The sequence below is a fragment of the Rutilus rutilus genome, assembly GCF_951802725.1.
Source record: "Rutilus rutilus genome assembly, chromosome: 25".
In the NCBI taxonomy this organism is placed as follows: Eukaryota; Metazoa; Chordata; class Actinopteri; order Cypriniformes; family Leuciscidae; genus Rutilus; species Rutilus rutilus.
This window is the reverse complement of record NC_140229.1, coordinates 20,811,533-21,099,890: the sequence shown is the minus strand read 5'-3', so window position 1 is coordinate 21,099,890 and position 288,358 is coordinate 20,811,533. Positions and strand designations below refer to the sequence as shown.

At 39.4% G+C, this 288,358-nt stretch overlaps 16 protein-coding genes and 1 long non-coding RNA gene across 26 annotated transcripts in view; 7 read left to right on the top strand and 10 right to left on the bottom strand.

Annotated features, from left to right (window-relative positions):
- Window positions 1-3,416, bottom strand: part of tbc1d10ab (TBC1 domain family, member 10Ab) — a 19,620-nt gene extending 16,204 nt beyond the window's left edge. The window contains exon 1 of the mRNA XM_084400695.1: window positions 2,520-3,416. Within this exon, the coding sequence (XP_084256821.1) occupies window positions 2,520-2,713 (194 nt within the window). The 5' untranslated portion in view covers window positions 2,714-3,416. The remainder of the gene's footprint in view (window positions 1-2,519) is intronic.
- Window positions 3,417-6,775: 3,359 nt separating this feature from the next.
- pptc7b (protein phosphatase targeting COQ7 b) lies at window positions 6,776-22,956 on the bottom strand. Its single transcript, XM_084400395.1, has 6 exons — window positions 22,317-22,956; window positions 17,813-17,992; window positions 14,256-14,454; window positions 11,539-11,662; window positions 9,972-10,101; window positions 6,776-9,859 (listed from the first exon to the last, which is right to left on the bottom strand). The coding sequence occupies exons 1-6, from the start codon at window positions 22,516-22,518 to the stop codon at window positions 9,801-9,803; spliced, it is 894 nt and encodes a 297-aa protein (XP_084256521.1). The 5' UTR covers window positions 22,519-22,956; the 3' UTR covers window positions 6,776-9,800.
- Window positions 22,957-23,451: 495 nt separating this feature from the next.
- On the top strand, window positions 23,452-29,802 carry tctn1 (tectonic family member 1). Its single transcript, XM_084400391.1, has 14 exons — window positions 23,452-23,926; window positions 24,011-24,128; window positions 25,134-25,267; window positions 25,445-25,596; window positions 26,017-26,119; window positions 27,033-27,145; window positions 27,230-27,250; window positions 27,328-27,465; window positions 27,560-27,685; window positions 27,780-27,868; window positions 28,432-28,569; window positions 28,717-28,870; window positions 29,076-29,207; window positions 29,573-29,802. The coding sequence occupies exons 1-14, from the start codon at window positions 23,584-23,586 to the stop codon at window positions 29,717-29,719; spliced, it is 1,908 nt and encodes a 635-aa protein (XP_084256517.1). The 5' UTR covers window positions 23,452-23,583; the 3' UTR covers window positions 29,720-29,802.
- Window positions 29,803-30,088: 286 nt separating this feature from the next.
- hvcn1 (hydrogen voltage-gated channel 1) lies at window positions 30,089-36,058 on the bottom strand. 3 transcript variants are annotated; one of them, XM_084400396.1, is made up of 7 exons: window positions 35,381-36,058; window positions 33,494-33,631; window positions 32,000-32,207; window positions 31,793-31,897; window positions 31,428-31,659; window positions 30,772-30,884; window positions 30,089-30,695 (listed from the first exon to the last, which is right to left on the bottom strand). In XM_084400396.1, the coding sequence occupies exons 3-7, from the start codon at window positions 32,177-32,179 to the stop codon at window positions 30,639-30,641; spliced, it is 687 nt and encodes a 228-aa protein (XP_084256522.1). In that variant the 5' UTR covers window positions 32,180-32,207; window positions 33,494-33,631; window positions 35,381-36,058; the 3' UTR covers window positions 30,089-30,638. The 3 variants fall into 3 exon arrangements, with proteins under 3 accessions (XP_084256522.1, XP_084256523.1, XP_084256524.1); XM_084400397.1 differs by having other exon boundaries at window positions 35,601-35,787; XM_084400398.1 differs by lacking the exon at window positions 35,381-36,058 and adding an exon at window positions 33,218-33,252 and having other exon boundaries at window positions 33,494-33,596.
- A 626-nt stretch (window positions 36,059-36,684) lies between these two features.
- csgalnact1a (chondroitin sulfate N-acetylgalactosaminyltransferase 1a) lies at window positions 36,685-73,190 on the top strand. 3 transcript variants are annotated; one of them, XM_084400393.1, is made up of 8 exons: window positions 36,685-37,156; window positions 48,308-49,769; window positions 53,526-53,742; window positions 57,164-57,265; window positions 65,819-65,997; window positions 66,302-66,396; window positions 70,860-70,941; window positions 72,719-73,190. In XM_084400393.1, exons 2-8 carry the CDS (start codon window positions 48,992-48,994, stop codon window positions 73,006-73,008), a joined length of 1,743 nt encoding a protein of 580 aa, XP_084256519.1. In that variant the 5' UTR covers window positions 36,685-37,156; window positions 48,308-48,991; the 3' UTR covers window positions 73,009-73,190. The 3 variants fall into 3 exon arrangements, 2 of the variants coding, with proteins under 2 accessions (XP_084256519.1, XP_084256520.1); XM_084400394.1 differs by having other exon boundaries at window positions 37,010-37,148; XR_014626287.1 differs by lacking the exon at window positions 36,685-37,156 and adding an exon at window positions 71,043-71,417 and having other exon boundaries at window positions 48,846-49,769; window positions 72,719-73,188.
- A 4,290-nt stretch (window positions 73,191-77,480) lies between these two features.
- On the top strand, window positions 77,481-93,750 carry plpp1a (phospholipid phosphatase 1a). 2 transcript variants are annotated; one of them, XM_084400390.1, is made up of 6 exons: window positions 77,481-77,917; window positions 83,447-83,598; window positions 87,449-87,729; window positions 90,124-90,181; window positions 91,747-91,923; window positions 93,238-93,750. In XM_084400390.1, exons 1-6 carry the CDS (start codon window positions 77,860-77,862, stop codon window positions 93,355-93,357), a joined length of 846 nt encoding a protein of 281 aa, XP_084256516.1. In that variant the 5' UTR covers window positions 77,481-77,859; the 3' UTR covers window positions 93,358-93,750. The 2 variants fall into 2 exon arrangements, with proteins under 2 accessions (XP_084256516.1, XP_084256515.1); XM_084400389.1 differs by lacking the exon at window positions 83,447-83,598 and adding an exon at window positions 80,305-80,459 and having other exon boundaries at window positions 77,503-77,917.
- Window positions 93,626-130,575, bottom strand: mtrex (Mtr4 exosome RNA helicase). Of its 2 annotated transcripts, none has more exons than XM_084400388.1 (27): window positions 130,420-130,575; window positions 129,943-130,077; window positions 127,404-127,470; window positions 127,263-127,325; window positions 127,068-127,180; window positions 124,014-124,188; window positions 123,842-123,932; window positions 123,593-123,717; window positions 122,650-122,748; window positions 122,186-122,303; window positions 121,184-121,315; window positions 118,947-119,026; window positions 111,801-111,911; window positions 110,764-110,865; window positions 109,485-109,610; window positions 107,810-107,960; window positions 107,370-107,542; window positions 107,142-107,210; window positions 103,781-103,909; window positions 103,090-103,200; window positions 102,205-102,393; window positions 99,389-99,552; window positions 99,103-99,208; window positions 97,598-97,654; window positions 97,155-97,317; window positions 95,861-95,965; window positions 93,626-93,902 (listed from the first exon to the last, which is right to left on the bottom strand). In XM_084400388.1, the coding sequence occupies exons 1-27, from the start codon at window positions 130,515-130,517 to the stop codon at window positions 93,850-93,852; spliced, it is 3,105 nt and encodes a 1,034-aa protein (XP_084256514.1). In that variant the 5' UTR covers window positions 130,518-130,575; the 3' UTR covers window positions 93,626-93,849. The 2 variants fall into 2 exon arrangements, with proteins under 2 accessions (XP_084256514.1, XP_084256513.1); XM_084400387.1 differs by having other exon boundaries at window positions 129,943-130,080; window positions 130,420-130,574.
- Window positions 130,576-130,914: 339 nt separating this feature from the next.
- dhx29 (DEAH (Asp-Glu-Ala-His) box polypeptide 29) lies at window positions 130,915-148,336 on the top strand. Its single transcript, XM_084401065.1, has 27 exons — window positions 130,915-131,238; window positions 131,514-131,587; window positions 132,107-132,220; window positions 132,327-132,456; window positions 132,547-132,686; window positions 135,040-135,180; window positions 135,267-135,393; window positions 135,503-135,658; window positions 136,452-136,623; window positions 136,708-136,828; window positions 136,912-137,514; window positions 138,722-138,865; window positions 138,947-139,123; window positions 139,245-139,385; window positions 140,333-140,477; window positions 140,673-140,793; window positions 141,416-141,500; window positions 141,949-142,037; window positions 142,126-142,254; window positions 142,982-143,057; window positions 143,800-144,024; window positions 144,218-144,354; window positions 144,439-144,529; window positions 146,710-147,027; window positions 147,674-147,805; window positions 147,936-148,032; window positions 148,170-148,336. Exons 1-27 carry the CDS (start codon window positions 131,079-131,081, stop codon window positions 148,223-148,225), a joined length of 4,101 nt encoding a protein of 1,366 aa, XP_084257191.1. The 5' UTR covers window positions 130,915-131,078; the 3' UTR covers window positions 148,226-148,336.
- A 3,494-nt stretch (window positions 148,337-151,830) lies between these two features.
- Window positions 151,831-162,893, top strand: mcidas (multiciliate differentiation and DNA synthesis associated cell cycle protein). The gene is made up of 4 exons (XM_084399898.1): window positions 151,831-153,219; window positions 153,452-153,522; window positions 155,326-155,436; window positions 155,986-162,893. Exons 1-4 carry the CDS (start codon window positions 153,138-153,140, stop codon window positions 156,640-156,642), a joined length of 921 nt encoding a protein of 306 aa, XP_084256024.1. The 5' UTR covers window positions 151,831-153,137; the 3' UTR covers window positions 156,643-162,893.
- Window positions 162,894-163,921: 1,028 nt separating this feature from the next.
- On the bottom strand, window positions 163,922-187,162 carry pstpip2 (proline-serine-threonine phosphatase interacting protein 2). Its single transcript, XM_084401020.1, has 15 exons — window positions 187,020-187,162; window positions 186,255-186,355; window positions 185,189-185,263; window positions 184,474-184,508; window positions 184,291-184,397; window positions 181,934-181,996; window positions 180,796-180,894; window positions 175,637-175,682; window positions 174,074-174,153; window positions 173,638-173,736; window positions 167,223-167,319; window positions 165,015-165,087; window positions 164,857-164,891; window positions 164,692-164,762; window positions 163,922-164,534 (listed from the first exon to the last, which is right to left on the bottom strand). Exons 1-14 carry the CDS (start codon window positions 187,050-187,052, stop codon window positions 164,707-164,709), a joined length of 999 nt encoding a protein of 332 aa, XP_084257146.1. The 5' UTR covers window positions 187,053-187,162; the 3' UTR covers window positions 163,922-164,534; window positions 164,692-164,706.
- Window positions 187,163-191,258: 4,096 nt separating this feature from the next.
- sub1a (SUB1 regulator of transcription a) lies at window positions 191,259-193,878 on the bottom strand. Its single transcript, XM_084401021.1, has 5 exons — window positions 193,734-193,878; window positions 193,199-193,265; window positions 192,294-192,413; window positions 192,069-192,177; window positions 191,259-191,763 (listed from the first exon to the last, which is right to left on the bottom strand). Exons 2-5 carry the CDS (start codon window positions 193,262-193,264, stop codon window positions 191,684-191,686), a joined length of 375 nt encoding a protein of 124 aa, XP_084257147.1. The 5' UTR covers window position 193,265; window positions 193,734-193,878; the 3' UTR covers window positions 191,259-191,683.
- A 7,771-nt stretch (window positions 193,879-201,649) lies between these two features.
- LOC311285389 lies at window positions 201,650-202,744 on the top strand. Its single transcript, XR_014626350.1, has 2 exons — window positions 201,650-201,765; window positions 202,547-202,744. It is a non-coding gene; the product is annotated as an uncharacterized lncRNA (long non-coding RNA).
- Window positions 202,745-205,032: 2,288 nt separating this feature from the next.
- On the bottom strand, window positions 205,033-206,669 carry LOC311285334 (fish-egg lectin-like). 2 transcript variants are annotated; one of them, XM_084400937.1, is made up of 6 exons: window positions 206,577-206,669; window positions 206,417-206,478; window positions 206,060-206,287; window positions 205,729-205,940; window positions 205,421-205,545; window positions 205,033-205,327 (listed from the first exon to the last, which is right to left on the bottom strand). In XM_084400937.1, the coding sequence occupies exons 2-6, from the start codon at window positions 206,472-206,474 to the stop codon at window positions 205,183-205,185; spliced, it is 768 nt and encodes a 255-aa protein (XP_084257063.1). In that variant the 5' UTR covers window positions 206,475-206,478; window positions 206,577-206,669; the 3' UTR covers window positions 205,033-205,182. The 2 variants fall into 2 exon arrangements, with proteins under 2 accessions (XP_084257063.1, XP_084257064.1); XM_084400938.1 differs by having other exon boundaries at window positions 205,050-205,327; window positions 206,417-206,468; window positions 206,577-206,646.
- A 7,360-nt stretch (window positions 206,670-214,029) lies between these two features.
- On the top strand, window positions 214,030-220,460 carry LOC311285437 (uncharacterized protein; the record flags this gene model as incomplete). The annotated part of the gene is made up of 3 exons (XM_084401094.1): window positions 214,030-214,599; window positions 218,720-219,263; window positions 219,462-220,460. 3 exons carry the CDS (start codon window positions 214,030-214,032, stop codon window positions 220,259-220,261), a joined length of 1,914 nt encoding a protein of 637 aa, XP_084257220.1. The 3' UTR covers window positions 220,262-220,460.
- A 17,285-nt stretch (window positions 220,461-237,745) lies between these two features.
- On the bottom strand, window positions 237,746-239,560 carry LOC311285333 (fish-egg lectin-like). 2 transcript variants are annotated; one of them, XM_084400935.1, is made up of 6 exons: window positions 239,472-239,560; window positions 239,315-239,376; window positions 238,959-239,186; window positions 238,416-238,627; window positions 238,108-238,235; window positions 237,746-238,014 (listed from the first exon to the last, which is right to left on the bottom strand). In XM_084400935.1, exons 2-6 carry the CDS (start codon window positions 239,370-239,372, stop codon window positions 237,870-237,872), a joined length of 771 nt encoding a protein of 256 aa, XP_084257061.1. In that variant the 5' UTR covers window positions 239,373-239,376; window positions 239,472-239,560; the 3' UTR covers window positions 237,746-237,869. The 2 variants fall into 2 exon arrangements, with proteins under 2 accessions (XP_084257061.1, XP_084257062.1); XM_084400936.1 differs by having other exon boundaries at window positions 239,315-239,555.
- A 6,601-nt stretch (window positions 239,561-246,161) lies between these two features.
- Window positions 246,162-252,722, bottom strand: LOC311285331 (fish-egg lectin-like). 2 transcript variants are annotated; one of them, XM_084400931.1, is made up of 7 exons: window positions 252,545-252,669; window positions 247,697-247,766; window positions 247,538-247,599; window positions 247,180-247,407; window positions 246,848-247,059; window positions 246,547-246,671; window positions 246,162-246,447 (listed from the first exon to the last, which is right to left on the bottom strand). In XM_084400931.1, the coding sequence occupies exons 3-7, from the start codon at window positions 247,593-247,595 to the stop codon at window positions 246,303-246,305; spliced, it is 768 nt and encodes a 255-aa protein (XP_084257057.1). In that variant the 5' UTR covers window positions 247,596-247,599; window positions 247,697-247,766; window positions 252,545-252,669; the 3' UTR covers window positions 246,162-246,302. The 2 variants fall into 2 exon arrangements, with proteins under 2 accessions (XP_084257057.1, XP_084257056.1); XM_084400930.1 differs by having other exon boundaries at window positions 246,168-246,447; window positions 247,697-247,788; window positions 252,545-252,722.
- A 5,810-nt stretch (window positions 252,723-258,532) lies between these two features.
- On the bottom strand, window positions 258,533-269,939 carry LOC311285436 (fish-egg lectin-like; the record flags this gene model as incomplete). Its single annotated transcript, XM_084401093.1, has 7 exons — window positions 258,533-258,793; window positions 258,894-259,021; window positions 259,215-259,352; window positions 260,189-260,262; window positions 268,127-268,312; window positions 269,614-269,745; window positions 269,882-269,939. The coding sequence occupies 7 exons, from the start codon at window positions 269,937-269,939 to the stop codon at window positions 258,649-258,651; spliced, it is 861 nt and encodes a 286-aa protein (XP_084257219.1). The 3' UTR covers window positions 258,533-258,648.
- Window positions 269,940-288,358: the final 18,419 nt, after the last annotated feature.

Here is a 288,358-nt window from a genome sequence, read left to right as displayed (position 1 = left end):
TAAGATAGAGAATCAGCATATTTCTGAGGAATGGATTTTGATATGGTAAAAAAAAAAATCTCATTTTTAAAAATTGTATTTACACAAATGAAAAAATCTTTACTATCTTTCAAAAGTTTGGGTCGTGACGTGATTTTAAAGATGTCTCTTTTTCTCACCAAGGCTGCATTTATTTGATCAAAAACAGTAAAAACAGCAATATTGTGAAATATTATTACAATTTAAAAGAGCTGTTTCCTATTTGAATATATTTTTTAAACTGTAATTTATTCCTGTGCTCAAATCTGACACATGATCCTCCAGAAATCATTCTAATATGATGATTTGATGCTCAAGAAACATTTCTGACTATTATCAATGTTGAAAACAGTTGTGCTGTTCATATTGAGTGTGTGTGTGTATATATATATATATATATATACACAAACTGCAAAAAAAAAGAGAGAAAAAAAGAAACATCCCTTTTTCAGGATACTGTATTTTAAAGATAATTTTGTAAAATACAAATAAGCTTTACACAGTTTTATTGGAAAGTGCTAAACAATTTTTGCACATGCAGAACAGTCCTTAAAGGGTTAGTTCAACCAAAACTGAAAATTATCCCATGACTCACTCAAGCCATCCTAGGTGTATATGGCCTTTCAGATTAAATACATTTTCTGCCAAGCAAAATGTAAATCAAGCATTTCATTATGTTACACAAGATGTGTTATCTGCCAAAGTGTTACATAAGTGAACATGCGGGGATCAGTGAATGTACAGAATTTACAGAGCTGTTGTGTGGATCTGCTAGCACTCATCAGAGTTTAAAGCAGACCCAATGTCTTGAGCTATTTTATCAGCGAGTAAAACTATTTAGACGCCTGACCGCCACACTATTGCCTGCAGAATGAACTGAATGAGTCACTGAGTTTTATTTCACAACTGAAAACACTTGCAGGGAGGTTCTGCCAAAACAAATCAATGAGCCATTCTGAGTGAGTGCTAAAGGGAGTTCACAGCAAGAAGGGAGACGTCCTGCATGAGAGCCTAAATGAGAGACTGGAAAGAAACATTCTGTTACAAAGGGAATAAGGGAGATTCTTCATGTGAACTGTAGAGGACTGATGCGCCTTTCTGTGATTAATTCAACAGCAGATTCATTTAATCAGTGCATGTTTCCTTGGCCAAACAGAATTGCATTGTCCCGAGCCATTAGAGACACTCATAAGTCAATGCAAAACAGACAAGTGTTTGTAATAGATGCATAGGAAGAGAATGCAGGCAATTTACTTGATCATCTAAAGAAAAAATGAATTTGGCGTGAACATTAGTTTGTACAATATATCCAGTCTTGAGACTAATAATACACTATAGTTGTATGGGGTGAGTAAGGCTTTTTATTTTGAAAGATATTAATAGTTTTATTGCACAACTGGATGCATTCATTTGTCAGACATTAATGATGTTACAAAAAATCATATTTCAAATAAATGCTGTTCTTGAACTTTCTATTTTTCAAAGAATCCAGAAAAAAATCGTATCACATTTTCCACAAATATATTAACCTAGACAAATGTTTTTAACATGGTTAATAACAAATGTTTCTTGAGCATCAAATCATATTATAATGATTTCTGAAGGATCATGTGACACTGAAGACTGGAGGAATGATGCTGGAAATACAGCTTTGATCACAGGAATAAATTACATTTTAAAATATATTGCAATAGAAAACGGTTATTTTAAAATGTAATAATATTTCAAAATATTGCTGGTTTTACTGTGTTTTTGATATTTAATTATTATTATTTTTTTTTATGTTTTTTATAAATGCAGTCTTGGTGAAAATAAGAAACTCCTTTCAAAAACATTTAATCTTACCAACCTCAAAACTTTTGAATGGTAATGTGTAAATTATACCAATATTTACACTTTTCTGCTTCTTTGGGCCTCCAAATAAATAGTAAATTCACAAACAAATTAAGAATATGGAAAGCAAATGATATCACACAGACACAGCTTATGATATTACATAAGAATATCCGTCCGGTATTACATGGCTGGAGGAACGTGAGCTGACCAAGCACTTCTCAAAGCTAGTCGGCTTAGAAGAACTCAGCAAGAACGACCACTGTGGTGTTAAAGACCTGTCAACTTATCTGCGCTCACATGGACGAGGACTTTCAGCAAAGACTGTCCTCAGAGTCCACTTAATGCAGGTGTGAAAATGTGGCACAAACCAAACCAAAAAAAAACATCAGTATGCTTCACAGTAACTTTCATGAGGAGATCATTAACAAACATTAGTAAGGACATACATATATATATATATATATATATGCAAATATGTGAAAGTTTCAAAATCACATGATAGTTATAAGTATTGTGCCTGTTAGGTATTATGACTCTGAATAATATTTGTTAATGTTATCAATGAAAGGTAGTATAATATAGTGTTACTGATTATCTGGCATAAACTGACAGGTATTTATGGTTAATGTCTCTCTTTTACCTCCATAAATGTGACTGCCACTTACTTTTCTCCTGCGCTCTGTTGAGCTCCTCCTATGAACCCATATCTGTCGGTCTGGGTCTCCGTGTTGGCGAACCCGTTGAGCTCGGAGTCTGAGCCCAGAGAAGAGCTCTCGTGCTCGGCCAGATTAACCGGCGTGGCCCGCGGACTCCTGCTGTCCCTCCACTGCACTCCGTTCCCCGACTGAAGCTTAGCCATGGTGAATATGCGCTCCAAACGCGACAAATGAACTTGCTTTTGGTCCAAGCAAGTATAAAATGTCTTTTGACACACAGATAGTGGATTTCCTCCTGACAACCGCCTCAAACTATCAACACACTGAGATTTGAGCCTCCAGTGACACTAACGATAACTTTACGCCATATCTGATGGTGAAGACATTAAAGTGAAGTAAAACTGAGGTTTATCTGACCCTGACAGGCCATTGTGGATATTTACCACCAGCTATATCTATAAACGACAGTTTCACAGAAGACACGTACATAAATACATATTATTAATGAATGTATTAAATTAGCTTAGCAAAGTAATAATATCTCTCCATCTGAGGAAATCTCTAGCGCTAGTTTAGTATGGCTGCAACCAACTGGAACTCGACTGAATGTAAGTTAATGTTTGTCTTCTGTCAGATTCTGCCAAACAAACCACAATTGTAAGTTATAAGCTAACAAGCTAACCTGACACAAAAAACACAGCATGACAACTCTCCGTATAAACGAATGAAACTCAGACTCACTGTGTTGTAAAGTCAGCGTTTGTATTATGTTTCTGACGCGATGGTTTTAATCTTATTTCATATAATCTGTGTTTATGAGCGTTTGTATGTGACTAACTGAGTGGCTTGAGCTAAAGTCGCAGTCGCGAGCTTTAAGGAGGCGTGGCTGATTATGCGCAGTACAGCGCGCGCGTGCACAATGCAGTATTATTTACATCACCTTACAATTGCAAGTGTAGGCTAAACATTAACATAATAGACATAATAATTAACTCTATTGATTGATAATATACACGGATTTTGACATATAGATATTTTTACATCGTTTTTGGTACATAATAAACAGCAATTTATTGTCATTTATGTTTATTTATATATTTGTATGGTGTATCACATAAAATAATTCGATTATTAAATAATAGTAATAATATTTGGCGAATTAAAATAATGTAATAATGTTTATTTATTATTTATTTAACTGCTTATTGTACATCCTAAAAGGCTTTCCAGTTACTTCGAGCTCAATGGTTAACCATGTCATCTGCACTGATTATTGCCTCTGATTATGGCAAAGCAATTATACGTGTATCCTTCACATGCTGCTCTCATGATTGTCATAAAAGTGCCCTAATAAGGGAGGTCGACTCGTGATGAACGTTCTTACACATTCAGTTCACATGAGCACGAACACACACACACACACACACACACACACACACACACACACACATTCGGATGTAGGCCTACTTTGTGTTTCAAAAAAAAAAAAAATTGAATGTATCTTCTATATATAAACAGATATATTTTCAGATTTCAGTGCTGGTAGGTCATTTTTCATTCCAAATGAAGCTAATGGCTGCCCTCCTGTGGGTGACTCAAATATCACCATGTGCCAGAGGCACGTGAAGCTTGATTCACGTGCAGGACGAATGCAAATGATGGGATAGCACAATCAAAATCTATAGTAAAATCTGAATCATAATCAAGCCGAGTGCAAACAAAATTCAATTCTGCTGTAAAGAAGCTCTAAAAAAGACAATAGTGTCATTATTCAGTTCAGTGTTGATTCGGTTGAGTTCAGTTAAGTTCGTCAATTATGGAATGAGTTCAATTCAGCTTTTAAGCAGCTCTGGAGAAAACAATGATCTCATCATCCATCTCAGTTCAGTTCTCATCAGATAGTGTCAGTGCAGTCTATAATATTGCAGAATATTTAAGGGATAGTTCACCCAAAAATTAAAATTCTGACATAATTTACTCTCCCTCATGTTGTTCCAAACCTGAATGAGTTTCTTTCTTCTGCTGAACACAAAAGAAGATATTGCTGATAATGCTGGTTACCTAACATTCTTCAAAATATCTTCCTTTGTGTTCAACAGAAGAAAGAAACGCTACAGGTTCGAAACAAGTTGAGGGTGAGTAAATGGTGTCAGAATTTTCATTTAGTATTTATGTAGTATTTTTGCTATTTACAAACACATATTGCGTTCTTGCAAGCTCTGTTTAAACCACACGACACCTCATCATCTGTCATTTTTCTGCATCTTTTGAGTTTTGTTCACAGATTAAGTTAACATTTCCATAACAACTCTGTACCACAGTGAATTACACACTGTAAACCAAAAGTTGCTGCCTTAAATGTTTTAAAGACAATCAGCTTGGATGTTTAAGTCATTTCAACTTAAATTACATTAAACTGACTTTTAAAAAAATGAGTCAATGAGTCAGTAGATTTGTAAAACTGTTAAAAAAAGTTAAAATTGCTTAACTTATTTTAATAAGTTAAAGCAATGTATTGATAAGTATTGGTTCGGTAAGTAAGATATATATATATAAGCCACAGGCTTGAGCATCACATCTGGGTCATCTGTCCACATGTGGGCCCTGCAGATCAACCCTTACACCCCAGGTCTCGTCCTGCAACACTTCCCTCACGTGTGTAAGTGTGTAACTGGCAGGAAGTGTTTCATCTAAGCAAATGAATGCAGCTTTGCAGTTTGTGCCCCAAATGTAAGAGTTAGCAGGCTCTGTCCACTCTTCTCTCTGTCTTACACGTGTACGTGAGTGTGACAGGAGAGAGAGATTTCCAGCGGGCTGAGATGAGATGATCAGTGTTCACTCTCTCTCTCTCTCCTCTCACAGGCACGTGCCTCAGCTCTCCGACTGAGAATAAAGGACTGGAGACAATGTGCTGTCAGCAAGCAAAGCAGACAACTGAAGGTTTCCTCACAGATACTTCTACATACAGGGCATCCAGTGTTGTTACCGTTAACTAAAACTAAAGGTAATAAAAATCATTTTCGGTAATTGAAATAAAGCTAAGGTAAAATAAAATATATTAGATGAAAATATTCAATGTAAAATTAGAAATGTTGCTTTGGCAACTAAATGAAGTTTAATTTGAAAGCTTTATTGAAAAAAGCACACAGCAAAATTAATAATAAAAATAAAAGCTCATTTAAAATATTAATAAATACTATAGTTGTAGGCTATATATATTTCTAAAATAACAGTAAAATAGTAATAAATAAACAGTAATAAAACATAAATTAACAGTCTTGGTAGTAGACTAGTCACTGTAAAAAAAAGTTATTAATAAGTTAAGCAATTTTCAACATTTTTTAAGTTATACAAGATTAATCTAATTTTTTAAGTTAGTTTAATGCAATTTAAGTTGAAATGACTCTACATCCAAGTTGATTGTACTTAAAAAATTAGGGCAGCAACTTTTTTTACAGTGACTGTTACTTACAGTCAGTAGAAAGTCTGGGGAGCTTCAAAATAAAGTGGAAGTAGATATTAAGCAGACAGTTTACCAATACTCTTGACATGCAGTTGCAAAGTTACTTATAGTCAATATAATATCTAGTGGACTATTGAAACAAAGTGTTGCCGAATCTTTTAATACAGAATCACTGTTGACATAAAAAAAAAAATACTTAAAATAAATGTAGAGACAGAAAAGCAGTGGTATTTTACTATTTTTTATACTATTAAAACTTTGAATTAGCTTTTATTTTTATACGCTTATGTATTTTTATTTAAGTTTCAGTTTTATCCATTTTGTTTGTGCATTTGTCTTTTTTTATTTCAGTTCTAGCTTGTTTTTAGTTTTGTTTTTTTTGTGTGTACACCAAGTTAAACTAAACGAAATGGCCAAGATTGTTTTTATGGTTTTAGTTTTCGTTTCAGTTATAATAATATCCCTTCAGGACAGTTGAGGAATCACCCTCAGCCTTTAAGCAGTGACGGGCTTTCCCCAATAACTCTTAGGCAAGCTGAGCCACATTATCATGAATCACTTTGCTGCTCTGCCGTTATTACGTTTCCTTTGGCTGACACTTTCTAACCACAAACCAAATGCGAAGACAGTATCACCTCATATGTGCGATTCATGCATTTTAATGATTCATAAAGACGCAAGGGTGAGTTTCAGTTTTTATGTCAACTGTCCCTTTAAATGCAAAATATCTAGAAGCAAAAAATCATTCATATTAATGTGAAACAAATATGTTGAGTTCAAAGAAAACAGTGACACTATAATAACTCTCATATTTTAGTATAAACACTATATTTTTATTTAAATATTTTACAACTTGGAAAACATATTTACAGGAACTTATCTTGCATTGTTACACTGTACACACAGAAAGTGTAGTTCTCATTTTGCACATTGTCTGCTTCAGAGACTGAGAGACTCATCTTGACTGCAGAAGCACCATAGAAACGATAAAATAAGAGAAGGACAGATGATACAACCGAAAGTGACGACGCTGCTGAAAGCGACACCCAGACGAGACACGCAAGCTTTGCCACACAAAGGCCTCTGGATGGGGACAGTATGAGATTTTAAGGCGTCTATGGTATGTTGATTTGTATAATGATTTGCCATCCGGGTTGACTCATAGTGAAACACAGACACAGATGTGATTAGCATTCAGCCCAAAGTCAGGGAGGCAAGTTTCTTTAAATTAGGATGTAAGAACATTGCTCTATATTATTTGATTGGGATGGGCCATAACAAAAGCCTTTGGAAAAAAAAATGTGTGTGTGTGTGTGTGTGTGTGACAGACAAAGTGGCAAAACCCCAGACACTAAAATGTTTCAGTCACGACATCATCTCATGCAATGACACTAACTAAAGGAAAAGTGTGTACTTAATGCACCACCAGAACTGCATGTCTTCAAACCAGTTTAATTGGCTTTGTTCACACTGCACATAAGTCCGATTTATTTTTCATATTCTATGCCTAGGACTGATTTTTGCATCGTCGTTTTGCAGAAAATGAAGTGAAGAAATCAAATCAGATTGTTCAAACGGTCAATAAATCGGTTGCATTTTGTCATTTGTATGATGATATATGTGGTGCGTTCATAATGACTGTAATCGGATTTCAAACCACCGTGGATGTTTAGACTAGATTCATTTATTTGTATTGTTTTATTTATAATTTAATTAAAATGATTTTTTTTTCCTCGTTCCTGACACAAACTAAAGTAATTCTTATTGCCTGTCTGAACAAAGCCAAACACTGGCATCACAGTTAGCCAACGCTTTAGACTCGCGTCATTGGTAGAGCTGGTCAAACAGACTGCACTTCTGTCCGCCGCCTCTAGGGGCGCTGCAATTACACACATCACCTTTGGCTAAAACAAAATGACTCATTTTGTAATTGTCAAGTACACAACTGATCTTAATCATTGCACATTACTGGCTGTTCAGTTGATTTCCGTTTAATTTATCTAGAAAGAAAAGCAGACATGGGACACAATGGTGATTCCGGCAGATACTCTCAACATTTAACGATTAGTTTGCAGTCTTCAAAGGTGGCAATGATAGGACGAGACGTTGGGTGAGACCTTGGCCATGCTGGTCTTATGGCTTTCCTGCTTTGGTTTTCTTTACAGATTAACACAATGTGGATTTGAGACATCGACTTCAACATGACCACGACCCACAGTTCTTGGAGGCACAACTGAGGACTTGATTATAGTCCTCCTCTCTATCTGTAGGTGAAGAACTAGAGCCATGCCTCTGTGGAACAAAGGCTACACATGCATCAATCAGTTTTACCAATCGAATGCATACTTGACTGACGTTTGCCATCCTGGGGCATGCATGCATGGGCAACTGGAAAAACTCGATGCATTTTTCAATAACTATTGCTTGATGGTTTCCCAAAACAAACTGGACAAAGATATAACCATTGTGTGCAGTTTTTGCTTTTCATACAGCAGAATCTGTGTTCCACTTTATTGAAAGACTGCAACTCTCAACACTCAATCAGCTTGAATTGTCGCTTTTTTGTGAAATGAAATCGTCATCAGCTCAACCATTTTATATTTTACAGGTAAAAACATTCATATAAATAAATGTAGTCACTCACACATTTATAATTTACAAAAAATTAAAGCAGCACATGAATGTGAAAATGGTCTCTAGAACCAATCTAGAGCGACAAATAAACGTGTTAGATACCCTTCAATCAGTTAAAAAAATAACCCAAGCCTCATTAGGGAGCACAGAAAACACCAACAGGCCTTACAGTCGATCCAAAGTTCCCTAGCTTATGCATTCTGTTGAATCTTGTCCACTAAAAGCTAAATATTTATAAAAATAAACATTTATTTATATACCTGACCTTTCGATTCATGAAAAGCATTGCCAGATGCTAGCCATTTGTGCATGTAGACTTTCAAACTCAAGAGGTGAAGTCATGTAAATATACATCCAACAAGGAATCAGAGTCAACGTCAACATCCACCGTCCCCGTGAGCGAGTGGATCCGTGTATTTGCGGACTGTGACATTCTCTGGTGTGACGTCTGTGCAGTTTAGTTTCTACTTCTTATAAATCAAACGCGATGTCATTTATAACCCAACTCCTTCCCGCCTTTGAACTTGCCATCCATTATCTGAGACCTCACGAAGTGACAGTGAAGGCTGTATAACTCTAGAGGCAGACATGCTGGCTGAACAGAACTAGTCAGCACATACTAAAGCACTTGCATTTCCCAACATGTTTAAATCTAGCCAGGCCTCCTGAAGAACATTAACCGACCTTTCGTTTACAGCTTAACCAAAGCCGACCAACAACCAAACGGGACACTTATACACGTACACGCACGTAGAAGCACTTCAGCTCATAGAAACTTCAGAGATGTTCACATTTTTCTCTCAAGGTATAGACAATCAACAATTTAACAACAAAAACTACTTTTCATTTGAAGTATGACTCCTTCCATTAGAAACCCTTTTTTGTAGCAATGCATGGCCCGCCTTGCCCCTTGAGAAACTAGAAATGACACAGATTAACAACACAGGTGAAAGATTCTCAAAATCATTTTGGGAGTGAGGTCATCAATTTTGGACTGTTTGTTGGCTATGTAGTACCACTTGCATCACACCACCCGACCACAGGTTCGTGCTCTCCTCTCTGCGTTGACTGGAGATCTACTCGAGAAATGGAAGAATGGAAAGGGGTGCTTGGAGATGTGAGATGGGGAGCAGTGCAATAGGACGGGGTGGAAGACACAGGTGTACGAGAGGAGCAAGCTCCACTGAGCGCGCTCAGTCTGTGTATTCTGCCACAATGGACAGCAGCACTGTGATGTCATCAGGCTTCCCCCCTGAAATGACAACAAAACAATGACAAGGTCATTCTCTCCGATTACAGACATTCAAAGAAGCTTTGGGATCACAACGGTAATGGAAATCAAGGACCTCTTTTTGTAGACTCACCTCTTACATTCAGCCCGTTGTCACAGGCAAACTGGGCGAAAGGGGACATGTAGTTGGGGTCGTAGGCCAACTGATGAGCCTGTTCGGCGATGCTGCGGGCAGTCTGCTGGATACTATCATAGTTGGTGTTCTGAGGCAAAATAAATATAAAAAATTATTGGAAAACGTAAGAATACAGTCTTAAGGCCCTTTCACACCGGATGCGAAACGAAAAAGTGAAACGAAAAAGCGAATAGTTCGTGTGCGAACAGTTCGCGTCAAAACCATTCACATCAGCCGCGACGCAAATTTGCGACGTCTGTGACATTCAGAGAGCTTCAACATTCCAAAACTTTCGCGCGAATCGCGCCGACAGTTGAGAAAACATGGACACTTCATCATCATCATCCAGTGAAGACGAGCTTTTCATTTTCTTTAAAAGACAGAAAAGAAGGTTTTGGGTGCACCCAATCTTAAAGAACAGAAAGTCTGAAGGGGAGTATGCTAATTTTTTGCGTCTTCAACTAAACACAGTGGGTTTTGTAATGTCACTACACATTACATGTAACACACGAAGTAAGTAAGTTAAAATCATTCAACTAGAAACTGTAGATATCACACAAAGAATGTATAGTAGCCTATACTAAAAGCAGCCCTAAATAGTCTCACTACATTTTGTTACATGTTCAAAGTAAACACGGTCTCTGTCTCTATCTTTGACGATAATAGTGATAGCTTTCTATCCCAAATGTAGTTTAGCCTGCTAGCCTACACAGCACAGGACTATACAACGACTAAAACTATCACACAACATACTCACAGTCGTGATAACCGAGTTGGTTGCCAATGCTACGCCACACATTGTCTTTCAAATCGTTGTCCTTGTATATGATTGGCTGATGCCGTTTCTGTCGCCGCAAAAGTAAAAAAAAAAAAAAAAAAAAAAAAAATCGACATCGAAGCGAAATAAATAAAAGTCGTTTTTTTCGCCGCAGCACATTCGCGTTCGGTGTGGAAGCACTCATTACACAAACAGCTGATCAAAAAATAAAACCATCGCGCGAATTATTCGTGCGTCAAAATCGCGTCCAGTGTGAAAGGGCCTTTAGACCAGGGGATTTTTTGCCAGTTATACAGCCATTTTGAGATTATCGGAACGGGCCGATAACCTAAATCAAATGAAAAAGGTGGAATGTGTACAATTAACCAAGTATATTGTTAGAGCGACATATCGACCAGGGGGATTAATTGGCGGTTATCCGCCTATATTGAGATTATTGGAAAAGGCCAATAACCTGAAGAAAAATGAAAAAGGTGGAAAGTTTACATATAACCAAGTATGGTGTTCGACCAATATAATTCGGCCAGACAGTTTTATTTTGAGATTACTGGTATCGCCCGATAATCGTGGACACTGGTCTGCTTGGGTCCAGTTTTGTCTTATTTGCCATCATAACATTGTGTTATATACATATATAAATGCAATATATTGGCCACTCCATTCTCTATAATATTGGTATGGGCCAAAATACAAATCAGTTGACTGTCACCCCAGTAGTTTCACATTTAGTGCAACTATTTTCTGTACCTTCAGCTTCTTGAGTTCTTGCAGGATCATGTAATCTGGCATGTTGTCAAAGAGGCCATCGGAAGCGGTCAAAATAATGTCCCCTAACTGGACATCAAAGGAGGAGCTATCTGCCGCCTCAGGACTGAAAGAGAGAGACAGAAAGACATGCAGTTAGACTTCTGCACAGTTAAACCCAATATAAGATGTACATGGCACAAGCCAACCATTCTGCAAATACCAGTGTATTTTAATGACTATGCCGCCAACATACGAACAATTGAATGTAACCTTCTGAATTGCACTGAAAAACAAACAATCTAATATGTCAAGTGTAAAGGATCTACAGTTCTAATTTGTATGGGCAATGGTCCAGTCATTTTGCAGAAAAGTTAATGGGGAAACAATGATCTAATCCACCAAATTAGAATGAGACACTTGATGAGGGCTGAAACTCAAGTAGTGGGGCAAGAGGGTAACAGGGCACAGATCAGTCTGACCTAAACGGCGGGTAATGGACACTTGGGTTTAAGAGAACTCGTTCAGACCCAACATGTCCTCTGGAACAAATTCAAGCAGTCAGGTTGTTTTCTTGGAAACTAGACTGGCCTCTTCTAGCTCCAAATCCCTTGAGACAGAATTTTAGTTTAATCCATCTTAGTGCATTGGAGCTCTGATTATAGGTCACATATAAGGTAAAATGAGGACACAAAATATCAAGACTTTAGAAAAAGATATTTTACTAAAATCTTTGGTCACATTTACCTTTGTATGACAAAATTCTACATACAAAATGCAGTCATCTCAATAGGAACTGATTGGGAATTTTGGGTGAGGGAAGAAAGTACACTTTTGACATTGGGTAATGTTTGTGTGTGACTGCTCTTTAAGCAGTGCATGGAAATTGATTTGATGTAAATACTTGCTCTGATAACTGCCACAATGTTGGCCACATTGGTGAGAAAAAAAGCATTTGTAAATGTACAATCTGTTTAAAACTTGCTGCTACTGTGCTAGACAGCTGTGGTTGTTTTCCAGAGCTCTGTGTCAATCTATCGCATTTGTTTGCCCAAAAAATGTAAATCTGAATGCAAATAAAACACAGCTCTCCCAAACAAGTTGCACAATTTGAAGTTTTATTCATGTCTTTAGCCCAAACAGCACTGGATAAGTTATGTACTTCAGGATAGGAGATTGTATGAATCCTTAATCTGATTTTCAATCAACCGACAAAGTACAAAGTCGCTTTCCAGAACCTTTACTATCTCTGATTCTCTGTGGTAGAACGAGCTTCCAACCTGATCTGCTGAGAATATTGCAACCTTCAAGAAGAAACCTCTTCTATTAACTGAAACCTCAACCACAAAGGCACTCTGATAACTTTGTGGTACTGAGACTATTGCTGACTCTTGATATGATAAATTGCTTGTGGTGCTCCTTATACTGTATGTAAATTGCTTTGGATAAATACGTCTTTTATCTTACAATATATGCAGCGCATAAACTGTTAATGGCAAAACATCTTTTGCAAAAGATTAGAACATTGATTGGCCATTTCGCAATGAAAATAATGTTAACATGGAACTCAAATAGGCTGCAAAGTAAATGCATGTAAATGCACTCGGGTGACACTCAGGTCGAGCTCAGGTCAGATTCCCTGCAGCACATCCGCACATGAAAAGGTTAGATGAGTGTTTTCTGTGGAGGTCTGCCATAACGACCTCCGGACGACACACAAATCTTAAGGTCCCACGTAAATTTAGCAGGACACAAGGAGCTTAAAATAATCACATCCTCTACTGGGACTTGGGGAAAAAAAAAATTTACACAAGTTTTCAGCACATCCCTGATTGGCTGATTTGCTTCACCACCCTCTCTCTTTGATTGGAGGTTTTGGGTGTTTGCGTGTGTTTGCTTGGATGTGTGCCCTGGCAAGACTGCAGCAGTGAGGAACTAGAATCACATGGCCTTGACATTGGGGATTTGGGCAAACACACACACACACACACAGTGCTCTTGGCGGAATGATTGGTCTGTTCTCACTACTACAGGGTTCAGGAGAATCCCAGCTAAAATCTGCTAACACTGCTCAATCTAATCGAGTGGAGACTCATCTAATAAGCATAACAAAAAATTAATTTTTTAATATCTATTTTTAAATGCATGTTCAAAGTTTTAAGAAATGTATTATGTATATTCATGTTTGATGCAAAGAGTTAAAAAAAAAAACTTTCAGAAAAGTTTACACTTAATGACCATGATCAAGTATTAAGTTAACATTCCTTAGACCTTAAATATTTTACACCTCAATTATTAAAAACTATATATATATATAATTTTTTTTTATTATTATCCTTTTTCTTTATTATAATACCATGATCTCCTCCCCACAAAATATAAAAATCGTACAATTCAGAAATGAAAAACATGCTCGCTATAGGTGTATTCAAGTCATTATATGTATGAATTGCATTTTATAAATGTATTTTTTAATAATAGATCCAGTTGAGAAAGAAAAGACAGGAAATGACAATGGTAAGAGGAGGGAACGTGATGAATCAAACTCAAACTCGCGTGGCCTGCATAAGCACTAGATGAATGTGTTAGCTCCTACACCAGGTGCATTTTACACTATTAATTGAAGTAAAAGCCGCACGGCCCCCACAGACAGACATCTGTGACACTGATCTGTAACAGGCCACCATCTGTGATACTGCAGTGAGTGTATCGGCTATCACCTGTCACTCAACACCACTCCCTCAGCCCCCGGCGGAGCGATGGACAGCTGGAAGGGTGTGTTGAAGTAGTGCTGCTGCTCATCTGACCGATGGACCACCTCTCCACCTCGAACCACCAAGAAGCCCGAGTCTCCCAGGTTACAGGTGTGTATCCTGTGACTCTGACGATCCAGAATGACTATACAAGCTGTGCTACTCCCTAGAGGAGAGACAAAGAGAATGAAATATCAATATCAACTACTAGCATCAGAGCTGAAGTAACGAATAAAAGGAAAACATTATTTTTTTTAATTTACACTATAACATGTGAAATGTTTTGCTTATTGCACATAAAACAAATTAATTTAAATATTTACATACAAAAACAATTGAAAACCTTTGTCCCCATAACAGTCATGTGACCTATGTACTATACTCACTGCAAACGGGTGACATAATGCATTGTGGCTCCTATTATATAAGAAGCTGTGTACACTGCGAGCAGCGTGACGCCTATGCAGGGTCAAATTGTTGCATGTAAAACATGTCCATGGCAAAAAAACATAACATGCTAAACAACAACAAAGAATCATGTCTAAGAACAAAAGTAAGGCCAAAGTAAAAGTTATTTATGTAACGTACTTTTATAAAACACAATCAGTAATGCTTTACAGCAAGGTTCAGTTTGTTAGCATTAAACGCAAACAATTAACACCTTTTTACAGCAATTTTATCTAGGTTAATATTGAAAATATATATACTATTGTTCGTTTTCAATAACGTTTGTTCATTATATTTTAATTAATGAATAACATTTAAAAAATATATTTTTTAATTACCATTCAAAAGGGTCAGTAAGATTTTTTTTTAAAGATATATCTGCATAAATAAATGTATGCATGAACAAAGGTGATGGTAAAGACTAGGGGTGTAACAATATATCGTGTCACAATATATCGCAATACAAAAATGCAACAATATGTATCGTGGATAGTTCACCCAAAATAAAAATTACCCTGTGAGAATTTTTTTTAGTTTTCAGAGTCAGTACTACATTAAATTACAATATATTATGTTGAATATAATGTATAATAATGGGGTAATATTAGTGGGTCCTGATAATGCTTATGTTATAAGTCTTATGTTACCAGTAAGTGGCCTACATTATTTTAAATATATCTAGCCAGTGACAGAGTTCAAGCATATTCGTCTAAAATAATTCTGTATTTTCAGGTTCAGAATCATGAATATATTTATTCTGGTGTCACCATTGTCCAAGCCTGTCATTTACACCCACAATGCTATATCAAATTTAGCATTTAATCAACAGTACATTTTTTTCTTAACCTCTTATTATATGTCTTGGAGTTTCGCAATAATATCGTATCGTGAGTTCAGTATCGTGATATGTATCGAATCGTGAAATTAGGGTATCGTTACACCCCTAGTAAAGACATTTATAATGCTAAAAAAGATTTCTGTTTTCATTTCAAGATTTCATTTCCTTTGAACTTTCTATTCAAAGAATCCTGAAAAAAAATATCAATTTGTTTTCCATCAAAACTATGAAGTGTTCAGCATATAAAAATTATTTCTGAAGAATCATGTGACACTGAAGACTGGAATGATGATGCTGAAAATTCAGCAGGAATCAATTTGAATATTTTAATTATATTTTTGATCAAATAAATGCAGCCTTGGTGAACACCGAACAGAAGAGGCTTTTTAAAAACATGAAAATAATCTAACCGTCCCCAAACCTCTGTACGCTTGTGCATGTAAACATGAATGATTCATAAATGCTGCAAAAGTATTGCTCATCATTGTTAGTTCATGACCCCTAACATGTTAATTGACGTTAACAATTTTTTAACCGGTTTGTAAAGTGTTACCCTATTCTTTTAATATAGCATTGATCAGCTTTTAGGTTTAACACTTAAAATACAGGCGAGGGTCTCTCAGTTTATCACTAAACACAACCTTTCCTTCTCTCGATCCCTGGCCAAAGCCTTGTAGCCCAGCAACCTTGTCCTAGAACGGTCACCTACAGACCTTTATCGCTGCACATGCCTTCCCAAAATAAAAGAGGCAAACAACTCAGCAAGACGAAGAACATAGAGTGACATTTCTGACAGCCCTTGATGTCAGGTTTCAGCAAAAAGACGACCAGTTGCGTGCTTGGTAATCCAGTAAGAATCTAACTTAGGCTTTGCTCTTAGTGTCACATCAGAAACATGCGACGTTAAAACCGCATCCCGAACATTTTTTCTCTTAAACCATTAACATTTCTGCTCCGTGAAAACTGTTCCATGACAACACTAAATAATAAAAAATCATTACAAGAACAAGACAGTTTAGATCAACAATAAACACATTGCAGTATTTTATGATATTTGAAATTGATATGTCAAAAATAATTTTACTTTTAGTAAAGCTACTGAGTTACTTGCTTAACCCACAAAATAGGTGTCGTTTTAAAGCTTAGGAGCCTGGCTTTACAGTGAATATAGGGAATATGACCATCACTTAACAAGTGCTTTAAATTTGCTGACATATTAGACGTGCTCTATTTTCATAGCGTAAAAAATAACTGTAAAATCATTGGACATAACAGATAGACGTGTCATATATCGTTGAAAATGTCTCAACTAGCAGAAAACAACGAGCATATGTGTCTCAGTTAAAGACCAAACTATACCAAGGACTTCCGGGATCTGATCGTGTCGCGATCCTGACGCAGTGTTTGCCAACGTCATTTGAAAGTTCAACCACTGGAAACTGGATCTCAGGTGTGGTGAGTGGGTATAGTGGGGACGATGTGTAGAGGCCAATCGGACACCGTTTTACAGCTGGAGAGCGCTTGGATTGGATCGATCGCTCAGATTGACAGGTCTTGATTTACTGTGCGCCATAGAATAGTATCTAAAGCTGAAACAGCTCTGGAAGATCAGCACTCATCCACCAGGATCTTATTCCTTGTTCTTTATTCTATGTACTTTTATTGTGGCGTTTACACAAGTCAGTAGTTCTTATGTTCCTCGTGTGTCTGTTGCACGTGTTCTGCACATGAGCCGCACGCGCCTCAAAACTACGCACTCTAATGATGACCTTGCTTAATCAACCATCATTAAGCTTTAACGATTCAATTATAATCAATGATTAATCAATCATCGATTAATCGTTAGCGTCTCTGCTAACATTAGCGTCTCTGCTCGGAAACTAACTGAAACAAAATAAGTTGAAGTACTAAAGTACTAAAATGAATAAAAAAGACAGATCAAATTAAAAATTTTTAATTAAAACTCAATGTAAAAAATAAAAGCTTATTTTAAATATTAATAAATTCTATTAAATAAAGCTAAAAAAACATTCTATAAGACACCTGACAGCAAAATCTGCCGGTTTTCAGCTCTACAATTGTCCAAAAAAACTAATCTTGACATTATGGTGGAAAAAAACCTAGACAAGAATCAATCCCCTACATCACGACACAAGGCCAGTGAGTCATCCTGCAATGGTTTAATTCATTTACCCTATCCCAGCAGCAGTGAGCGTACTGTATGTGGATATGATCTTACCCAGCAGTGGTACTTTGTTCTGCAGGAGTTCATAGTAGCCGGAGGTCAGGATGCCCACGGGGCTGCTGGGAGTGAATCGGCCCTCCTTCACGAGCCGTTCGCACGTCCTCATCAGTGTGGCGGAGAACTGAGATGGGTCAACGCCGTAATCCCTCCAGCCCCCGACGCCATCCGCAACACCTGAGACGGAAAGAGTGGGGAAAGATATTGTTTTATTGTATTGTTAATGCTAACCTGAAGGCTTCAACACCTAAAGATGAGAAGAAAGGAAGAGATGGCAGTTTGTGATGCCGCAGAGACAGATGGCAGCTATAACAAACTTCCCTCCTGACTGACTGCGCATTGTGATGGTAATGCAGAACGGCTGTCTGTGTCTGCTACAGCGTGACTGATGCCTTCATTCAACTAAGAGGTCGTTAGACGCTAGGGGTGTGACAATATATGATGTCACAATATATTGCAATACAAAAATGCAACAATAAGTATTGTGGATAGTGACAATCTGTATTGTGTATAGTGTGTCATTACTACATTAAACTACTATATATAATGTTGAATATAGTGTAAAATAATGCAATGGGGGAATATTTGTGGGTCCTGATAATGGCAAATGTTAACAGTAAAAAGTGGCCTACACTATTTTAAATATGTCTAGTCAATGACATAGAGCAGCCATATTAGTCTAAAATAAATCTGTATATAATAATATACAGTTATATAATAGTATAGTTATATAAATATATAGTTATACAATATAATAGTTCAGCTTCAGAATCATGAATATTTTTATTCTGGTGTCACCATTGTCCCGTGCATTGGGATACCACCAGCACCAAGTCCAAGCCTATTCATTTACATCCACAATGTAACGGCAAATGATGCATTTTAATCAACAGTAAAAAAAAAAAAAAAAAAAAACTTTTAGCATGTCTTGGAGTATCACAATAATATCGTATCATGAGTTCAGCATCGAGATAAGTATCGAATCGTGACATGAGGGTATCGTTACACTCCTATTAGACGAATATCTTGTGAAGCTTTTGAACTTTCGTGTAGGATTTACTTTGAAAAAATTCTCATTTAGATTCTACGAATAATGACAAAGAAACGGCAAGCAAACCGTTGAATTAAATGTGAAATTGAGTAGAAAAATTGAATATTTTCTTGTAAAATGTACTCCAGTAATCTTAGTTTTATTTACGACTTCGAAAACTTCTAGTAATTGCTGGTTATTCTTTACAAAATCTAAACTCAAGCACTGCCAGTTTCTCATTTCAAAAAAATAAGAAAGAAGCTATTAACGAAATTCAACCATTTAGGATAATTATAAATGTATAATTAAAAATCACCACCATTTGTTTTAAAAAGTAGTTAGCTACACAACAGACAAACTAACAGCTATTTACGTCGAAGATATTTAAGGAGACATTTTTAAATAACTATCTGATGAAATATTATACTTAAGGCTGTGTGTGTCCAATAAAGCATAGCATAAAACCCTGTGTTGCTGTGTTATGATGCGCTACACTGCTACTTTCCTTGTTACTGGAAGGTTCCACTGTTTTGAAAACAGCTGTCACACTGCTGGAAGATGTTGTCTACCCAACTCTGATACTGCGACATCGTACTCTCACTTCATATTGTAACCACACACACGGAGAATTGAGAGACTGCATAGGCACAAAAGGAGATCCAGGCTCAAAAGGAATGAAGGGCGACTTATCAGAGTTAAACATGATTTAGAGCAGCACAAGTCAAGTCAAGCCACCATTAACATCTCAATGGAGCTTTGCAAACAAGACCAACTGTTCATCACAAGGATGCAAACATACTGAAGTTAGAGTAGGAAAAAAATCTTCAAAGCGCAGAAAGAATGTGACATTATAACTCGCCGTATACTGTATCGTAAGACTTTGCAGGAAGAAATGTTTATTATTACTGTCATATGATGTAACATTAAATGTCTAACAGCCAAGTCAAATAGCGCAGTCAGATGAGTGATTCAATGACTCAAATCTTTATTCAACAAACGTTCGTATTTAGTTTCAGAAACATTAACCTGAGACGGCCATATTTACTATGGCAAATGGCTAAAGGGAACGGCTCTCTGAGGAAACGTCCATCTGTTTACACCAGCGAACACTTGAACGTATTGAAAAACACGTTATGTTATACTTCGTTGCACAACATTACATTTTTAGAGTCATTAATCAAAGTTCAAAAGTTCTTGAAAATAACATATAAATCCTATGAAATGAAAATTTAATTATATTGTTTTAATTAATCCCAACACAACACTGAAAAGTGTTTCATCCAACTGCTAATGTGATTTCAAAGGTTCACACCCCCCTGAAACTTCCACATGAACCGCTGAGATAACAGATCACTGCAACAATAAGGGCTCCAAATAAACCCTCTGTTTCTCAAGGGCAGCTCATTAAGCTGACTGGAAAGTGGAGATCACCTACTACTGACCTTTAAAGACTTGTGATAGGAAATGTAGGAGTTAACCAGACTAAGTGGGCAGAGACACATTTAAATTTAATTAAGTATATATATAAAAGCCGGGCAGATGATATTGCAAAATCATCTCTGGCTAGGGTGGTCAGGAATATTATATACATGATTGGACCAAGAAACCGTGTGCAACAGTGGTCATCCGCTCTTTCAGTTCAAAAATAAGTGTGCTGATGGCTTCTGCAAAAGCATATAGGCTACTATTAATTAACAACCTGGTAGCTCTGCCTGTTAACGTTTTATAAGTTATCGTTAAAATCAATTCCCCCATGGAAAAACCGTATGTGATTTTTACTTCCGAACGTTGCGCTCTAAAGCCGCGGTGACACTAGACTTTGAGCACACGAATGCCGCGTCCCGATTCAGAGGCTGCATCCTTCAAAGGCCGCATTCGAAGGCCGACTGAGTCACAGCGGTGCGACGAAGGCTATCCCAATTCAAAGGCTTCTTCAAATGCAGCCTCAAAATGCAGCCTTCGTTTCCCGTGAAATGAAGGATTCAACAGATGGATCCCTCATGGCATTTCCTACCCCAGAATTCATTGCGCACCAGTGAAGACAGGACTTTTTTGAGAGAATTTGCCAAAATACACTTTTAAATTTAAGTATTGGGTTTCAACTTACTCAAATATTTAATGACACGGCGTCTTTCTTTTTTTTTTACAAACATTAATTCAACATATAACAAAACATACAATCTGCAAAAACATGCATTCTTTAAATTCAGTCAAGCGGTCACGCAGTGAGGTATCGATCTTCTATTGGTCACACGTCTTCACATGATGCGAATTAGCAGGTCATAGTTCACCAATCTTAAATTTAGGAAAAACTTATTTGAAAGAGCTTGCGTTTCCAGTCTGATACATTTGCGTATGAATGGAATGAAAAGTGTAGTGTGTGACAGTCCTTTAACAACAACGACCTGGAATGGTGACAGTTTGTACCAGCACGTTTTTGCACTTATATTTAGAAGTCAATAAATGCAGTAACTTGTATTTTGACCTAAGTTATGTGCAACCACAGTAATTTTAGGGCTGAACAGCTGGTCTGCTGCTCACGTGCTTATTAGTCTGTAACAAAAGCTGGAGAACCTTCCTTGTAGCACATGGATGCATTAGGGAAATCATTGTTTTCTTGTATTTTGAATCACTGCACATTTTCCCCCATGAAACCCGTCCGGTATTATTATTTTATAAGATTACTATATTATGTTGCAGAAACATAAAGAGGATAGTCTTTGGGTCAAAGTAAGGACAATGAAGCCGCCTGTGTGTGTCGCTGTCACGTGGAAGCGAATAAACAACATGGCGGCCTCCATGCTCAACCATTCTGACCTTTACAAAGAGCTCCTGCACAATGTACAAGTGAACCCTCGAGCCTCCTACATATTATAATAGAGTGAAATTATAGCTCACATCGTTCTTTCAAGTGATCAAACTACTTAAAACATTAATATTCATAGTGTACAGTCCTCAAACCAATAGAGGCAAATAAAGTACACTCGATCGGAGAAATCTATTCATGTTCAGCACACCTGACCTCACAACATGTCATCAATATCCATGTTTCCGTGATGGAAAGGTTTTACATGGAAATGATTCTAGTTTCTGCCGCTAGTCGCGCTTAAGGGTTTCAGCAGCCTTTCTGGGTGAAAGGTCAACCCGGATTACCCAAGCTAATTTTGCATTAAATTTAGATTTTATATGATATATAATATGTATAATCGGTTGCCCGGCTGCTCCTTATTTAAAGAAAGTATGTTAAATCTACCAACGCGATCAGGAAAATCGCAAAGATTGAAAAAGAGGGAGGTTATTTAAGGTGAGGGCTGGACTGATCGTCCCTCACACCCTCTCCCATCATGAAATGAGTGCTGACATTAACCCGTGAAGGTCATGTTCGTAGTTAAAAGCCCCTAACAAGTGCATATGTATGTTATCACATACATTATCATACACATACATGTTATCAGGTTCATGATCACTCACCTAAGACGTCCGCGGACTTGTGCCGGGCAATGAAGCAGGCATCATCGCCGTAGCACATGCCTTTCTTCAGGATCCCCTTCCGAAAGTCCTTCCCGAAGCCGCAGCTGGCCGTGATCAGGCTGTAGTCTCTGCCGTCCGTTTGCGAGAGTCCGCCCAGGACAGCCCTGGCAACGATCCTGCCATAGGAAAGTACCGATAACATTCCCCTCCTCCGGTAAACGGTAAGCGTTTAGATGCCGATCCCGTGTCCCGTGTGTCTAGTATCCGCGCGCGCGTGCACTACCTGCGCCTCTGTGCTCCAGCATCCGCAGATCAACCACACAAGTCAAACCGAGCCCGTTTAAAAGTGATACAGGGTCTTCTTTACTGAAAGCCGGACACGTTAAATATATGGCTGTTTTATGTCTTCGCGGATTTAACAGACAAAGTTCCTCCAGCACACTCCATCCTATCGCACATCCTCCCGTGTACTCGCTCGCATTCTCGGTCACCACAGTTGCAGCGCTCGTGTTCCGGAGACCAGCACATACGGGACCCGGGAGGCGTCACGTGACCCGCTGCAATGACGTCAGAGCGTAGTGGAAACCCAAGGACGTAGTGGAAGAACACGTGCTGCGGTCTGCTGAGTATTGATTACTCCTGAGACTTCTGTGAAGGTTTATTTTTCCAGTGCATATATAGAGAGACAGACAGTTTGTGTGTGATAAAAAAATAAATAAAAAAATGTATATCAGTAAACCATATTAGAAAATGTAATAAAAAAAGAAAAGAAAAAAAGAAAAAAAAGAATATATATATATATATATATATATGTGTGTGTGTGTACTAAAACAAATAAAAAACTTTATTATATCAATAAACCAATATATATAATATAATAATACAAATTTATAAGTATATGGCATTAATAATAATAAAAAAAAGTTCAATCTGTAGTGGTTGCGAAAACAAAAATAAATCACTAGAGATAGAAACTGGTTTATTTTTCTTGTAGCCAAAAATTACATCCCTATAAACAAAACTATTCATATTGACAATATCTTGGATCACGCTTTGCATAATTAATAATCAAAAGAGTATGGCATTTCTGAATTGTTATAACCAGGTAGACAGTTTGACCTATTCATTTATTAAATTATATTTTACTGTTATATATAGATGAGCCACGGAAATTGCTTTGTTTGGATTTAATGGGATCTGCAGTTTTGCAATCCCACAATGCATTTCACTTCCTAGATACCAGTGACACAACGCGCTGTAACCAAGCATGGCGGCGTTGTGCTGTCTTATTATTTTGACATATTTAGAAACCGCGTTCTGTATTGAAGACACGAACACTACAGGAAACATTAATGTTGCACTCAGAGACACAAACGACACGTCTTCCGATCAAGATGAATCGCTTAATTTCACGGAGCTGGGAGTCACTTCTGCTCCGTCTGATGTCCCTCCTTCAACAGCCCGGACGCCAGAATCCGTGACCGCATTACCGGAGCAGACCGAGAGCCCGGAGAGCGTCAACCCCGAAGCGACGCCCGAGTCCCCGCGAGCCGCCGCGTCAGCACCGCCTCTGCTCCTGTCCGGTGTCCTCCCTGTCCCGCTCACCGACGGTAGGGGTGTGAAGCCTGAGTAATCTGACCGAAACAGTGTGCTTGTTTCCTAGTTTCAGCCTAACTCAGTGTGTGTTCCCGCAGTCTTGCAGCTGTGCCCGTGTAACGTGCGGCGCGAGCAGTGCGACATCAACTGCTGCTGTGACCCGGACTGCGCGGAGGAGCTGTCTCTCTTCACTCGCTGCTCACCGCACACTATCAGGTCAACACACCGGAACAGTAGATGACATTATCCCTTTTCATATACATATCGGCTCACTATTTAGATGAGGGTCCACTTCTCACTAACTATTAACTACGACTTTTGCCTCAATAAACCCCTAATTAATGCTTATTAATAGTTAGTAAGGTAGTTGTTAAAGGGATAGTTCACTTTGAAATTAATTTTTGATATGTTTTAGCTTACCTCAAGGGCATCCAAGATGTAGGTGTCTTTGTTTCCGCAGTAGTTTCAATTTTGATATTTTTAGGTCAAACCGTTCTTGTCTGTCAGTCATATAATGCAGGTCTATGGTCACTGTCTCAAAACACAAGCACAGAGTCCAAATTAAAACAATTCCCCATCGTCCAAATGAAACAATTCCCCATCATAAGTACACATTGATGGCCTAAGACACGAAACGAGCGGTTTGTGTGAGAAAACGAACAGTATTTATATCGTTGTTATCTCTTGAAAACAGCACACGTCCAAATGATCTGACGGCGCGGGCGGGTATAGATATATACATAGATGTCGCTTGGCTACGGTATCGTTCCAATGAACTGCAGTAGCCAAGGCGACATCTATGTTTATATCTATACCCGCCCACGCCGTCAGATCATTTGGACGTGTGCTGTTTTCAAGAGATAACAACGATATAAATACTGTTCGTTTTCTCACACAAACCGCTCATTTCGTGTCTTAGGCCATCAATGTGTACTTATGATGGGGAATTGTTTCATTTGGACGATGGGGAATTGTTTTAATTTGGACTCTGTGCTTGTGTTTTGAGCCAGTGACCATCGACATGCATTATATGACTGTCTGTCTTCAACTTTTTATGTAAACATATTCTGAGTAGTAATTTATAATCTAACTCGTCATTTAAATTGAATGTTCATTGCATTATATGACGGTTTCTGACTTGATTTTGTGTTTGTTTTTTGTTCTTAACAGTAATTAAATAATTATTCTATGAAAAAATAAATCCTTCTATGGTCCTTACAGTAATGATCCCAGACTGTGCAACCGGGAGTCCGTGGTCTATTCCCTGAGCTCTACACCAGAGGGTTTATCTCGAGTTCAGTCCACTGTCCAGCGACAGCTCAACCCTGATGTCTTCTGCATTCAGACTGCTAACTGTACGGCAATCTGGGAAATCTTTACAATTCATTCTTCATTCCTAAGCCCTAATACACCTATAGTCTATTAAGCAATAATGGATTTAAAACATTTTAAAGTGGACTTGTAAGCTGTGAATGGTTTTAACAAGCAAATGTTTTCAATCAGTTTACATTTCTCCCTCTGTTCCTTCTAAGATGAAGAAGGCTTGATGTTTGCGACACCAGAAGTTCCCACCGAGGAGAATTTTGACTCCCTTTTTGGCCGATTTTTGGGCTTCTTCTTTGGCCGTCAGAGCTTGACCAGTGCACTTCAAAATCCTGATGTGGGAAATTCATCAGGATACCAGGTAAACTTTTTGAATATTTGTAAATGGGATATTTGTCGTTAGTCCTGTATGGCTTTCTTTCTTCTGTGAGTGTGTCTAGTCCAGTTGTAATCTGGATGACACTTACATTAGCATCAGGTTACATGTAGGAAACAGCGCTGGAATAGATTTAATGTGATTATAACCGATCAGTGTCTGCACTGATATACAGTTTCACCCTCTCTGCCAATGTTTTCACTTTTGTTAAAAAACATATTGATTTTTAAAATGTCAGACTCAGGATGGTTGTTTTTCTGCAGAAGTGGAATGCGTAACTTTAAAAGAATCGGATTACTGTGTCCGTTCCCCATTTAACATGACAGCTTGTATTAATGTTCTCTTGAATTGATCACTCTTGTTACCAGTGTTTAAGCAGTCCTCGTGTCTCTGTTCTGCCCTCAGTATGGTGATGTCATTCGCACAGTGAATGCGGAGGGGGAGCAGACGTTTTTCACCTTTCCTGCCGCCGCGGGCACAGCTCACTGCTCAGACGCAAACCCTGCAGGTAGACAGAACAAATATTTTAGAAAATGTTAGTGCTGCATGTCCATAAAGTTAAGCTAAGGGATTTTTTCATCCATTTTAATAGCAACAACAGCAAGCTGCATGGTTACAGGTAATATTAGCAATGTTTCCATCCAAAGTTGCGAATTTAACTTATGCATGAAATTGGAATATTGCATAAAACATATGCGAATAAAGCAGCATTTCCATCCCAAGTGTTCAAGAGGATGAAATCGTCACTTCTTGGGAAACTGGTGCAAAATATCTGTAATAAAAATGGAAGTTGCTGCAATCGGGGAAAGCCACTGTGGCTCTTTTATCCTGCATCATAAATGACTTGCGTCTCAGAGACGAAACGCAATAAACACTCGTGTTCGGCTGCCTGGTGTTTGGGAACGCAATCGTGCGAGACTCTTCTGTGATTTTAATGATAGACTTTGGCTCAGGAATTTCACAACGATCAAACCAACATTTGAGATGCTGTCTAGTCCTGTTATTCTATCTCACATGATCTCTTATGGCAAAGCCACATTACTTTTTTTGTGTGTGTGCATCGATGGATTTATTTGGTAAATGTGTTTCCATTGTGGTTTATGCGTATGTATTCTTATTGGATAAAAAAAATTATGTGCCTCAATTGAGTGCGTACGTTTTTTAATGCACATTTTCTGAATTTATGCACATCTTGGCGTTTCCATCCAATGTTTTTATGCAATATCCCAAAATGTGCATAAAACAGGTGGATGGAAACATAGCTATTCATATCTTTAGCAGCAACAGTGTGGGACAATTCACATGTCAAAGTGTAATATATAGGTTTATTGGTTTGTAGATATATTTGTTCATATGTTGAACCCCTTGCACCAGACTATCTTCTTATCTTTTGCTGAAAAGATTTCCCTGTTATTTTACAGGTTTTCTGAAGGATCAGACAAGCAGATGTATGAGGAGCTTTGATTTGGCGCGTGACTGTGCAACACTTGAAGCTCTGGCCTTGAGGACTTATATTAATTTCAACATCCGTTCTGTGAGTCCCTTGGTCTTTAAGGGGGCTTTATTGACCATTTTGATGTTACTATGTCATATAACAACCTCTGTTTGTTTTCTCTAGGGGAAAAAACAGGAATCTGAAGTAAGTGTTTGGAATTTCACATGATGAATTATTCGCATCTTCATGTATCTTTACATACATTTTGTTTGTTACCTGAGGTCATCGGTGTGGAAGTGGCAGCCATTACCCTGCAGTCTTTGGAGGGCACACGGACGCCAGTGGACCCAGCTGACAGTGGCGTCTATTTTCCTTTGCTCCTGGAGTCTGGTGACATCTGCAACAACGTTGTTCAGGAGGTGTGCACATAATGCACCTATTACTAATATATCAGAAATCTGAAATGTGTCAGGATTCGTAAACTGTTTAATAAGGTCATGACTATTCTGTCAGGTCAAATACACTTTCAGGTACAGTGAAGCTGGGGAAATCCTGAATGTGTTGGCATCGTTTTTGCTGGGAGCCATTAAAAGCGTCACGGTGCCCATTCAACAAGAGTTTCATATTACATTCATGCAGGTACTTAATTCTACCCTTTCAATATTTTCTTGAAACTTCTTGGATCTTATTTTATCAAGAAGGAAGTCATGGTTTTGTGTACATTCTTTGATAGGAGATCTCCAGCAGAGCGGGGTTACGTTTCAGTGGCAATCCTGGCTATGTGGTGGGACGGCCCCTTGTGGCCGGAACAAGAACAGCCGAATATCCTTTATTAGAACCTGTTTGGGCAGATGTCTTGCATCATTTTTTAAACACCACTAATTTAATCCCTATAATTAAAAAAATAAAAATAAAATAAATTCAACTCTTTAAACATATTTCTCAAAACTAAGTTTTTAGACTACTAAAACAATTAACACAAACATCATAGCAAATTTAAATTGTGCGATACAGCACCACAAAATGTCCACCACAATGTTTTGGATATTTAAAAAAACTAAACACTGACATCACATTTGAATATTAATTTTAATATATTCAGTAAATTGAATGTGTAAAGTGTTCTTTCATTAATAATTTGTATATTGGTGGAATTTCAAACAATCATTATTAATATTGTGTATTAATATTTCTGAAAATATGTTGTGTCTATGACATCATCTAAATTCAGTGAAATGAAATTTCAAATTATTATAATTTATTTAGAATTATTTCAAAAGTGTGCTAGTGTTTATTTTCCATAATAGAGTTTAATAAATAAATGCAAAGCCTGTCATGTATCCAAACATCCACCGTTGTGGCACAGTCCTTGACCCCTGTTTTACTGGGATAGTTCAGTCCTCTGACCCAAAAGGATCACTCACTATCCTCCAAAACTCTGGAAATCAGGATTGCTTGCTTGGCTCGTCTCAGCGCTCCCCTGTCAGGTTTGGGATTGACGTGGTATCAGGCTGCACTCTGAAGTAAGAGGCTATTGTAATAATAATAATGATTATTGAATAATGATTTGTGTTTTGATGAATTAGACAAGCATTGTCCAACAAGCAAGCAATTATGTAATATTAATCACCATTACTATTAAATGTGCATTCATGTCCTCCCTTCCTTAGGCTGTCTGATGGAGTTAATTGTTCTCTGGTATCTGAAGTCATTTTATGGACGCTAAAAGGACAGAGCTTCCCCGATCATGTGGCCTCGTTTGGGAATTCCTTGCCTCAGAACCCCTTGGACTGGGTGCCAATACAAAACCAAACGATAACATCGGTAAACAGCATACTTGTCATTTTCTCTGTGTGTGGAGTGGAGAACTCATGCTGAAGTTTGGAATTTCTTTAAAGAGAAGTGTCTAAGTTAGGGGAAATGTTGACATGTAAACATGGCTGGCAGTGACCATGATGATGCAAAGCTGATTTGTAAGCACTGTTTATTCTTTTAACGAATGTCTTGCGTCACTTTATGGTTTACTAAGGGCACACAAGCTTGCAGCATACCACTGTCTTATCATCTTGAAGTAAAATGGACCAAGTACGGAACCTTGGTGAACCCCCAGGCTCAGATTGTGAGCGTCATGGAAACAATCATTACTAACACCAGCAGTTTGGTAAGTTAACATCCCAGAACATTTTTCATGACTTTTAGCCATTATGTAAAACTTTTATTTATTAAAACACAAGCTCATTTTTTAGGTCTTTATTAAAACCATTAGAGATTATATGTGATTATAGAGATTATATGTGAAATCAGGGGCCAGTTGCACAAACATAGCCATTATGTTAGGAATGTGTCTTAAGAAGACACTGACCTACTGCTGACCAACTAGCAGTTAACCAAGGGGTAATCAGTCATATCTTTTGGATTCAAATTACCTACCTTTTTATGTTGGGGGACTAAATTGTAAGACTAGTCTAAGCAGTTTATGCAACTGGCCACAGATATAAAGTTAACATTGTAACCTTTTTTGTTTAGGCCCTCCTTACCAGTGCCAGTGGTCTTCTGTCTGTCACAAGCTCAGTGCGTTTTATTGATGTGTCTGCATCTGCCAGTCCAGGATTCAAAGTTCCTCCTACAATTGACGCTAAACTGCCCTTTGACTTTTTCTTTCCATTTGTATAATGGAATATTTCTGAATCTCTTTTGGCAACAGCAAGAAAGACCACTTATTTCTCTGTCCATTCTCAGGTCTTTTTTTTTTTTAATTATTTTTTTTTAAAGGTTGTATATGGTGTATATTGTCAAGTCATGTTGTATATACTGTGCTGATTCATATTTAAAAACAAATAAAGAATTCTTTCATACCAGTGTACTGATCTGAGACTATATATAATACATAGGTATCAGTACACAAACACACACACACACACACATATATATATATATAAAATGTGTCTAAACAATTCAATTCAAAGATATGCGCGCACAGTAAATTGAACATTCATTTTTACAATATTTACTCAAAATTCACTAGAAAATGTGCACTATTCATTGTAAAATCTGTTGTTTAATGTTTGAACTGTTGCAATAGTGAAATACCACTACTGTTAATAAGCCATTTCATCAACCAGGTAGATATGTTGGTCAATCAATATTTCATTATTATAATTTTTTTTTACAAAACAGTATTTATTGCATAGTTTTCAGTTGCTCAAACACATTGACAATTAGAATGAGAAAAACATTAAGAGAAAGTGCAGTTCATAGATAAAACAGCAATATTGGTTATGATATTTTGGAAAATGAGAAAAAAAAAAAATCAATCTATTGAGTTTAAATTTCCAGTATATACCTTGTGCAGTTTATATATTTCCTTTGTTTGTTTGTTTTTTATTTTTTTATTTGACCTACATGGGTCACTGGCTTTATTAACCATCTACCCTTATTTGTGCCACTAAAGATCTGCCAGGGGACGGAGATCGAATGACAATAAACATCACTGTAACATGACCTTCTTCACATTTCATGTGGAATGAATAGACATGATTAGTCTTAAGCTCATTCTCATGTTGTGGTGCGTTTAATGAATAACCCTGGTGCTTCAAAACTCAATGTTGTGCTGTTTTAAGAGCACACGAAGCCTGGCATTTTCTTCGTCCTGTTGAAAGATTAAATTAATTAATTTAATAATTAATATAATTAATCATTACTAATGTTAAAGAAGAGCTACTCACCATTTTTGTGTTCCGCTCTTGAAGTTCATTGACTTGATGAACAAGGTTTCCATTGATCTCCTTTAGTTTCTGAACTCTGTGATGGGCACGATTTTTCACCGACAGCAAGATACCTATAAGAGAGCAAACAAGTAAGAAAAGACACAAAAAATGTAAGATACTAGAGTGCAACAGTGGGTTCCAGAAGTATAACAACCTATACATTTTGTCTGTAGAGATTTTTTTTAGTGAAAATGTACATAAACATATAATCAAGTACTTAAGTAAAATGGCCCAAGTACAGAACCTTGGTGAACCCCAAGGCTCATAATGTGAGCATCATGGAAACAATAATCACTGATACCAGCAGTTTGGTAAGTTAATCATACCGAAACATTTATGACTTTCAAATGTTTTCAAAAGTGTTATATATTTATTTTATTAATTAATTAATTAATTAATTAAATGCCAATCATTTTATATTTTACTGATGTTTTTGACTCGATTACACATTTGCAACAATTATTAGGATGAAAATTTAATTTCCTTATTAAAGAATTTAAGTACTTTAAATACCCTGAAAAGAAAATGAATGGGAAAAACATCCAGATCCAGGGTACCTGAAAAGTGAGTGATTATTGTTGCACTCTATTGCTGGGTAAAAATCATTCCCGTACCATTAATGATCCTGGCCACTCTCCACAGCCTGAGCAAGATCAGAAGCCCCATGGCATCAAATGCATCTTCCTTCGTGATATATACAATATCTAGGATAAAGGATACCACCACCACAATCCCATCAAACACCTCAAACTTATGGTGGAGGAATTCTAGGCGATAGGCAAAGATTTTTCCGCACAGCTCCACCATGAAGAACGTGAGAAGGGCGAGGCTGAGATAGTGGAATACCTGGAATGATGAAAGCAATAAATTGGATAGTGGATAATTACAGAATAATTGCTGACTTCTCATATTTCTGTTGACACACATGACACATTATCATCCATATTTAGTGCTGACTGGGCTTCTGAAGTGCACTCACCTGCGGGGCGATTCTGTGATGATCTGCTTGAATGATAGACAAGTCAATAAGCAGCTCGCATAGAACGAAAATGGCATCCAAGACGACCAAGCACACAACAACGATCTAATCAACAAAATAACAGTCCAAAGTTACGTTCATTGATGTAAAAAATATATATTTATGTATATAAATATTCATATACATATCAAGAGTTTGATCATTTACCTGAAACCTCTCTGTTCTGTAGAGGCGGCGTAGGGAGTCCCTGAAGCTGAGCTGGTCCAAGTGCTGCCCTGTGGCGAGCTCAATGTCTTCACTGGCATCATGTGGTTCCTCTTCATGCCACTGTCCGGCGGTGCTTTGCCCATCGCCCACCGCTGTGAAATGTTTCAAATAACGGGACATTTTCCTCAGGGGTCACATGAGTTGAATGCTAAACAAACAGAACAGCACCTTGAGCATCAGAATGAATGAATCGGATTTATGTATTCAGTATTCAGATTTGTGATTGTTTTAAATTGTAAAGAAATTTCATCATGAAGAAGGCTTGAACCAAATGTAGGTGAGACCAAGGCTAGTTGTCTCACTTTTACTCAAGTAATTATTTTAAAGTCAGTTTATGTGGGCACAATCTTGTTCAAATGTTTTTTTAAAATAAATAAATAAATACACTGTAAACAGTGATCGACTTACCTTTAGAAAGTGAGGAAACGTTGCCTTAAAACTATAAAGTAAATACACTTCATATGTAATTGAAAAAAAATAGGTTTTGTCAATTCACATAACTTATTTTTTTCAATTACGCATACTTAATCATTTTAAAGCAACTGGTTTCCTCGCTTTTTATAAGTTAAGTCAACTGCATAAAGTGTTTCTAATAACATAACTCTAACACTATACAAAAAAACAACAACAAAAATCACTATACTAGCAGGGCTAATTGTGGTCATATCCATTCAAGGCGCAATTTTAAGCAACGTTAAAACAGTATTAAATATAAAGCAATGAATGAAATAGCAAATTGTGAACGGTAACATGCAGAAAAAGCTAATATAATCAATCATACATTTTAGATAGTGGTTTCATTGTTGCCCACTAGCAATTACATACAATTTTGATGATTCTGAAATTAGTTTGGATGACTGAATTAAAAAAAAAAAAATTAAGAGGCAAGCACACGTAGGTAATCACATCTAAAAGAGCCTATCTATGCATAAATAACAGTAGTTCAATAGCCTACATGTTATCGCCACTTAAATGGCGTTTCAGTATTCAAATCTTAAGTTTGAAGAAAGGTTTTGCATGCCACATCTACAGAAATCTTCAACAGATGTCTTATTTTAAGAGACATTTCAAAACAAAAGTGCAGTATTGCTGACTAAATAAAATGACAGTATTTTTCTGTCTACGCGGTAGAGCCGACATGCATCATAAAACACTCACTTTTCATCCGTGACTTGAGCCTAACTCGTGATTTCCTGTGACATTTGAACATTTAAAGTCAACAAATTTTACAGGTGCACTGTTTACGAGTGACAACAATTAAATGTAAGACATTGGACTTATCTGGTCATTTTAATTTTGGATTTCAGCTGAAGGTGACAGTGTCATTTAAATTTTTCACATAATTATTTAGACAGTCAGACTTTTTAATTCGGGCACAGTTCAAAAAGAAAGAAAAGTTACAGTGCAAATAATAATAATGATAATAATAATTACCTGTTTTTGTTGCTGGAACGATGTTGCTAACGGCTAACGCAGCATTTTTTCAGGAGCAACAATCTGAATTCTGTCAAAAACTTTGACCCTAAACTCCGCCTCTGCAACATGAACGTGATCCTCTGCACAGGATGCAGTCTGAAGGAAATGACATTTCCCAAATCCTTGAACACATTATGCACGGGACCCAAGAACTGTGGCACTGGCTTTATGAAGTACTGAAACGTTGACATTTATAATTTAACACGAATTTGTATGTTTTTAAAGGTTAAAAAGTTGAACAGTTAGATAGCCAAGATAGATAGATAGATAGATAGATAGATAGATAGATAGATAGATAGATAGATAGATAGATAGATAGATAGATAGATAGATAGATAGATAGATAAAAAAAGACAGATAAGTTTGTCTATCTGTCTGACTTTTCAACTTTTTAACCTTTAAAACATTGACAAAAAAATTTGAATGACAGATTGAACGACAGACAAATAGACAGATAGATAGACAGACAGTCAGACAGACAGACAAATAGACAGATAGATAGACAGACAGTCAGACAGACAGACAAATAGACAGATAGATAGACAGACAGTCAGACAGACAGACAAATAGACAGATAGATTGAACAACAGATAGACAGACAGACAAGATGATAGATTGAGATAGATGGCTATATAGATAGATAGATGATCGATAGATAGGCCTAGATAGTTTGTCTATCTATCTATCTATCTATCTATCTATCTATCTATCTATCTATCTATCTATCTATCTATCTATCTATCCAACTTTTTAACCTTTAAAACATCCAAATTCGTGTTAAATAATTTTTTCGCCATTGAAAACAAAGAAAATGTTTTTAAGAAGGCTCAGTGATTTTTACCCCTTAAAATAAAAGTCAGTGGGGTCCAAAACTGTAAGTTTCATTCAGGCTAAACTGCGCTGTGCTTCTCTGTGTGTAAGCATGCTTGTTACCAAGTTACTAACTGAATGAATGAAGTAACCAGTGTCCCCCTCTGAAAATGCCACAGCTCCCATATCTCACATTTTGTAGCAAACACACTGGCTGGAGATCAGACACACATTAGCCAATTCTGTGGTCGACCTTTGAAATCCTTTACAGCCTGTCAACATTTTATTCAGCTTCAGTTGGAGTTCCCTTTCTCAAGAATGTGAAATGCTTTGTGCCGTTGATTTGTACACCCTATTGAACATTTAAACAATATATAGGCCTATGTTGTTTGTTGGTGGTATATTACATGGTGTGTGTGACAAAAATGTCTATCAAGTAATGCTCAAACTGAAAGGGCAGAAGCTCCCATCTGTATATCTCAGTACATCTATCTTAAAAGTTAATGGATGGCATGTAGAAGTTTAAGGATGAAAGTGTTTAAATACTTTTAAGATAAATTTGGTTTATCTTTTGTTTAGTTTATCACTAAACGGGGGACTTTTGCCTCACACTGAGCAACATGTAAATGATTTTTAATCATGGTTGCGTTGTGTTGTTCCATCAATATTGAATATAAAAATATTTTTTGATCGTCAAGCACTTTGTGGACATAAAAAGTTAGCATTTTGCTCTAAAGTGTCCTGCTGTGTCACTTTTGTTGGCCAGTAGGAGGCGCTGTTTAGCTAGAGAAAAAGCGAATGAACAAACTTTTCTTTGCTGTTCTACCATAGACTGTAAAAAAATTCTACTCATTGTTTCCAGTTTAATCAGTGTAGCATTTATAAAGGTCATACAAATTTTACTGCAAACTATTTGCTTTAGAAAATATAGACTACAGTTTAGTCCAAGAAAGCACTACCATCGAACTTGATCCAAACAGGGTAAAGCCCTAAAATAGACCTCAACAGTATGGGATGAATAGCTTCAACTGTTACCCAGTATGAATGGGGTGCATACAGACCAGTCCAGAGACCCGAACTCAGTGAATCTGTAACTGTGTAGAACTCTCTCTTTTTTTTTTTTAGTAAGTTATAAAACAAGGACGCTTGAAAAATTTAATAAATAATAACGGAATCATTTTGGGGGCATCCTATTCATTATTGCTGAACTCTCTTAAAGGGATATACTCCACCCAAAAATGGAAAATTATCTCACATTTACTCAGCCTCATGCCGTCCAAGATGTAGCCTATGACTTTCTTTCTCCTGTGAAACACAAATGGAAACTTTTAGAAAAACAGGCCTATTCAATCTCTGCGAGTTCATATGATGCAAGTGGATGGGTCCCTCAAAGTTGACTCTTCAAAAACCACAGTGAACATAAGGGTAACCCATTCGACTACAGTAGATGAATCAATAGTGTCTTCTAAATAAAAGGTCTGTGTGAGAAAAATGCTAATGTTTTAAACGTCACTTCCGGTTAACTGTCAGTACTGTGAAGCTGATGTTGTCTGGGTGAGTAAATGATGAGAGAATTTTCCATTATTTGGTGAAGTAGGCCTATCCCTTTAAGGTATGGTCAGATTTGCGAAATGTCAGTAAAATTTGCAGGCAAAAAAAAGAAAAAAAAAAAGAAGAAGCTGCATTGTAATTGTGCTTTTCAATCCTGGTCCTGGGGACCCACAGCTCTGCACATTTTAATATGTCTCCCTTATCTGACACACCCAGTTCATAGAGCTCTTTCTTAACGAGCTGATGATGAATCAGGTGTGTTAAATGAGGGAGACATACAAACTGTGCAGAGCTGTGGGTCCCCAGGACCTGCATGTGTTCGGGAATCTTTCACTCTCACGCAAAATTCCCAATCGGATGGATTTCTATAGAAATGATTGGATTTCCACCATGTAAATTCGGCACCTTTAGCAAAGTGCGTAAATCCGCTCCACATTTACGCTGCTCCAGTTCGGTTGTTTTTCCTTTTTTCTTGCAGAACATGTTGACGTGTTTATGACATTAACAATATGTTCAATGTCATCAGAATACAAACGAGAAGAGTTTACAAAGAGCTAAAAAAAAAAAAAAAAAAAGAACATGAGGGAAAGATATTAATCTCTATAAATCTGGCTTTCTTGCTTGGAGACATGCAAAGATTGACGCTTTTGAGCTTTTCGATTATGTAGAAGAGAAATACCAACTAATTAGTCCATTTTATAATTTAATCAGACTATAGTAGGTTAATTATTTTTTATAGAAATGTTCTATAAAAACATCAAATATAGTTAATCTGCAAGGTTGTGATTACGTCTGATATTCAGTACAGCAACGCTCTCGCGCGTGTGACTTGGCTTAAATTGCGCGTGGACTATTTGCTTTTACCAAACAGGGACATTAAAAGAGTGCAGGGCAGAAATGAATACTGATGGAGCTTAACAGCAGAAACTGTCGTTCGACGTAATAAATGCTGCAGATAAATAAGTTTCTCCTCCCAAAGACTGAGAGAAGCGTGCGGGGCGTCAGGAGTGTGCTGCAGGTAACACAACGCACCCTTTATGCGCGCGCTGGAGGCGGGAGCAGCTCTGGGCTGCTGGGGTGGGGTGTGACTGGACCGGAGGATCCGGTTTCGCCGGCAGAGAGAGAAACACACACACACTGGTTCGCCGTTTCTCCTCTCACTCTCCACCGCACGCTGTTCCAGCACACAGCGCGCTGTTCTGGAGGACTCTGGTCAATGAGACACGCTGTGAGTGACTGCTCATCTTCTCTGGTGTGTTGGTAAGCCATATTCATCACACTCAGCAACAGATGCAGACTAGAAGCATTGCTGGTGGTCCTTTATAATAACAATTTCTGTCATTCTTAACTACTGTTTGGAACAGTTATTGAACGGTTTATGAAAACGCTAGGGCTATAGTTATCACATGAGGAAGTTGTCTCAAGATCTGTATAGGAGAGTCGAGTCTATAAAGTCCAATTAAACAAATGATTAGTTTTCTAACAGTGGTTTTGTATGTTGGTTTCAAACACCTTTGGTTTATTAAAGCATCCTAAATTAGGGATTTAATTCTATTCCCCAAAGCTAAAATTACAGTAGGCTATCTTCCTTTTTTTGTAATAGCTTTTTTTTTTTACTTTGTTCAGTTTATTAATTACAGTATATTTTTAGTCATTTAATATTTTTTTATGTTATATTTTACTTGTTAGCTGTTTTATAAATGTCTTAGCTTACTGTTTTGCAGTAAATCCTTTTTGTAGGCTGTTTAATGGCAGGCTCCAGTGAGATGTCTTACCCTATATAGTGCGTCAACACGTTCCACTATAGGATCAATAGTGTGTTAAATGAACTGTATCTTTCTTGTGGGGCAATACTAGTGGAAATGTTCAAAAGTGTATAACCAAGTCATTGTGTGTACAGAATCTGACTTCCAAATATGTGCACTTGTAGAGGAGTCAGTTTGTTCAGGGGAGTTATCTGAGTCCTGTAAGAGGGAAGATTTGAACGGTCACTTCAGAAACTTACTTAAGTGAAAAAATGTGAATTTCTGTAATATTGTGAAATATTATTACAATTTAAAATAACTGTTTTCTGTTTTAAAACATAATTTATTCCGGTGATCAAAGCTGAATTTCAGCATCATTACTCCAGTCTTCAGTGTCACATGATCCTTCAGAAATCCTTCTAATATTTGATTTGATGCTCAAGAAGACACATTTCTTATTCTCATCAATGTTGAAAACAGTTGTGCTGCACGCTTAATATTTCCGTGGAAACATTTTTTTTCTAGGGTCTTTGGTGAAAAAGTTCAAGAACAGCATTTGTTTGATAAATTATGTCTTTACTGTCACTTTTGATCAATTTAATGCATTCTTGCTGAATAAAATTATTAATTTCATTAAAAAAAAAAAAAACTCACTGACCTCAAACTTTCGAACTGTAGTGTATGTACAAGGAAAGTGATGTTACTAAGTGCCTTTTATGCCACACATATTGATAAAATAATGATTTTTTAACACACTAATAAGTAATACACAGGCGTTCCCCATTCCAGTTGCAGGTTAAATCAGGATCAAACAATCATTTGATCTGAAAAAGGAAATGCAACCTAAAACATCTACAAAACTTACAATGAATTCCTTCAGATAAACACCGTTTTACTTTTTAACTGTTGGGCCGTCTGCCAAACTGAATCTACTTCCTCTGCACTAACAGAATGATGGGTATTGCTCAAAGCATAGGATGTAACATTAGTTAAATAGTCATTTCATTCTTAATAGAGAGCTGTTGCACGTCTAGACATCAAACTCATTTGAACATTCAATGGCAGCTTTAAATCAAAACTCCATTTTAATTTCAGTCCCCACTTAGTTTCCCATACCGGTGAGTTTTTTTAAAAGTAATGTCTTATTAAACTTTGGCTCTCTGATTATTATTATAAAAAAAAAAAAAAATCCTCACACTAATGCCCGCTTTCTTTTTCTCTCTCTCACACACACAAACACGCACACATTCAAGCTTATTAATATTAATTTCCTGTGCTATCCTGGGTTTGGAATATGTGTTTGCAGCAGTCTGTAGGTGTTTATTATACATTATGCGGCACTGAAACAAATCACTGCTAATTCCCTGACAATACTGGCATGCAAATTCAAAGGCTTATCTAAATCTTCTAATCTAAATGGAGACTGAAGGTGAAAGTGTGTGATTTCTGCACCGCTGGCACCACCAAAACAAGACCGAGTCCAGTAGCGTGAGTTTGAAGCAGAACTGCCTGTTTATCATAAACAGTGGAGAACAGGTAGAGTTTTGCGGCCCTATTTGATGTTGCAGCAATTGCACACTTTTTAAGGGACAGTTCACCCAACTTTTTGTTCATACAATAGCTATGGGATCCATTCAATGATGTTTTGGACCTCAATCATTTATTGGACAAAAACATTCTTCAGCATATGTTCTTTGTTGTTCCTCAGGAAAAAAAGTCCAGGTTTGGAATGACATGAGGTGAGCGAATGATGACAGAATAAAATTTTTTGGGTGAACTGTCCCTTTAAAGGTGCTCTAAGCAATGTTGGTTGATGTCACATCTTGTTGACGTTCGAAGTATTGTCAAACAAAACGGAGGCTAGCTCGACCCTCCCTCCTCCTCATCCCCCCTCCCCCCTCCCTTCCGTGCTTCCTGAAACAGGCTTTTCCAATGTGAATTTGGGATTTTGCGCGTTCCTTCTCCCTTTTCCCTCTTCTTTGCTATTTGTTCATCGGAACGTCGTCTCTTTGGTCGTGTGTCGGCCATATCAAAATTCAAGAGAATATAACTCTTAACGTTAGTCGTTGTCTAGGACATCTCTCCTCTAGCTAACTTCCCTCTTCATGCTTCTCTCTCCTCCACTCCCCACACCCCCCTTCATGTGCACGTGCACTAACCCCCACCCCCAAATCATTCTGGTCGGTTATTGGCTGGAACACTGTTTGTTATGTTTCGTGGTCCAGGCTGGGCCAGTTTGTTTTTGTTGCTGTTTGTGGAGCCTGGGCTGTCTACAGAGACCGCATGTTTTTTTACAGTGTGTTCAGGGGACAGGCAGCTAGCGGATCGTGAGGAGATGTTTGCTGTATGTGACAAAAAATGTTTCAGCCTAAAAAACACGTGACATCGCTTAGAGCACCTTTAAGTTAAATTATTTCATGGAATGCTCCATCATATTTATCTGCAATTACTGGGAATCTTTTTGCTCTTCATGGTAAATTCTTTGAGCCCCAAAGTCAGTATGTTGTAGGTTTCTCTCTTGCTTCCAGAAGATGAATCTGGTGTCCGTCTCATGCTTAAAAAGCTGTCACTATAGCCCTGCCAACCTGTTGAGGAGATTGCTATGGTGACTAGGTGTCCTCAATTATGTGATCTCTATAGCAATGAGCGGTCCTGCTGTTTTGGGCTGAAAGAAGCATTTGACCAATTGAGGCATGCCACAAAGCTTTATTAAAGAGAAGGAAAATTAAAAATCAAGCTAAAGCGTTGCACTACATTGCGACTAAATATTATTTTTAGCTTGCATTCATAGTCTATTAATGTGAAAGCCTTTGTGCAATATCATGTGATTAATTAGGATGTTTGAAATTGCACAGTGCATTAACTATTTTCAACAATATGCAATAGTTCAGATGGTAGTTTGCAACATTTAAAGTGATAGTTCTCCCAAAAATGTAAATTATGCCATCATGTACTGACCTTCATGTTGTTTTGAAACTGTATGACTTTCTTTCTTTTGTGGAACATAAAGATATTTTGAAGAATGTTTGGAACCATACAGCATTGGACCCCATTTACCATTGTATCAACAAAAAATGCAGAGAATTTTCATTTTTGAGTGAACTATCCCTTTAATTCTGCAAGTGTAGATCAAGTTAGTGTAGAAATGTCTTTGCGTACTGAAAGGTTAATTTGCATATTAATCCAAGTTGGTCTTAACCTTTTGCAATCCTATCAAATAGTGACTCATGAAATGATTTTAGTTGCATTCATTCACCATGCTGGCAATGGAAGATCAAGTCAAGAGCAGTGCATTATGGGATACAGTATTTTTCACAGTGATCTCATATACATTTTGGCCATACGAGTATTCAATACATTGAACATTTGCATAAGGTGCACAGTATACATACAAGATGGTATGTATCTGTGAGCACAGCTAGTGTTTGTATTGTAAATTCCAGATCAGATTCTTATAGTGCTTGGCTAGATTGATGCATTGCTGGATCTCTCTTCTGGCTGAATTAAGAGCCACTTGTTGGACAAATAGGCAGGATTTTCTGTTCTCGCTGCTCTGTTCAAGAGCATATTTGTGTGTTATAAAGATTTCAGGGTTGAGAACATTTTTATGAACAAGTGTCCTTCAATTGTGGATGAAATGTGGGAAACATGTGGCTAGTGGCTTCATGGTAAACCATGATCTGTCAGTACTCATTCTAGACATTAAAATATGTTTTTTTCTTTTTTAGGATTCATTCTTCCATACACCCAATCAAATCTGCTGTTCAAACAAATTGGTTATGTATATCACAATTAATTATATACTGTATAAAAATGCTTGTGGCTTGTTTGGAAGGGAGGTCTGAATGACAGAGACATAAATGTTGTCCTTCTAAGACTGCATGGAATGAAGACAAGTGTCCTCTAATTTTCCTTTTCTGTGAGTTCTGAAGGCGTATTGTTCTCTTTTTTTTTTTTTTTTTTTTTTTTTTTTTTTTTGGCTGAGGTTGACCGTAAATATGAAATGGCTTTGAATTAAGAGGCTGCTGGATGTCGGAAACCTCAAGTTGAAGGAGGTGCAGATATTTTGTCGTAATGAGAGACTGGTGTGTTTTTAAAGTGCTGACATAATTTGAGATGTGTTTTGTTGTATGTTGGTTTCAGAAGGAGTATGAATGGTGGTTGTGTATGAAGGGGCGTATTTGTGTTTAAGCTAACATTAAATAAAAATTCAGTCTATTTGCATTTCTAATTGATGCCCAAGTGTTATTGTGAATGATTAAATAGTGCATGTTTTTCCAAAGAACATTTTTTTTGTCTTCATAATCTTAAAATATAACTTGCTTCTCCTTTAAAATGACTTTTCTGTTGACTTCAATCGCTTTCCTCCAACTAATTGTGCGATCATGTCTGAAAGATCGTATTTTTGAGCTAAATGAACATGAACGCCACCATAAAGTGGTAATTATGAGTGGGAAACTCTGGATTTTCTTTGAACCTCGAGTTGGGACTTGGGAGCATGTAAGAGAAAAAAATATGAATGGATTTAGTGTCTGTAAATTACATTTTAAGTTGCATAAACAAAATCTGACAGTATTGTACAATTACAGTAGTATTTTAAATTACATAAAGCAAAAACTCACGCCTGGTGCGCATTTAAAAACATTTTTTTTAACCATTTTGTAGAAGTAGAACCAAAAAATATCACTGTATTTTTTTGTAGAAAAGGTACATTGCCATCTTGCTCCGACAAAAGTGATTTGAACACATGTGCCATCATATTTACAAATTCCCAACTCATAAACTTCCTTGTATCACACAGGACAGACTTGACTCTCAGTTAATTTCAATAGAGTTTGGCATTAGCATGTTGCTAAGCTAGCAATACTCGAAGTATACAAATACATAATGCACATATATTAGATAAAACAGTATAAATTAGATCCTTGATTAAAACTATTTTAATCTTTTAACTTGTGACTAATAAGTGTGGCACTGGAATTTTGGCAGGCTTGAATATTTGGCTGAAACAGCAAAAAAAATTCAGTTTTAGCTGACAGTGACATTTATTTAGCAGCTGACAGTGACATTTAAACAGTGACATTTATTTAGCACTTTTCTGATGACACGTTTTGATTGTTTTGGCGTCTATTTCATGCAGACAAATGTGGAAAAGCTACAACAGGTAAACTTGTCATCAATGTGGACACATTCTAATAACTATAAAAATCATAACACAAAATTACTGGGTAAAAGTCTAAGTTAATTAGATCTATTTTTAATTATAAGAATTCTAAGTGAAAATGTGGTCTCGTAGGAGGAAATATAAATATGCTGAGACTCGACTGAAATTGATTTCAGTAGTTTGGAATAAGCATGTTGCCAAGCTAATATATCACTTTAAATACTACATGAAGTGTTAGCTATTTCACTGTTTAAATATTGGCACAAGCCAATCTAAATGCTATTCCTGATAAAAACAAGTCTCACCCTACCTTTGTTACTCAGCGAACATCCTGTTTCACTGAGAATTGTGTCACAAACAGACATAAAATGGCTTGTGAACACTGTTTTAAAAGCAGGCCATGTGATAGGTATGATCTGGGTCGCACACGAAGAGATCCAACTTAATTAAGGGGAATGAGAATCACCTGAGGCCCAGAAGGACATCAAAGAGGCCTTTCTCTCTCTCTCTTCTGCTCTGTTTCTCTAAAGCTCACACATTCCCTGGTTTTCCGCGATTAACTTTTTTCCGTCACCCCTTTAAATCCGGTACAAACCATCACACATTCATGTTGGTCCACGCTGTTTAAATCTGGTCCACCAGCAACCAGCATCCCATGCTGGTCCCAGCATGCAAAACATACCTTGCGCTGGTGACCTTGTGTGTTTTTCAGCAGGGGCCTCTCTTCCCCCTTGTTTTCCATGAAAGGAACATGAGCAACACCTGGAATTGCTTTCTCTGGTGTCCTCCCTCTAATGCAGCAGTGAAACACCAGGACTTGACTTGGCTTGTGCGTCAGTGACAGTGTGGACTCTCTTTTTCTCAATCTGGATACCCCACCTTGGTAAATTAGCCGGTTCAGACAGTTCCTCTTCAAAGACATCTCTGCAACCCTCAAGGGAATGCTGATGTCTTCTTTCAGTGGTGCTGATGTGCTTCTTTCAAAAACAACAGGCGCTGGGTGTAGAAAAGAAAATATTTTATACCAGTCGTTGTAATTCCGCAGCATTGCTTGGTTACACAACCCGAAGCATCTATTATTTATATAAGCATTGACAGTTTAAAGGAAAGTCGTGGATCAGGATTTTAGATCATTCATTTATGAAGAAAAATACGAAGCTCTTTTATGTTCTTTCTTGCCTTTTTTGTGTGTGCGTCGGGCTTGTCTTTGATGATGGGAGCTGTACCTACACTGGGAAATGGACATGCAGCTGGTGCTGTCTAATTTAATGAGGGACCAACAGGAAGCCCATGTCGGGCACCCGTGCCCTGTGGACACAGGAAGTAGTTTAATTAAGAGCAAAGTCGCTGCATACAGAGTGATGTTGAGGGGTTCTCTTTATTTCCTTCTCTGTCTATCTCTCTACATCCCCTGTCTGGCAGTAAAATCCATTTTTAGGCTGTCATGCCAGAAATGTAGTGCAGATGGTGTAGATGATGCTCAGAAAAAAGGACGTCAAACCTGTCAAGTTCTTTAGAAATGTACTATTTCTATTTATGTTGGATTCATATGGTATTGGGAAACTGTTTTTATACCATAGTCACTCATAAAAATGTCATCTGGCACAACCATCAATTAAAAAAAAGAATGCATTTGTCTTAACACCTTTTCCTTACACAGCCTGTGAGTCATTAAAAAGAGTCAAAAGAGCTTTTAAATATATTTTTCAAGGTAAAAAGTATGTTTTCAGATATTGTGAATTATTAATTAATATACAATTCCTTTTTGGTCAAACCACATGACACGTCCACCTTTTGAACTAACCTTTCCTTGTCATAAAAAGGACAAATCTGATATTTTAAAAGACTTTGATCCTGAGACAGTCCGAAATCGCTTACTCGCTTGAGTAGGTACTTATTTTGAATAAGTGCGTACTTCGCGACCGCTTAAAAAGTATGTTCTATATAGTTTGAATGTGTGTAGTATGAATGTAATACATTCGCCATGTTATCATCATCATGTGACCTACCAGCGTCAGCTGTGTCGCTTCACTGCCATTCATAAAATCCTCTCCCGTGGCCTCATGGGATAGTAAAGTGTCCATCTTATGCACACTTCAGAATCTCGCTGGAAGAAGTAGTTCATCCGAGAACTTTTTGCCTACTTTTTGCCTACTTTTTTTAAATTTATTTTTATGAGTAGGCTACTGTGAATTTGGACATAACACTTTTCTCACATACAGTTTAGTTGCTTACTATATAGGGAAGTTTGCGATTTCGGATGCACCCACAATCAAGAGGTTCTGTCTCTATGACGTAATTTCCTGCATGTTTTCACATATTGGTTGCACCACATGACTTTGCTCAGTGGTTTGTTAAAATATCAAGAATTTAACGAGGCTTTTATTTATTTATTTTTTTTTTTTATTGTGATATTTGCACAGTTTAGGTATCCCAAAAATATTAAAATGAATTATAATTCAGGAACATATAAGTGGTGTATTCAAATAATTGTACGCTTTAGGCATGCAAAATGTCTCTTTGTTTAAGTCCTCTCTGTGTAAGGCTCTTACTGCAGTCAGGCGCAAGGGTCAGCAGAAGCCTGTGAAAATGAAAATTGCAAAATGAGGAAAAAAACACACCATTTCCTGACTGCACACCACAGCCAGATAGTATAACTGCAGCTGACTCTGCAGTTGAAGGCTTGTGAAAGTAATTGAACTAATGTAAATGCGCTTGGTTCTCAAACCAGACGATACTCGTAGACACGCTAGAGCTTTTACATTGATTAAGATCTTTGAGGAAGTTGTAAGAAAATAGTGGCCTGATACGGAATGCATTAACAGCATTGTCGCAAAATGTTGTGCATGTAGTGGTGTTTGTAAAACTTAAAGTGCCACCTCAGTCATTTTATGCTTTAAAACTAATCTTTAATCACTGAAATTACATACTTAAACATTTCCGTGAATTTTTTTTTCATGCCTTAAAATAGCTTGAATGTAACTCTACACCCTTGCCTCATTTGTTCTGTGAATATGCAAATGAGCCCCGCCTCCACTCACTCCCACCAGCTCAGAGATCCACTCGTTGACGATCACACATGATTGGTTACAAGGTAGAAACACCAACGATTTCAAACCGTGTTTTTGACACTGTCTTTTGTTCACTGCAATTTTAAGGAGAAAATACTCCGCAATGCTGTTGGCTTATGAATTTGCACATGGTTTGTCTTAAAGCATATTAAAAACACCACATAGACATATAAAGTTGGTCTAAGAGCTGGTAGATCATCTTAGACCAGCAACCAAACAAACAACATTTGGTCATACTAGCTCAAGGAGTTCAGGCTGGTTTATTAGAACATGTTGGCTGGGCAACCAGTGAATGACCAGCTTATACCAGTTAGCATGTTCCAAAACACAGCTGGATTTTCCAACAGGGATGATCAAGTTTGACCACAGAGTAGGCCAACATTTAAAGAACAAGCTGTTGTTAGCAAGATGGCAAATCACATCTATTAAAACAACAACACTCTTTTTCAGAAGGGAATATTGAAGTGTCCCTTTCTCATTTGTTTGAGGTTGTCAAGCCCCTCCTAACTTTCCTCAGAGCTGTTCAGCCGTGTGTTTGGTCCGTGGTCTTGGCTCTGGTGATGTGTGGCATTGACACAGCGGGGAGAATGAATTGCTGGCAGACTCGTGCTGTGCTCGTCCTGGCCGCCGTACGAGTGAGCTGGAACAGCACAACGTGGTGTGAGGCGTCTTTTGCACCACTCACGTGTGAGCTCCTAAATGAGACGAAGAGAAAGAAAAGATTTGTCATCTTATGTCACCACCGTGAGAGAGATTCAGTTGCTGAATTATACAGCAGCTGACTTCTCTTTGCTGTTGTATATAATACTGAATAGGTTCAATATCAAAAACGGAAATCCTGATGTAAGAGTGATGATGAGTGAATAATTAAATTAGTAATTGAGAGTGAATAATTAAGTTTGTAATTAAGTGTGTAAATTAGTAAAGAATTTAAAGAGAGAGTGGGTGGGTGAATGAGTAAATAAGTCTGTCAATTATACGAGTGAGTGTGAGTGAATAAATGAAAAGGTTTATGAATGGCACCCTACACCAGATAAGAGTGGCTGGACGTTTCAAAGGCCAATACAACCCATTATAATCATATATAATACTGACAGCGGTTGTGCACAGGTTAAACATTGTTAGTGTGAACCAATAAGTGATTGAATGAATCAGTCAGTTAGTGTAAGAATGAAGGAATAAGCAATTGAATGAATCAGTCAGTTAGTGTAAGAATGAATGAGCACTTCATTAAATGAATCAGTCAGTAAGTGAAAGAATGAACGAATAATTGATTGAATGAATCAGTCAGCCTTGTAACTGTTGCATCTTGTGCACTCAATAGCCGTGTACAAATACAACACCTGGGACTAATTAAACTCAATAAAAATGTCTCAACTCCTTTTCACTGCACTTATTTGAGTGAGTGTGTGAGTGTGTGACTAAGAGAGTGAGTGAGTTAGTTTGTGTGTGTGTGTGTGTGTGTGTGAGTGAGTGAGTAAAATAAAGAAAAGAGATTACATTACTAGACCATGAGTGAATCAGTAAGTGAATGAGTGTATGGAGTGAATGAAGGTGTAAGTGAATGAATGCATGACTTATTGTATAAATAGGTGAGTGAGTGAATTGATGGGTGGATGGAGTGTTTTAATAATTGAGTGGGTTCATATTTGAGTGCCAGTCTCAGATAAATAGACCTCCCCCTCCTCAGTCCTGGTCTGTGTCCAACTCCCCTTGATACAGTCCAGTATTCACCACTAACATAACTAATCCTTTCATTAAATCAAGCCTCCCACTAACCTATAAAGAGCTAATTGTGTGGTGAGTCAGCACACACAAACACACAAGCACTCACACATATTCAGAGATTCCTACATCTCTTTACGCTCTTTTTTTTCCCCCTTTTTTTCACGTTGTATCTTGTACCACCACAGCTTTCCAACTCGCTAACACTGTTCCTGTGTGTTCCCGTGATCACAGATACACATGTGTTTGTGACTGTGTGCATATGCACGTGTGTATGTCTATGAATGCTCTGCCTTTCGTGTATGTTTACTCAACTTACAGTGCGGCTGTTCTTCCCCCGTGTGAGTTGTCAGGTGTGTTCCCATAAGACTGCTTTTAACACACATCTCTTATTTTCACACATCAGTGACAGCACTGTTCTCCAGAACTGGAGCCGTCCCAGAATGCTTTGTTGTCTGCCTAGGTCCCGAATTTAGACCTTTAGGTCACTTTAAAATAAACACGGCGTGTTTGCAAATAAGAGACTAACTTGAACCCTGTCTCCCTCATCTCTATTTTGTCTGTTTAATGGTATGATAATGCCAAGCTATCAGTATTGATGTACTTTGAAGCCTGACTAATTAACATACAGGAGACCTTCATCCACCTACGGATCTGTTTCTACAGAACATAATGAATTTAATCTTCCTTTCTCTACCTTTTGTAGATAAATCTGTGAAGATCAGAAGCTACACATGATGAGACATGCAGAAGACTCTGAAGAGATTAAGGAAGGCATGGAGACTGACTGAAAACTCTTTGGGAAACAACATTTTTGTCTTTTCAACAACATTGGACTGTTATATGGAGTTTAAAGAAACGGATGGCATATGAGCAGCCAACTAATTTTTAATGGACCAAAGCCATTGACGTTTAATGGCTAAACCTGCAATGAATGGTTTTCTCTTTTGGGTCATTGTGAGTGCTGTAGAATGGAGGATCCATTCCAGACATTCTCTCGAGGGTCTGTCACGCTACCTCCAAGAAGAATGAGCAATTTTCACCAGATGGAGATATGCGCATGTCGCTACTGAACTGGTCAAATGGTTTATTTGTCTGGACCGAGAACTAAGAGTACCCTGAAGAGGAGGAAGTGGCCTTAACTTGACCCATGACAAAGTATGTGGCTGAAGAGCCAGGCTGAAGTTTAAAGAGCGGGTGAAATGGTAATCGACAGTAAAAATTTGAACAAAACTTGCTTTGTTGTCTGCACCTGGGAAATATGAGACTTTAGTCAACAGACAAAACACAAACAGTTCTTCTTCTTTTTAATCAAAGACGTATACGCTGGTGACTTAGCAAGCAGTTCTGGCGCGAGCAGCCTTTGGCTGATCTTTACGTCTTGTTTTTGATGGTACACACAGATGCCCCAACTTTATTGAACTACATCTTCTTGCCCACCTTGTTGTTGAGGTTGTCAGTTGTGATGCTGCGCAGGGGTCTGCTGTTCTGGCTCTCACGTGTGGGTGTTCTGTTAGTGGTGGTGTGCTGTTGCCTTTCCCTCCTTTATGTCATCTCTTGCAGCCCCCACGCCGATGAGCCCATGGCTGGGCAACCCCTTCCCAGGCCTGGAGGGATGGCTATTGCTGGGGGTCCAAGCAGGCCAGGTGGTGTTGGAGGTGCCCCTATTGGCCCTGTTGGCCGGGAAGGGTTTCAGGCCCTGCTTCAAGAGCGGGAAGAGCAGCACCGGCAGCATATTGCCAGCTTGAAAAAACAAATTGCTCAACTTAAAGAGGCTCTCCAGGAACGGAGCGAGCAACTTAAGGGCATGCAGAACTCTTTGGAGAAGACAGCCGGGAGGGGCACGGGGGGTGACGTGGCTGACGAGCGCAGTCACAGCGACCTGCAGGAGTTCCTACGCAGCCAGCTGAGCCGGGCTGAGGTACACAGTGGCGTGCGACTGCCAAGCGAGTACGCTGTGGTGCCCTTTGAGAGCTTCACCTTACAACGCGTCTACCAGCTGGAAATGGGGTTGACCCGTCACCCCGAGGAGAAGCCGGTGAGGAAGGACCGCAGGGACGAGCTGGGGGAGGTGGTGGAGAGTGCGCTGCAGTCCCTCAATGCCCCGCATCAAGGTGGAGACAGAATGAAAGCCAGTAAAGTCTACACACCATCAGACTTTATAGAAGGTAAGAAGCTAATATTCCAGGCTCAGTTCAAGTTAAGCTCAATCGACAGCCAATCTGTAAATGTTAAAATACTGACTGTTTCAATAGTATAGCCACAAGATTTTAGTGTTACATGGTGTAAGTTAAAAGTGGTTTGGAAAGGATGGTAGGAGTTTTTTGGAAGCCTGTTTGGAAACATTATTTATGCTCTTCCATTTAGTGCTGCTGGTGCAGAGATGGTAAACTTTACCTTAAATAATGTACCATAGGACATATCTGCATGTCTCTGGGCCATTGAGCTTGTTGGACACATTTGGACAAAAATCTCTCAAAATGATATCTGAAGCATGTTGCAGAAGTTGTATGCTGTGTTTCTTGCATCCTTAGAACTAAATCAGTAAAACAATAATGCATCCCGTAAACCATGGTAACATGCTAGTCAGGATATCCTGTGATGACTCTAGGAAGTGAACACAGATGTTTTATATTCAGAGATGTGTCATCTCTGCCATTTCCTCTAGAGAGAAAGTGGCGCATCTCAGTGGTTATAGACTTTACAGGAAATACAATATTCATGTTGCTATGCACCTTGTTTAGTCACAAATAACAGTTCCCAGCACTTGAAACTGCAGTGCTAGAATTGAGCTATGGTTACATTTGCACACTTTCAATATCAGTTAGCTAAGCTGAAAGCAGAAGTGAGATTTACCAAACATTCCTGTTAAGGTAAATCAAGCATAGAATTTTCATGCTAGTTTATGCTGGTTTGTTGCTGGTCTAGCTGGTGTTATTAAATAAAAAAATAAATGTGTGCATCTTTATAAAGAAGACTAGGCTATTTATTGTCAATTTGAGCCTCTTCTGAGTTCTTTTGACTGTATAATTGAATAGACCTCTACTTCACATCAACAATGGAGAGCTTGTGAAGAATTCAAAGAGAGCCAAGGCCAAAGTCTTAGCCAGAGGCCCTGTCTGTTAAAACTTACAACGCAGTGTCCAGATACAATGTCAGTTTACCCAGACGTCTTGCTAACACTTAACGAGACTGAATAATATTGTTGGACATTCTAAAAATATTTGGCCCTGAAAAAACACAGGAAGCTTGACCATTACCCCTGAAACGGTGCATCAGCAAACTGGAATGTTTACAGAAAACGTGTCTTTTCTACCCACAAAATAACTCTCCCACCCCGTCCCTCAAGGGATACATGTTTCTCTCTCATTATCCTGTGTCCGTTATCTCTGTTGGCTAACTGTATATAGTGCTCCTTTACCCAGACCCTTTTTGTGGTGACAAGATCCAATTTAGAGAGGGAAAGAAATCCCAGGTTAATGCTAAAAGTGCAATTTTTCCCTGAGATAATGTTACCAATGTTCGGTAACTCACGTGATTATGTTGAGTTGTCTTATTTACTGTAGCTAGTTTTTCAGTGAGGTGGAATTCAGCCTGCGGGTTATGCTTTGATGTTTTTGCTGTTAGTAGCTTGTATTGATTCAGATGGCTTCCCTAATGGCCCTGCTTTTCCCATAAAAGCATTGTGTGGAATGGAAAGGGGCTGGACATGATCATTATTCCAGTTTGCTAGTTTGCTAAGGCGGACAACATCACTGTTGCTGCTTTGGGTTCGGGATTTGGACAAACTTGTGTGGCTTGTTGAATTGTGCTTTAATTTATCTCAATGATCAAACTTGCACATCTCACCAGGCAGGCAATAAAACAGGTGAAAAAATCCCACAGACTTCTATTGATAGAAGATCTCGAGACATATCAATGGACCAGAATATTATAAAAGTGGAGTCTGTTGACTTCGTCCAGTAGGCAAACGCATACTGTAGAAACCATCCAGAACACTCAAGCAATTGCATAGAAATGACCTAAACACTGCACAGAACACCATAGCAACTTTCATGCAAATTTATCACAAAATTAGATACACATACTTCCCAGTTTAGATCATAATACCATTATCACACTGTGCTACCAAAGCTAATGAAGTATGAAGCTGTGAAGTGTACATACTTCATTCAACTCTTAACCAAATGGGACTGTTGTGTGCAAACCTTGAATGAGCATGATATTCTATTTCTCTAGAATAAGAGTCATTATGCCTTTTATAGCACTATCAGCACCACTGATATGGAACCTGAACAATAGGCCTACACATTTGATGCTGTACAGTGCAGATCTCTCTAAAGAGTTTATTTGGATCATTTCAGAAGCGTGAAAGTATGTTACCCAAGCCTCAGATGACCTGGTACTCTCTCAACATCTGCCCAGATGTTTCTTCTGAAAGTCCTTAGCATAGCTCAGATAATTTGATCTTTAAAGAATTTGACGAGAAATGTTAGAGTTCAAATTGCAGTGTGTGACTTTTCATTGCAGACTTTTGAGAGCCATTCAGCCTCATTGCTGTCTAATTTTTATCCTATAAGACTAGTTAGTTCTTTGTCGCACTTAATGTCAATATTTGATTTTGTATGTTGTTTATCAATTATGAATTTTCATATATTCTGATAGGAAATAAAAAACAACAAATGAGATATTTATTATCTCAATTTCTCATTCACTAAGCATTTGTAAGCTAAAATATGTTTGAGAAATCTGCGAAAGCTTGTCATTTTTACAAACAAATCATGATTCACAAATACCTTTCATACTAAAATATAATATAAATTCACAAAAAACACATAAATGTTGGAACAACTTAAAATACACATACTCAAAAATCACATGCTCTTTGTCTGCGTCTGAAAGCTTAAAAATGCTGCCTTCCGAGAAAGCATTTCAAGGCACGTCTAAATCCAATGTCTCCTGAGATGCCTTCATCTGATCAATTTTTTTTTTTTAATGGCAGCATAGATGGTTCCTTCGCTGGCTTTGATATCCCACAATCCTGTGCTTTCCATTCTGTGCCAGTTAAATATAATAAAAATAAAGATGGTATCTGAAAGTTGTGGTTGCTGGTCAGTTTGTGTGTTAATGTAAGTTTTTGACCAATGTTTTCCACTTTTGATGTCATTTCTAGTGAGAAATTATTATTGTAGTTATTAAATATTCACTTAGTCATCACCAAATCTCTCTCTATTTTGCTGTAAATCATTAAAACGTTATGGTGCTTTAGCAGTCTGTCCTAAATCAGCACAAGCGCTGCCTATAAAGGCAACAAATCAGCTTCCTAAGTTTTCTAACGCAGTCTGAATGTCCTTATAATCATGTTAAGATAAAATGTTATATATTTCATCTTAATTATATTTCATCACATACAATGAAACAGAAAAAAAAAAAAAAGCTGCATTATAGTTTGAGCTCCTCTACATAAAAAGCTACATTAGCTCAGAATATTCCAAATTCATTAACATTAGAACATGGTTAACAAATTCATGCATGTACACACACAATTAGGCAAAAATACTTTTCGTGAGAATTTCTCCTTTGCATATGAATATGAAATAATCCATGCAAATGTTAGTGAATGAGACCCACTGTCTCCTTTTTAGAGTTTTAGAAGAGAATCCAAAAATGTCTCACTCTGTCCTCGAATTTGCCAAGACAAAAACATCTAGAGACAAAGTTGCAAATACAATGTTACTTTCCTCTGGGTTTTTCAGGCAAGAGATTTGTGACAATCTTTTCAATGTCTGCGTTTTTATCTTTGTAGTATTTGTCCTTGAGCTTTAGTTTTCTTTGAATTTTGCTTTGCTTGTGCGTGTCCGTGTGGGTGTTTGGGAAAATCGCTCCTTTTCTTCGCTGTTTTCAATGTCTTCTCATCTCTGCAGGCATAGCGCGCACTGAAAAGGACAAGGGCACGCTGTACGAGCTGACCTTCCGCGGCGAGCAGAAGCTGGAGTTCCGCAGGCTGGTTCTCTTCCGCCCCTTCGGCCCCCTCGTGAAAGTGAAAAGTGAGCTTGTGGAGACCGCCAACATGCCCATTAACATTGTGCTGCCTCTGTCCCAGAGAGCCGACAAATTCAAACAGTTTATGCACAACTTCAGGTGACCCCTCTCATTCTTTTCGTTCTCCGTTATTATCTGTTATTTATCATCCTCTGCCCCCTTCTTTCTTTCTTTCTTTCTTTCTCACATTCATACATATCTTCCTGGCACTTTCCATGAATAAGGTATGCTTTGGTGTCCAGTATTTTTAAAGCAGTATTTGTTGCAGAATTTATATTCAGTTCATTTTAGCATGCAAACCTAATTTCACACGATTTACTCAATCACACAAAACATAAAACACCTTAAATAACCTTTAATACTTAAAGACTAATATATATAGTAGTATATACAGTATTTTGTCTATTTAATTTTGATGTGTATTTAATGTTTTTTAAACTCTTAGAAGAACAGGTTCTATATAGAACTTGAAAGGGTTCTATCAGGTTCCCATCATGGGATCATGTTATGGATTTAGTTTTAATTAATTAATTTAGTTTTAGTTAATTTAGTTGATTAAATTGTATGAGTTAAGCCGCTTTATCTCTAGAAAAAAATCGAAATAACCGTTAAACATGAAAGTATTAACATATTTCTCCTTATATAGAATCTTTTTGGCATAAAGTGTTCTTTAAGGAGGTCATGAACTGCATTTTTTGTTTTTAATTTATAATGTTCTCTCAGGTCCACTTAAAATGTTACCAAGATTTTGAATTTGAGCAAGACAGTTTGAAAACTTCCGATGTTTTAAAAATATCTCGTTGCGTAGTTACAAACACTTGCCAACAATGTGAAACATTTATGCGTATTAAATATGCTCTTTAAGTCTCGGTTGTGTCAAATAAAGTTTAAGTACTTGGAGTTACTACAGTTATAATTGACAAATGATAACTTATGGTGTTTCATGTAAACAAATTATGAATGAATGTACCATTGTCGTTCTTATAGGCTATTCATAGTTCATTATTTTCAATAAAGTGAAAAACGTATACATTGTCGTTTGCAGTGTTGTGTTTTAAATAAAACTGCGGTAGTTGGCACTGCATGCATCATCTTTTATTTTTAGTCTCTGAAAAGCCTGCATCGAACTGTTTGCAGTAAAATGAAGCGATCAAATGAACAGTGTCTTACTGACATGATCTGACTGGAACTTCGTTAAAAATAACGTTTATCCACGCTTTCTTAGGATGATTTTTCCAGAAATTGGCACTTCAAAACATCTTGTAATCCTCAGATGCATCTTTATCATTTTGTTGCTGGATTATTCCTGTGTTTTGGACATGACATGACATACGCTAAATGGTGGGCGGGGCTAAAGAGGCAATGATGTAGAAGTAGGCGTTGACCTTCTTCTGCAGAGGCGGTCTTTCATCGCACTATGACGTAATAACGTCTGGTTCAGTGTTTGCAGTAGTCTAGTCCTGCAGTTCCTCTGAAACCCTCCACCTCCCCAGCTCCACCTGCCTAAATCTAAATCTGCTAAGTGGTTTATGCATGTCTATTAATGCAGCAGCAGCATATCTTACATGCTCACAGCAGCGTGTCTGTGTATCTAATGGCAGTGGCAAGTTCATACAGTCGCAGAAGCAGCGTAGCAGATCTAGTCTGCCAAATCTAAATATATTAACATTACCATATTCATTAACATGCCAAAACTACTTTGATAGTTGTCATGCTTGAAATGGTTTTGGGTCCTATTTTTTACCCTATTTGTGAAAAGTTTCTTCAGTCCTTTTTTTCCCTCTACATCTGTTAGACTCTCTTAATCATTTTTCTCCAACGTCGACAGCCTGTTTTACATCTAATTTCAGTTTTTTTTAATTAGTGCCTCTGAGCAATGTTTTAAGAGTCTTATATTAGGCGTTGAGCAAACACTTTGACCTCATTCTCGTTTCAGAGGCAAGAGAGGACAAACAAGGGGATTGTGGGTTACGATCAGAATGAGCTCAATGCCAGCAGACCATCACAGTAATTTGTTGTGGCATGTACATGGCATATAGTACAGCTGCATATAGATAGTGTTTGTATACTCAACAAGTTTATATTGTTTCGTGTTCATGTGCCAAGTTGTGGAATATGATATGAATATATGAATACTGGATGTGCCATTTCAAAAAGGCATTAACAAAACCCCATAACTACTGTTCAGAAGTTCCTAATGCTCAATACGGCTGTATTTATTGGATCAAAAATACAATAAAATCAGGAGTGAAATGTTATTACAATTTAATGTAACTGTTTTTGGTTTCAATATATTTGACAGTGTTTTCAAAGCTGAATTTTCAGCATCATTACTCCAGTGTTCAGAGTCACATGATCCTTCAGAGATCAGTCTAATATGATGATTTGATGTTCAAGAAACATTTATTATTATGGTCAATGTTGAAAAAAGTTGTGCTGCTCAATATTTTTGTGGAAACCGTAATACATATTTTTTAGGATTCTTTGATTAATACAAAGTTAAAATTAACAAAATTTATTTAAAATAGAAATTTTTTGTAACATTATGAATGCTTTTACTGTCATATTTAATGCACCCTTGCAATAAATCTTACTGACCCCAAACTTTTGAATGGTAGTGTATTTATATGCTAATTTATGTATTTTACTTCTCAGAATTATACAGAGGTACAGTATGGCACATTATATCGGAGAACTAGGAGCTCCAGAGACAGAAAATTAGGTTTGAATGTGGCACGAGAAATATGCCCGTTCCAGTTTCCATGCTTCTCTCCATACTTTTGTTCAATAAAATGGTAAGAAGACCTAAAAATGGTCAAAACAAAAAAAGATGTCTCTTTCCCATTCAAGTTTTTCCCCCCTCAGGGATTAAACCAAATCTGAACCGCTAAACTACCACTAACCATCAAAAATCATCATGCCACGCTTTAGAGCTGAAGCATCTCTGAAGTCTAACCATGCCTTTATTGTGCGTTGGACATAAAAAGATCATGTTCAGGATCTTCTCAAAACACTCGCCACACTTCTGTCAGAATGTGGCTGCTTCAGATCAGGAATCTCCCGCTAGCACTGCAGTCCTTGTGTGTTGCGATTGCAGTGGCCCTGTAGGGTGAGCTTGTCTTGTCAAAATCTGCAACAGTATCTTCATGCATGCTTCTCTCAAGGCCGACTCAATAGCTCTTTCATCTTGCATAATTTCTTCCCACTGAGCTCACTGCAGTGCATTCTGGGATTTATAATGTGTATATAATTATGCTACCTATTTTTATGATGCCTACTCTACCCACAATGCTTTGTATAGTTTTTGTTGTAGTAATGCAAAAATATTTTGATTTGGCATCACAGTATATCAATTATAAATAATGATTTGGTTTTAAAGTGTTTTGCACTTATTATATTTGTCCTCCTCTGTTTTCACTTTCTCAGTTTTCAGTCAATGTTCCTTTCGAGCTGGTGCAGCTGTAGATTGTCCCACTGAGTGCTAACCTCAGTGTGTGTTTGTTTCTGTGCATGTCTACAGAGAGGTGTGTGTGAAGCAGGACGGGCGGGTGCACCTCACCGTGGTTTACTTTGGAAGGGACCAGATGAACGAGGTCAAAGGAACCTTGGAGAACACATCGAGGTATGGCATGTTAATATATGTGTGTGTATCCACACAGTGGAGCAGATAAGGCTGAGGTTAAGGCTGAGAAATACAGTTATTCAAAAAGGAACCAGAGGGGTTTCATAAGTTCCTTCTAGTAATCCCGAATGCATTATGGGTATCGACCGAACTGTAAACTGATCAAATGAACACACTCAGCTTCTGCTATCAGTAAGTCTACATAGTGCTGATCAACATAAATAATTCCTTTAAATTTATAGACCAAGCAAGACTTAAAATACCCATCTTCATGAATATATTAAATGCTGAACGAGTTGTATTAATAAAAGATGATGATGATATACTGAGTAATAATCAAATGCACAGTCAGCTTAAATTTTTAACAAGATATATGCATAACATTTTGGGTGGTGTTAAATATATGTAATTTTTACAATAGATATTAATAAATATCAGATTATAATATATCTTGTAATAAATATATAAATAAAGATGTAGAATACATGACATTAATATGTAATTAATATATCTTTAACAGTACAAAAACAAGTATAATATAGCTTTTATACAGTATTTTCATAATTTCATAAACAAGCAATTCATAACTTTCTTGGTCAAACAAAATATATTGGATTATTTCTATTTTTCTATTATTATTATATTATATTATACTGATGACATGTATAACAGGCCCTCTTAGGCCTGTTTCAGACTGGACGTATTTTTCCGGTGCCCATGTTAACAGTTTGGAGCATTCACACTGTACACTGAGGCGGCGCAGTGCCGTGATCGTTTTGACGCCGAGTCTATTTTTGCTGCGCCACTGAATTAAATCTTCAGTGCATTGTTCTTGTTAACACGAAACATAACAAATGAGATGTTCCATGTTTCACAATCACCATATGACATTCAGCGCTGTGGGTTTTTTAAAAAAAAAATTTTTTTTTATAAAATACACGGAAACATAATTGTCAGGACTTTTCACCAGACCTTAAATTCATTGAAAGTCTTTGGGATGTGCTGGAGTAGACTTTATTATCAATACAAGATCTTGATAAAAAATGTATATACCTCTTAATAGAAATATCATCACAACAATTATATCCATCAAGAGGTGCATACATTTTTGGTCAAGATCTTGTATTGACAATAAAGTCTACTCCAGCACATCCCAAAGACTTTCAATGAAGTTAACGTCTGGACTCTGAGGAGCCAATTCATGTGTGAAAAGGATTCTTCTTTCTCCTCACAACCATTCTTTCACAATCTGATCCTGATGAATCTTGACATTTTGTCATCCTGGAATATGGCCATGATGCGTCTTCCTAAGAAATGAAAATCTACACACTCCATCAGTTAGGGTTTGAATAACTGTTACCAAGTAAGAAACATTGCAATAATGATCCAGTCATAAACTCTTAAGCATAAATTTAAATCCAAACAGCGACCTTTTTTTTTTTTTTTTTGCCGGGCAGTGTATATACTGTATATACCGCATGTTATATGCATATAGAGATATATATGTGTGGGACAGTAGGAGAGGGACACGGTCGCATCGCAGCAGAGTATGCTGCCCATCATAAATCAAAGCATGTGACGTCGTCGGCCAATGAAATTGGCGTGTTTATCACATGTGCTTCGGATGGCGTACCCCTATAGCGTCAATCCAAGAGCAGTGTTGAAGTTCCCTGTCTCAGGGAGCCATCGGTTAACGTCATAACCCGAAATGCTTTCTAATATTCTTTGACTATTTGTTATCATCAATCGCACTGGCACACACACCACAAATCTGTAATCATGAGAGCACAGCTGGGGTTAGCGGCACTGTCGTGATTACAGATTGGAGGTCAGTGAATCTGCTCTGTTAGACTGCAGTGACTCTGACCTCCATCCAGTGTGAAAATAACAGGTCACCTCAGATGCTGCTCGGAGGCAGATGAAATCAACAGAGCAGTTGATTGCCTGGAATCCAGCCAGGGTCATGCTGGAAACCTCCCTGCATTGCAGCGGATAAGATATCTCTCAATTCACAGGAAGAAAATGGCTTTTCTCTTTATGGAGAAGCATTGAAATGCAACTGGACTCATTGGTTTTCAGATCTATCTTCTTTGACCATACAGGGACACTTTTTGGAGTGGATTTGTTAGAGAAATGGGAAGGCAATCATGGCCTTGTACCTTTCAAGATAGGGAAGGGCCAATAATCAGCACAGCTCTTGTTCCTTCTGTGGGAATTCATTGGCTTCTCTCTGATCCAGAAATCAAGGGATCTTAATTCTTTCTGTACTTTAGACTAACTGGATTCTCCACAATTTCCTTATTGTTCATTCCAGCTCTCTTCCAGACATCTAGAGCTAATTGGTTGTAACTTCCCAGCAGACCTGAATGCTTATACCTTCATTTCCTAAAGTCATTTTCCTTAAATACAAGTTAGAGGATCGACCCAAAAATGACATTTCTGTCATCATTTACTCACCGTCATGTCGGTCCAAACCCCGTTCGTCTTCGAAACACAAAGGAAGATCTTTTAGATGAATCTGAGAGATTTCTGTCCCTCCATTGACGGTCTACACAACTACCTCTTTCAAGCCCCAGAAAGGTAGTAAAGACGTCATTAAAGTACACAAAGCACTTGCGTAGCTTAATAAAATTGAGGTTAAATCACTGGATTACATGGATTACTTTAATGACGTCTTTTTACTACCTTTCTGAGGCTTGAAAGTGGTAGTTGTGTAGACTGTCGATGGAGGGACAGAAAGCTCTCAGATTTCATTAATCAGATTTCATTTTAATCAATCATTATATCATATTTACAAAAATGTTTTACAGTGTAGCCCTCCATTTGTAAGTACAGTATTGAAACCAAAATGATTGCCTTTCTGTGGTAGTGAACATTATTCCACAAATTGTGTCTCCTGGGTCACCTTGTGTGTCCTAAATTTGCCCATACTGAGTATTTCTACTGATACTTGCCATAAGGATTTTGGTGAGCTGCAGAACTAGCCATCGCCCTTGAACATCTGACCACAACTACAATGTGCCATTTAAAAAATGAAATGTTTTTATTTTATTTTGCCTAATACTCAGTTTCTAGCTCAGTTTCTAAGGGAGAAAGCATTTGTAAATGTATTGTTGCAGTAGATAATGCATCATATCATATAAACAAGATGAATGACTATAAATGCATGAATCAAACCCACTTGGAATCGCCACAGGTTTTGACACTATTTTCCACACATCATTTTTGTGATTTATGTCCCTGTATGTGGGTAGAGAAAAATAATTTGAGAAGAGGAAAATTGCTCACAGTTGCTATTACCTTCATTTTGCACACACTTCATACAGTATCTGACAGTTGCTGCATTGGCTGACTGATCATTTGCATAAATGCTTGAATCCCACATCACCAAGAGTCACTTTCACTTTTGTCGCCTTGAATGACCAACAACTTCTTACTTTAATAAATGCCTGCTATTAGCCAGAGTGGTTGACTGAAAGAGCCTCGAAGTAGCAGAAAGCAGGAGACGAAATGATGATGATGATGATGATGATATAAAATTAGCAGGGTCATTTTTTTTTTATCATCTTAATATAATTTTTCAATGCTCAGACTTCATCCTGTACTTTGTCTGCCAGTCTGAAAAACATATTTCATTAACTGAAATAATGTTAATATACCAACCTATACTAATATCTGTTTTGTACCTTTGTAATACAATGACAACCACCAAAAATGAGAAAGTCACATGATGAATCAAAGCTCATCACAAGAAGCTTTTCCTCAAGCTGAGAAGGTCAATACTAATATATAGAAGGTGCCTAGTGTCATTTCACACAAACACTGAACACCATCATGGGAACACGCATGACATGAAAAAATGCAATAAACATTCATTTAACAACATTAGATGTAACATAAAACCCTAATGTACATAAATGATTAGATTTTTTTTTTTTTTTTGAAAAATGGTTATTTCAATTGAAATACATCACGTGAAGTGTCACATAGGGAATTCTGGGAATGTCAATTTATGTTTTTTATACTGTAAATACAATGACTTGTTCTTTTTCATTTCCAAAAACTGTAAATTTAACAGTATTTTAACAGGTTAAGGTTAGATAACAGTTATTCACCATAGTTATGAAACTTACTGTTAAATGGTTAACAGGTTTTTACTGTCACATTTTTACCGTTAAAATCACGATAATTTTTTTACAGTGCACAAAAAGAAATGGAAAATTACAATGGAAGCTTGTTTCCTCCACGGAATAAAAAATCAAAAAGGTAATTGTGACTTTTGACAATTGTGACAATTGGTAATTGTGTCGCAATTACATTTTTTAATTATTATTCTGTGGCGGAAACAAGCTTCCATAAACTGCAGCTTTACAACATCGTCCGTTGACGTGAAAACCCTTGAGATGGAGACATTCTTTTATATCTAGACCCTTTGAAGATAAAGATCTCTTGAAACCACACAATCTTAAGATTAAACGACAATAGCAAGCATTGAAAGAGCAAGAAAATAAGTCGAATTATAAAAAATATAATGAATGTATATATGTATATGTATATGTATATGTATATATATATATATATATATATATATATATATATATATATATATATATATATATATATACATTCATTATATTTTTTATAATTCGACTTATTTTCTTGCTCTTTCAATGCTTTCAATATACATATATATATACACATATATATATATATATAAATGAATAAAAACAGAAAAAAAATAAACAACAGAAATGTTCGCTCTTTTGGAGCCACACACACACACACATTGCTGTTAAGAATCTGTAGACGCTTCACTGCTATAAGACCATCAGTGTCAGTCCTCACAGAAGTAGGTAGATGTGATATCCGGATCTGCCGGGCAAAGTCAATCCATACACATGAATAATTTGTGTTCATTTGAGAAAGGGAAGAGAGGAGAGTGTAAGTAACACTGCATTATACAAACCAGGTTCATGTTCATTATTGATGATGACATTTATAACCCTGAAGTGATCAGACATGCTAGTAACTGTGTGTGGATTCATTTAGATATAGTTTGGGGACAAATTTGTCTCCAGAATTGAGCTAAATCTAATAAAAACCATGCAGGCTATACTGTTTATACACAGTGTACTTAGACCTATCTATCTTATCTTATCTTATCTTATCTTATCTATCTGTTTATCTGTCTGCCTGTCCCAAAGCTGAAGTGAAATGGAAAAAATGCAATGAATGACGGAATGAAAAATATCTTAGACAGCCTTTGAAAACAAGTCAGTATCATAGAAAGAAATATTTGGAGTGTTTTTTGTTTTGCTTTTTTGTGGCTGATGGTGAACTGAATATCACATGCATGCTGAAACGCCCCGGGCTCTTGTCCAAATCTGTTCCGCTAATGTGACTTAAATCAAATCTTGTTTGTTACAAACGGCTATTTGTAACTGCTCTAAATCTTCACGACTAGTGGCTCTTGAACACTTTTTTTTGCCGGCTATAATGTATGTTAACAATGACTGGTTTTTATTCAGTGCAACTCCCATGGGTTGCAGCAATATTTTCGTGGGTTATGAATCTCGGTCAGGGAAAGTAGGTGCTTTTTTATTTTTTTTTATTTCAGGCAGACATTCTGGCCTATTTTTTGCATTGGGCCAATGAGAGCAGCGGGCAGCCACATGTGACAGGTGCTTTACAAGCATTTTTCTAGTGTCTGAATGCTTGTGGCTCCAGGGTTTTATTGCTTTTTTATGAATACCATCTTTTCTGTCTTTTTGTGTCCTGTTCATGTTTGCATGCCACCAAACCAAAGTTTAGAGTTGGTAAGATTTTTTTGTTTTTGAAAGAAAAAAAATACAGTAAGACAATAATATTATGAAATGTCATAAATATATAATATTTTATAATAATTATATATTAGTATTGATATATTTAAAACTGTAATTTATTCCAGTGACGGTAAAGCTGAATTTTCAGCATCATTACTCCAGTCTTCAGTGTCACATGATCCTTCAGAAATCATTGGTAACACTTTACTTAAGGCCTTTATGTATAATGCATTATAAACGTATTCATAATGTAGGCTACATTATAATGCATCAAATCTTTTCATAGATAATTGTAATCAAAGTTAAAATGCAATATAATGTTTGCAGATTACTTGTTACTTCTGAAATTGGTTGTCATGTGTTTTAATGCATTATACTTTCTAAAGGTGTAACAATTAATAGATATTATATCTAGTATTAAAATGCATTATAACTGTGGTTACATTTAGTCATGAGACCAAGCAATGCATAATTCATGTATTAAAATACTTTTATAAAGCATTATGTATGAAGGCTTTGAGTAAAGTGTTACCAAATCATCCTAATATGCTGATTTGACGCTCAAGAAACATTATTATTATTATTATTATTATTATTATTATTATTATTATTATTATTATCAATGTTGAAAACAGTTGTGCTGCTTAATATTTTTGTGGACACCATGATACATTTTTTCAGGATTCTTTGATGTAAAAGTTCAAAAGAACAGCATTTATTTGAAAAATAAATATTTTGTAAGATTATAAATGTCTTTAATCTTGAGTAATTTAATGAGTACTTCCTGATTAAAATTATTAATTAAAGCAAAATCAAAACCGTTGTAAAAAAACAAAATGTATGTTTATATAAAAAAAAGAGTCTTTCTCAGGCCAAAGACTGATCCTCTCTCCATTAGAGTGGAGTGTTTGATAACGTGGTGATTCACTGTTAGTGATTCAGTAATATAAAGGAAGTGTCTCTTCCTGTTCCTGCTAAAACAGCTGTATGGCTTTAATAGCAGGTATTATCTCTGCACTCTGTGTGTGGTGGCATTGAGCTTTTATACAGCTTGGCTCAAGCCCAGCGCATTACACTTTAATCATCTAGTGTGTCTCTGTGTCTATGCGGTTGATTGTATTCATAGTCACACAGACTGGCTGAGGATGCCTGTTATTCCCTCTATATGAGAAGTGATGCAGGTCACGCTGTAAAATCTGCACCCGCCATCAATCACAGCACCGTCACAATCGACTTAATTTCCCCCCCAACAGACAGTGAAACGTATATTTAGTGCGCTTAGTTTTAGTGGAAATGTACTCTTTGTATTCATGTTGGATTCACATGGTTTTGAAAAACTTTGGTACCATTTTCATTAAAATTATTTTCAATCTTTTGACAGTCTTTAAATTCTTTAAGAGAAAAAGTTTTAGAGAGGCCATATCGTGCCCTTTTTCAAAGTCTTGATTTAGTTTTTGGGCTCCACTAGAACAGGTTTTCATGCTTGAATGTTCAGAAAACACATCATTTTCCTATATTTGACATTGTTGCTGCACCTCTCTTCTCAGTCTGTCAGAAATGCTCCGTTTGTTCCTGTGTCTACGAAGCCCCTCCTTCTGAATAGTACAATGTGCTCTGATTGGTCGGCTGGATCAGTGTGTTGTGATTTGGTCAACTACTTCCAGTGTGTTTGGGAAATGTCCCCTTACCATAACCACAAGTTTCAACACAGTATTAACCCTTTATTTTGCCTATGCCTCGGGTGGGAATTATTCAAATGAGGGATGTTCAGTTTGGGGGTGGGACTTGGGTGCTGAACATGCTGATTGGTTGAGTTCATGCAGCATTTTGATTGGTTGACTCCACGCAGCATTTTAATTCAACCACCATTGTTAAAAGTCTGTCGCGGTGCGTGCAGTAAGGGTTGTTTGCTATTCGAATCAACTATGGAGTTTAAAAAATACGACAGATAGACCGGCGACGAGGTTCAGGCTTTATTAAGCTGAGTCGCGGAGGACGAAATCCAGTGGGAACTGGTCACGCGCAGTCCTACGTCACTGGACTATTTGCCTAATCTTCACGGTACTTTAGACCACAATGGAAACGCAAACAGCAATTGATCTGGGGGGGGAAAAAGTTCCTGGGACAAATTGTTCCAGGTAATTTCAGTGGAAACGCGGCTATACACACGAAAATGATGTCAAAATACCCGTCTCGGCAAGTATTCTCTCGGTTATGTCATAAGTGAACAGTTGAGAAAGAAACCGGATGTGTGTCAGTATATGCGGTCCGTGCATTCTGTCTTAAAGTGACAGCAGCCTAATATTCCTGCTGTCATTCATGTTAATAAAATAAAATAAAAATACAGCTTTAACAAAGATGAACATGCGTTTACGTTTTACATTTTACATGTTAGCAGCTTGTATGATAAGTGTGCTGCATAAAGTGTGAGTACCAAGCATCATCTCCAGGTGCTCCCTTGAGAACCAGACCAAAAAAATCATGTGCCCCCTCATAATAGGTCCTCTTTAAAGTAAAAACAAAACAAAAAAGGTCTAATGATCTGATATTTTAATTGATCTTGACACTTAGTCATGAAGCTCTGCTTATGATTTGTTTCCTGATTTGTCTCCTGTTGATATGGCGTTGTTTCCAGAAAAACAGATGTTGTTAAAGAACAACATAAGATAATGCTTATCACTGAGAGAACGTTCCAGTGACCGTTATGAGACAGTCTGTGATTTTCTTGCAGGGAGCTGAACTTCCGTAACTTCACTCTGATCCAGCTGAACGAGGAGTTTTCTCGGGGTCGAGGGCTGGATGTGGGCGCTCGTGCCTGGAAGGGGGGCAATGTCCTGCTCTTCTTCTGTGACGTGGACATCTTCTTCACAGCCGACTTCCTGAACACATGTCGTCTTAATGCCCAGCCTGGTGAGAGAAAAGAGGAAACACTATATAGACCCAAAAAGTATTTGGATACTTAAAAATGGCCAACATTGATAATAATCAGAGATGTTTCCTGAGCAAGCAAATCATCATATTAGAATGATTTCTGAAGGATCATGTGATAATTCAGGAATAAATTATTTACCCCAAACTTTTGACCGGTAGTGTAAATACATTTATATTGTTTCTGAGACTATATTAGAGAGAGGATGGCCATCTAATTAAGTGCTTTATTGTTGTGTTGGTATCATAGCCAGCTGTGTGATGGCATTGTCTTACTCTGTCTTAGGAAAGAAAGTGTTTTACCCAGTTCTCTTCAGCCAGTACAATCCAGCTGTAATCTACGGCAGCCACGATCACACCCCCCCTGTGGAACAGCAGCTGGTAATGCAACTCATTTCATCAGGAGATTAAAATGCTTCATCAAGTTTGATGTGATTAATTGCCGCATTGTGATGGAACACACAATCATCACGGTCGCGTGGCATTGATATTCTGGACGTGTAGATAATAAAGAGCTTGATTAAATGTGCTGATAATGCGCAAATGCTGATTGAATTGAGAAAATCTATTGGCCTATATATTGGACTATAATAATAATGGACTATATATTTAGCAATATTTATATTAAAAAAAATAAGTTTTTGCTATTATTAGAGTGATGTAATTTAGCTATTACCATGCATATTAGGGACAAATGGGAGGAAAAGCATATACAAGTTAGTCTCTCTCTCTCTTAACTGCATTTTGCAAAAAAGACCCTTCATGATTTTGTTCCATATATATCCGTTTTGATAGGTTAATGCAAGATAGGTTAATGCAATGTTATCTAGTGGCTATTAATGTATTTTAGTTTCAGTTTTCTAGTTACGGTTTTATTTATATTTATGTGAAAATACTTAAATCATTTTGTGTTTTATTTTTCGTTAAAAGTTTCGTTTTTTATTTTTTTGACTGTACTAAAGCATAAAAGTACCATATGTTTGTAGAGCTTTAGAAACATGCAAAATTCGGTAACACTTTATTTTACAGTGTCCTTGTTACATATGTTACATGTACTTACTATATTAATAACAGTAAATTATGCATAATTACAATCAACTAACTCTCAACCAAATCCTTATCCTACCCTAACATTATAGTAAGTACATGTTGTTAATTACTATTACTCAGTACTTAAATATATAATTACACTGTAACAAAGAGACCTTAAAATAAAGTGCAACCCAAATACTTGTTTCTTTGAAAAACAATGCAAGAGCCAGTTATTCTACTTTGAATGTGCGTTCCAGGTCGAAATGTGTTTTGTTTTGGTTTGTGTAATCTTGGCCACTGACAGTTTACCCAGTAGTATTTCCACACCCGGGTTGCCAGTTGGTGGAAAGCACAGTGTATTGCAGCCATGGAAGCCAGAAAACAAACTGACAGAAAACTTAAAGGCACACTATGCAGTTTCCGTTTTTCTCAAACAGTGACCCCTAGAGTCGCTGTGGAGTACTTGTATTTAACCTTACTGTCGTAAAACCACTCACGCAGAGCCGTCTCTGCACTTGTCCGACCGCGCTTTCTTCATTTTCTTCGTCGACTTTGCCATGATTCACGTCTGAAATGCGGGCTAGTGTCTTCCATAGAGGCTGCTTCATACGTTGTGCCTAGGGATGTCCCGATCCGATCCACGTCATCGGTATCGTGCCGATACTGGCCCAGAACGCTAGATCGGATATCGAAGGGGAGGAAAAAAAAATCCGATACCTATTAAAGGTAGGGTAGGTAATCCTGTTCAGAAACACTTTTTTTTATACTGGGTGAAATGGTCCTTCCATCCTGATAGTAGTCAATACATTATGTGTTTAGAAAAAGGAATGAAAAAAATCAGACCTCTGTAGCAGCTGCAGGACAGTAAAAACTCTGACCAATCACTGCCATTCGGTGCGAATGTAAAGAACCAATCAGATGCCTTCATGTCTCGTGCCCGAGCCCCACTGCGTGCGCTGCCCTGCGTGCACTCATCACATGTCACCATTCCCGGAAATATTCAGCTCAAAGCACCTGCATATGCAGTCAGCGAAGGCAAACAAGGCAAAAACTACTTCCTCGGACCCTGCCCGCACTCTTGAACGACCTCCTCTGCTTCGCCCTCAACCCCGGACCTGTCCTCGAACCGACGATGCGGTACTTGTCTCCGGACTCGGAGTTTACGTTAGTCTTCATTAGAGTCAACAATGTTTTCATCATGGAAACTCTTACATGCAAAACACCGTATATGTTATGAATCTTACACGAAATTCACCTTCATCACAGTGTAACTGATGGTAATGGAAAAACGTGTATCAATGCAACCTGTTTTTAGTTTTGCCTTATAATTATAGCTCGTTACCGAATGAAACTTTACCATTATCGATATGCTAGCTTGATAGTGAGTACTAAAAGAAATCTTATTTGTTTATATTCATAGTGATAAAGTTAGGTATTTTATTACATGTGATTCTGACATGATGTCACTGTATGTACTGTGCTCCTTCCTCTCCACTCGTCTCAGGTAATAAATGCGTCTTCCAGCTGAGCCTGAGCGTTTGGCGTCGCGCGTTCATGTGTTTTGGGGGCGTGGCTTTGGAAGGAGCTCAGAAGGGAGGGGGTGGGAGTGAATGGAAATAATGAGCTGTGTTTATTGCAGATTAAAAGGTCTACAGTCACTCGAGTTTTATATTTTCTTTTTCAGAGTACTTACATTTTAATTATGTATTGCTATATAAAGACAGTTTAAACAAATTTGGAATGTTTTTTTTTTAGAAAAAGGATTACCTACCCTACCTTTAAGGGTGGAACGGTACATGTATTCGTATTGAACGTACGTGCGTCACGGTTCGGTCGGTGCATGGATTTACACGGAGAATACACGGTATAAAAATAAATAAAACTTGCGTGCACATTAATTAATGTAATGCGGAACTACTGTTAGATACGCGCATAGACATATGCGGGTTCTTTAGGGACACCTAATCTGTAGCCCCGCCTTAGCTCTGAATGAGCGTCTATTTCGCTTCAAACGCTTGCTTTATATCATTATACGCGCGCGTCCAAAACGAATAGGACGCGCGAATGGATTCAAACTGTTCAAGCATCGAACTAGACGCGATAGACGTGAATTTGACGCTCTATTCGCGTTTGGTGTGAACGCAGCAAAATGAACAGGCTGCGCTGTCAAGATTGCAATGCTGGAATGTGTGTGTCAGAGAGAGAGAGAGGCACGGGCGCGATCGAACAGTGGAAACATAAAAACATACTCCGTAATTTTGTTCATACAGGATATCATTAAAACTGCAAAAAGTGTTTAGCCTACTTATATTTGTGTAAAACACAACATTGTGCTTTTGTCAAACTGTAAACTCTTGTCAAACTGTAACCTACAACTGTCACCCAACCAAAATCACACACAAACACACACACACACACACGCTGTTTAAAAGCAAAAATTATTATAAAGTTTTCATTTCTTGTCCTAAAACAGAGCACTAATCTGTTTATTTTGAAGTTACACATTCTACATTGATTAAAAAAGAAAATCAAATGTGTTTTTAATGGTAGTATTATTTTATACAGAAATAAATTATTTATAATTCAGATGAGAATAACGTTAAAGTTAATTAAAATTTTAAGGAAACAAATATATTGATCTGAAATATAGCAAATTAATTTTAAATTCATTCAGGTACAATTACCAAACATATCTCAAGGTCTTTTGAATAAAGAGTGGCAGTATTTCATTATCAACTGTTGTTGTCGACTATATACTGGAGAAGTATTTGTTCTCCATTTGAGTGAAATGTTTTTATGTGGCTAATTGAGCAAAGTGCTTCCATATATTTTATTAGTAGTAGTATTAGTTCAAGAATAAAATAAAAATATCGGATTGATATCGGTATCGGCAAATAGCCAAAGCTGCGGCATCGGTATCGTATCGGAAGTGAAAAAGTGGTATCGGGACATCCCTAGTTGTGCCGTAAAGCAAGTCGTGATTCTTTCAAGATTTGTCGGGGCGCCACCTCTCAAACTTGCATTGCTGGTTTTGCCCCACCCCCACCCGCTTTGTTATCGGGATGATTCACCCTACTACGAGTTTGTTTACCATCAAAATTATTTCGAAGCTGTTATATTAAGGTACAAATCTTGCATAGTGTGCCTTTAAGACTACAATGGAGGCGTTTCAGGGAGTTCAGAAACCATGCTTACTGAAATAGAGAATAACTCCCTTTGGAGTGACATTGTGCTTTGTAACTTTGCAAACCTTTTCCATGGTCAAACAGCAACTTCCCGCCCACTTTCAGTTTACTCAGAAGTATTTCAATACCCTGGGTTGTCATTTGGTGGAAAACATAGTGTAACTGCAGCCGTGAAAGCCAGCAAACTGGGTCAGAGATCGCAGATTCTACCCAACCTAAAAAGCCTCGGCATTCATCTAAAAAGTTCCATGACCAGAGGCATAAATATTGGAGATGCGTTTGAGAGATGGCTCTCTGGCAACTCACGCGAGCATCCAGTCTGAGGAGGGCGGGGGAAACAACTCTCTCCAATATTTAGAATTTGGACTGCAGTACCCATTTCAACCACTAGCTGTCAATATTACATATTGCACCTTATAACGATAATAACACTTGTTGAAATTATTTTCAAATCACCATCATTCTTTGAGTTTGTTATATAGTTACTGGCAACTGGCAGTTTTATTTACTCACCAAATCAATTTTTACACACATTTGCGACTTGGCAAGTGATAAAATTGGACCGTGAATGAGACACAAGATACCCATCAGTCATACTCATCCTCATCAGTATTCACTCTTTTACAGATCATTAAAAAGGACACTGGCTTTTGGAGGGACTTTGGGTTTGGAATGACCTGCCAATACAGATCCGACTTCATCAATATAGGTAAATGTCCTTTTTAAGATCATTTTGAATGTAAAAAGCACTTATGCAGAGACAGTATGTAGAAGTAAAATACAAACCATCAAATAATAATGCAATCTCAGTGAACACAACAGGTCCGACCTGTGAGAATCAAGCAGTTCTCATGACTTAACCGATTACCTGTGTGGACATGAGAAACATTACCTGACACAACAAGGGCTGATACTGATGCTTCAGCAGAGTTTAGTAGAGTCACATGACATGGACATCTCAGCAGACAGATGGCAAAAATACTATGCTCCATTAAGGGAAGTCAGTACTTTGTTTCATAAGCACTATTAAGCAAATACATAATCTACATCATATACTGTTCAAATGGAGATTCAGACTGAACAAATACACATTTACACGCTTTCCTACACAATAACACAGGAACAGACAACAGAGCTGTTTGTCCTGAGGGAAGTTCAAACTTCCTTTTAACAACAACAGATGATGTAAGTAAACAACGTGTTCATTCAACATTTTCTTTTTGGCGGATGCATTATTGCAGCTGACCGCATTAACAATACAGGGGTCAGATTTAAATGCGCTGTTGCTGCCTTAAATAGATAGGAATAATAAGCTATTTCTGCCTGATTGACAAAACAATCTTTAGAATAAAATTCTTCTTGACTGCCTTTTTCTTCTCTTAAAGGGATAGTTTACACAAAAGTGACAATTATTTAATCATTTACCTAAATTACATTCTTTCTTCTGTGGAACTCAAAAGGATCTTTGTGGGGGTTTTTTATTTTAAATTTTTTTATGATGTTTGTTGTAAATTGTATCAAAATGGTGATACATTTTTTATATAAGGTAAACTAAATATGTATAAATCAACAAAACTAAAGATCTGTACAGAAAGTAAAAAATGTATCCATGATGTTGATTCACCCATGAATAAACGTTTAAATGTCAGATGGGTATTGACAAAGACAGCTGAAACATTTTTCAGAATATCATCTTTGTGTTACACAGAAGAAAGAAAGTCGTAAAGGTGTGTAAGGACAGGAGGAGAGTGAGTAATTTTTTTGATGAACTGTCCCTTTAAGAAGTCATTGAGATTTTTAGGTTATCTGACAACTGTACATGTTGAGACTATAGCCACTTTCCCACCATTAGGGTGAACCATTCTCTTTGCTTATCTGTTCCATTTCTTGCTGATCCGGCCCAGCCGGTATGGATATGGTTTTATTTTCCACTGTGTAACGCATTATAAGTAACGAGAGTAATCCGATTACTTTCGGGCTGTGAAATGATTAATCGCATCCAAAATAACATTTTTTATGTTTTATGTATATATATACAAAATAATTATACACAGTACACACATATTATGTGTAAACTAACTTTTATTTTGGATGCAATTAATCGCGATTAATCGCTTCACAGCCCTAGATTACTTTTTCAAATAAGTAGTGCAAGTTACTTTGTTTCCCCATGTATTGACTGACAGGTCTCATGTCCACATGTTGAGAGAAATCTGGTGCAGAGGCGTTGTGTGTGCTGTAACGGTTTGTAATCGTGCCGTGCCTAACCAATCTCAAGTGGAAATATAACTGGAACCGTTCCTTACCGTTCTTAGAACCATTTAGCCAGAAGAATTTGCTAGAATTTGGATTTTAGTATCTTCAGAAGACTGGCATTAAATGTTGAGCTCCACATCTCTATTGCTTGAGGGTTCCATCTTTTGCTATTCAAGAAATGTGATTGTGATAATGTTCATGGCCCTATTGACTGTCTCCAACTCTTCCAGGGGGTTTCGATGTGGACATTAAAGGCTGGGGCGGCGAGGACGTGCACCTGTACAGGAAGTACCTCCACAGTAATCTACTAGTAGTGCGCGCCCCGTCCCGTGGCCTCTTCCACCTGTGGCATGAGAAGCGCTGCGCGGACGAGTTACCCCCGGACCAGTACAAGATGTGCATGCAGTCCAAGGCCATGAACGAAGCCTCGCACGGCCAGCTGGGAATGCTGCTCTTCCGACACGAGATCGAGGCTCACCTCCGCAAACAGAAACAGAGGAGTGGAGCCAAAAAAGCTTGATGGATGTTACCTCTTCTTTACATGCATCAAAGGGATAGTTCACATGAGGACATTCTGTCCTCGTTTACTCGCGCTCGTGACGTTCGCCGTTCTTTGTTTTGTGGAAGCAAAATGTTCTGGTTGTTATTTTCACTGCACAATAAAGTCATCATAAAAGGGGTCCACATGAAGCCCAACATTACAAAATCTTGTTCTGTTTCTACCGTCTTGGAAATCTTGGAATATAGCACAAATAGGGCTGAAATTTCATGATTCGATTCCGGTTTGCAGGGATTCAATCCCGATCTCGATTCACAAGCTTTTCATTTAAGTTTGATCACGATTCAATTTGATTCAATGCGTATACAAACATTTTAATTGAACATTAGGCAGTTTTTATATGAATAAAATTATCATAATAACTTTTAATGATATAATTACTGCAGTTCGTTTTTTAAATATAAATATTTAAAGTCCCTGCTGAAAAAATAAACAACAAGAAGAAACCATCAGAGAAGTTCTAATATTTTCCACTACGAATACCATTACAAACATTACAAACCATCAACTGTTAATTATTAAAACCATTACCAAATGGTTTCCAGTAGCATAGTTGGCAAGTTTCCTGGCACAAATGGGTTACTTGAAAACCTGCCGGGGTTTTTTTTTGTTTGTTTTTTCCCTGCGGTTTAAGGGTTTGACATAGCATAAATTGTAATTGAAATTTAATGAGTGTATTAAAATATTTGACATACCAATGCTAAAACTGCTAGATTATGAGGGAGATTTGTGAGGGAGGGGCTTTCAGCTCCTATATGAAAACAGACTTTGTGATTTTTTTAAGTTGAAATTGTGAATAACACATAACAGTGACTGTAAGATATGTATTTTAGGTATGGGTGTGGCATATGTTGAGTTATGATATTTGGATAGGGTCATTTGGACTTGTTTTGGGCTATTTTTGATTGGCCTTTGGGCTGGTTTTGTTACACAGACCTGGCAACTCTGTTTTGAGCCATATTCCATTAGGATTTAGTGATTTTAACATGCCACCAATAGAAGGCAACAAATTACCAGTAGAGACCCACAACGACCATTACAGTTTCCGTCACAACCAATACAATTCCCATTATAGCCATTAAAACCATTACAAATTCAGTGAGGGTTTCCATTAGTTTTTTGTCAGTATAGGACGTGCCTGTCATAAACCCTGTTTTCATGACGGATTTATTCAAACACCGTTGAAACACTGATTGGTCGAGTTAATGACACGTGTTCACGTGCTGCTGCTTTGCTGAAGGCTAGCGATCTGTCACGCCACAGGAAAGAGCGCCAAAACGCCAATTTATTGTTTGAACATTGCAATTGACAGAATTGCGAAGCTGAGACTTTGTTTCATATCAAAAGTAGCAATGCAAAAGCTTATTGAGATTTATTGAATGGGAGGCGCGCTACAAATATTAAAGTTTTGTTCACGCATCAACTTGGGATTTAATACTCATCAAAATGAGAATCCCAGTCCTATTTAAAATAGGTAGCCTACTTTTGCTGCGTTTTGGACGTTTTAAAGCGCATTGTATTAATCACATGGAAAAGAGCAACCTGTACATTCTTCAGAATTTCTCCTTTTGTTCCACAGTGATTCGGTTGGAACGACACGAGCGCGAGTAAATGGCGACAGAATTAATTGATGTTATGCATGAGAGGATAAGTGGAGGGAATTATACAGTACTGCCTTCAGTGAAGAGCCGGTTTTAGTAAGACTGACGCACACACCCAAACAATGAGATAACCGAGAGACGCCACAGGAACAGAGCATTTAGACAGACGTTCCCTAAAGACAAGATAGTGAAGCGTGGGTGTGCAGCAGAGGACCTTCAGTCTCCTTGGATTCCTACAAAATGATCGAGATGCAGCTCATGCTGTGTCTGTGATGCACTTCACGTGCTCAGTGAGTTACGCTGATAAACTGCTGTCTTTTGGAAAGAGTTCTGTACTATACACTAACTAGTACAAATTACATTTACATTTAGATTTTTTTTTTTTTTTTTGGAATGCAATAAAATGCCTTATTGCTGTTAATGTATAATTGTGAATCGTTGTGTAAGACTATTAAGGGTCTTCATGCATGTATCTAGACAACTGTCCTGACAGTTTACATGACGAGCGGTTCAAAGAACTGCAATGTTAGCCTTGATTTATTAATGTTGTGGCGCCGCCTAGTGGTGCCAACTGGTTAAGATCGACAGTGACCTGATGGTTTTGAAGGAGGACTTTATTTTATACTCAAATTATAACGTAACACAAATTTATAATTGTTTTTGAAATTGGAAATCAAATTCTAATATTACATTTTTTAGAGTGACCAAGAATCATACTTGATCATTTGTATTGAAGGATTCGATGAGTATTATGAGTACTGAATATTAACAGTATTGGTTAGAGATTATTTAATGATTCTTCCAAATGCTTGTATTTGTTCACAATTTACAATCTTCAGATTTAGCTGATTTCTTTTTTTTGAAGTTCATGCAGAATACAAGTCTGTCGGGTATAAAAAGACATCAGGGTGCAAAGCACTTCTATAGCGGTGTACAGTGGCTTAAAATAATTATTTATTGGGGGACCTTTTTCACCCCAAAACTCAAAGCTTGTATGTCTATTTGTATTCTTTAAATATGTTGTTTTAGGGACAAACTCGTTCTCATTTGTTGTAAATGAAAAATCATTTAGATTTTGTGAGGACAAAGCAGAAAATAAAGCAAAAGAATGTGACTAATTTTCATACGTCTTCATTTATTTACTAATTTCATCGATTACTGTTGAGAATGCGTTGTGTGGCCTTCACCGCTAGATGGCAGCATTGCATCATTTCAGACGGCATGAACTGTAGGCCTGTTCTGATTATGCATACTATATTATTATTTTTGAAAATGTATAACAATACACTATTTATTTTAAATATTTGAAGGCTATTGACTTAAAGTCACATTTTCTTATTTTTGTTTTATTCAGTCATTACATTATTACTAGCCTACATTATTTCTTTTTACATAGGCCTACTTTAAACATTGTAAATTTTACTGCTCACTATGTTTCTCAGAACCTTATTAAAAAAAAAAAAAAAATTATAGACATTTCCTACGATAAACATGATTATTAACGATATCATTATTATCCAATATTTCAAAATTAGGCTTTTCACACAATATTTATTTATAAATTCCATTTAGCCTAATTAAATTTGCCTATGTCTCACAGAACATTTTAAAATGACTGATTTGCTCTGATAATCTGTTTGGGTTCAACCTACATCATGCTATAGTGGATATTCGTGCCATCGGTAGTCTACTTCTCTGCAAGCGTTCTGCGCGGTGCAATAGGCTACAAGACTTTAGCGCACATCGTTTTATATCATGCCAATTTATAAATTCAAGCGATTTTAAACTATAAAGTAGCTAGCCTACTCTTCACCATGTCAGTAGGACATAGCCGGCTCTCGAGAGTGTCAGACAGAATTAAAACCTGCTACTGTCTACTATTGGCTGTCTGTAGGCTACGCCTATTATTAATGAGAATCAAACAACAAAAGAAAAGCTTTAATAAGGATTCATCTATATTTAATTATGACTATGCGATTTATTTTATATTTGATTATTCAATTTTCTGAGGTATTTTTACTTGAATAGGCCTACTACTGTTGCATGTAGCCTATACCTGAAAAAATATACATCAGTTTAATTAGTATCTTTATTCTATTGTAGAATAATTATATTCTATTGCCTATTTATTTATGCTACTGCTTCTAATGTTCTAATTCATTCTTGTTTTATTTCTGACTATTGCAACAAATTAAGCTACCTCATAAAAGCATACATTGTGTTTTTAAAGTAAATGTTGAAGTAGGCTATTTTTTTTTTTTTTTTTTTTTTTACCATGGTGGGCTATCTACTTTGGTATCGAGTATCGTGTAGGCTACTTTTGGTGGTATCGGTATCGACTCTACTCGATTTTTGGTATCGTGGCATCACAGCTACTAATTACTGTACATATTCAACAGTGTAATTAGATTACTGTTGTAATTCTCTCTAAAAAGTAAACTTATTACTTATTACTTTCTAAATCCTATATTGACCTCGACCAGTTGAACAATACAAGGATAGACATGAAACGGCACTTTTAATTCTTTAAAATAAATAAAATAAAATTGCTTAAATTATTCTTGAACCGACCAAAGTATTTAAATGAAGGTTACATTAAAAACATACATTTGATCATTAGACGTTACATTTTGATGTTAAAAGGGAAAAGTAATTAAATGACAGTAATTCATTACTTTAGTAATTCTTTACAACCAAAACTGCTAAGTAGGTTTATGTATATTTTTTCTTAGATCGACTCTACGGTCGTTTCTGACTACTCAAGATATAGCATAGATTAAATTAAATGCGCGGATGGGCGTGGTCAGAGGGGCGTGGCTAATGCTGAGAGACGCGATTGGCTGTACTAATCCTCAGCTGTTGTCCGTCATGACAGCTAGCTGAAGCTGTCTGCACTGGCAGAAGACACCCGAGAGCCGAGACATCAATATACCGGCTCGCCATCGCTTATTCTTACCCTCATGCGGTGAAATGGTCATCTTATCTAAGGAACTACACCCAAGTAGCTCGCTCTACCTCCTCTCCGGCTGATTACTTGTCGTCATTACGCAGTCAATGTTAAGAGTGTGTGAGCTCGCGTTAGTGCGCGTCTCTTTCAGTAGAGCTCTAGAGGTGGACTCTCCGTTAGTCTGTTTACTGTGGGAACACTGAGGAGGACGCCTTTAATAAACCCTTTATCTTCATAACTGACACACAGAAGGACACTGACACGATGTTCGAAACCAGAGGAATCCCCTTTATGTTGCTTGACATCGCGTGCCTAATACTCGGTAAGCATCATTTTGTTAAGTACGTTACCCTACTTTTTATTTAATTAATTTGAATCGATATTGTTTTGACTGCAGTAAGTCTTATAGCGGAGTGACAAATATAACCTGTTTATGCGTTCAGAAGTGCTGTACAGAAAGATTTGAAAGGCATAAATATACTAAAGGCGTATCTGGACGTGTCAGTTGTTTTAGATATTGACATGCACGTTTTTTAATTGCATGAGATTCAACATTGCAACAGTAGTAAACCTACTCACTTACACAATAACCTCGTAAGACACCCATAATGTGCGTCATAATGCACACGGGAGACCTCGTCATACACTCATCTTGCGTTATCAACTTTTCCCTAATAACAGGGCGTTACCTTCATGCAGAGATTCTCTTTTGCACAACAATGGCACGTGAAACTCAACTGAAAATCCTTTCAAATCCATCGAGAAACCCTACAGCTTTTTTAAACAGCAACCCATATAGGCCTACTCTACTGTAATAATGTATCGGCTATTATTGCATAGTAGTGTAATATATACTACCCCGCATTCTCTCCGAGACTTTTCCTGAGAATTTGGCAACTAGCCCCGGTCTCCCTTATATCACATAATAATGTGATTTATTACTATAAAATTATTTTTAAATCCTTATTCAAATAATAACAACTGACTGAACACTTCATGGAAATTCATTGGTCAAAATATGTGGGAACTGTGTAATATAATTCTGAATTATTATATGCTTAATCGAGTCTTACAGAATTTATGATGGAAGTTTTGATCTGTATTTTTCCCCCATGCACTTGGAGATAAAAAAAACAAAAATGTTTTTACACAAAGAACAAACAGATTGGACTTTCCACAAAGTAGCCATCTGAGTCATATGAGGGATGTTCGTTCTTGTCCTTTGCTAGATGTACCAAGATGGAGGAATGATTATAGTCAGCATTTTATCAGCATTATTATTAAGGATGATAAAGTATAATATCCCAACACTGGTTATTGTTATCATTTAAAAGTAGCTTTTATGGCTGTCATAAAAGCTGACTCGTGTGTCACGTGTCTTTCTTCTTTACAGGGGAGCCTTATTGGTTTTTGCATTCGCAAATGTATATTTACATATACCACTGGTATCACCTAAACTCAAACTATGAGACTACACACAGAAGAGCAGATCAGAACTGATGAGTTTAAACACAGAAGACCGTCCCACTAGTGTTGGTTTCGCCCTATTGGCATTTACAATGGGGCTTCAGTGGATCTCAGAACAATTAAGTTTTACCTCAGTTCAGCTCTTCCTTCTTTCAGGCTTGAGCAGCCAGCTTTATCTATACGTGTGCGTATGTCACATGCGCTCAGCGTCAGTAACAGACCCATAGTCTTTTACTGGGAGAGGAGCCTCAGGTTCTATGAATGAGGGTTTGTGTTGTTTTCCCATGATGGTTTGCAACAATAGGCCGAGGCTATAGAGGACTCAAAGTTTACATATGAGCTCTCATGTTAGACTTTAAACCGTCAGGTCGCATTAGTGCAATACGGGATAGATAAAGACATTAGCGTCAGCTAAAATTTAAGAGGCTGTGAGTGACAATAGCAATGTTTCTGATACGAGCACTAAGAAAGGATGACAGAAAGCATTTACATTGGAAAATAAGTGTTTGAAGTGTGGTAGTGATCAATAATTTAGCCCTTGGATTCGGAAGATGGATTATGAAATTAGCACCATTCAAAAATATATTTCAAATATAATACATAAATGCATGTCATTGACCCCTTGTAAAACTGTCATCACTGTTGGCTTTACATATTTCACTTCAAAATAACAGATATTCAAGTGTAGGTTTACACGACAATGATGTACTAAAAACGGAAAAGTTTTTCCTTTGCATTGTCGAAATGATCCCGTTCACACGACTAAAAACGCTGTATTATTCATGCCAGGCCAGTAGATGGCGATGTCACTTTGTAAAGAAACACTACACACCTATAGACAAAACACGTAAACGCATGATGTCCCGTTTTCACAAATTCATGTTTACACGGAGATAATAACGGTATCGTTTTCAATAACTTGAATTTTGAGACACGTTATCAAAAGTTAGCATTTTCAGGCCACCAAAACGCTGTTGTCGTGTAAATGAACGGCCAAAACGCTTAAAAAGTTTTCCGTTTCAGTTGAAAACGGTGTCGTGTAAACAACAGCCCCTAAGTCTAGTACACCACCTGTCTTTTCTGAACAAGCTTTCTTATTATGATCCCATATCCGTTATGTAATTCTTATCTCGTAGGTGGCAACACCCAATCATCAACACTGGAAATCAGCCCTTGCGTTTGATTGGTTGGTAGACACTTTATGGAGTTGTTAACCCATTGTTAACCCTTCTTTACCTACAGCCGGCCTCCCGCTTGCAGCGTTTAACCTGGGTAAAATCAAACCGTATCAGCGGGGCTTTTTCTGTAATGACGAGAGCATCAGCTATCCCTTCCACTCCAGCACCGTCACCTCCACTGTGCTCTACACAGTGGGCTTCACACTTCCCATATGTAGTGTAAGTAATCCCAGAGACAGTAGCATATACACACTACATGCCCAGCGTCCTCCCTCAAAAGTCTGTAGTGCACTCGAGCTTGTTTCAAGGGATTCATCTCGAGAGTTTAATTGACTATTGCAGTCACAGGAAGTGGCCCTTCATATTGTAAATGAACAAACAGTCAAATAGACACCGAAGAGCAGCTGTTTCAACATGACTCCTGACCACTGAACAGGTGCAAACTGCAATTTCAGTAGAGCTTTGTTTGGTGGATTGAAAGCAGCTGTTCAAGTCACTTTATCTGTGATCGCATTAGGCCGTCTAACATTGTGTCTACACTGGAAGAGAGAGACCACTGTCCACTGAGGTTGTCTACACTGGAAGTATCAATGGAGGAGCCAGCTGTGGGCTCAAGCCTACACTGAACATTCTAATTCCTTAACTTTGCATGGGTTATTTTATAATAGCAATATAATGTTACACTTGATGATACATGTGGAGAACAAATTTCTGTGTGAACTCTTTAGGGACGCACAGTATATCAGTGTAGTATGCGTTATTGGGCAATTTTAGATTTATTTTTAAATTATACACATTGTTTGATATTGGACATTTATTAGTGCATGCATATTTCCACTATATTTTATTTACAAAGGTAATAGGTCATCTTTTTTTTTTTTTTTCACTAATTTCACTGTACTGTAGCATTTACGACAATTGTTTTTAGTATTTATTTTATTTTATTTAGAAAAAATATTTTTAAATTTGAATATCAGGCCATTTATTAATAATCGCCCATAATATAAAAATAATTATCAGCCCTAATTTACATCGAAAGCTACAATTAATTTAAGAATGATTTTTATGTATTTACAAAGAAACACTTTCTACTTAAAAATGAGGACCAATGTTACTTACCAATCTTAACACTAGGCCTTATATATTAAACATGAGCAAAACTAATTTCTTTTTTCTTTAATATTCATCTTTTGTAAATAAAATTATTCCATTTCAGACAACTGGGGAAAATAAAATACTGGTGTACGTCAAAGATAGAAACCATAAACTAAAGGTGTGACATAAAAGACTCTTCCAATGTGGACTGTGTATTGTGATGGACTACTTGTGTCCGGTGTAGACATCGTGTTGGGATTGAAGAAATTTCGGCAGCTCTGCTAGGGATACTCTGGGCATGTTGCTTGTCATCAACTTCTTAGCCAAGGATGTCCACCAAGTACAAGAAATTGCCTTTAGCTGTTTCAGATTAGCTCAGGTTTGAGGTATTTGGGGGTTTGAGTTTAAACGCACCCTCCTTCAATCCACTGCTGGTTTTGTTTTTTTGTTTTTTCAAATTAGGCAGAGGTTTCTTTGGTTTACCCACCAAACCACAGAAACATGAAGGGTCACCGTTTAGTCACAAGTCAAGTACTCATGTTCATGCTTTTATGTCAAGTTTATTGTGTAAATATTTGCATCAAAACAGTTTTAACACAAAATTCGGCCAAAAAATGTTAAATAAATAAAACTCGCCCCGATTGAAGGCGTATCTGGGATATTGTGATCTGTCTGGAATGTGATAACAGTGGATAGTTAATATCTTCTGGAGCACAGATGCCTTTAAAACATTTCTCCAAAAGTTTCAGCAATACTTTCCTTGATATGACATCACTCTCATGATTGAGAAAACCTCAAACTTCCCATTTGGGTTTGACCTTTATGTAAGCAGCCCTCAGCTTCCACTCGCCTGTGCCGAGTCGGTTCAGGCTGCATGAAAATGATGATCTCGTGTCCGCCGTGAATGCTACACCGATGCTCCCAATGACTCTGAAATCCTATACGTTCAGACAGCGCATCACAGACCATGACAATGCAGCTTTCACCGAAGATAGCAAGAAGATACGGTGTAATGTTAGGAGACTTCAGGTGACCTGCTCTGATCCACATGGCAGATTGAGCGGTTCATGGACGTTCACACGCACACAAATGTCTCAGCAGACCATATTCACTGCATGTTGGGTAAATGTCTTAATCTCTACCACATGCTTCGCTGCCACGCTTGAGTAACCTTCATGTCCCAAACAGGCTTGTAAAGTTTCTGCCGGTCTCACCACGGTCACCCTCTCTGCGCTTTTCTGATGTTTATGTTGCCACTTTAATGTTTAACTGTGGTGGAGCAGCATTTAAAAGCTCTTTTATAACATGATGGTGTGAAAAAACACAGGAAAGGCATATTTAGAGACTATAAAGCCTTGTTCACACTTGGATAATTATAAAGCGATCCGGTGTCATTAATCTTCAGTGTTTAGCGAAAGTGGCGACTACCAGTGGTAGAAAGTGAAGCTCACATGATCCGTCTCCTGTGATATACTGTAGTCATGACTTGATAAGACTGAGAACTTAATTTTACTGTAAGTGTTTATGATGTTCAATATGATTGACTCTGCCCACATACAGTGATATAATAAAGTGATGCATGGAAAACCATTTCAGCAACCTCAAGCAATAAAATCGTGAACAGGGCTTGAGAGAGAGAGAAAGTGTGTGTGAGAGAGAAAGATTTCACACCATCTGTTGATCAGAATGTCCTGACATACAAATACTCAATGTTTTGACAAGATCTACCCATCACCGTAGCGTGCCGTTGAATAATTTGGGCTATTTTTGGCACATTCCACTTCCCCTGTTGACCTCAAAACCAATGGAGAATGAAAACAAAGCAATAAAACGCATTTTAACAAGAATAGCCTTCATTATGCAAAGACAAAGTGTAACTTTTAGCTAAATTCAGCTGGGGCTGCCACACCACAACACGCCATTTTCTAACCCTTTGTTCATTATGTGTTCAAGTAGAAAATCTAATGTCTGTCTAACCCACAGCTTTCCTTTCTGTACGAGCACCTCCCTGAGGAGAACGCCATTTGCTTGAATTGGGGAGAATAGGGTACGAAGCACACTTTTAACCTTTGTTTTTTTTTTCTCTCTCTCAATGCTTCTTTTTTTGCTAGTTGGACTCCCATTCGCAATACTCAATATACAACACAAAACATTCAAACGAGGATTTTTCTGTAACGATGACTCTATCAAGTACCCATATAAAGAAGACACCATTTCCTATCAGTTAGTAGGAGGAGTAATGATTCCTATCACTGTGATTTCTGTAAGTGCCCGTCTGTTTGTTACTTACAGCTCACCCCTCTCTCCTCTCATTGTGCCTCTAATGTTTGTGTGCTTCTCTGGTCAGTGCGACTGTTCTCGTGCCAGCTTAAGAAACAGAACTTTAAGATCTAACCACAGTACAAAGGACACGCTAGTCCTGTAGATGAACATTCTGTCATCGTTTAGTCACCCTGTTCCAAACCTGTATAATGTAAACCTGTCTTTTTTCTGTTGAACACAAAATGAGATGCTTTGAAGCGATTTCATTCTGTCCAATCAAAGCATACAGTGACCAGAAGCTGTCAAAGCAGGGTTCGAATTACGGGGGAGCTAAGGGGAGCTCGGCTCCCCTGAAAAGGACCTGGGCTCCCCTGAAAGCCTGCTTTGAGACATTTAGGGGGAGCTCTAAAACACTGTCCATTTTTTGTGTCGCATATAGATTTTGATTTTCTGTACAAGGGAAAACTCCTTTTCTCGAGAATATTGAAGCCTTTATTTTAAAGCGCATTGCAGCAGCACAAGCGAGAGCATCAGAGCTCGCGCGAGCGCGCTGATAGGCTGTGCTGAGGCAACTGCACAAACCAATGGCGAGAAAGCAGAAGCGCGCGATCCAATAGGAGCGCTTGGCACCCTGCCAGACTCTGCGCGCCAAATAGAAGAGTATAAATACAGAGAAAACTCGCCATATCAGATCTAATCGACTGAAGCGAAAACACCTGACGTGAGAGAAATAGCACGGCAAGGCAACGCAGTACTCGTTCCCTTATCTCTAGTCTAAGGTAACCGAGGTTACGTAAGTAACCAAGTACGTTCTGTACTGTTTACTGTAAACCTATTGTTTTAAATACCCGAACATGCACCAAAAGCGTTAAAGTCAGTCAGGGAGGATCGGAAAATAGGGCTCCCCCGAAAGCCACTTTGTAATTCGAACCCTGTGTCAAAGTGTCAAAAGTGCTACATCTGGCTCATGTGCTGTATTCCAAGTCATCTGAAGAACCGAAATTGAATTCTTTATTCACTGCCTGGATGTGTTTGTTACGAGGCGTTGTGACGTCAAACTTGCAACAAACGTGTGACATTAATAACTGCGCACATTGAAATCTTGGAATATCTGTTTACACCTGGTATTAAGATGCGTTTGGGTCGATCTGATCGTTAGTAGACGAGGAAGACACATAGCTGTTTACATCCGTCTCTTTTGTCCATTTTCAACCACATCTGTCCTGTTTTTTTTTTCGAGGGGAGGGTTTATGGATGGGTAAATGTATTCAATCTTTCAATCTAATGGTCAAAATAAGTTCGCAAAATTTACATATGAACGCGTCCGGAGACGGCGAAAAAAACATAAGGAGCAACATGACATCATGACTTTGCGTAAACAAGTCAAGTCAAGTGGCGTGTTATCTATACGCATTTTGAGCTATCCGCGTGTATGTCCACGCCGTCATCTTCCGCGTGTATGTCTACGCCGTTAAATGTCCGAGTGATTCCGCGTGTTATGTCTACGCCGTTAAATGTCCGAGCGAAACGAAGCAAAATGTAAATCTACATCTGGGGAGCGATATTTTTTTACTAGGATGGTAGGGGAAGACTCATAAATGGTATTAACCCCAGTGACGGGTAGGTTTAGGGACGGGGTTGGGGTAAGTCATATTTATAGGCCTATAGAGAGTAATGTAACGTTAAGTCAACGGCGTTGATAAACACGCTGAAAAGCGATTATGCGTGTTGATAGCACGCCAAAAATGGAAATACGAATTGGCGTGTCATACATACGCCATTTCATGTAAGGAGAGCAGCAGCTTTCCTTTCTGCTCCGATAGCCGCAAGACCAGCTAAACGCTGCGAGTGCGTGTTAGAAATCAGGAATGGTGAGAGAACATTGTGCTTGGTATGTTTTTTGTCTTCAAACCAAACTTGGGTCTTCAGCCGACAAAGTTTTAATCCCGTCTGGCTAGCGCGCTTCCCATAATGTTTACGCGTTAGGTCAGTAGGCGGAGAGAAGACGGTATTCTGTGGCTGTTCGAACGCATTCGACCTCATGAGGGTTTACACTATGAAAGCAATCCGGTCTGATGTGTTTTCGACTACCTCTGGAAGTGGTCAAAAGTGGCCAAGCTCAAAACGTTTTTGACCAAGATTACACTTGTATTTAGAGTCGTCTACTTCTGATCAGATCGACCAAACCGCATCTTAATACCAGGTGTCTTAATAACAGGGCCTTGGAGTCACATGGTTCTTTTTGAGTCCTGACAGTTTCTGTGTTCTTTCAGTGTTTGGAAATTTTCAATTTCTCCAATTGTCCCTTGAAAGAAAGGAACTCAAATGCATTGAAATTATATTTGGGTGAACTAACATTTGCAATTTAAGCCATATTTGACCTTAAAGTACTTAAGTGGAAACAATGTTTTCTGGTCTTCCACCCACATATATTCTCTCTCATATACCACAGTCTTGTGGTTAGACTAGAGTTGGAGACACTCTCTGTGGTTACATCTCATAGCTGTTTCTTTAATGCAGGCTTTTTATCTTGTGTGATACCATCTACAATTTCAACATTGTCCTTTTAAGGGTATTAGAAAAATATGTTTAAACTGAGCTTACCTATTACGGTTAACATTATATACATACTTATACACACACATTCACATCTGTATAACCTCACAGTCACCCATGTGAGCTCAAAGCACATGTCCCTCTGCCGTAATGTTTTTAAAAACGTTTGATTTAGGTTACTGCTAATGTATATTTTGACAATGCAGAGTTCTATGTATTTTAACCTGCATATTATAGTAAAGTAAAGGTAATAAGAAAGCACAACAAATTGTATCATCTATACATTATATATATATTTATATAATAAAGCTTCTTTTTTTAGCTGTTTGGAGATGCTAAAACTGTATTACCGTCACTAGACCGAGGTCAGTGTAGACACTGCACAATATATCGAAATATCGTAAATGTATATATCGCGATCATGACCTAAAGACAAAGAGAAAATCATGGCTGAATAACTTTAGTAGCTTTAATAAGAATCAGTATATATTTAATTCATACAGTGAAAACTAAGCAGTGTTTTATTTTTACATTTGATTATTCAGTTTCTGTTGTTAAATAAACCTAATGTAGGCCTACATGAAACCCTAAACCCCGTGGTTTACACTGATGTTAAAATAACACTTCTTATGTTTCAGTAAAACACTGCTGTTCACTTTCAGAAGCTGTAGGGATGTTTTCTTGCCACAAAAATAATGTGAAACACGTATGTAGGTTATATAATTTTAAAGATAATTTAAGTTTATTTTACACACTTTAAGCATTATCGTATCGCATATCGAATATCGCATTATTTAATGAGTTATCGCCATTTTTCTTCAATATCGTGCAGCCCTAGTAGACACCATATAACGAGAGAGACGGAAGTACAGACCATTCAGTAAGTTGTACTGGTGTGTACTTCATTCTCGATTGTTCAGTTGATTAGATTCAAACTAGATTTGAGCTATGGTTGTCTGGTTGTACTGTTGTCCCATCCCTCACAGCCTTCTTAACGTCAAATTAAATATGGTGTCTACTCTGATCGAGGCCAACAGGGATAACCTCTAAAGGAGGCAATGCAAACATGGGTAACTGTGATGTTAGGGACATTTTAGGGAAATTCCTGTGATAGCTGCATTGTCAAGTGCTTCTACTGTTCGATCTTGTCTTCTATTCTTGTACGTGTGGACATCCTTGTGAGAAACAATCCTCAAATATCCTCATATTACAAATACGTAACTGGTTGTAACACAATTATTGACTTCACCAGAACAAAGAAAAGTAATGCTTCATTGCTTCCTCTCCCATCACAGATGATCATAGGGGAGTGCCTTTCAGTCTATCTAAACCGCATCAAATCAAAGTCTTTCTGCAACAGTTATGTGGCCTGTATCTATAAGGCCATTGGCACCTTTGTGTTTGGTGCCGCCATGAGCCAATCACTCACTGACATTGCCAAGTATTCGATTGGCCGACTGCGGCCACACTTCCTGGATGTGTGCAAACCGGACTGGTCGCAGATCAACTGCACAGGAGGGGCTTACATCGAGGACTTCACCTGTACTGGGGACACAACCAAGGTCAATGAGGGAAGGTAGGTAACACTTCCTTTAGGTTCACTAGTTCACCATTCTTCACAGGGGTGGCCAATCTTGCTCTTGGAGGGCCACTTTCCTGCAGAGTTTAGCTCTGACCTGCTCTAACATTTCTCCCTGGGCTGCGTTTCCCAAAAGCATCGTAAGCCTAAGTTGATCGTAGAGACCATTGGTGGTAATTGTTCTGCGATCAACTTAAGCTTACGATGCTTTTGGGAAACGCAGCCCTGGAAGTTTCCAATGAACCTTGATTAGTTGGTCAGTGATTAGTTGGGTCAGGTACATTTGGGGTTGGAGATAAACTTTGCATGGAGAAGACACTCCAGAAGTGGGATTGGACACCCCTCCCTTAATTCATAAATGAATTAATCTGTTACATTTATATAGCGCTTTTCTCTGCACTCAAAGTGCTTTACATATGGAAGGGGGAATCTCCTCAACCACCACCAATGTGCAGCATCCACTTGAATGATGCGACGGCAGCCATATTGCGCCAGAACGCCCATCACACAACAGCTTTTCAGTGGAGTGATGAAGCTAATCAGTATACAGTATATGGGGATGATTAGGAGACCATGATGATGGACAGAGGCCAATGGACAAATTTTGCCTGGATGCCGGGGTTACACCCCTACTTTTTTCCGAAGGACATCCTGGAATCTTTAATGACCACAAAGAGTCAGGAACTCGGTTTAATGTCTCATCAGAAGGACGAGACACACTACTGCAGGGTTGTCCAATATTTCTCCTGGAGGGCCAACTTCTAGCAGAGTTTAGCACTATCCCTAATTAACCACATCTGAACCAGCTAAACCAAGTTCTTGAGGATCACTAGAAACATCTAGGCTGGTGTGATGGCGCTAAACTCTGCAGGCCCTTCAGGAGCAGAATTGGACACCCCTGGACTATTGCGTATCCTGCTCTGGATGTGAGAGTTGTTGTAAGAAAGGGAAGTTTGTCCTTGAGGTGGAAGTAGGAATCCTTCAAATTTGTTCTTTAATCTGGTTCCATCCTGGAAACTTCCTATCCTGTCTAGCCTGCATCTGCATACATTATTAGACAAGCTTGTCCCTTAAAATGACTTGGCGTCAGAACATTTTTGGACAGATGGATTCTACGTGGAATTAGGCATAGTTGTAAAGATTTACAGGAAGGTGTCTTATTAGCAGAACCAGTTCAGTTGTGTTCTCAAGTGTGCCATGAGTTCTTTGTATCTGGCATTGAGAAGAAACTCCCTCATTAACATTGAAATTAAGGGCTTCTTCTGAAACGTTTATTGTGAACCCTTTTGGGTCAGTTGGCCACCCAGGCTCTTGGTGGAAATCTGTGGTTCACACACTGTAGTGGTCTCTAATCCTGTGGTAAACCATTTCAGAGCACGCAGGGTTTCTGTTTGGGTTCTTGGGACAGACTCAAGGCCAGCAGAATCCCAGGACCTCTCAGAATGCTCTTATTTAACATAGGTGTGGTTCCCATCTCTCTCACCTCTTTAGTGGTTGTCTAGTGTTTGCCTAGGAGACGATGCCATTTATAGAACAAATAACGAGCAGTATGGGTCTGAGCCCAGAATAACCCGGATCACCTTTCACACGGGAGTGTTCTCCTCTGGAAAAAGAGATCTTCTCACTAGGCAAGCAAGTATATTTGCTTGTAAAATGAGTGCGAGAGTCCTCTAGGTCAAGTAAAACAGTTCAAATATCTGAAGCATGTCTTCATTTCTATGAGTCTGTTGCCCTTTAGTGCAGTTTTGTCCTCATGCAGATCAGTCACATTCAGTCTGCAATGCTTTATTGTAGCTTCTCCGCCTCACAGATAATTCACTTTAGCTCTACTTTGTCTCATGACTGGGTCTGTAATTCAATCAGCAGGAATATTGAAGATCTGGCCTCATCATGTTCGCAGTGGTTGACTATGGCAGTTAGTTCTGTGCTGCTTGTATTTTTCCAGATTTATTTGCCGTCATTCACTAGGCGGATACTCCTAGTCGACAAGTGGTCTAACCTTAAGTAAACAGGAACACACAAAAGCCTGCCGGAAAGCCAGACCACCCTCCCTCTCTGACGCTTTCCATACTTCCCCTGCCCCGACCCCACCGGTCAACACACGTCTCCCCCAAGCATGCCTTTATCACCCGGAAAAGGGTGTGTGTGTGTGTGCTTGCTTTTTGTAAAGGGACTGTTTTATGGGACCAAATGGGACAATGTAAATCTTCACCCAGCCTGGGGTTCAGTGTTAAGATTCCATTTGTCAAAGTAATTGTTATTTTGTTTTTACAGAGTTGCAAAACAAATGTCAGCTTCGACTTAAAGGCTTCGTGCTGTTGCACAAGCACATGTTTACATGTATTAACAGCCCTTCTGCGTTACCCACATTGATTATTTTTTGTTTTGCAGACTCTCGTTCTACTCGGGTCACTCCTCTTTCTCCATGTACTGCATGTTGTTCCTGGCAGTAAGTGTATTTTCATTATTCTTTGCATGTCCTTTGTCAGGGGTGCAGTTCACCCAAACGTTAATATTCTGTAATTTACTCACCCTCATGTCGTTCCAAACCTGTATGAATGACTTTCTTCTGTAGAACATATATAAGAATTTTTATTTTTTTTTATATCCCATACAATGAAAGTCAATAGGGCCCAATGGTATTTTGGACCCCACTGACTTGCATTTAATGAACAAACAGTTTAATTATTCTTCAGAACATCTGTTATGATAAAGATAAAAAGGAGTGCAGGTTTGGAACAACAAGAGGATGAGTAAATGATGATGGAATAATAATATTTGTGTGGACTATCCATGTGTTCTCAATTCTATAGAGTATTCTTGTACTGTATGCAGTACTGATGTCCTTGATTAATCAGTTAACATTTAAACCACAATGTTACATAACCGAATAACAACCCAGAACCAAACTGGTCCAGTGAATAGAGTGACCAGGAAATGGGATAAATGTATGTAGATTTGTTTTACAACATAGATTTTTCCATTGGAAAATCCCCATTATGTCACAGTGCAGTGTATTGATTCAGTAGAGCAATCTTAAGGATTATTATGTCATTCTGCTTAACTTCTCCATTACAGCCTAGTTAGCAAACGCAACCTACCATAATCTTATCAAGCTTTAAAGACAAGCAGCCAAAGTTCACAGCACATTTGACCCGGGGTCAATGTTCAGCAAACACTCAAAAAGATAACATTGTACTATTTTTTTTGCGTTAAAATGACCCCTCGATACGGAAATGAACTGCCTAACCACGTTCAAATTTAGATTACAAGCATTAACCACATAAATCTAAACCAGAAACGATTCTTGAGCTTGTGTGCACGTTTTAAAGGGGGTATTTTTAGAGATCTCCAAAGATTTCTGGGAATCTTTGCCCAGCATGGGGGATTTCATCCCATCAACTTGTCAAAGTAATCCTTAGTTTGTGTTAAGAGTTGCTAAACAAATGTCAGCTTTGATTTTAGGTTTTCAAAACAGTTGCACAAGCACGTCTACATGTAGTGGTAGTTAAACAGACCGTGTTTTGCCCACATTGACTCCTTGTTGCAAACTATCGTTCTACTCGGATCACTCCATCAAACCTCTAAATGAGTAATGAATTTGACAACAAGACCTGTAATGTGATCAATCGCATGATGATTAAAATGTAATGATAATCTACATTTCTTGGAAGCTCAGCATAGCCAACTAAAATTACTTGACTTGGTTCCTGTTAAAGGAAGTCTTTACTTTGTTGGAGCGGATGTATGTGGCAGCTTTGATGTGTCATGCCAGAATTTTAGGTACACTTCCCTTGAGCATGAGATAAGAAAAATAAGCCACTTCATAAACAGGAAAAAATTGGTTGCATGGTATCTGTAATAACATAAACAACACACACACACAGCACTTGCTGAAATAAACATGACAATGTTAATGAGGTCATCAAGTCACATGTGCTGTGAGTTTGGCAGGCAGCATATTTGAAACCGCCCTCATATTCAATGAGCTTGAACAGCCTTTCTTTCTCAAAGCTATATCTTCAAGCAAGAATGCAAGCTGAATGGGCACGGCTCCTTCGACCCACGCTCCAGTTCTTCCTGATCGCCGCCTCCATCTATACAGGACTGTCCCGTGTGTCAGACTACAAACACCACTGGAGTGATGTACTCACAGGCCTCATACAAGGAGCCATCGTGGCTTTACTAGTGGTGAGTGATTAACCACAAATTGACCAAAGTACACCCAAAAATTAAGTCACTTGTCCTCACATTTACGACTGTGTAATCTCCGTGTAACAGAATCAGTATTATTTTAGATTTTTTAAATTAATGTTATACTAAAGTACTTAATATTTTGCATTAGCTTTCATTTTTATTATAGGTTTTTTCGTGTACATACAACGTTGTCAAAACGATTCCCATTCACAGTTCCGCAAAAACGATTAAAAACGCTGTATTATTCATGCCAGGCCAGTAGGTGGCGATGTAACTTTGTAAAGAAACACTACGCACCTATAGACTGAACATATAATACACATGTGCATGACGTCACCGTTTTCACAAATTCAAGTTGTAGTAGTTTAAACAGAGAGAATAACAGTATTGTTTTCATAAACTTGCACTTTGAAACATGTTTTCAAAAGTTAGCATTTTTAGGCCCCCAAAACGCTGTCGTGCAAATTAACAGCCAAAACACTTACAAAGAGTATTTTTTACTTTGTTACTGTACTTAAGTTAATTTTTCAGGTATCTGTATTCATTCCAAAGCATTATATCAAACTTTTTACTCCACTACATTTTATAAAAACGTGTTCCTCGTTAGTCTGACTCTGAACTGAAGAAATCGTCACCCGCTCCGAGGCGTGAACGAGCTTGATTCTTTTCACGAGTTCGCATCGGTTCTCGAGTCAACAACTCGCTGAATCAAGTGATCTGGTCAGAGCGGAGATCCTTGGAGCTTGAGTGCACGTGACTAACAGCACGAAGTTAGGATTTATTTTTGTTAATAAAATCATATTTAGGTTACGACTGTCAGTTGTTTCTGACCTAAATCTACTGTAAAGGGGCGAGCTTGTTTAAATTAATGCCCATTTATCTCCCCTGCTGTTATTTTTCCTGTTTTTTTTTTCAAGTTCCTCTTGAAACAAACACATTTTGGCCTGTAACCTATTTAAGCTCCACCTGTGTTAGTACATTTACTTCCTATTTGCTAAATAAATGTAAAAAAGTTCTTGATTTTAAATGTACTCTGTAAAATTAACAAGAGTAACATTTTATTAGGGCATCTGTACATTAACTCAAGTACTTGATTTGTGTACTTCGTCCTCCACTGCTCAAAACAAGGTCAAAATCTGTCAGTTTTGTAGTCCAGCAGCCCAAGTCCTCAATGCAACTTTGTTTGTGTTCCACAGGAAATAGATAAATATGGGTTTGAGTGACACAAGTGTTATTTTCTTAATACAGAACATTGAATGGCTCCGCCACTGTGACTAAATTACATCACCTCCTCTCACACCCCTACAGGTTTTCTGTGTGTCGGATTTCTTCAAAAAGAAAGTCGAACCTCAGAAAGAGGCCGAGATCCCACACACCACCTTACAAGAGACGCCGACGAATGGAAATCATTACGAGAACCCAAGCTAAGCTCTGACGAACGGAAGAGGTTTCGGCGTGCACCCACTATGAGGGCAGACCACTACAGTGGAAACCTGTGAATGTAACCTTGCTTTTCAATGTTCTCACGATACCCCTTTCTGGGGGTCCGTTTATGGACGCTGTCCCACGTTGCCTTGGCTGGACTGCTTCTGCTGCTACCACAGCTTCCTGTGTATCTCCAAAAACTAATATAAGTGTACCTCTATTATGCCACAAAAGAAAACAACTTTTTTTATCTGTATGAAAAAAAAAAGAATCACTATACAGACTTTTTTTTATTAAAATTGTTAAAACTATGTACAATATATTGCGCTTTTATGATGAAAACAAGAACCCATTATGCTCGTTGATGAACACAAATAAAACAATGTTCCATGTACATTCTGTCCTTCTGTGTTTTGATGCAAAATGAACAATGACTTAAAAAAAAAAAGGAACTAGGAAAAGCGAGCGGTCAAAAAAACAACAACAACACAGGATTCACAGGTAAAGACTGGCAGCAAACACGATATCCCTCTTAATCTTCGTTATACCTGTGAAAAACAAGAAAAGAAAAAAAAGGTTTTAAATGAAACCCAGTCACCCTCAAAACACTGATAGTGGAAACTGGAAAGGCAGTGTGCGTAGTGTGCTGCCTATCTAGACAGCATGTTGAGGAGTCATAGACACTTCAGGCTGCTCCATTAGGTAGACCTCATTTTGGCCAACGTTCCCCTACTATTCCCTACATCAGGAACTTTAAGCAACAGCAGCCGATGGAATGGCATAGGCGTTCTGTTGCGCACATGCGACTCTAACGGTTCCTTCCTGACGTTCTACTGTAACCGTCTACTATGGGAGGATGGCTGTTATGTTGCATTTTAACTATATCATTTATGTACATCATCTGTATATCATTTAATGCCAAAAGCAACTCTTCTCTTGCTTTTTTTAAAAACACATTTTTTTGTACTGTGTCAAATGCTAAGTTACGCCGTCCTGTTTATTGCTGCTTATGTGTTCAAGTCATCCTGGGAAGTTCATATTCACGAGGTGGGAAGTCGTCTTTATGACGTCATGCGTGCTCAAGTCATTTTCGTCGGAGTAAGATGGCATATCAAGGTTTTAACTATACTTCTAGAAAATAAAGAACAAAGAATGTGCATCAGGTGTGTTTTGCTTTTGTTTAATTTATGAAGCCAATGTAAACTTTAGCCTTACATATATATTGCTATATTACAATGCTATCATATTTTGTGCAGGCAATTAGCTTACTAGAATAGCCTGAACATATCACTGCTAAATAACTATATTGTGTTATATAGTTAATAAGTTAACTATATAAGTAATATAAAGTTAAATATTGAGTTATTCCGCCATAGTTCTCACTGACACTCGCAGTCCTCCCATGTCTACCGCGCGCCCGCGCCCGACACGTTCCACCTGTTACATAAAATATTAGCGCGTCACCCACGGGTACCTTCAACATAAGCCCGCGTGCAGGACTCAACATAAGGGTATAGGGGTGATTTGCATATCTTTTATAGAGGGTCCCACAATGCATTGCAGCAAACTGGTGGACGACTACAAACATACTTTTCATTCCATATTGAAAAGTACTGATAATGCAAACCAATTAAAAATGGTCAGCTATTTACTTGACATTTGTCTGTGCTGTATATTTAGACTTGTTAAAACTATCGGCAAGTAGCTTAATAACATACTAACATTCAAATGTATTGGAATTGATTTTGACCCATTTGACAGCAAATCAAATACTAAATTAGCTTAGCAGCATGCTAACATCCAACTAGATTGGAATTGATTGACATTTGCTAGCTTATCGAATACAGTGTAATTGGATTTAGCAACATGCTTAAAACAAAGTGTATTGGAATAAATTGAGCGATTTTTATGCTTAAAACGTTATTAGCTTAGCAATATGCTAACAAGTCTCCCAAACGACGTTTAACATCGTTGCATTAGGAAAAGTGTCAGATGGCAATTCATAATGACAAACCTTAGCCCTTCTATGGTTTTTCCTTTCATGCTAACTATGACCAATTTAGTTGAAGTGGACATGTTCATAGCTAGTTACCTAAACACTTCTGGTTTAATGGAACAGAAGGGAAGGGAGCTCTAGTGCCCCCTTGAGTATGGAGGTCTGTTACAGCCATATGAATGCAAAAAGCATGCGTTCGGTATGTTCAAGATATTTAGAATTGCATAAATTACTTCTTTCAGCTCAATAGGTTTTAAAGGGGGAAAAAGTCTGTTGTAAACAGTCAAAACACTGAGCAGCCAAATTAACATGATCTTGGATTGTGGCTTTATAGTTAACGTTATCTTATATCTCAAGCCCACAGGTTCTCAGAATGTGATCAATAATTCAATCTTTCCAAGATGCTTCACCAGTCAAGTGCTTAAAGCTGCCCACAATAAACTGGATACTCTTTGCACATGGCTCTATTTAGCTGAATGAGTCACACCACGAGTCTACAGCATGTCCTACCCGTTGCAAACTTGTTCTCCAGCTCCGTGTTTCCAATGGCCTTGGCCGCCTGGCACATCTGCCTCATGAGCTCCTCCAATCTGCGCATACAGCGGATAATACTGCCTGAGAGAGAGAGAGAGAGAGAGAGAGAGAGAGAGAGAGAGAGAGAGAGAGAGAGAGAGAGTGTGAGTAAATCCTCTCTGTGCTCACTACATACCAATCACATATGGTCATTTTCAGTGCTTGTAACCCATAGTTCCAATGTCCAGTTGCATTAGAAATGTTTATCTCTAAGAAACCTTTCTTGGCACAAGGGGCTTTACTGGCATGATGTTCCAAGATCTCCAATGAGACCAATCCAGTACGAGGTGAAAGGGGGATGGAGAGAAAGAGAAACTTCTACATTTTTCATATAACATCTCTCCCTGACCACAATTTATCACTACAAGTGCTTTGCTGTTTGCTAACGCACACGAACACAGCCAAAATCTCACTCAGGGGCTGGAGCACAGACACATGGGGATTTTTTTTGTTGACAGCAAGACATGAGATCCGTGTTTCAAGGCTCGCGTCATGCTCTGGACAAGACATGCTGAAGAGACGTCTTAAACCCTTTCATTTCCCAACATGTCTCATGCTGTACTTAAGTCTGGACCAACAACAACATCGCCGATTCCCACTTTTCTCACAACCTAATTACATTTGTTCATTTCTGGGAAACAGATGATATGAAAATAGTCTTTTTATAGTAGAACTCAAAACAAGCCATTGTCGGGAAATAGAGCTGGGCAATATGGGTAACAATTTTTTTTCTTTTTTCTCCCAAATATCAATAGTTGTGTTAGCTAGTGCATTAAAAGTGTAATTTCACCCCCAAATATGGAGAGCCATAATATGGAGCAAACAGCCACTATAATACTGATTCAAAAAAAAAATAAAAAAAATAATAATAATAATAAACAAATATAACAAAAATAAATACATACCAAATGAAATGTCATTCTATGTACCAATAACCAATATTAAATAACTAATATTTAATAAATAAAATTCCACTGTGTATATTTGAAATATATTTACATTTTCTATAAATATATTTTACACAACAACTTATATGGACTTAAGTGAACATTCACAAAAAAATATTCACTGACACTGATAGCCTAAGACACAAAACTGGCCAAAGGAAAAGAGCCTTACAATCACGGCAATGTTTACCTGATATGCTTTAAATCGCAAATATGCGAAAGCTTGACAAGCAGAAACGCAGTATTTTTGTGACGGCTGACTGTTGTTCTGAGGGAGCTAGTACCTTCAAACACATCTGTCATTTTGCATATCTGAGCGAACGAGGAGCCGTTGGCCCAGGTGTAGACCACATCCATCAGGTGCGGGCGGAACTGGTTCAGGTAAGTGTCCTCGTTCACGTCCAGCTTGGCCTCTGCGGACACCTTAGCAATTCGCTTGGCACATTCCTACAACCACAGCAGCAGAACACACACATTCAAGACAATATAGGACAATTCCCACCGCAGCCAATTTGACTCTTCACACACTGTTTTGAACAGCTTGACAGTGTTTTTACAGAGTCTATGGAAGATCAGACTGACCTATCTGCATAATCCGTGAATGCAAACAGAGGAGGGAGTTTAAGAGTTATTTGGTAAATAGTGTGTGTGTGTGTGTGTGATAGTGAGCTTGTAATGTGAAGAATTTCAGGGTGGTTGAACAAGTCCTCCCCCTCGAACACACTACCTGCATCTGTCGCAGGGGTCCCGCCAGCTGCTCCGTCAGTTTGGGCATCTCATTAGCCTGTGGACGGAAACAGGCAATAAAGGAACACTGTCAGAACAAATATACCACAGTGACAGTGCACTTTAACTTTCGAAATGATGCATAATAGGAATGTGATCTGCCCGGCTTCATGGGAGAGGCTTTCATTTTAGTTTTGATGGAACAACAATGGATGACATCAAATAGGTTTAAAATGGATTAACTTCTTAAAAGCAACAGGTAAACTCTCCATCATAGTTTGTGTGTTACACCAAAAGACTTAATTTGGCAGGAAAATGTTCTTAAATATTAGGCAGTACAGCAGTAATGTAATATTTTTCCTAAGAAACAATAATAATTGATTATGCTATATTATATATCTACTACTATTTCCTCAGTTTATTAAGAATTTCTTTTCTCATTAGGATTTCAGGACAGCTCTACCACATTTTGGACTTAAAAACAAAAACATGTTTAAAAACAAAATTTAATTCAAGTCACTACGCATGAATTGCATTTCTTAAACATTTGAATAAATTGATAGATCTGGACTAGGGTGGGCGATATGACCAAAATCTTGTATCACAACGCGAGTCATTTTATTTAACACTGGATCACAATATAGTTATTTTTTGCTTTAAATAAGGTTAAGATATCAAAAAATGTTCATACCACTGAAAATTCATAAATCTCGTCACCAGGATTCACTCGACACTTTCACCCAGTTTCATGGTAAAATAAAACGTTTAAACTTCTCTCTCTGCTGCGGGATGCTTTTCCTTTTTATCCCAGTCTTTCCCACCAGCGTATGGCAGGTGACAAGGCTCAAACTGACAGATGACTACCAAGAATAAGCAGCTGTCCCGTGACCAACACGCTTCACGAACCAACATGCACGACAAACGGCACAACGGGATCAGACATAACACTGGGTGAACAAATGGCGTGTTTGGGGTGGGAATATCTGTTTGAGTGATTTTCTGTTGCTACTGCACCTTTAAAGCCCAAAGCAAACACAGCCGAACAGTCTTCCAGTAGTTTGTTTAATCTCTCCCGGAAAATTGTATTTATTTTTTTACTGTAAAACAACGTGCACGGCTAATTTGCAGAGTACACGGCATCATTTTCGGCATCAGCATGTATCCTGTTTTATATATTTTTTTATTCTGGCTACATGTATGGAATTTGAAAACTTCCAAATTAACAAAACTTTTCTTACAAATTTACTTACAATATCAAATCAAATATATGATACAATTTTTATGAGCTAATTTCCATAGAGTGCAATCATTCAGTGAACAAGGCATGCTCTTCACAAGTCTCAAATAGAAGCTGGGCCTTTGAATAACCTCATTCCCTGCATTCATGACCGTTTCAATATAAACACAACCGGTTATTTGGGCCCATAACTGTCATAACCCATTGACTTCTCTCATATTACATCCTCACCACATCTCAGCATGTGCATGACGACGTTTTGGCCTTACGTTTTCCTGGAAGACGAAGCAGCTGAGGAGCGCGGTGGCCTGCTCCGCCGTCAGGTCGTTGAACAGCCCGTTAAACACCATCTCTGTCAGCAGCAGCTCATCTGCACTGTAAACACAGGAAATACACAAGACGCTTTACACACAAGCCTGAGTATTCAATTTAAGGGCTGTTAGGGTGCAAAATTGGAGTTTTGTTTGCTTTTAGACACATAAAGCAGTTAGCTACAACTGTTTAGAACAAGGACTAGAATTGTGAACAATGTGAACTAGAATTATTTTTTCTTACCTGCTGATCTCACAGGCCACACGGCCTTTCACCTCGATGACATCAGAGGAAGTGGCGAATCCCAGGCGGCGCAACACGCGCTTTCTGCACTTCAGCTCATCCATCTGGAGCACAGTGCGAGCTCTCTTCAGCTCCCGCTTCGCCGCTTTAATGTCCCCTGCAATCTAATACACACAAGCACAGTGAGAAAACACATATACAAATGTGGTTTAACACATCAGTTTCCACATCAACAACTACATGTTCCTGAAACAAACGTCCATTTGAAAGACGCAAGTTCCAGGAAGAAACAACAAAATCGTAGAGCTACTCATAACACACCTGTCACGCTCTTGCGTACAAAATACACCATTAGAGCTTTCCACAAACAAACGGCATCTGTAAACACGCACTTGACTTTTTTTATTTCGCGCTCAGTTAAAACGTTTGCATGTTACGCATCAACAAACTTGACGGCAGAGGCGCCACATAGAAAACAAGGCGGTATCTGAAGTGTAATGATTTAACGCATAGACGTCACACTGTCACAACACACTGAACATACAAAACTAGTGGAGACAGCGCATAAAACATGGGCAAACATTTGTCTAACTTAAGTCATGGTTCTTTGCTCCACATGATGCAGAACATTTTTCTTCAAGATCAGCCAATGCATGTGAAGTTACTCTACTCTAAACAAACTTTATTTTTGCTGTACGACAAACACCCAAACGGCAAACAGGAAGAGGGTCACGGTCATTTTTATATTTTCAGTTTTCATTTACATCATTCATTTTATTTAAAAGTTTAAGTAATTTTGTTATGTGCTTTTATCCTTTTTATTAGTTAGGCTTCTTTAATATTTCTATTTAGCTTTATTTTTATCACTGGTTTATTATTTAGCTTTGTTTTTATTTCAGTTTTTGAACTTAAACAATTTCAGTTAGTTGCCAAGGCAACATTTCTAATTCTATTTCTTTTGCATCTAGTATTTATTTATATTTTATTTATTTATATTATTGATTACTGAAAACGATCTTTAATAGTTTATCTTAAGACATTGATAATGCCTTGAACTGAAAATATAAAAAAAACACTTGATTGCAGCATTACCTACGGAACAAAAGTTATAAATTATGGTTCATGTACTCATAGTCTTTGAACTTAAAATCCTATCAACATCAGAGTGCTATACATTTCAGCACTGACCTGTAGTGACAGAGGACTATATTAAACACTTAGCTACCATTCACTAAAAGAGGAAACCCAAATCAGTCCAGATAGCTAATATCAGTTGAGACAGAAAGGTTAAATGGTGTTGGCCTTCTAAGGCACAATTGATTCACCCCTTAGAAGACTCTGCCCTAATGCCATTACCCTCTTTACAGCTTATCGGAGATCTTTCTAAAGTGATTCAGGCTCAGACTGAAAACAGGACACTGAGAAGAGCCAAACTGTTCTCAAGCAAAAAGGGCAAGAATTTCTCACTCCCCCAGAAACCACCTCCAACAATCAACAACACATGCTTTAGCATTTAATAACCAAACTCGCTGTATGGTGTATTGCTGATGCTAATGTGTGGTCTGAATGGCATGACCTACATTCATGCCTACAACTAGGACATGAGCTCAATGAACAATTGCAAATGAAATATCATACAATATTTTTACAGTATTCATTTTAAAGCTGCAGTCCGCAGTGTTTCCTCGTTGTCGCCATCTCTGTTTGAAATCTGCAATTGCAGTTTTTCGCGGAATTATTAACTTTACGTTTGCCTCGGCACGGCGCGGATGAATTAATGTTTTGAGGAGAATGTGCAGCTGTCAGTCACTGCGCTGGTGTGGATCCTGGCATTCAGAATCACAGATTCTACTTATGAAGTATGACCAACATAAGGATTTTCACTGGAAAATGTCGTCTGAACAAGTAACATCCACTTTTGTTCTGACCAACTAAGGGAAAAAAAGCATTGCAGTAAAACGCGCTGATTAAATCTAACGATCGCTTATCATATCACGTCAAACCGTACAAATTATACTTTGTTCTCAAATTGTTAATGTTAACAACATCAGCATTGCGTGACTACATTTCCTGCCCTTCCGATATTATCCGTGTTTTCGCATGGCCCGGTCGCAGTCTCTTTTTTTTATAGCCACTCCGAAGTCTTTTGCATTTTACAACGGGTGAAACTCCAGCTGTCACTGGTGATTGTCGTTTGAACCTTTTATTCAGGGTGTGAAGAGACTTTCAATCAGCATAACAAAACATTTCTGGAACAAATCAGCTACCCTGCGTTTAATGCAGAACGTATTAGGTTCTCTAGGCCATAGTGAAGGTTCAGTTCTGGGTTAGTTCCTGTAGATCTTTATAGAACAGGGTTGATCTAACCCAAGTCTAATCTGGTTTGGAGGGATTTTCCAAGTCTCCATGATGCATCTGACCATTTGATCCCATAACGCATACTCCCAACAACAAATATAACCCATGTGCAAAGCCTACAGAGACCGTATTAAAACAAAAACACTTATCCTCTTAATACCGTTGCACAATGTGGTCAACTATGTGGCCATATGATTGTTGTGATCCGATCTGAGCACCTATTCACCCTGCACTAAAGCCAGTTTCCAGCTTTTGTTTGGTTCTGGTGGACCTTCAAGATTTCAGCTGCAGGAAATGACATCCAGCCCTTCTAGCACGCTAAACAATGGAGCCATATTTCAAATGACATTTGTGACTCCTGCACTGACCAGAAAAAGGCTGCGTCTATGAAAAGAAATGACATTTATATCATTCCAGCTTTGACTTCTGCACATTCACGCACATCCTAGAGGACTCACCAGTGCTTTCTTTTCACACAGTGTGTAAACTGCCTCCAGGTTGGGGTCGCTGTGCAGAGGGTGCGTGTACATCCTGTGCTCGAAAGCCTCCACCTTCTGAATGACCTTCTTCAGCGCTGGATCCTTGATACCCATGTCGTCTATGGGATCAAGCAGCGGAACACCATCTGGGAAACGTTTCTGCACCTCCTGGGAACGAGAAGCAGTCATGTGTTTTAATCTTTAAAATCTCTCATTATTATAATGATCATCACTCAACACCTTCCATTAGGAGAACGGTTGAGATGATCCAACAGGAAAAAGACGCATGACCGCTCCTAGAGATCAGCGTCTGCAACTATTTGAAGCCAATTCGGTGAAGTGTAAAGGAACTGTGTGATTGTGTAGGGAAGGGTTCAGGATTAACAAGATTAAGCAATCTGCTACACTCGGCACAGAATAACACAGATGTGCCCTAACCTTTTGTAGTGTAGTGTATGTGCGGTAGTATGCAAAAGTGGTAAAATGCCTCAGTATCCCTCATTTGAATAATTCCCACCCAAGGCATATGCAAAAAAAGAGGCAAGTCCTGGTTGAGTTGTGTTGTTAGTGTGTTGAAACTAGCAGTTATGGTAAGGGGCGCTGTGTTTTCTGAACATTCAAGCATGAAAACCTGTTCTAGTAGAGCCCAAAATCAAGACTTTGTATAAAGGGCATAATAGGTTTCCTTTAATACAGTGATGTGTTAAGTTAATACCTAAATACTGATCATTTTGAATTGAATTGTGTAAAAACATCTTAATTTTTAAATGAGAATTATATGTACACATTTATATTAAAAAAAATACACACACGAGTAGTATGCCATTCAAAATATACCCACTGTGTGTGTGCGCGCGCACTGACCTGTATGGATTTAAGCATGCTCTGTCGGTTGTCGTAGGGCCGCAGGTCTTTGGGGATGTAGAGCCGAACAGAGCTAATGGAGGTGATGAGATGAAGAATCACAGGAACAACCTGAACGATAAACAGACAGTTCTGATTGGACGAACCTCCTCCGGCTGCCTCTGCATGAAGAACTTCACATCGTGGCCATATATGACCAAAACCCACAGCGAGAAGCAAGGAGGGTCAATCTAAACACATTTAGCAGGACCGGCGCAGACATAAAGCAGAGTTTACGAGCCCACGGAGATGGGGAAGAAAAACAAGAGCCATAAGCTAAAGCCATTGAGCCTCAAACCTCTGGAGCGCCGGCTAAATTGCTTAACGTTTGGGAGAAGAGGTCAAGAGAGGAAAACAATGACAAAAATCTTTTTTTTTACGTTTTTGCGTCTTATGCTTGAATGGTTTAATAGCACTTGAATGAATGATAGCATGATCATATAATATAAAAAAAAAGAAAATAATATAAAAAAACAAATGCTCTGGTAATTGCGTTAAATACTTCATATTTTAATAAATATTTTTAAACACGTTAAACTGGGGAAAAAAAAAACTCAGGCGTTAACGCGTTAATTTCAGCAGCCCTAGTTGCTATATAAAATCTAAGCTGATGTGTCAATTCTGGGGTATGTTAACCATCAAATACTCTCACCTGCATCTCGCCCTTTTCCCCTGGGCCTGCTGGTTTGGCTGCCTCTGTGGCCGCGTTCTTTACGCTGTCTTTGCTGCAGTGGACCAGAACCTCCACCACAAACAACGGGTCAACATCACCACCTCCAGCCTACAAAGAACATACAACATTTTTTAATAAATTGTGAAAAGACAAAAAAAAAAAAAAGAAAGACAGAATTTGTTTTTTCATGACCATTTAACACCGACTCCATGACCTTTAAGGGGTCCCATTATGCCCTTTTACTAAGTCTTGACTTTGTTTTTGGGGTGTACTAGAATATGTTTTTCGGGTGTACTAGAATGTTTTCATGCTTGATTGTTCAAAAAATGCATTGTTTTTCACACATTTTACATTATTACAGCACCTCTCCCCAGTGCGTCTCAAACACTTCATTTTCGATGAAGCCCCTCCTTCCGAAATACAAAAAGTGCTGGGACTGGTTTGCTGGCCCAGTGTGTTGTTAGTCCCGCCCCTTCACAACCGTGAGTTCTGCTTTAGTGTAAATATTGAGGATGGCGTCAATTTCAAACCAATTCAAGCCCGATTCAGACCCTGACAATGTTAAAGTACAAGAGCATCGTACAGAACGGATTTCATGCACGAACTCCACAGGACGTTTCAGAGTGGTATGTTTTTTTTCTTTCTTATACATTATAGATGCAATGTTATCCACCATTAAATCGTGATATTTGTCGGAAAAGGTAATACAAACAGTAATCGATCACTAAACCATGGTTAATTTTCCTAAGGATCTGCGAAGCGTCTTACAAAAGCGAGAGCTTACAAAAGCAACAGAAAACAAGCTGTTCTTCATAGAAATGTGCAGCGCACAGATAAACGTTGGGGTTACAATGTTCAGGAACAGTGTTAAAAATAAATTATAACCACTCCAAGTTCGTCAGCCTTAGGAAGGTCAAACAAATGAGTTTTCGAAATGTTGGGGGGGGGGGGGGGGGGGGACGGGACGTGTCTCTGACATGGCGCCAACACTGTCTTCTCCAACGCAGCTTATCTAGGCCTCGTCCCTTTTTTTTGCGCATTCCGTGGGCAGGGATTATTTAAATGAGTAACACTGTGACTTCACAAGATCCGGAAAAAATGCATTGTAGTCCAAATGAGCCGTTCGTTGTCGTTCTTAAAATGTGGATTCTGTTAAATAAAATATCTCTCTCTGGAATGGACTTTGTAACCTTGCAGATCTTTTTTTTGCTCAAACAGCAACATTACACACTAACTAAAGTAGAAAAAGTGGAAAAGCATAATAGGACCCCTTTAAAATAATTGTTTTTTTGTGCTGCTGGGCATTTCAGAACCAAGTGGTGATACACGTCATGTCTGATGAAAGAAAGCTGCCCGTTCTTGCAGCTTAAGCCTGGAATACACAACACGGCTTTTAAAAACCGTACAGTTTTTAAAACACTAGGCATCAAACACTTGCTGATTTAATAAATGGTTACAGAGAAAACTGAACATCACACACTAAACGACTGAGGATCACACACACTACCAGACTTAGGGCGTGAGTCTACCACATCATTTGGAAAAATATGCTTTGGTGGAGACACAGCCTAAGTCTTTCCAAACACAAACTCATGCAGAAATGTGTCTCATCGGAGAAACAAAACCTATTCTAAAATTGGATAAAATGTCAAACATGTTTGACAGGGTTCATACACATTTTAACCAATACTTTTCCATGACTTTTCCATGACTTTTCCATGACTTTTCCATGACTTTTCCATGACTTTTCCATGACTTTTCCATGACTTTTCCATGACTTTTCCATGACTTTTCGGCACATTTCCATAACTATGTATTCCTGAAAATGTCAGTCGACATTAGAGCTGACACAGAAGCCGCATCAAACTGGCATTAGCCTACTATATTTACACTTCATTTACAATTGCATAAATAAAGCTATTCAATATTTAAATGAAATTATTTATAATTTTAACGTTTTAATTAAAAGATACTTTAAATATGAAACTAAAACCACCAGTAGGTGGCGGCAAGTCACTGTCTTAATAAGCGAGTTGTTAGAGTAATTTCAACCGATTTGTTCAAACAGCTGATTCATTCAGAAAAACAAGTGATTGTTCATTGAATCGTTGATTCGTTCAAAACGCGGATTTCATTAAATAAATTTAAAAAAATCATCGCTGTCTGTTGGACCACGGCTTCATTATGAAATTCTCGTCGGCGATATAAAGTGAGAATTGACAATATTGTGTCCAAAAAGTAACTCACAATGTTAACTTTATTGTTAATTTAACTGTTGTATAAAATAAATAGCACATTTGCAATTATATGCAAAGGAAAACGGCACTCTTGCTCATGTGATATTCTAATATAACAACATAATATGATATAAATATAAGACAAAAACTCATTTGGGCACATCTATAACTGCACTGACACATCACGCAGTGAAAGCAAGCATGAGAGACAAACGCGATGTCAGCTCGCACTCGCAGTGCCTCGTACATAGTCAAAACAATGATTACAATATCATCATAGTTCATAGACAATATCGCACACATCTAAGCACATAAAGAATGAACTTACAACTGAACTGACATTTACTCGTTTTCTTCCCTCCTCTCGCGTGCAGGAGACAGACGTAAGTTAGGCTAATAGACTGCGTATCGTTTCACATGCGGCCAGAGCTTTCCGCTACATTCTCGACCCACCGGTGCTTGCAAAACTTTAGCATGCTCGTGCCACTTTCCTGGCATTTCAATAAAATTTCTGTCAGCACCGACTTCGCCTCAGGCAACATCGCAAAGTAAGTGAATCGGATTCGGAAGTGAATTGAACGTTATGCCGCCCGAATATAAGGACGTTAAGACAACGAGAAATATATTTTTTATTAAACAGTTTTTGTATTAATAACATATTAGGCTGTGTTAAAAAAAAAATCCATGACTTTTCCAAAACTTTCTGGGTCTTTTTATTTTTTCAAAACCTTTCCAGGCCTGGAATTTGCATTTTTCAAATTCCATAACTTTTCCAGGTTTTTTCAAAACATACGAACCCTGGATATAATCTGAATGGATATAATGTGTTTTGTGATCTCGGTCACCTTCGACTGCCCAAAATCTGCAAATTGGCTCTGAATTTCAGCAACTAGCACTGACTTTACTTTTGCACAGATTTTTTCCTCGATTTGTTGTCTAGACATGTAATGTATTACAGCCTTTAGTTGACTTTTTTCCACTTGGAAGGACATTTTGAGTTCTGAAGGTACAAGTCTCAAAAGATCAAGGAAAATTTGATTCCTCACAACACATGACCTCTTATAGTTGGGCACTTTAACAAAAAAACAAAAAATGGATAATACCTTGACATTTGCCTTCTTTTGGAAATTGACGATTACACCCCAACCAAAATCCAGATCTTCCTTTTTCACCTGGAAATGAAAAACCCAAAAAGTGTTTAGCAATTTCAGTTTCTCTAAACCAACAAAACCAAGCAGGTCTGAAGGGCTATATTTTCCAACAAAACAGTTGCTAGATTTAGATCAAACATTAACTGTATCTTTGTACAGAAAGAGCCACTGGCCATTTACCCTGACCAGTCTGCCCGGCTGCAGGAAGGGCAGGCAATATCTCGGTTTATGAACAAACTCCTCGATTTCCTTGCCCAGTTTGGCCAGCTGCTGACGGATCTTGTAGTAGGTCACCACGCTCTCTTCATTGGGGATTCGTATTGCATTATACTCCTCCTCCAGCTTTTTCATTTCTGTGAGAATCACAGAAAATAAAGACACAAGTGAGAAACACAAAGAGGTTCTGTAACAACTATATGACAACCCAATTACTGATTCTATGTAAATTCTAATGAACAAGAAAAATCTAGTTAACTTGTGTTGTGCTAAACCAGACTAACAGACTTTTCTAATCTTGAAAATTGTTCCTGCTGTTCTGTTTCACAGAGAACATGATGATGCATAAATGCTTACAGAATTTATCTATGGAAAATATTCATTTAAATCAGAATCGTTCTTACTCTCCACAACGCCAGGCACGGCTCTATAGTGCTGGAACTGGTAGAAGGACTTCTCCAGCATGTACTCTGGGTTGATCTCCTCCACACGCAGTAGATTGAGCACCATGTTGTAGGTCAGATGGAATGCGCTGTTCAGAGGATCTGCCGTACCCTACGAGAATAAAAGGTGTAACTCAATAAATCATGAATCCAACACAATCCAATGAGGGAGTTCACTACATTCATTTGCTGTGAACCAAGATGTGGAATATGCCGAAAGTGCTTCGCTTTGAAGTATGCAGTGCAAAAGACTATACACTTATGCAGGCTTTTGAGATTTGATAAGGGCACTAAGCCACATCACGTTTTTGTTCACTTGACAGATACATTGCCTAAGCAAAGTCACACACACACAAAAAAAGACCTTTTATGTTATATTTGGTTCATTATGAAACTGTGCCAATTCAGATTAAACTATGGTGGGCCGCCAGAGTCTAGGTAATAAATGGGAAACACTGATATAATAAAAAGCACATTTACCCAAAATTTTTACTTATCACCTTAAATGCCTGAAAAACCACATGCATAAACATTACAAGTGAGGACAAATGAATAGTCTAATCAGAGTTTTGAATTGAATCACTGAAACAATTTGAACAAATTCATAGAAACAAAGATTCTAATCGTCTTGAGCCAAGGAATCAGAGGGAATATTTGTTTTGTTTCTAGCCTTTAGTTCAAAAGTGTGTGTGTGTTCACTACTCCTAATGTGTGGGTGCACTAACTTGGATGGGTTAAATGAAGAGGACAAATTCTGAGTATGGATTACCATATTTGGCCTTCACATCAAAAAAAAAGAAAGAACTTGGACAGTTGGTGGCATTAGAGGGACTGAGTTAGAGACTTCAAATTTGCTATAGTTAATGTTGGGACTGTCCTGTATCTGTGTGACAAATTTCACAATTTCATTTTTACCATCGTTTTATGGGCTGCCATAGACGCCAGAGCAGAAGAAAACTAATGGATGAAAAAAAGCTTGTGCTACCAAGGCAAACATCTCTTAAATTCCACAACGCAAATAAAATAAAACGTTCAACCAATGAAGCCTTTATACATGAGTAAACAACTGACCACGCTAAGAGTAAGAAAACCACAGAGCTGTCTATAAATCAACAGGTTTTGCAACACAGAGTCTGATTCTACGCAGGCCCAGAGAAGAAAATTGAGAAGGCACTACTGATGTGTGCCAGACAATTCATTTTAGTGACTTGGCTTTCTCAGTATTCTCTTTGAAACTTACAAAAGACCCATAATAAAAGTACAATTTGAATTCAGTCAAAAGGGCATTGAGCAAGACTTTTTAAAGGACCCCAAGCAGAGATGGGATGTGGCAATCCAAGCTTCAGAGGGGGCAATCGTGAGTCTGCAGGGACGAATCCTGGCAGGCAGGCATGTGAGACCGAGAGAGCTTATGGACTTCATGTTAAAGAGTGTATTAATGAATGGGGCGGCCCATTACAGAGGGTGCCAAGGCTTAGATGAGGATAAGGGGTTTAGGATCAGAAAGTTTGTGCGTCAGAGTGTGTTGGCCATCACCTGAACAAAACTCGAGGAGAACTGCTTAAAAGAACAGTTCACCCAAATATGAAAACAAAAATAAAGATTCATCATTGTCATGGCGTGTTGGCATGTTTACCTTCAGTAACTGTTTGCCAATCGCAGGGCTCATCTTCTCATCCACCATGAAAATGACTATTCCCCTCTCATCCATTCCTCTTCTGCCGGCACGTCCTGACATCTGGATATACTCTCCAGAGGTGATCTAATGTGGGGGGTGGAAAAATATGAATTCATTACTATTGCAGAAGTTGGTTAAATTAACCATACACAGTACGTGTAATCACACCGTTGGCTAAATACGGTTTTCTGAATTATCTACTACAAAAAAAACCTACAAAATTATATTAAACACTGAACATGTACTTTACATAAATGTTTTTATTTTGACAAGAAAGTCTTATTTACAGCAAACCAACTGTAAAGGACACACCCAAACGTGCAGTGCGTTAAATTTAATTAGATTTTATTTAAATATTAATTAACTTGTGTATATCCTGTTTTGTTACCAAGGACCAAAATGGAGTGTTCACAACTGGTTCACACTGTTGAAAACAGTTGTGCTGGTAAATATTTTCGTGAATACGTGATACATTATTTTTAAAGGATTCTTTGAAGAACAAAAAGATGTTGTTGTTGTTAAATCTTACTAGCCAAACTTTTGAACTGTGGTTTATACATTATATTTTGCATTTCTCTCCATTGATTTTAATAGATCAGGAAAAAAGGCGTTCTGTTAACGTGCATAATGGTGGTAAAATCACCACAAGATGTGGTTGTTAATAGATTTGCTGTAGGGAAACATCTGCAGTTGCCCAAACGATAAGGTTTCCATCTGAAAGTTCCTTACTGGTACGGCTCTGATAAATCACAATCTGGCACCAAACTCAAACAATGTAACATATCAGCCCATTAGTTTTGCAAATATTGTTTTTGCCTGATAACCCCTCCTAACGTTCCTCTGCTATATTACAGCAACCCATAGCTGACCCCAGATCAGTCTCATCTTCTATTAACTGCTAAAAGTCCCAGAGAGGGGCTCAGTGCCTGCAAACTTTGAATGTTCGTTTTCTGGCAGACTCATGGATACCAGATGTTCCTCACAAAACGTTTTAGATGGCAGCTTCCATCGCTCACTCGCTCTGTGCTGGAGTATTAAGCCAAGGGCCTCTTTTATTCACAACAGCTTGAGTCATTGCCTCACACTCACGCAAACAATACGTGGCAGCTTGGACGGCACCGTTGCTCGACCCTGTGTCCTCTCTGTGCAACGGTGGACGAAGAGGCAAAGAACTGCATTGGGAAATTTGATTAGTGATCTTGGTGAGAAGCAGGATAGAGGATAGTTTGTGATTTACCCAGCGGAAGTCTTTGCCGTCAAATTTGCGTGCACTGGTGAAGAGCACGGTTCGCGCAGGCATGTTGATTCCCATGGCAAATGTTTCTGTAGCAAACAAGGCCTAGAGAGAGAGAGAGAGAGAGACAGAGACAGAGAGACAGAGATATATGAGAGATGTTACACCAAACCATTACCACAGACACACAAGCTATTATGAGAATTTTGGCTGAGAAACTAGTGAGGTGTCTTAAAGGGACAGTGCACCCAAACACAAATCTCATTCCTTTAGTCAAGAATATCCTGGCTTCTCCTGGGTGGACGATATGACCTAAATCTTTAATCACAGCACCTGTGTATAATGTTATTTTCGCTGAACGCTAAACCTAAATTTAAATACACATGCATACATACATACACACATTGCATCAGTAGATGCATTTCTACCATTGGATGGTTGAATTGAAATGAAGAAAAAAAAAACTGAAGCCATACAATCATTTTGTGTGAGCAACGAACAACTCACGGTATTGCTCCAAGAAATTATAGTGGCATTAGATTAATTAAGTTTAAAGTCAATGTAAATCTAAAGTCTTTAGTAAAGTGTCAAAGATGGTGCACTCATTACTATGAATGAGAGAAAGTGCAATGCGTAATATGGCGGAATAAGTCCCGCCTTCTAAATAAAAGAGGCAATCGCTCATTGGTAAAGCCATCGTCTCCCTGCAGCTGCCACTAGATGCTCTGGCTGCCAGAGAGAAACAGTCTGTGTTCTGATACGCACGCCTAAGACGCCACATGCACACTGGCTGGTCCAGCCTGAAAATGAAGATTTGTCATGATTTGAACATTTAGAAACAAAATTCTTGAGACAGCTGTTGTCATTTTAACAGCTGTTTGGAAACATTTTGTTTCCCATGAGAGAATTTTCATACAGGAAAAAACGAAAGATGGTGAGTGAATTGAAAACTAAAAAAAAAGTTGTTAACTCTGAATGACTCCATGTTCAGCCAATGTGAAAGTGTTTATCCAACATTACACAAAGGTTCATCCAGTCACCTTTATCAGACCCTCAGAGAACAAGATCTCAATGGTCTCTTTGAGGATCGGGAGGAGGCCGCCGTGATGAATCCCAATTCCTCTCTTCAGCAACGGCAGAACATGCTCCACCTGTTGAGAAATGATCTCGATTAAACACACACAGCTTCAGGACTCGGACAGGCCATTACTGCGTTTAATCACAGCTCAGTCAGATCAACATAGTGAAGCTAATACCAGCTTAAAGCTTAAACCAGCTTAAAGACCTAGTAACACCGAGGCCGAATTTTCCAAGACACAAACAAGCACAACAACATTTTCAAGGAATGGTTGACCTAAAAATGAAAAGTTGGTCATTGTTTACTCGCACACCTGGTCAAGCTTAACTCTTTCCCCGCCATTGACAGAATTTTCTGGCTTTCAGTGTTTTCACTGTTATACAGTAGGGGACGCTATTACGCATCTTCTGAAAGAGTAATGAATCTCCTGATCAAAAAGCATGCGAAGATGATGCAGAAACAAGCGATATATGTAATCATATGCATATGTAAAAACGCAATCACCAACATCAAACAGCATATAAATCAAAACTGCCTAATGTTACTGAATGAAACGTCGACCTAGGACGAGCTATAGGACTGTGAAGCTTTGGGAGTGTTGTTGGACTCGGATTTACTCCATCATGTTTTGATCATCGTTCTGAATCCGATCTGTAGTCTGACAGAAATGCGATTTACTCAGCTTTTTGGTCAAAATGTTGCTTTTTTAATGAAACTTACCCACATTCAAGTGTTGATAAAAAAAGAATACATTAAGAATACTTTTTTTTTTGGTTTAAAGTCAGAGGATCTGTTCTTTTGTTATATTGCATGTTCAGATATTCATAAAACAAAATATTCTGGGGGCCATGAAATTGTGAACACGATAAAAAATGCTGGCGGTGGCTGGCAAACGCTGGCAGAGGCTGGCAAACGCTGGCAGAGAAAGAGTTAATTGTATAGAATTTAAAAAAAAGTAATTACCTTTTCTTTTTCACACAAAGGCAGAGCTGATCTCTTCCATACAATGAGATTTATCTTATTTAAAATGTAAAGCTATTGAAGATTTGATACATATAAAAATTCAAACAATGAGGAATAAATTAAAATCTATCACTTTTGTGAGGGTAGTGAAAATATCCACAAATGCAAATGTGTCAACAGCGTGAAGAGCTCAGGATGAGCTTGCAGAAATGTATCATTGAGAACAAACAGGCAGGGGTCAAGTTGAAGGATAGTCCGTTCCACATAAAGGCAACATTTACACAAACGGAAAATTTGAACTAGTCTTGTAATCACTCATCCTCCAACAGCAGGCGTTCTGATGGAGGATCATTTTCTCTTCACACTGACAGAGCAGCGTTCTTGAAGACCATCTGATCTGAGATCAGCACCTCTACTGCATGAGCACAAGCCTAACTCTGCTCTCCTACAACATGCAAAAGGATGACAGCAAAAATGATGTAGGAGTAACAGTGAACAGGAGGGCTGAAGAGAGTGGAAAGTTTTACGAGCCTCTTAAAACCATTTTGGGAATTGCTAACACAGATTCACCTCAAACAAGTTTCACATGTACAGCCCGACTTTGCTGTGGTTTGTGTGGCAGGTCTTCAATTAACAAAGCAAGAACGAGTTTAAGTGAATATTTCGGTAAAACAGAAATCTTTAAACTTTAAAGGTGTAAACAAAAACTTTACAAATCGGGATTTTAATTATAGTACAAGACAGAACATCTTTAAATGTGGTCCATGTGAGGAAAATATTAGGGTAGTCAAAAAGATTAAAATAGATTTATTAGCAATTGTGTATGTGCCACTTACTATCATTATAAGTATCGGTTACACTATTTTAAGATGTCATTGTTACAGTGTAATTATATATTTAAGTACTGAGTAATATTAAGCAACAACATGTACTTACTATAGGGTTAGGGTAGGACTACGGTTTGTTTGAGGGTTAGTTGCATGTAATTATGCATAATTTACTGTTATTACTATAGTAAGTACATGTAACGTACACTGAAAAAAAATTGATTGAATTCAACGAAGCTTTTTTTCAGTGTATGTAACAAGGACACTAAAATAAAGTGTTACCAAAATATCAAAAGTTTGGGGTAGGTAAAAAAATATTAAAATATGTAAAATTTCTTATGCTCACCGCATTTATTTTCAATTTATTAAAAAGACAGGGTAACACTATTTTAAGAAGTTACATTTACTGTTATTACTATAGTAAGTACATGACATGTAGTAACGTGTAACTACGTCACCTTAAAATAAATCGTTGCCAAAGACAGTAAAACGGTAATATTGCAATCTAAACTAACTGTTTTACTATATTTTAATAAAATATATTTATTATTCTTGTGATGGCAAAGCTGAGTTTTCAGCATCATTACTTTAGTAGGGATTTCACGGTGAGGAAAATTCACACAAATGTGCGACAACATCTGTATTACTGATACCACCGGGGGCATCAGGGAGACACTATCAATACGCCGGGTATTGAAATCGCTTTTGAATGCACGCTTGCTTTTCAATTTTGTTTTCAAATTCGTGAACACGTGTACTTAGTGTATAGGGAGCGGTGGTACGGACCACACATTTTACCAGACACTCAGGATCTGCTGCGCATCAAATCCTCCATCATCCTGTCAGTCATCTCTCCATACCCTCTTCACGTGATAAGTGAAATCTGACTCCTGCTGCACTAGTGCTGATACTGCAGCTGAGCCGCATGGATGAAGAGCAGACGCTTTCAGTTTATAATTGTAGTCGACTAGCAAAAAAAACTATTCAAACTTAGCAAATGATTTTCATTTGCATGCAGCAGGCACCAATGACATACTTTTTTTCTCTGAATGCTTCATCTAAATCTTGTCATTATTGACTGCATTGGTGTTGCGGTGGATGTGACAGAACATGATGGCGTGTGCTCTCAGGCACATCCAAGTGTTGCAAATTTTTTATTCTTATTGAAATATTTGGATCTTTGAGAGTGCACCACACCGCACAAGTCTGGTGTTGTTACATGTGCATTAGCTCAATGGCAGCAATCTAATTTTCTAATTAGATTAGTAAAAAAAAGTTTATTTAAAAAAACAACATTACTGTTGTAAAGATTGTGACTACTTTAAACAAATGCAAGTAAAATAATAAGAAATATGACATTAATATGAGCATTTACAATTTTTGAAAATATTCAGGCAGCAAGAAGCGTTATTTAAGCGAATAAATTAAATATCAATTTTATAATTGTATCGTCAACAGTCCAATGAAATGTGATATATGATAGGTATAAAAAGTATATGCAGTTGCAGCTTCTGGCTGTAAAATATAGGTAGGCAGATTCTGGGTCTGCTAGTTTATGATAAACATTTTGTAAGCTTTATATTCTAATTGCTGAACACATCAGACAGTTTTGGCAGAATTATATTGTCCTTATGTTATTCAGCCTGAGGGTGGCGCTCTAATGACGATTGATAGACTTTAGTACTGACGTTAATCTTGTTGAAATCTGACAAAAAAATAAAATGTGTTTACGACCATTATTCTCCATGACTAATACAAGATGACACCAACATCCTTAAAGGTGCCTTGTGTAAAAATAAATAAATTCATACTCCACATTCCATACCAGATGGGGGCAGTATACCTCCAGAAAGTGAGTTGGTCTACTCTAGACTAGAGTATGAATATCTTCAAGCTACTCCCCTTCACCTTTACCAGTGAATATGTTCATATTCGTTTTCTTCATATTACATTTTTATTGTTAGTTTGAATTACATTAATTTGACAGACAGCATTCGCTGATGTTGACCAAGCTAGCGCCAACGTAACCAGAGCTTCCAACTATCACGCATTAACCGTGAGACATGCAAACACTTTTCACACGCTCTCACCGGCCCACACATCAATTTTCTCACGCACAGAAAAATCGCGAAGCAAAGAGGACACGGATACCGACAGACTAGACAGAGCAGGTTAGTTATGATATAAAAAAAATCTCAGCTCTCAGATTCTGTCAATTTTATCACGCAATTCAAACAATAAATACCGTTTTGGCGCTTGTAAATGTTACACGACAGATCCCTAGCGCACGTAAACCGAACATCTCTAGCTAATAATAGTAAAAAAAACACGAACACTGAAAGATACAGTAACGTTAGGGTACAACTTACCAAAATGTATTCCTCATACATAATATCGACCAATCAGTGTTTTTTATCAGCGTGAAGAGGTCAATAACACAGCTGGAGAACAATTATGTCAGATTTACCTCAGGAAAGCCATTTAATATAACTTACATAATATAGGTCACGTAGTTGGCAAGAAAAAAAGAGCAATAGAGATTGTGCTATGTGTACTATATTACAATACTGTATTTATGAAAGTTATATACGTTTATCGAACAGCCTTCGATACATTTCTATGTTATAACTTCCCGAAAATCTACACAAACATATAAAACAAACTTCTAACGAAATACTAACAGCATCTTACTTACCAATCCAAAAGAAATGTTGCAAGTTCGGAGTCAAAACTGTCCATTAGTTGTCTCCAGCGATGGAAAGCAGTGCCAATGTTTACTCTGGTTCTGTTCCTTTTTTATCAGATTTTATTTGAATGTAGTAGTGGGGCTGTAGGCTACTTTCCACACGATTAACATCAGGTTCAAGTACACCCACAAGCCGTGCGAGTTATTCGTGTATTGCATGGCTGGTGGTTATGTTGCCCGCATACCGCCTTCCCATGGCCGAAACTGGTATTACGACACCTGTCGGGCCGTGGCTAGTAATGCTAATGCTAATTTAGGTTGATATCTCTGCAGCACTATAACTTGACATTTTTTTAATGACATCATCGCCCTTATTTCTTCTCATTCTTTTGATGCGTGAAGCTCATTTTTTGGATATTTTTACCTCAATTTTTACATATGGCACCTTTAAAGTCCCTGTAAAGTCAAAATTAAGTATGTGTTCTGAGTTTGTCACACCACAGAAAAAGGTGTTATTAGCCACCCAGCCAAATTTGAATGATAAAAAAAGCCGGCAAGTACATAAAATAAGCTATCAAAATCTTGCAAAAATGAGCAGTAGTCTTTGCTCTCAAACGCTGGGGGCGTGTCCGCTGGCTGCGCTGAAACCACGCCCACTCGCGGGAAAGCTGACGAAAGCTGCCGACGATGGCACCAGTTGTCGGCGCGACGGGAGGATGAAGGCCGAGGCGGGAGATAGTCGGTTCGGCCCCATTCACCAGTAACAGCGGATTATCAGTGAATCCCAGTTGTCTCCGACGAAAGTTTATAAAACTATCCTGTGTAAAATGATCACTACAGAGGCGGGTTTTGGCGGTGATCCTAAGCTCTCCATCAAGGTGGCTCTTCACAAAATTAATCCACCTCTTCTTGATGTGATCGTTTTTCGGAAATTTAAATAAGGACACCGATCTGTTTTGTACGTGATCGCATCCAGGTAGTACGCATTTCCGTGACGAAGGCATAGCTAGCTAGCAAACTGTAGGCTGTAGTAACTAATAGTACTGACAGTAACTCGCGATCGGCAAACTGATGTGAATGAATGTGCTATATTGTTAGGGGAGGGGCAGCGTCAGGGGCTCCGATGCGTCATCAAGTAGGGGCGTGTCCAGGAGCTCAGGGGCTCCGGTGCGTCATCGAGCCCCCGTTTTAGCCCCGCCCAAAAAATCCGGAACACAGCAATGGTGAAAAACTGTTTAACGGTCTAACTCCACAATTCAGTACTTCACAGTTCACAGTCTTTGTAATATGTTTTATCAATACATTTCTAACATTTATAATGTGTTTAGAATTTTTTTTTTGAATTGCCTTTTACAGGGACTTTAAACGATAACTGTGACTATATCAACCTGCAATATCGTTAAGACGAGACTAAAATGTAGTTAATTTTTTTTACTTAAGAGACGACAAAACATTAGACTCTTTTTAACAAGCCGACAGGCTAAGTTCACATACTTGTTGCTCTGAAAAACAATGCTACAGCCAGTTATTCTACTTTGAAATGTGTTCCGTGTCGGAATGTCTGTTTTTGTTACGGTCTCTGTGATCTCGGCCACTGCTAATTTACCCAGTAGCATTTCCACACCCCGGGTTGCCAGTTGGTGGAAAACCGCAAACAAACTAGATCAGAGATCGCAGATTCTAACCGACCAAAAAATCCTCAGCATCCATCTAAACATCTCTATGAACGGGAGCATATTAAAGGGTTAGTTCACCCAAAGATGAAAATTCTGTCAGTAATTACTAGGGTTGCAAAATTCTGGGAATTTTCAAAGATGGAAACTTTCCATGGGAATTAATGGGAATTGAATGGAATAAACAGGAATTTATGGGAATAAAACATTTTAATCAAATATGATTAAAAACTAAAAAGTACATTTTGAAACAGGACTAAGACTACATTTTTTAAAAAGCTGACAAAATTAACACGACAAACTCATAGAATGCCATCTTAGAATTGCTAAGTATCCTCCAAATGTTGTTTTAAAATATTACAAGTTATGGAGGAATTCCAGTGAGGAAAAGACAGCCATGTCTATTCTCAAACATAAAACAGACACAACAGAACTACGGTATATAAAGCTATTCACATGAGCAAGTTTAAACTAAAGGGTTTATACTTTCAGTAATTTGATACGCTACTCCACATAGGAAGAACAGACGTGCCAACTAGTTACTGACTTGATGCAGACACACAGCTGAATCGGACTGATAGTGTCTTGTTCTGGAGCGAGGTTTACGTAAGGTCACGTGAAAATAAGCGGGACAGCCAGAAATCTGCCCCAATGCCTCTCAATTAGAGTGCGCTGAAGCTCCATTTTTCTCCACAGATTTACATCCGCTGCCCCGCTTAATATCATGATACATGCCTGCCGAAGCCATGCGCTAAATTTGAATACATCTTGCTCACTTTACGACTTAAAATAGTCAAGAAAATACGAAATATTGTGTTGCAGAATGCTGAGCACATGCATAATTTATTATTAATTCAGTGTATACAGAGGTCTATGTTTGCATGAATGTTTTGGTGGGGCTCTGGTGCCACACTTGCCCTTACAGACGAGCCGCGGATGAGTATATGCAAAGAATTTACCTGTGGTAGCTTTTTATCTTCATCAGAGAGGCAGTCTGTGGCATTGCTGAACACTTCCTCCACCAGTTTTTTCTCGTCATCTGGGATTGGATGGAGAAATTAGAAATCAGACATCAAACTGGGAATTTCAGAGGACAGTTCAGAGTGCACGTGTCAGCTCAAAGGCCTCCGAAACACAGCCAGCATCACAACGTTAGGTGTGTGTGTGCGCTTTACACAGCTACTCAAAGGACTTTCCATGATCGTATGAAAAGCACTACACACCAGAGAGAAATAGACATAGTAGGGTCAGTGTAGACAATGAAAATATCCAAGAAAGGTATTGAGGAAAGGGAGAGTTGCCATGTTTTCCTGCTCCCAACAGAGGCTAGAAACAATGTGTCATGATGGATTAGAACATCTCTATTTCTGCCTGCAGCACGTGGTGTAGTCAGGTCTCACAAGGCTTAGCACATTCAAATTTACAGCAGAAATTAAAAACTAAATCTAGACCAGCACTTCAAATGGTTTTGCTGCATTTCCAACACAATGGCAAAGTTGTCACAAACAAGTCTTTAAAATAAAATACTGAAGTTTTTGAAAACAACAGCAATAAAAGCTCTCAAAGTCATGCAATTAAATGTATTAAACTATTTTTGTGACATTAACGTAAATATTCAATTTCACAATATAATTTCAAATTAACTTGCACTCTTTAAACAGTTAAATTTAGCAGTCTTCAATGGTCATGGTGTAATGCATTAAGTAAAAAGTAATACATTTAAATATCTTATTCATAATATAATAATTTTTTTTAATAAAAATCATCAGGTTGTACCAAATTACAATTAACAACCTCAATTTACCTTTCCAAGTCACAAGATCAAATTGTCTGATATTTTAAGAGACTAAATCACCTTGACACACTCTGCAGGGGTCCTCTTTTTTCCCTATGATTTTGCATTTTGGTTGCACCACATGACTTTGATTTAGCAAATAAATGTTTAAAATATTTATAATATTTCAACAGCTGCTTCAATGCTTTTTTTTTTTCTTGCTTTTTTTTAAGAATAAATAAAACAGACAAAAGTACTTAAGGTTTTCTTTTCAAGAATTGTGTTCTTTTAATAAAACTTTGTCTTTGATGATAATATCAGGACAGTTGAACGACCTTCACTTTTTTTTTTTTTTTTACACAGTTTATTCAATTATTCTAATATGCATGACCATATGATTAGGTGCACACTACTGTTTTTTCCCCATTTTATATACAAAAGAACAGACCAACCAGAACAAAACCAATGATAAAGAGGAACAAGTGCATCTGAATATGGTAATAAGGCCACAGCATTACTTAAGACCACAATATCTCTGCAGCGGTCACTGCTAAAGCAATGCCTCAAAAGATTAGAAAACCAAGAGACCAATCTACCTTTGCATGCGGGAAATGATGAAAATGTTCTGGAAACCCAATAAAAATAAAATCACACTTGAGCTGGAAAGCTCTTATGATGACATCTGCTCAGATAGAGCCAATGAAAACAGTCTCCCCACCTAAAGCAAGACTTGCAAAACAGTAACAGCTGTGTGGAGGACTGCTAGTGCGGTCCCAAGTGCTCACCCATATACCATCAAAGGCACAGGACTTCAAGTTTTAAGTGCACACAATTCACAACCAAAACAAGTTTAAAAGTCTGCAATAATGCAACGCTTCTGTGCGTCACCACATCAGTCACTTTTAAAATATATTCAATTAGGCCATGTAAACCAAAGCGGTATGGGAAGTGGCAAAACTTGAGAATGTTAAGAGTCACACATGTTGTCCATTTCCCTTAAAAGAGAACAGAAGGTTTGACACGTCAATAGACAGAAGAGGAAGGGCCACGTTCGTGCATTTGGCTCTGTAACACATTCTGCTTCAAATAGATGAATACTTGATAAAGAACTACCTGGAACTGTTTTAGAAATGGAAAAATTCCCCAAAGCAACACAAAACTTAGCTCATTTGTTTTTCTGACACTTTATTTGGCCATGATTTGTTTTTAAATCTCTAATTAACAGGAAAGATAAATCATCATCGCGCCAATATTTGAGCAATAAGAGTGAGATTAACCTTAAGTTCTAGAATGGAAAACTAGCAAATATTTCTCCAAAGAAAAATGTTATGCTCTTCCAAGGCCTAGTTTAGCCCTTGCAAGTGCATAAGCAATAGTAATAGTCTTAGCAAGAAGCATTATTAATTATTATAACATTAATACCTGTGTTGAAATCCAGTTTAGCCACTTGCAGTGCATAAGCCTCGCATTCTTTCTTACTGAAGCTGAAGATGATCACCGGCTGGAAGTTCCTTTCCATGATCATCTTCACGATCTTGAAGACGTTAGATGGACCTGACCAAAAATACCATAAATAAACAAAACACCAAACCAAAAAATAAAAAGCAGCAATGATATAATACAACAATCAGCATGTTCCAAACATCTAATGCCCTGTTAATGCTTAATATTAATATCCATTCTAAGGCGATTTGCTCACATGTGGATTTTGCTAAAACACAAGCGTAAATGTGAGATACTGAACATTCATTTTTCATTCTGTAAAACATTTAATTTTGTAATCCAGTGTTTATTAACCATTTATTGGTTGTCTGTGAATTGTTGGTATGCCTGACAGCAAAATTCAGTGATAGGAAGTTTAAAAATGTTTAATCAAGCTGTACATCTATCACTAGGCAGTAAGTTAAGCTTGATAAGAATTCTGCTCAAAAGGTCACATTTGTGGCGAATTTAAATGAAGTGCGTTTGGGAGTGTGAAGACTACTTTGTGCTTTATTTATCCATCTCAGCTGACTAGTTGTAACCAGCTCACCTGAGATGAATGTTTAATATTAGGTGTAAACAGAGCCATATTGTTGCTTCAGATAATTCAATATGAACGATTCACAGTAAATCAATGGGAGTCCATCTGAGGTTAACCATTTATCTGAACTAGTAACTGAATTGTGGCCCCTAAATGCACAATCTTAAACAATTGTACCTTAATCAACATGGAACATTTCACAACACATTGTACATCCATAATCTGATGTATGATGTGCAAAAAGGCACATTAAACAAACAAAAGGAAAAAAATGTGGGGTTGGATCAAACTGATTGGATCTTAAAAGTGGGTGTCGGATACCAGAATAGAGCAACTTTTTTTGTCCTTGCAATAACATTGATCGTGCCATTTTGATTTTATATTGGCTTTTAAATACTAACCTTTGGTTCCACCCCTTCTGCCTTTGGGGTCCCATTTGCCCCCAGTGTTGCCTCCACTGTCCCCCACATCCCTCAGGACCTGCATAGCGGTGTTAAAATTGTCTTCTCTGAAGTCTCCCTGATAAGAAATGCCCCAAAAAATATGATTACGTAACTGCAGTTATACTAGGAACATTTTTTTAGACTTGATCAGCTTGTTGCGTAGCTGTGGCTTGGCAGTTATACAAAACACACACGCACTCTGATATTTCAGCATTCAGGATCTGTGCTTAATTACATGTAGATGTGTCATTCTTGAATGAAAGCTCCAGTCTACACCCAGGTCAGATAATGGTACACAAATTCCCTACATTGTAAAACAGAGGGCGGCACACACCCGAGATCACACAGGTATGTTTAACCTTCATCTCTGAATAGTTGCATTAAAGCTTTTATTCCGTCATCAAAAGTATTTGGCTACTTACGTTCTCGTCCACAACAAGATGGAGTCCATCGCCCCCTGCTGGAAAGACGTAGTGCTGCAGTGGAGTGGGGCGGTAGTCTGTGTACACCACGTGACAGGGCTGCAAGTAAACAAGGAAATCACACTCATCCTGGAGGCATTAAAAACTCAGATCCACTTCCTTTAAGCGGAATCCATTTGCTTTAGCAAACATTGCTGATTAAAGTAGACCAGACCTTCTGCGCTTGCTCTCTACTGGGTTAGTGGGCCATTTTGAGTGATTGACAACATTCAGTGTTTTATAAACATTTTTTATATACTTATAGTATTTAATAATATTTTTGAATTAGCTTTTTTATATTTTCAGATTTCATTTTAATTGTAGTATAAGGTTATAATTTTGTTGTGCATTTTAGCTTTAATTTTTTATTTCAGCTTTAGCCTTAGTAATTTTAGCACTTTAACTTATTTCAGTTTCCAATTGTTTTAAATGGAATTTTAAATGGAATCTAATATGTATTTGATCTCAATTGCCAAAAACATTTTTCAAATGTTTTAGTTCACAACAACACTGGATAGGAGATTTCTAGGGCATCCTGAGTGGTTGATAGGCGTTAACGTTGAAAGGCATTCTGGGTGGTGGCTAACATGTTCAGACTGGTTGTTTTAACATAAGAGTGGCTGACAGCAGGTTGCTAATGTGTTCTAGATGGTTGCTAGGCTATTAATTGAGACAGAAATTTAGAGCAATTTAAAGCAGATCAAATGCTTGTGTGTTGATATTTGGATTTTAAATTCATGAACACTGAAGCAGACTTTGATCATTCTATCAATCTTAGTATTTAATTATAGGAACTAAAGTTAAGAATGTTCAATGCAAGTCTATGGGATATTAGACCTTTGACTGGAGGAAAACCACCAGATCTGTCAGGAAAACAAAAAACAGAATGAACACAATGACCCACCTGTTTGTGGAGGTGGCAAATCCACTCTGCAAACTGTCGAGCGTTGGGAATGGTGGCTGACAGGAAGACATGGTGCACATTGTCCGGCAGTAGGATGATGGTTTCCTCCCACACAACTCCACGCTCTGCAGGTCACATGACCCAGAAAGACAAACTCAATGACAGCAAATATGCAATAAACTTATGCACTTCACAATATTTCAGGTAACTTTTGTATTTTCTGCCAATTAAACATTATATACAACCTACCTGAGTCTCTCATGTAATGGATCTCATCAAAGATGACCCATGCCACCTCCCTCATAACCTCTGACCCTCTGTAGAGCATGCTCCTCAAAATCTGAAAGAAAACACCCCAACATAACAATAAATCAAAGAACCAGTCGTTGATGTTGCGGCGGATAACGGGCCGCTGTCTCACCTCGGTGGTCATGACCAGACAGGAAGCTGTGGGGTTAATAGTGACGTCACCGGTCATCAGACCCACGTCCTGGAACTCTTCGTACATCTCTCTGTACTTCTGATTGCTCAAAGCTTTGATGGGACTGGTGAAGATGACTCGCTGCTTTTCTCGGAGCGCCAGGGCAATGGCATACCTGCGTGCAGAAGGAAACACACTGAGGTCTAAAGCAGTGTTTCTCAACCACTGTATCACAAGACTGTTTTGAGTGGGTAGCAGTGTCTAGTCAAAGACACAACAACTTAATTCTACATGTTTTTCTGATGCAAGACTTTTATTTGGAAAGATGTACGTGAAAGCTGTTGACTGTTCTGTCAGACAGAATGGGTTTTTCCATTCTACTGTGCTACTTTTCCATAGTCTTTCTATGTAAATGCGCTAGACGGATGTGTTTGAGTGCTTGCATTGTTTTTTGCGTGACACGGCGTTCTAAAAACATGAAGTTAAAAGAAGTTAAACTTATAAAACACGTCTCTAGACTTCTGCTTTTTGTTCTACCGACCTGCGTCTCACATTGTCCTGATGTCAGGCTAAATGTCAGAGTCATTGTTCTAACGTTTTTTCATAACTTGTCAGGCCCAGTTCACACAATGCATTTTTGCGGTAAAAATTCTAAGCATGCAATTTTGTTACATTGTCAATTACCAAAAAGTACAAATACAGAATGTAACTGGCGCATGTGTGAGCTGAGAAGGATTTGCATGCAGGTATGATTACTCTATTCATCAGGATCAGTGTTTTATTAACAGTTATACTACTGGCTGTCGAATGCTTAAAGGGATAGTTCGCCCAAAAATGATATTTAAGCCATGATTTACTCACCCTCAAGCCGTTCGAGATGCATATGTCAATCTTTTTTCAGACGAACACATTTTCAGTTATTTTAGAAAATGTCTTAGATCTTTCAGTGGTTATAATGTGAAGCAATGGGGTCCAGCTGCTCCAAGTCGCAAATTGTGCATGCATCCTTCACAAAAGTAATCCATCCGGCTCCAGGGGGATAAACGAAGGCCTTCCGAGGGTAATCCGTGCGGTTTTGTCGTAAAAATATACATATTTAAAACTTTATAAATGAAAATAACTGGCTTCCGGTGGCGGTCGGCGCGCGTTCACGGAGATGGATGCTGGCATATGACGTATGACGTAGCGTAGGAAGCGTCGTGACGTAGAACGAACGCAGAGTTTTGTTTTGCTCTGCTCTCTGGCTGCGCTGTCACGCTCGTTATACGTCACGACGCTTCCATCTCCGTGAACGCGCGTCGACCACGACCGGAAGCCAGTTATTTTCGTTTATAAAGTTTTAAATATGTATATTTTTACGACAAAACCGCACGGATTACCCTCGGAAGGCCTTCGTTTATCCCCCTGGAGCCGGATGGATTATTTTTGTGAAGGATGCATGCTCATTTTGCGACTTGGAGCAGCTGGACCCCATTGCTTCACATTATAACCACTGAAAGATCTAAGACATTTTCTAAAATAACTGAAAATGTGTTCGTCTGAAAAAAGATTGACATATGCATCTCGAACGGCTTGAGGGTGAGTAAATCATGGCTTAAATATCATTTTTGGGCGAACTATCCCTTTAAATCTGATTGGTTAACGAGCATTCTGAGGTGTGCAATTATTTTCAGGGAAACGCACGACCGCATTACAATTCAATATCACTTCGCAAAATGATTTCAAACGCACACACACATACACAGTAATGTGTTGTCAGCGCTGCTCTGATGAGTTTGTCAGTAAAATAGTTTAACAACTTAAAAGCTACAAGACATTTCTCACTAACGATTTAATAACGGTACTGTTCTTGGAGCAGATAAATTTACAGTTTCACTATTAGTAGAGACGCACACTGTTGAGAGACACGGTGACTCAGGTAATTCATACACACTTGATATCTCTCTCTCCCTCTAATAACTGCATTAGTCTTATCTGTGGCTCAAGCCTCCTTTTACTAGCTCTAAAAGTATGTTTTGGGATTACAGAGGCGTGGGATTAGATGCGAAAGGAATTAGTCCTACACACAAGAGTGTTTCAAGGACAAAACCCTGAAAAATGTCTTATAATACAACATCTGTCTTGAGGTGTGGCAACCGTTGTATAAGCAGAATAATTGACTCTGGTCCGTTGAATTATTATAAAATAATGCACACATCAGAGGTGGTAATGCGGCTACGACACGAATAGGAGTGCGCATTATTGTCTTAACGGCCGTTTCTCACCGCAAGCGGCACATATTTTTTCCGGTGTGCATGTTAACCGGTGAGTGCATTCACACCAGGAGCAGGAGCGTCACGTGAGCAGCAGTGAAGAGGGGGTTTCGGTCTATTCGAGTCTATTTTTGCTGCGCTGCTCACGAGTTGACTAAACTATAGAGTTTACGGTCTTGTAAACATATCGAAGTGACTGAAACAACATGATCGGAGCTGCTCTCTTGGTTGTTTGTTGTTTATCATTTACATGCGGATGTTGTACACACCCCATGATAACAAACTTTCGAGACTATCAAGTTTTCCAACTTCTAAAAACAAATATAGTTGCCTTTGTAAAGAAATGCTTGCATATATGTAGCCTTGGAGTTGCTGCTGTGGCGCTGTACAGACACTTCCAGTGTAAACACTCTTGCGCGTCTGCAGCTGCAGTGACGAACATTACCAAAATACTACCAATTGTATATTTTTGATGACTGTGGTGGCTCATCCCAACTTACTTGTTATTCAGACTAACTTTGTTATTTAATATATCTTGTAATACTGTTTGTTCATCAGTGTTAGTGATATTCTTACAATTTGTGTGTATGTTAAGTGAAGAGGGACGTTACTTGTGTGTACGTCAACCATATTTGAGAAATAAATTTGCTTGGTTCAAATTCATAAAAATGTAGGTTGTGGCTTAATGACAATGGGAAACTGTGTGTCCGATGGCCGAACCAGTTGAGAACCACTGATCTAAAAAACTGATCTGAAGTAAAAGTGCGCACAGAGAATATATTTCAGTCTAACGGACACTCACTCTGCACACACTGTCTTTCCTGCCGACGTGTGGGCCGACACAAGCACAGACTGGTTGTTATCGATGCACAGGATGGCCTCACGCTGGAAAGGGTCGAGTAAGAAGGGGTACTCCTGCATGAGGGAAAGCAAACCATGTTCAAACAGAGGCAAAGCATTGATGTTGTCATGGGATGTTCAATGAGGTTCAAATCACCTTGGCAGCTTTTCCAACGCGTGGTTTCAGCGGAGTGTATTCCTCACTGGCAGGAAGAACCACCTGAGAAAGGAAGATGGGGTCACCACATGATCATTCCACAGAGAGATGTTTATTGCTACTGTGTGTTTGTGTGTTTACCTCATGAGTGCAGCCCTCCACTGTCTCCACCTGCTCCGCTTTCACTTTAGGCATGAGCTCTGACAGACTGAGGGATGACACAGATGGACAGAATTACTAGAGGTCAACCAAGAGTGGATTTCACTCATAGCTATAACTAAGGTTGCAAAACGAATAATCAGCCCAATAATAGTTTAAATGAATAATATCTATGAATTGCTATTTTATTTAATGGTAACACGTTGCAATAAGGTCTCATTTGTTACCATTAGGTAATGTATTAATCGTCCCATGGCATGGATTATTTTATCATTCAATAATGTTTCCTGGGGTGCCCTTATAATTTTAGTATGTTTTTTAGATAAAAAATTAATCATTTAGAAATAAAGGGCATTTTTCCTAGCCTGATTTTACCCTCTGATTTGAACGCTCTGTTTGAAGGTCTGCTGTGAGACTTCAGTCTAAACGCCCACTGCTGTGATTGGCTGACATGCTTGCATATGAAATATTTAGCATTACATGTGGAACTCTCTCGAAAACTTTTACTATTACAGCTATTATACGTTTTTACTATTACAGCTATCGAGATTAACGAATCGTGAGAAGTTTTTAAGGTATTTAGATCTATTCCCATTACATAAAAGATTGCAGTGCTGATCATTGAGCAGATGACAGCCTGTTGATCGCGTTAATGAAGATCTTATCATTGCAACACAGTTTCTGCACCCTCACTAATGATTTCACCAATGCAAACATGAGGTAAGTACAGTAAGAGCTTTGTTGTGCAGTGTAACAGCATCACTGATTTCATAACGAGTTTTGGCAAGTATCCAGATAAACTCGCGCTGTGTGATTGACAGCTTGGGTGACTGTAAAGGGATTGTTCTTTGATCGCTTTCTGTATATATATATTAATCACAGTTTAAGTAAGATTATATTCATCCTACTAAGAGAAACGATGTGAAGTTGACATTTTAGTCACTGGATTGATTTACTGATGCATAAACAGTATTGAACGATTTTGAGAGAAAGATTATCTGTCTGAACTTGAACAATTACACATCAGACATTCACATAACCCACTGGTTCTTCAGAGGCTCGGATGAAGGAACCAAAAAATACTCGTGTGTTCATTTGCATATCCAAACACTGAGCAACTGCCATGCTTCACTCGTTTGCAAGCCATGATGTCTCTCGAGGAAAAACCAATATCGCGCTCGCGCAGCTCATTTTCTCATGGGTGGGCCAAATTCTCTTTGCGGGCAAAGAAGAGAAAGGGGAGGTGACCTTTCCCCTTATGACAACATAGAGCTGGTAAGTCCCGCCCCTTCCGCTAACCCCACTGGACCTCTAGGTTGAAAAATCGTCAATGCAAGTGAATGTGAGAAAATAATTATTTTCTGGTCCCGTTTGAATTTTGCCATGAATGTGAACATATGTTGTCCGTGAATTTTTAATATAATTTTTCATGTTAAGAATGCTACAATTCAACGGGTAGAAGTTTGATACGGTTAGACTTTGTGTGAGAGCCCTTTGTGGACTACAACTCTTCGCTGCTTTCGACGGGAATCTGAAGAAAGAACAGCCCATTTTGTTTGAATGGTGACATTTGGGTACAAAACACACAGGCATCTCGATCTGTCTCCATAGATTATCGCAGCATTAGAACCGTGATTTGACAAATGGAAGGAAAATGTGTTATGGGGTGACGTCACATAGGCGACATGTAGTCTTTCTCGTTGTGTCTTTTCCACAACTGCTAGCCAAAGAATCATACAATATACTGTCAAACTCGTAACATGAAAAATTACATAAAAAATTCACAGACAACATATGTTCACATTCATGGCACAAACGGGACCAGAAAATAATTATTTTCTCACATTCACTTGCATTGACAATTTTTCAACCTAGAGGTCCACTTGGGGTTTTACGGATGGGCGGGACTTACCAGCTCTATAAGGGGAAGATTCCAGATTCACCCATCTGAGCTTTCATTTTCAGGCGAAGCAGGATACCCAGGGCTTGGTTTACACCTATCACAATTTCTAGCCACTGGAGGACCATAGGCAGGCTAGGGGAACTCGTAATGTTAAAAAACCTCATAAAGTAAAATTTTCATGCCATGGGACCTTTAACTAACAATGAGCAATACATTTGTTACAGTATTTGTTCATTTTTGTTAACATTAGTTAATAATAATCCAGATGTTCATTGTTTGTTCATATTATTCACAGTGCACTAACTAATGTTGACAAATACAACTTTTGATTTTAATAATGTATTGGTAAATGCTAAAATTAACATTAAAGATTAAAGACATATACACCTAGGACGACTTGAGGGTGAGTAAATCATGAGCTAATTTTCATTGTTGGGTGAACTATCCTTTTAATACCCAGGATTTATTGTTAAACTCGGGTAAATAATGAGCAATGTGAAGCAAGATAACCCTGGGTTTGCATTTTGCAATGACCCAGATCAAGTTCAAGTGTGAAAAGCCCTTATGAAGTATTTCAGACATAGTACACAAACAACACATCAAGTACACCAATCTTACTTGATCTCCTCAGCTGACACGGTTTCCAGCTTTTGTCTTTTCCCAAGCACCACCTCGTCTGGACCGTCATTTTCTTCATCTCTTTTGCGGACCGCAGCTGAATCGCCCTGCGGTTTATCGGCTTTATTGAGCGTCTTCCTATTAGATGTAAAGACAACAAAGATTCACTCAACAGTCATCTAGTGCATTTGTACAGACTACTAAAACTAAGATAAAGTGTCTGGTAGGATATTCTTGCTGGTCTCCAGGGTAACGTTACTGCTAAAGCATTTTCAAGTAACGTTAGCCTATAATCTAGGTGGTTGCTATTGTGTAGCACAGGGAGTGTATTGTGTGTACAGGGAGATAGTCAAATAGACTGGGTATTTTAAGTTTCTATCAATGACTCGTCACATGTGTTCAGTAAGACCAGACAAATACTACAATATCTATTGATTAGTTCTGCAAAACAAACATATATCGCCAACGTTTACATACCCTGACTGAGCTACGGACTTTGGAGTTGCTTTTTTGCTGGAACCGGCCTGTTCTTCATCAAACACGCTGAACAAATCGTCTCCAAAGGCGTCCGCCATGACTTCAAACCCTACAGACACAAATCCCACACAGACCTCGTGCCGGAAATGACATGCGCCGCGTCGAACGTGTGAAGTGAGCAACGAAAATAGACAGTCAAACTAAATGTTTCTCTCTAAAATAATCACAATAACAAATTCCAGAATACATTGTAATTTAATGAAGGAATTTGCCGTAATTTGAGTTTGGTATTTAATTACTTTTATTTAGTGACTAAATTTTTTAAAGAGACTTTATTAGGTTTTGATAGACTATAACAAATGCCTCTGCAACTTTGAACATGTTAATTCTACCGTCCTTTTAAATTAAGTGTTTTGTCCTGTTTTTGTGAGGAGGCCCTAAATAAATACATATTTAGAAAATAAATGTTTCCGCTGAACTTTTAATTTGAAAGAAGCTTCTGTAGTTTCAGCCTTCACAGACTCGCATAGAGTTGGCTTAGCTGGATGTGTCAGCACAGTCTTCTTTAGCATTTTCCAGCTATAAAATGTGTGTTTATAGAAATGTTGATCGTTTTGTGTACTGATCAGTAACAGACACTTGAACTGATTATTTTCGCGATGGGTGGGAAGAAGAAGAAGTCGGCAGCGGTTCCCACGAGTGTGTGTGTGCAGCCGGTTGCTGTGAACGCGACCAATGCAGCATCTGAACCCACGGGCAAAAAACACCAACAGAGACAAAACCATGAGAAATCAGCCTCGAAGGAAAACAAACCCAGAGGTCAGACGTCCTTTTAAAAGCTGCTTTGCTTCTAATGTGTGAGGAGTTTGATGCATTAGACATTCACAAGCATTATGCAATTATATGACAATATATGAATCATCATTTTTATGACATTTCTACCTGTTTGAATGCAGATGCACTGTGTAGTGTAATAATCAATGAGAGTTATTATACAGTAAGTGTTGCATTGTTTCACGTGATGTTCAGAGCCAGTACAATTTTGACAGTTTGTCTGCAAATGTCTTTAATATTTGTTATTTATTTTCCTGTAGCTCCCAAAACATATGGTCTTAACACTAATGCACAGACGGACACAAACAGTGTGGCTGATAAATCTATCCTGAAGGTATGTCTCACATTCATATAGTTCATGTTTATATGTTCATAACTGAAAACCTATCCAGTCTAAAAATAACTGTTGTTACACAACTGACCTGCATAAATGACTTCTGCAGACAGATTCATACATTTGAACACATAAAGTCACTTTCAAAGGTTTTGGCTAGTTATATATTTCAGCAAGGATGCTTTAAATTGATCATAAAACGATAGAAAGACATTTATAATGTTTTATTTTCTATTTCAAAATAAATGCTGTTCTTTTGAACTTTCCATTTATCAAAGAATCCTGAGAAAAAAAAAAATATATATATATATATATAAAAAAACAGTTGTTTTAAGCTGTAATAATATTTCATAATATTACTGTTTTTACTGTATTTCTGATCAAATAAATACTGCTTTGGGTGAACATATGCATAAAAAAATCAAAACTTCAATCAAAACTTTTGAAAGTTATTGTACACATCAATGTCTGTTAGTAGTATTATCATTATTAATATCTATTTTTTTGCATGTCTCGAAGGTTGTTATCCATCCAGAACTGGAAAGGAAGGTGATCAAGTTGATCAATGATTACAGGCAAGAAAATGCTGATAAAGGACCAATATCTGGAAGAATCACCTCCAAGAAGTTGCTGGTAATTCTTTCCCTTTTTTCTTTTCTTTTAATTGTAAAAAATAAAGAATATTATTTATTATCTAAGAATTTTAAAAGAACGTCATCTATCATATATTGTGTGTCAGGATTTGTACACAGCCTTGCAGAAGTTCCAGTTTAAGACGGAGCACATCGAGGAGGCCATGAAGAGCAGCGTGCTGTATGGAGGAGATCTGCACTCGGCGCTCGACTGGCTCTGTCTGAATCTCAGAGACGGTAAAAGCTTCAGATTGCAGTCAGAAACTTCATAAACCCATTTTCTGCTCCTCAAAGCTAAACCCTTGTTTTGCTTTTCTGTGAATAAAGATGAGCTACCGGAGGGTTTCAGCCAAAAGATGCAAGATGAGAAACAGAAGACTCGTCCTAAGTACCAGCCTCCTAAAGAGGACAAGAAGCAGCTGGTGACGAAAGAAGCCCCCAAAGAGGAGGAGAAACCTAAGGCAAAGGTGTGTTAAAGTGTCATTTTATGATGAATCACTTTTTTCTTTTAAAAGTTCCCCTATTTTGCTATTTTAAAGGTTCCTACAATAGGTTTACGTGCATCCATGGTCAAAAAAGCACTTTAATGTTCTTATAATATACATTGCTGCATCAGCTCTTTTCTCACAGTGTCTGAAACGGTTTGATAAAGTATTTGGTCTCCTAAACCCCTATTTTCTAGTCTACTCTCATTGGTCAGATGACCCAGTCTGTTGTGATTGGTCTACTCTGCTCTGATTGGACAGATGGCCCAGTCTGTTGTGATTGGTCTGCTCTGCTCTCAATGGTCAGATGACCCAAGCTGTGTCTGAAACCGCTCACTCGTTCACTCATTCACTAATCCCTACATAGTGAATGGCAGTTGAGTGCACTACATCAGCAAAGAGTGAACGAAAATGAGTGAGCGAATACGGACGCTGACATAATTATCACACGCCAGAGAGCTCGGACAATTTCGTCATAAACATTACCTACCCATCTTTAATATTTCCATTTTTGGCTGTATGAATTGTATGTAACAATTGTATGTATGTATTTTTCACGTTTATTGCGTTATTTGATAAAAAAAAAGATAATAAAAACACTTGCTTATCATATTTATTTACTTTTTACATTTATATGTGAAAATAAAAGAGAACAAAACACTACACAGCACATTTGTTTATTCAAATATAGATATAACGGTATATATATAAATAAATAACCAGGCGTCTGGTCTTATAAATGATTGTTTTCTATCTCGCGTGCGCCGTTGCCATGGTGACATTTTTGTTTATTTTTCATTCGCGCTCTATCGCCTTATCGTGTTGGATTGTGGGAAATAGTGTCTCAGCAAGTGTACATCGGATGTACACTCGAATTCAGAGAGGATTGTGGGTAAAAGTAGTGAACGAATGTAGGGAATGATGTCGTTCACTCAGAATTCGGACACCACTACAAAATGGCCGACACCCTAAATAGTGCACTATATAGTGGATAGGGAGCGATTTCAGACACAGCTCCAGTCTGTTATGATTGGTCTACTCTGCTCTGATTGGGCAGATGACCCAGTCTGTTGTGATTGGTTTACTTTGCTCTCATTGGTCAGATGTCCCAGTCTGTTGTGATTGGTCTACTCTGCTCTGATTGGACAGATGACCCAGTCTGTTGTGATTGGTTTACTTTGCTCTCATTGGTCAGATGTCCCAGTCTGTTGTGATTGGTCTACTGCTTACAGTGCATGTCAGAAACAAAACGGCCATTACTATATCTGAATTTCAGCTCTGCATCTTTACTCAGCACTTGACACGGTGATACGAACAATAACGATGGCGTTGGTTTTAGTCCTCATTGTTTGTAAGCACATGCAAAGTGGATGCAGATGCGCAGATGTTGAAAACACAGACCAAACTCTTCCAGGCCTCACCTACAACTACAGTGTTTGAGAGTCAAAGTACCGGTAGACGTTGTTCACGGGCAGCCAATGAAGACTCCAGGCTGGTGGTATTATGCAAATTTGTTACAAACCTATGTAGCTTCGTGCAGGAAGTAAGACTGGAAATTACTGATGCTTTGTTTTAGACAGTTCAGAATCGCTGCTTTTACAATTTTTCAGTTACTCCATTGATCATTTAGCCTGACAAGCCAGACCCACATCAAGATGTTGGGTCTGGGAACACACCATTGGCAGGGCTCAATCCGAGGGGCGGGATAAACGGTTATCTTTCAAATTCCCTCTGCACGCAATAGGATAGCGCTTCAACCAACCAACCAGAGTGTTTTCCCACCAGCGGAGCTAGTTGATAGATTAAACTTTTGCCGTATCCGGTCGGCAAAACTACGAACACATCTTCCTTTTTTATGAATGACTTCAGTGCCGTTCTTTGTTCATTTCTCAAAGAAAAGCTTAACTCCAAGTCTCCCAGAGTCGCGGCCAAAGCCGATTCGAAAGGCCGCTGTTCGCCAGCAGCAGCCGCCATCTTCTTTGTTTTCAAGTAGCAGGGAACCGTCACAACTCTGCCGTCATTATGTAAAGCCCACCCGCCGACTCTATACACGATGTGATTGGCCTGACTAGAGTTTGGTTTTTCCAGCTCGCAAGCCAACGGAGAGTTGCTAGACGACACTGGCTGCAAATATAAAATTTGCTGCCGCTAGGGTGCGTCTAGATTTCTAGGCTATTTATCATTCACTTTGATCATTGAAACTGTGCAGACATTTTACATCCACAAACAGCTAGGCTATATTCCACACTGCATGAAACGTAATATCTGAAAAAGCATAATGGGGCACTTTAATCTTTTGAGAGAAAAAGTTCAAAAACATTTTATTTGCTGTCAGAGTCCTGTAAAAGAGGGTGGTGGCAGTATGAAGGAGTGGATCCTGCGCTATGCTGAACAATCTGAAGATCAGAGCAGCGAAGAAGATGAAAACACGGACACAAGTGTTTATAACCCAGAGTTGGAGGAGAAGTTTGATCCTGTGAGTTTTACTGAGTCTAGTTTCTATAACATCTATACTCTATATTTCTATACAGCTTCCCATAAAATCCCATACTCTTCCTGCAGAATGACAGATACCTGCTGCTGAGCGCTCAACTGTATGATGCCAAGGACATGGCCACAGTATCGAAAGCCAAGAAGGACAAAGCAGGGCAGAGGACAGCACAAGATCGCATCAGAGTCATCCAGCAAGGTCTCTGTGCCGGCAGTGTTCGCTTACTTTAGGGTATTTGTTAATTGTGTAGAATGTGAGGAAGGGTTACTATGAATTTGTTTCTTAATAGTGTTTATTTACATTACAGAAATGAAGTCTTTGGAGTGTCATCCGATGTTTAATTCAGCTATCAAGGTTAAAGACACTCCTAAAGAGGAAAAGAAGCCAGTTACACTCACTGATGGAAAGGAGGAACTCAACTTCAGCCTCTTTGAGCAAGCAGACGCACCACCAGCAGAAAAAAGTAAGAGTAATACTTTTTTTTAATGTATTTATTTAGGTCAATAGTTTTATTTTTGTTTTGTGGTGGTTTTTTTTCTGTTTAGTCTATATCGGTTTATTTTATGCTATGTTGTTGTTTTATGTTTTTGTTTATGGTATTTTGTTATTTTACATGATTTTTGTTTTATGTTATGTTTTACATTTTATTTTGTTATTTATTTTATTATATTTGTCATGTTTATTTAACATTTTTATCTTTTTATTTTTCATTTATGCTATTGCTTTATTCAGTTTATTTTGTGATATTTTATTTCATGCTGTTCTATGTTTTTATTTATATTTTAACTTATTTTATTTTGTTACCTAATATTGTTGCTATTTCTGTTTGTTATTGTATGCTCATATGCTGTTTATTTTTATTTTTATTTTATGCTGTTTATTTGTTTTCTTTCTTGTTTAATTTTTGTTGTTTTACATTATTTAGTCATTTTATGTTTGTTATGCTATTATTTATAAATGTATCTTTTATTTTAAATTAATGCTGGTATTTTATTTTATTGTTTTGTTTTATCCTATGTCATAATGTAAGTTGTATTTTTTTTTATTTTTCAACAAAACATTTTATTTTAAATTAATGCTGTTGTTTTATTTTGTTGTTTTGTTTTATGCAATGATGTAAAAAAAATTTTTTTTATTTATTTTATTCGGTGCTTGTGCTTATGATTCGGTAATGCCTAGGTTCATTGCCAGATATTAATGTCTTTTTTTGCATCTCTGATTATAATTTTTTTGTCTGATCATTGTTGATGCCCTAGCGGAGAAAAAGCAGAAGGAGCCCAAAGACATCCGAAACTTTGACTACACCTCAAGGAGCTGGACTGGCAAGTCTCCTAAACAGTTTTTGATTGATTGGTGCAGGAAAAACCTCCCGAAGAGCCCTCCACCATCCTTCGACAAAATTGCAGTCGGGAGATATTGGAAATGCAGGTATGTTGTGTAAAATTGCATTTTTGATTCTGAATTTGTACTGAATGCAGATTTGACTCTCTGGTTATTTGTCCTTGATGTCAGAGTGCGCATTCATAGGCCTAATGACGTTTTGGAGGTGTGTCCCACTATCCTGACTGAAGACGGCATGCAAGCCCATCACTTAGGAGCCACGCTTGCCCTTTATAAACTAGTCAAAGGACAGGTGAGTTTCAAAACAGTTCACATATTAGGCAGATAGATGCTTGCTTTATGTATTTCATTCATTTCATCTTTGATCTCCATTAGTCTGTGCATCAGCTGCTGCCGCCCACCTACCGCGACGTGTGGCTTGAGTGGCGAGATGACGAACAAAAAGAGGAGGAGCAAACCCTCTCCGCCATCAACAAACCACGTGACCAGTTCATCGCACGCCTGCTCACTCGCCTCAAACAGCAGCAGGCCCTCCAACTGCAGTCCGAGCCCCAGGAAAGTCTCCAGGACGCTGAACCGGAAGACTCCTGGGAGAACCTGGACGTGCAGGAGGACCACGAGCCCCAGCACGGAGGAGGCCTGATGGCGGAGGAGGCGTCCCGCAGGCTGTTCCTCAAACTGCGAGGCTCTCCTGTGGCGCACAGGCTGCTGACTGAGAGGGAGCAGCTGCCTGTTTTCCAGCACCGTGAGAAGGTGCTAGAGGCTCTCCGGCGCCACCGCGTGCTGGTGATCGCTGGGGAAACGGGAAGCGGGAAGAGCACACAGATTCCTCAGTTCATCCTGGAGGAGCTCCTGGCCGCTGGGGAGGCCGCGCAGCCGTGCAATGTGGTGGTGACGCAACCCAGAAGGATTTCAGCCACGAGTCTGGCCAGCAGGGTGTCACAGGAGCTGGGGAGTGAGGACGGACCGGGAAGCAAGGTTAGATCTCTGGAAGATGCTTTATAAAACTATGTCTGTGGAAATGCCTTGCTTTTAATGTTGTTCATATCTATAAAGTTAGGTGGTATGTGATGGGAATAAAATATTTGGGCCAGTAACCTTAAAAGTTGTAGGTTCAAACACCACAGACAGTCCTTGAGCTACTGCCTTTTAAGGCTCAACAATAAGTAGTTTTATTTATTGTCCCTCAGGTGAAAATAATATATATGAAGTATATGTGTATATACCTTCTATATATAATAACTGTTATAGAAATATGTTGATAAGTATTAATAATATAAATATTGACACAAATTAATAAGTACATAAGTATACTTTTATTAAATGTTTCAATGGCAATGCTAATTTTTTTAAATTAATTCAGAAATATATTTAAAATGAATACACCTCTTTTATGATTTGCATGTTTTTCATTTCTGAATTAAAATTCATTTTGATATTTTTTTTAGGGTGTGGTGAGAATTAAATTCTTGAAAATAAAACTTTTAGTATTTTCTTTTTTTAATTATTAATTCTTTTTTATTGGTTCTTCGTATTATTTTACCACTTAAAACCACTTAAAATTTATAAAATTTATGTGTGAAAAACATTTGTCCACCAAATAAATGTCTTGTAGTGCAACTAACAGGAAAAAAAACAGAAAATGTCATGTTAAGCCACTCCCCAAAAACATATTTTTAAACAAATCATTACATTTGTAAAAAAAAAAAAAAAAAAAAAACCTTTATACAAATTTAAAATGTATAAAACGTTTGTCCGTCAAATTGAGTCATGTGGTGCAACCAACAAAAAAAACGACAAAATAAAACCGGAAATATCAGAGGACCCCGCATGACTGTTTGTCAAGGTCAATTTGTCTCAAAAAATATCAGTTAATTTGACTCTTTTTTTTTTTATGTTGTAAGATGTCATGTGGTGCGCGCATACATTATTTATATATATATAAAAAAATATATATAATTTTTTTTACTTGATTAAGATGCACTTACATGTATTCAAAGTCCAAGGAAACACCACATGATTTAAATTAATACTTTTCCTAAAAATCGTCTAAAAGGTTTTCAAACCCATATCTAAGAACTTGACACTTGCAAAATGTGCAAAATAAGTCCAAAGAACTCCAGTAAAGGTGTCGTACGGGTAGTTGACGGCAGAGTAACAATATTGTGGAATATTTGCATTACAGAATTCACTGTGTGGATACCAGATCCGTATGGAGAACCGCTCTGGTGACGCCACACGACTGCTGTACTGCACCACTGGAGTTCTGCTGCGCAAACTACAGCAGGACCGGCTCCTCAGCTCCCTCACTCACATCATCGTGGACGAGGTCTGGCTCGCATACATCTGGGGATATACCCACACTTAAGGCTGGACCATGTAACCCAAAAATTCTGTCTCAATATTTTAGGTGCACGAGCGCAGCGTACAGTCAGATTTCCTCCTCACGATACTGAAAGATGTGGTTCATAAGCGTGCAGATCTGCGTTTGATCCTGATGAGCGCTACAGTCGACTGTCAGAAGTTTGCCAACTACTTCAACCGCTGTCCTGTGGTCACCATACCTGGCAGAACTTTCCCTGTGGAGGCAAGATTATATACATCTAAATAAATATCAACAAATACTGTATATTTACGTGATGGTTTGTTTATTTTGAAATAAATTCCAAATAAGAAAAAAAATCCTAAAAACTGTGGTGGTGCTGTAGGTGTTTCACCTGGAGGATATCGTGGAGGAGACGGGATATGTTCTGGAGCAGGACTCGGAGTACAGTCAGAAGTTTGTGGAGGAGGAAGACGAGGTCAGCATCAGTATCGCACAGAAAGGAGGAAAGACTATTCAGCACCAGGTGAGACAGAAATCCACATTTCTTTTTTCAACAGAAGAATTTCATCAGTCCAAGATTAATGCTGCGTCCCCATTCGCATATTATTTGTCCTAAATAGTGTTCGAAATTAGAGTTCTCCTTGCTTTGCTCCATAAAAAGTAACTTAATTTATTACATACAATGAAATATAGATTAATGAATTCAATGCAAATTTCTGTAGGTGGCATTTTAAAGATGATTAATATCATCAAATGTTTTTAGAAATAACATAGATTGAAACATACAATAGGTAATTCATACAGATTTTTTTTTTTATTATTATTAATTAAAGGATTAGTTTACCCCAAAAAGTTCACCCTCATGTCTTTCCAAACACATAGGACTTTTGTTCATCTTATGAACACAAATGAAGATCTTTTTAATGAAATCTGAGATTTCTGTCCCTCCATTCGCAGTCTACGCAACTAACACTCTGACGCTTTAAAAAGTTCATAAAGAGATCAGTATGAAGGTAATATGATGCCATAAAGAATCATGTGCAGGGTAAGATTTGTGAAAGCGTACATAATATTGCAAGCGTGAATAAAAGTTGCATATGCAAGAAAAAAATTTAAAGGTGTAAATCGCCTTTCAATTGTAAGAAAAAAATATTTGCAGCATTTTACTGTTATTCGTAAGTGTAATTCATGTATTGTGAAACTGCAGCTTCATGCTAACGCATAATAAATATGATCTGTATTGTTTCCGCGCGTACACTTTTGGCACGTTTTTTTCCGCACAAATACGGCCAAAAGCACTGCAAGCCTGTGAACAGCAATTTGCAAGTGAAAACAACAGAGTCAGGAACTGCAAAACATGGACCCGGTCCATTATTTTCTTAGGTTAGTTAGCATGCGTAAGGCTATTCTGTGGCGTGTCATTGCAGGCCTATGTTATTTTGTAAATGTTTGTTCTTATATTCTCTTCAGGAGCTGATTGTGAGGGACTCTGGTTCAGGCTGGGATCTGGGCCCTGAGCTGGATCACTTCAGCAGCCGGACACGACACGTCCTGCAGTACATGAATCCCAATAAGATAAATATGGATCTGATATTAGACCTGCTGGCGTACCTTGGTAAGATAACAACACATATACTGTATACACAGTCAGTAGTTATAGTGACTGAACATGCACCTTATTAGAATGCATACTTTATTATTAGTAGTGTTTGCTAATGTAAGCAATACTCACATTTTCCTAAAAGACTGTAAAAATCTACTCGTTAAAGGTTTTATGAATAAATTGAGTACCTCTGGTTCTTTTCCTAAGATAAATCACCTCAGTTTCGTGATGTGGATGGTGCAGTTCTGGTCTTCCTCCCAGGCCTGGCTCATATTCAACAGCTGCATGATCTACTGACCACCGACAAGAGGTTCAGCTCAAAGAACAGGTAAATCCGGCCTAACTTTGGGGCTTCGTAGAGACCGGAACTAAACACAGCGTTACTGACAGACTGAGAAGAGAGGTGCTGCAACCATGTAAAATATGGGGAAAATTATGTTTTTTGAACATTCAAGCATGAAAACCTGTTCTAGTGGAGCCCAAAAACAAAATCAAGACTTTGTAAAGGGGCATAAAATGTTTTGTGTATTATATAATTATTTTGTGGAATAATTCGGTTTTTTAATGTTTTATTGTATTTATTAAGCCTCTTATTGTCACCTAATCAAAATACAGTAATAACAGTAATATTGTGAAATATGATTACAATTTAAAATAACTGTTTTCTTTTTTAATATATTTAAAAATGTCATTTAATGCAAAATTTTCAGCATCATTAATAATTTTTAGTGTCACATGATCCTTCAGAAATCATTCTAATTTGCTAATATAAAGACCTTGCATTAAATTTTCTCAGAAATAAGGCATTCTTGCCATGCTCCATAAGTAACTTAATTTATTAAATACAATGAAATGTATAATTAAATACAAATTTCTGTAGATGGCATTTATTTTCACATGTTATTTTATTTATTTTGTAATATGTTTATGTTGTGTTTGTTAACATATAGATACAAGCTAGTCGCCCTCCACTCCTCACTGTCGTCTCAGGACCAGTCTTCTGCATTCACAGTGCCCCCTCCTGGAGTGAGAAAGGTCAGAAGAGCTTCTTATTTATACATAGTTTTCACATGACATCACAGCCCACCTGCAGGGCAAAACAAGGCTTTCCTCCATTCCCGCCAGTTATTTTTTACCAGGTTTGTCCTAAGTACTAAAGTAGTAAGACAGTGGTATTAAAACACCAAATTCAGTATACACATCATTGATGATGCATACTACGTACAGGCAAGCAGATGAACCCGGAATATAAACACAATGCGCAGTTTAGCATGAATTGTTTTTCAAAGAAACATTGAACCTTTTAGCATTAGTGATTGAAATAGTGCAACAGTAGTACATGGATCAGAAGTGCCCAAAACATTTTCCTCTTTTAAGCTGCAGTTCTTTGGACGTTTTGCCCTCCAGGTGTCATGACGGAAAACTATGAATTACTATTTCTGCAGTGCATAGTATGTATGCACCGTCTTCATTTCTCTTTAAGATTGTTCTGTCCACAAACATCGCTGAGACTGGCGTCACCATTCCTGATGTGGTCTTTGTCATTGACACAGGAAAAACAAAAGAAAATCGGTGAGACGGGGCAGAAAATATCTGATATTAACTGTCTATGATGGAATGGGTTTGAATGTTAGCGGCTGTCTTCTGTTTCTGGCTTCAGGTATCATGAAAGCAGCCAGATGAGCTCTCTGGTGGAGACGTTTGTGAGTAAAGCCAGCGCCCTCCAGAGGCAGGGGAGGGCAGGACGTGTTCGAGAGGGCTACTGTTTCCGCCTTTATCCTAAATTCAGGTACAACGATAGACTTTTCTTCCTGATTGTGACGTATAACCGAGTGAAACAGGTTCTGGAACAAGAACAAATGTAGGGCGGGACTTGATTTTGTCTATAGGGAATTGATTGGATGGTTGTGGTTTGCTATTGGTGGATCTTATTTGAGTGACAGGTTATTGCCCCACCCTCCTGCCAGTAAACACATCATTAGAGAAGAGAAGAGATAAGCTGCAAGAGGGGAAGTCACTTTGATTAAAAATCACGAGAGCACATGAATTTAAATGATGTACACGGATAAATCCTTTATAATAAATACAGGAATTTTACATAAAAAAACAAGAATTGTCCCATTTCGATTTTTTTCGTGACTTTAAAGATTGTGGCACATACAGTACTAACCTTCCATCAGAGAATCAGTGACCTGTTTTGGTTGGCAATATCATATTTTCTATGATATTTTTGCATCGCATGAGAAGTAAATTTACATGACGATTTAGTTATTGATGAAAAAAATGTATTGCAATTTGGTGGACAGAAACCTGAAAGAGTGCAAAAACAGCTTCACATTATTCAATACTTGAAACGGAAGACTCAAAACAGTAAAACTAATATTATAAAATGAATAGATCTCATTTTATATACTGTAAATATATACATTTTATATATATATATATATATATATATATATATATATATATATATATATACACATGTCATTCTCATGTTCTTTGTTTTCCCACAACAGATTTGAGAGCTTCATTGCCTACTCCATCCCTGAGATTCTCAGAGTGCCTTTGGAGGAGCTTTGCCTTCATATTATGTTAAGTACCATGTTTTTCTCTTTAATCTACTCTACCATTCAAAAGTTTGTTTTCGGTAAGATATTGTAATGTTTTTGAAAGAAAACATATGTAATGCTTGCCAAGGCTGCTTTTATTTACTCAAGAATACAGTAAAGCTACATTGTGAAATATTACTACTATCTAAAATGACTGTTTTAATGCAGTTTATTCCTGTGATCAAAGCTGAATTTTCAGCATTATTACTCCAGTCTTCAGTGTCACATGATCCTTCAGAAATCAGTCGAACATGCTGATTTGATGCTCGGTTACACTTTATTTTGATGCTCCCCTTTAGACATTCTGTTGACTATACGTAATGTTGCACCTTCATGTCTACTAACTCTCGTTAGAGTATTAGTTGAGTATTAATAGACGGTTAGGGTTGGTAGAAGTTTACAAGTAGTTGCAAAGTAACAGTACTTGTAGTCAATAGAATATCTAAAAAATAAAGTGTTAGCAGATATTAAGCAGCAGAAGAGTAGTAATGACTGGTAGTTGACATGTAGTTGCAAAGTTACTAAAGTGGGTCATGGAAATAAAGTTACCAACTTTTCTTATTATTATCAGTGTTGACGACAATTGTGCTCCTTAATATTTTTTGTGGAAACCGTGATACATTTTAGGGATTAATGTCTTTCAAAAAAGTCTTACTGACCCCAAACCATTGAAAGCATAAAGCCTCTTTTTCTATTCTGAAACCTATTTCTGTTCGTGTTAACAGAAGTGTGATTATGGCTCTCCAGAGGATTTCCTGTGTCGAGCACTCGATGCCCCTCAGCCGCAGGCCGTGTGTAACGCTGTCAGCCTTCTGAGGAAGATCAACGCCTGTCAGCAAGATAGCCACACCCTAACACCACTCGGCCATCACTTGGCTGCACTTCCCGTCAATGTCAAGATTGGCAAAATGCTCATCTTTGGTGCCATCTTTGGCTGCCTGGAACCCATTGTGAGCGTTTTTTTCAGCATGTTATTAATTTCAAAAAAAAAAAAAAAAAGAAAATTCTGTCATATTCGCTCCTAACCTGTATGACTTTCATTCTTTTGTGGAACTTTAGTATGCTTTACCTGTTTTTATCCATACAATAAAAGTCAATGGGGTCCAAAACAACACTGAGAAATTCATAATGTTTATTTTTCAGGCCACCATTGCAGCGGCCATGTCTGAGAAGTCCCCGTTTGCTACTCCTATGAGCAGGAAGGAGGAGGCCAACCTGGCCAAAGCTGCTCTAGCAGTCGTAAACTCAGATCACATGACCATCTACAATGCTTACCTTGGGTAATCACTCGTGTTCAACAAAACAGTACTTCATGGACAAAGGAAGTGAAAATCATTGTAATGAAGTTAGTGTTTTATTGACAGGTGGAAGAGTTCACGGGGCGAGGGAACACGTGCTGAGATGGTCTACTGCAGGAGACACTTCCTGAATCGCACCGCCCTCATGACGATTGAGGTGACGAACTCTTACAGCTACGAACGCACTTGCTGATTCATTTGCTGAGTCATGATAATTAACAAATGTACCTCTGATCTGCTAGAACTTGCGATGGTTGATCTGCGTGTGTGCAAAATAGAGTTTGAAATGTTTCTTTTAAGGTATAAAAAGTAGGCCTGCACGATATTGAAGAAAAATGCGATATGCAATAACTCATTAAATAATGCGCTATTCAATATGCGATACAATAATGCTTAAAAAGTGTGTAAAGTAAACTTAAATTATCTTTCAAATATATTTAAAATGATATAACCTACATACGTGTTTCACATTATTTTTGTGACAAGAAAACATCCCTACAGCTTCTGAAAGTGAACAGCAGTGTTTTACTGAAAGATAAGAAGTGTTATTTTAACATCAGTGTAAACCACGGGGTTTAGGGTTTCAGGTAGGCCCACATTAGGTTTATTTAACAACAGAAACTGAATAATCAAATGTAAAAATAAAACAATGCTTAGTTTTCACTGTATGAATTAAATATATACTGATTCTTATTAAAGCTACAAAAGTTAGTTAGCCAAGAGCAGTGATTTTTCTCTTTGTCTTTTGTTCATGATCCCAGTTATTGCAAGCTGTTGCGATATGCATATCACGATATATACATTTGCGATATTTCGATAATTTCCATATATTGTGCAGCCCTAATAAAAAGTGTGTCTGAGATGAAGAGGAGGAGAAGTATTTAAAAATCTGGTTTAAAACACTAGTGTTAGGCTTTTAAAAATGTATTCTGTGCATTCTTGTTGGTTTCGTACATTTTGTTCATACATCATTTTATATTGCTGTTTATTTTAGATTAATGTCTCTGTGGTGTAACCATCCAGTGATATTTTAGTATTATTAATATATTATTAAAGTATGAATTAATATTTTGAACTAGCCTTTATTTTTATATTTAATTTAACTGCTTTTGTCATTTTTATTAGTTCTTTTTTATATTTCGGTAACACTTTACAATAACACTTTCCATTTGGTAATATTAGTTAACACGAACTAACAATGAGCATTTATTAATCTTAGTTAAGGTTAATTTCAACATTTACTAATACATTATTAAAATCTAAATTTGTATCTGTAAATGTAATTTAATGTACAATTAATTTAATTAACACGGATCTGCGAAAACGACTAAAAACGCTGTATTATTCATGCTAGGCCAGTAGATGGCGATGTAACTTTGTAAAGAAACACGACGCGCCTATAGACTGAACTCGTTCTTGTGGTGAACAAGCTATTTTTAAACAATATCATGAATCTCAACATTTTTGAATCACGAATATAATGAAGTTTACTGAAGGTAGTCCAGTTGACACTTTTTTGGTCTACAGAGGCCATAAGGGTTTACAGGAGTCTCTGTCTGTGATTAATTATTTCCTGTTTTGTGGTTTTCAGTCATATGATAACAAAATGGCTTCCTGCATGTTGGGTACACAACACTTTTTTTGTTTTTCATTTGTTGCAAAACATTTTTCAAATACTAATAATATTTTTAAAAAAAAATCTCATTTTTCAGAATCTCTAGATAGTTCCACCTCCTTGTCTTTTTCTTTTTTTCTTTTTTTCCTTTAAGGCCCTGTTAGCATTAAGATGTGTTTTGGTCGATCGGATCACAAGTGGACGACGCTAAATACAGGTGTAAACAGGGTCTAAAGCGTTTTGAGCCACTTCCATAGGTAGTTGAAAACACATTAGTCCGGATTGCTTTCGTAGTGTAAACTCTCATGTGGTCGAATGTGCTCTCTGGGCGCAGAGAATTATTTATATCATTAGATCGAAAAGATCTGAAAAAAAATATATATACATTTACCCACCCATAGACCCTCCCCTCAAATAAATCAGGACAGAAGTGGTTGAAAGTGGACAAAAGTGACAGATTAAAATACTAGGTGTAAACGGGTATGTCTCCCTCGTCTACTAGTGATCAGATCGACCAAAACGCACCTTAATACCAGGTGTAAACAGGGCCTCTATCACAAAAATTGAAGTCACAAAAATATAAAAATGTATGGAATGAATTTATAAATTCAGAAATTGAGGTGTATTCAACTAAATGTATGAATTTTGAGTGTGTTTTTGAATAACTAGAGGCAATACATTAAACTGACTTTTAACTATTTAGTGTTGAACTTCCTCCTCAGGATGTGAAGAAGGAGCTCATTAGGATGGTGGAGCAGGCCGGTTTCACAGCCTCCAAACCCAGCCGGACTCCTCGCTCTCGACCCAGCGCCGAACCCAAAGCCCTCGGCTCGCTCTCCAAGCAGGACGTCTCTGTTCTCAATGCCGTGCTGACGGCGGGTCTGTATGACAGCGTGGGCCGTATCCTCTACACCCCCTCTGTGGACGTTCAGGATCGGGTGGTGTGTGTGGTCGAGACGGCTCAGGGGAAGGCCCATGTTCACCCCTCCTCTGTCAACCGCTTCCTACAGACCCACGGTTGGCTGCTCTTCCAGGAAAAGGTGTGTTGGGGTTAGCTTTAATATATAACTGGCATTTTGTGTGGGTTTTTTTTTTTTTTATTTTTTTTTTATCCATCCCATGTCAGTCACATTCTAGTACATGGCTTACTCTGTGGCGTTTTATTATTTGTGCTCTTTTTTTGGTCTATCTATTCATTTAAATGAAAATACATAAAAAATGCTACCCATACACTACTGTTTAAAGGCTTTGGGTCAGTTTTTGAAGTCTCTTATGCTCACCAAAGCTGCATTTATTTAATCAAAAATACAGTAAAAATAGTATTCTTGCTAAATATTATTACAATTTAAAAGAAGTTTTCTATTGTAATATATTTAAAAATGTAATTTATTCCTGTGATGAAAAGTTAAATTTTCAGCGTCATTACTCCAGTCTACAGTGTCACGTGGTCCTCCAGAAATCATTCTAATATGATGATTTGAAACACGTATTATTATTATCAATGTAGAAAACAGCTGTGGTGCTTCATATTTTTGTGGAAACCGAGATAAAAAAAATCAGGATTCTTTGATGAATAGAAAGTTAAAAAGAAAAGCATTTATTTGAAAAAATATATATATATTTTGTAACATAAATGAATAAAACATGAATCCCCTTTGAACCACTATTTTCTCATTTTGCCGACAGGTGAAATACTCTAAGGTGTTTCTAAGAGACACTACGTTGATCTGTCCTTTATCATTGCTGCTGTTTGGAGGTGATATTGATGTGCAACACAGGGAGAGGCTCATCTCTCTGGATGGATGGATCCACTTCCAGGTCAGGGAAAGGTTTTGCATGCATGTTCTGTTTCATTGGTTTTCCATGCTTGGCTGGTTACCTGCTTTGCATTGATCATTGGTTTGTCAAACTATGAGATAACTCTGTTATCTGTTTCAATTCCCATCAGGCTCCAGTCAGAATTGGCGTGATCTTCAAACACCTGCGCAAACTGATGGACTCCCTCCTGGAGAGGAAATTGGCCAACCCTAAAATGAATTTGGAAGGTAACTTTAACCGTACAAGTAACTGGTTATTAAATGAATGAATCATCATATTCATAGTCAGTCAGTATATTTATACGCATACCTTTTCAAACAGTCTTTTTGTTGTGAAACATGTCTTTTATTTTTATCCTCTTCAGATGAGAAGACCATACAGATCATCACAGAACTGATCAAGTCAGAAAACATGCCCTGAGGAAGTGCCTGTTTGTATTCAACCATGAATTGACTATGAATTAAATGTTGACAAACCTCACCGAGGGGTGAGACTGTAAATTATATTGCCAAACTATAAAAATATTTTAAGACAAACAAAATGTTTGTGGTATTCTTCAAAGCCATTACCATAATAGACTGACAGGGTTGTGTTTTTACTAAAAGCCTGTAGGAATGCAGATGAACAATTTTGTGGTGATAATGTTATTTTGTTATTGATAGACGTAAATGCAATATCAAGTTATGTGAAGTGGTTAAGATTCATGTCTCAAGTTTGACCATAGTTATCATAAATAATAGACATTAAAGGTTAACTTGGGTAATGTTCCTGACACAGTGGACTGGGAAAAACAGTCCACTAAAGGGACATCTTTGCGTTCGCTAGCAAAACCTTTACGTTCCCCTGAGAAACTTTGCTTTCGCTAGCAAAACCTTTACGTTCCCCTGAGAAATTTTGCGTTCACTGACAAAACCTTTGCGTTCCCCCTAGAACCTTTACGTTCCCCTGAGAAACTTTGCGTTCGCTGGCAAAACCTTTACGTTCCTCCGAGAAACTTTGCGTTCGCTGGCAAAACCTTTACGTTCCCCTGAGAAACTTTGCGTTCACTGGCAAAACCTTTACGTTCCCCCTAGAACCTTTACGTTCCCCTGAGATACTTTGCGTTCGCTGGCAAAACCTTTACGTTCCTCCGAGAAACTTTGCGTTCACTGGCAAAACCTTTATGTTCCCCCTAGAAGCTTTACTTTCGCTGGCAAAACCTTTACGTTCCTCAGAGAAACTTTGCGTTCACTGGCAAAACCTTTATGTTCCCGAGAAACTTTGCGTTCGCTGGCAAAACCTTTACGTTCCTCCGAGAAACTTTGCGTTCGCTGGCAAAACCTTTACGTTCCCCTGATAAACTTTGCGTTCGCTGGCAAAACCTTTACGTTCCCCTGAGAAACTTTGCGTTCGCTGGCAAAACCTTTACGTTCCCCTGAGAAACTTTGCGTTCACTGGCAAAACCTTTACGTTCCCCTGAGAAACTTTGCGTTCGCTGGCAAAACCTTTACGTTCCCCTGAGAAACTTTGCGTTCACTGGCAAAACCTTTACGTTCCCCTGAGAAACTTTGCGTTCGCTGGCAAAACCTTTACGTTCCCCTGAGAAACTTTGCGTTCGCTGGCAAAACCTTTACGTTCCCCTGAGAAACTTTGCGTTCACTGGCAAAACCTTTACGTTCCCCTGAGAAACTTTGCGTTCGCTGGCAAAACCTTTACGTTCCCCTGAGAAACTTTGCGTTCGCTGGCAAAACCTTTACGTTCCCCTGAGAAACTTTGCGTTCGCTGGCAAAACCTTTACGTTCCCCTGAGAAACTTTGCGTTCGCTGGCAAAACCTTTACGTTCCCCTGAGAAACTTTGCGTTCACTGGCAAAACCTTTACGTTCCCCCGAGAAACTTTGCGTTCGCTGGCAAAACCTTTACGTTCCCCTGAGAAACTTTGCGTTCGCTGGCAAAACCTGTGCGTTCCCCCTAGAAACTTTGCGTTCGCTGGCAAAACCTTTACGTTCCCCTGAGAAACTTTGCGTTCGCTGGCAAAACCTTTACGTTCCCCTGAGAAACTTTGCGTTCGCTGGCAAAACCTGTGCGTTCCCCCTAGAAACTTTGCGTTCGCTGGCAAAACCTTTACGTTCCCCTGAGAAACTTTGCGTTCACTGGCAAAACCTTTACGTTCCCCTGAGAAACTTTGCGTTCGCTGGCAAAACCTGTGCGTTCCCCCTAGAAACTTTGCGTTCGCTGGCAAAACCTTTACGTTCCCCTGAGAAACTTTGCGCTCGCTGGCAAAACCTGTGCGTTCCCCCTAGAAACTTTGCGTTCGCTGGCAAAACCTTTACGTTCCCCCTAGAAACTTTGCGTTCGCTGGCAAAACCTTTACGTTCCCCTGAGAAACTTTGCGCTCGCTGGCAAAACCTGTGCGTTCCCCCTAGAAACTTTGCGTTCGCTGGCAAAACCTTTACGTTCCCCTGAGAAACTTTGCGTTCACTGGCAAAACCTTTACGTTCCCCTGAGAAACTTTGCGTTCGCTGGCAAAACCTGTGCGTTCCCCCTAGAAACTTTGCGTTCGCTGGCAAAACCTTTACGTTCCCCTGATAAACTTTGCGTTCGCTGGCAAAACCTGTGCGTTCCCCCTAGAAACTTTGCGCTCGCTGGCAAAACCTTTACATTCCCCCGAGAAACTTTGCGTTCGCTGGCAAAACCTTTACGTTCCCCCGAGAAACTTTGCGTTCGCTGGCAAGACCTTTACGTTCCCCCGAGAAACTTTGCGTTCGCTGGCAAAACCTTTACGTTCCCCCGAGAAACTTTGCGTTCGCTGGCAAAACCTTTACGTTCCCCCGAGAAACTTTGCGTTCGCTGGCAAAACCTTTACGTTCCCCTGAGAAACTTTGCGTTCGCTGGCAAAACCTTTACGTTCCCCCTAGAAACTTTGCGTTCGCTGGCAAAAACTTTACGTTCCCCCTAGAAACTTTGCGTTCGCTGGCAAAACCTTTACGTTCCCCCTAGAAACTTTGCGTTCGCTGGCAAAACCTTTACGTTCCCCTGATAAACTTTGCGTTCGCTGGCAAAACCTTTACGTTCCCCCAAGAAACTTTGCGTTCGCTGGCAAAACCTTTACGTTCCCCCTAGAAACTTTGCGTTCGCTGGCAAAACCTTTACGTTCCCCTGATAAACTTTGGGTTCGCTGGCAAAAACCTTTACGTTCCTCCCAGAAACTTTGCGTTCACTGGCAAAACCTTTGCGTTCCCCCTAGAAACTTTACTTTCGCTGGCAAAACCTTTACGTTCCTCCGAGAAACTTTGCGTTCGCTGGCAAAACCTTTGCGTTCCCCCTAGAAACTTTACTTTCGCTGGCAAAACCTTTACGTTCCCCCTAGAAACTTTGCGTTCGCTGGCAAAACCTTTGCGTTCCCCCTAGAAACTTTACTTTCGCTGGCAAAACCTTTACGTTCCCCCTAGAAACTTTGCGTTCGCTGGCAAAACCTTTACGTTCCCCCTAGAAACTTTGCGTTCGCTGGCAAAACCTTTGCGTTCCCCCTAGAAACTTTGCGTTCGCTGGCAAAACCTTTGCGTTCCCCCTAGAAACTTTGTGTTCGCTGGCAAAACCTTTGAGCTCTTTGCGAGCAAACGCAAAGTTTCTTGGCGGAACGCAAACATTTTGTGAGGGAAAGCTAAACTTTTGAATGCAAAAGCATTGACAAAGATTTTTTTCCTCCATCTCATCTTTTCCTTCACCGTTTCCCTTTAGGGGCTCCGTACAAAAAAGCATTAGCTCTCATTTTATGAATTATAGTCTGTTATTTAGACTCTTTTAAAGTTGAAATTGAGTTACATGCTTTCAGGCTCCACATTAACATCCGTCTGCTTTAAAAGCCTGTAAAATATTAATAATAATTACATTAGTGTACTTCCTGACAAACCCATCAAGGCAAGGCAAGATTATTTATATAGCACATTTCATGCACTATGCTAATTCAAAGTACTTTACACAGAAAGGAATTAAAATAATCACAAAATAAAAACAAGGAAAATTAAAACAGTTTATTAACAGGAATTAAAAGAGATATAAAGATGATACAGTTATAAAAGGAATTAAGAGCAAAAAGATGATAGATACTTCTCATCTGGCAAACCACTGGTGTATCATTTTTTTCACAGCTGCTTGTTTTACTGTGAGATTTTCCCATGTGGATTGTACTGTGGCTGTGGTGTTCTTTCAGCACGCTTAGGTAATCTATTGGACGTCTCCAATCCGATTTTTCACCTAAAATCGGACAGGAAGAGCTCTAGGAAAGGAATCGATCCAATCTGCACACCAAAGATTTGTTCGGAGGCTCTAGGACTGACTCCAGTCCGCACCCCACAGAACAGATTTTCTGTGATAGATACAGTGTAATCAGTCGGACATACAGTATTCAATCAATAAATGCTAAACAGATGTGTTTTGAGTCTGGATTTGAATGTGACTTCTGTAGGAGCACATCTGATCTCTTCTGGAAGGTGGTTCCGGCATAATAGTTAAAAGCAGACTCACCATGCTTAGAGTGAACCCTTGGTATTTCTAGCTGATGCGATCCTAATGATCTGAGGGATCTGTTAGGTTTATAATAAACATGATTTCCAGCAGGGAAGATATCTTGAACCATGTGTTACTCCGTGCTCAGTGTTTCCTGCTAGAATAGAATGCAATAAAATGAAGCCCCTCTCAGTGTTGTTATTTTAAAAAATCATTTTTGATAATTGAAATAAAGCTTAAAATAAAACAAAATATTAGATGAAAAACTTCTAGGTGATAGTAAAGGTGACCTAGAAGGTGATATAAAACTATTCTTATCACCACGTCGTGGTTACATTATCTATTGAATAGAATAGACCACATATGTCTGGAAAGGACATGTGGAAACTGTTGCAATGCAAAATAATGGATTGTAAGAACATTTAGAGAAAGAAATACGCACCCTAAAACTTTATTCTCTTCTAAAATTGTACTAAGAACGCGTAGTTTTCTAAACAAAAAACAGCTATGGACTACTCATGAAGTATTAATCTTGATGTGAAGGATTCCAACGTACACAAGAGCAGCGTGCGAGGCGGAGGAGCTTCGGTTGCCGCTGAAATGAAGGGCGCTCAGAAGCGCGCGGACTCGAGGCACGCGACGCGTCGCTACAAACACGCGCACCTGACGACAACGGTCGCGCTGTGATGTCACTCCAGGTCTGACAGAAACACTGCTTGCGCGCACTTTCACTCGCATCACTCCACCATGCAGACCTGCTTCTACACTCAGCTGTCTTATTTTATGGTAGGATTATTACAGTACGACGAATGAAAAAGGCATAAGAATTTGCACGAGAGTCATTTTATGAAATTTCATCAGCAGGATAATGGAGCAAGCCCAGACATCCAGTCATCTAATGAAGATCTGTTGTTGGACTTTGCCACAGGTGAGAAGTAGCCTACTATAGACCTAAGAAAATGCAAAGCACTTAAAAACAATTAAGAAGTTAGATGCAGATACGAATTTACACCTGAAATCTGAAAATATGTCATTGTGTTTTTATTATTGTTGTAGGCCTATTATTAGGCTACAAATATTATAGTAGCTGGTATTATTTTCATTTTTATATGTTTGTAAAAATAAAACAACACTGAATACAGTCTTTCTCTTTTCCACAGGCGAGTGTCAGTCACCAGCCACACATGAAGTGTCAGAACACACAGATCTCTCTCTAGAGCTCAATAGACAGGTGGGGGTGAGTCAGTGCAGCTCATACTATAACTGCTTTAAACTTTTTATTGTGTTTCTTTAATTATTACTTGCCTTATTTTCATCTCTAATTAAATTAGCCAGAATTCTTGCTCTGTTTTGGGCTTGTCCCCCACCCAAACTTTATAATTTCCCCTGTATCATAAATATAGGCTATAGTGTTAAAATAGTTCATAGTGTTAAAATCAGGGAGATTAACTTTTTTGCACTAATTTGCACTTTTTCATAATTTTCATATTTTCCATTCATTTATGTCAAGAAAGCATTTTAGAGAACATTTTTTTTTTTTTTTTGGCTTATGTTTTTATGGAGAAATTTATTTCAATTAGGACAGGTTTTGTATTATAGACTGATCGTATGCCCTTGCTCTGAGAATAAAGTTTATTTCTGTGAAAAAGCCATAATACTCAAAATGTGTGTGTGTTCGGTAGCACGGGTGTGCATGTATCCACGCATGCACAGGTCCGAGGCCTTTATATTTGCAAGCGCACATGTAAATATGTAAACATGAACATGACGAACAGGCTCCTGAACACTAAATGTTTCTCTTATTTTCGATTTCCCCCATTTATTTTCAATGGATGTTCAGTTTTGACCAATATAAGCTCAGATCAATCACTACAATCAGTCAGTTTAAAAAATAAATACAAAACCTTGTCCTAACTGAAAGAAAACAAGTTGACAAAAAGATTGAATCCAATATCCGGTGATAATAGCCTAAGAGATTATAAGCTATTTTTTGTAGGCCGGTAATTTTTAAGTGTAACAAGAAGGGGAAAAATCCGCCCAAAAATGATCCAGAAGTAGTTATACAGTACCTTGTGTGAGCAAACTCAGTACATTTTAGTCCAATGTGATAACATTAGCATTTTCGGGGGAAAGAAAATCCTCTCCGAGTCAAAATGACCCGAACTCAACATAACTGGCATTACCAAACCATTAAGTTTAATTCAGAAGCAGTTCATTAATATTTTTATTTTCACAAATTCAAAGTAAATTGACTGCTAGCTGACTTTTTGTGCCAAGTTTGCAAGGTTTATCCAACCTTTTCACCAAAAAAAAAAAAAAAAAATGAAAAAATGAGTCAACTCGAATGTTGTTCAAGGCTATGAACAGATCTTTATTCTGAGATATGTGATAAATGTAAATAGATTTAGGACGTTTCTCTTTTAAGTAGTCAAAAATGCCCCAAACTGAAGAATCGGCCAAAACCTCACACTTCATGAGCTCATTTATTCGTGTAAAAAACACCTTTTTGACCCGTTCAATAAATGTCAGTCACATAACCTGCGGGATCAAATCGTTTTAGGGAACCAGCGAACAGCAGAGTCATGAGAAAATATTCACACGCTGCAGTAGCTGATTTCCACAAGAAGAAATGTCCTATGTGACATAACTGAAGACCACTTCCCTATTTTTTGTGTTTTATTGCTTAGTGACTCATGAATGATCAAATCTTGTCACTGCAAGCAAGAGTCGTTCAGGCCACACTTTGTTAGTACATCCTTGTATTTGTAATCCAAATAACTGGGTAATCTATTCAGATTCGTGGCATGTCGTCCAATTCAGTTTCCTATGTGAAAGTTCCTGCCTGTGACAATGATTCTTCACTTCTTCAAGTATGCGAACTGAGTGACTCTGAATGAGCTCATTCTGTGCGTGATGTTTTGACAGCACATGTCTGACCAGATGAATCACATCATCTCTGATGTCTCCATACCAGCGCTCACATACTTCACTAATTGTATTACTGAGTAATAATCATGTGCGTCTCTCTCCACAGCTTCATGCCACTCTCAGGAGAAAGCAAGAGGAAATATCCGCCCTGAAGGAGACGAATGCCCAGCTGAGAAGTCTGGCTAAACAGACTGAGCATTACGCTACATTACTAGATGTAAAGCATCATTTTTTAATATAAATAAGAGTATGAACAATTTTGAAGTTAACATATTTACCTTTTTACTGCACAACCCTGGTTTTATTGTGAATATTTCATCTGTTCATGTTATTCCAAAGAAAAAACTGTCCATCCACCACCAACATCATCCAATCAATTCCTGATCGAATCCAGTCCCGTCCAACCATTTTTCTAATTTAAGATCCTGTTTCACCCAGAAATACATCAGATTTGGAAGTAAAATGCACTGTGAACGTTTGATCCTGGAACAACATTCCTGTCCAAAAACATTGTCCTAACCATATCCCATAATTTATCCTTAAAATCAGAGGAAAACGATAGTTGAATAAGAATGGTGTAGAAGCCCCTAACCCTTGTTGTAAGCCTAAACTTGACATTAACTAAAACACTATCCCTCAGATCTGTCTTATGGACTGGAAAGTTGTTCCAGGATCAACAAGGATGTTGATCCAGGAACATGTCCTACTTGGTGAAATCACGTTAACCACAAATGACCGTTTGTCAATTCCACTTCCGGTCTACTAGATCTTGACAACTTCGTTCCAGAGAGACTCTGTGTTACACTGTACGCCTGTGAGGTCAACAGAGGATCATTCTTCTGAACACTCCTGGATCTCTCTGCTCACACTGGAAGAGCCATCGGATCCATCTTCCACAGCTCTACCTAACTCCACCAGTTCTGACACACAAAGCCCAACATCAGGGGTCAAGCGGCAGCTGTGGTCCAGCTGGAATGAGCTTCTCTGTGAAGGACTTCTCTGTGAGGACACCAGCTTGAACTGTCCGTCAGGATCCAAGCAGCTCAGGCTTGATAATGAACTTGTACAGGTAGACTTGGAGCATCTGAAGGCCCAGCTGGACCAGGATGAACGGGTTCCTCAACAACTATTAGAAGATTCAGTGCTGACTAAGAATCAAAGCTTTGAGATGTCCTCTGAAGGGCTGGCCGCACAGAGGAAGAACATATTTGGGGCTTTCCAGGGACTTCGGGTGGTTACGGAAACCCCATCCATCAAATCTGATCTGAACATGAACAGTGATGATTGGAAATTTGTGTGCTTCAAGACCTCAATCAGAGACCACAGTACAGTAAAGACAAAGGTTTTCCCACATGGAAAGGCATTCACCTCTCACACACCAATTGGATCTTGTCGGTTCCTTTGGGTTCCTAATGAGCATTGAACAGATACAGTATATGGTCCTGTTTACACCTGCGTTTTGAACGATCAGATCACTACTAGACGAGGGAGACACACCCGTTTACACCTGGTGTTTTAATCTGTCTCTTTTGTCCACTTTCAACCACTTCTGTCCTGATTTCTTTGAGGGGAGGGTCTATGGCTGGGTAAATGTATGGTTTTTTTTTTTTTCAGATCTTTTCGATCTAATGGAAGAAATAAGCTTGCGCAATTTACATATAAATGAGACCGGAGACGACGGAAAGACATACGTAGAGCAGCAGAGTGTGTGAGTGTGTGTTATAAATCAGGAATGGCGAGAGAACATCATGCTTGGTACGGTTTTCGTCTTCAAACCAAACTTGGATCAATCTTCCCATAATGTTTACGCGTTAGGTCAGTAGGCGGAGAGAAGACGATCGCATTTGACCTCATGAGCGTTTACACTACGAAAACAATCCTGTCTGATGTGTTTTCGACTACCTCTGGAAGTGGATCAAAACGTTTTAGACCCCGTTTACACCTGTATTTAGCGTCGTCCAATTGTGATCCGATCGACCAAAACGCATCTTAATTCCAAGTCTAGATAGGACCTAAGATTCAAAGAGTATTCCATGTTTAGACCAGCCAGTCCTTATTTGATTAAGGATGCTTCTGAATTCCCACACCTTCATAGTATTTACTGAATTCTGTGAAGAACTTCTCAGCCATTGGTCAACCTTAAGGCATGTTCATATCAAGAGTGATAACTATAACGATGACTATATTAGCGTCCACACCAACAGACAGAATCATTCTGTTTATTTCAAGCGTGCGCTGCAGTTTTGTTGTCCATCACTTTAAATGTTCGAGCTCTTTAAAGCAGGATGGATTTATCAGCTGGAAAAAAATATTCTGAAAGGGATTCCAACAATATTAGTCCTCTGTGCTGTTTTCGTTTCAGTTGTAGTGTGGATTCTGTTATTCTGTTACATTAGAATGATTTTTAGAACTAAATCTTTATCTTTATAGTTATCGTCCTTGGTGTGAAAAGGCCTTAAAACTACAATATGCAAGAATTGTTTGCCGCTAGAGGGCGCTACATTCCAAACAACAACAACGGCGTAGCTTGATGACGATGTGAAGGAGCGTGGAATGATGGGAACTGTCGTTTTAAACTCCACCGTGGATGTAAATCAGTCAGACGGGAATCGAAAAATCATGTTCATGGATGAGGCTAAGTTCTTTTTTTATAATGACATGCTTTTTGTGGCGAGGGGGGCGTGGTTCAGCGCGGTCTGTAATGGGAGAGAGAAGAGACGAGCAAGTAGGTCAAGTGCAAATGACGAACACCTGTGTCTTATTGCTGTGATCCGCCTGGAGAGACTGCTTATAAGCCGCGCGCTGGAACGAGAGAGACTGGAGAGAAAATTGGGACGCAGAGAAAGAAAACCGGTGGATCCGAGCTCTCATTTTTTAACTGTTTTGTGTCGTCGCGGTTGCCACGGTGAATGCACGTTGTGCACGACTTTTGTTTGTTTTGCTTTATTTTAATAAAGCACGAGTCCCAGTCACGCCGACCACTGTCTTCTTCCTTCCTGACTCTTGAACCTCATCACACTTTTATTTCATTAAAATGAATTAACCGCAAGAAAAGTAAGGTTTAATACTAAATTGGTTATCATAGATGTTACTGTATGTCGAATTCATTGTTGTGATAACGCGGCGCAGTTTTACGTGTTCTAAACAATTGTTGTAAAAGTACATTCGAACATACCCACATCATTTGCCAAAATACTGATTAATCTTTATGTATAACACATGCTATATTTATTTACATGGCCATAAACACCAGACGTGATAAACAATGTCAATAAACTAAACACAAATCTAAAGCAATAATACTTTCCTTACATAAACATAACTATTACCGAATGCTACATTTGAATATAAAATTAAGCATGCTTTGTCGACAGAACCAGCTGCAGTCGGTAAAGAATAATTGTGTTCCATAACGACTGCACGAAACAAGCTAACGTTTGTTGCTTGATAGACGCTACAACTACAACTTACGCATTTGTCCAGGACTCCACGCAGTACGAGCGGAAACCGAGGGTAACGCGGATATGACGCAATTGACTGGCGACTCCCAGCTCCCCCCTGCTCTAACGCCACGTTTCCTTGGTTAAAATCGCAATTTTCTCACGATTTAAAAATAGTTGGAAACATTTGGGATATTGTAAGTAATCAACTTAACAAAATATATAACACTGGCCTTGAGATTATGGGATATTTTAATGCAAAATTCTTGCATATTGTACCTTTAACTCTTAAAAATAAAGTATAATTTATAGTTCAATGAAAAATCTTTAACATCCATGGAATCTTTCCATAGCATAAAAAGCTATATGTATACAATGGAAAAAAGTTCTTCAGATTATTAAAATATTTTTCAGATTAAGAAAAAAAGAAGTAAAAAAAAAAAAGGTTCTTTTAAGAACTGGTCACTGTCTGAAAGGTTCTTTGGGGAACCAAAAATGGTTTCATTGCATCGCTATGCACTTTTGGATCCTTTAATTTTGAAGTGACCATGAAATCAAAATTGAGAGCTCTTATTTTTAAGGAATATTGCAGTATTTATTATAAATGATTCATCTGTGCTCATCATTTTTTTAATTCATGTGTTCTCGTAATCTTTAATGAAAGTAACTTCCCCTCCCTTGCGGCTCATCTTTTCTCTTCTCTGATGATGTGTTGTCACTCACATGAGATCGTCCAATAGCAAACCACAATCATCCAATCAATTCCTCATGGACAAAATCAAGTCCCGTCCTACATTTGTTCTTGTTCCAGAAGCCGTTTCACTCAGATATACATCCAATAAGGAAGAAAAGACTATCGCAACTTCTGTTTCATGCCAACTTTAAGAGTGTATGCTGGTTATGTGTAGTATGTATACATTTACGGACACAGTATATCCGTAATGTTAGAATTTTACTTATTTTACGTATTAGCAAAAACAATTTAACCACAAGGACTTTCTTAGTATCTACAGGTACAGCACTCACTGTTCAACTTTCAAATCTGACGGCTCCTCAGCTCCCATGGCCTTGGATGTCGACTGGTTGCACACTCAAGTTTGTTCACCCGGCAGCCATCTTGAAAATGTTTTCTATTCATGACTCAAACGGACACTCCTCAACAGAGAAATAAAGCTGACATACCACACTGTTCATTAATGGACAATGGGAACAAATAATATATACATTTATTGAAGAAATGTATCCAGTGGTGCAAGACTATGTATTGACAGTGTCTAGAATTTTACATAAGAAATAAATTATACTTTTTGTGGTCTTTTAAAAGCTTCTTTACAGGTGAAGTGCGTACCACTAGCTCAGGGGTCGGCAACCCAAAATGTTGAAAGAGCCATATTTGACCAAAAAAAAAAAAAAAATCTGTCTGGAGCCGCAAAAAATTTAAAGCCTTAAAGGAGTCATAATGTAGAAATTTCACTTTTCCACGAGAATCAATGTATGTTATGATTGCATAATGATTGTACACTGGCCGGGAAGCCGATATTTAAAAGTGAAGCGTTTGTTTACCTCAGGGTTTGTAAAATAGGCCACGTGCACGCGCACGAAAAAACAAGATTTTGATTTCTTCCCCCTCTTGACGTCAAGACGGGGGAGGATATACCAAATATGGACACCGCAAACCTATGCCGCGGGAAGCCCGCCCCTCTCCCCCTCTCCCCCTCAGATTCAGTTTAGTCGACTCGAGAAAGATGGAGAAACCGAGTGCACACCTGAGATGCTCTGTGGTTGACTGCCACAAACAACATGCAAATGTGTTTTATCTACCAAAAACGGACGAAACTATCAGGGAACAGTGGAGGAAATTCATTTTTAATGACGCTGTCCCAACAACTCTTTCAAGTGGCGTATCGTTAGGTGTGTGTGCTAAACATTTTACACCGGAATCATTTACAAATTTGGGGCAATATCAGGCGAACTTGGCCTCGAAGCTCCGTTTGGGAAAAGGTGCCATCCCAACCATCAGGGACTTGCCAGAAATTGAAAAGGTAAAACTGTGTTTTTATTGCTCTACTGTGGTTAACAAATAGCAGCTAACTGCTAATGCGGCTATTGTATGTAACGTTACCTTCGAGGTAAACACGGGGAATGGACTCTACGAATGTTAGCCACATCTTTCCACTTTGTTTTACACTAGCAGCTACAGTAGTGACGGTACAGGAGTCCATGCTCAGTGGCTAAAACTGTTTAAATGCAAGTATGAAAACAATATACCACTAAACATTATTAGCCAAACTCATGCAAAACATGCAGTTTGAAAATAGCTTTCAGTTAGTGGGGCTTCTGTAAGAATGTATCTGGAAATGGTGTATTTTTTCTACGACCAATCAACGCGCCCCTCATTTGCATTATTATAATGACCGTCCACGACAGCCAAAACATCGCATCAGATCTCGCGAGACAATAATGCCTTTAGAAATAAGGGTCTGAGGAGCTCTGTGTTTATTTTTTTTCCACTTTTCTTTTTTAGAAGTGCCTGAAAGACTATAATAGAGCATTGGGTATCCAAGGTAACACAACATTATGACTCCTTTAAATAAGCCTTATAATGAAGGCAACACATGCTGTAAGTGTCTATATTAGCCCCCTAGTATCAAAATGATAAGTAGACTACAAATACATAATGAGCATTCATGATTAAATGTTTATTTTACCTGCAGCGCATCCTGGAGAGAATGACGCACCACATGACTACGCTGCTGTACGATGGTGCTTTAAGTTTAATTTCCATTATAATTTTAATGTATTATGTTTCGTTTTATTTATTCGTGTATTATTTTTACAACGTTGAAAACCTTTAACCCTTTCACACGTAAGTTTAAAATATTCTGACTGACCCCCCAACGTGAGTTTTTCAAGGCGACCGTTATTTAGAATGTGTCACTTTATGGTTTCCATGGTGACGCGTCATTGCGTGTCACGTGACAAACCGCAGCAACAACAGAGCTGAATGAATGATGATCTGCTTTTATGTCATTTTTCCTTTTTTATTCAAAATATTCACAAATTTGTTAGATATGGCATGAAATATCTGATATTCCGATTGTCAAATATATGCAAGTGGAAGTGTTTTGTTGTTTAAACACCTTTATAACGATCGCGTTAGTTGAGCTGTATGCGCGATGGTATGGAGCGAATTATGTGCCATAATTTAACAAACAAATCCAGCATTTTGCAAACAAACTCAATCTACTTCGCAAAGGAAAACTCGACTCGCAAACAAACTCAATCTACTTCGCAAAGGAAAACTCGACTCGCAAACAAACTCGATCCGCTTTGCAAAGGAAATCTCGACTCGCAAACAAAAAGAAACCAATGTGCAAGCACAAAGGTCACAAATGCGTCCAGGCAGATTTTCTCACAAATGCGTGCAGGCAGATTTTCTCACAAATGTGTCCTGGCAGATTTTCTCACAAATGCGTCCAGGCAGATTTTCTCACAAATGCAGTTGAGCAACTTCCTCTTCTAAAACAGTAGATGGCGCTAAACTATAGGCTAATTTAGTGCTAGTCTCCCAGGAGAAGCACTGATTTGAAACTTGCCTTTGCCTACAGCTGAGGAAAATGACCGGTGAACGGGTGTGTTTCTGTCTTATTTGATCTATAATTAACCTTTTTGAGGTTTTCTCTTGCCAAACGTTTATTGCATATCTAGACAGAAATCCACATTAGCACTTAGTAGCACTTCACTCTAGGATCGGGGAATCTATAAGCTGAAAGCTCTGCCATCTTGTTGCTTTTTGTCATTTTTTTCTGCATCGGATTCATGCGAAATTACTAAATTAGTGATTATGTCTACACTTGAATGAATCTATTTCTTTCGTTCTCCATAAATTAATGAGAACATTTAATTTAATTGAAAGGAGGCTCCCACTTATTTATTTATTTAGCCTAGTTGGAATTCAGTCAGCTTAACAATTAATGTAATAAAATAATTAATGCAAAAAAAAATATATATATATACAATTGTTTCTTATCTTGCCTGTGACGTAGCCTATGCAGTGCCCAAATTATTATTTTGGACACACAAATGAAACCCGCCGCTCAATTAAATGAAATGTTCTCATTCATTTATGGAGATAAGAAATAGATTCGTTCAAGTGTAGTTTATGGTGCTAATGTGGATTTCTGTCTAGATATGCAATAAACGTTTGGCAAGAGAAAACCTCAAAAAGGTTAATTATAGATCAAATAAGACAGAAACACACCTGTTCACCGGTCATTTTCCTCAGCTGTAGGCAAAGGCAAGTTTCAAATCAGTGCTTCTCCTGGGAGACTAGCGCTAAATTAGCCTATAGTTTAGCGCCATCTACTGTTTTAGAGGAGGAAGTTGCTCAACTGCATTTGTGAGAAAATCTGCCTGGACGCATTTGTGAGAAAATCTGCCAGGACGCATTTGTGAGAAAATCTGCCTGCACGCATTTGTGAGAAAATCTGCCTGCACGCATTTGTGAGAAAATCTGCCTGCACGCATTTGTGACCTTTGTGCTTGCACATTGCTTTCTGTTTGTTTGCGATGATTTCCTTTGCAAAGCGGATCGAGTTTGTTTGCGAGTCGAGTTTTCCTTTGCGAAGTAGATTGAGTTTGTTTGCGAGTCTAGTTTTCCTTTGCAAAGTAGATTGAGTTTGTTTGCAAAATGCTGGATTTGTTTGTTAAATTATGGCACATATTTCGCTCCATAGTATGGGCGCCGCCATCTTAGTTTGTGCCGCAGACGCAGTTCAGAGAATCGGATCTGTTGGATTTACAACACGTGAGTTCATCCACTTCTCCCGAAATACATAAAAGTAAGTGGCGGTGAACTGGGAGAAGAATAGAGTAAACTTTAAAGGTACTTACACAATGTGTATCTGATATGAATAAAACGTGTCTAATTATAATGGAAAGGATTATTGCCTCTTCCTTTAACATCAGTGTGTATTTTACAAACTCTAAATGTATTGTTTTTTTAGTACTTATGTCTAAAACCTAAAATAAACATTATGTGGTTGAAAACACTGAGAAGTTGTGATATATGACACCTCTGAGCGCGCCTGTCTCTGGCTCAGCGCCAGCCAACGCGCGAAAGCACATTTGAATTTAGCAGTTGATCACATCATGCACTGACTGTTCTAATCACACCGATGTGATCGTATGTGCGAAACTGTTAAGAATGTTTGTCATGTTTTTCCTCCTACAGAAATTATATTAAAACAAAAAATATTTTTTCCATTATTTGGGAGCCACTAGGGCGGCGCTTAAGAGCCGCGGGTTGCCGACCCCCGCACTAGCTGAACCAAACAGAAATGTAAAAATAATGACCAAAAATAGTCCTCTCCTGTTTTCCATTGGCTAGCCAAACTGGTAGACCCGCCCCCAAACTCACACCATTGGTTGAGCCTAAACAGGCTGCTCAAACAAACTGCAATTCCATTTGGAACCATTAGAGGTACAATGTTGTGCACTCCACCTTTAAATTCCTTAACCTAAATTAGTCAACCTTTTTTACAGTGATTAAAATACAAAGATTTATACAATGCTGTTTTGATGATCAATTGTTATCAATGTAGTGAGAACTTCAAGATTAGACTTTTTACCACTACACAAACGCTATACTATAGTGTCAAAACTCACTCTGTTTGCAAGGGTGGTAGTTAAGATGCTTTTTACACAGAGATAAGAACACCCCTTAATGCCAGGACACAATATATATTCTCACCACACAGTGTGAGGATGCCGGCAACAGCATTAGAAGATAACCAATGTGCTTTTCAGCCCTTGATGGAAAAAGTCGCAAATGCCTCACTGTATTCCTATTGAGCAGCAGAAGGGTTTGCGAAGACTGGAAAAGAACATAACAATAACTGAAACACCATTTCCTCAAGGAAACATTCAAGGGATTCATAAACAACATTAGTAACTGTATAATACTTGCTCTAGCATTAATATTACTGTTTGTAAACTGTACGTCAAGGTAACATTCCTTCAAGAATTCTTACCGAATTACGCTCTTATTAGTATCGTATTAGGCTGTACCCTGGTTCCGCTACAGTCGAGTATAAAGGATCATCTGAAGGATGAAAGATACAACAAGAATTGGGAATTGTACAAACATACAGAAGAGAATGTATAAACACATCGCTATATACATAATATTTTCATACTTCCTGCAGTTGGCGGTGGAGGAGCTGCTCCTCTCCTGAAATATAACACAGCAAGACATAAGATAATATAAAAGCAGGAATTTACGTAAGAAATAAAGTGACTAACTAATCGTTGAATGTCAGTTTGCAAGATCCATCTGTAGGGAGTGAGCGGTCACCTGCCAGCTGTTGGAAGTGAGCGAACTCCAGCCGATCTCTGATTATTGTAGAAGTTCTCATATGGAACAGGTGCTGAGGAAAGATCAGTTTAACAAACATTACAGGGATAGTTTAACCAAACATAAAATGTCATCAAGCGCATATTTGAGTGGAACGCTGCTCTTTACTTTATTGCGGACCATCAAGCTCTGATAAGGACAAAAAAAGCACAATAAAACTAGACCAAACTTTTCAGAAGATACATGATAGCTTGATGTGAGGAAATTTGAATCCCCACCACCTCAAATCTCATTTGCACATGAGCATATTCAAACCAGGTTTTGTCTTGTAATCAAACACAGTGCATCAAATTGGAATATGTAATCAGAAACCTTTATGCTCAAAGTCATATAGATGAATTTTATGGTGCTTTTATGATGCTTTTTGTTACATAAGGACAAGAACAGAAAAATCGTTAAGGATAAGTAAATGAACAATTTATTTTCTAAAAGTTTACATAGCAAAATACAAAGTAAAAGTATTTTGCGCAATAAAGATCCATTGTCCTTTCAATAGTGTTATAATCAGGGCTTGACATTAAAACCCGCCAAATGCGGGTGGATTTCAGCAGTGGCGTGTAACAGTCACTCCTACTAGACACCTTGGTGGGTTGAATTTTATATATAATATATACACTTTTCAATTGTAGTCTTAAAAAAAGGTGGGTCAGGTCTGAAAGTGACAGCAGCCTAATATTGCTGCAGCCAAATTATAAGATCATATTAAAAATATCTCAATGGCAGATGTCAAAATTGTGGCCAGTGAAAATGCTGAGTGGCTTGTAACTTTGGAAAACCACTAGCCACAGTTAAAAAAAGTTAATATCAAGCCCTGGTTGTAATGTATGAAGTTCAGTTCACAAGAAAGTCACTTTCAAACCAAGCAGCTTTCTGTTGGTCAATGTGGTAAATTCACTTGAACCCAGTGGTTAAAGTGGGATTTGGCAGGTGGGGGAACCCTCACATTTTTTGTAGGTGCAACAGGGAAAAATTACTCACCGTGGGACAACATAATGAGTATCGTGGTATAGCAATACTTTTTGGGACAAGAGTGTCACTGTGGCACCAAGTATCACAATACTTGTTTACTTGATATTTTAATGGTATTATTTTGGTCCATCTATATCTACACTGATATGATGACGCTACTATGTTAAAATTGCTGCCCACCACAAAATGTGACACAACCTTGTTTTTCACAATGTAAATTTAAACTTAAAAATGGGAAGTCCAAAACTGACTCAAATGTGAGGTAGTTAGGGGGGTTCGGGGGCATGCTTCCCTGAGAAAATTTGGATTTCTCTGACATAATTATGTGCAATTTAGGGCTTTCGAAGGCCAATTTAAAAATAAATAAATAAGAAATAGCTTTAAAACCTTGTCATTAGATTATTTGTCAATACCTGCTAGCTCCTCATCTTCATCTTTCTTTTTCTAGCTGTCACCTTATCCTGCCCTATTTCTTCCCCTCCTAAAGCTGAACTTTGACTGATCTTTTCATTTTTCATCTGTGTCAGTGAAGAAAGTAAACATAGGCTCGACTGATTTTTATATGTTTTATGAATCATTTTCTTAGACAAGTTAATTTACTCAAGGCTACCAGGAAAGCTGTAGCCTAAATCAGTATTGCCAATAGGGACCTTCTACAAGCTTTGGAATTTGAAAACGTCTGTTTTTAAATGTTAAAAGTAATTTTAAATAAAACTAATTATAGTCTACGTTTAACGCAGTTGGTGTAAGACGTTCCCTTAGGCATCATGCGCTGTGGAAACGCGTCAAAGCATTCTCAGGTATATAATATATAATATAATAATAAAATATAATACAAGTGAGTGAGTGCATTTCACGCATTAGTAATCGCTGGCGTTCAGCGGGGAGGGAGGAATGACTTTGTCTGCATGCGTGAACCGGTGTATGCATTTAAATCAGACAGGAGAACCTTGACTGAGAACATAACGTCGGGAAGCGTGTTTGTGAAGGCGGGGCCAGGGGGTGATATTACGTTTTGATTTGATGAATGATTTGATTTGAATTAATTAATTAATTTATTTATCTGAGGTGCCGGAACGCAGTTCCGGCCCACTTTAACCCCTGCTTGAACCCAATGTGAAATCTGTGTGGAAATATCTTTTTTTCTGTGGATTGTGACAAAAAACTCGCTGAGATTACCTGGCGGTTTGTCTCCGGTTCTTCTGAGGTTGACAAAATGCTCAATGTCTTCTTGAACGTTACATTGCTCCAGTGACTTCCTCACTTCCTCATAGATCTGCATAAAACAGAAGTGGACATGGTAAGGCAAGTTCCATATGTGGGTCTGTTACGTGCCACATGCACGAACATCGAGAGCGACACCCGTTAAAATGGATGACGCCCGGAGTTCAATCTCCCGCTCCCGTAAACACAACGGCACACAGCCAAGATATCAAGAAAAGTGGTTTATTTGTTTACAAAAGGGTCTTTGCTGTTCTTTAGAAAAAAGTATGTCACTGAGAGGTTTTTCAGTCGGCCAAAATAACAAACAAAAAGGGGAGTCTCTAACTAAGTTTTAAACCCTCTTACCTGGAATTAAAATTATAAATAAAATACATTGTTCTTACCTCCCTTACTGACCAGTAAACATGAGAAAAATATTGTTAAAGGAAAAGGGCCTCTTGTCTCTCTCAGGGTTTGTTTACAAAGATAAGAGGAGTAAGCTAAATACAATTACCGGCCTATACCGCTACAATAGTTAAAGCTCCTCTATAGGAAAGTTCACATGAGCTGGGACGCTGCGCAGCTCTCACTGATGAACAGACAGCACGAATCTCACTCTAGATTTACAACTCGTTTTGGGCAGCAGTCGTACACACACGCTCTACCACGGAAGCAGGAGGGTGAACTCGACGAAGAGACGGTTCACACTGCTTTTATACACACGCTGACACGCTGAGTGGCTTCAGCCGCACCCACTTAACAGCTGCACCTGTTGCACTCAAATGAGCGGGGAGAGAGAGAGAAACACAACAAGAAACATGCATACACTCACATGTGATACAACCATCATTAAACAACATTTACGTTCTGACACGTAACACTCCTCCCCTCCCCAAAAGATTAATGACTACAGCACATTGATCTCTTAGCCTATTCGATATGTTCAGCACCGTGCGCTCTGGACAGCGCATCGGCGATCAGGTTCTCACTACCGCGTTTATGGACGATCTCCAAATTAAACTCCTGTATTGCGAGGGACCAACGCATTAAGCGCTGGTTAGTATTGTACATGCGGTTGAGAAAAACTAACGGATTATGGTCCGTATAAACTTTAATAGGGAACGTTGAGCCACCCAGATAAACCTCGAAATGTTTCAATGCCATCAATAACGCCAGAGCTTCCTTTTCAATAGTGCTATATTTGTACTGACAGTGATTAAACTTTTTCGAGAAATAACACACCGGTCTTTTGATGTTCACATCAGATGTCTGCAAAAGGACAGCTCCCGCGCCTACCATACTCGCGTCAACCTCAAGTTGAAAAGGGCGATTAAAGTCAGGGGCGGTCAGGACTGGAGCATTACTCAACAGGTCTTTTGTTCCCGAAAACGCACGCTCACAAGTAGAGGTCCAGTTAAAACTTTGTGACGGTCGGAGAAGGTCTGTTAGGGGTGCAACAAGAGTGGCAAAATTTCGACAAAACCCCCGGTAATACCCAGCCATACCGATGAACCGGCGTAATTCACGTTTGTTTGTGGGTGTAGGAAACTCAGTTATCGCTACAACTTTGGCATCTATAGGGCAGACTTGACCTTGACCTACACGTTTCCCCAGATAGGTGACATAGGCTTTGGCAAACTCGCATTTTGTCAGGTTCACGGTTAGTGATGCACCAGCTAGTCGAGAGAATACTTCACCTAAAGTTTCAACATGTTCTTCCCACGTGGAAGAATACACGACAATATCATCAAGATATGCAGTGCAGTTTTGTACATCACGTAATACTAACTGCATTAAGCGTTGGAAAGTTGACGGGGCGTTCCGCATTCCGAACGCCATCACAGAATATTGACAGAAATAGTCTGGTGTCACAAACGCTGAAATTTCCGCAGCGCGTGGAGTAAGGGGTACCTGCCAGTAACCTTTTAAAAGGTCTAGCTTCGAAACGAACTTTGCAGGTCCGACTCTATCGATGCAATCATCGATTCTTGGTAACGGAAAACAGTCAGGTTTTGCAATGGAGTTAACTTTTCGAAAGTCAGTACAGAATCGAAATGATGAATCGGCTTTCGGCACCAACAGGCAGGGAGAACTCCACGCGCTCTGACTAGGTTCTGCTAAACCGTTACGTAACATGTACTCGACCTCAGTTTTCATGATACCACGTTTAAGAGGGTTCACCCTGTACGGGTGTTGTTTAACCGGAGCCGCATCTCCAACGTCGATGTCATGGAACAACACATTAGTGCGAGATGGAACATCAGAGAAAATACTGGGAAAGTTGTTAATCAGTTTTATAATACTTTCTCTTTGGTAATCTGACAAGTGACCAAGAAAGGCTTGCAAATTGTTGAGCACATTAGAGTTTTGCAAGCTTTCTCCCAGCGCTGGAATATTTCCTACAACCTCATCTTCATTGTTCCAGAGAACAGGAGCCACCAACGACACGCTCCTAACGGACTCTTCAGGTTGATCTCTCGCATAATATGGCTTTAGCATATTAATGTGACACATTCGAGTTTTCCTCCGACGGTTTGGCGTTCTCAGTACATAATTCGTTTCATTCACCTTTTTCTCAATAATGTAAGGACCAGTAAAACGTGACTGTAAAGACGATCTAGGAACTGGCAATAATGCCAACACAGACTCTCCAGGAGCAAATGATCGAACAACGCTCTTGCGATCGTAGTTTTTTTTCATAACGGTTTGAGAATCTGTTAGATTTGACCTGGCAAGTTCACAAGCTCGGTTCAAACGCTTACGGAGCGTGTCCACATATTCAGTCACTGGTACCAGCGCAACCTCTCTCTCCAGCAACTGCTCACTCAGAAGCTTAAGGGGACCACGAACTGAATGACCGAACACTAACTGCGCTGGGCTGAACCCTAGGGAGTCTTGCACAGTTTCTCGTACGGCAAAAAGCAATAAGGGTAAACTGTCAGCCCAGTCTCTTTCCGCGTCTACGCAGTGGATACGCAACATGGTTTTGAGCGTTTGATGGAACCGCTCTAACGCTCCCTGGGATTCCGGATGAAATGCGCTGGACATTTGATGTGACACTGCAATTTTAGAAAGGAGCTGCTTAAACAACTTTGATGTGAAGTTAGTTCCACGATCTGTTTGGATTATGCGTGGCAAACCAAAAAGAGAGCAAAACTTAATTAGTTCCTTTACAATTGTTCTAGCTTTTATGTTACGGAGGGGAACCGCCTCCGGAAACCGAGTGGCTGTACACATGAACGTGAGAATATACTGGTGACCACCTTTAGACTTTGGCAGGGGGCCAACACAATCCAGTATTAGTCGTTCGAACGGCTCCCCCACCACGGGGATCGGGTGTAAGGGCGCAGGGCGCACGACCTGATTAGGCTTCCCCGCAACCTGACACGCATTACAGGAACGGCAATACTTTGCGACACACGCCCTAACTCCGGGCCAATAAAAATAATTCGTAACACGTTTGCAAGTTTTATTGACTCCAAAGTGGCCTGCCATAAGGTGATCGTGAGCCAGTTCAAGCACTACAGGGCGATAGCACGTAGGTACTACGATTTGGTAAGCATGGTCTAAGTCAGCCTTGTCTCCAGATACTGGAACCCACTTGCGCATTAAGACATCTCTATCCCAATAATATCCTATCCTTACATGATCAAGTTCATCTTTAGATTTTACTGCGGATTTAATGCAGCGTGACAAAGAAGAGTCTGCCTTTTGAGCGGTACTAAGTTGTGTCCGTCCAATAACAGTTTGCCCCCGAGTACGCATATCAGAGCCTATCTCCAACACATTATCACTCACTGATAGGGACAACTCCGTAGGTTTCGAGCTTAGTAGGAACGAGTCAGACAGGTCAACGGTGTCTGCAAATGTTCGTGATTGTGAACGCGTCACCGCACAGGCTGGAAATAGATGAGGAGAGACAGCCAGCGAGGCTGAATCTCTTGAGGGGCACTCGGACACTAACGGGAAAGGGAAAACATTTCCTCCTGCCAGATCATTTCCCAGGATGAAGTTTACTCCTTCAACTGGCAGTTTAGCACACACACCCACATTTACTAAACCGGTGACCAGCTCGGACTTTAAGAACAGAGAATGCACAGGGACTTTAATGCACCCCAGTTCAATTCCACGAACTAATATATCCGTCCCCGTATACGTCTGCGCGGACAATGGCAGTACATTCTCGCGGATAAATGAGTGGGCGGCGCCCGTGTCTCGCAAGATGGAAACTGGTAGTGACGTAGTGTTTGGAGAAAAAGAAACTGACCCGCTCATCAGAAATGGTTTAAACAATTCCGTTTCAGCTGGAAACGCATCCGCTACTCCTATCTGCGGTTCAAGAACTAAATGAGCAACGCTTTTCGTCTTAGCAGCCACACTCTTCTGTTTCCATGCCTTACAGTCAGCAATTAAATGACTGGGATCAAGACAGAAGAAACATACACGTTTAGATTCGCCCTTAAACGTACTTCTCGCGGGTGCGCTCGCACGGGAATCAGACACTAGGGAACGCACCCTCGCGACATTTCTCTCCATAGGCCTATATGTTCTAGCGTTTTGACTCGTGCAGGGCGTGGAAAAAACAGTACGGTGTGTTAACACGTACTCATCAGCAAACACTGCAGCCTCGGATAAACTAGAAACCTTCTGTTCATTCAGGTGTAATACTAAACTTTCAGGGAGACAGCCTTTGAAATCCTCCAGTAACATTAATTCCTGGAGGCCCTCAAACGTTGTAACTTCAGACGCAGCACACCACTTCTCTAACATTGTTTTTTTATCATGAGCAAACTCTACAAAGGTTTGTCTGGCCGTTTTAGTATGATTTCTGAACTTCTGCCTGTATGCTTCGGGCACGAGCTCATATGCTCTAAGAACAGCAGTTTTTACCTTATCATACTCGAGAGAGTCTTCAATGGGCAAGGCAGAGCAAACCTCTTGTGCTTTGCCCACGAAGCTGCTTTGCAACATCACTGCCCACATATCCCTAGGCCAACTCAGCTTCCCAGCTACCCTCTCAAAAGCTGTAAAATAGGCATCTACTTCCGACTCTCTAAATTGAGGAACAAGCTTCATGTAACGGGTTGGGTCAAACTGACTTAACCCGTGCGGTTCACCAACAGGAGGCGGTGCACGCTCGGCCTGCTTATTCAAACGTATTAACTCAAGTTCACGTATACACAGCACACGCGACTCGTTTTCTTCACGCTTAATTTGTAATTCTAATTCTTTTAACCTCAGTGCGACTGCAGGATCAAACTCATGTGCAGGAGGTTCAACAGACTTCCCGGCTACGATACCAAGAGATATCATCTCGGACAAGATTACATTCTTGATATCAGCCTTTAATGCCGAAGACGAAACGGATATTTTAAAACTCTCTGCGATTTGCAGCAATTCCTTCTTATTAAAGTCATCCAACTGCTCTACAGACGGAGACTTAATAAAGGCTTCGACCTCACCTTCCATATTTCCTCCCACAGCAAAAAAAAGTTTGATATCCGACTAGTTAAGAAAAAATAACAGAGTTTTACTCACCGACTCTGGCGTTTCCCCCTCGTTTCGCGATCGAAGAATTATGATTTTTTTTATTGACGAGCCCCCATTATGTTACGTGCCACATGCACGAACATCGAGAGCGACACCCGTTAAAATGGATGACGCCCGGAGTTCAATCTCCCGCTCCCGTAAACACAACGGCACACAGCCAAGATATCAAGAAAAGTGGTTTATTTGTTTACAAAAGGGTCTTTGCTGTTCTTTAGAAAAAAGTATGTCACTGAGAGGTTTTTCAGTCGGCCAAAATAACAAACAAAAAGGGGAGTCTCTAACTAAGTTTTAAACCCTCTTACCTGGAATTAAAATTATAAATAAAATACATTGTTCTTACCTCCCTTACTGACCAGTAAACATGAGAAAAATATTGTTAAAGGAAAAGGGCCTCTTGTCTCTCTCAGGGTTTGTTTACAAAGATAAGAGGAGTAAGCTAAATACAATTACCGGCCTATACCGCTACAATAGTTAAAGCTCCTCTATAGGAAAGTTCACATGAGCTGGGACGCTGCGCAGCTCTCACTGATGAACAGACAGCACGAATCTCACTCTAGATTTACAACTCGTTTTGGGCAGCAGTCGTACACACACGCTCTACCACGGAAGCAGGAGGGTGAACTCGACGAAGAGACGGTTCACACTGCTTTTATACACACGCTGACACGCTGAGTGGCTTCAGCCGCACCCACTTAACAGCTGCACCTGTTGCACTCAAATGAGCGGGGAGAGAGAGAGAAACACAACAAGAAACATGCATACACTCACATGTGATACAACCATCATTAAACAACATTTACGTTCTGACACGTAACAGGGTCTAAAGCACAGCTCAGGTTACCTCGTCGCTGGTGACACACTGCTGGGAGAGATGGTTGAGATGGGTCCACACTACGTTCCTCAGCATGTTGATCCTTTCCACTTCCTGTTTCTCAAAAAACTGCAGCAACATGCACATGAGATGTCAAAGTAGAAAGATCATAACATTATAAAACAACCCCATAAAAATATCTTTCCTTATTCACACTAGAACACCAGCCGGTAAGTCACTAACCACCTAATAACTTGTTAAAGCATGTTTGAATTCAGACAGTTTGTGTCATTCAATAGTTTTAAAATTTTCGTTTGCTGTGAAACATGAAATACCATTTACAACCCATTTTCAAGATCAGGCTTCGCATGACCTGACATGATCAGGTTTGTTTTGTCATCGATCAGATGCGAAAAGCAGTCATCAGTGTCGGGGTGTGTGATGCAGGCCGGGGCGTAGCGCTCACCTCACATGCTTTGACATGCTCGTTCAGCCACTCCTCTCTCATCTTCCCTAGCGCCGACACATTCTGACTGTATATCCTGTCTAATACGCAGTCAAACAAAGGACATAATTAGAAATGAAATAGAACAGTTGTGTTGTGTGTAGGGCTGGGCAATACAACTAAATAAAGACAATATTTGTAGGCCTTTTGCTACACATTAACTACACATTGACATATGAACAACTACTCAGTAACTAACTAGAGAAGCCTTAAGAACAACATAAAGTAGGTTTTAAAGATTAAGATGTATGTGTTTGATTCACTAAAAAGAACCGACTCATAAGACTTATTGGGAATCAGCTGTATATTAAGTAGCAGTGCTCAAAATGACCAATAATCAGCCAATTTATCCGTCTGGCCAATATATCGGTATATTAATCACTTGTCTTAATGCTCTCATATATACAAGCTGCAGAATTAGTCTAAAGCATAGACTGTAAAAAATATGGACGTAGTGCCCGTGACTTCACTTGTAGGTTTCTGAAGAACATTTTTGAAGCCCAAAGTGGGCGGAGCCAGCTGTCACCTTCTTGGCAGCGTGTCACTCCCGGAAAAACGGGATTTTAATATGGGGGGGTCTATGGGATTGACTCTCTTTTGCAGCCTGACTCTAGCAGCCAGTCGATGAATTGCAGTTTAAGTCACTTCCGTGTTGGTTTCTAGAGAGACAGGAAGGTTGCCGCTTGGTCTAAAGACACTAAAGAATAATTGTATCCCTTAATGACCACCAAAATGACATATTTAAAAGCCACTTCATGCCTTTAAATAGCTTGAATGTAACTCTACACCCTTGTTTAATTTAGTATAAGCGGATCCATGAATATGCTAATTCCAACTATGCCAACTTTACTGTAGTAAACACTGCACAATGGTATCGCTCTTTACAACGTCGGACACATAACAGTAATTTATCCAATTAGCCTTTTGCTTGACTACATTATCAAACAGCTAATAATGTGTTGCTAATGTTACACAAACTATGTTCAAGTTCAGATCTCAGTCTGCTTTTCTAAAAATCAGTATCCTTAGAAACGCTTTGAACAACTAGGATCGTCAGTGGAGAAAAGCATATAGTTCATCATAACATCATAATGTACATGATGGCTTCTCTCGAGACTCCACTGCTTCAGCGAATAGTTAATGATATGCTAAAGCCCGCCGGCACGCTGATGCGATTGGTTACAAGGTAGTTTGTGACGTCAGAAACACCAGCGATTTCAAACCGCGGTTTTGAGACTGTCTTTGGTTCACTGCAGTTTTAAGGAGAAAATACTCCGCAATGGTGTTGACTTACGAATTTGCACATGGTTAGTCTTAAAGCATATTAAAAACACCACATAGACATTCAAACAACATTAAAAGCTTGATTTTCACCACAGGGGGACTTTAAAAAAGCTTAATAGCCAGATAAAAAAAAGATACAATATTCAATATTGCTTAGTTTTATATTCCCAAAAACTGCATATATTGCCCAGCCCTATTTAAAGGATATTATTATTAGCAAGTACTAGTGCATCTTCTTACCGGCTTCCTCTGCTGTCTGCTTGGCTTGCTGTGTTTTGGCGTACAGCTTGAGAGAGAATGAGAGAGTGACATCATTTATACCACAGAATGTCTTTGTACGGTCATTCACATCATACCAGCACATATTAAAGACAGCTAAACGGCACTTCTCTCTTTTTTAACTGTGCTCTAAAAACAGTAGTTTCCTATCGCGTCTATTTTTACTCTCTGAACGGATGAAGACATATGGTCTACTCGCTACACATGTTTTATAGCCTTTCAAGAGTCTTGTCCTCAGGGTATCGCAAATACTTCTAACATTACTGCCATGTTTTACAATGATTCACAGTACTGTACATGCTCTGGCAGTCATCTGTTCCCATGCGTGGACCTGCTGGTTTGTTTTGCATTGCTGTCCTTACTCATTTGCCTTCTCTGGAGATATGCTGAATTTAGGCCTGAATTTATGTTTGCTTTTCTCTCCATTTAGAAAAGAAAGTGTTCCAGGCATAATATGCTAATAACGTCATCTTACACACCAAACAGAATTAGATTTTAATTTTCAGAAGGACATATAAGTGCTTGCAGGGCAGCACAAGAATAGTGTATGCATTATGCTTGTTTTCTGTCGACCGCACACACGTATCTTAGCTTAATGCAATGCATCTGTGAAGTGTGAAAGCAGATTTAAAATGATAAAACAGATGCAGAAAAGGAAACCGAATGAGAATTCATATGCAAATGTCACAACGAACGCAAGATAAGATGACAGCAGTTTCGTCTGTGCACTTTGAGACGCAAGTCATTTAAGGTGTAGCATAAAAGAGTCACAGTGATTGCAACAACTTCCATTTTTATTCGATATTTTGTGCCAATTTCCCAGGAAGTGTCGAGTTTGTTCTTTTGAATACATTGGATGGAAACGCACTTTTTAAATTTTTATTTATTCAATATTCCAATTCCAAAATTCCAAGTTAAAGGAGAAGTTCACTTTTAAAATGAAAACTCTGCCATCATATACTCACCCTCATGTTGTTTCAAACCTGTATGAATTTCTTTCTTCTGCTGAACAGAAAGGAAGATATTTAGAAGAATATCAGTAACCAGACAGTTTTTGGGTCCCATTGACTTCCATAGTAGGAAAAAAAATATACTATGGAAGTCAATGGGACCCAAAAACTGTCTGGTTACTGATATTCTTCTAAATATCTTCCTTTCTGTTCAGCAGAAGAAAGAAATTCATACAGGTTTGAAACAACATGAGGGTGAGTATATGATGACAGAATTTTCATTTTAAAAGTGAACTTCTCCTTTAACTTCACATCTTTGGATGGAAACATAACTAGTGTCAGCTACGTTTGTATTGTACCAGGTCGCTCTAGAATCATCTCAAATTGGCTGGAATGCGTTAAAATCCTTTAATCCAGAGGAAGTTCCAGTCAGGTACAGTCACTGTACTAAATGTACTAAACTAAACAAGTCCTCTTTTATCTACAGAAAGTACTTTCTATTTCTATTTCTTTTTCCTGTTCTCTCTTTTGCCCCCACACACTCGCACGCACAGATCTTGTCAGTGCTGTCCTCCATTTTTCAGTTTCTCTGCTAAATGACAGGTAGTGAGGTGGCGGTTTTCTTTTTCCTTTTTTAAACATACAGCTTCCTATCAGAAACGCTGTCGAACACTTCTGAGCACAAACTCAAGTAATTCCCACACTGAAATGTCTTCTGAAATGACAAGCAGGCTTAATTCATCAAAAACAGATAAACAAGATGCATAAGAAAGTAGCTCTACATACAAGAGGTATAAAAACCTCTGAAAAGTCTTGGTGTAACAGTGTAAGAGTGCAACAGTCTGGTTCCGGAAGTAAAACGCCATTCATTCTCTCCATTGAGAAATTGATTTTTAACGATAACTTATAAACCTTTAAAGACAAACTTGCTGTGAGCTACAAGGTTGTTAATCGATGGTTTTTGCCTCTGTTAAAGGGATGGTTCGGAGTAATTTCAACCCAGGGTTTCTTTGCACCATGACCTCGAGCCAAACCCCCAAACCTTTGGTCGAACATTATTAAAGTTAGAGTTTATTTAGAGATATCAGCCGAATGGCTTAGTGCAGGCGCTAATGGATCCAAGCTTGTATCTCGTAAATGACCCCACTAATAATGCCCAGAATGATACCAAACTTCTACAGTAGTACAAATAGGTTCTGTACTCATAAAACGAGGCATTGGAAAGTTTGTAAGTACATCAGGAGTTTATTTAAATAACACTTGCCTGATGGCTTATGCTAACGCTAACCCGGAACTCCTGATGTACTTACAAAGTTTACAATGCCTTGTTTTATGAGTACAGAACCTATTTGTACTACTTAAACTTAACTTAAACTTAAAATACATTGTTTTTATGTATACATAATCAACATTTGTCCATGAGTAGTTTTAAATTTCTCCATCGTTTTTAATTCGATTATGCTGTTCGCAATGCATCATGGGATTGTAGTTCTTTCCCTCACTAAAGCTGTTAAGTACAGTCTTGTACCTTTTATATAGTTTTTTATAGTTTTTCAAATACTTTTTTGCTTCAAATCAAAGTTATAATGTTGTGATTCACCTCGTAGCTGATTCGCTTGGTTCATCATGGCTTATAATACTACACTTTAACAAAGACTTTTTTGAAATCCCTATGGGAGAAATGAACGGGAAAAATACGTCCGGAACCAACGCCACTGAAAAAGTGGGCGGGCACTGATGCACTCTATAACCGTTCTAGTCTATGGATAGTCTATAACTTTTTTAATGCATTTCGTGGAGGCAGCCGCTTTGTGTCGGGTAGTTCTGTCCATGGACTGACATCAAAGAGTATAGAAGCCCAAGAGGCGAAACTCTGTTGTGTTATGGGTAACAGTCTGTAGATGGCGCTGCGGAGGCGCGTCCGCCATTATGGACTGAAAGCTGCTGAAATCGTTAGCGCCAGTCAATGGCAAAATCCATTTTAGTACTGTTAATGTGTGCACTTGCTAGATTGCACATCGTTTTTGTACCTTTCCGCCTGTAATAGGACATTCACAGATTGTTTTTGTTCTTGCCATTGAAACGTTCACTGTGTGCACTTTCACTGAAGATGTTGTTAATATTTTTGTGATATTCTATGTAAAATATTAACTGTCTTTAGAAATGTTCATTTATAATTTTATGTATTTATTTATTTTTCCAAATCATATATATGATGGTCACTAATTTCAAAATCAACATTTGAATAAATATCTTATTACTTATATCTTATCACTGTGTGTCTGCCTATAGCCTATAGTATTTCATGAATTTCTGTTAGTCATATAACAAGTAAAATGGATAAAAGAACATAAATATTGATAGATTAAAGTTTTGCAGTAATTTTATAATTGTATCTTTGCAAACCGTAAGTGGTAGGCTAATGAAGCCGATTCGGTGGGGGACGTAGCCTACCCTTACGAAAAAGTACTATAGGAATCTTATATTATTTTGGGACAAAATATTATAGTAATCTTATAGGAATACTATAGTAATTTGGGACATACTACAGAAGTGCGATAAGACATATACAGTGCTATGCATAAGTTTAGACACCCATACTAAAGTTGACTAAAAAGAGGAATAAAAAATCATCTTTTGGAAAAAGAACTTAATGCCTTAATTTAAAAAATTAGGAAAAATCCAACCTTTAAGGACACCAATTTTCTTTGTGAATGAATAATGTATCGTAAATAAATAAATGTTCTTCCTTAAAATACAGGGTGCATAAGTTTGGACACCCCTATGTTAAATTTCCATTGAGGCAGGCAGATTTTTATTTTTAAAGGCCAGTTACTTCATGGATCCAGGATACTATGCATCCTGATAAAGTTCCCTTGGCCTTTGGAATTAAAATAGCCCCACATCATCACATAGCCTTCACCATACCTAGAGATTGGCATGGTTTTATTTCAGTTAGCCTAATAGCTAGTTTGATTTGCATTGAGAGATGATCTTATGGAAAGTACCCCATGCCAATCTCTAGGTATGGTGAAGGCTATGTGATGATGTGGGGCTATTTTAATTCCAAAGGCCAAGGGAACTTTATCAGGATGCATAGTATCCTAAAAAATAAATAAAAAAAATACTTAAAAATAAAAATCTGCCTGCCTCTATGGGAATTTAACATAGGGGTGTACACACTTATGCACCATGTATTTTAAGGAAGAACATTTATTTATTTACGATACATTATTCATTCACAAAGAAAATTGGTGTCCTTAAAGGTTGGATTTTTCCTAATTTTTTAAATTAAGGCATTAAGTTCAATTTCCAAAAGATGATTTTTTATTCCTCTTTTTAGTCAACTTTAGCATGGGTGTCTAAACTTATGCATAGCACTGTAAATACTATAGCAGCTTTAAAATATTATAGAGGTATTACAGAACATCACAGAAGTATGTTATGCTCTGTTATGTTCTGTAATACCTCTATAATATCCTAGAGCCGCTATAGTATTTCTATAGTAGTCTTAAGTTATAGTACTTCTATAGTAATAGTTTGTCCCAAAATACTATTTTCCTAAGGGTAATTAGGCCATGCATAACCAACACATAGTTTGTATATTTTCTGTCATTTAACGTCATTTAACGTCGGTCATCCTCATTAATGTATTTTAAATTGTTTTCATATTTAGATATGACGGCCAGAAAAAAATAAGTTATGTTAAGTTTTTGTTATGTTAAGTTTTTCAGTGCCATTGACTCCCATTATTTTTCGGCGTTTTCCTTCAGTTTTCAGTCCATAATGGCGGCCGCGCCGTCACGTCATGGGGGCAACTGTTGCTATGGAGCGTTCTATTGAGTTTCGCCTCTTGGGCTTCTATACTCATTGCTGACATTCCATTACAAAATGGAGTCTGTTTGTAAATCGGTTCAGATTACTCATAGACGTTTAATAGTTAACAGTTTAGGGTTTGGATCAATCTTTAACCAGAGGAATATCAATAAAGTGATGCCTTGCTAACACTGTAAAAAGTGCAAGTAAAAGCAAAATGCATGAAGCCAGGAAAAGAAAAGAGGCTTCTAAATATGCACAACAGCAAAGAAAATGTAACTGGAAGCAAGATTCTTGCAGCGGTCATACAGGATAGGAAAAAACAGATGCACTCTCAGTCTTCTACTTGCATACCTTTTCTTGCTGCTTGGAACTGCTAGTGGTGGCGTTTCTGTTCATGTTCTGCTCTGCTTCCTCTTTATCTCGACACTTTTGATCATAGGTCTTCTTTGCCTTTAAAATACCCATTGACATTTAACCAATGCATCTTATGTCTAACTATAATCTATATTCTATATGAGCTATAATATTCCGGTCAAAACTGCATTACACTTTATTTTAACGTGACATAGTTACATTGCACTTACTCTAGATAAACACTGAGTAATATTAATTAACTACATTAACTCACTATAGAGTTACGGTTAGGGTTTGGTTGAGAGTAAGTTACTTGCAATTATGCATCATTTACTGTTATAACTATAGTAAGTGCATGAAGTAACGTGTAACTACGTTACCTTAAAATATAGTGTTACCCAAAAGCTGTCTATGCATCTTTATTATACTGTATACAGAAACACAATACTACACTACCAACTAAAAGTGGACACATTTTTCTGAACGCATGTTTCTCATGATCTCAAAAACATTGTGATCTAGAGATTAAGGCAGAAAAATATAGAATACACAAACGTAGACAATGACTAATCATGCCTATGTATTAATCACCTTCTAATATTTGAATCATATTTATTTAAATGGATGAGTTGGAGCAGATAGTGAAGAAAAAGCAACAAAGCTATTACAATACGTGTAATTTCACTATTTTGACAACTGTACTGTTATTCTAAATGTGGAAAATTGGAATAAAAAGTACAATTATCTTAGATAGGTACACAAATAAATTTGTTTATTTCCACAAAAGGGTCATGTGTTTTCTCAGCTAAGAAATACGAATGCTTTATGGGAAACCTTGATGCTAATAAAAAATAAGGAAATCAACCTGCATATATCAAGTTCAAAACTTTTTTAAGTTTGAATAAGAAGGGGTCAATGAACAATGCCATTCAGCACTGATCACTTCCCATTTTGTATGGCTAAAATCAGGTGCACTTATTCACTTCCCTCCTGCCACTGCTTCAGAAAATACACTTCCCATAAAGGGCATAAGGTACCATATAAAAGTGGGGCTGAACCACCTATTATAGCAAAGCCCAGATGGACGGCAGTATACAGACAGTACATAGTTCCTGAGTCTCTGATGTATGCTTACCTCAGCTGTTTTCTTATACTGAGCACCCTTCTGCTTATGAAGAGCGTCCATCTGCTGTTCAACCTGAAAAAAAACCACCCATCTTTTTAATTTCATTTCTTCAATTTAACATGAGTATCATTATGTACTGTAGAAAATGAAGTGTCATTTTTTCCCTAGTTAAAATACTTTCTCCTATACTACAGGCAAGTAATTTGTAGGTTCATTCACCTGGAAAGTGTAAACATGTTCTAACTCTTATCAAAACACTGTGCTGTTTGTTTAGTGCATTCCGACCAGACAGCATAGCAACACAGGCTCAGCCAATCCTGTGAGTTGGAGGCTGGGCTATCTGTTTGTTTGACCAATGGCTGAGGGGATTTTTTTCACAGCATGAAGATTTATGAAGAAACCGCTCGTTTTAAAATCTTCCCAGTCTACTGACATTTTGTTATTGCATCTGCTTCAAACATTACAATATTCATGATAACTTTTGTTAACTCTACAATAAGTAAATCCACTTCACCAGTTAAAGTGGTCCTATAATGCCCTTTTCGCAAGATGTAAAATAAGTCTCTGAAGTCCCCAGAGTGTGTATGTGAAGTTTTAGCTCAAAATATCCCACCATTTTTTTTTTATAGCATGTTAAAATTGTCACTTTTTAAGGGTGAGCAAAAATGCGCTGTTTTCGTGTGTGTCCCTTTAAATGCAAATGAGCTGCTGCTCCCGGTACAGAGGGCGGAGCTTCCAGAGCTTGTGTGTTAGCAGCTTCAATTACCTCACACAAACACGCACTGACAATTTAAAAAACGTTTAGCCTTTCATGTTCAAACTGGAGTTGGACAAAGATGGAGAGACTCAAAAAGAAGTGACAATAGAATGCAACAACAGGACATTTCTGAATGGTTAGTTGATAAATTTATGTGGATGATGTAGAGATCTTCTAGAATTTCTAGAATTTTAGGGTTAGTGAAGAAGCTCATTGGTTTGTTGTAGTCCTTAAAAAGCCATTTCTGTAAAAGAAAATATCTTCCTTTGCTTTGAACTTTGAGTGTCGTAACTTTGCAGATGTTGTTTATGCTCAAACAGCAACATTACACTAACTAAAGTTAAAAAAGTGAAATCATAATCAAACACAACTTTAATTATTTATTGACAGTTATGCCATTGAAATATGTATAATAATGTTACTAATAATAGTATTACGTTATCAATTACGTATAATTATTCATTAATTAATTAGTAATTACAATGGGTTTTTGGTTAACTGCCTGAAATAAGGTCTGTGGTGAACACAAGCTCAATATATTTTCATGTTTTATTCTATGACATAAAATACACCAGTAATCCCCTCGTGATCTTTTTAAAGCTTTTACTTGTCTGGCGGTAAAAGGCGGTTGCTGACAAGTGACTAAATGGCTACAAGTGACTACAGAGGTTCTCGGGACATTAAACGTCATCAGGCCGAACAGGTACAGTTACCTACTCACTAGTCCGCTTTCACAGCCTCGTTACGGTTATAATCTCGCTTTTGAAAACTACAGCCCCTTTCACACAGAGATTCCGGAAAATACACTGATAATGTGTCCCGGGATTTGTCCCAGGATCGTTTGATTTTGGTTCATTCACACTGCCAGTGATTTTCTGTAATCTGTGCATGCAACACACCCCTTACAGCATTGATCCTTACTGATCCCAGCAATGTTACTAGGTCCCCATCCCGGGATCAATCCCGAGACGTGTTTGCGTTCACAAAGAAGGCACTCTAGCAATTATATGGCAATTTTCTTGGAATTAATAAAACGTGTAAGAATCGTAAGCTTTTGTTGGTCAGAGAGCTTATTTTAATGCAATATTCCAAAAGCCAATGAAAAAGCCTTATTGTTTTTTTGTCGAGGGAACTAGGGTGATGCTAACTGCCGGTTAAGCCTACAAAAATACCTCATCACTCTCAGCGCACTATTGCTAATATATCATTTTAGTATAGTAGCAAACTGTTTGTTGGAGGCTACATCTTCCCTGAATGCAGCTTTTGTTGTCACAAGCTCAGGATAGTTGAAATAGTGACGTGTTCATGAAAAATTGCGTGTTCGTGTTGTGTCATCAGTATTGTAATTTCCTTGCAACACCAGAGCAAATCGTTGCTTTAAAAAAAAAATGGTTGGGTAAAAAAAAAAAACAGTGCCAAAGAACTGGACACCCATATTTCCAAGAGGTCCTGTGCCTAACTGAGCAACAACCATCGAGATGAATGGGAATGCTAACTTTCTCCAGATATGAAAAGTCTTTCCATTTAGTGACGCTGGTAATGCAGATATGGCACACTTCACTTTTAATAAGTAAATTACAAAGTATGAAATGCTGCTTGTACATCTTACCCTCTTCCGGGCCTCTTTCTGTTTCTCTCTGAAGTCTTCTAATTTTTTTGCTTCCTCCCTCATGGTTTGGGCCAAATGCAGATGAGACAAACTCATATTTTCTGTTTCTAAACATTCAATTTAAACATAAGGGAGGGTAACAATAAACTGCAATCATTACATTTTCAGACAGTATTTACTTACGTAATTTGAAAACGTCAAGTGATCGTTTCAGGGTGCTAAAAACAGACAAAACATTGATGAGAAACCGACGTCCATTTTGTGCAATAAAACTATTGTAAAATTGCTGACCTCAGTCACTTGTTAAGAACAGTTGCACTTTTTTTTTATCACCCCATAGTAAGAGGAAAGACACAAACCACAAACCAACTACAAACATGTGACCAACACAGAGACTGTTTAGGTTTTAAATGATCTAGTACATCAACATGGCACCGTTCAAATGTTATCTTTTTAAAGGGCATCAGTTGTATCTAACCAGAACAACACAATAATATTTCAAATCACTGTCTCATGAAGTACATTTAAGAAATTTCCGGCTAAACAAATCAAAGAATTTAACCACTAAAACAAGACAAAAACCTAAGAAGTGTTAAGTGGTGCATGCACACGTTGTTGTAGGCAGTTGCTAGAACCTTCCTATGGTGCTTTAATGTGGTTGCTTGACTATAGTTTACTGTCTCTAAAATGGCTCAGGTTCCTCATTTTATAGTTTGATTTCTTATCATATTAATAGCACACTTCTCAACAAGAAACCTCATGATTTAATGTCCGTAGCACAAATGCTCTATTTAATACTTAAGAGTTACCGGTTTACCTTTACAATTCTTTCAAGCAATTGCAATTTGTAAAAACATAACCAAAATATTACCTGTAATTACTAGACATTAGTACTTACTTCATTTCGCTGTGTCCACACACTTTCTTAGACAAACCAAGCAGATCCTTGGCGTATTTCTCTTCTATTGCAGCTCTGAAAAGTATTTTGTTATATTTTAGATAAATGTTTTGAATGTAAGCCAAAAAGAAATACTAATATTACTAATGAGTTTGTTTGCCTAAAATCTATTTATTAATATGATCAAATATTCTACTAATTGTATGAAACATGAATATTGAGCATGTTACAGCAATAAGAAGGATTTTATGTTTCATAATTTCTAAACTGAGGAAACATTTCCACACCGCTTTGATATTCTCCATCCTTGTTTAACTTGTAGAAAACTGTAAGTAAATCATTCATAGGTTTTTTTGTTGTTGTGAGATTTACATAATTCTGTAGCACTATCAAGACTGACTAGACAAATAAGATTGAAATTGGATTACAAATAAACAGCATTTCTTTACAAATGCATTCACGTTTGTTTTAGGGACATCATTTAAAAAGCAACATTTTAAAAACATTATTTCGGTTCATTTTGATTTCATGTTGACTTTAAACCCAGTATTTGTTGCTGTAACTCTGAGGGGTTAGTTCACCCAAATATCAAAGTTTTGTCATCATTTACTCGCCCTCATGTCGTTCCAAACCTGTATGAGTTGCTGCTGAACACAAAAGAAGATATTTTGAAAAATGTTGGTAACCAGACAGTTGACAGTAGCCATTGACTTCAATTGTATGAGAAAAAAATAATATGGAAGTCAATGGGAAACTGTTTGGTTACAGACATTCTTCATACAGAAGAAATATCTTCTTTTGTGTTCAGCAGAAGAAAAACGCATACAGGTTTGGAACAACTTGAGGACGAGTAAACGATGACAGAATTTACATTTTTGGGTGAACTATCCCTTTAGCAGAGCATGGGAACTTTTTTTTTAACCGTAAATCATTTTCACATGAATAACAGGAAATCTTGCAACAATGCTCGTCATAAGGCAGTGAAATTACATAATATTCGTGTGAATGCACTAAAGGTAAAATTATACGCGTGAGACCGTCAGACTAAAAGTGTTCTTCTCCTCACCTGGCTTTCATGAAGTCCTCGATTTCTTTGCATGTCCTTTTGCCGTCATTCAAGTGCTGGATGATGCTGTCATATCCAGCTGTGCTGGTGATATCAGTGTTCTGCACACACAATTGAAGAATAAACAAAAAATACACAAAACACATTCAAGTAACTTCACAAAAGTCACTCAGTTTTTGAACGAGCGAACCAAGAATCCACAGAGCCACATAGTAGATCACTAATTCCTCACTCTAGTCTTCAGAAACATGGTGGTTTGGACTGTTGACTATCATTAACCATGAGAGCCCATCAGTCTATGTAATTTATAAGTCTGAGGGGCAGACATAGCATCATACCTAAAGCCACAGTCAACATGAAATATCTCCCAAAATAAAAGCTAAGAAAAGAAAACTAAATTGCACTTTAGTGCCTGCTTTGCCAAATAAGGTCTCAAAGATCCCAAGCTGGAATCATGGGCAATAGTTAAAGAATATATTTGTATTTTCAATGTATTATTTTAGAAGATAATTTCTATTTGGGTTGTTTTATGGACTAACGTTCCTTGGTTTATCAGGATGTGCTGACCATACTTCCCTTAAGGGAATTGACGTTGTTTCGATATGTGACAGATGAGCTTAAAATAAAGCGTTTGCTAAATAACGTTAACCACGTCAGATAAATTGATTATCATTTAGTATTGTGCAAATAAACAGTATATTCACTATGTTTCACTAAACATCGACTTCATATCCCCCCCCCCCCCAAAAAATACAAAACCCTTACCCAAAAATTATCCTTGAAATGTAGTTCTCTCATCACGTCGGCTGCTGTTTGCTCAGACAGAAAGTGACTGAAGTTCCGTATCAGGCTGTAATAACCCAGTGACTGATTTCACACAGAAGAGATGGTCTGGTGCACATGGAGAGTATAAAACACTCGCCTCAGGGTCCTAAACGCGCAACTTTCACGTCTGTCCGGAGAGCGAAAGTTGCGGTGGAGCAGCAAACGGACTTTTCTTGGACTTTTCCACCACCTAGTGGCCGAACTGCGGAGCTGCAGCTCAAACCGCCTTCGGTGACTTCTCGACTTAACACAACTTTTAATACAGCATTGACTTTAAACCTCTAGTTTATGGATGGATCTGTTAAATACTTCAGATGTTGACTTGCGATGATAATAAGTGTCTTGTATATTTGTAAGTGCAGATAATGTTTGTTGAAGCAATGATGTAGCCTATGTATGGTGGACCTGCTCATTCCTGCGAGTCTGTTGAGCCTTATTAGATTTACGATAACTTCCTATAATACTAAAATCCTTTATAATTATTTACATAATTTATTACATAATAGCATACTCAAATGAGACATGTTAACTTAAGTAATTAACACTTAATTTTGTATTCACATTCACTTAAATGTTATGGTATTTTAATTAGACAATTGAGCGTAATGACCAGTAGATGGCTGCAATGATCCACACATCCTGCTCAAAACGGCTATTTAAATAAAGTTACACTAAATTAATCTAATCTAATATTCTAGTTGTATAAAAAATAATCTAACGGACGTAGATGTCCCAAATAATCAGAATGCTGTAAAGATGGCTAAGATAAATTATTTTGCAGAAGCAATTACAAAAAATAGTAGTAAGCCGCAAGTTTTATTTAATATAGTAAATTCTGTTTTTAATCCAAAAAACGTTATCTCACCCGCCACTTATTACTTGTGAGGCTTTTTTGGATTATTTTGTCCAAAAGATCTTTGATATTAAATCCATGATCGAACCTATTTTGTTTGATCCTTCAATTGTTCGGCCACTGTTAGTTTCGACCATTTTGAAATGATCTCCTTGCAGGTACTAGCCGAGGTAATCAAGCAGTCAAAACCAACTGACTGTTCATTAGATATTATTCCAGCGAGATTAGTAAAGGAAGCATGTTCTTGGCCCTAGTATTTTATCCATTATAAACAATAGTCTGGAGTTGTTCCTAATCAGTTTAAACATGCTCTTGTCCAGCCTCTTTAAAAAAAAAAAACAAAAAAAAAACAACACATTTGGACCCTGCTGTCGTATCAAATTATCGGCCAATTTCGAAGTTACCTTTTTATCCAAGGTTTTGAAGAAGGTCGTTTTGAATCAAATAAACACCTTTTTGCTTCAAAACGATATCTTTGAAATTTTTCAGTCAGGTTTTAGGGCTTACCATAGTACTGAGTCTGCTTTGATCAGGGTTTTAAATGATTTACTGACTGCAGTTGACTCAGGGTCTTCAGCAGTTCTTGTTTTATTGGACCTTAGTGCTGCATTCGACACCATTGACCATGAGATTTTACTCTCACGTCTTGAAAATGTAGGAATTTACGGTATAGCGCTTGCATGGTTCAAGTCTTTTCTTTTAAACAGAACTTTTTCGGTAAATATTGGTCTAGATTACTCTCAACTTGCCTCTTTGCTCAGTGGGATTCCACAGGGGTCCATTCTCGGCCCAATTTTGTTCTCTCTGTATTTGTTACACCCCTTGGGTCAATTTTTAGCAAGCATGGAATCCCCTTTCACTTTTATGCAGACGATATGCAAATCTATCTCCCTCTGAAAAAGAACAGTATAAGAACCAAATAGAGTTGTTGTGGGACTGTATACATGACATCAAATCATGGTTATCTTTATTATTTTTTTTTAAACTAAATGAAGAGAAAACTGAAGTTGTGTGGTTTGGAGTTCCTAATAATTTTGTTGATCTGGGTGATTTAGCCCCCTTCTGTAAGCCATTAGTGCGAAATGTAGGAGTTCTCTTTGACAGTGATCTCAAGTTTGAGAAACAGATTTATTCTGTGGTTAAGTCTTGTTTTTATCATTTGAGATTAATAGCGAAGGTGAAATAATTTTTGTCCACGCGTGATCTTGAAAAACTCTTATTTTTATATTGAAAATTCTTTTGATGAAAAAATTTATATTTACAAGACTAGATTGCTGCAATTCACTATATGTCGGCATAATTAAAACATTGATTCATCGCTTACAACTGGTCCAAAATGCTGCTGCGAGGCTTTTGACAGGTACTCGTAAGAGAGACCTTATTACCCCAGTTTTGAGTTCTTTAAAATGGCTACCAGATAGCACACGTACGTCTGCAAGATGTCTGTTAAAGATCACTTCATCTGGAAAGCATCTGCTGTTTACTAACATCTGATAGACATCTTTAAGATGTCAGTTTAACATACATTCTAAATCATTACATCTTAAAGACATCTTCTAAACGTCTATTTGACATCTGACAGGAAACGTCCTATAGACGTATTGCAGATGAGCAAACACTCTTAAAAATACGTCTTCCAGATGTAAACACGCACATCAAATAAATGTCTCTGTGATGTACGTGTATATCGACTACAGAATAAATGTAAAAAAAATTTTTTTGTTTATAAATCATTGCATGGTATGGCTCCATTGTATTTGGTAAATCTGATTAAGAAATATGAACCAAAACGGTCTTTGAGGTAAGCTGACCAGCTGGTTTTAACGACTCCCAGAACAAAACGGAGAAGTGGAGATCGAGCTTTTGTAGCGATAGCTCCAAAACTCTGGAATGATCTACCCCTTTCTATCAGATTGGAACCTACATTAACTGTTTTTAAACACAAGCTTAAAGAATACCTCTTAGCATTAGCATTAGCATTTAATGGGGTATAGTAGTTGTTCTTGTAGGCTATTAAACTGAGGGGTTAATTTCGCTGTTATTTTACTGTGGTGTTAATGTTGTGTGTTTTTATGGTTGTCTATGTGTTTTGTACAGCACTTTGTTCAATGACCAGTTGTGTAAAAGTGCTTAATAAATAAATAAATGAAATGAAATGAAAAAAATAATCTAACGGACGTAGATGTCCCAAATAATACCACAACATATCTACATATGATAGTAAACATTAATCTTTTTTTCTTAAAGGGATAGTTCGCCCAAAAATGACAATTCTGTCATTTACTCACCCTCAGGTTGTACCAAACCTGTATGAATTTGAAAAAGATGATGTTTTGAAGAATATTTGTAACCAAACAGTTGATGGGCATCATTGACTTCCATAGTATTTTCCCCCCATACTATGGAATGGTCAATGGGGTCCATCAACTGTTTGGTTACAAACATTCTTCAAAATATCTTATTTTGTGTTCAGCAGAAGAAAGAAACTCATACAGGTTTAGAACAACAAGAGGTTGAGAAATTGTTTGGTTTGAAAAAAAAAAATGTCACCCCATTTTTGAGTGAACAATCCTTTTAAGCAAGTTGCAATCATGCATTTTAAAAATGTCTCCTAACCCTTAGAAATAGTTTTTATTGGTGTAACTAAATTCAACAACAAAGAAATTCTCTAATAAAAAAATATTTTAATGTCTAAATGCGTCATACTAAGCTAACAAGCCAAAGTTGTTTATTGCATTTATTTTAAAACACAATTTACTCTTTTTATTTATAACAGCCAATTCATTATGACATTTTAACAGCACCCATAATTCATCTCACTGCAGGTCAAAAGTTTAATGCCAGTAAGATTTTTTAAATGTTTTTGTAAGAAATCCCACCAAATGATCACCAAGACTGCATTTGTTTGATCAAAAATACAAAACTGTCATCTAAATACAATTTAAAATGACTGTTTTCTATTGTAATATATTTAAAAATGTAGTTTATTCCTGTGATCAAAGCTGAATTTCCAGCATCATTCCTCCAGTCTTCAGTGTCACATGATCCTTCAGAAATCATTCTAATATGATTTGATGCTCAAGAAAAAAAATGTATCGTCACTGTTGAAATGATTTTTTCTCAATATTCTTTGAATAGGAAGTTCAAAAAAACATCATTTATTTGAAATAGAAATCTTTTGTAACATTGGTTTTACTTTAGTTCTATTTAATCCATCCTTGCAGAATAGCCATATTGATTTCTTTTAAATGTTAGTGTATCATTTTCCATTACTTTATCAGTTTTTCCTGTACCTTTATAGTTTTGTGAGAAATAAAACAAAATCCTTGGTGTGTGAATTTTCCTCATCTTTATTGAAAATGAAGGGCACAAATTCACACCCTATCTCTCTAGCAAAACCCTTTGAAAACCCCAACCACAATACTCAAAAAAGAAAAAGAAAAATACAATGAACAACTACTTCAAAAACACCTAATCTAAAATATACATACAAAGTGTCCTGGTCCCCACATTTGCCTTGTGAAACATGAAACATGACACTCTACAAAGGGCAAAAACATAGTAATTACACATTAAGTGTTACTTCAAATTCATGATTAAAATCAGGTCTCTAGACTATGACCTGTCCCTTGACGGATTCAGAGAAGGTGTGGATACTGTGTTCGGGCTTTGGAGGGCAGCAGAAGCAAAATTGTAGAGTGAGAATCGGTTTAAAAAAGCATCCATGTTGACAGTGAACTGCAGGCAGGTCTTATATATTCTTCACGGCGTCGTCAATCTCACTTATCTGCTCTTTCAGTTGGTTCCACTGCTCTGGGTTCAGGGAAATACCTGCAATAAACACATCAAACAGAACTCTGGGAATTAAACAACTCGAATCACTTATTCACAAAATGCATCTGAATACATATAGTTTGTTTTTTGAGCACATAAAAAAAAAAAAAAAAAATGTGTGCACGGATAAATTCTGTAAAAAATAAAATAAGAATTGCGATTCATTTTGATTTCATGGTGACTTTAAAATCCAAACCTCAGTCAAGCAGCCCTGTCCCACTGATTAAAAAAACACATTGCTGAATCTCTAATAACTGGGATTTCTACTGTCACATGTGAATCCATGAAGAATAGACACCTACCTTTCCTGCCTGGTTTCATTTCACCTTCCTGGTCCATCCAGTATTCCCGGATATCAATCAGCACTTTCCCCTTGAAATCCCGAACACTCACATACCTCATCTTTCCTATCTTAAAAACAAAACAAAATTAAAAAAACAATATAACATACAATATATGCAGTGTGGTAATGCTGTATCAAGTAAAGCTAAACATTTATGTCATCATATCTCTGTTAGATCATTCACCTGGAACATGTTATCTTTTTCACTGCTGCTGCTTTTAGAGGCAGACGACACTTTTGAAGTTTCTCCACTTTTTTGTTTCTTTGATGGCTTCTCTGGAGTTGCCTGCTTCTTTCTCTTTGGCTGAAATACAGAATTTTACATTGTACTGAAAGCCATTAACAGGAACTTAGGATTTCACATGAAGATGGTACATCTAATCATGGCCGAGCGTGAATTTCAGAATGGCGCTTCGGTTTTAACAGTCAAAAATTAAGATGCAAGTAGTATAGCTAAACATTTCATATTTGACAAATGCGTTATAGAAATGATCCAGAACAACAGCTCAACCGAATCCGTTTTCTGCATATTAGGCATGTAATTGAGAATTAATGTGTGAAATATTGTGAATTCATTTAATGAACTAGCCTAAGTTAAACTTTCCTGATAGTCTCAGTAATTCACTTAGACTAATTCTTAAATTCTAAAATAATAGAAGTGGTCTAAATAATATATATATATAAAAAAAAGAAAAAAAAAAAGTATTATATTCTGTGGAAATCTCAGGACTAAAAAAAATACTCATCCTGACAAACAAACGCTATTTTTCATTATTTTTCAACTGAGAAAAACAAAAGACAGACATGGTATTAAAGCTATTGTTATCCAATCTTTGCAATCCAGAATTAAAATGCACATATGTAGAATAGATCAAGGGAATCAAAATGATCCCTGGGGCCCAACAAGCTGTTTCCAGCCTCAAAAATTCTAAAACCCTGTGTTCGGTCATGCTTCTAGTGTTCTGACAACATGAAACTGGTGGTTATTCTCAAGAAATATCACATTTTGCAGATGCAAATACTTTTGGATGAAATATACATTTATTTCAGTTAGTTAAAGGTGTAATGTGGGGATATTCGTGTCCATACCTTTGTGTCAACGTCACTGTCAGAGTCACTGTCTGAGGAAGACAACACTTCCTTTGACTTAGGCATTCTGAAAAGGACAACAACACAATTTAAATGAAAAATCAAACCACAATTCTGAAAAGCATAAATTGCACTAATACATTCAGGACTATATTGCTTGAAAATAATTTTGGAATAAAAATATTCATAATCTAGGTGCAGGCAAATAACAATTTCATCATGGTTGCATCCTCGTGCTTTGCAATGATGTTTTCTAAGTCTATAAAAAACACATTTATTTTCCGAAAAAGCAATGCTTGCATATTCGCATGTTGTGTTTTGCAGGTATTAAATTAGTGGAAGAGAACCTGATTCAAGGGCGTCAGTCGTTTACAACTATTATAAGAACAAACAAGGCCGAACATATGAACGCGCAGCAAAATGGCCATTTGCCAATAGTTTCCTTTCAATGAAAGAATATGTTATTGCAACATGTCGGATGATATTATAGTCGTGCCCGAAAATTATACGAAGCTGCAAGTATCAAAATACTTACGTGATGTTGCAAGATAAATGTAGGGTAAACTGAGTTAAAAAAAACACAGGCTCAATTCGATGCGCGCGATCGTTCTGCGAAACCTGTGCTGTTGAGCGCGCGCTTGCAAGCTGTACCAGGAAGCGCCCTTGAAGAACTGAATTGTGGGAAGTGTAGTTTTGATTATCCATTTCCAGCGCTATACTGCCATCCAAAGCCAAAGTGCGGTAACTACACATTTGGTAAAAAGTTGAGTAAAGGCTTGAAATGGGCTTCGTGAAATCTTTTCTGTGTTGTGACAAAGTCTTCAGAGAACCGAGAGAGTAACCTATATGTAATTTTTTTATATAGGCTAGTTTTGATAAGGAACAAGGTGCAAGTTTTGAATTTCTCCGAACATTATCTCCGTGTAAACTTCAAAAACGTGAATCTGTGAAAACGGTGACCGTGTGCACATGCATATTATGGGTCTGGTCTATGCGCGTTTTAATATGTGCACAGGCGCGTAGTCTTTTTTCACAAATTTACCTCACCAAATTACTTGTCTGGTCTTTATAATACAGAATTATTAGCCGCTTCTGCGTATCCATGCGAACTGGAATCATTTTTATAACGTTTTATCTGTACAGAGGTGAAGGGAAGGAGGCCTTCACAGGGGAGAGACTAGTTGACACTTCAGGGTTGCGTTGTTGTCGTGTCCAGATGCAGGTCCTTCATCAGGTCTTGATACGGCGGATTGCGGTAAACCTCGGGATAAACAGAGAGACTAATATTAGTGTAGATGCCATTCTTATGATGTAACGAGTACATCAGGTGTTATGGGAAATGTTCCCTGGCTGACCTAGTTTATGCAGCCTAACAGTGAATTATAGAAGTTAATAATGTGTTGTGTATACTAGGTTAAAGAGATTTATTTTTAGTCTAGATTTAAACTGACAGACTGTGTCTGCTTCCCGGACAATGTAACGAAGACTGTTCCAAAGTTTTGGTGCTAAATAGGAGAAGGAACTACTGCCAGCAGTCGATTTTGGTAATCTAGGTATTATCAACTGGCCATAATTTTGAGATTGCAATAGACATGAAGGACTATAATGTGTTAGGAGCTCACTCAAGTACTGGGGAGCTAAACCATTTAGTGCTTTGTAAGTAATCAGCAATATTTAAAAATGTATATGATGTTTAACAGGGAGCCAATGCAGTGTTGACAGAACGGGGCTAATATGGTCATGGTTCTGGTTAGAACTCGAGCTGCTGTGTTCTGGACCAGCTGTAGTTTGTTTATTATCCATGCAGGGCAACCACCCATAATTGCATTACAATAGCCTTGATGTCATGAACGCATGAATTAACTGTTCCTCATTTGTCATTAAGAGCATATGTTGTAATTTAGATATATATTTGAAGATGGAAGAATGCGGTTTTACAGATACTAGAAACGTGACTTTCAAATGAAAGATTGGTATCAAAGAGCACACCCAGGTTCCTAACCGACGAAGACTTGACAGAATATCCATCAAGTGTAAGACAGTATTCTAGGTTATTACGTGCAGAGGTTTTTGGTCCAATAATTAGAATCTCTGTTTTTTCAGAATTAAGTTGTAGGAAATTACTAGTCATCCAGGTTTTTATATCAGCCATGCATTCTGTTAATTTTGTGAAGTGGTAAGTTTTGTCAGGGCAAGAAGAAATATACAGCTGAGTATCATCAGCATAACAGTGAAAACTAATGCCATGCTTCCTAATGTTCTCTTACGAGAGGTTCTCTCGTATTGCTTAAGTTGCTTACGCTACGGGGAAACTAAAGTAATCTTTTCTCGAGATATTGAAGCCAAAAATGATCCTTAATTTAGTATCTATCCGGCGTCAGTATCCTTTTTCTGCCAGTGTGTGTTCTCTTCTGAAAGCGCGCGAGGCGTTTTTCTCAAAATGCCTCGCATTTCCCTGCTCAGTGATGGAGACTGCCACGTGATCTGCGCTGTCTGCCTGGGCCGAGACCACGCAGCCCTTGCTCTTGCTCTGGAAGAGGCGGTAGCAGCGCACCTTTGTCCACCCTCTGCGGGATGGCGTGCAAAGGCTGCCCTCCGGTCTCCGCAAAGCGCCCCCATTGGGCATGACGTCACGCAGGGCTCAGTGGTAGGCTGCAGCAGTTGCCACAGAGCAGCCAATGAGCGCGCTAGTTAGCCCGCTCTAGGTCTGCTAGTTGCTGCAACGCCTTGACAATAAATACAAAATTAAGGATAACTTTTGGCTTCAATATCTCGAGAAAAGCTGACTTTACCCGTAGCGTAAGCAACTTACGCAATACTCGTTCCCTCTTCTAGAGAGAACCGAGGTTACGTTAGTAACCGAGTATGATATCTCCCAAGGGTAGCATGTACAGAGTGAACAGCAATGGTCCTAGTACTGAGCCTTGATCGATATGACATCTCTTCGTTTACTACTACAAACTGATAACGGTCAGATAAGTAAGATTTAAACTATGGCAATGCAATTCCACTAACGCAACATCATTTTCAAGTCTATTTAAAAGAATGTTGTGGTCGATAGTGTCAAATGCAGCACTAAGATCGAGTAACACTAATAGAGAGATACAACCACGATCGGATGATAAGAGCAAATCATTTGTGACTCTAATGAGAGCAGTCTCAGTACTATGGTACGGTCTAAATCCTGACTGTAAATCCTTGCAGATGCCATTTCTTTCTAGAAAGGAACATAGAACATAATACTGCCTTTTCTAGTATCTTTGACAGAAAAGGTAGATTCAATTGATATGATGCTCATGCATTATGTGTGTTAGGGCTGTGCCCACTTCTCCAGCACCACCCTGGTGGTTCCCACCTCCACTGACTTCACCACTACCAACTGATCCTCCATGGTGTGGTCCTTCACCCCATAGTCCAGGTCTGCCACTGCACCACGGCCCAGGCACACCATTGCTCCACGATCCAGGCCCACCACTGCTCCATCATCCAGGCCTACCATTGCTAGACCGTCCAGGCCCTCCACTGCTAGACGGCCCAGGCACACCATTCCTCCACGGTCCAGGCCCACCATTGCTAGACCGTCCAGGCCCACCATTGCTAGACCGTCCAGGCCCGCCACTGCTCCACGGCCCAGATACACCATTGCTCCACGGTCCAGGCCCACCTTTGTTAGACCGTCCAGGCCCACCATTGCTAGACCGTCCAGGCCCGCCACTGCTCCACGGCCCAGGTACACCATTGCTCCACGATCCAGGCCCACCATTGCTAGACCGTCCAGGCCCACCATTGCTAGACCGCCCAGGCCCGCCACTGCTCCACGGCCCAGGTACACCATTGCTCCACGATCCAGGCCCACCACTTCCTGACCATCCAGGCCCGCCACTGCTTCACGGCCCAGGCCCGCCTTCTAGTTCCTTGTTTCATTAGTCTTTGTGTATTTAAGCCCTCATGTTTGCCATGTAAGTTAACTATGTTCCAGAATTATGGTTTCTAGTTCATGTTTATTTTGTGTTTCATGTTTTGGATTAACTCATGGTTTATGCTTCATGTATTTTTTTTTATTTTTATTATCACCATTATAATAAATTGCACTTGGATCCCCTACATCATTGTTCTTGTCTGCTTCCATGACAGCATCGTTAAATTGTGTAAATTATAGTTTTCAAATAAGAAAGTTTTCTCAGTTTGGGGTTTGTCAACATTATATCTGAAGAGCTCCTGTATATTCTTTGTTTCATTAAAGTCTCTTGTAAATCTATCATTCTGTGCCACTTCAGAATCAACCACAGAGCACCCGTGCCGTGACAGTTTAAAAATTGGTGCTGGAATGACTGCATCAGAGTGATAATGTCATCTCTGTGATTCAGTCTGCAGATTAATCTGTGAGGGGACCCAGGGCCGGTTCTAGACATTAGGAGGCCCTAGGCAAAATTAATGTTGGAGGCCCTCCACCCCCAATAAAAAACACTTGAAACAAATATGATTCCTAACCTTTTTATTTATACAACATTTAATTTTAAATTTAGTATATTTTTTCTTACACAGTACGTAAGTTTGGACACGTTACTATTTTTAATGTTTTTGAAAGAAGTCTCTTCTGCTCATCAAGCCTGGATTTATTTGATCAAAAATACAGAAAAATAATGTGAATAATAGTGAAATATTATTAAAATGTAAAATAATGGTTTTCTATTTTACTATACTTTAAAGTATATTTCTGTGATGCAAAGCTGAATTTAGTGTCACGTGATCCTTCAGAAAACTTTATAATATTCTGATTTATTATCAAACGTTAGGAATGGTGCTTAATATTTATTTTATTACCTGTGATATACTTTTTTTTAGGATTTTTTGATTATTAAAAAGTTGTTTTAAAAAGGTCTTCACTATCACTTTTTATATTTTTAACACATCCTCGCTGAATATTCCTGTTTTTTCTGTATTTTTCATCAAATAAATGCAGGCTTGTAGAGCATAATAAGAAACTTCTTTCAAAAACATAAAAAATAGTAATGGGTCCAGACTTTTTACCGGTACTGTATGTACATATTAATCAAACTTTATCTAAGGTAATCTCTTTTTTGTTTAATGAAGATGTTATTGTTGTTGTTGTTATTTTGCTGTTTTATTCAATTTATTCACAGTTCCAGAATACTCACTTTAGTAGATGAACAAGTGCTTTTATCATTTTTTTTTTCCATAGCTGCGGCATGGGCAGGATTTTTCCCTCCCATTTAATCAATATTTTGTCATAATATTAATATCAGTAATATGATATTATGTACTGCATTGTTACCTTAAATATGCTATACACATCAAGTGGAAGAGAAAGACACGATCGCTACTGAGCAGAAAAAAAAATTCTAAACTGATATTGGCGTAAGTAGCTATTGGCGCTTTTCCACTGCATGGTACAGTACGGCTCGGTTCGGTACGGCTCACTTATGGCGCATTTCCACTGCATGGTACGGTACGGTACGGCTCGCTTCGGCTCGCTTTAAATGGTACCACCTCTGTTGAGGTTCCAAGCGTACCGTACCGATACTAAAATGTGACGTGAAAACACTGCAGATCACTGATTGGTCAGACAGAATCATCACTTGGTCAGCGTCATTGTATTTACGACACGAGACACTAAACCCGCTAGATTTAAATAGCCAGTAGACAACCAGGGGGGCAGGGATTTGTATTATTTTGAAGCTTCCCCGGGCGCCGCCATTGGCTAGCGGAACCCCACCTGCAGTTAGCATCCCATTGACTCCCATTCATTTTGGCGTCACTTTGACAGCGAATAACTTCACATCTGAGGCGTTTAAAGACTCCATTTGTCCATTATTTATTTCTAAAGAAACACGAAAATGTATAAAAGGCTCCATTACCTTGTAGCTTACGTTATGACCCTGTAGAAGCAGTTTTTGTAAAAGTAGGCTAACGATTGCGTCACAGCCACGCGACTCTCTGTCGCACAGTAGGAAATTACCGTATGGACAGGAGTAGAAGCTCGCGGGCAATCGGGAGGACGTCGAGGCAAAATGACAAAATAATTAATCAGAACACCTACAAAAAGTTTCTCCTGCTCCAAGATCATGGACAGCTCCTACTCACGCTCTCCGTCTCTGCGAGTTTCGGAAGGAAATGATTCAGATTTCTCTCGGCACAGCTACTAGAAGACAGACGGTTTGCTCACGTCACATCTACGTCGTCGAGCTCAGTTTGAGTCTGCGCAGTACGCTGGACCCCCAGGAAGTAAGAGTTTCTAATTGGCTTCACTTTGTCTCCGTTGAATCCAATGGGGTCGCTGTGTCCATTTCTTTTACTGTCTATGTAGACAACAGCCAACACCGTAGCGCCTGTTTTAAAAGTATTTGCTTAAAAAAAAAAGTATAGTATAAACTTCAAAAAAAGAAATGGCTGAATCGTGTTCAGTGGACGAGGTGCAGACGTTCCTCTCGTTGGTTGCCGAGGAGTGGATGGGGAAACACGGAATGAAAAATTTGCATTTAATATGATGATGTCATGGCAGTAGAGTAGAGACGGCAATAAGGATCAGTCCCACCCACTTTGAAGCGGTAGGCCTACTAACTGCAGTGGAAAAGCAACCGAGCTAAAGCGAACCGAACCGTGCCGTACCGAGTCAAGTCGTACCACGCAGTGGAAAAGCGAAGCGAGCCGAACCGTTCCGCGCCGAGTCGAACCGTACTGAGCCGTATACCATGCAGTGGAAAAGCTCCATATGATGTCAGGGTAGCCTATAATCTAATCATCAGCAGAATTTATAAGATAGACCTATATGAGATCCTTTATTTGAAACATTTAAAAATGTTGTAGTGTGTTGGCTTTTTAACTTTGAATACAAACGTCTTGTCTTTTACTTTTGTAGCTTTTTTACTAGTCAGCTTAATGACGCTCGCGCTCTTTTAAACTCGTAATAAAGCGATGAATGATTTTTCCAGAAATGACGCTGATCTACAGTACAAGTTTATATTTAGAATACATTGCAATCACTCCAAACAGATGACGACAACTCTCACACCTGCATTACGAGCTGTGCTTCTTTGCATGCCTATTTAGGCTTTTGCTTTGCAGCACCTGATGGATGCGTTCGTTACACACACTTTCAGAAGCTGGCACCCGCTTTGAAACGGAAACATTAAAGGGTTACTTCAGGATTTAGCATTAAGCTTTGTATTAGTAGAAAACCTGTAGTATTTTCGAATTACCATGCTTTCCACCCTCATATCCCCCTGAGAGGAGAGATTTATGTATTTTTTGTCTGGAAAAAATCCTCCGATGACGCAAAAATCGTCATTTTGCGTCATCGGAGGATTTTCTGGCCAGAGGCTATAGACTACAGCCAGTAGATGGCGTTGTTCCGCATGTTTTCAGCCCGCCCATAGAGGGTGGGATCTCACTCACAGAATGTACACACAGTCAGCCGTCTTTCTTTGGAAGCTAAGCTAGCAGGCTCTTGTTCTGTGGAGAAAGCTGAATAGTAGGAGAAAGCTGACTAAGTATGGGTAACCATCCTCCTTTTCCCGGACATGTCCGGCGGGCGAGATCGTTCAAAATGTCCGGGATTCGGCTTTTGCTTTCTGCAGTCGCCATTCATTGTTTACATGCACACCTCATGTTTCAATCTAACTGAATTCATTCCGATCGGTGAATCTGAATGTAGTGTTTACATGAACGCTAAACAAGTGATCGGTTGATGTGCGTTTTAACCAGATAGTGTTCCGACGGGTCGTCCGCGGGACATAGGGTGATTTGAAGGGTTAACTTTATGAAAGACAAAAAAAAAAAAAAAAAAATTTTTACAAGTCGCATATCTATGGAAAGCTGAGATTCTTGTGATTCTAACGATATAAGCCATTTTAGGATACAATAAACACAGCGGGTACAATCTGTGTCTTTGTCAGACCACCAACAGCCAAATAAACAAACAGGAAGTGGAAGACACTTGCCTAAAAAGCCTTCTGTTCGTCCACTGATCCATTACATTGCAACAACAATGGTTTAGTTACACTGTAAAGGCTCCATACAATCAATTTAGCGAAGTATTTAGTCCATAACACATTTATATATCAATAAACATCCACTTACTGTGAATAGTAGCATTCCAAGTTAGCCGACAGAGCTCTCAAAACTATCGAACATACTATGGTAAATCTTCAAATTACATGTCAATATTACAGCTATTTTGACTTCAAAATGGCCGCTGACCCCTGAACTTTTGAGTGACAGCGGATTTCAGCGAATCACGGAGTTTAAGGGGGGTTTTTCCTCCAGCTTGAGCCAGTCACAGGCGCATTAGGGACACGGTCCACCTTTCGCTTTGACGGACATTTGGCTACTCCAATTGGAGCAATGTTAGAAATGATTGACGTTTTGAATAGCCAATGATCTCCTGAAGACATTGATATGCAATTTTTATGGGAAGGATTCAAACAGCGTCAGCAATGACGTTGCGCAATGTTTGTTGTCGATCGTGCGCTCGTGCGCAAAGCTGCGCTCGCTATAGCAAATGACTTTGGAAGGCTATTTTGATGGGAAATCGTCTCTTTTGACAAGTAAGTGTGTTATTATACATATACATGCAAATATAACATTTTTACGTGTTTTTCTGAGTATCTTATGTTTGTGTTTCACTGTTTTGAGATGGCCAATGCTAACTGGTGATGGCTAAGCTTCAGCTTGTCCTCAAGCGTAACGTTATGTGTGCATTGAGCGCTCATGTTACTGTTGTGTTGGACATTTATCAGTTTGTTTATGTCCCTGTGTGTCTTTATTCACGGATTTGTGTTTGTCCGTGTTTGTTTGTGTGTGTTTGGTGCTTTTAGCGCTCTTGTTATTGTTATGATGGGTGCGTGAATCGCTGTTTATGTCCCTGTTTGTCTTTATGCACGGGTGTGTGTGTGTGTGTGTGTGTGTGTACTTGTTTTCATGACAACTGAGGACATTTTTATGATAACACACCTGCAAATGAGGACACTCGGGAAAATAGGTGATTTATGAGGACAGTTTGGGTGTCCTCATTTTTCAAATGGCTTTAAAAACATACTAAGCAGTGTTTTTTATTAAATGTAAAAATGCAGAATGTTTCCTGTGATGGGTAGGTTTAGGGATAGGGGCAGTGTAAGGGGATAGAATATACAGTTTGTACAGTATAAAAACCATTATGCCTATGGAATGTCCTCACAAATCACATAAACATGGCTGTGTGTGTGTGTGTGTGTGTGTGTGTGTGTGTGTGTGTGTGTGTGTGTGTGTGTGTGTATATATAAAATAGTACACAATACATAAAAGATATAAATTATTTGTTTGTTTTTTTTTGCTTTTTTTATATCACAGAAAAACATCTGACATTGAACTGGATGAAGAATGGGAGTCAGCAGAAAGCCATATGATGGACATCAAAGAGGAACCCTATCCTTCACCTTCCTAGAGAGGTTCAATAACCAAAGAAAAACCTAATCATAAATTTGTTAATAGTTTGATATATATGTAGTGTATAAAATACTAATATTAAATAATATTTTAATACCATAACACTTGTTTTGTATTGTTATTTGCACAAATTTCAGTTTCAAGAATGGCAAAAAAACAATATAATGTGTTTATGCTTCAGTTACTATGTGTCAACAATTATTTACAGTGAATCTGAATAAGGAATAGAATAGCTCTAAGTGTAACCTTTCATTAGAGCCCAAAATTTTGCCTGTACAGTAAAGCATTCAAGAATAGCAGCATGTTATGTGTCTGTGGTTACAAAGTGTCATTTGGAGTCTCCAAGTGGCCTTTTTTGGGGAGCGCCTAGACATAAACTTAGATAAACCTGTGTAAAACACTCATTAGCTTAGGTTTTGTTATCAACATTTAAATTGGGCTTGGTAAGGCTTCATGCTGTGATCCCACTGTGTTTTCCAGCTAATACCTCCCAGCTATAGTTATCTGCAGGCATCTTTTTACAAAAAAAAAGTTAGGCGGAAATTTTTTCCCTCTTTTTTAGTGTGTTCAAAGTTCTATTACTCAATACCAGTGAGACTTACAGTGATTCTGACTGTTTGGGAACAAACCTCAAAGTGTCCCCTTTCAAAAGAGACCAATACCATGCATATACTCCAAATGGTTCAAGAACAGCATGCAATTTAATTTGGGTAGGCCTTTTTTAGGTGTTTTTGGCAGAATTTGCAGGAACGCTAACAGCATTGCTAAGAAAATTCCCGCACCTCCGTTGCGAGACCGGCGTGTCTCAGTAATGACGCCACCGGCCTCGCGCCGTTCTCCCGCGGCCGTCAGCCTCGTCCTGCTCACCACAGTAAACATGATAGGCTTGTTCGACTTGAACCGGCGCTGCACAGACCGATCGGTGAATGACATCAAAGTACCGCGAGAGCGAATAGAAAGTAGACGGCTCCTTATGCTTTTGAATTGCTCTCGCGGTACTTTGATGTCATAAACCGATCGGTCTGTGCAGCGCCGGTTCAAGTCGAACAAGCCTAATGAATGGCGACTGTAGAACGCAAAAGCCGAATCCCGGACATTTTGGGCGATCCCGAAATCCCAGGCAGACTCGTCACGGAGACTCACTGGTAGCCTAACCTTGTTTTCAACTGCGCTGTCTTACCGGTAGGCGTGGCCTCCTAGGGCAGCGAAGCAAGTGCATTCTGGGAGTTGTTGTCTTTCATCCACATAAGCCAAAAATACATTTTCTGGCTTTTCAATATCCAATGAACAATGAGGCTAGTATTTCTGCCCGTCTTGACTGGTGGACTATATAGGGGATGTTACGGTTATGGAGGCCCCTCCTCCTCGCCTGAGGCCCTAGGTAATCGCCTGCTCTGCCTATAGCTAGCGCCGGCCCTGAGGGGAGCATTTCAAATCAATCTTAACATAATCAAGCTTTTAAACAGCTGCATTTGTTTAGATAGGGTCAGTCATTTTGAAAGTTGTAATTAAACAGCTTTTTTGAAAAACTTATTTTAAATTTCAGAATTTTTGGGAATTTGTTAAACATTTTACATGTTAAAAATGTAATTTAACATTAAGTTAATTTGCTAACTCTGTATTTGTATGTGACAAATAAGGTTTTTAACACCACAGAATGATGTGAAGCCGTAATCTTCCACTGCTTTGGTATAGTCTAATAACATTTAATGATTGTGTACAAATGAGAATTAAGAAATATTTTCACTTCATCACCTGCTTCCGCGCTTCCCCTGCCTTTAAGATTAAACATCAAATATTTATGAAAAATTGTAAAAAAAATAAAGCCATTGTGTCAAGCAGGACGAGGCAGAGGGCCGTGAGAGAGCAGCACAAGGCCGGTGGCGGGATTACTGATGAGCAACTCACCGGTCTTGTATCTCACAGAGGAGCAGAAGCATAAGAGGAGGAGCAATGACGGTGAAGGACAAGAGAGGCCAGGCCTGGACTTATGTTAGTTTTATTATATGTGGCAGCAGTCATCCATGAGGTGCAGCTGCCTTTACTTTTGTATTTGTTTATTTTATTAAAAGGCTTTAAATGTTCACCAGTTCCGACAACAACAAACTGTTACAGCCATTAAATATAAATTGCTATATTTGTGCATGTAAATCAAAATTGTGATAGATATAGAAACAAATGAAGTTAAACAGATGAATGTTTGCTCTGAAGCTGCACACACACAAGTTGCTAGTTTGAATCCTTAGATCCTTCACTAATAACTTCCTGCAACTCTTAAAAGTGTGAAACTATAGAAAGAAAAAAAAAAAACAAAAAAAAACAACAGGTTTTCTAATCAGACATAAGAAATAAAATGCTTTCTCAGTTGGAGAACCACTGAGCAAAATGATACACAAAAGAAACAATAAGATGCTGTCATAATACTTTTTATTGATTCAAGAGAAGAGAGATTAATCAAACTTTTAGATTTGTTAATGACGAATTACATTGAGGTTTCTGTTAATGATTGAGCTTCTGTTGCTGCAATGACTCATAACAGACTATAAAGTACATCTACGGATGGAGCCGTCAACACAGACGACCCACAGAAATCCCAGGTCAAAGCTCACATGCTTGTGGCCATTGGGACAGGCAACCATCGAGATCCAGTCTGTGCCAGCGGGGTTGGGGCGAGTGACACCAGTTCTGCCAAATAATTTATTTAATGTAGAATTTGATTTATATTAGAAAATAACCACTTGTTCATACAGGGTATAATATGATGAAGGTTCTGTTCACCTTTGGTACAAGTTCCCTTGAGCGTTGACACCAAAGACATTGCCATCAGTTGCTACTTCAATCATGGACAGAAGTCCAGGAACATTCACAAAGCCGGACCCGGAACAGGCATTACTGGACACATCCTGCACCAGACCCAAAGAGACACACCGGTCAACCATAATAAAGTCACATGAATTAACTGCATTTGCTGATTCCACACCAGTTTCTTTAGTTATGTCAGAAAATCAAACATGTGTGAGGTCCAGCTTATTGTTAAAAACCTGGTGTATTTAATCTTGAACTCAGGCCCTTGTATTTAACATTACCTTCAAGATGTAGATTTGGTCAGCGCTGTTCACTCCCCAACAGCTGTACGGGCCACAGCTGTAATACTTCAGCTTTCCATTAATTGAAACCCAAGGAGTACTGCTGGATGGCCATTTGTTATTAGCATCCATATTTAAGCAGAAGATGTCATCATTCACATTGACACCTGAAATGATCTGATCACCTCCAGCATCCACCTGTTTGAGAAGGCCTAACAGTACAATCAACAGGTTGGATGAAAGATTAATTTGAGAAAAACAATAAGATAATGTCTTAAAACAAATTAACGACCAATTAAGCATGTATTGTTTCTGTAATTCCTCTTTTCACCTGGAATCTGCACAAAGCTGCCACCCTGCACCTTGAAGATCTTGTCAGCTGCATCCACCCCGAGAAGACCAGCAGGACCAACACTGAAGTGCTTTAGAGACGTGCAAATCTTTCTGAAGGCATTAATATTTAGGACAAACGCTTCGTTTTGATCGTTCACTCCAACCACTAAACCAGATCCAGCGTCTATCTGCTTCAGGGAGCCACTCATCACTTCACAGTTTAAAGCTGTGAAAACATGGAGCAAAAGGAGTACAAATAGACACTTTCACAAATGAATTACATACTGTCATATAAAACACCATCAAAATCGATTTATAATATATGGATGTTACCAAAATCACATTAGTAGCTTACCCAGAGTGGGAAGGAACTGGCAGCTGAAGAGTAGCAGGACGCTCTGAAAAACCTTCATTGCCCTGTTCATAACCATAAATCATTTATATAAGTAAGTTCAATTTGAGTTGGAATAAAAACATAATGAATATTAAATTAATATTAATTAAATGAAGACAACCTTCTCTTGATAGACCAGAATTCAGCAGTCAGTGTGGATTCTTCTCTTTTGTGATACAGGTAGCCTACTAGAAATTTGCATCCAATGTTGATAAATGCTGTTGAGGGGTCATTTAAATAGCTGAAATATGTTGCCTGATTAGACTGGGGGCTGATATGTTGCCTGATTATGCCGTTTGTTTCTATAGTTACATATTGGTGTCACCTGCACCTAGTTTAGTTCCTTTGTTTGCCCAGTGTATTTATACCCCCAGCTTAGTTCAATCTCTTGTAGGTTCTTGTTTGGATGTGTAAACCTGGCTCAATTGGCCCAATGGAGGCATCTGGTCAGTGGGTGAAGATTTTTGCTGTCTTTCCTCGTGGCAAAGTATTTTGATTAAATTAACTACATTTTCTCATATGCATTAACTCATTATTTCATCTGACTCCATAAATGAAAATGTTTTAGTGATATATGTTCATCTTTAAATGTGAGCGAATGTTTGACTATTCTTTTTAACTCTTTCCTGAAAATAATGTCACAGTCCGTTAGAATAAAAATCAAATGTTTACAATTTATTATGTCAGGTAAATGTATAATGCCAATTTCATAATCAGTTCAAAGATAATAGATACAAAACATCAAATGCTCTGGAATAAAGAGAAAAGATGCGGACCTTGACATTTGGAACAGTCGCCCTGAGCCTTTTGCTGCATTTCATTATATAGACAGAAACTTCTTTCACATGGAAACATCTGCTAACAATGGCAATTTGCATTCAGAGTTTACACCTTTTGGGAACAGAATGCCATTTGCCTGGAAGACACACCCTCTTTTGTGTACAAGTTATCCCTACAACTCTTAATAACTTATTACCTTTTGGTTTACGTCTTTGGGAATGAGACATTTGTACCAGTCGCACTGAGACATTTCAAATGATAACAAACATGTATAATACTGTATAATAATTATTCACATGATCAAACCATATAGATTTTTGGGTGAATTTCAGGTGATCTCAGCATGAAAGAGAGAGAGTGGGGGAAGTGGGAAAGACATGTAGATTAGGATGATTCTGAGACTCGAATGGTGATGCTACCTTCACGAGAGTGAGTTCAAATGTTAATTTCCTTCGTTCTCTCAGAGAGTAGCCCTCTCTTCCAGTTTTTCCAGTCTTACAGCTATCACCCTTCACCGTCTGTTAGGGAGGCAGAAGAGGAAAAGGACGTCTGCCCCGTGCCAGCCACGGACCCCAAGCCAGAGAAAACTCCCGCTATGGAGCCAGAGCCAGCCACCATGTCCATCCCGGAGCCTGAGCCAGTCACCATTTCCGTCCCCTAGAGCCTACCGCCAGATCCATCCGGGAGTCAGTGCTTGTGGCCCAGTCCATCCCAGAACCAGGAATGGATTACTGTCTGATTGATTTGTAGTCTGCAGATCCATGTCTCACCCTTTTCTTCACCCTCGAAATCTCTCCTTCTCTGCCGGTCCTGTCCGACTATATGGACTATCCGCTTCCGCCCAGAGTCCTTCCTCCTCCAGTGGTCAAGCTCTCCAGCTCTCCGGCTCCACGTCAGGCTTCTCCACTAAGTCCACAAAGGTTTTCGCGGCTGCAACACAAAATGAAAAAAGTACATTGATGCTAAGTGCACTCTAAAAAAAGATGGTTCTTTAAAGGTTCTTTACACGTAGTAACAGTTCTATTTAGAACTGTATCGTCCTTGTCACAGATCAACCAGAGTTCTTCAAAACAACGCATGGAGGACGTTAAATGCCAGTTTTATGTTTATTTTAGATTCTCCCAAGCCAGTAAAGTGCAAGGTGCTCACAGGTGCCAAAACATGAAAAATTCAAAAGGAAAAAACAACAACTTCAATATACAAAAAAAACAAACAAACAATAACCTTGGATCAGGTATAACCATTCAATCAGAGTACTCAGCAGATACTGCACTCACTACCACCAGTCCTAGCCTATTGACCACTTCCTAGGGATGGCTGACGCGAAACTGACGTTCCGAAGCTTTTCGAGATCCCAAAGCGCAGATGTTTCGAAACACTGATCCGAAGTGTGATTCAAAACACCCATGTCACGTGACTACAGCTAAATGAAGATTCGGAGTGTTTCACAAGTGTTTTCGACAAGTGGCATGGTCCGCCGAATCAGCGTCTGATCAGCGCAGACCACACAATCGCACATCTGTATAAAAGTGAAGTCAACGCATCTTGACCTCGTGGGTTTTTGTGAGAGGAGTTTGATTAGCGGATTGTGATATAGTGACATTTATAGTGCGATTTGTTTAGTTATATTTAGGCTTACATTTAAATGTACACATTGACTGATAGGCTAGAGACAGACAGAGTATACATATAGTGACACATTAATAGATGCATAGATAGAAATATATATAGACAGATAGATTAATTGATAGATACATAGATAGATTAAGAGAGATAGATAGATAAATAAAAATGGAGGCTCCACAGAAAAGATGCCGTACATCTGTGGTGTGGGAGCATTTCCATTTGGAAAACCCAAATAAAGTGAGATGTATGTATTGTGATCGGCAGCTAGCCTACTGCAACAATACATCATCCATGATGCGCCATTTGAGGAGCACTCATCGTGCCATTTTGCAGGGTGCAGAGGATAGCATTCCACCAGTACCTAGGCCTGCTGCTGACACTGCTGGGCCATCTAAGCAAGGTATGCATTGTTTGAAATATAATTATTTGTATGTCCTTGCTAAAAAATATCTTTACATGCCAGAAACAAGTGTCCCTTGTGAGAGGATTTTTTCAAAGGCTGGAGAAATTATCTGTAAAAAAAGAAGTAGGCTAAGTCCTTCCACAGCAGAGAAATTAATATTTTTGAATAAAAATCTATAAAGAAAAGTGAGACATTGTGGCTTGATTTCTTTTATTAATATTCATTTTTCATGACCAAAATAACATTATGCACAGTGAGGAGCCTACCTACATGTTACAAGCGTCACATATTAGAAAAATGCAATAATAAAAAAAAACACATTTTTAATGGCTCTTTGTCAAGGTTGTTTCAGATCAACACCTGCAAGTGACCACTAGGTGTCACCGTTGAGACAGGTGTCGGATTGTTTCGAAGCCTTGACACTATGGCACATTTGCTTCAACTGTTTCATTGTTTCACGAAGCCTCGATCTGCCCACCACTACCACTTCCATTTATACACATGGGTACAACCATTTCTTAGCAATAATCACAGGGGAAAGTATTAAAGACCATGAACATGTGTTAAAGATCATGTACAAGTATTAACAGATCAAATAACCCCATTTCCTTCACCACACAAATTTAAATAACACAGCACAAACTTCAGTTCAACAATAATTAGAGGAAGTAAACATCAATAACTTCATCCAAACAATTCCTTCCCCTTACCCACCATACTTGGTATCTCCCACTCCCATGATGCAACACAGCACAGGTATAAAAAGCATGATAAAAGTCCATTCCAGTCTTTTACTTAAATCAAGATGGCCACGACCATGTATGCTGATCCAGGTGATAATCAACAGTTTGTGGAAAGCTTAAATGTCCTCCGGGTTAGTGCTCAGGTGGCCAGTCTGAGACACAACAGTCTAGTTGTAGGTAGTGATGGCAAAATGAGGCTTCCTGAACCACTGAGACCTCGCAGCCCATTGCTTCAGCCAAAGGTTCATTATTCGACTAGACAAAAATGGCGGCGTGCGCGAGTGCAGCGGCTCTTTGCTCTCCAAGTTGGTGTTTAATTTTGTTTATTTGGTCGCTGCTACAGATAGATATGTATCAGTCAACAAACTCCTACAGTCGTCAGGACCTAATAAACATTGGCGTTGCCCATAGCAGGGCAATTATGTCATCTTTCCATTGGACTCACAACATACCCGACTCCATCACCAGAGAGCCGGGCTCTCTGTGGATTGTTATCCCAGGAAAGCGACGCAGACGCCGGCGTGAGAGAAAACAGAAGCGGGGTTGCAGAGCGGGTCTCAGTGTCAGATTACGGAAAGACCCACACAGACCATCGATCCCCAGCCTCTTCCTCTCAAATGCCAGATCTGTTGTCCATAAGATCGGCGATCTGGAGCTACTTTTAGCCGCAAATAATTCAATATGGAACTGCAACGCAATGATAATCACCGAAACTTGGCTTACCTCTTTGATTCACGATACCGCTGTCGAGTTGAAAGACAGGACGCTACACAGACAGGACAGATCCAGAGACACCGACAAGAAAAGACGAGGGGGGCTGTGTGTATATGTGAATGACAACTGGTGCGAGCAGAGTCGCGTTATAGACAGTCACTGTTCCCGTGATCTGGAGTCTCTGTCAGTGTTATGCAGACCCTTCTACCTACCGAGAGAGCTAACTGTAGTAACTGTGACAGCTGTCTATATTCCACCGGATGCAAATGTTTGCTCGTCTTTGGCTCATCTTTTCCAAACCATTAGTAATCTGCAGAAATCTTATCCGGACGGAGTCCATGTGATTGCGGGTGATTTTAATCATGCATGCTTAAAGTCAATGCTCCCCAAATTCACTCAATATGTGAATTGCGCCACCAGGGGAAATAACACTCTTGACCATGTCTACTGTAACCTAAAGCATGCCATGCCTACAGGGCAGTGTCCCTTCCTCACCTGGGGCTCTCAGATCACCTTTCTCTGCACCTCCTTCCTGCCTATATCCCTCTTAGAAGGACAACAAAGCCATGTATTAAAACCATTACAACATGGCCAGAGGGGGCACTGTCACAACTCCAAGACTGCTTCTCAAGCACTGAATGGTCCCTTTTTGAACAAGGGGATCTTCAGGAGTACACAGAAACTGTCCTTTTTTATATAAAAATCTGCATTGACAATGTGACTGTAACTCAACGTATTAGGGTTTTTTCTAATCAGAAGCCATGGATGACTTCAGAAGTAGGCTATATAAACTCCTCAAAGCACGTGACTTGGCCTTCAGGTTAGGGGACACAGCCCTATATTCCACTGCTAGGACTGATCTGAAGAGGGGTATTAGGACCGCTAAACGGGCCTACAAAGAGAAAATTGAGAATTAAGTCTCGGATAATGACCCGAGACGAGTATGGCAGGGGTTACAACATCTCACTAACTATCAGGGCAGGAAGAAAATAGTAAAAACAACAAATGGCGCCCTCCTGGCAGAAGAACTTAACAACTTCTATGCCTGTTTTGAGACCAAGAGCTCATTGAATTCACCTCCATCTGTGGTCACCGACATGCCTGTTCTCACAGTCCAACAGCACGAAGTGAGACAGGTTCTTAAAGCAGTGAACCCCAGGAAGGCGGCTGGCCCTGATGGGGTACCTGGGAAGGTACTCAGAGCATGTTGTAATGAACTCTCTGCTGTTTTTACCACCATTTTCAATTTATCTCTTGCTCAGGCCATTGTCCCCTCCTCTTTGAAGTCAGCAACTATTATCCCTATCCTCAAGAAATCAGCATCAAACAGCCTTGCAGACTACAGACCCGTGACCCTCACTCCTCTAATAATGAAGTGCTTTGAGAGACTGGTACTCAAACATGTGCGAGCCAGTCTACCTCACTCCTTGGATAACCATCAGTTTGCATACAACCCTAATAGATCCACAGATGATGCTTTATCCATTACTCTCCATACTGCCCTGAGCCACCTCGAACAGAGAAACAGCTACGTCAGGATGCTCTTTGTGGATTATAGCTCCGCCTTTAATACAATTATCCCCGACATCCTGATAAACAAACTGTTGACTCTCGGCCTTCACCCACCTATCTGCAGCTGGATAAAGGACTTTTTGTCAAATCGCCCACAGACTGTCAGAATTGGCCACCATCTCTCCTCCACCATCACACTTAGCACCGGCTCACCTCAGGGCTGTGTGCTGAGTCCTCTCCTTTTTTCATTGTACACCTTTGACTGTTTACCAACATGTCCCACTAATTCCATCATAAAGTTTGCAGACGACACTACGGTGGTAGGACTTATAATGGGCGGGGATGAGGCTGCCTACAGACAAGAAGTACAGAATCTGTCTGAGTGGTGCTCTGCTAATAACCTAATCCTAAACATTGCAAAAACAAAAGAACTTATAATAGACTTTAGGAAATGTAACACATCAACACCATCAACCTCTCTTCATAAATGGCGAGTGCGTGGAGAGAGTTCACTCATTTAAATTTCTGGGCATCCATATTACAGATCGTTTCTCATGGACAACCAACACTACAACAGTTGTAAAAAAAGCACAGCAGCGCCTCCACTTCCTGAGGATACTCAAGAAAAACAGCATGAATTTGAGGTTGCTGGTGTCCTTTTATAAATCCACCATTGAGAGCATTCTTTCATATTGCATCTCTGTGTGGTTTGTTGCATGTTCTGCTGCCGATAAAAAGGCCCTGCAGAGAATTATCAAGACTGCAGAAAAAATCATTGGCTGCCCCCTCCCCTCTCTGTCAGACATTGCACTCAGTCGTACTCTCTCAAGAGCTAAGAACATCATCAAGGACAATATTCATCCAGGCCACCATCTGTTTCAATTGTTGCCTTCTGGTAGGCGTTTGTCACAGTGTCTGGTTGTGTTCCCCTGGTATCCACTAGATGTCCTCCTTTCCCCACGGTGTCATTCAAGAACTACCTTTCCCACAATTCCTGTATGTGTGATTGCACAGGTGTTTGTTATCTGTTCCCAGCTGTTTCTCGTTGTCATCTAGTTTGTTCCTGTATTTAAAGCCCTGTTTGTTCCATGTCCTGTGTGTATCGTTGTTTATGTCACACCGCGTTTGGTTTTCCGTGTTCCCTGCCTGAGTCTGTTTGTTGTTTTTGTACTGCCTGTCTGGATATCGAACCCTGCCTGTTTGACTACTCTTTTGGATTACCCTTAATAAACCTCAATTTGACTGCATTTGGATCCACCTTGCTTTTTCCCTTGAGCGGATCGTGACAGAACGATACACCATGTATGGATCCAGCAGTACGGGGTTTCGGATCCTTCCCCCCACCACTAAGAAGGAGAGGAGGGGAAGACTCCAAAATTTAATGGCCCTACACCAGCAGGGTCAGACAGTGAGTTGTTTGTCTCAAACTTTTTGGACCTTATCGAGAGGCATGAACTATAATGATGCAACCTTGAAGGACCTTTTTAACCACTGTCTTGATGACCCGTTACCGCAATGGGAGATGAAGGGACTGGAGATCCTTGACTTTTGGGGGTTTACGAGGTATCTACACCACCGTAGTCACTGGGATACCCCAGCTTCGCCGGCATCTCCTAGCGAGATGTTACCACTGCCCAGCCGAGAGTGCATCACCGCTGCCCGACCGAGAGAATGCTTCGCCGCTGCCCAGCCGAGAGAGTGCATCGCCGCTGCCCGGCCGAGAGAACACATCGCCGCTACCTATCAGGCCCGGAGCCGGATCAGTATCTGGGCGTCTTAGATTAAGGTCCAGCGTGATGGACCCAGCGCTCATGTCAGCACAGAGGGCCCAGAGGATCAGCCGAACGGGGTTCCACAAGCTCATAGCATCCCATCAGCCTGAGCCCTCTTCACCGCTGGTCCTGTCCAGCACAGAGCCTGTGCCGGTGGTCCCAGTGCCGGTGGTCCCAGTGCCGGTGGTCCCAGTGCCGGTGGTCCCAGTGCCGGTGGTCCCTGTACCGGTGGTCTCGAGTCCGGTGGTCCGGAAACGGCGGAGGAGGAGGAGGACTTCCTGCCTTCCCAATGGCCTGGAGGTCGTCCCCGAACAGCCCGCTGTCTCCCTGGAGGTCGTCCCCGAACAGCCCGCTGTCTCCCTGGAGGTCGTCCCCGAACAGCCCGCTGTCTCCCTGGAGGTCGTCCCAGAGCAGCCTGCTGTCGTCCCGGAGGCCGTCCCCAAGCTGCTTGCCCTGACGGCACCTCTCCAGCGTCTCGCCCTGCCGGCGCCACCCCAGCGTCTCGCCCTGCCGGCACCGATCCAGCGGCTTGCCTTGCCGGCACCACCCCAGCGCCTCGCTCTGCCAGCGCCATCCGAGGGTCTCGCCTTATCGGTTCCTCTTATACTATCTGCCCAGCCAGAGACTGTTCCTGAGCCGGAGCCAGAGACTGTTCCTGAGCCGGAGCCGGTGTCTGTTCCTGAGCCGGAGCCGGTGTCTGTTCCTGAGCCGGAGCCGGTGTCTGTTCCTGAGCCGGAGCCGGTGTCTGTTCCTGAGCCGGAGCCGGTGTCTGTTCCTGAGCCGGAGCCGGTGTCTGTTCCTGAGCCGGAGCCGGTGTCTGTTCCTGAGCCGGAGCCGGTGTCTGTTCCTGAGCCGGAGCCGGTGTCTGTTCCTGAGCCGGAGCCGGTGTCTGTTCCTGAGCCGGAGCCGGTGTCTGTTCCTGAGCCGGAGCCGGTGTCTGTTCCTGAGCCGGAGCCGGTGTCTGTTCCTGAGCCGGAGCCGGTGTCTGTTCCTGAGCCTGAGCCGGTGTCTGTTCCAGTGCCTGAGCCGGTGGTGCCAGTGTCTGTTCCTGAGCCGGAGCCAGTGTCTGTTCCAGTGCCTGAGCCGGTGGTGCCAGTGTCTGTTCCTGAGCCGGAGCCAGTGTCTGTTCCAGTGCCTGAGCCGGTGGTGCCAGTGTCTGTTCCTGAGCCGGAGCCAGTGTCTGTTCCAGTGCCTGAGCCGGTGGTGCCAGTTCCAGTGCCTGAGCCGGAGCCAGTGTCTGTTCCTGAGCCGGAGCCGGTGTCTGTTCCTGAGCCGGAGCCGGTGTCTGTTCCTGAGCCGGAGCCGGTGTCTGTTCCTGAGCCGGAGCCGGTGTCTGTTCCTGAGCCGGAGCCGGTGTCTGTTCCTGAGCCTGAGCCGGTGTCTGTTCCTGAGCCTGAGCCGGTGTCTGTTCCAGTGCCTGAGCCGGTGGTGCCAGTGTCTGTTCCTGAGCCGGAGCCAGTGTCTGTTCCAGTGCCTGAGCCGGTGGTGCCAGTGTCTGTTCCTGAGCCGGAGCCAGTGTCTGTTCCAGTGCCTGAGCCGGTGGTGCCAGTGTCTGTTCCTGAGCCGGAGCCAGTGTCTGTTCCAGTGCCTGAGCCGGTGGTGCCAGTTCCAGTGCCTGAGCCGGAGCCAGTGTCTGTTCCTGAGCCGGAGCCGGTGTCTGTTCCTGAGCCGGAGCCGGTGTCTGTTCCTGAGCCGGAGCCGGTGTCTGTTCCTGAGCCGGAGCCGGTGTCTGTTCCTGAGCCGGAGCCGGTGTCTGTTCCTGAGCCTGAGCCGGTGTCTGTTCCAGTGCCTGAGCCGGTGGTGCCAGTGTCTGTTCCTGAGCCGGAGCCAGTGTCTGTTCCAGTGCCTGAGCCGGTGGTGCCAGTGTCTGTTCCTGAGCCGGAGCCAGTGTCTGTTCCAGTGCCTGAGCCGGTGGTGCCAGTGTCTGTTCCTGAGCCGGAGCCAGTGTCTGTTCCAGTGCCTGAGCCGGTGGTGCCAGTTCCAGTGCCTGAGCCGGAGCCAGTGTCTGTTCCTGAGCCGGAGCCAGTGTCTGTTCCAGTGCCTGAGCCGGTGGTGCCAGTTCCAGTGCCTGAGCCGGTGGTGCCAGTTCCAGTGCCTGAGCCGGTGGTGCCAGTTCCAGTGCCTGAGCCGGTGGTGCCAGTTCCAGTGCCTGAGCCGGTGGTGCCAGTTCCAGTGCCTGAGCCGGTGGTGCCAGTTCCAGTGCCCGAGCCCGAGGGGTCGTCTGAGCCGGTGGTGCCAGTTCCAGTGCCTGAGCCGGTGGGGCCAGTTCCTGTGCCTGAGCCGGTGGTGCCAGTTCCAGTGCCTGAGCCCGAGGGGTCGTCTCCGCCCTGGCCGCCCGAGGGAAAGTCTCCGCCCTGGCCGCCCGAGGGAAAGTCTCCGCCCTGGCCGCCCGAGGGAAAGTCTCCGCTCTGGCCGCCCGAGGGAAAGTCTCCGCCCTGGCCGCCCGAGGGAAAGTCTCCGCCCTGGCCGCCCGAGGGAAAGTCTCCGCCCTGGCCGCCCGAGGGAAAGTCACCGCCGTGGCCGCCCGAGGGAAAGTCACCGCCGTGGCCGCCCGAGGGAAAGTCTCCGCCGTGGCCGCCCGAGGGAAAGTCTCCGCCGTGGACTGTCTGCTCTGCCCCGGCCGCCCGATGAACTGTTTGCTTCGCCCTGTTCCCCCTCTGTACTGTCTGTGTCACCCTGGCCCCCTTTGAGTCGGTTACCCCCTGTTTCTGTGTCCCTTCATGGACCTGGCCCCCCGTCCCTCCCCCTGATCCTCCACCTTGCCACCTCCCTCCTGAACTTTTGTTTTGTTCTGTGTCCGGTCTTGGAGTGTCTGGGAGCCACTCCGTAGAGGGGGGATTATGTCACAGTGTCTGGTTGTGTTCCCCTGGTATCCACTAGATGTCCTCCTTTCCCCACGGTGTCATTCAAGAACTACCTTTCCCACAATTCCTGTATGTGTGATTGCACAGGTGTTTGTTATCTGTTCCCAGCTGTTTCTCGTTGTCATCTAGTTTGTTCCTGTATTTAAAGCCCTGTTTGTTCCATGTCCTGTGTGTATCGTTGTTTATGTCACACCGCGTTTGGTTTTCCGTGTTCCCTGCCTGAGTCTGTTTGTTGTTTTTGTACTGCCTGTCTGGATATCGAACCCTGCCTGTTTGACTACTCTTTTGGATTACCCTTAATAAACCTCAATTTGACTGCATTTGGATCCACCTTGCTTTTTCCCTTGAGCGGATCGTGACAGCGTTATAGGTCTATACAATCCAGTACTACCAGATTTAAAAATAGCTTCTTTCCAAATGCAATAGTTTCCATGAACAAATGTAGTTAGACAAACCCAGTCACTCACTGTCACTTTTTGCACTGCAATTACTGCATTAATTCTCTTTTATTCTGTTTTTATTCTGTTTTATTTATCATTTTAAATGTATTGTAAGGATTATTTATTGTATTTATTGTACACACCTAATGGAGAGCGCTCCTAATTTCGTTGTATTGTAAAGTACAATGACAATAAAGGCATTCAATTCAATTCAATTCAATTCAATACTCGAAGCTTCATTCAGCATTGCTCACTAGTGACACCTAGCTACTGTGCAAAGAAATAGCAGACAAATTCATTCTGAATCAGTGCCCCCTCCCCCCCCCAAAAAATATATTTTTTATAAAATTGTTATACTTTATACAAATATTTATAAAATATTTTTATAAACAAAAATATTTATTTTCTACTTCATTTCTTCATTTGCAATAATAAAAAGACCCGAGCAGACATTTGTCCATTACTTGTGTATAATATAAAATATGTATCTTTCTCTGTCTGAATTTACTTGTGCAGAGTCTCACACACACACAGTTAATTATTCATAAATTGTTTGGATAGTGACAATATGAACAAGAAAAAGTGACACTGTGTTGAGTGCAGTGCTTATGTTGGAGGGAGTGTAATAAAGTAAACTGCAACAGAATAGTCTGGAAGGAAGGATTACAATAGATTTTTATTGAGAAACAGCTGGACCTGGTTTACACACGCAATTGCATCACAGACAACATCCTGGTGAGACCTCTCCATGTTTCAGATCATTTCCTCATTACTTTCAGTCTACATCTCTCTACCCCTTCACCACCAACACCCCCACCAGTCACTTTCAGGCGAAACCTGCGCTCACTTTCTCCCTCCCATCTTTCCTCTGCCGTGTCATCTTCTCTTCCCCCACCCTCACAATTCTCATCTCTGGATGTGAACACAGCAACGGACACCTTATGCTCCACTCTAACCTCTTCTCTAGACATTATCTGCCCTCTGTCCTCCAGGCCAGCACGTGCTACTCCCCCTAACCCCTGGTTATCTGAGGTTCTTCGGGAACACCGGACTGAACTTAGGGCAGCGGAGAGGAAATGGCACAAATCAAAAGACGCATCTGACCTGAGTATGTATCAATCTCTCCTCTCTTCCTTTTCTGTGGATGTTCATGCTGCAAAATCTTCCTACTTCCACAACAAGATCAACAGCTCCTCCAACACACGTTCACTCTTCAAGACATTCAACTCTCTCCTCTGCCCACCTCCACCACCACCCTCCTCCTCCTTAACTGCTGACGATTTTGCGAACTTCTTCACCAACAAAACAACATCTATCAGCAGTCAGTTTTCAGCTCCACACACACAGGAACCCAGACTGACCGCTTCCACAGCCAATATCCCACTGTTCTCCTTCTCCTCGCTAACCGAGGAAGAAGTATCTACATTTCTCCTCTCCAGTCATCCTACCACCTGCCCTCTAGACCCCATCCCCTCACACCTTCTACAAGCCATCGCTCCGACACTTCTACCATCACTCACACACATAATCAACTCATCCCTCCATACTGGCACCTTCCCTACAGCATTCAAGCAGGCTCGGGTCACTCCACTGCTTAAAAAACCAACACTAAACACATCATCTGTAGAGAATTACAGACCTATCTCTCTCCTACCATTCATTGCGAAGACACTTGAAAGAGCTGTTTTCAACCAAATAACATCCTTTTTGTCTCTAAACAACCAGCTGGATGTCAACCAATCTGGCTTCAAGAAAGGGCATTCAACAGAAACTGCATTACTGTCAGTCACAGAAGCCCTACGGATCGCTAAAGCTGCTTCCAAGTCCTCAGTCCTCATTCTCCTGGATCTGTCTGCTGCCTTCGACACTGTGAATCATCAGATCCTTATGTCCAGCCTCTCATCACTGGGCATCACAGGAACTTCACTCCACTGGTTTGAGTCCTATCTCACAGGTAGGTCCTTCAAGGTCGCATGGAGAGGTGAGGTATCCAGAGCACATCAACTGACCACAGGGGTTCCCCAGGGTTCAGTTCTTGGTCCCCTCCTCTTCTCCATCTACACTACATCACTGGGACACATCATACAGGCACACGGCTTCTCCTACCACTGCTATGCTGATGACACACAGCTCTTCCTCTCGTTTCAACCAGATGATCCCACAGTAGCTGCACGGGTCTCAAGCTGTCTGGCGGACATCTCCACTTGGATGAAGGAACATCACCTGCAGCTCAACCTGGCAAAGACTGAGCTTCTCATCCTCCCTGCCAATCCGTCTATACAACACGACTTCACCATCCAGCTAGAGTCATCATCAATCACCCCATCAAGGTCGGTCAGAAATCTCGGAGTAACGCTTGATGACCAGCTGTCCTTCACAGATCACATTTCAAAGACAGCTCGATCATGCAGGTTTGCACTGCACAACATCAGGAAGATCAGGCCTTTCCTAACTGAGCATGCAACACAACTTCTCGTCCAGGCCCTGGTCATCTCTAGGCTTGACTACTGTAATGCTCTTTTGGCCGGACTTCCAGCATGTGCAACAAAACCTCTACAGATGATCCAAAATGCTGCAGCTCGTCTTGTCTTCAACGAGCCCAAGAGGGCCCACGTCACTCCTCTGTTCATCTCTCTGCACTGGCTACCTCTCGCTGCTCGCATCAAATTCAAGGCATTGACGCTTGCTTACAGATCTATCACAGGCTCAGCTCCCTACTATTTTCACTCACTCCTACGAGTCTACATCCCTACCAGACGCCTACGATCGATCAACGAGCGACGTCTCGTGGTTCCATCACAGAGAGCCACAAAATCACTTTCCAGAACATTCTCATTCACAGCTCCATGCTGGTGGAACGCTCTCCCCGGCCTCATCCGGAATGCAGAATCACTGGCAACATTCAAAAAACAGCTGAAAACCCATCTCTTCCGTGAGCACTTAACCTCATAAAAATTTTTTAAAAAAAAATTCCTTTGAAACATCACTTATCAGACTTATGCTACTCTGAATAATGCCTGAACTTTGTATTCTGAGCACTTCTTGCGTTGTTGTTGTTTTTGCCTCTTCATGATGACTCGCTTTATTTAGTCCTAATTTGTAAGTCGCTTTGGATAAAAGCGTCTGCTAAATGACTAAATGTAAATGTAAATGTAAACAGAACTATTTCAAGTGTGTTGGGGTCTAGACGATTCCTCTTCTCGGACAAAATCTCTCCAGCCTTGGAAAAGATCCTTTCACAAGAAACAGAGGATGCAGGGGAACATAAAAATGCCAGTGCCAGCTGGTGTAAATGAGGATACTGATGCTTCGGTTGAGCCCAGACAGGGAGGATCTCCTCTTTCTTGCTGGCTCCATTACCAGGAAAAAGGAAGAGGTCACAAAAAGCAAACAAATCCAAAAGGGCAATCCAAATAAAAAAGCAAACCAGTCCAGATCCAAAAATCTAACCAATCCAAATAATCTTATCTAAATAATATAACAATATATATAATATAGCTACTATAATTAATAATAACAATATACTATTTCTAACCTGATAATGTAATAATATACAGCCCTCACACACAGCCATGACACAATAACAACAATGACAATGACAATGATAGTTATCTAACTCTCTGACACTACTACAACTGCCTTCTACTACTCCTGACCATAGATATCATAAACGCTAGATGTCTTATGGCGCAGTCACTTCCGGCATCACCGTTCGGCCATCTTACGGCAGTGCTCTGTGCATTAAGGTGAACGTACACAAATCCTCATATCTCGATGAAATCTCGACGGATTTACAAACGGTTTGGTTTCTTACAAACGTTATTAACATGGCTATAATTCCGAATGCTTGAACATGCATGTTATAATTTTTCATATGTATGCAGTTTATGTGTGCAGTGTCGTAACTACATCTCTGACGTTTATAACAAACCAAACCGTTTGAAAATCGGTAGAAAATTGAGCAAGTTATGGTTATTTTAAAGTACATGCACCATTAAACGAGTGAGCGAGCACCCTGTCGCAAGATGGCCGCCGTGTGCGGACGTCGACCTCCATTGGCCAACAGCGCGTACGAGGTATCTAGTGTTTATATATATATCTATGCTCCTGACAACACACACAAGGTGGCGCGAGTTTCGAAACTATGGAAGGCCGTTGGGGACAAAAGTCTTTAAACGAAACGCGTGATTTTTGACCGCGTCAACACGCACCGTTTGTCCGCGTTAAGGCCAATTTATACTTCTGCGTCGGGTGCGCGTAGAAGGTACGGCGTAGCATACGCATTGACGTGTACCATACGTCGTACCCTTCGCCGTACCCTGACGCGCACCTCCTCAAAAATGTAACTACGCGTCGCGGCGACGCGGACCGCAAGATCTGTGATTGGTCGGCTTGGTAGCATCGCATTTCCGGCTACGCATTTCCGGCGTGTTCTTCTGCACCGCCCGCCATTTTTAAATTCAGAAGTTCAGGTGAAAGTTCAGTGAAGAAAATGGAAATGGACCAAGTGACCGAGCGATTAGTTGAAGAAGTGCGGAAATACAGCCATCTGTATGACTCGTCTTCTGCAGAATACAAAGACTGCCAGATGGCAGCGAATTCGTGGAGAGAGATTTCCTCCAACGTCGGTTTGGATGTAGCGGATTGTATGAAGAGATGGAAGAACTGTCGAGACAAGTACGTTCGCCTCCGTAAAAAGCTCGCCACAAGGAGCGGGGATCCAGGAGGGAAAAAAGTCCCAGCGTTTTATTTATTCCTGTCTTGGCTGGCACCTCATGTGAAACACCGGCTTACGGAGTCAAACTTTGACGATAAGGTAAATAATGCACGTCCTTTATGAACCTCTGTTGTTTTTAGGTTAGCTAACTTAACTAGCAATGCTACCACGCCGTAACGTTATTGATTAGTGCAAAAATAATATACCTGGGAAACAAAAAGCATGTGTAATGGGTTTTAATTATATTGTATTTATATTATATGTAATAGATTGTAATTATATTGGGCTTGCAGATAATACAAACGCAACAACGTAGCATTTGCAATGTAGGAATATGCTGTATTCATAGCTCTGTTTATCTGTGAATTAACACTGGATGCATCAGCTTTTATATATAAAAGACTAACTTACACTATTTGCTATTTCTTTCATAATCGCAGGATGGGAGCGATTCAAGCTCAAACTCCAATGGTTCGGCTGTTGTGAGACCTTCAGCCAATAACGACCAACTAGCATGTCCACCGTCCCCCCAGCCATCTCTTCAGTCCCCCCAGCCATCTCTTCAGTCCCCCCAGCCATCTCTTCAGTCCCCCCAGCCATCTCTTCAGCCCCCCCAGACATCGCTTCAGTCCCCCCAGACATCGCTTCAGTCCCCCCAGACATCTCAGTCCTCCCAGACATCTCTTCAGTCCCCCAGTCCAAGGATGGCACAGAAAAGGAAGAGGAAGGAACAAGAGGACTGGGTCCAAATGCAAGTTGCTCGGTTGGAGGCTCAGTTGGAGGAACGGCGGGTCGAGCTGCAACAGAGACTGAGTCATGGAAATGACGAGAGCGACCGGTTTGGGCACACTGTTGCCGACATGCTGCGAAGGGTGCCGGAGGAGCACAGGGCGCAGGCAATGTTTGATGTGTCCAAGGTCCTGTTTGAGTGGCAGCAGAAAAAATAAACAATTGTGCCTACTTCTATAACATTGCACCTTTTAATTCTGTGCACTATCTTTATATAGTTTGCACTTTTGCATCTTTTAGTAAGTTGTCTGTTAGCACATTTGTGTATATAGTTTGCACTTTTGCATTTATTCATATTTTGCTTGTTTGCACTTATTTGTGCAGGTTTTATTGTTTGCACATTTTTGTAAATAGTATGCACTTTAGCATTTTGTTTTTTAATAATTTTGTCTGTTTGCACCTATTTGTGCAGGTTATACTATATAGTTTGTAGCTTTTGTGTACAGTTTTCTCGTGCATTTTTATTGTTAATAGTGTATCATTGCACCTTAATACTTTGTACTAACTTGTACATAGTATGCCCGTTTGTGTATATAGTTTGCATACAAAAAATTGCCTGTTCCTGCTGTTTGCACATTGTTTTGTGCAGGTTACTGCAAATAAAGATTAATGTATAGTTTACCCATTTGTGTGTGTTTGCTCTTTAGCATCTATTTTTAATCTACAATTCTAGACCATTGCACCTTTATACATTGCACTTTTACATATTTTAACCTATTTGTATATATAGTTTGAAACCAATTATGTCATTTCCTGCTGTATGCATATTGTATGGTTCAGGTTACAGCAAATTAAGATCAATAACAGTATTTATTTGTGTATAGTTTGCTCTTTTGCATCTATATTTAATATAAACAATTCTAGACCATTGCACCTTTACATGTTACATTATTTTATACATAGTTTGCACATTGTATTGTGCAGGTTACTGTAATTAAAGAAGAAACAACGTGAACAGTTAAAACTGGTCTTTATTTACATGGTTGCATGTCATTTATTGGTGTATATATTTTACACCAGTACAATTTACTGACCAAGTTGACCACGACACACTATGTTGTTCTGCCATGGCACAATTCCGTGGGGTGACTGAAAGAAGGCCGTCAGGTCATTCCGTACACCAACTGCAGCTCTGGTGGAGCGGGCCCTTGAAAGGTGACGTGGATCTAGTGGTTCCAAAAGATTTGTGTCCCCTGACACCACTCTGCGCCACTCCCCGAGCTGAGGTGACCCTGTAGTGTCAGTGTCTGTGAAATTAGCAGGGATGTATCTGCTAACAGGTGTGCTGACCTCATCTGTGTAGGCCAGGAAGTTGTGTAAAACAGAACAAGCTTTCACAATATCAACTGCTTTGTCTGGCAGACATTCTAGAGGTCGTCCAAGGATTCGCCACCTTGCAACCAAAATGCCAAATGCATTCTCAATCACGCGTCTGGCTCTGGAGTGACGGTAATTGTAGGTCTGCTTATCCATTGGTAGGTTCATCCCTATGTAGAAAAATAAAACAGTATTAATTGATAGGCAATCATTGAGTGTCAATGTAGCTGTGATCAGGAATGAAATATATATATATATATTTTAACGCGGCAATTTTTTACGTGTTTCTTTTGTAAGTGTTGACACGCACATTCTGGTCGTGTTAAGGCCAATTTATACTTCTGCGTCGAGTGTACGCCGTAGTGTACGTCGTAGGCTACGCACGTAGGTGACTCCGTCGTGAGCATTTATACTTCTGCGTTATGTTTGTGTTGCTCTACAGTTACACCACCGAGACGCTAGTTGGCGGGGGCGGGTTTTAATTTTCCACTGTGTTTAGATTCCTCGCGGCTGTTTTGAGTTTAGGCTACTAGCGTCTGAAAGAAAGTGGATCATGTTGGAGTTGGAGCTTATCGAGGTGGAAAAACAGTTTTAGTGAAATCACTAAAACTAAAAGACAGAAACGAGAGAAGGCGTCGGAGGAGATGGTACGTGCAACCTGTGAACCTGTTGACGGTTGAACCGAATTTAAAAATGACGGGCGGTGCAGAAGAACACGCCGGAAATGTGTAGGAGGAAATGCGATGCTACCAAGCCGACCAATCACAGATCTTGCGGTCCGCGTCGCCGCTACGCGTAGTTACATTTTAGAGGAGGTGCGCGTCAGGGTACGGCGAAGGGTACGACGTATGATATGCGTCTATGCGTATGCTACGCCGTACCTACTACGCGCACCCGACGCAGAAGTATAAATTGGCCTTTAAGGCGCCAGTTGTTGTCACGTTACTTTATAACGTGTAAACACGCACAGTTTTACGACGACCAATTTGAACGTGTTTCTCAACGTGCAAATTATGGCCATGTTCTAATATTTTTTTAAAGCAGATTTACTTTTTAGATTTACCTACATTTTAATCCTTTAGTTTATTGTGGCCTTGTTTTACTGATATTAACTGCTGGAGTAAATTAATAAATGTTACATTGTAAATTAAGTAAATGCTATATTCCATATTATACATTATAATTTATTTATATGGGTTAAGTTGGCCTATCATTTTCAAAAGTATATAACTTGCAAAGCATATTTATAACTGAACACACACACACACACACACACACACACACACACACACACACACACACACACACACACACAGAGAACTTTATTCACTTTAACATAATAATGTTTTTGTAATTTGGTGTTCAATCCAAAAGCTTTTATTATCATATTTCTTTTTCAGAGCTGTTGTGTAGCATAATTTTTAACGCATGTGCTGAGGGGGTGCTAGATCATTGACAGGAGGAGCTGCAATTATATATATATATATATATATATATATATATATATATATATAATAAATTAATAATTATTAATAAATGAGCAAAACTTGGCCACAAAATATTTAATATTCAATTATTTTAATGATCACAATTAAAGTTTTAATTTTATTAAATTGAACAAACGCAACATTCAGCATTCAATCAAATATTCTAAAAGATGCATTAATAATAATGTTATTTCAATATAATATCTCGTTATTTCAACATAATGTGTGCATGCAACAAACAAGATGTGCATTTGTAAATCCGGTGACGTGTGCATTGATTTTTATTGATTATTGTGTTTTCTGACAGTATCGACTGCAGAGATGAAGTTGACGATCGCCATCTCCGTAGTGAACGCGCCTATAGAGAGAAATGCACATCTTGGATTACATAATCAGAGAGTAGCCTTTTTCTTTCCGTTTTAAATTATTTCGTTTAAAGACATTTCAAGCTTTGTGTATTTGATGTATTTCTAATGTCTGTGTGAGGCACACACTGAGTTTCGTTAAGTTAGGATGAGATGCGCTCCAGTTCACGTGCAATGCAGGTGCCGTGCGGGCGCCTCCATAATTATATTGTCTGTTTGCTTCTTATTTTTTAAAATCCAGGCAATTGGTTGATGAAAAATTTATTAAAATGAAGATACAATTTATACAAAACGAAATTCACTTTAAAGAAAGGCTTTCACAAAACAAAACTTATGAAGTGGTCAAAACGCTTGTCTGGGCCAAGTGGATTTTTTGAAGGGGCAAGTGAAAGAGAATTTTACTTGCCCGACTGGACAAATAGCCTGATTAAAATGTCAATAACAAAAAAATACTATTCTGCATTAATTTAGTGTAAGTGGCGACTGATAGTGAATACAATAGCCTAATATATAATGTAAGTTAGCCTACTGACGATAACAAGGTTCTGCGCGCCTAATTTGGAAACAAATGAAACATTCAAAATGTGTTTTTTATATTTAGCTATAACATACAGTTACAGTTCAATAAACAAGCAATTCATATTAAGTCAGTTGAATGTTAGACACAATATTGGCATTTTTTGTTCTATTTCAGCAGCGAAAATAGTTCCACAGCGTCTCAAAAGGAAAACTCAACCGTGTTTCATTACCGAATGATTCCGTGTTTTGAACGAATCAGTTGAGTCAGATTCAATGAATTTCAACTGCCTCATCTGAATGAATCAGCCGTTTGAACGAATCGTTTAAATAAATGACTCAATGACTCACTCATTAAGACGGTCGCCTGCCGCCTCCTACTGGCGATTTATAAATATTATTTCTATGTACAAATAATATTTCTTATTTGTGTATTCAAAAAATATTTTAAATAATCTCATTACATTATTTAATGAAGTTTAATTTGATTGGTAGCAGCCCTTTAGCATCTTATTATTCTATTTTAATTTATTGATCAAATTTAAGAATTTTAAATGAAAGATGAAGCATATTTAAAACGATTAGGGAAAAATGCCCTTTATCATAAATATGCCGATTTATATACGTTATAAATGTAATTTATACCAAATGTAATCATCACCAAATGTGATGAAGCCGAGCCTACCAGCTCGTCTTCGGGGTAGAATGTGAGTCCGTGTATGGATGTAAAAGGATGGCGCACTCGCAAAAGCACTTTGTGCAAGGTGGAATTTATTTACAGTGCCAACAAGAAGACTGTCCACAGTGAAGTATATGTACAGGTGCACACAAAAAGAAAAGGAAAAAAAAACTTAAAAGTACAACAACAACAAAATAAAGACGAAAACTCTTCAACAAAAAAACGTATCTACCGTACACTAGTTCACAAAGGTTTGGTTTGCTTGAGGCACCACAACTGCACTCTCGCTTTCCGACTTGGTTAACAAGTCATGACTTCAGGTTTGGCCTTGGCTTAAATAGGCCAAACCCCGCCCCTTTTTGGGTCACACCAATTCCCGAAACATATAACAATTAATACACATACAAATACTTCATCTATTTGATTGTCCATTCCCAATATATTATATATATTAATAATACACATATACACAAATAAAACACATAATACATTCACACACCATACACTTAACACATAATTTTTCCATTTTACTACACACCTATTCACACTAGACAATGGTTCCGTCCGCTTCCGGTTTCGATGCGCCGACGCGACCCCACCATGACGTCATAAACGGCCGCCACTCGATCGTTCGGTTCGGCCGATGGCGCCAGAAGACTGACTACGCTCACACAGACAAACAACACGAACGAAACAACCAGACAGTGCAATGTAAGTGTATGAAATGACCGGGGAATGAATATGGAAGGGAGAGTGGAGAAATGAATTGAATGTCCAGGTGCTATCATCATCGCGTGTGCACCCGCTCCTATGATAGCGGCTATGGCAGGGAGGAACGAGACGTTGATGAATGAGGTCAGTATGTATGTGCGTATATATGCGTGTATGTGTGTGCCAGTGCTGCTTCCCCAGCGGTGGCAGCTAATGTGACTTTTTCACATCACCTTCCCCCTCTCCTAGCCGCGTACTGGCCGGAAACCTGGACAGGTAGTCGGCTACCACGTTGAGTCTGCCCGGTCGGTGCCGTATCTTGAAGCAGTACGGCTGCAGGGCGAGGTACCACCGTGTGACTCTGGCATTGTGGTCCTTCATGGACTGAATCCAGGTTAGGGCCCGGTGGTCGGTTTCTAGATCGAACTCTCGACCAAGGAGGTAGTAGCGTAAGCTGTCCAGGGACCACTTGATGGCGAGACCTTCCTTCTCGACCGCCGAATATCTAGTTTCCCGGGGCAGTAGCTTACGGCTGAGGTAAACAACTGGTCTTTCTTCTCCAGCGCTTCCCTGGGCAAGGACCGCACCAATCCCTGTTGCGGACGCGTCTACTTGCACCAGGAACCTCTGAGAAAAATCTGGACTCTGCAGGACTGGGCTGGAGCACATCTTGTCTTTTAGAGTGGTGAAAGCTGTCTCGCAGTCATCGGTCCATGGAACAGGATTCTTCACTGGTTTTGACAACAGGTTGGTCAGGGGGACCGCAATGGAGGCAAAGTTTGGTACAAATCTCCTGTACCAGCCCACCAGTCCTAAGAATGACCTCACTTCTTTCTTGGTCTTTGGTTGTGGGCTCCTTTGGATTGCCTCCACCTTGTCAATCTGTGGTCTCAGTTGTCCGTTGCCCAGGTGATATCCAAGGTAGTTTGCCTCTTGCTTTGCCCACTCACATTTTGAAACGTTTAATGTCAATCCTGCTTCCTCTATCCTCTTTAGGGTTTGTTGGAGGTGTTGAAGATGCTCTTCCCAAGAGTTGCTATGGATTACCACGTCATCCAGGTACGCTGCAGACCAGTCTTCACAGTCTTGGAGGACTCTGTCCATCAGCCTCTGGAATGTGGCTGGTGCCCCGTGCAGGCCAAAAGGAAGGACTGTGAATTGATATAGTCCTAGTGGTGTTCGGAATGCGGAGTATGGTCTGGACTGAGGGTTGAGGGGTACCTGCCAGTATCCCTTACACAGGTCTAACGTGGTGATGTACTGAGCTCTTCCAATTTTCTCCAGCAGATCATCTATTCTTGGCATGGGGTATGCATCGAATTTAGATTGGGCGTTGAGCTTGCGGAAGTCGATGCAGACACGCAGGGATCCATCCTTCTTGGGTATGATCACCATCGGGCTGCTCCACTCGCTCGTTGAAGGTTCTATCACTCCTAGCTCCTTCATCACCTTGATCTCTTCCTTTAAGGGTTCCACCAGCCTCTCAGGCACCCGGTAAGGACGTTGGCGTGATGGTGTTGAATCGGAAAGGTGGATGGTATGTTGGGTTAGCTCAGTCCGTCCAGGCCTCTGACGGAACAAAGCGGGAAACTGGTTCAGGAGGTGCTGCAGCTCTTTCCTCTTGGAGTCTTCTAGGTGCGATAGATTCACCACAGACGGCGGCCTCTTTGCATCCTCTGATTCCTCTTCCACCTCCACCTTCCTCACCAGAAGAGATGTTTCGGGTCCCTTACCGGGTGGCTCCTTCCACTCCTTTAGTAGGTTCACGTGGTAGGTCTGCCTGGTCTTGCCCTTGTCCGGATGATGAACTTCATATGTGACTGGCCCCATCTTGCGGATGACGCTGTATGGTCCTTGCCATTTAGCCAGTAGCTTGCTCGTCGAAGTTGGCAACAGGAGTAATACCTTCTGCCCCGGTTGGAATTGTCGTAGCCTGGCGTGTTGGTCATACCATCTTTTCTGTGCTCGTTGTTTTTCCTGTAGGTTCTCTTTGGCTTGTTCTCTGTACTGCTCCAGGCGATCTCGCATCTCTAGCACATACTGTACGATGCCACCTTTCTCCTCCATCTTGGATGCAGGTTCCTCCTCCCAGCCTTTCTTCAGCAGGTCCAGGGGTCCTTGTACCTGCCATCCGTAGAGGAGCTCAAACGGTGAGAATCCCGTTGATGCTTGGGGTACCTCTCGGTAGGCAAAGAGAACAAACGGTAGCCATTTGTCCCAGTCTCGTCCTGTGTCCGCAACGAACTTCCGCAACATGTTCTTGAGGGTTTGGTTGAACCTCTCCACCAGACCGTCCGTCTGAGGGTGATATGGAGTTGTTCGGATAGCTTTTATGCCCAACTGCTTGTTCAGCTGCCCCATCAGTCGTGAGGTAAAGTTCGTACCCTGGTCCGTCAGGATCTCCTCAGGTATGCCAACTCTGGAGAAGAGTTGAACCAGGGCATGGATGATCTTCGTTGTGGTGATAGAACGGAGTGGGAAGGCCTCAGGATACCTTGTGGCGTAGTCGTTGACTACCAGAATGTAGCGATGTCCAGCACTGCTCTTTTCCAATGGTCCCACAATGTCCATGGCGATCCGCCTAAAAGGTGCAGAGATGACAGGGAGGGGTTGCAGGGGTGCTCTGCCCCGCTGGGATACAGCACTTGTCTTTTGGCAGACAGCACATGTGTTGCAGTGCATTTGTACATCAGTGTATAGTGTGGGCCAGTAAAAGCGCGAGCTAATACGTGCATATGTTTTCTGTTGTCCCAGGTGGCCAGCCCATGGAACAGTGTGTGCAAGGTGCAGAACAAGATAACGACAACAAGATGGTACAATCAAACGAGTCACATCATTCGTTCGCACATACAACACACCATTCATCACTACATATTCTTCTTTGCACAGATTCAAATTCTTTCCACACTCAGCTTTGACAAATAAGGGTTTTAAAGTTTCATCTTCCCTTTGGAGTTGTGCTATGTTCCCTGGGACCTTCCAGCCATTAACTTCAAGGCCCTCCCCCGAGGCTTCAGAGGCTGGGGTACCCAGGTACTTTGCAAGCCGCCTTTGGCGCCGTGACTTTTTAAGGCCTTTAGTCCCTCCCTGCAACAGACTACCATCCAAGTCTGGCAGTGGCTGCAGACCTGCCCTGGCTTGAGCTCGAGTAAGAGCCGGACATGACAAATTAACAGTGGTAGTGGCAAAAGAATGTTCAGAGTCCTTGATGGTGAGTTGCAAAAGTTCATATAACACTGGTAAGTCTCTTCCTAGAATCATATCAACTGGTAAATTGTCCACTATGGCAACATTAAGCAGGTACATTTGTTCCTGTACCTCTACCATTATCTCAGCTCGGGGATACTGCTTTACATCCCCATGTACGCATTGAACAGAGGTAGTGTTCACATAATTGACATTATTTACAAAGCATGATTTCAACATTGACAGAGAACTTCCAGTGTCCAAGAGTGCTTTTAGTGCATGTCCATTAGCAATCACATCATATACATTCTGACCCTCCCTCACAGTGTCAAAATCACAGTCCCCTTCTCTAGGCACATAACAAAACCCCGTAAGCTTCGCTTTGCGGGCGGGACACACAGCTGCCTTGTGGCCCGGCTGCTGGCAGTAAAAGCAAACCAAGTCTTTGGCTGTTGACTTTGGACCTTGTGCCTGGTCAGCTAGTTCCACACGACCCCTTTCAGCCCCAGTGTTATGTGAAACACCACGTACAGTACCTTTGAGTGGTTGAGTACGAAGACCGCCGCGATGAGCATTCAGGTACTGCTGAGCCAACTTTGCTGCCACCAGTCCTGACCTTGGCTCGTGCTCTCTCACCCAGGTGCGTGCGTCGTAGGGTAGAACCCGAAGAAGCTGCTCCAGGATGATGGCCTCTCCGATCTCCTCTTTGGAGTGCTCCTCCGGTCGCACCCACCGCTTGTACAGATTCTTTAGCCGGTGGTAAGTCTCTGTTGGCGACTCTGCAGCTGGGACTGTAGACGATCGGAAGCGCTGGCGGTAGGTCTCTGGAGATATATTGAACTTCTCCAGCAGTGCTTCCCTCAGATCAGTGTAGACCTCAGCTTCCTCCTCGTCCATTGCCAGGTATGCTTCCAATGCTCGCCCTGTCAGCAACGGGACCAGACGGTAGCTCCACTCCTCCTCTGGCCACCTCCAGGTCCTGGCCAGACGCTCGAACCGCCGAAGATAATTCTCGATGTCTTCCCCCTCCTGGAAGCTCGGCATCTTCGGATCAGCCCACTGCCTTGGCTCTCTCGGTGCTGCGGCATTCAGGGAGTCTTGAAAATAGACTGGTCTGTGTCTTGTGGATACCTTCGGTGCTGGCGTTGGTAGCTCCATTCGTTCGCTCTCTGCATCAAGTGACGTCTCAGCTGGACGAATCGACTGCACGATGGACTCACGAAGACCGCGGAGCTCCTGCAGATATCGCTCCTCTCTCTGCTCTTGAGTGTTGAGAAATCTGCGTATCAGGGAAACCATACCCTCGTCAGCTGTAGGGTCAGGAGTGATTGACTTGGTTGGTTGTGGACTGGACTTTGGTGAGATTCTGGGAAGACTCGTGGCTCCCTCCTCATCCTCCGTATTCTCACCAGAATTCCAGATCTCCTCCTCCTCTGACGCTGCCTTCTCTGTGGATCGTAAACCCACCCTGGGTTTTCTACCTCTCGGCACTGCCTTGCGAGTCGTCATCCCACCGCTGCCACCAAATGTGATTTAACAACAAATGTTAACAACACAAGCCTCGAATCGCGGCTTCATCTGGCACGCCCTTTTTTTCTCGATACAAGCTCCGACGCCTAGGCTCAAATGTCACATCACTAGTTGTAGGTGTATGGTCGGGTCTGTGGTTCAGGGCCGTCGCTAGTGGGGTGAAAGGTGGTGACAATAGGCTTGTTTGAGATGCGCCTTGCCTCGCCTGAAATGTAGCCGAGAGTAGGCGGCTGCAGTGAGGGGAGGAGTGAAAAAAGCGCAGGCAAGCCGGACAGTTCTCTCTTCTCGCAGTGGATCAGACACCTGTGAGATCAAAGATGGATATCGCGCACTGTCAGATAGTTTGGGAATATTCACACATAACATATACACATAAAACATGATATTAGAGTTTAAAAATCAAACATTTTAAAAGAGAACAATACATCACAGTTGTTTAAACCAATGAGCATTAAGCTGTGTCGTCAGCAAGTCGTTTCCCATCATGCTTTTGATCAGCGCAGTCGGTGGAGAGCAACTGCGCTCGACTGCAGAATCCGACACCTCCGCCTAGCGCTCGCGAGAGATTTTTGACATACGTCAGCATGACATCAGAGCAAGGCTGTAAAAATAAAATGTGCATTTTAGTTAAGGTCAGTCATTTTGAAAGTTGTAATCAAACAGCTTTTTTGAAAAACTTTTTAAATTTCAGAATTTTGCAAATGTTAATTCTTTGGTATTTTGTTATGTTAAACATTTTACATTTGTTAAATGTATATGTATGTGACAAATAAGATTTTTAACACCACAGAATGATGTTGTGAAGCTGTAATCTTCCACTGCTTTTGCTTTGGTATAGTCTAATAACATTTGCTGATTGTGTACAAATGAGAATTAAGAAATATTTTCACTTCATCACCTGCTTCTGCGCTTCCCCTTCCTTTAAGATTAATCATATCAAATATTTATATAAAAATGATAAAGCCATTGGCTGCGTCCGAAACCGCGTACTCAATGAGTAGGTACTTATTTTCAATGAGTACTTACTTAACGAGCGCTAAAAGAGTAGGTACTTTATAGCCAAATCTCGTTGAGTATGAATGCGAACCGGACATCTGCCATGTTGACGTTATCATGTGACCTACGACGCGTTATCACACGCGCAACAACTTAAAAGATTTGAACGACACGTTTAATTCATCTATCTGTAAATATTGATATTGATTAAACTTGCTCATTTTGAAGAAACTGCTGCCCATTTATTTTGTGAATACATTTAGGGTTGATTAAAGTTCTTATATTTAACCCTACTAATGTGACCCACCGTTTTATCCTTACAATATTATTTATTTTTATTACGAAATCCCAAAATGGTCATCTCTTGAATGTTGTTAATTTCTTTATTTTATATCCAAACATTTTTATCCACAAGCAAAAGTGCCTAACTGCTTTATGTTTTCCTCTTTTTCTTGTTGAATTAAACTCTCGTTTCATCCCTCAGGCCTAGGCCTATACAATTTTTTTTTTAAATGTATTATAATGAATTCTTTAAGAAAAAAATATATTAAAATATTCAACCTTGTACTAGGTTATTTTTTCCTGTGTAAAAAATCTCATATTATGTATGCAAACCCATGATATATATATATACACACCTCATAACATCAGTAACTCAACAGCCCTACCTAGAACGGGTTTCCTCAGCGTTTGTAATGTCTGCACAAAGGGCAGCTGTGCAAAGATTTGCCTTTGGCGAAAACTGTTGATTTTATACTCAAAAAAATTTAAGTATCATTAATATTAAAAATTAATATTACCCCAGAATGAATTGCATTGATATCCCACCCCAAAACATACAATAATAACAACGATAAATGCTGACCAATACTTAATTATATAACTTTTTGCTGAAAATAGTAGTAAAAAGTATATAGTGAACATATCTACATTTGCATTCAAACAATTAAATAAAGCATTAATTAAATAATTATATTGTATTTACTGACAACAATGAGAAATATTAATAAATTAGTAAAAGAATGAATGAAAGTCACCATCACACAATAAACAAATGCATATACAAGTCAACACATGAAACAAAGCTTTATTCAAACTACAATAATGTATGTAGGCTGAAGGCGCTGAGGTTGTAGCATGTTGTGTTGTGCTTCACAATCTGAGGCAATAAGGGCAGGTGGAGTGATGGAGGGACTCGTAAGGGCTGGTCTCGTAAGGGCAGGTGGAGTGATGGAGGGACTCGTAAGGGCTGGTCTCGTAAGGGCAGGTGGAGTGATGGAGGGACTCGTAAGGGCTGGTCTCGTAAGGGCTGGTGGAGTGATGGAGGGTCTCGTAAGGGCAGGTGGAGTGATGGAGGGACTCGTAAGGGCTGGTCTCGTAAGGGCAGGTGGAGTGATGGAGGGTCTCATAAGGGCAGGTGGAGTGATGGAGGGTCTCGTCCATGGCACCATCTCCAGGATTCAGCTCTGGGCTCCTCATCCTCAGTGTTCACACCAGCCTGCTGACATTTCAGATTCTACAAAATGCACAAACATAACACAAAAGCAGTCATTTTAACCACACAATGTCATATGATTTCAGTATTATTTAGAAGACAAAACCACTTTTTTTCACAAACGCCGCCATCATCTTCCCTTGCAGGTCCTGCTCCACCACAAAAGCTGTGCAGCTAATGCACAGAAATCAAGAATCAGAAAAGTGCTGTAATAGCTCTGTTTGAAATTACAATAATTAGTTATTGTTATTAATTTCTGTGGTATACACTCAAAGCCTTTGATGGCAGCATTCAGCTTCATGAGCCACTCTCCACCGGATAAAAACATCTGTTCATCTGACCCTGTAACATCCAGACAAGATTTACATTACCTCTGTGATTTATGAGCTTGTTTGAACTTTTTATCCAATATAAATGTTCCTCAATTTATCAACAGTACTAATGGACAAATAAAATAGATAACTTATGTTTAGTTACTTTATAGATTTGTTCTACATAATAGCACACATTCATCACTCAGATGTCTATTTCATGTTGTGATGTGCTCTTCTGCAATACTTACTGAAGATTTTCCTGTCAGAAGTAAATAGACATTTAAAATAAGCGTCTTTAGGATGTATATGGTTTATGTAAATCCACTTTAGAGACGTAACTTACGTGTCCTTACTGGAGCTCGCCTGTTAGCTAACGTTATACATAATAAAACGTGTTTTTACAGCAAAATCACAACTATACTACACTGTGTAACGTCTTTACACCTTCAACCATTCAACAGTTTACTCTACAGTAGTTCAACACATGCAATTTTAACACAAGGACCCGTGTTTACTCACATTTGAAAGCACCCGCGTCGCTGATCTCTGCGATGTTTGATAATGACGTATCCTCTCGCGTGGCCTCCTGGGATAGAAAAGTATTCATCTTCGAGCTCTTCAAAATCTGGGTTGAAGCAGTAAGCCATCCGGGAACTTCTCGCCTACTCTTTTATGAGTACTGAGGTTTCGGACATACTACTCCGTTCACGTACTGTTTTCCCCTACTATATAGTAGGAAAGTAGGAATATTCGGACGCACTATAAGTATATGTACGCCCGAATCTCGCGATAATTAGTACGTCACTCTGGTAATTCTCGCCTACTCTTTTATGGATACTAAGGATTCGGACATACTTATTCGCCCGCCTACTGCTTTTTCCATACTATATAGTAGGGAAGTATGCGGTTTCGGACGCAGCCATTGTGTCAAGCAGGACGAGGCAGAGGGCCATGAGAGAATGGCACAAGGCCGGTGGCGGGATTACTGGTGAGCGACTCACCGGTCTTGTATCTCACAGAGGAGCAGAAGCATAAGAGGAGGAGCAATGGCGGTGAAGGACGAGAGAGGCCAGGCCTGGACTTATGTTAGTTTTATTATATGTGGCAGCAGTCGTCCATGAGGTGCAGCTGCCTTTACTTTTGTATTTGTTTATTAAAAGGCTTTAAAGGGATACTCCACTTTTTTCGGAAATAAGCTCATTTTACAACTCCCCCAGAGTTAAACAGATGAGTTTTACCGTTTTAGAATCCATTCAGCCGAACTCCGGGTCTGACGGTACCACTTTTAGCATAGCTTAGCACAGATCATTGATTCTGATGAGTCCAGTAGCATTTCTTTCAAAATGACCAAAGAGTTTCAACATTTTTCCTATTTAAAACTTGACTCTTCTGTAGTTAAACCGTGTACTAAGATCGACGGAAAATGAAAAGTTGAGATTTTCTAAGCCTATATGGCTAGGAACTACTCTCATTCCAGCGTAATAATCAAGGAACTGTGCGGCTGTACCATGAGTGCAGCAGGCGTAATGATATGACGCAGCGCCTGAAAATAGTCCCCAGCTCGGTAACTTCTTCCAACGTGACCGGGACTAAGTTTGTCTAACCTATTAGACCTATTTTTAGGCGCTGCGTCATATCATTACGCCTGCTGCACTCATGGTACAGCCGCACAGTTCCTTGATTATTACGCCGGAATGAGAGTAGTTCCTAGCCATATAGGCTTAGAAAATCGCAACTTTTCATTTTCCGTCGATCTTAGTACACGGTTTAACTACAGAAGAGTCAAGTTTTAAATAGGAAAAATATTGAAACTCTTTGGTCATTTTGAAAGAAATGCTACTGGACTCATCAGAATCAATGATCTGTGCTAAGCTATGCTAAAAGTGGTACCGTCAGACCCGGAGTTCGGCTGAATGGATTCTAAAACGGTAAAACTCAACTGTTTAACTCTGGGGGAGTTGTAAAATGAGCATATTTCCGAAAAAAGTGGAGTATCCCTTTAAATGGTTGCCGGTTTCCACCTCCTTCCCACAACAACAAACTGTGTTACAGCCATTAAATACAAATTGCTACATTAGTGTATGTAGAAATTAATATTATAGATATAGAAACAAATTAAGTTAAACAGATGAATGTTTGCTCTGGTGAAGCTGCACAAACACAAGTTACTAGTTTGAACCCTTAGATCCTTCACTAATAACTTCCTGCAACTTTTAAAAGTGATGAAAACTACAGAAATATAGACAAAACATGTTTTCTAATCAGACATAAGAAATAAAATGCCTTCTCAGTTGGAGAACCACTGAACAAAATGATACACAAAGAAACATAAGATGCTAGCATAATGCTTTAATGATTCAAGAGAAGAGAATAATCAAACTTTTAGATTTGTTAATGACTAATTACTTTGAGGTTTGTTAATGATTGAGCTTCTGTTGCTGCAATGACTCATAACAGACTATAAAGTACATCTACGGATGGAGCCGTCAACACAGACAACCCACAGAAATCCCAGGTCAAAGCTCACATGCTTGTGGTTATTGGGACAGGCAACCATCGAGATCCAGTCTGTGCCAGCGGGGTTGGAGCGAGTGACACCAGTTCTGCAAAATCATAATTTCTTTAATGTAGCATTTGATTTATATCAGAAAATTAATCACGTGTTCATACAATGTTTATATGAAGGTTCGATTTACCTTTGATACAAGTTCCCTTGAGCGTTGACACCAAAGACACTGCCATCAGTTGCTACTTCAATCATGGACAGAAGTCCAGGAACATTCACAAATTTGCCGGACCCAGAACAGGCATTACTGGACACATCCTGCACCAGACCCAAAGAGACAAACCAGTCAATCATAATAAAGTCACATGAATTAACTGCGTTTGCTTCCACACCAGTTTCTTTAATTATGTCAAAATCAAAAATGTGTGTGAGGTCCAGCTTATTGTTAAAAACCTGGTGTATTTAAACTTGAACTCATGCCCTTGAATTTAACATTACCTTCAAGATGAAGATTTGGTCAGCGCTGTTCACTCCCCAACAGCTGTACGGGCCACAGCTGTAATACTTCAGCTTTCCACTAATTAAAACCCAAGGAATACTGCTGGATGGCCATTTGTTATTAGCATCCATATTTAAGCAGAAGATGTCATCATTCACATTGACACCTGAAATGATCTGATCACCTCCAGCATCCACCTGTTTGAGAAGGCCTAACAGTACAATCAACAGGTTGGATGAGAGATTAATTTGAGAATAACTACAGTTATAATATAGGGGTGCCCAATCCTGCCGATCGACTGTCCTGCACAGTTCATCTCCAACCCTAATCAAACACACCTGCCTTTAATTTTCAAGTGATCCTGAAGACCTTAATTGGTTGCTTCAGGTGTGTTTGATTAGGGTTGGAGATGAACTGCAGGACAGTCGATCGGCAGGAGCAGGATTGGGCACCCCTGGTATAATACATAGTAGAAGATAATGTCTTAAAACAAATTAATGACCAATTAACCATGTATTGATTTCTGTAATTTCTCTTTTCACCTGGAATCTGCACAAAGCTGCTACCCTGCACCTTGAAGATCTTGTCAGCTGTATCCACCCCGAGCAGACCAGCAGGACCAACACTGAAGTGCTTTAGAGACGTGCCAGTCTTTCTGAAGGCATTAATATTTAGGACAAACGCTTCATTTTGATTGTTCACTCCAACCACTAAACCAGATCCAGCATCTATCTGCTTCAGGGAGCCACTCATCACTTCACAGTTTAAAGCTGTGAAAACATGGAGCAAAAGGAGTACAAATAGACACTTTCACAAGTGAATTACATACTGTTATATAAAACACCATCAAAATCGATTTATAATATATGGATGTTACCAAGTCACATTAGTAGCTTACCCAGAGTGGGAAGGAACTGGCAGCTGAAGAGTAGCAGGATGCTCTGAAAAACCTTCATTGCTCTGTTCATAACCATAAATCATTTATATAAGGGAGTTCAATACGAGTAGAGATAAAAACATAATGAATAAATTAACATTAATTAAATTAAGACAACCTTCTCTTGATAAACCAGAATTCAGCAGTCAGTGTGGATTCTTCTCTTTTGTGATACAGGTACTAGAAATTTGCATCTAAATATGTTGCCTGATTAGACTGGGGGTTGATATGTTTCCTGATTATGCCTTTGTTTCTATAGTTACATATTGCTGTCACCTGCACCTAGTTTAGTTCCTTTGTTTGCCCAGTGTATTTATACCTCCAGCTTAGTTCAATCTCTTGTAGGTTCTCGTTTGGATGTGTAAACCGGGCTCAATCGGCTCAATGGAGGCATCTGGTCAGCGGGTGAAGGTTTTTGTGTGTTACTGTCTTTCCTCGTGGCAAAATATTTTGATTAAATGAAATACATTTTCTCATATGCATTAACTCGTTATTTCATCTGACTCCATAAATGAAAATGTTTTACTGATATATGTTCATCATTAAATGTGAGCAAATGTTTGACTATTCTTTTGAACTCTTTCCTGAAAATAATGTCACAGTCTGTTAGAATAAAAATCAAATGTTTACAATTTATGTCAGGTAAATGTATAATGCCAATTTCATAATCAGTTCAAAGATAATAGATACAAAACATCAAATGCTCTGGAATAAAGAGAGAAGATGCGGACCTTGACATTTGGAACAGTCGCCCTGAGCCTTTTGCTGCATTTCATTATATAGACAGAAACTTCTTTCACATGGAAACATCTGCTAACAATGGCAATTTGCATTCAGAGTTTACACCTTTTGGGAACAGAATGCCATTTGCCTGGATGACACACCCTCTTTTGTGTACAAGTTATCCCTAAAACTCTTAATAACTTATTACCTTTTGGTTTACTTCTTTGGGAATGAGACATTTGTACCAGTCGCACTGAGACATTTCAAATGATAACAAACATGTATAATGATGGAGCGATGGAGACCGCCACGTGATCTGCGCTCTCTGCCTGGGCCGAGACCACGCAGCCTTCGCTCTGTCTTCGGGCGGCTGCGTCCACTGCGACGACATGACAATGTCGACCCTGCGGGCTCGACTTGACATGTTCAACGCTGAAGCTGGACCTCCGCCTGCCTCTGCTGGACCGCGCAGTAAGAAGCGTCGCTCCCAGAGGCCACCGGAGCCTGCCATGGCCTATGAGCGCTCGCCGGAACCTTCCCCTCGAGCCTCGCTATCTCCTTCTCCGCTCTCCCTTACGGACGCACAGATGCCGGCCGCCGACCTCACTGTTGCCGCTTCGGGAGATGAAGCGGACGGAGACGCCATCAATGACAGCTGTTCCCTCCTGGCTTCAGGAAGTGAAGACTGGTCTGGATCTAACCCAGATCCTGCCCCTTCACTCCAGGAGTCCGGTGGCAGCGTGGATGCCGAGCTCATTCGCCTCCTCACCAAGGCCGTTGGCCAGCTCGGCCTCGAGTGGTCCTCGCCTGAGGAGCCCGCGCCCAACAGGCTCGATGGGTGCTTTTTAACTGGCCGCCGCCACGCGCCTGCCTCCAGGTCAGCACCCTTCCTGCCAGAGCTCCACAACGAGCTCACGAAATCGTGGAACGCTCCATTCTCCGCGAGACTTCATTCCTCCGTCTCCTCGACGCTATCCCAAGTGGACGGCGCCAGCGAGAAGGGATACAAGTCTATTCCCCCCGTGGAAGAGCCGGTAGCAGCGCACCTTTGTCTGCCCTCTGCGGGATGGCATGCAAAGGCTGCCCTCCGGTCTCCGCAAAGCGCCCCCATTGGGCATGACGTCACGCAGGGCTCAGTGGTAGGCTGCAGCAGTTGCCACAGAGCAGCCAATGAGCGCACTAGTTAGCCCGCTCTAGGTCTGCTAGTTGCTGCAACGCCTTGACAATAAATACAAAATTAAGGATAACTTTTGGCTTCAATATCTCGAGAAAAGATGACTTTACCCGTAGCGTAAGCAACTTACGCAATACTCGTTCCCTCTTCTAGAGAGAACCGAGGTTACGTTAGTAACCGAGTATGATATCTCCCAAGGGTAGCATGTACAGAGTGAACAGCAATGGTCCTAGTACTGAGCCTGGATCGATATGACATCTCTTCGTTTACTACTACAAACTGATAACGGTCATATATGTAAGAGTTAAACTATGGCAATGCAATTCCACTAACGCAACATCATTTTCAAGTCTATTTAAAAGAATGTTGTGGTCGATAGTGTCAAATGCAGCACTAAGATCGAGTAACACTAATAGAGAGATACAACCACGATCGGATGATAAGAGCAAATCATTTGTGACTCTAATAAGAGCAGTCTCAGTACTATGGTACGGTCTAAATCCTGACTGTAAATCCTTGCAGATGCCATTTCTTTCTAGAAAGGAACATAGAACATAATACTGCCTTTTCTAGTATCTTTGACAGAAAAGGTAGATTCAATTGATATGATGCTCATGCATTATGTGTGTTAGGGCTGTGCCCACTTCTCCAGCACCACCCTGGTGGTTCCCACCTCCACTGACTTCACCACTACCACCTGATCCTCCATGGTGTGGTCCTTCACCCCATAGTCCAAGCCTGCCACTGCTCCACGGCCCAGGCACACCATTGCTCCACGATCCAGGCCCACCACTGCTCCATCATCCAGGCCCACCATTGCTAGACCGTCCAGGCCCGCCACTGCTCCACGGCCCAGGCACATCATTGCTCCACGGTCCACCCTTACGAAAAAAAAGTATACTTCAAGTTCATTTTATGAAGTATACTTGAGTAATGTTCAAGTATATTTTAAAGTATACTTTATGTAGTAAGTATACTAATGTCAATATGTACTAGTAGTAAACTTGTAAGTGTACTATTTTAATACCGCTTGGGACTAAATTGGCCCACTTGAAGTATATAAAAGTATATGTTTAAGTGTACTATAAAGTGTAACAGTAGTAAACTTTAAGTGCACAACTAGTTCATAATTACGTTTCTCATTTGTACTGCAAGTGAACTTATGGGTATACTAGTAGTTCACTATTGTAATACTTGTAGCAACTTTGAAGTATACTCTCAGTAAACTACTAGTTTAGTAGTTATATATTACAAGTTTACTGAGAGTACACTAAAAGAAAACTTTCTAGTATACTTGTAGTATAAAACTACTAAACTAGTAGTTTACTGAGAGTACACTAAAAGAGCAAAAATAATATATAAATGGTAAACTGTGAGTATGATGTTAAGTTCACTTAAAGAAAACTTGTAGTATAAAACTACTAAACTAGTAGTTTTCTTTTAATGTACTCTCAGTAAACTACTAGTTTAGTAGTTTTATACTACAAGTTTTCTTTAAGTGAACTTAACATCATACTTATAGTTTACCATTTATATATTATGTTTGCTCTTTTAGTGTACTCTCAGTAAACTACTAGTTTAGTAGTTTTATACTACAAGTTTTCTTTAAATGAACTTAACATTATACTTATAGTTTACTATTTATATACAATTTTTGCAGTTGCAGTAGGCCTATACTATGTTCAAATGTTATTTTTTATACTTGAAAAATACCTTTAACTCTAATTTAATTTTAAAAACATTTTATTAGCTTCATGCATCTCTTTTTATCAACACTTGAATGTCGGTAAGTTTCATAAAGAAAGGCGGCATTTTAAACAATATAGTTGAGAAAATCACATTTTTGTCAAAGACTAAATTACGCCTTGATCAGATTCAGAACGATGATCAAACACAGATGGAGTAAATCGAGTCCGACACCCCCACAGCTTCAGTCGTTTTTCCTTCATGGGTTCGGCCTACGCTTCATTTCATTTGGAAACATTAAGCAGTTTTGATTTACAAGTTGTTTAATGTTTGATATTACATTATTTTACATTTGAGTGAGCCATTTTCTATCACTTGTTTCAGCTTCTTCTTCTCCTGTATTTTGATCCGGAGATTCTGTACTAGAAGATGTGTCATAGCGCCCCCTATCGTATAACAGTGAAAACATGGGTAGCTGGAAAATTCAGTCAATGGTGGGGAAAAGTTGAATTAAAGTAAATTCCTATGTACACCAGTGGACTAGCTTACACAAAAATTCAGATACGCAGAATTAGAAACATATCTGTTTTAAATCAATATTTTAATCAATATTTTCAAACAAACTTTCATAAGACTGTATATGAAAAATGCCAAGTATACTTTGAGTAATTTAACTTTTAAGTATATCTCGATCAAAAGATTGAGTACAAGTATAGGCCAAATATACTTGGACTTTTCTCTCAGTATAAGTCAAGTACACTTAAGTGTAATTAAGTATATTTTTGAGAAGTATATAAAATGTAAACTGAAAGTATGCTTTCTTCTTTTTAGTTGAAAAGTATACCAATAGAACACTTGAATAAACTTATTTTCCATGCTTATTTTATTTGCTCTATAAGCTCTTCCACCCGAAAGTTTGTTACTATCTAAAGCTGAACATGTTAGGCTAGTTTATAAGACGGTGTGTAATATTATGTTTTTAAAGAAGTATTTAATAAGCTACTCAATCAAAATAGTAAACACAAGTACAAGCCAAGAATACTTAGAATACTTAATTATAGTTTTGATTCAGGATGGATGGCGTGCTCAATTCCTTTTGAGTTTGATTTGGGTGCTCTTCGGTCCAAGGTAGAACATCTAAGGTGCAGTGTGGAGAAAAAATCTCTGGTAGCCGAGGCACTCCTTAGTTAAAATGTCTTTATTAAAGAAATGACATGTCCTAAACGGACAACTTTAAAATGCCCACGCGTAGCGGCATGGGGCCTTCTTCAGGGCATGAAGAAGGCCCCATGCCGCTACGCGTGGGCATTTTAAAGTTGTCCGTTTAGGACATGTCATTTCTTTAATAAAGACATTTTAACTAAGGAGTGCCTCGGCTACCAGAGATTTTTTCTCCACACTGCACCTTAGAATACTTAATTATACTTTTAAGTATATCTCGATCAACAAGTATAGGCCAAATATACTTAGACTTTTCTGTCAGTATAAGTCAAGTATACTTAAGTGGAATTTGAAGTATATTTCTGAGAAGTACATAAAGTATATTTCTGAGAAGTATATAAAAAGTAGACTGAAAGTATACTTTCTTATTTTTTTGTTTAAAATAAGTATACTAATAGCACACTTGAATAAACTTATTTTTCGTAAGGGCAGGCCCACCATTGCTAGACCGTCCAGGCCCACCATTGCTAGACCGTCCAGGCCCGCCATTGCTCCACGGCCCAGGTACACCATTTCCTGACCATCCAGGCCCGCCACTGTTTCACGGCCCAGTATTAAAGCCCTCATGTTTGCCATGTAAGTTAACTATGTTCCAGAAATGGTTTCTAGTTCATGTTTATTTTGTGTTTCATGTTTTGGATTAACTCATGGTTTATGCTTTATGTATTTTTTATTATTTTTATTATCACCATTATAATAAACTGCACTTGGATCCCCTACATCATTGTTCTTGTCTGCTTCCATGTCAGCATCGTTAAATTGTGTAAATGATTAGTTTTCAAATAAGAAAGTTTTCTCAGTTTGGGATTTGTCAACATTATATCTGAAGAGTTACTCCTGTATATTCTCTGTTTCATTAAAGTCTCTTGTAAATCGATCATTCTGTGCAACTTCAGAATCAACTACAGCGCCCCTGACAGTTTAAAAATTGGTGCTGGAATGACTGCATCAGAGTGATAATGTCATCTCTGTGATTCAGTCTGCAGATGGATCTGTGAGGGGACCATTTCAAATCAATCTTAACAAAGCTTTTAAACAGCTGCATTTGTTTAGTTAGGGTCAGTCATTTTGAAAGTTGTAATCAAACAGCTTTTTTTTCAACTTATTTAAAATTTCAGAATTTTGCAAATGTTAATTCTTTGGTATTTTGTTAATTTGTTAAACATTTTACATGTTAAAAATGTAATTTAACATTAAGTTAATTTGCTAACTCTGTATATGTATGTGACAAATAAGGTTATTAACACCACAGAATGATGTTGTGAAGCCGTAATCTTCCACTGCTTTTGCTTTGGTATAGTCTAATAACATTTGCTGATTGTGTACAAATGAGCATTAAGAAATATTTTCACTTCGTCACCTGCTTTTGCGCTTCCCTTGCCTTTAAGATTAAACAAAATATTTATGAAAAATTGTAAAAAAAAAAATGATAAAGCCATTGTGTCGAGCAGGACGAGGCCGAGGGCCGTGAGAGAGCAGCACAAGGCCGGTGGCGTGATTACTGATGAGCGACTCACCGGTCTTGTATCTCACAGAGAAGCAGAAGCATAAAAGGAGGAGCAATGACAGTGAAGGACGAGAGAGGCCAGGCCTGGACTTTTGTTAGTTTTATTATGTGGCAGCAGTCGTCCATGAGTGCAGCTGCCTTTACTTTTGTATTTGTTTATTTTATTATTAAAAGTCTTTAAATGTTCACCGGTTTCCACAACAACAAACTGTTACAGCCATTAATACACAAATTGCTACATTAGTGTATGTATATAGAAATTAATGTGACAGATATAAAAACATAAGTTAAACAGATGCATGTTTGCTCTGTTGAAGCTGCACAAACATAAGCTGCTAGTTTGAATCCTTAGATCCTTCACTAATACCTTCCTGCAACTTTTAAAAGTGTGATAAACTATAGAAATTGTCTTGTAAAAATGTTTTCTAATCAGACATAAGAAATAAAATGCTTTTTCTCAGTTGGAGAACCACTGAACAAAATGATACACAAAAGAAACATTGATAGGATGCTATCATAATGCTTTATTGATTCAAGAGAAGAGATTAATCAAACTTTTAGATTTGTTAATAATGACTGATTACTTTTAGGTTTCTGTTAATGATTGAGCTTCTGTTGCTGTAGTGACTCATAACAGACTATAAAGTACATCTACGGATGGAGCCGTCAACACAGACGACCCACAGAAATCCCAGGTCAAAGCTCACATGCTTGTGGCCATTGGGACAGGCAACCATCGAGAGCCAGTCTGTGCCAGCGGGGTTGGATCGAGTGATATCAGTTCTGCAAAATCATAATTTCTTTAATGTAGCATTTGAAATATATCAGAAAGTTAATCACTTTTGTTCATACAATGTTTAATATGATGAAGGTTCGATTTACCTTTGGAATAAGTTCCCTTGAGAGTTGACACCAAAGACACTGCCATCAGTTGCTACTTCAATCATGGACAGAAGTCCAGGAATATTCACAAAGCCGGACCCGGAACAGGCATTACTGGACACATCCTGCACCAGACCCAAAGAGACACACCGGTCAACCATAATAAAGTCACATAAAATAACTATGTTTGCTGCTTCCACACCAGTTTCTATGTCAGAAAATCAAACATGTGTATGAGGTCTAGTTTGTTAAAAACCTGGTGTATTTAAACTTGAACTCATGCCCTTGTATTTAACATTACCTTCAAGATGAAGATTTGGTCAGCGCTGTTCACTCCCCAACAGCTGTACGGGCCACAGCTGTAATACTTCAGCTTTCCACTAATTAAAACCCAAGGAGTACTGCTGGATGCACATTTGTTATTAGCATCCATATTTAAGCAGAAGATGTCATCATTCACATTGACACCTGAAATGATCTGATCACCTCCAGCATCCACCTGTTTGAGAAGGCCTAACAGTACAATCAACAGGTTGGATGAAAGATAAATTTGAGAAGAACAATAAGATAATGTCTTAAAACAAATTAATGACCGATTAATGATGTATTGGTTTCTGTAATTTCTCTTTTCACCTGGAATCTGCACAAAGCTGCCACCCTGCACCTTGAAGATCTTGTCAGCTGCATCCACCCCGAGCAGACCAGCAGGACCAACACTGAAGTGCTTTAGAGACGTGCAAATCTTTCTGAAGGCATTAATATTTAGGACAAAGGCTTCATTTTGATCATTCACTCCAACCACTAAACCAGATCCAGCGTCTATCTGCTTCAGGGAGCCACTCATCACTTCACAGTTTAAAGCTGTGAAAACATGGAGCAAAAGGAGTACAAATAGACACTTTCACAAGTGAATTACTGTTATATAAAACACCATCAAAATATGTTATATATATATATATATATATATATACAAGTCACATTAGTAGCTTACCCAGAGTGGGAAGGAACTGGCAGCTGAAGAGTAGCAGGACGCTCTGAAAAACCTTCATTGCTCTGTTCATAACCATAAATCATTTATATAAGTGAGTTCAATATGAGTAAGGATAAAACATAATGAATATTAAATTAACATTAATTAAATGAAGACAACCTTCTCTTGATAGACCAGAATTCAGCAGTCAGTGTGGATTCTTCTCTTCTGCGATACAGGTACTAGAAATCTGCATCAAATGTTGGCAAATGCTGTTGAGGGGTCATTTAAATAGCTGAAATATCTTGCCTGATTATGCCGTTTGTTTCTATAGTTACATATTGCTGTCACCTTTTTTTTTTTTTTTTACCTTTATTTAACCAGAAAAAAGCTCTCTGAGATTAAAAATCTCTTTCACAGGAGTGTCCTGGCCAAAATGTGCAGCAGTACAATCAATTCCATCACAGACAAACATCACACAGACAAATTAAAGACACTTAAAAGCAGTTGCATATCAACTTCCAATTGCCGGATAACTGATTTGAAATGGTCTAGAGTCAGCAGATTTTCTAGTTTTAATTTAGATTGGAGGAAATTCCAACCAAACGGCGCTGCATACATAAAATACTTCTTTTACCTAGCTCAGTTCGAGTAAAAGGAACAGAAAGAGTATAAAAGTTTTGCGAGCGAAGAAAATAATTCTTGGTAATTTTCTGTTGCATAAAACAACAAAGATAAGAAGGCAACAACCCCAAGATGGCTTTGTAAATAATTAAGTACCAGTGCATTTTTCTTCTAGTAGACAGAGAAGGCCAACCTACTCTGTGATACAAAATGCAATGATGAGTTGAAGATTTACAATCTGATATGAACCTTAGAGCACCATGATAAACGGCATCTAAGGAAGAAAGAAGGTGCAAACTGATATACAACATCACCGTAATCAAGGACAGGGAGAAAAGTAGCAGAGACTAATTTTTTTTTTTTACATTAAAAGAAAAGCAAAACTTGTTCCTGAAATAAAACCCAAGCTTAATTTTCAGTTTATTCTTCAGTTGAGTGATATGAGAGCTAAAAGATAGTGCATCATCCAGCGGCGGTTTCTTCATTAGGGCGATTGGGCGACGCACTACCAAAATTGTGAAAGGGACTTTTTCAATCACAATCTCATTCAACCACAGAGTTACGCTAGCAGTCACTCACTGTTGTTCTGCCTCTGGATATAGTCCAATCAGCGCCAAGTCACGTTCTGTGGAGTACCGCCTCTTTTTGGGCGATTTCACTATGGCCGAAAATCGCCCAGAGTCTTCCCATAGACTTACATTCAAAGATTTTTTTTTTCGAACTGCAGGCACTGCAATGCATTCTCTATGGGTTCCGGGAGGGCTCGCACTAACGTGCTTTCGTCATCAAACGTAAACTTCACTTGTGCAGCGATTGGTTGAAACAAATATACCTCTAATAATATTTATCCATAAGCTGAAGTGACATCCAATAATTTCCTCAGTGCATAACTTACATTTCACGGACATATTCTCCATCTGTAAATGTTAGAAAGTCAATATTTCCAGCTTGTTGTCATGAGCTAAACTTCCGTGAACGAGCGCCGCCGCGTGCATGCGCGCCGAACACAGACGGAGCGCAATAGAATAGGAGCGCAATTATTCTGACTAAAATATACATTAGCACTAAATTATAAATATATTTAGCTAAAATATTTGTTGTTGAATATTTGTTGTTGTTGGTGAACATAAATGTGCTAGAGATTTTCAAACCTACATGTGTATTTTTATGATATTAGCTTTGTTTTTATTTATTTTTATTTTAAGTTTAGTAAATTTAACTACTTCTTTAAAAAGCATTATTTTGTTTTTAGATTGTAATGTTGCAATGTTAGAATGTAATGTGATTTGACCCCTTTTTTGGATAGACTGCAGATAGACAGCAAGGTTTCACTATGTTTGTTTTTATAACCTTCAATATTGTTTGTAGGGATATTAAATAATTAAAAAATTAAATTAAATACAGTTTTTTTTTTTTATTCAAATAGAAAAATAATAATTAAATACTCAGATTATACCATACATCGCCATTTAGGCCAAAAATTCAGATTTATTTGGCAATTGGCTATTTCCCAACCCTACCGGCTGAAGTTTTAGCTAAACTTTAGGCTAATGATAGCTACATTATCACTGTTAAATTGTTATTTAACAATTAGCCTACATTCAGTCCTGGATTAAAAATTCAGTTTGTTGAGCCCCCCCAAATTTTTTTAGCACCAGCCGCCACTGGCATCATCAACTATAATGCCTAGATATTTGTACTTTTTTACTAATTCAATCACTGTACCTTGAAGGGTCTGAAGAGATACTAAATTATTTTCAAGTTTTTTTGAGTTGGAAAATCGCGCACTCTCACCGCCTTCAAACAACACGAGCGCTGTATTGCTCTCTCCCTCGCGCATATCAACACAATTGTAAAAGGTCGGAAGACCGATTGTGTTTTATAGATTAGTAGTTTGTTCATATAAAGTGTTTGATTAGCAAGTACATGTTTAGGAAATGCATAATACAAATTGTATGGGTTAATGTAACGGTAAACGGACTCTGGGGGTAAAACTGTTGTGATGAAACTGCGCATGCGCGGGGTGAAACTCCTGGGGTAAAGCTGTGGCGCGGATATTATGTTTGTTTCTGGCTCGCGCACAGCCTTCACTCTCGGACGCGCGCTTTCTTTGCCCGCTTCATATTAGAAAACTGGTCATGACTACTTCTTGTGGACATTACAAATGTCTGGGAGCGCTCTAGCGGTCTCTGGTGGTGCAAAAATGTATTAAAACTAAATTCAATGCACGCCATTGACGCCACTTAACCGAGCAAAATGTTTCACTCGGTTACGCAATTTTTAACGGTTAATCGGTTAACCGGTTAACCATGGACACCCCTAATAAATGGTGAATAAAAGGGGCCCAAGCACCGATCCTTTGGGCACACCTTTGGAAATCTCTAATAAATCAGATTGTTTACCTTCGGCTTGAACACACTGGGTTCTTCCACTCAGATAGTTTTTAAACCAAGGAATAACGTAACTTGATCAACCAACAACATTCAATCTGTGCAGCAATATTCCATGATCCACTGTATCGAAAGCCTTTGATAAATCAATAAAAAGCGAGGCACAAAATTCACCATTATCCATTGACCCTACAACAATATAATTTAAAACTTTCAAAATAGCCATTGTAGTACTGTGTTTTTTTGCGAAACCCTGATTGATTGATAGACAACACTTTGTTTGCATTCAAATAGGATGTCAACTGTTCACTAATAAGGCTTTCTAATATCTTTGATAAAACGCAGAGCTTTGAGATTGGTCTGTAATTTTTCATTATAGTGGGATCCCCCCCTTTTAGTAAAGGAACAACAAATGCTGATTTCCAAATTTATGGAATAACACCAGTAGGCTATTTAAAGAAAGATTAAAAATATGAGTTAAAGCAGATATAAAAAAATCTGCTGCCAGTTTCAGATACACAGGCTCCACACAATCAGGACCTGAAGATTTGTTTATGTCAAGCAAACGGAGTGCTTTGTAAACGTCACTACTCTTAATTTGTTTAAATCTGAACTCTTCCTTTTCTAAATGACTTTCTGCATTAATAAAATCAGAATCAGAGCCTGTAAAATTTAATGATTCAAATAGAAACCCAGAGGCAACAAAATACTTATTAAAGCAATTGAGCATTATGTTCTTTATCTGATATGCTAGTGGAATGAAGGAAAGCTAGACTTGTTTTTACTACCTGATATCAGTTTTATATTCTGCCAAAATTTCTTGGGATTATTTGAGTTAATAGTAGTATTTTCAATAAAATAATCAGCCTTTGCTTTTCTAATAGCGACCGTGCATTTATTCCGGAGCTGCCTAAAACGGATCCAATTGGAGCCAACATCCGAATGTCTAGCTTTTGCCCAAGCAACATCCCGCTCACGAATTAGAACAGAGAGGGCTTCTGAAAACCATGGATTATCCCTACCTTTAACACGGAATTTTTTGAAAGGTGCATGCCTGTTGATGATTGATAAGAATCCATCATAAAAGTATTTCCAGGCAGACTCAACATCGGGAATAAGAAGAATCCTGTCCCAATCATAGCGTGCTACATCAAAAAGAAAGGCTTGTTCATTAAAATGTCGTGTACATCGTCTAGTGATAATACGTGGTTTATGCTTGGGTAATTTGGTATCTCTGATATGGCAACGACGCAGTGATCACTAACATCATTAGCATATACAGAGGCCAAAGAGTACTTGTGAGGCAAATTGCTAAAAATAAGATCAATTAATGTGGACTTTTTGTAATCCTTCAAGTTAGGTCTGGTAGGTGTCTCAACTAGCTGAAAGAGATTTAAAGAATCACAAATTGCTTTAAAACGATCAGAAACTGACTGTAGCCAGTTCACATTAAAATCACAGAGAAGAACAAGCTCCTTGTAGTTCAAAGAAGTCACCGAGTGCATCTGGGAGGAAATGGCATCAGTACTAGCTGATGGAGGTCTGTAGCAACTGACTGCCGACTACAGTAAGATGTAAAGTCTTGGAGACGATAAGATTTAGAGCTAATAATTCATACTTTTTAACTACTGACTCAGAGAGCAACACAGTAACTTCAAAACTGTCCTTAACATAAATTGCTACCCCCCTCCCCTATTTGGTCTATCAGACCTATAAACAGTATAACCATCAATATCTATGGCATTATCTGAAACTGTTTTTTTTTTAGCCATGTTTCAGATATTACTATAACATCAGCACTGGTATTTTTTGCCCAGATACGCACCAAATCCAACTTATGAAGCAGGATTCTCACATTCATATGAATAAAACCTAGTCCTGATCTAGATTTAAAATCAGCAGGAACTTTGAACGTTAGGGAAGTGTCATTAAAAGGACCAGGATTTGGTAATACATTTCCAGATATCAGTAACATGAGAACTATAAAACTCCGACGCCTTACTGTTTCACTTACATTTCCAGCAGAAAAATAAAAAAAAAAGTGGAATAGTTGAAGACGCTGGGCTCCTTATTTGTTTGAACAGAAACTATAGAGTCCTCGTACACAAAGTTTGAAAGCAGTGACTTCAAACGGCAGTCCGATAGGACGTTAAAGTTTGTATATATACCAATCCCCAGGGGCGGAGCTACGTGGTGGCCAGGGGGGGCCACGGCCACCACTGGTCAATGCTCGGCCCCCCTGCCGGCCCATCTTTCTGTCATTTGCACTAAAAAATCCCCGCCTCATGTTAAGGTCCCTAACCCCTCACATAATCATGACACATCGCACTCGCACATTATCTAAGCCAGTGGTTCTCAAAGTGTACGTACCGTGTGGTACTAGGCTCTCTGTAGTGGTAACGTTACGCAGAGGAAACACTGAATTTCGATCTCATCGGTGTGAGTAGAACGTGATCAACTAGCTGCTAAATTCAAACTGTGCTTTTTTTCCCCAACTAACGTGATCATTATAAAGGCGATTCAATGCTTTAGCTAACAAATTTGTGAATATTTTGAATAAAAAAAATAAAATAAAAGCAGATCATCAGTATGTATTGAGTGGTTGTGGTTGATTGTGGTCGTGTGACGACACGTCACCATGGAAACAAAGTGATACGATCTATAACGGTCGCCTTGAAAAGCTTACGCTTGGGAGCAGCTGATTTTTTTTAACTTAACTAAGTGTGTGAAAAGGTTAAATATAAATGAATGTTAGGTGGATTATTAAATTATGAAAAGTTCAAAACTGCTATTGTGGCTTCAATCTGGCAAGAAAAGTTTGGATCAGGAGGAGAATGTTTCAAATACAAGAACTGAAGAGGATGAGAGTGAACCAAGCACTATTGCTGCTAACAACACAACAGTGGCAACTTTGAAAGCGCCGGTGAAGGCAGCAGCAGCAAACGCTACAAAACAGTGAGAAATGATGATGACATTTTATACATTTTAATTTAAAGGTGCATTGCGCGAGAGTCTGAGTTTTCGCAGAACTACGCCCCCTCTGGCGGCAAGCGAAACTGCAACCAGAGGTGTGCACGCTCACGGACCACACGCACACGCACGCTTGCACGAGCTCGAGCTGGTCATAACCAAAGTCCTTTTAGGCAAGTCGTGCCACTCGGCCGCCATCTTGGCAACGCCTCCGGGCAGCTATTTCGGACTAACAAGACCAGGCTCCTATCTAAATGAATGGGCAGAGAGTCAGAACTGCACTTTAACTGGTCACCGGGACATAAAAACTGCATGTATAGAAACAGCAGTAAAATATGATAAAAATCGCTGAAAAAGTTTGATGACTTTGCCCCAAAATAAGGTTTAAAATGCCTTTTTCCCCACAGGTTAAACTTTACTACGCATGCGCAAGAGTTTACGACACCAACTTCATTTACGTCTCTATCCAGAATGCCGGTGTTGTGCAATAATCAATGTCAATATTGTTCTTCATTATTTAAATATAAGCAGGTTTGCACTTTATCAGTAATAACAATGTATTATATAGATAAGTTGTTTTAACTATTCATTTACATGAATCGGTTCAAAAGAGTCATTAGTTCGCGAATTGGACGTGTCATACGGTTGTGTGATTATCCCAGCAGTTAGGACATGGACATCCCACAAGGTTAGTGTCAACACAGAAAACATTACATCACTGGATAGGTTTTTTCGTTTATTTAGAGAGTAATTTTATGTCAGCTGAATGTGCGGAATGCATTTCAGAGAAGATAAGGCAACGTATTTTAGCACAAATCACACCCAGCGGTAATTCAGGAAAAAAAAAATCTCAGAATGCTTCACATGCAACTTCGGTCTTCCGACCTTTTACCATAATGTTGTTTTATTTTGATTAATACGCGTGCGGGAGAGAGAGCAAGACAGCGCTTAATTTGGAGACGGTGAAGTCTTGTTTACACTTTTGCCTGGCTCTGAGAGAGAGAGAGAGAGAGAGAGAGAGAGAGCGCGCGCGCGACCGGGGCGCTCTCTCTCTCTCCGCTGTCGCAAAACCTCAACTGTGCGCATGCGCCAGTGGAACCAGACGATAGGCTTAAATGTTTCCTGGCTTGACTTTTAAAAGCAGATGATTGGCTTACCAGCGGGAGGGGCGGGACATGTGCACACAACCGCCATCTTTGCCGTTACGGGTTTTCCTTATATAGTTGTATTGAGGATTGAGGAAGTGGCATGTCTCATAATAAATAGTCTCTGTCATAACCCAAGGAGCATCAGCCGCACAAATCTTTTGTTTACAATCATAATGTCTTCAGAGGTAATAAAGTTTTAAATCTGCAAGTAATTTAAAATATGTGAAAGGAAAGGCAATTGAGTAAATAACACACTTATGTGTGAGGGAAAAAATGGGGGTAAGTTAGTAGAAAACTTCGTTTTTTATTCCCATCTATCTCCATGTTGAACTGTGTTATGTGTTTACTGTATCCACGTATGACTATTATTATGGAAACACGTTCATGAACAATATAAGTTATAACTTTGTAAAAGCTCAAAATTGTAATCATGATACCACCATACACAGTCGGTCAACAAAGTACACCCAAATGTCTCAAGGTAATAAACAATCAAGTGGCACTATGACGTTACCATAAAAGCCAAACAGGCTAATCCGCAGAAGATTTGCGGGGGTTTAGCCTGTTTTATTGATCAGCTAAGTAGCATATTCCAATAGCAATACATCGTAATTAAGCAGTAATTTGCTCAAAATTTGTGTCTAAGTATCTAACTTATATATCAGCATTTTATATCACAATCATTCTGAACCTGATCACTGACAATGGTAAGTTAGTAAAACCTATTCCGATTGTACATTTATCTAGCTTACGCTAAAGCATTACACATTTTATGGATCGTCATTTATTGTCATTATTGGCCATATCAGACATTAGAGAATGGGATATATCTTACCTTTTTATCAAGAAAAAAGCCAACTGAGGATCCCGTTTGAGCCCTAGAGCAGACCGGAGATTTCTCCATTTGTTGAAAGCCTTCCCTATGTTTACTCTCGTCTTACCCCGACGCCTGTCTGACTCCAATTTGGACCTTTTGGTTGCACTAGACAAAAGTTCTCTTTTTTTTTTTATCTTACGTGGAGTTTGCGTTGGTGTTTGAAATGAACTACAAGCCGGTCTCTTAGAATCCATTTTCTACGGAGAATGGCGGCGTCGGCGCATACACAAACCTGCCAGACATATGAGCGTGCCGTGAACGCGCATGACGTCACGCCCAGTCTCAGATTCCGACCCGAATCCCTCTTATTTATTTTACTGTACAGGATTATAGAGGCAATCGCAGTGATCAGAGAAGGGCTCAGTCAGCCCATCAGGCAATTGTTTAAGCATGTATGGGTTAGAAAACGGGTATTTTTAACATGAAAAGTTGCGCAATGCACCTTTAATCATTAAAAAAAATTACCTGTGTAACAGTGCACACAGTGCAGTGTTGATGTTAAAACTGTGTTGTTACAATGTTTAAAGTGGCTGACAACAATACATATTCTTATTATAAATAAAACTGCCTGTTTTTTTAGCTGTGTATAACTGTAGCTGAATAGCCTACTATGCTACTGTATTTTAATATTGATCATTATGGTGGTACTTGGAGAGCCAAATATTTTATGAGGTGGTAGTCTACTTGGTGTAAAAAGTTTGAGAACCACTGATCTAAGCACCCATCCCAATAACATGGATTATCAATAAGACATTATCAGTGTCCATAAGGAAGTTCAATCCATTGTTTATGGCCTGACGAGCCGCGGGAAAACCGCTACTCTGAGTGAGTTTTAAAATAGTAGTTTTTGACAATCAAGTGCCACCCCAAATAAAAGACTGGCCCAAGCTGGCCCCCCCAGAAATAATGTCCTGGCTACGCCCCTGACAATGATAGTTATCTAGCTCTCTGACACTACTACAACTGCTTCTACTACTCCTGAAAACACACACAAGGAGGCGCGAGTTTCGAACCCCCTTTATCCGGAAGCGACACTCAGACCGATCCGCGTAATCCACACAAACCGAGGCCTCGTTTGTCATTAGTCACGTGATTTTCGCGTTAACAACACAAGCCTCGAATCGCGGCTTCATCTGGCACGCCCTTTTTTTCTCGATACAAGCTCCGACGCCTCGGCTCAGATGTCACATCACTACTTGTAGGTGTATGGTCGGGTCTGTGGTTAATCCATCTCTCCCTTCGCGGGTACATCAAGGTAAATAAAGAGTCTTTAAAAACCCAAGTATGTGTTCATGTGTTTTCTAGAAAGGGCTAACAAGGAGAACACAGGGAACAGAGGGTAGCTCTGACAGTACTGAAGAAGCCTTTATATGATGAAATTAATGTTTTTTTGTGTTCGAGTTTAGGGTTCTTTATTCCCGCCTTTTTGTTTTTCAAATCTGTAACTGTCAGTCACCTCATTACTGATGTTCTGGAGCTCAGCTACAACTACACAGACTGTCAACATACTCTCAACAGGTAAATGATTTCTTTCTTAAAATGTCTATAAAGTATAACTTTAAAAAATGTAACTGGTTTCCTAACAATCATGTCTTTTTCTCTTTTTAGTTTAACTGAACATGTAAGTGTGCGCAGCTCTGTTCAGTTAAGGATACTCATCTTCTCTTCTCTAAAGCAGGGTGGTCCTCTGTGTATTCATCCAGATTGTTGGTAGCAGTGAATACATCTCAGTCAGTACAGTCCAAGCATGCCTGAAGTTCCTCAACAGCTTCTCTGGTCCACTACTTTGATGTCTTCACAAGTGGTTTGGAGAGTCTTAATTTCTGTCTGTATGCAGGGATCAAATGGACCATGACGTGATCAGACCGTCCTAATGCAGCTCGTGGCACAGCGTGATAAGCTGTACTTACTATAACAGTGATCCACAATGTTTTCCTCTCTGGTCAGGCATTTAATAGATTGTTTGTATCAAGCACAGTTATAAAGGAGTCCGAGTATGTGCGGGTCATTGACGAATAAGGTTTTTAAAAGTGTAAACATTTTTTTGCATTTGTTTAGTTAGGGTCAGTCATTTTGAAAGTTGTAATCAAACAGCTTTTTTTGAAAAACTTACTTTAAATTTCAGAATTTTGCAAATGTTAATTCTTTGGTATTTTGTTAATTTGTTAAACATTTTACATTTGTTAAAAATGTAATTTAACATTGTTAATTTGCTAACTCTGTATATGTATGTGACAAATAAGGTTATTAACACCACAGAATGATGTTGTGAAGCCGTAATCTTCCACTGCTTTTGCTTTGGTATAGTCTAATAACATTTGCTGCTTGTGTACAAATGAGAATTAAGAAATATTTTCACTTCGTCACCTGCTTCCACGCTTCCCTTGCCTTTAAGATTAAACAAATATCAAACATTTATGAATAAAAATAAAGCCATTGTGTTGAGCAGGACGAGGCTGAGGGCCGTGAGAGAGCAGCACAAGGCCGGTGGTGGGATTACTGATGAGCGACTTGTCTTCTCACAGAGAAGCAGAAGCATAAAAGGAGGAGCAATGACAGCGAAGGACGAGAGAGGCCAGGCCTGGACTTTTGTTAGTTTTATTTTGTTGCAGCAGGCGTCCATGAGTGCAGCTGCCTTTACTTGTATTTGTTTTATTATTAAAAGTCTTTAAATGTTCACTGGTTCTCACCTCCTTCCCACAACAACAAACTGTGTTACAGCCATTAAGTACAAATTGCTACATTAGTGTATGTATATAGAAATTAATGTGACAAAGAAACAATGAAGTTAAATAGATGAATGTTTGCCCTGTTGAAGCTGCACAAACACAAGTTGCTAGTTTGAACCCTTAGATCCTTCACTAATAACTTCTGGCAACTTTTAAAAATGTGATGGACATTATGGACAAAACATGTTTTCTAATCAGACATAAGAAATAAAATGCTTTTCTCAGTTGGAGAACCACTGAACAAAATGATACAAAGAAACATTGATAAGATGCTATCGCTTTATTGATTCAAGAGAAGAGATTAATCAAACTTTTAGATTTGTTAATAATGACTGATGACTTTGAGGTTTCTGTTAATGATTGAGCTTCTGTTGCTGTAGTGACTCATAACAGACTATAAAGTACATCTACGGATGGAGCCGTCAACACAGACGACCCACAGAAATCCCAGGTCAAAGCTCACATGCTTGTGGTTATTGGGACAGGCAACCATCGAGATCCAGTTTGTGCCAGCGGGGTTGGATCGAGTGACACCAGTTCTGCAAAAATCATAATTTCTTTAATGTAACATTTGATTTATATCAGAAAATTAATAATCACTTGTTCATACAATGTTTATATGATGAAGTTTCTATTTACCTTTGGTACAAGTTCCCTTGAGAGTTGACACCAAAGACACTGCCATCAGTTGCTACTTCAATCATGGACAGAAGTCCAGGAATATTCACAAATTTGCCGGACCTGGAACAGGCATTACTGGACACATCCTGCACCAGACCCAAATAGACAAACCAGTTAACCATAATAAAGTCACATGAATTAACTGCGTTTGCTGCTTCCACACCAGTTTCTTTAGTTATGTCAGAAAATCAAACGTGTGTATGAGGTCTAGTTTATTGTTAAAAACCTGGTGTATTTAAACTTGAACTCATGCCCTTGTATTTAACATTATGACATCACCTTCAAGATGTAGATTTGGTCAGCGCTGTTCACTCCCCAACAGCTGTACGGGCCACAGCTGTAATACTTCAGCTTTCCACTAATTGAAACCCAAGGAGTACTGCTGGATGGCCATTTGTTATTAGCATCCATATTTAAAGGGATACTCCACTTTTTTCGGAAATAAGCTCATTTTACAACTCCCCCAGAGTTAAACAGTTGAGTTTTACCGTTTTAGAATCCATTCAGCCGAACTCCGGGTCTGACGGTACCACTTTTAGCATAGCTTAGCATAGATCATTGATTCTGATGAGTCCAGTAGCATTTCTTTCAAAATGACCAAAGAGTTTAAATATTTTTCCTATTTAAAACTCGACTCTTCTGTAGTTAAACCGTGTACTAAGATCGACGGAAAATGAAAAGTTGCGATTTTCTAAGCCTATATGGCTAGGAACTACTCTCATTCCAGCGTAATAATCAAGGAACTGTGCGGCTGTACCATGAGTGCAGCAGGCGTAATGATATGATGCAGCGCCTGAAAATAGTCCCCAGCTCGGTAACTTCTTCCAACGTGACCGGGACTAAGTTTGTCTAACCTATTAGACCTATTTTCAGGCGCTGCGTCATATCATTACGCCTGCTGCACTCATGGTACAGCCGCACAGTTCCTTGATTATTACGCTGGAATGAGAGTAGTTCCTAGCCATATAGGCTTAGAAAATCGCAACTTTTCATTTTCCGTCGATCTTAGTACACGGTTTAACTACAGAAGAGTCGAGTTTTAAATAGGAAAAATATTTAAACTCTTTGGTCATTTTGAAAGAAATGCTACTGGACTCATCAGAATCAATGATCTATGCTAAGCTATGCTAAAAGTGGTACCGTCAGACCCGGAGTTCGGCTGAATGGATTCTAAAACGGTAAAACTCAACTGTTTAACTCTGGGGGAGTTGTAAAATGAGCATATTTCCGAAAAAAGTGGAGTATCCCTTTAAGCAGAAGATGTCATCATTCACATTGACACCTGAAATGATCTGATCACCTCCAGCATCCACCTGTTTGAGAAGGCCTTATAGTAGTGATGTGACATCTGAGCCGAGGCGTCGGAGCTTGTATAGAGAAAAAAAGGGCGTGCCAGATGAAGCCGCGATTCGAGGCTTGTGTTGTTAACGTGAAAATCACGTGACTAATGACAAACGAGGCCTCGGTTTGTGTGGATACGTCATCGGATCGGTCTGAGTGTCGCTTCCGGATAAAGGGGGTTCGAAACTCGCGCCTCCTTGTGTGTGTTTTCAGGAGTAGTAGAAGCAGTTGTAGTAGTGTCAGAGAGTTAGATAACTATCATTGTCATTGTCGTTGTTATTGTGTCATATGTTAGGGCTGTGTATTATTACATTATCAGGTTAGAATAGTTATAGTATATTGTTATTATTAATTATAGTAGCTATATTATAGTCTTGTTATATTATTTAGATAAGATTATTTGGATTGCTTTAGATTTTTGGATCTGGACTGGTTTGCTTTTTTATTTGGATTGCCCTTTTGGATTTGTTTGCTTTTTGTGACCTCTTCCTTTTTCCTGGTAATGGAGCCAGCCAGAAAGAGGAGATCCTCCCCTGTCTGGGCTCAACAGAAGCATTAGTATCCTCATTTACACCAGCTGGCACTGGCATTTTTATGTTCCCCTGCATCCTCTGTTTCTTGTGAAAGGATCTTTTCCAAGGCTGGAGAGATTTTGTCCGAGAAGAGGAATCGTCCAGACCCCAACACACTTGAAATAATTCTGTTCCTCAATAAAAATCTATTGTAATCCTTCCTTCCAGACTATTCTGTTGCAGTTTACTTTATTACACTCCCTCCAACATAAGCACTGCACTCAACACAGTGTCACTTTTCTTGTTCATATTGTCACTATCCAAACAATTTATGAATAATTAATTAACTGTGTGTGTGTGAGACTCTGCACAAGTAAATTCAGACAGAGAAAGATGCATATTTTATATTATACACAAGTAATGGACAAATGTCTGCTCCGGTCTTTTTGTCATGTCATCATGTCATGTCATGTCATCATGTCATGTCATGTCATCTTCGTCCGCTTATCCGGGGCCGGGTCGCGGGGGCAACAGTCTAAGCAGAGATGCCCAGACTCCCCTCTCCCTAGACCAGGGGTGTCAAACTCATTTTCACTGAGGGCCACTTCAGCATTATGGCTCCCCTCAAAGGGCCGGTTGTAACTGTAAGACTTTTAAAATGTTAATATATTGTCTCTTTATTTGATTATTACTTATTTAAGTTACAAATATTGTATATGCATTTGCAGGGGTGTTTCTAGGGTTTAAAAACATCAGGGGATGAGCCCGAAACATCAGGGGCTGGGTAATAATGATTTGATACAGAGAATAATGTATTATTGTATATATGCAGAGGCAAACTGGCTCAAAAATTCAGCCTTGGCACTGTAGCCACACCAGCACACATTACAACACAGTCATGCGTATTCAAATGTGAGGTAGTTAGGGGGGTTCGGGGACATGCTCCCCCGATAAAATTTGGATTTCTCGGACCTACATATGTGCATTTTAAGGTGTTTAAAGGCCAAAAAATGTGGATAACAATAGCTTTAAAAGCATGTCAGTGGGCAGTAGCATAAATTATTTGTCAAGATTACAGATTCTTAAACATGAGAATGAGGATAAATATTGCAATGAATGATCCACACTACAAAATGGAAATGCAGAATGTTTCTGCTTATTGTTGACAATACACAATCACATATTCACCACAAGCGGAGTGATACAAATGGTGAAAAGGATAATACTGGTACATATTATATTAAATATTATGTAATATATTTAATATATTTAAATAAATATATTATTATATTAAAATAATATAAATATATTATTCTTCAATCAGCTCTATGCAGCAGAATCAGATTTAACAGATTTATTTTTTGACCAATTGTCAAAATAAAGTATAGTCCTACAAAGCTATTTTTATCAGAGCATGAGCAGAGCAGGGAGAACGAGAGGATCGTGATTCGTGTAATTTTACCAGTGAGACGTTCTCCAGCGCAAAGCCGTTCGCAGCATGTTACAGCACAGTAGTGCTATTGCAAAAAGAAACAAACATGTCCAGAGAAATTTCATGTCGGCACGTTTTTTTTTTAGCGGACTTTGCCTTTCCGGTGAGCGTGAGCAGAGCTCGCAACACAAACACACACACATACGGAGTTTGCTTGCGGAACATTGAGCAGAACGCGCTGTGAACACGGAGCGGAGAGCACAGCGCACACACACAGCGGAACGCGCTTAGAAGTTATGCATCTTCGGAAGCGGATGCACGCAAAGTCATAAAACATGCTGAGCCAGAGTCAGACTGAGGACCATGGCCTCGGATTTGGAGGTGCTGATTCTCATCCCAGCCGCTTCACACTCGGCTGCAAACCGTCCCAGTGCATGCTGAAGGTCCTGGCTTGATGAAGCCAACACGACAACATCATCCGCAAAGAGCAGAGACGAAATCGTGTTGTCACCAAACCCGACACCCTCCGGCCCCTGGCTGCGCCTAGAAATTCTGTCCATAAAAATTATGAACAGAACCGGCGACAAAGGGCAGCCCTGCCGGAGTCCAACATGCACCGGGAACAAGTCTGACTTACTGCCGGCAATGCGAACCAAGCTCCTGCTTCGGTCGTACAGGGACCGGACAGCCCTTAGCAAAGGACCCCGGACCCCATACTCCCGGAGCACCCTCCACAGGCCGCCGCGAGGGACACAGTCGAATGCCTTCTCCAAATCCACAAAACACATGTGGACTGGTTGGGCAAACTCCCATGAACCCTCCAGCACCCTGTAGAGTCAAGTCAAGTCAAGTCATTTTCATTTATATAGCGCTTTTAACAATGTAGATTGTCTCAAAGCAGCTTTACAGAGATAAATGTATAATTTAACGTAAGATTGTTTTGGCTTTATAGCGGTTCTTTAATAAAGTTATTTTCCAGCTAAAGTTAGTTTTGATTGATTCGCTTCCGTCGCAACGATCATTTGTTTTTAAATTAGGGCCGCCAAGACGACACCATTCTCTCTACACAGACTTTAAACGCGAACCTATGAGAAACGCTGATGGCGTTCAGATGCGCATTAAGAACGGGTTCTATAGTTATGTGCGTTTGAATATATGTGTGCAGGTTTGGAATTCCCTACAAACCAAACCTAAACAAATTACTGGTGTTTCCTTATAGTTTTGATTCAGAATTTTATTTTATTTTATCAATTCGGGGTAGATACGCAAATTGAGTTTTCCCGACGACGCGTTATCTGTAGAGTGGGAAAGGGATCCTCCATAGGGAGAGACTAGTTGGCACTTCAGCACTGCGTTGACATCGGGTCCAGGCGAAGGTCCTTCATCAGATCTGGAAACGGCCTGGATTCGGCAGGCTGCGGGAAAACCTTGGGATAAACAAAGACACTAAAATTAGCGTAGATGCCATTCTTCTCATGATGTAACAAGTACATCAGGATTTATGGGAAGTGTTCCCGGTTCCAGCTGACCTAATCTGTGCAGCCTAATATTGAATTATAGAAGTCTATAATGTATTATGTGAACGCTATGTCAAAGAGATGTGTCTTTAATCTAGACAATGGTAGGAAGGCTGTTCCAAAGTTTTGGTGCTAAATAGGAAAAGGATCTACCGCCAGCAGTCGATTTAGATATTCTAGGTATTATCAACTGGCCGGAATTTTGAGATCGCAATAGACGTGAAGGAGTATAATGCGTTAAGAGCTCGCTCAAGTACTGCGGAGCTAAACCATTTAGTGCTTTGTAAGTAATCAGCAATATTTTAAAATTGATGCGATGTTTAATAGGGAGCCAGTGCAGTTTTGACAGAACCGGGCTAATATGGTCATTCTTCCTGGTTCTGGTAAGAACTCGAGCTGCTGCGTTTTGAACTAGCTGTAGTTTGTTTATTAAGCGTGCAGGGCAACCACCCAGTAGAGCATTACAATAATCTAGCCTTGAGGTCATGAACGCATGGACTAATTGTTCCGCATTTGTCAATGAGAGCATATGACGTAATTTAGATATATTTTTAAGATGGAAAAATGCGGTTTTACAGATACTAGACACGTGACTTTCAAATGAAAGATTGGTATCAAAGAGCACACCCAGGTTCCTAACCGACGACGAAGACTTAACAGAGCAGCCATCAAGTGTTAGACAGTATTCTAGGTTATTACGTGAGGAAGTTTTTTGTCCAATAATTAGAAACTCTGTTTTTTCAGAATTTAGAAGTAGGAAATTACGAGTCATCCAATTTTTTATATCAGCTATGCATTCTGTTAATTTAGTGAATTGGTAAGTTTCGTTAGGTTTTGAAGAAATATAGAGCTGAGTATCGTCGGCATAACAGTGAAAGCTAATGCCATGTTTCCTAATGATATCTCCTAAGGGTAGCATGTACAGAGTGAACAGCAGCGGTCCTAGTACTGAGCCCTGTGGTACGCCATACTGAACTTGTGATTGATAAGACATCTCTTCATTTACTGCTACAAACTGATAACGGTCAGATAAGTATGATTTAAACCATGCTAGTGCAATTCCACTAATGCCAACATGGTTTTCTAGTCTATTTAAAAGAATGTTGTGGTCAATGGTGTCAAACGCAGCACTAAGATCGAGTAACACTAATAGAGAGACACAACCACGATCGGATGATAACAGCAAATCATTTGTTACTCTAACGAGAGCAGTCTCAGTACTATGGTATGGTCTAAATCCGGACTGAAAATCCTCGCAGATATCATTTCTTTCTAGAAAGGAACATAGTTGTGAAGATACTGCCTTTTCTAGTATCTTTGACAGAAAAGGTAGATTCGAGATCGGCCTGTAATTGACTAATTCTGAAGGATCAAGTTGCATTTTTTTAACAAGCGGTTTAATCATAGCCAGCTTAAAGTTTTTTGGTACGTATCCTAGAGACAAAGATGAATTAATGATATTAAGAAGAGGATCTATGACCTCTGGAAGCATCTCTTTCATTAGCTTAGTCGGTATAGGGTCTAACATACATGTTGTAGATTTAGATGATTTAACGAGTTTAGTAAATTCTTCCTCTCCTATAGCAATGAATGAATCAAATTTTTCCTCAGGGAGACTACAATGCACTGCCTGATGCGATACTGTAGTAGACGGTTGCATAGTTATAATTTTATCCCTGATATTATCAATCTTATAAGTGAAGAAGTTCATAAAGTCATTACTGCTGTGCTGCTTGGAACCTTCTGTGTTTGAAGCTTTCTTTTTCGTTAGTTTAGCCACTGTTTCAAATAAATACCTAGGATTATGTTTATTTTCTTCTAATAGGTTTGAAAAATAAGCAGATCTAGCAGCTTTTAAAGCCTCTCTGTAAGCAATCGAGCTCTCTTTCCATGAAATGCGAAATACCTCTAATTTTGTTTTCTTCCAGTTGCGCTCCATTTTTCTGGCTGCTCTCTTAAGGGCCCGAGTGTGCTCGTTGTACCACGGCGTTGGATTATTTTCTTTAATCTTCTTTAAGCGCAAAGGAGCAACTGTGTCTAAAGTGCTGGAAAGGAGAGAGTTAAAAGTTTCTGTTGCAATATCAAGTTTTTCTAAGCTATCCGGGATGCTAAAATGATGAAACTGATCAGGAAGATTATTAATAAAGCAATCTTTAGTAGCAGAAGTGATAGGTCTAACATATTTGTAACACGCAGTCGGCTTTGCAGCCTTGGCTAAATGTAATTTACACGAGACTAGATAATGATCTGAGATGTCATCGCTCTGCTGCAGAATTTCAACGGCATCAACATCTATTCCATGTGATAATATTAGATCTAGAGTATGATTACGACGATGAGTAGGTCCTGACACGTGTTGTCTAACTCCAATTGAGTTTACAATGTCTTTAAATGCCAAACCCAATGCATCTTTTTCATTATCGATGTGTATATTAAAATCACCAACAATTAGTACTTTATCTGCAGCCAATACTAACTCTGATAGAAAGTCCGCAAATTCTTTGATAGAGTCTGTATGGTGCCCTGGTGGCCTGTATACAGTAGCCAGCACAAATCTCAAACGTGATTTATCATTTATACTATATATTTTTACATTAAGCACTAACACTTCAAAAGAATTATATTCGAAACTTGATTTCTTAGTGGTTTTGAAAATATTACTATAAATTACAGCAACACCACCCTACTCTGTAGAGAGTATAGAGCTGGTCCAGTGTTCCACGGCCTGGACGAAATCCGAGGTTCTACTATCGGCCGTATTCTCCTCTCCAGTACCCTGGCATAGACTTTCCCAGGGAGGCTGAGAAGAGTGATCCCCCTGTAGTTGGAACACACCCTCCGGTCCCCCTTCTTAAAAAGAGGGACCACCACCCCGGTCTGCCATCCCAGAGGCACTGTCCCTGACCGCCACGCGATGCTGCAGAGGCGTGTCAGCCAAGACAGCCCCACAACATCCAGAGACTTGAGGTACTCAGGGCGGATCTCATCCACCCCCGGTGCCTTGCCACCGAGGAGTTTCTTGACTACCTCGGTGACTTCAGCTTGGGTGATGGATGAGTCCACCTCTGAGCCCTCAGCCTCTGCTTCCTCAATGGAAGACGTGACGGCGGGATTGAGGAGATCCTCGAAGTATTCCTTCCACCGCCCGATGACATCCCCAGTTGAGGTCAACAGCTCCCCACCTCTACTGTAGACAGCATTGGTAGGGCACTGCTTCCCCCTTCGGAGGCGCCGGACGGTTTGCCAGAATCTCTTCGAGGCCAGCCAATAGTCCTTCTCCATGGCCTCACCGAACTCCTCCCAGGCCCGAGTTTTTGCCTCCACAACCACCCGGGCTGCAGTTCGCTTGGCCTGCCGGTACCCGTCAGCTGCCTCAGGAGTCCCACAAGCCAACCAGGCCCGATAGGACTCCTTCTTCAGCTTGACGGCATCCCTTACTTCCGGTGTCCACCACCGGGTTCGGGGATTGCCGCCTCGACAGGCACCGGAGACCTTACGGCCACAGCTCCGAGCGGCCGCTTCGACAATGGAGGTGGAGAACATGGTCCACTCGGACTCAATATCTCCAGCCTCCCTCGGGATCTGGACGAAGCTCCGCCGGAGGTGGGAGTTGAAGATCTCTCTGACCGGAGACTCGGCCAAACGTTCCCAGCAGACCCTCACAGTACGCTTGGGTCTGCCGAGTCTGTCCAGCCTCCTCCCCCGCCATCGGATCCAACTCATAACCAGGTGGTGATCAGTTGACAGCTCCGCCCCTCTCTTATTATTGCAAATGAAGAAATGAAGTAGAAACTAAATATTTTTGTTTATAAAAATATTTTATAAATATTTGTATAAAATATAACATTTTTATAAAAATATTTTTTTTTGTGGGGGGAGGGGGCACTGGTTCAGAATGAATTAATTTGTCTGCTATTTCTTTGCACAGTAGCTAGGTGTCACTAGTGAGCAATGCTGAATGAAGCTTCAGGTAATGAACGTTTGGCTGAAGCAATGGGCTGCGAGGTCTCAGTGGTTCAGGAAGCCTCATTTTGCCATCACTACCTAACAGTACAATCAACAGGTTGGATGAAAGATTAATTTGAGAATAACTATAGTTATAATATAGGGGTGCCCAATCCTGCTCCTGCCGATCGACTGTCCTGCACAGTTCATCTCCAACCCTAATCAAACACACCTGCCTTTAATTTTCAAGTGATCCTGGCACGTCTCTAAGACCTTAATTGGTTGCTTCAGGTGTTTGATTAGGGTTGGAGATGAACTGCAGGACAGTCGATCGGCAGGAGCAGGATTGGGCACCCCTGGTATAATATATAGTAGAAGATAATGTCTTAAAACAAATTAATGACCAATTAAGCATGTATTGATTTCTGTAACTTCTCTTTTCACCTGGAATCTGCACAAAGCTGCTACCCTGCACCTTGAAGATCTTGTCAGCTGTATCCACCCCGAACAGACCAGCAGGACCAACACTGAAGTGCTTTAGAGACGTGCCAGTCTTTAGTCTGAAGGCGTTAATATTTAGGACAAAGGCTTCATTTTTATCGTTCACTCCAACCACTAAACCAGATCCAGCTAGTGATGGCAAAATGAGGCTTCCTGAACCACTGAGACCTTGCAGTCCATTGCTTCAGCCAAAGGTTCATTACTTGAAGCTTCATTCAGCATTGCTCACTAGTGACACCTAGCTACTGTGCAAAGAAACAGCAGACAAATTAATTCATTCTGAACCAGTGTTCAGAGCCACGCCCCCCCCCCTCCCTCCCTCCCTCTATAAAAAAATTTTTTTTTTTTAATAAGAAAAATGTATATTTTATAAAATACTTTTAGAAATACAAATATTTATTTGTAATGTAAATATACAAATAATTATTTATATTTATTTGTATATTTTTATTTAAATGTATATTTTATAAAAATATTTTTATAAATACAAATATTTATTTATTTATTTTGTAGGCTACTCACTGTTGATGTCTGTAACCTTTCATTTGCAATAATAAAAAGACATGATCAGACATTTGTCCATTACTGTGTATAATATAAAATATGTATCTTTCTCTGTCTGAATTTACTTGTGCAGAGTCACACACACAGTTTATTAATTATTCATAAATTGTTTGGATAGTGTATGATATGTATGGATAGACAGTATGAACAACAACAGTGACACTGTGTTGAGTGCAGTGCTTATGTTAGAGGGAGTGTAATAAAGTAAATTTATTCATTTAGCAGATTATAGATAACAGATTATCAAAGTAAACTGCAACAGAATAGTCCGGAAGGAAGGATTACAATAGATTTTTTATTGAGAAACAGAATTATTTCAAGTGTGTTGGGGTTTAGACGATTCCTCTTCTTGGACAAAATCTCTCTAGCCTTGGAAAATATCCTTTCACAAGGAACAGGGGATGCAGGGGAACGTAAAAATGGCAGTGGTACAAATGAGGACACTGATGCTTCTGTTGAGCCCAGACAGGGGAGGATCTCCTCTTTCTTGCTTGTCCATTACCAGGAAAAAGAAGAGTCACAAAAAGCAAACACATCCAAAAAGGCAATCCAAATCAAAAAGCAGTCCAGTCCAGATGCAAAAATCCAGAGCAATCCAAATAATCTTATCTAATTAATATAACTAATTAACTGATAATGTAATAATATACAGCCCTCACATATGACACAACAGTTATCATCTAACTCTCTGACTCTCTGACACTACTACAACTGCTTCCACTACTCCTGCAACACCCACAAGGTGGCGCGAGTTTCGAACCGCCTTTTATCCGGAAGCGACACTCAGACCGAACCGATGACGTATCCACACAAACCGAGGCCTCGTTTGTCATTAGTCACGTGATTTTCACGTTAACAACACAAGCCTCGAATTGCGGCTTCATCTGGCACGCCCACTTTTTCTCGACACACGCTCCGACGCCTCGGTTCAAATGTCCCATCACTAGATCCAGCGTCTATCTGCTTCAGGGAGCCACTCATCACTTCACAGTTTAAAGCTGTGAAACATGGAGCAAAAGGAGTACAAATAGACACTTTCACAAGTGAATTACTGTTATATAAAACACCATCAAAAAATGTTTTTATAATGGATTTATAATATATTGATGTTACCAAATCACATTAGTAGCTTACCCAGAGTGGGAAGGAATTGGCAGCTGAAGAGTAGCAGGACGCTCTGAAAAACCTTCATTGCTCTGTTCATAACCATAAATAATTTATATAAGGGAGTTCAATATGAGTAGGAATAAAAATATAATGAATAATAAATTAACATTAATTAAATGAAGACAACCTTCTCTTGATAGATCAGAATTCAGCAGTCAGTGTGGATTCTTCTCTTCTGTGATACAGGTACCACAAATCTGCATCCAATGTTGATAAATGCTGTTGAGGGGTCATTTAAATAGCTGAAATATGTTGCCTGATTAGACTGGGGGTTGATATGTTGCCTGATTATGCCGTTTGTTTCTATTGTTACATATTGCTGTCACCTGCACCTAGTTTAGTTCCTTTGTTTGCCCAGTGTATTTATACCCCCAGCTTAGTTCAATCTCTTGTAGGTTCTCGTTTGGATGTGTAAACCGGGCTCAATTGGCCCAGTGGAGGCATCTGGTCAGCGGGTGAAGGTTTTTGCGTGTTACTGTCTTTCTTCGTGGCAAAGTATTTTGATTAAATGAAATACATTTTCTCATATGCATTAACTCGTTATTTCATCTGACTCCATAAATGAAAATGTTTTACTGATATATGTTCATCATTAAATGTGAGCGAATGTTTGACTATTCTTTTTAACTCTTTCCTGAAAATAATGTCACAGTCTGTTAGAATAAAAATCAAATGTTTACAATTTATTATGTCAGGTAAATGTATAATGCCAATTTCATAATCAGTTCAAAGATAATAGATACAAAAAATCAAATGCTCTGGAATAAAGAGAGAAGATGCAAACCTTGACATTTGGAACAGTCGCCCTGAGCCTTTTGCTGCATTTCATTATATAGACAGAAACTTCTTTCACATGGAAACATCTGCTAACAATGGCAATTTGCATTCAGAGTTTACACCTTTTGGGAACAGAATGCCATTTGCCTGGAAGACACACCCTCTTTTGTGTACAAGTTATCCCTAAAACTCTTAATAACTAATTACCTTTTGGTTTACTTCTTTGGAATTTTTTTATTTATTTATTTATTTATTTGATAGGGACAATGCACATTAATGAACATCTGCATTGAAACAACAAAAACAGACGTAAACATGCCAGATTATAGCCACAGGGCTAATTTACATCCGTAGTCCCTAGACAAATTACAGAAATACAGAACTTATAACATACAAAATGACAAAAATGAATAAATACAAGCAAAGTAAAAGAAAAGTCACTTAATGGTCACAAGACTGGTTTGCTCTAAGCCACACTTTGAGTTTGGTTTTAAATATAGGAAATCTGGAACATTCCCTGACAGTGATGGGGATACTGTTCCATAACTCACAGGCCTTCACAGACAGAGCATTTTGTCCAAAGGCTGTTCTTCTGAAAGGCACCTCACAGTCACCTCTAGTGGAAGCCCGTGTCCTGGCACCACTGTGAGTCATTGATTTAAAGAAGTCCGACATGGGAGGTGGGGCTAATCCGTTTAACACTTTGTAAACAAAACAGGCATATTTAAAATGTTTAAAATTCTCTAGACTTAATAGATTATGTTTTTGTAAAATATTACAAATATGGAAGGACATTGGTTTTTTATCAAAGACTTTTAAGGCATTTTTATAGAGTGATTCTATTGATTTGAGTTTGTTCATACCAGTCAATGTCCAACTTGTACAACAATATTCAATATGTGATAAAATCATAGAATGTAAAAAACCTTTAGCAGCCCCAAATGGTATAAATTGACGGATTTGTTTAAAATTTCGTAGATTAAATTTTACTGTACTCGATATTCTTTTTACATGTTTTTTAAAACTTAATGTGGAATCAAGGGTCACATCAAGGTAATTAAATTCCGAGACGATTTCTAATTCTTCTCCTCTTAAAAATACACCAGATTGTTTTATGTCGCGGGACTGTTTAGTGAACATCATACAAACTGTTTTTTTAGTATTGAGTAGCAGACAGGATTTAAAAAGCCATTCATTTACAGGCACCAAAGCGGAGGTCAGGATGGCAGAAGCCTCTTGAACACTTTTTGCACTTGTGTAGATGACTGCGTCATCAGCATACATTTGAAATTCAACATCAACACAAGTGTTTGGAAGGTCATTTATATATAAAGAAAATAATAAGGGACCGAGTATTGACCCTTGAGGCACACCAACGGGGACATCTAGGAAAGACGATTTGACACTGTTAATGTTAACACACTGTTTTCTTGAGTCCAAATACGATTTAATCCATTGAATGGCATTTGAAGAAAAGTTAAAATATGTCAATTTAGATAATAAAATCTCATGATTAACAGTGTCAAATGCTTTTTTTAAATCTAAAAACACAGCACCGACACAAGCATTATTGTCCAATTTACTTTTTACTTTTTCTACAAACAAACTGTTGGCAAATTCAGTTGAATGATTGGTGCGGAACCCAAATTGCATCGGATGCAAGGGGGAGTGGCCTTTATTTAGATGCTTATTTATAATTTTAGCAACCCACCTCTCAGCGACCTTGGAGACCACTGGAAGGATACTGATTGGTCGGTAGTTGGCTACATTTAATTTATCACCAGATTTAAAGATTGGGGTGACTAAGGCCATTTTCCAGAAGGATGGAACAATTCTCTGCTTGAATGATAAATTGATCATATATGTTATTGGAGCAATTAAGGAGTCTTTACATAATTTTAGAGAATGTGAATCTAACCCATAAGCATCCTTTGCTTTGGAACTCTTAAGTGATCCAATGATGTTGTCTACCTCCAGCTCTGTTATTTCACACAAATTGAACACAGGCTTGGAAGGATCAGTGGGTCTAGTTATTTTCTCAGGTGGCTCAAACAGTTCAGTTATCTCCCTAACAGATTTAGAAAAATATTGGTTAAATTCATTTGATAGAGAATTCGGGTTTTTTACTACAGCGTTGTTAATTTTGAGTTCAAAGTCTTCAATTGATTCTTTCTTTTGTCTACCAAGTAATTTGTTGAGATTTTGCCAGATTTTTTTGCCATTCCCTTTGGCATCAGTGATAATATCCATGAAGAATTTTGCTTTTGCCTTTCGCATATAGTTAGTGACATTATTTCTTACGGATGTAAATTTTTGCCTATCTATTGTAAGACTTGATTTTAATGATTTTTTTAAGCTGCACATCCATCTCCTTCATTAATTTCCTACACTCATCATTTAACCAAGGTAACAACTTTCCTTTTCTCTTATTATGGCTTCCTCTTTTGGTAAAATTTAACATTACTTGATTGATTTTAGACTGAAACAGATTACTACAATTCTCTATGTCCTCACTTTGATTTAACTCACTCCAATCGGTTTCTTGCAAAGCCGCCGCAAAGTTTGGCATTTGGTTTTTTGGAATAGCATTATACACAGTATGACTGTGTGAAACTTTGAAACGTCTTTTTGTGAGCTTTCTTGAAAAAAAGAAAGCATTGTGGCCTGATAAGCCTGTCATAAAGTTAAATGTTTTTGTAATTCTTTTGTCGATTGACAAAAAGTAAATCTATTAATGTTTTGGAACGTGAAGTTATCCGAGTGGGCTGTTGAATTAATTGTGTGAAATTATAGCGGTCTGTAGTTTCTTTAAGATGTTTTCTAACCTTCTTTTCATTCCAATTTACGTTAAAATCACCAATAATGATTGTTTCTTTATTTAAATCACAATATTTGAGCAGAAGTTAAAATTTTTCATAGAAATCCAACTTTGCAGATGGTTTACGATATACACATATTATGGTAAATGACATTGAAGATGAAAGGGATACGTCTACTCCGACACCTTCAATTTGGATATCCTCTGGCCATACAATCTGTTTACTATTAAAAACATATCTCACATACAACAAAACTCCTCCGCCCCTACCATGCTCCCTGTCATTCCTGTACACATTATACCCAGGCATATTTACAACAGAATCTGGAGAGCTATGTGTCAGCCACGTTTCAGAGAGGCCTATAAAATCAATGTTGGAATTGCAGAGCAGATGTTATAGCTCTTCTCGTTTAGGTGCCATACTCCTTATATTTAAATGTCCGCCTAATAAGCCTTTAGGTTTGGCTCGCGGATCCCATATTATTTTTGCCTGATTCAGAGTATGGAAAATATTAGATGATCTATGTCTTTTCAACACGGGATTCCTGGTTTTAGTCTGTATTGTTACTTGGGCAATGGGTGGAAACTGCGGTGTGGAGCACTCACCGGTAGAGGTGACAGTACCTGACTGCACTGCCGGTGACCGCCGCGGATTTTGGCTTGTCCATGGATATGAGACGTTTGCAATGGATCTTTGCAGTCGGCAGCCTGAGCCTGGTCTGGTAGTAGCTGGACTGCCGCTGCTGAGGCCTGAGCCTGGCCTGGTGGTAGCTGGACTGCTTCTGCTAAGGCCTGAGCCTGGCCTGGTAGTAGCTGGACTGCCGCTGCTGAGGCCTGAGCCTGGCCTGGTAGTAGCTGGACTACTGCTTCCACCTTTGGCCTAAGCCTGGCCTGGTGGTAGCTGGACTGCTGCTGCTGAGGCCTAAGCCTGGCCTGGTGGTAGCTGGACTGCTGCTGCTAAGGCCTTAGCCTGGCCTGGTAGTAGCTGGACTGCTGCTGCTGAGGCCTAAGCCTGGTCTGGTAGTAGCTGGACTGCCGCTGCTGAGGCCTGAGCCTGGCCTGGTGGTAGCTGGACTGCTGCTGCTAAGGCCTGAGCCTGGCCTGGTGGTAGCTGGACTGCTGCTGCTGAGGCCTAAGCCTGGCCTGGTAGTAGCTGGACTGCTGCTGCTGAGGCCTGAGCCTGGCCTGGTGGTAGCTGGACTGCTGCTGCTGAGGCCTGAGCCTGGCCTGGTGGTAGCTGGACTGCTGCTGCTGAGGCCTAAGCCTGGCCTGGTGGTAGCTGGACTGCTGCTGCTGAGGCCTGAGCCTGGCCTGGTGGTAGCTGGACTGCTGCTACTGAGGCCTAAGCCTGGCCTGGTGGTAGCTGGACTGCCTCTGCTGAGGCCTGAGCCTGGCCTGGTGGTAGCTGGACTGCTGCTGCTAAGGCCTGAGCCTGGCCTGGTAGTAGCTGGACTGCTGCTGCTGAGGCCTAAGCCTGGCCTGGTGGTAGCTGGGCTGCTGCTGCTGAGGCCTGAGCCTTGCCTGGTGGTAGCTGGGCTGCTGCTGCTGAGGCCTGAGCCTGGCCTGGCAGCAGCTGGACTGCTGCTGTTGAGGCCTGAGCCTGGCCTGGTGGTAGCTGGACTGCTGCTGCTGAGGCCTGAGTCTGGCCTGGTGGTAGCTAGACTGCTGCTGCTGAAGTCTGAGCCTGGCCTGGTGGTAGCTGGACTGCTGCTGCTGAGGCCTAAGCCTGGCCTGGTGGTAGCTGGGCTGCTGCTGCTGCTGCTGAGGCCTGAGCCTGGCCTGGTGGTAGCTGGGCTGCTGCTGCTGAGGCCTGAGCCTGGCCTGGCAGCAGCTGGACTGCTGCTGTTGAGGCCTGAGCCTGGCCTGGTGGTAGCTGGACTGCTGCTGCTGAGGCCTGAGTCTGGCCTGGTGGTAGCTAGACTGCTGCTGCTGAAGTCTGAGCCTGGCCTGGTGGTAGCTGGACTGCTGCTGCTGAGGCCTAAGCCTGGCCTGGTGGTAGCTGGGCTGCTGCTGCTGCTGCTGAGGCCTGAGCCTGGCCTGGTGGTAGCTGGGCTGCTGCTGCTGAGGCCTGAGCCTGGCCTGGTGGTAGCTAGACTGCTGCTGCTGAAGTCTGAGCCTGGCCTGGTGGTAGCTGGACTGCTGCTGCTGAGGCCTAAGCCTGGCCTGGTGGTAGCTGGGCTGCTGCTGCTGAGGCCTGAGCCTTGCCTGGTGGTAGCTGGGCTGCTGCTGCTGAGGCCTGAGCCTGGCCTGGCAGCAGCTGGACTGCTGCTGTTGAGGCCTGAGCCTGGCCTGGTGGTAGCTGGACTGCTGCTGCTGAGGCCTGAGTCTGGCCTGGTGGTAGCTAGGCTAATGCTACTACTGTTGCGGAGGCCTGGCCCAGTGGTAGCCTGGTTACTGCTGCTGATGCTAAGGCCTATGCCTGGCTCAATGGTAACTGGACTGCTGCTACTGCTGCCATTGAGGCCTAAGCCTGGCCTGGTGGTTGCTGTTCTGCCGCTGCTGAAACCTGGGCCTGGCCTGATGGTTGCAGACAGTTTGCTTCTTTCATCCACTAGTTCATGTTCATGTTGGTGAAGAGTAAGACCATTAATACACCTTTGCTGATTACTAGCCATCAGTCCCAGAGGGAATATATCTGTTGGTTCCTTCCTTCCAGTTGAATCATTCCAAACCAACACTCCTTTCTGAAGACAGTGTTTGGACAAATCACTGTTTAGATCTGGGTTAAGATTTACAGATGGGCCAGGATTTAATTGTATATCCCCACTTAGTAGCAGCAGAACTAGTAGAATCTTGTAATCATGCCATTTGCTTCTTTTTGTGTATTGTTTTCTGTCTTTAGTAGCAATTCCAGTATAATGATCTTTCTGCCAGAAAATAGAATAAGCAATATACTGTCCATATCCAAAAAAAATTTGTTTTGATATATCATTAAAAGGTACATGATGTGCAGGAACAACTGATTGATTTCTAGCCAAAGAAAGGCCTTGAGCTGATGGAACAAGCAGGAACCACATACAAAGCAGCATTGTCCAAATACATCCATTTTCTCTGTACCTTTTGGTTGATTCTTGTCTTTGATGCATGCATTTCTTTGAATTGAGGTATCTTTGTTGAAAAGCATCGGCTAAAACTGTTACAATCTGATGTAAAATGCTGAATAAAAGGATAGGTGTGGAGCCTAAAAAACCACGCCTGTCCTCAGCGGCCATCTTGGATTTTTTCAATGTGCTTTTAAAATACAAGGACATTCACAACACGTTTAAGAATTTTAATAGTATATGAAACACACAAAAGTGTCTCACGTGTGTATTGTTTTCTCTTCTGGTTAGTATTGGAGAGAATATGAGACATTGAGACATGAGACATGAGACAATGAGACATTTCAAATGATAACAAACATGTATAATACTGTATAATAATTATTCACATCAAACCATATCGATTTTTTGGGTGAATTTCAGGTGATCTCAGCATGAAAGAGAGAGAGTGGGGGAAGTGGGAAAGACATGTAGATTAAGATGATTCTGAGGTGAGACTTGCATCCTGAATGGTGATGCTACCTTCACGAGAGTGAGTTCAAATGTTAATTTCCTTTGTTCTCTCAGAGAGTAGCCCTCTCTTCCAGTTCTTCCAGTTTTTCCAGTCTTACAGCTATCACCCTTCACCGTCTGTTAGGGAGGCAGAAGAGGAAAAGGACGTCTGCCCCGTGCCAGCCACGGACCCCAAGCCAGAGCAAACTCCTGCTATGGAGCCAGAGCCAGCCACCATGTCCATCCCGGAGCCTGAGCCAGTCACCATTTCCGTCCCCTAGAGCCTACCGCCAGATCCATCCGGGAGTCAGTGCTTGTGGCCCAGTCCATCCCAGAACCAGGAACGGATTACTGTCTGATTGATTTGTAGTCTGCAGATCCATGTCTCACCCTTTTCTTCACCCTCGAAATCTCTCCTTCTCTGCCGGTCCTGTCCGACTATATGGACTATCCGCTTCCGCCCAGAGTCCTTCCTCCTCCAGTGGTCAAGCTCTCCAGCTCTCCGGCTCCACGTCAGGCTTCTCCACTAAGTCCACAAAGGTTTTCGCGGCTGCAACACAAAATGAAAAAAGTACATTGATGCTAAGTGCACTCTAAAAAAAGATGGTTCTTTAAAGGTTCTTTACACGTAGTAACAGTTCTATTTAGAACTGTATCGTCCTGAAGAAGCCTTTATATGATGAAATTAATGGTTCTTTGTGTTCGAGTTTAGGGTTCTTTTTGTTTTTCAAATCTGTAACTGTCAGTCACCTCATTACTGATGTTCTGGAGCTCAGCTACAACTACACAGACTGTCAACATACTCTCAACAGGTAAATGATTTCTTTCTTAAAATGTCTATAAAGTATAACTTTAAAAATTGTAACTGGTTTCTTAACAATCATGTCTTTTTCTCTTTTTAGTTTAACTGAACATGTAAGTGTGAGCAGCTCTGTTCAGTTAAGGATACTCATCTTCTCTTCTCTAAAGCAGGGTGGTTAAACCCTCAGTGTATTCATCCAGATTGTTGGTAGCAGCTCTGAATACATCCCAGTCAGTACAGTCCAAGCATGCCTGAAGTTCCTCAACAGCTTCTCTGGTCCACTACTTTGATGTCTTCACAAGCGGTATAGTATGGAGCGTCTTCATTTCTGTATGTATGCAGGGATCAAATGGACCATGACGTGATCAGACCGTCCTAATGCAGCTCGATGAAACCCGGCTGGTACCAGTCCGGCGTGAACCTGGGCATCGCCTCATGAATCAAAGTAGTCTCGACAGATGCTTCCAACACGGGTTGGGGCGCCCTATACGAAGGGAGACCTTCAATGGGCCTGTGGTCAGACGCGGAGAAGCGTCTACACATAAACTGTCTAGAGATGAAAGCGGTCGAAAACGCCCTTCAGTTCTTCCTCCCCACATTGAGGAACCACCAGTAATCAGTTCTAATCAGAACGGACAACACGTCGGTGGTGTCCTACATAAATCGCCAGGGCGGCCTCAGGTCCCGGAGCCTTCTTGCAATAGCAAAACACCTCCTCATATGGGGCCAGCACAATCTGCGCTCACTTGTGCCGGGCGTCCTGAACGTGGGCCCAGATATGCTATCCAGGGCAAAACTCTACCCAGGGGAGTGGTCCCTGCACCCCCTGATGGTGCGAAATATCTGGGACATTTTCGGCAGAGCAGAGGTAGACCTGTTCACTGCCCAATGTTCTTTTCAAAAGAAAGGTCTTATATAGACAGGTGTGTGGCTTTCCTAATCAAGTCCAATCAGTATAATCAAACACAGCTGGACTCAAATGAAGGTGTAGAACCATCTCAAGGATGATCAGAAGAAATGGACAGCACCTGAGTTAAATATATGAGTGTCACAGCAAAGGGTCTGAATACTTAGGACCATGTGATATTTCAGTTTTTCTTTTTTAATAAATGTGCAAAAATGTCAACAATTCTGTGTTTTTCTGTCAATATGGGGTGCTGTGTGTACAATAATGAGGAAAAAAAATTAACTTAAATGATTTTAGCAAATGGCTGCAATATAACAAAGAGTGAAAAATTTAAGGGGGTCTGAATACTTTCCGTACCCACTGTACATAATACATATATATATATACATCTATAGAAAAAAAGCCTGATCTGCTTTATATTTGTATCATTGTAGTTCCTTTAGTTATTAAAACAATATTATTCTATTTACATATTTACTATCGGATTTACCGAATGACCAAGGCTGGTTAAACCAAATGACTATGTCTGCTGCCCTTGACATTATGAATATTTAAGACAATACACAGACAAAAATAGTTACAAAAGTAAATTTTATTTTTAATATAATATTAATGTAAAAAAGTTCATCAAACATGAAAACATTTCTGTCAGGACCACTATCATCAAATACGATTGACAATTAGCATCCAGTTTGGATTGCCAGTATGGTTCCGTTCTGGGCAAGAACTCCCTGCGCATCCATGCAGCCTAGCATGGATAAGAGTAGAAATAACACCCCTTAGGGTAAACAGAACAGAACCAACATGAATGTATGCAGATATCATTAATTCAAGATTTTAATGTACAACATAATTCGAGAATTTAGTCTGATTCAAAGGGGAATCAGAATGCCAAATCCTGACTGACGAGAGGAGGAGCTGGGGATGGAGGAGGGTAATTAGCTCCCGAGAAACACGATTGCTGTTGATAATACTGAATGAGCTTATATATGTATACAGTGATAGGCGTCATATTCCTATAGGTAGAAGTAGATCAGCTGAGAGTCACTGATGAGAGCTTGACTAACGTGACCCAACAGAACTAATGCTACGCTTGATTTCATTGTTATTGGAATGAACATATTTACATACAACTTTTCAACTGTTCTTGGAACTAATGTGTAAATTGTTACAAATTTAGATTAGATTAGATTGTTAGATGCTATATATTCATGAAAGTCATCCAGTCTTTGGAGCATAATCTTGAGGACCGTGAATTTAGAGGTTCTGGCTCACTAATGGTTGTATGCACGTCTTCTGTTAAGTGGAAGATTTTGTCTCGGTCTGATGCCAAAGGTGGTTCCTGTTGAACAGTACGTCATCCACTGGGATGTCAGGTGTCACATTTAAAGACTTCATTCTTCATTCTGAGGTTCAGTATATTGAGGTCCTCAACTTCTCTCTCTGCCTGTTTTGCCCTCATCCATATAATATCTTGATCCTTTTGACCATCAATTCATCAAGTTCATCAATTGACAGATGTTCTTTTTTGTCACTGAGTTTTCTTCTTTGGTAACTAAAAACAAAAATAAACCTATACCACTACTACTACTAATAATAATATAATATTGGCAGGTGTTCCTGTTAATCACTCAAGTTTTCTTTAGTTACTAAATGCAAAATAGAGCTGCTTGTATGCATAACAGTGTTATGATGCAATTACTATATATATAGGCCTAGTATTATAATAATAGTAATAATAATCATTAAATAATATAAATAATAAAAACAAATTATACTTTTCTTATCTCTTCTTTTTTAACAGGATCAGCTTTGATCCTTTCCCAGTAGCGAGCTGCTTTTTCTTTATTTGATAAAGGCATCTGCAAAAGTAAAATTCTGTCAAAATGATGTAATAATATACTCTGCACATTTCCTATTAATAAAATGTTGTATTTATTTATTCCAGATATGTACAAATATGACCTACATACATTGCTATCATTCGGTACAACCAGTAGGTCATTCGGTATAACCACATTTTCAGTATTACTGACTGACAATATTTTCAGACAATGCTAACAGGCTGATATCTAGCTAGCTAGCTAGCTAGTTAGCTGGCTATCTAGCAAAAAGACAATCAAACATTTTATATTTAGTACAAGTTTTTAAAATATTAAATTTTCCATGTTTTATAGCGGTTGTACCAAATTACCTGATATTTCGGGACATGCGTATAAGCAAGTGGAAACAAATGTTTTTAAATAGTTAAGAGTGAGTTACTTTGCTTCATGACTGTGTGGTCCTTTGCAGGTGTCCGAATGATATCACATCCTGTCACACCATGCAGCCAATCACATGGGAGGAAAGACTAGGATCAATCATTATGTGAAAGGAGGAAGGGGGACACACGCTCCGAAGAATGGACGAAAAAAAATGCATAAAAATAGAAAAAAGGCTTTTATGAAAACACTGAATAAAAAATTGCTTACCAACACACAAATCATTCACAATTGCTAAATTGTACTAAAATAGAAGGCTCCGAGTGATACTAAATGAAGAGCCAGTTGCGAGCCGTGCCAAAAGAGCCGAATCTTTGAAAAGAGCCGGACTTCCCATCACTAGTTTGCTGGAACATCAGAGCTTGAGGATTTTGGGACAGATTACTCCACTTTGGAACAGCCTGACAGAAAACACAGAACCAAACTTAAAGTGGCAGAGACTGAACAGCACACCAACTTCCTGCCATTGTTCAATGGCTAGTCACACTGTTGAGATGCTGCCCTTTGGTCTTTTTGTACTTTACAGATTATGGCTAATTAACAATAATCTCTCCCTCTTCATTAACAGTCATGATTCTCCAGACTTGCATGGGTGGAAGTTTATGCAAACGGATGTTTCCATTTGTTCTTAAGATTAAATATTCCTTGTTTTCCCACCTTTTTTGAACATACAATGCACATATTGAACTAAATTCAGAATAGTTTACTAGGTCTATTTCTGCCGTTCAGAATTCAGCCTTTGTTTTATGCTTGTTATGGTCAGTGAAACAGCAGATTCAATAGCAAGTAAAAAGGACGTTTACTGATGACAAAGTCAGTTGAAATGTAATGAGTAGTCAGGTTGTGCCCGGGAACAATTGCTCTTGGCAGCACAGGGACCCGATGAACAACCCGGTCTCCCGAGATGGTGAAGGGATGAAGGATGTGCAACACGATATCCACATAGACTCAGGAACTAGAAGATCAAAACCTCCGTGGAAGAAGGCAGAGTGAACGGAACTGGAATACAGGATCCAAGTGCAAAACAGGAAACTCAAAGACAGGCAGGAGACAAGAAACACACCAGGAAACATCCACAACAATCTGACAGACACAAGACGAAAACTGTGAGTATAAATAGGAGCAGCTGATCAGATGCAGCTGGCGCCGCTGATCAGTGGTAGTGATCAGGGACCACGCACACACAACAACACAAGGCGAGAAAGAGTCAGTGAATTCATGAACCATGACAATGCTTCATCATGTGAATATAATAGTTGATGTTTTGGCAATTCTGGATTGTTTTTTCCAATATTGGCCCTTGTTTTGTCAGACTGACTCAAGAGTTTGACATGCAGGATTATGTTGCAATGATATGGAAGACCATCAGCAATAGCTGATTTATTCTTAAATTTTGTTAACAAATGAACAATATATTCACATAAACAACAGCTATTTAAAATTACTGGGGGTTGATGTCACTCATCTCATCCCTCCATACTGGCATTTTCCCTACTGCATTCAAGCAGGCTCGGGTAACTCCACTGCTTAAAAAAGCAACATTAATCACTTGTAGAGAATTACCGACCTGTCTCTCTCCTATCATTCATTGCGAAAACACTTGAACGAGTTGCTTTCAACCAAGTAACATCCTTCTTGTCTCTGAACAACCAGTTGGATGTCAACCAATCCGGCTTCAAGAAAGGGCATTCAACCGAGACTCCATTACTGTCGGTCACAGAAGCCCTACGGATCACAAAAGCTGCTTCCAAATCTTCAGTTCTCATTCTCCTGGATCTGTCTGCTGCCTTCGACACTGTGAATCATCAGATCCTTATGTCCACCCTCTCATCACTGGGCATCACAGGAACTTCCCTCTACTGGTTTGAATCCTATCTCACAGGTAGGTCCTTCAGGGTCGTATGGAGAGGTGAGGTATCCATAGCACATCAATTTACCACAGGGGTTCCTCAGGGTTCAGTTCTTGGACCCCTCCTCTTCTCCATCTACACAACATCACTGGGACACATCATACAGGCACATGGTTTCTCTTACCATTGCTATGCTGATGACACACAGCTCTTCCTCTCATTTCAACCAGATGATCCCACAGTTGCTCCACGGATCCCAAGCTGTCTGGCGGACATCTCGGCATGGATGAAGGAACATCACATGCAGCTAAACCTGGCAAAGACTGAGCTTCTCGTCCTCCCTGCCAATCCGTCTCTACAGCACGACTTCACTATCAAGCTAGATTCAGCATCAATCACCCCATCAAGGTCGGTCAGATATCTTGGAGTTATATTGGATGACAAGCTGACCTTCACAGACCACATTTCAAAGACAGCTCGATCATGCAGGTTTACACTGCACAACATCAGGAAGATCAGGCCTTTCACAACTGAGCATGCAACACAACTTCTCGTCCAGGCCCTGGTCATATCTAGGCTTGATTACTGCAGTGCTCTTCTGGCTGGACGTCCATCATGTGTAACTAAACCTCTACAAATGATTCAGAACGCTGCAGCTCGTCTTGTCTTCAACGAACCAAAAAGGGCCCACGTCACTCCTCTGTTCATCTCTCTGCACTGGCTACCACTCGCTGCTCGCATTAAGTTCAAGGCATTGATGCATGCTTACAGATCTATCACAGGGTCAGCTCCCTCCTACATTCACTCACTCCTACGAGTCTTCATCCCTACCAGAAGCCTATGATCAGTCAATGAGCGACGTCTCGTGGTTCCATCATAGAGAGCCACAAAATCACTTTCCAGAACATTCACGGTTCCATGCTGGTGGAATGCTCTTCCCACCCTCATCTGGAATGCAGAATCCCTGACAACATTCAAAAGACAACTGAAAACTCTCTTCCGTGAGCACTTAACCTCATAAAAAACCCACAAAAAAAACTTTTATTTCCTTTCCCTTTAATCCTCCCTTATCGGGCTTATGCTACTCTGAACAATGCCTGAACTTCGTATTTTGAGCATTTCTTGTGTTGTTTTTGCCTCTTTACGATGACTCGCTTAATTTTGTCCTAAATTGTAAGTCGCTTTGGACAAAAGCGTCTGCTAAATGACTAAATGTAAATGTAAATGTAGTAACACTGTTGTCCGTTAAAGCAGCAGTTAAAGGACAAGTTCGGTATTTTACACTTAAAGCCCTGTTTTCAGATCGTTTCTGATGAAATAGAATGGTTAAGATTGAAATTTGGACACATGCTGCTGGCCCGAGAATTTTCGGTTTCTGTGGTAGCACCCCCCCCACCTCCACAAAGGCTGCATAGGTGCACTGGAACAATCCTTCCTAAAACGCATTAAACTTTCGTTTACAAAGACGTGAAACTCACAGAGTGGTCAGGGGTGTTCACTGATATGCTCACACAAAAATCGCTGCAAAAGATGCTTTCCAACAGGTGTTTTACCATTTGTTGTAAAACTGTGGACCTATTTTTCCAAACGCCTCACACCCGTTCATTCTTCTGTTGAGAGCTTCCGCGACTGCATAAGACTACAGAAAGAATACAAACAACCCCATTTCCATTTCCGGCGGTAGAGTAATTCCGTACCTCACAGCACATCCAATACAAGTCAATGGAGTTGGATAAAAACTACGATAAAACCTGTTGGAAAGCATCTTTTGCAGCGATTTTTGTGTGAGCATATCAGTGAACACCCCTGACCATTCGGTGAGTTTCACGTCTTTGTAAACGAAAGTTTAATGCGTTTAAGGAAGGATTGTTCCAGTACACCTATGCAACCATTGTGGAGGTGGGGGGGTGCTACCACAGAAACCGAAAATTTTCTGTTTTATAGAACGTACAGTATAACCGTTCTATTTCATCAGAAACGATCTAAAAACAGGGCTTTAAATGTAAAATACCGAACTTGTCCTTTAATAGCTGCACACTCAGCACCACTGATATCAGGTGGTCCACATTGGATCTGCTCATAATCATCTACAGCACATTTGTCAAGTAGCTCTGCCTGTGCCACTGGCTGCTTAGGCTGAAACTGCTGAGGAAACTGTTGACTAGCTTGTTGAACTGACTGAGGAAACTGTTGACTAGCTTGCTGTTGAACTGACTTAGAAAACTGTTGACTAGCTTGCTGTTGAACTGGCTGAAACCACTGGTGGTGATCTGTAGTGATGTATCGTCTGTGAACGAGCCGGCTCTAAGACCCAATTCTTTGTAGCGAACGAGAAGAGCCGACTCCCGTCGGAGAGAGCCAAATCTTTATTTGGGGCGGGACTTTATTTGGATGGGCACACCATGCGGCCAATCACAAGAGAGGACAGACTAGGACCATATCATTATGTGAAAGGAGGAAGGGGGACATACGCTCCGAAGATAGCGAGTGCAGTGGTTCAGGCCAGGTACACAGAGTGACAGAGAGAGGCGGGGGGAGCCGGATTTAAATGCTAATGGTAAGACTTTTGCCTTTATTTATTTGCTGTGGTTCTGTGTTCAATTGTTAAATTAAAGTTTTATTAAAATGTTAAATAATAGTAGGCTAACTGTGTGTTTTTAACACACAAATCATTTACAATGGCTAAATCTGACTAAAATAGAAGGCTCCGAGTGATACTAAATGAAGAGCCATTTGGGACTTCCCATCAGTATCCAGCCAGCTGTAGCGCAGAGTTCGATATAAGTCCAGACAGCCACGTTTCGGTGAAGCACAAGATGGAGGATGAAACAAAGTCTCTGATTTTCCCTACCAGTTCCTTGTTGTCATTAGTCTTTGTGTATTAAAGGGGTCATATAATGGTACATGCACTTTTACAAGTTGATTGTACTGAAATGTGTGTTGGCAGTGCCTGTACACAACCATCATAAAATGATAAAAATCCATCCAGTGGTCTTTTTTTAATCTCCTTATATGTTTTCCCCTGTCTCAAATCAAGCCGTTCGACCGTGTGACGTCACACGGTCGGACGCCCCTCCCACGATTGTTAATTGACAGCAGCGTTTCAACACAGACCCGCCCAGAGTGAGCTGTCATCATAGTCCGCCAATGTTGATACACTGGAGCAGAATGAGCGATTGTGGTGTTCTGTTCTTGGGTGCAATAAGGAACGCAGCAGTCATTTTAATGTTCCTAAATCCGAACCGCTGAAGAAGCAGTGGCTGAGTTTTGTTTTCGAAGGGAATATTCCCCACGATCAACGTCAATGCTTTCATGTTTGCGCGAATCATTTCACCAGACTGCTTTATAAACGAGAACATTGAAAAAGGTATTAGCTCCTGTCTGAGTATGTGTTGTTTATGTGCCTCATGACTGTCATAGTCTCACAGTGGTTATTTTTTAAACAAATCAGTAAAATTTTAGTGCTTCAGCCCTGACAGTTGTACCTAACAACACTGCATAGATAACGCTACGCATCACTGACAAGCCTACATTTACAGAATTTTTTTTTTCATGACCATTAGCTGTAACATCAATCTGTCAATGAACTAATGTATACATCAGTAAACACATTGCGTTCATATCTCACTAACAGTAGCGGAGTGGCAATCGGGAGAGGGGCGGTGGGCCGGTAGTGTTTTGAAGCCGCGAGGGCCGGTCTGATAATAGTTATACATTGCGAGTTATATTAGCAACACCATCTGGCGGCCTGATGTGCAGCCGTTTCCTGCTGGTCAAACTGTGCAGCCTCTCTGCTCAACACAGTATATAAAAGTGCTCAACCCGTTAGGCAGGATTGGATTGTCTAGGATTTTCAAAAACATAGGGGGATCAGTGAGAGGCCCCTCCCCAAATGGCATAGCCTGTCGGGCCGGCCTTTGATGTAAAAAGCCGCCGTACACCTCTTTTTCTTCGTCACGTTTTGGAAGTCTAACGTCCGTGTGAGTGAGTTAAATGATGGAAAGGCAAAAAAGAAAACTGAAAGGTGGCGCTGAGAAGGCCAGACTCAAAAGGAAAAAAATTATAGAGGAGGAGGCAGTGAAATGCTCCAAAATAACAGAAATGTTCCGGGCATCAATGAGCAAAGATACTACAGGTGAAATAAACTGAAGCACATGTCGTCAAAGCTAGGCACAGATGGGAATTAGCACCAGCTACCAGCCAGCCAGCCAAAAGCTTGTGAATTTTGAAAGTAGCTGTGGTAAATATGAGACAAATGAATAGTTTACTATTGAGTGACTCTTGAATTTGTCCTTAAGTGGTTGTCAGATTTCCTAGTTTTAAAACGAGTAACTTCCCTTAGCTGCTGCTGCTATGTTAAGTGTATACGGATTATGTGAACACTAGCAGAAGCTAACGAGCAAGGTGTCGTGTCACCGTGAAAATGGACCCTTTTCAACAGGGTGATGATGACGCGTTTTAACGGTCATCATCAGCATAAATCCTGGAAAGTTTTTTATATTTTAAATTTTAAAAAATATGTATTTACATTTATAACACTATACTTTATATTATATTACCTTTTTATAAAATTACAAAAAACTAGTTAATGCTGCTGTGAGGGTTTCTAATACAGCGTCTGGGAGTGATGACAAATTGACATATATTTCTCTCTTCTGAGTTCTGACTACCGTTATCCATCTCTTGCAATTTTTTTCCTCTTTTTGAAAGTTGTGAAAAAACTATAGAGGAGTTTTTCTTTTGCTATTTGAGCAAATGGGAACAAAAAATATATATTTAATATATTCTCTCATTCACCGCTATAGAATTTATCCCAACTATAACGACTTCCTAGATTGCAGGGTATGAACTCCGTAGAACGCATAGAACAAAACCTAAAACATGACATGGCGTTGTCAAGGTAGAAATTTCACTGGATCTAAACAAATCAATCTAACCATAGACCATGTGACCAGTAGCGGTGGCTTTCTTAATATATTTAAAATAATTTTGCGTCATAACCACGCGACTCTCTGGAAATTATCGTATAGACAGGAGGAGAAGCTCGCAGTCAATCGTGGGGACGTGGAGGCATAAAGTCCGATAAAGTCAAGGGAGAAGCCCATAGAGAGTCATAAAGTTGCTCCTACTCACGCTCTCCGTCTCTGCAAGATTCGGAAGGGAATGATTCAGATTTCTCTTGGCACAGCTACTAGAAGACTTACAACTGTCAGACAGGTTGCGCACGTCACATCTACGTCATCAAGCTCAGTTTGAGTCTGTGCAGTACGCTCGGCCATCAGGAAGTGAGTGATTCTAATTTGCTTCACTTTTCTCCGTTGAAGTCTATGGGGGTCGCTGTGTCCATTTCTTATACTGTCTATGGGTTGCACAGATGTGTCCTCAGAGACTCCCATTCTTCAAAATATACCCTCAACTGTTGTCAAGGCAACACTCCACCTGTATTGTGTCAAAACACCCCACAGAACAGAGGGGCGGGGTGAGCAAAGCTCATTA

Excerpts from the sequence above, each read along its gene's own strand:
- pptc7b (XM_084400395.1), bottom strand. The coding sequence starts at position 22,518 with ATGTTATCGGTACTTTCCTATGGCAGGATCGTTGCCAGGGCTGTCCTG. Across the intron at positions 14,455-17,812 it reads GAACAAAGTACCACTGCTGG|GGAGTAGCACAGCTTGTATA; the intron begins GTAAGATCATAT and ends TCTCTCCTCTAG. Across the intron at positions 11,663-14,255 it reads GGAGTGGTGTTGAGTGACAG|TCCTGAGGCGGCAGATAGCT; the intron begins GTGATAGCCGAT and ends TCTCTCTTTCAG.
- tctn1 (XM_084400391.1), top strand. The coding sequence starts at position 23,584 with ATGGCGGCGTTGTGCTGTCTTATTATTTTGACATATTTAGAAACCGCG. Across the intron at positions 24,129-25,133 it reads TGCTCACCGCACACTATCAG|TAATGATCCCAGACTGTGCA; the intron begins GTCAACACACCG and ends TGGTCCTTACAG. Across the intron at positions 27,251-27,327 it reads GGAAAAAACAGGAATCTGAA|GTCATCGGTGTGGAAGTGGC; the intron begins GTAAGTGTTTGG and ends TTGTTACCTGAG.
- hvcn1 (XM_084400396.1), bottom strand. The coding sequence starts at position 32,179 with ATGTCCCGTTATTTGAAACATTTCACAGCGGTGGGCGATGGGCAAAGC. Across the intron at positions 31,898-31,999 it reads ACAGAACAGAGAGGTTTCAG|ATCGTTGTTGTGTGCTTGGT; the intron begins GTAAATGATCAA and ends TTTGTTGATTAG. Across the intron at positions 31,660-31,792 it reads ATCACAGAATCGCCCCGCAG|GTATTCCACTATCTCAGCCT; the intron begins GTGAGTGCACTT and ends TCATCATTCCAG.
- csgalnact1a (XM_084400393.1), top strand. The coding sequence starts at position 48,992 with ATGGTACACACAGATGCCCCAACTTTATTGAACTACATCTTCTTGCCC. Across the intron at positions 57,266-65,818 it reads ACCTTGGAGAACACATCGAG|GGAGCTGAACTTCCGTAACT; the intron begins GTATGGCATGTT and ends ATTTTCTTGCAG. Across the intron at positions 65,998-66,301 it reads TCGTCTTAATGCCCAGCCTG|GAAAGAAAGTGTTTTACCCA; the intron begins GTGAGAGAAAAG and ends ACTCTGTCTTAG.
- plpp1a (XM_084400389.1), top strand. The coding sequence starts at position 77,860 with ATGTTCGAAACCAGAGGAATCCCCTTTATGTTGCTTGACATCGCGTGC. Across the intron at positions 80,460-87,448 it reads TCACACTTCCCATATGTAGT|ATGATCATAGGGGAGTGCCT; the intron begins GTAAGTAATCCC and ends CTCCCATCACAG. Across the intron at positions 91,924-93,237 it reads CCATCGTGGCTTTACTAGTG|GTTTTCTGTGTGTCGGATTT; the intron begins GTGAGTGATTAA and ends ACACCCCTACAG.
- mtrex (XM_084400387.1), bottom strand. The coding sequence starts at position 130,517 with ATGGCGGACGCCTTTGGAGACGATTTGTTCAGCGTGTTTGATGAAGAA. Across the intron at positions 111,912-118,946 it reads AAGATAAAAAGCTACCACAG|GTGGAGCATGTTCTGCCGTT; the intron begins GTAAATTCTTTG and ends ATTTCTCAACAG. Across the intron at positions 99,209-99,388 it reads GTGGCCTGTGAGATCAGCAG|TGCAGATGAGCTGCTGCTGA; the intron begins GTAAGAAAAAAT and ends CTGTGTTTACAG.
- dhx29 (XM_084401065.1), top strand. The coding sequence starts at position 131,079 with ATGGGTGGGAAGAAGAAGAAGTCGGCAGCGGTTCCCACGAGTGTGTGT. Across the intron at positions 144,025-144,217 it reads TTGGCTGCCTGGAACCCATT|GCCACCATTGCAGCGGCCAT; the intron begins GTGAGCGTTTTT and ends TTTATTTTTCAG. Across the intron at positions 144,530-146,709 it reads CCGCCCTCATGACGATTGAG|GATGTGAAGAAGGAGCTCAT; the intron begins GTGACGAACTCT and ends CTTCCTCCTCAG.
- mcidas (XM_084399898.1), top strand. The coding sequence starts at position 153,138 with ATGAAATTTCATCAGCAGGATAATGGAGCAAGCCCAGACATCCAGTCA. Across the intron at positions 153,220-153,451 it reads GTTGTTGGACTTTGCCACAG|GCGAGTGTCAGTCACCAGCC; the intron begins GTGAGAAGTAGC and ends TCTTTTCCACAG. Across the intron at positions 155,437-155,985 it reads ATTACGCTACATTACTAGAT|ATCTTGACAACTTCGTTCCA; the intron begins GTAAAGCATCAT and ends CCGGTCTACTAG.
- pstpip2 (XM_084401020.1), bottom strand. The coding sequence starts at position 187,052 with ATGAGAGAACTACATTTCAAGGATAATTTTTGG. Across the intron at positions 167,320-173,637 it reads AGTGTGTCACCAGCGACGAG|ATCTATGAGGAAGTGAGGAA; the intron begins GTAACCTGAGCT and ends TGTTTTATGCAG. Across the intron at positions 164,892-165,014 it reads TCACTTCCAACAGCTGGCAG|GAGAGGAGCAGCTCCTCCAC; the intron begins GTGACCGCTCAC and ends GTTATATTTCAG.
- sub1a (XM_084401021.1), bottom strand. The coding sequence starts at position 193,264 with ATGCCTAAGTCAAAGGAAGTGTTGTCTTCCTCAGACAGTGACTCTGAC. Across the intron at positions 192,414-193,198 it reads ACAGTGACGTTGACACAAAG|CCAAAGAGAAAGAAGCAGGC; the intron begins GTATGGACACGA and ends TCTGTATTTCAG. Across the intron at positions 192,178-192,293 it reads AAAAAGATAACATGTTCCAG|ATAGGAAAGATGAGGTATGT; the intron begins GTGAATGATCTA and ends TTTGTTTTTAAG.
- LOC311285334 (XM_084400937.1), bottom strand. The coding sequence starts at position 206,474 with ATGAAGGTTTTTCAGAGCGTCCTGCTACTCTTCAGCTGCCAGTTCCTT. Across the intron at positions 205,941-206,059 it reads CAGCTTTGTGCAGATTCCAG|GCCTTCTCAAACAGGTGGAT; the intron begins GTGAAAAGAGGA and ends TTGTACTGTTAG. Across the intron at positions 205,546-205,728 it reads ACCAAATCTACATCTTGAAG|GATGTGTCCAGTAATGCCTG; the intron begins GTAATGTTAAAT and ends GGTCTGGTGCAG.
- LOC311285333 (XM_084400936.1), bottom strand. The coding sequence starts at position 239,390 with ATGGTTATGAACAGAGCAATGAAGGTTTTTCAGAGCATCCTGCTACTC. Across the intron at positions 238,628-238,958 it reads CAGCTTTGTGCAGATTCCAG|GCCTTCTCAAACAGGTGGAT; the intron begins GTGAAAAGAGAA and ends TTGTACTGTTAG. Across the intron at positions 238,236-238,415 it reads ACCAAATCTTCATCTTGAAG|GATGTGTCCAGTAATGCCTG; the intron begins GTAATGTTAAAT and ends GGTCTGGTGCAG.
- LOC311285331 (XM_084400930.1), bottom strand. The coding sequence starts at position 247,595 with ATGAAGGTTTTTCAGAGCGTCCTGCTACTCTTCAGCTGCCAGTTCCTT. Across the intron at positions 247,408-247,537 it reads CCAGTTCCTTCCCACTCTGG|CTTTAAACTGTGAAGTGATG; the intron begins GTAAGCTACTAA and ends ATGTTTTCACAG. Across the intron at positions 246,448-246,546 it reads CAAGGGAACTTATTCCAAAG|AACTGATATCACTCGATCCA; the intron begins GTAAATCGAACC and ends ATGATTTTGCAG.